A 288,358-nucleotide genomic window follows, 5' to 3' on the forward strand; every position below is an offset into this window, starting at 1 on the left:
CTAAAATACTCTCATGGGCTCTTCAGCCAGATCCGAATGACTTAAGGGCTGATTCTGAGGCCAGAGTGCTGTTTAGGACATCTGCCATTCTATGAGTCTGCTGTGTATCTCGCTTCCCATGTTGGATCGTTCTCTCCCTTTTTTATTCTATCAGTTAGTATTAGCAGACACTAGTCTCATTTATGTGATCCCTTTGACTCTTAGACCTATTATTATGATCAATTGTGAACTGAAATTGATCTCTTGGACTAGTGAGATGGCATTGGCACATGCCATCTTGATGGGATTGAATTAGAATCCCCTGGCACATTTCTAACTCCACCACTTGGGGCAAGTCAGCTTGAGCATGTCCCAAATTGTACGTCCCCTCCCTCTCTTATTCCCACTCTTATATTAAACAGAGATCGCTTTTCAGTTAAATTTAAACACCTAAGAATAATTGTGTGTTAATTACAGAGTTCAGCCAATAGTATTAAGTAGAACAAAAAAAATACTAAAAGGGATAAAGTATTAAGTTGTACATCAACAGTGATGATAAGGGCTGATCAAGTCACTGTTTCTCATAGTGTCCATTTCATTTCAACAGGTTTCCTTTTTGGTGCTCGGTTAGTTGTCACCGATCAGGGAGAACATATGATATTTGTCCCTCTAGGACTGGCTTATTTCACTCATCATGATGTTTTCCAGATTCCTCCATTTTGTTGCAAATGACCGGATTTCATTGTTTTTTTTTTTTTTTTTTTTTTTTTTTTTTACTGCTGTATAGTATTCTATAGAGTACATGTCCCATAATTTCTTTATCCAGTCTACTGTTGATGGGCATTTGGGTTGATTCCAGGTCTTAGCTATTGTGAATTGAGCTGCAATAAACATTAATGTGCAGACAGGTTTTTTGTTTGCCAATTTAATTTCCTTTGGGTAAATTCCAAGGAGTGGGATGGCTGGGTTGTATGGTAGGGTTATATTCAGGTTTCTGAGGAATCTCCAGACTGACTTTCATAGTGGCTTAACCAGTTTGCATTCCCACCAACAGTGGGTTAGTGTCCCTTTTTCCTTCCCCATATCTTCTCCAGCCTCTGTTGTTGGTAGATTTCTGAATGTGAGCCATTCTGACTGGGGTGAGGTGAAACCTCAGTGTGGTTTTGATTTGCATTTCCCTGATTGCTAAGTGATCTTGAACATTTTTTCATGTGTCTGTTGGCGATTTGGATTTCCTCTTTTGAAAAATGTCTATTGAGGTCCTTGGCCCATCTCTTAAGTGGGTTGTTTGATTTCTTGTTTCGGAGTTTCTTGATCTCTTTGTAGATTCTGGTTATTAACCCTTTATCTGTTGCATAGTTTGCTAATATTTTTTCCCATTCTGTCGGTTGCCTCTTCACTTTCCTGACTGTTTCTTTTGCAGTACAGAAACTTCTCAATTTGATGCAATCCCAAATGTTAACTTTGGTTTTGACTGCCTGTGCTTCCGGGGTCTTTTCCAAGAAGTCTTTGCCTGTGCCTATATCTTGCAGGGTTTCTCCAATGTTCTCTAATAATTTGATGGTGTTGGGTCATAGATTTAGGTCTTTAATCCATGTTGAGTGGATTTTTGTGTAAGGTGAAAGGTAGGGGTCTTGCTTCATGCTTCTGCACGTGGAAATCCAGTTTTCCCAGCACCATTTATTGTTATTGTCAAGTTTTTAAGTAGGACCAGAAACAGACTGCAAAGCGCTTGGGTCTCTGCCACCCACGTGGGAGACCTGGAAGAAGCTCCTGGCTCCTGACTTACACCTGGTCCAGCCCTGGCCATTGTGACCATCTAGGGAGTGAACCAGTGGATGGAAGATCTCTCTCTTTCTCTCTCTTTATAGCTCTGAATTTCAAAATAAATTAAAAAAATCTTTTTAAAAAGCATAAAACTGGATAATAAATAGTATATAATAAACAAATCATTGGTAATCCAATCATTCTAATGATGTAGTTTCAGTGTATTCTCACTCACTCACCTTTATTTAATTTTTAGAAAAGATTTATTAATTCACTTGAAAGGCAGAGTTGGAGAGAGAGGGAGATACAGAGAAAGGTCTTCCATTCACTGGTTCACTTCCCAAATGGTTGCAATGGCTGTGGCTGGGCCAGGCTGAAGCCAGGAGCCAGGTGCTTCTTCCAGGTTTCCCATGTGGGTGCAGGGGCCCAAGCACTTGGGCCATCCTCCACTGCTTTCCCAGGGAGCTGGATTAGAAATGGAGCAGCCAGGACTCAAACCAGAACTGATATGGGATGCTGGCATCTCAGGTGGAGGCTTAATCCGTTGTGCCACAATGCTGGCCTGAGTCATCTTTATTTTAAAAATTGTTTTCAAGATTTATTTGAGAGGCTGAGTGACAGAGGGCTCCCTTCTAGTTTATTCCCCAAGGATGGGGCTGTGCTGACCTGAGGCTGGGAGCTGGGAACTCAATCCAGGTCTCCCACATGGGTGGCAGAAACCCAATTATTGGAGCCATGACTATTGCTTCCTGGGGTCTGTAATCAAGATCTGAAGCTAGGATTTGAACCCAGGTACTCCAGTGTGGGACATGGGCATCTTAACCAATGTCTTTACTGCTAGGTCAACACCCACCCCTGTTATTTTTCTGAACTTTTTTGGTTTTGTTTCTTAGAAAATAATATTTTAAAAACACACACATGTGTGGGTGAAAACTGTTGAAATCTTTACTTAATATAAAGCTGGTCTTCTGTATATAAACTCAATTAAAAATGAATCTTAATGAAGAACGGGATAGGAGAGGGAGTAGGTGGTGGGATGGGAGTCGGGGTGGGAGGACGGGTATGAGGGGAGGAACCACTATATTCCTAAAGTTGTACCTATGAAATTTGCATTCATTAAATAAAAGCTTTAAAAAATTAAAAATACACACACATATGGTATTTATAATACCTTTTAAAAAACTTAACATAGAACTTGATACAAAAGGCATTGTAGTTTAATGCTTAGGGGATGCTCTTTGAGGTAATCATATTTGTATTCCAGTCCCGTTTGCATTAACCATGCAATTTTGGGCTCATTTGAACATCTCTGAGTTGTAATAACACCATCTGAAAATGATTATGTATGATTAAATATTAAAATTAAATGATAATGTATGCAAAGGGCTTGCCATACTGTCGGGATTGTAATAGGTAACAAAAAGAATGCTCATTGCTAATTATCTTCTTTTCATATACATTTGCATAATCTTCTTAATCATCACTATGGCTTTTGCATACTAGACAATTTGGGAGATGAACTATATCATCCATTTAATCCCTCCTCCATTTTTTATGTATTTATGTATTTATGCATATATTGTTTCAATTTGCATTTCTTCGATTACTGAGGTTATTTTTCCACCTGTTTACTAGTTGGATTTGCTCATATAAATATTTTTAAAGATTATTTATTTGAAAGGCAGAATTACAGAGACAGAAAAGGAGACAGAGAGAAAGGTCTTCCATCTACTGGTTCGCTCCCCAAATGGCTGCAATGGTTGGGGCTGCACCAAGCCGAAACCACGAGCCATGAACTTCTGCCATGTGCGTGGTAGGGACCCAAATACTTGGGCCATCTTCCAGTGCTTTCCCCAGGCGATAGCAGAGAGTTGGATTGGAAGTGGAGCAGCTGGAACTCAAACCAGCACCCAAATGGGATGCTGGCACTGCAGGCAGCAGCTTCCTGTTGTACCCCTGCTCTTAGAAATTGTTGTCTACATCCTTTATTGTGGTTGTAGTTTCTTAGAGGTTTGTATACTTTTTTTCTTACCAAAACAGTATTTTGAGTAGTTTGTCCTTGTGGTTAAGACACTGCTTGAGATACTAGCGTCCCATAAGAATACCTGGGTTCAATAGCTGGCTCCAGCTCCTGCTGGAGGTGGCAGTGGTGATGATTAAGAAATTGTGTCTCTGCTACCAGGATTGAGTTCCTAGTTCTTGCTTTGGCTCAGCCCAGCCCAGCCCAGCCCAGCCCTAGCTGTTGTGCACATTTGGGGTTGAACCAGTAGATAGAAACACTGTCTTTTCCTGTCTTTCAGTCACGCTCTCTCTCTGCTTATCAGATAAAATAGATATAATAATTCTGTTCTTATTTTTTAAAAATTATTTTCTTTGATTTGCTGATTACTTTTTCACTTTAGCTTAAACATTAAAAAACGTTTTCGTTTTTTATTTTAATTGGAAAGGCAGAGAGAAAGAGATAGATAAGGAGGTCATCTATCACATGGTTCACTTTATTTTTTTAAAATTTTATTTATTTATTATTTATTTGAGAGGTAGAGTTAGAGAGAGAGAGAGAGAGAGAGAGAGAGAGAGAAGGGTCTTCCATCCGAAGGTTCACTCCCCAGTTGGCTGCAATGGCTGGAGCTGAACTGATCCGAAGCCAGGAGCCAGGAGCTTCTTCTGGGTCTCCCACATGGGTGCAGAGGCCCAAGTACTTGGGCCATCTTCTGCTGCTTTCCCAGGCCACAGCAGAGAGCTGGGTTGGAAGAGGAGCAGCTGTAACTAGAACTGGTATCCATATAGGATGCTGGCACTGCAGGGGGAGGATTAACCTCCTGCACCAGGGCTGGCCCCTCGTGGTTCACTTTCTAAATGCCTGCAACAGGTAGGGCTGGGCCAACCTGAACCAACCAAGAGCATGGGATTGAGTCCTGGGCTCTAATGTGGGTGATAGGTACCCAGGTATTTGAGCCATCACTGGCTGCCTCCCAAGGTTCCTGTTAGCAGAAAGCTGGGGTTGAAAGTGAAGCTGGGACTTGAACCCAGGCACTCCAATATGGATGTATCTGTCCCAAGCAGCAATAAACTATTGCCCCTTAGTTCTCAACAGTCAGTCCTGATGATTTTTTCCTTTGCAGTTTATTCTATTAAGTCTAAGCTTCTCTTCCTCCTGGAGTGAGTAGATAAATAATCTTATTTTCTACTATTTGATTTTTTTTTTTTTACAGGCAGAGTTAGTGAGAGAGAGAGAGAGACAGAGAGAAAGGTCTTCCTTCCGTTGGTTCACCCCCCCTCCACCAATGGGCACTGCGGCCGGCGCGCTGCGCTAATCTGAAGCCAGGAGCCAGGTGCTTCCTCCTGGTCTCCCATGTGGGTGCAGGTCCCAAGCACTTGGGCCATCCTTCACTGCCTTCCTGGGCCACAGCAGAGAGCTGGCCTGGAAGAGGAGCAACCGGGACAGAATCCGGCACTCCAACTGGGACTAGAACCCGGGGTGCTGGTGCCGCAGGTGGAGGATTAGCCTAGTGAGCTGTGGCACTGGCCCAACAATAATTCTTAGACATTAATATTATTCTCTTGTTCATGATTCTCATTTTTTGCTTAGTTTCTTTTCTCTGTTTTCTATGCATTGCACAAGAACCTGTCCATATAATTATGTGATTTCCTCTTTTTATTATAACATTTAAAATATTTATTTGTTTATTTGAGAGGCAGAGATATGGGAGAGGGGGGTGGGAGAGAGCTGTCTTAACCATCAGTTCACTTTCCAAATGCCCACAATGTCTGGGCCAAAGCTGGGAGCCAGGAACTCAGTCCAGGTCTCCTATGTGAGTGGCAGGAATCTAATTTAATCCAATTGATTAATTGCAGCTGGAGTTGTGGTGTAGCAGGTTAAGCTGCAGTCTGCAACACCAGCATCTCATATAGTCCTGGTTACTACACTTCTAATCCGTCTCCCTGCTAATACACCTAGGAAAGCAGCAAAAGATGTTTGCAGTGCTTGGGTTCCTGCCGCCCATGTGTGAGACCTGGATGGAGTTCCAGGGCCCCTAGCTTCCACCTGGCCCAGCCCTGGCCAATGCAACCATTTGGTGGGTGAACCAGTGGATGGAAAATCTCTCCCTCCCTCTCTCCCTCTCTCTCTCTCTCTCTGAAACTATGACTTTCAAACAAATAAATAAATACGTCTTTAAAAAATACTTAACCCATCGTTGCTACCTCCCAGGGTCTGAACCAAGCAGGAAGCTGGAGTCAGGAGCTAGAGCCGGGTATCAAACTCTGATATGGGACATTGGCATCTTTTTTTCTTTTTTTTGACAGGAAGAGTGGACAGTGAGAGAGAGACGGAGAGAAAGGTCTTTCTTTTCTGTTGGTTCACCCTCCTATGGCCACCGCGGCCAGCGCTCTGCGGCCGGTGCACCGCGCTGATCCGAAGGCAGGAGCCAGGTGCTTTTCCTGGTCTCCCATGGGGTGCAGGGCCCAAGCACTTGGGCCATCCTCCACTGCCTTCCCGGGCCACAGCAGAGAGCTGGCCTGGAAGAGGGGCAACCGGGACAGAATCCGGCGTCCCGACCGTGACTAGAACCCAGTGTGCCGGCGCCGCAAGGTGGAGGATTAGCCTGTTGAGCCGCGGCGCCGGCGACATCGGCGTCTTAATTGGTGTCTTAAACATGAGGCTAAATGCTCATTCCTTCCTCCTTTTAGAAATTTCCTGGACTCATTGTTTGTGGTAAAAAGGGCCAAATGTAATTGTGCAGACCATAATGCTATTCACACTCTGGCTCTTGTCTTATTTCCAGCTTCAATTCTACTTTCCTTGCCTAACCATAGGAAGGTATGTTCTCACCAAGAACAGGAACCTATAATTTGATCAGGAATCCCAGTTTGGGTTTATAAGACCCCGCCATGCAGAGATGGAAAAGTCTGAGGAAAGACAGGAGGGACAGTGAACTTGACGATGACCCCACTTCACAGACTAACTGCTGGCATTGGACACCTACATAACTCTTCCCAGGACGTACCCTCCCCTGTCCAGTGGAGGAGGAGTTCTGATTGGAACGTAGTCCTTTAGGTCTACCTACAGATCAGAACAGAAGTGAAAGTTTTGCAACTCTTGGTTATTGCAGAGGTCTGGGGAAGTCTATGAGTCAGCTTTTTGACATGGTAACAAATGCCTGAGAGGGGCTATTATGAAAGAAGGTTTATTTTGGAGCATGGTTTTGGAGGTTTACAGTCCAAGATCGGGCTGCCCCATTGGTTTAGTGCTTGATGAGGGCAGTGGATGGTGGAATGCCTGTGAGGATCACAGTGGGAGTCTGGAAGCAGAAACAGGGAGTATGCTCACTGTCTATCCTCTAAGTGGTCTCTCGGTTTAAAGCTACTATGATTCAATCACAGGCCTCCACTTTAGTGACTTAATACAACACAATCACTCTCCAAGGCCTCACCTTCAGACACTATAAGTGGATTAAGTGCTATTTTACTCTGTTAATATAAGAACAGAGTTAAGTTCTTACTTAACAGAGTTAAGTTCTGAAGTTAAGCCCTTAACACATGGGCCTTGGCGGGACACCCAAATTATTATCTAATCCATAACAGGAAGGGATGAGGTTTGCTAGGGAGACAGGTGTAGGATTCAGGATACATTATGAAGGCAGAGTGGGCAAATCATGTGGAGTGATTAGATGTTTGGGATAAATTAAAGATGATTGTTAACTTGGAGTTGGCTTAAGTGGTAGTATGTACTGATCTGAAGAAATCTGGAGGGGGAAGAGAGTTAGGGACAGAATCAAAAGTTCTGTCTAGGAAGAGTTACAGTGTTAGGAAAGGGTTGTCAACTTGGAAAGTCAGTAGCTTTCTTGTCCAATATAAGTGTTTGTGCATGATTTCCGTAGGCAAGTGGGTAATACTTAGGTTCATGATGCTGTAAGTAAGATTGCTTTGAAAGCATTGCTGTCAAGGGCCGTGATGCAGTCATGTCTGTCAGGAAAAACTGACTAGGTAAGCTATCTTGGATCACTGAGAAAGGTCCTAAGATGCATAAACAGTGCATATCAGATAAGAATTGTAATTGCTACTGGTGAATATTTTCTCTCAAGAAGAGATGGGCAAGCTTGGGACTGCCTCCCCTCTAGGGCCTCCAGGGCACACACCATGCAGTATAGCCACTCTGCCCCACTCCTTCCTTTTTTTAAACCTTAGGGAAAATCAGATTTCCATCGAAGAAGTCATCAAATCACTCGTGTTAATTTGTTATTTCTAAAACTTGAAAAGATTTACGGAAGTCAACTTCTTACATATCAAATTACTCTTCTTAGTTAAGTAAAATATTTTAAGTGATTATTGTATATTCTAATTTTATATTTGTTTTGGTTGTACTAAAAACAGTTATAATTCAGAGGAAATATGCATGCTGTTATCCACATTTATCTCCCACTTATGCAAATAGTTTTTCAGAAATTTCAGACAATCTTCCTGTTATGCACTGAAGTATGCTCTGCAAAAATTGGCCAAGATCTATTTCGTCTTTTTAATAGTGAGAGGTAAAATGAAAGACTGAAAGATCCAATTAAGTGGGTCTTAGTCCCTATTCCTGATGTAATTCTGTTCTTTGGGGGATTAGTGGAGTAAGCTGCAATCTATTTGCAATTAGTTTATCTACTTGGCAGACTCTTTCTGGCAATTTTTAAATCCCCAGCTGACAAGGCTTTGCCCACATAACATTTCATTTTGGTGCCCCGCTGCCCTCTGGAAAAAGTCCACATTTTTAACCTAATTTATCAGGATCCTTTTTTCTCTATCCCACTTTAGGCTAGAGCCAAATGGGACTATTTCAGACCCCCATCTATCTGGTTTCTCTGTTGCTTCCCAGCCTCGGTGCTACTGTTCTCTCGGATTGAGACACACACACACACACACTTTCTCTCTCTCTCTCTCTCTCTCTCTCTCTCTCTGTCTCTCTCTCTCTCTCTCTCTCCTTCTCCTCTTCCCCCTCCCCGTCCTCCTCCTCCACCTTTCCCTCTACAGTCTGGCATCCTGGGCTTGGCTAACTCATATTCAACCCTCCAGTCTACACAAGGATTCTCCGGGGAAATCTTCACTCACTCCTCGGGACTGATGCATTTCACAAAATCTTCCTAGTGCTCTGGATCTCCTCCAACCTGTTTATATCTTTTGAAGCCTGATTGCTCATCGGTGACACTTACTGGAATGCAAATTCCTTAAGAACAGGAACTCTTCCTTATTCTCCAGGCAAATAGTGGCCATTAAATATTTGCTGAATGAATGAATGCATAAATATAAAGAAAATGTAGATTTGATATATTATAGGAAATAAAATTATGCATGAAGAGAAATATTTTACCTGAAATAAGTATATTTTAGGATAAGTAGAAATTGTGTTGCTTTGTGTTACATTATGCAAATTATTCTTACCCTACATTAACAAATACAAATTATACTTTAGATATAGTTTAAAGAATAATATAGACTCCTCATGTGGTAAGTTTTAGTATATGGTAAATATAAAGTGTGTTTCCCCCCTGAAAATTAATGTAATTACAGGTATTGTTAATAACAAGAACAACCATCATAATTACATAGCATTTTTTATTGCAAAATGTAAATCCAAGGACTCCTGTGAGTTTATTGAAAATATTATTCCCTCCTGGAACCTTTACACAGCACTAGGCACCAGAAAATCCAGTGTTCCAAAGGTGCTCAAGGTCACCATGGGAACCACAGGGAACAATGTTTGTGGCCCAGGCTTCTGGAATGGAAGAACATCTGTGCCAAAGGGGAATTTAGGAATCCATGGAGGATGGGGTTCTTGACCCCAATCATGCCATGGAGAAAGGCATTATGGTCAGAGGCAGTCAGAAATGAAGAGGATGTTAACTTGTTCCCTGTGGAGTTGTCTTTGGTTGATAGAACTCTGTGAGTGCATATTTTACTTATGTTGTTAGCTAGGCATGAATTAAATAACAATACCTAGATGCAAATAGATATCAACATTTGAGGCTGGTGAAAATTAGGTTTTGGAAATGAGTTAGTGTTTCATAATCTATGCTTTTAACATGAATAACAGTTACTTGTGTACTTTAGCATCACAGTGTGGTACTCTTATTTAATTCCACTGTTATTTTGTGTTAAGAATTATTATGATCCCTATATATCATCCAAGGATAACTCCAAACAACGCATACAATTGTTGGGAGAGTGAGGCCTACTACCTGGGCTTTTGCTTGCAACTCCGGTATTTTTTATACTACCCCATGCTAAAGGAGGCGATTTATGTGTCCAGATGACCCACACAAGTTCATCTCCCAACAGCTTTATTGAATATTTTTTATTCATTTTCCAAATATATGTTGAGCCTCCAATTTATGTCAGTTTGCTCATCTTAAAAATAGGATTAACAGTAAGAGAATGCCTTAAGACATTGATGTGAGAACTAAGATGTAAATTGCCATGCTTAGTTTTCAGTGAAATGTAAATGTTATATATAATCATTGTCCTGGTAGAAGTATGTAGAGTATGGAAGAGACATAAATATGCATTTGAGAGTGAAATTCAAAACTTGAGGTTACAATGTGTAGCTCACTGAAATTTCTCAGCATGGCAGTGATGGTAGGAGTGGTCATGGTAGAGGTAGTGGTGAGAGTGGGTGAGGAGTCATGTGGGGAAAATTATTTTATAATAATAATAAAACATGGGAAAATTGACTTCTTAATGTTTTTTTCTGTGAGAGTAGGAGTGACAAATAAGTGCAAATGGATAAGTTCTATACAATTTAAAAATGCACTGAGTTGTTAGCCTACTTTAAAAAATATAGCAATCTGGCCAATAAATGGACTACTATTAAGTGCATTGACTTGGACATGGATTTTTCCTTTACTTTCTGAAACTGCATCATTTGTTATTGGCTGCAGTAGTCAAGGATGACTATTGAATTGACTTGCTAAATTTAATGTTCACTAAGTCACTGCTTCTTTTTTTAACTTTTATTTAGTAGATATAAAATTCCAAAGTACAGTTTATGGATTACAATGGCTTCCCCCCCATAACTTCCCTCCCACCCACACCCCTCCCATCTCCCGCTCCCTCTCCCATTCCATTCACATCAAGATTCATTTTCGATTATCTTTATATACAGAAGATCAATTTAGTATATATTAAGTAAAGATTTCATCAGTTTGCCCCCACATAGAACACAAAGTGCCAAATACTGTTTGAGCACTAGTCATATCATTAATTCATATTGAACTACACATTAAGGACAGAGATCCTACATGGGGAGTAAGTGCACAGCAACTCCTGTGGTTGACTTAGCAAATTGACACTCTTGTTTAAGGCGTCAGCAATCTCCCCAGGCTCTAGTCATGAGTTGCCAAGGCCATGGAAGCCTCCTGAGCTTGCCGACTTTGATCTTATTTAGACAAAGCCATAGTCAAAGTGGAAGTTCTCTCCTCCCTCCAGAGAAAGGTACCTCCTTCTTTGATGGCCCGTTCTTTCCACTGGGATCTCACTCGCAGAGATCTTTCATTTAGGGTTTTTTTTTTTTTTTTTTCCAGAGTGTCTTGGCTTTCCATGCCTAAAATACTCTCATGGGCTCTTCAGCCAGATCTGAATGCCTTAAGAGCTGACTCTGAGGCCAGAGTGCTGTTTAGGACATCTGCCATTCTATGAGTCTGCTGTGTATCTCGCTTCCCATGCTGGATCATTCTCTCCCTTTTTTATTCTATCAGTTAGTATTAGCAGACACTAGTCTCATTTATGTGATCCCTTTGACTCTTAGACCTATCATTATGGTCCATTGTGAACTGAAATTTATCGCTTGGACTAGTGAGGTGGCATTGGTACATGCTACCTTGATGGGATTGTATTGGAATCCCCTGGCACATTTCTAACTCCACCACTTGGGGCAAGTCAGCTTGAGCATGTCCCAAATTGTACGTCCCCTCCCTCTCTTATTCCCACTCTTATGTTTAACAGAGATCACTTTTCAGTTAAATTTAAACACCTAAGAATAATTGTGTGTAATTATGTAGCTCAACCAATGGTTTTAAGTAGAACAAACAAAAATACTAAAAGGGATAAAGTATTAAGTTGTACATCAACAGTGATGATAAGGGCTGATCAAGTCACTGTTTCTCATAGTGTCCATTTCACTTCATCAGGTTTTCTTTGGTGCTTGGTTAGTTGTCACCGATCAGGGAGAACATATGATATTTGTCCCTCTAGGACTGGCTTATTTCACTCATCATGATGTTTTGCAGGTTCCTCCATTTTGTTGCAAATGACCGGATTTCATTGTCTTTGACTGCTGTATAGTATTCTATAGAGTACATGTCCCATAATTTCTTTATCCAGTCTACTGTTGATGGGCATCTGGGTTGATTCCAGGTCTTAGCTATTGTGAATTGAGCTGCAATAAACATTAATGTGCAGACAGCTTTTATGTTTGCAAATTTAATTTCCTTTGGGTAAATTCCAAGGAGTGGGATGGCTGGATTGTATGGTAGGGTTATATTCAGGTTTCTGAGGAATCTCCAGACTGACTTTCATAGTGGCTTAACCAGTTTGCATTCCCACCAACAGTGGGTTAGTGTCCCTTTTCCCCCACATCTTCTCCAGCATCTATTGTTGGTAGAATTCTGAATGTGAGCCATTCTGACTGGGGTGAGGTGAAACCTCATTGTGGTTTTGATTTGCATTTCCCTGATTGCTAATGATCTTGAACATATTTTCATGTGTCTGTTGGCCATTTGGATTTCCTCTTTTGAAAAATGTCTATTGAGGTCCTTGGCCCATCTCTTAAGTGGGTTGTTTTGATGTTGAAATCACTGCTTCTTTTTTTTAAACTTTTATTTAATGAATATAAATTTCCAATATACAGTTTATGGATTACAATGACTTCCCCCTCCCTTAACTTCCCTCCCACCCGCAACCCTCCCCTCTCCCACTCCCTCTCCCACTCCCTCTCCCCTTCCATTCACATCAAGGTTCATTTTCAATTCTCTTTATATACAGATCAATTTAGTATATATTAAGTAAAGATTTCAACAGTTTGCACCCACATAGAAACACAAAGTGAAACATACTGTTTGAGTACTAGTTATAGCATTAAATCAAAATGTATAGCACATTAAGGACAGAGATCCCACATGAGGAGCAAGTGCACAGTGACTCCTATTGTTGACCCAACAAATTGACACTCTAGTTTATGGCGCCAGTAACCACCCTAGGCTGTCGTCATGAGTTGCCAAGGCTTGGAAGCCTTCCAAGTTCGCCGACTCTGATCATATTTAGACAAGGTCATAAAAGACAGGGTGAGGATAGTAACCAATGATCCTAAGAGTGGCATTAACCAGGTCTGAACAATTATACAGCATTAAGTGGGGAAGAGGACCATCAGTACACACAGGTTGGGAGTACAGCCATTGGTGGTAGAGTAGAGGTTATGATTACAAAGGAATGGCCAGCACCGTGGCTTAACAGGCTAATCCTCCACCTTGCGGTGCCGGCACACCAGGTTCTAGTCTCACTTGGGGCACCAGATTCTATCCCGGTTGCCCCTCTTCCAGGCCAGCTCTCTGCTATGGCCCGGGAAGGCAGTGGAGGATGGCCCAAGTCCTTGGGCTCTGCACCCACATAGGAGACCAGGAGAAGCACCTGGCTCCTGGCTTCGGATCAGCAAGATGCGCCGGCCGCAGCGGCCATTGGAGGGTGAACCAACGGCAAAAAGGAAGACCTTTCTCTCTGTCTCTCTCTCTCACTATCCACTCTGCCTGTCAAAAAAAACAAAAAACAAAAAACAAAAAAAAAACAAAGGAATGAGACCCAAGGAAATCACTGCTTCTTAAACTATGCTCTGTAGAATGCTTGTATCCTACTAATAAATCACAGGAGCAGAAAAAAATTCAAATTTTTATAGAAGCCATGTGAGAACAATAGCCAGGCAGACAAAGCAACATCTTCTTTTATTTCATTATAGGCTTAAATTATCTCAATCTTTTCTTTAAGTGGTTTGAAGAAAGCAGCTGAAGATATTATGGATATGTTATAATTCTTTTAAGATTTGTTTTACTTATTTGAAAGGAAGAGTGACACAGAAAGCAGGAGAGTCACAGAAAGAGAGAGATCTTCTCTCTGCTGATTCACTCCCCAACAGGCTGCAACAACCAGGGTTAGGACAGGCCAAAGTCAGAATCCAGGAACTCCATCCTGCTCTCCCGTGTGGTCAGCAGGGGCCCGAATACTTCCGCTTTCTTCTCAGGGATCAACATGGAGCTGGATTGGAAGGGGAGCAGATGGGACTGGACTTGGGTGCTTGAACATGGAATACTGGTGTTGCAAGATTTTGCTTAACCCACTGTGCCACAATGCTGGTGACCTATTGTTTGATATTTATTACCCCCCAGATTTAAGAATCTATAAGATGAACAATGTAATGAAGCTGTTAGAATAAAATTATGAAAAGGTTGTCAGTATTAGGGAAAATAATGAAATAATACTGGTCTTACTTCTACCACTAAATAGCTATATGACTTTTTTTTTTTTTTTTTTGACAGGCAGAGCAGAGTTAGACAGAGAGAGAGACAGAGAGAAAGGTCTTCCTTCTGTTTGTTCACCCCCTAAATGGCTGCTACCGCTGGCGTGCTGCGCCGATCCGAAGCCAGGAGCCAGGTGCTTCCTCCTGGTCTCCCATGCGGGTGCAGGGCCCAAGCACTTGGGCCATCCTCCACTGCCTTCCCGGGCCACAGCAGAGAGCTGGACTGGAAGAGGAGCAACCGGGACAGAACCAGCGCCCTGACCAGGAGTAGAACTTGGGGTGCCGGCGCCGCAGGTGGAGGATTAGCCTAGTGATCCGCGGCGCCGGCCGTTATTTGACTTTTTTGATTTATTTACTTGAAAGTCAGAGTTACTGACAGAGAGAGGGAGAAAGAGAGAGAAAGAGAGAGAGAGAGTATCTTCCAACTGCTGGTTCACTCCCTAAAGCGCCATAGCATTCAAGGGTGTGCCAGGCAGAAGCCAGGAGCTAAGAGTTTCAACCTGGTACCCATCAGGGGTAGCAAGGGTCTAAGCACTTGGGCCATCTTTTGCTGCCTTCCCAGGGGCATTATCAGGAAGCTTGATCAGAAATGGAGCAGCTGAGTCTTGAACACGTACTCTGATATGCGATGCTGGTGACGCAAGCAGCAGTTTAATCTGGTGTGTTGTAACACCAGCCCTTTCTCATATTATTTTTTTTCCTTCTGTTTCGATACATAATTTTAAAAAAAGATTTATTTATTTATTTGAAAGTCAGAATTATACAGAGAGAAGGAGAGGCAGAGAGAGAGAGAGGTCTTCCATCAGCTGGTTCACTCTCCAATTGGCTGCAATGGCCAGACCTGAGCTGGTCCGAAGCCAGGAACTTCTTCTAGGTCTCCCACGCAGGGGCAGGGGCCCAGGCTCTTGGCCATCTTCTACTACTTTCCCAGGCCATAGCCTAGAGCTGGATCGGAAGTGGAGCAGGCAGGACTTGAACCTGTGCCCATATGCAATGCTGGCACTGCCGGTGGCAGCTTTTCCTGCTATGCCACAGTGCCGGCTCCCATAATTTTTTTTTAAGCTTTATTCTAAAGGCAGAGTTACAAAGAGAGAGAAGGAGAGAGAGAGAGAGAGAGAGAGAGAGAGAGAGAGAGAGAGAGAGGTCTTCCAACTGCTGGTTCACTCCCCAAATTGCACAACAACTGGGCTGGGCAGGCCCTAGCCAGGAGCTTCTTCTTACCTCCAACGTGGGTGCAGGGGTCTAAGCACTTGGGCCGTCCTCTGCTGCTTTCCCAGGTGCATTAACAGGGAGCTGGATGGGAATTGGAGCAGCAGGGTCTCGAACACGTGCCCACATTGGATGCTGGCATTGCTGCACTGCTATGCCACAGCGCCAGCCCATTGCCATGTAATCTTGTAGATGAAGTGTTTAACAAAATCCCTGAGTCCTTGTCCATTATTCTTCACTCTCATCGTCAGGTTTGGCCTCTGCTAAATCCCTTGCACTCCATGGAGTCTGTTTGAAAAGTTTAACATTCTGATCTCAGTCCCACCTGGCTCTTACCAATTTGATTCTGGTTCAGAATTCTTAAATAGGCACTGGTAATTAGTGTGAAGCAAAAATATGGCTGGATTAGGCCACAAACTAGGCATTTGTGGATACCTATTTTATTTTTTTTGACAGGCAGAGTGGACAGTGAGAGAGAGACAGAGAGAAAGGTCTTCCTTTGCCGTTGGTTCACCCCACAATGGCCGCCGCGGCAGGCACGCTGCGGCCGGTGCACTGCGCTGATCCCAAGGCAGGAGCCAGGTGCTTCTCCTGGTCTCCCATGGGGTGCAGGGCCCAAGCACTTGGGCCATCCTCCACTGCACTCCCTGGCCACAGCAGAGAGCTGGCCTGGAAGAGGGGCAACCGAGACAGAATCCGGTGCCCCGACCGGGACTAGAACCTGGTGTGCCGGCGCCGCAAGGCGGAGGATTAGCCTATTGAGCCACGGCACCGGCCTGGATATCTATTTTATAAACCACCTTAAATCTATACATTTTTGGTACTCTTGTTCTACTGTAATACTTTTTGCACATATATTTTACTAAAAGCTGTTGTAATTTATTTTGGCATCAGACAATATATTTAAGCCATTGAAATCATAGTGAATTTTGAATTACTCAGCAGTAAAAGTTTCTACTGCTTCTTGTTTCATACTAATTTGAAAATTAACTTCTAGAAAGAATTCAAAGTATTTATTATAGATTTTTTTACTTGCTCAGCTAACATTGTCATCACTAAACAAGTAACTAATGAGAAATGGAGATAATTTTTAAAGAATGGAATCTGTAAATCTCTGAGCTGTCAGCCCTTTCACTATCCTGAGCTCATTTTCCTTTCTCTATTCTAACGAGAGAGAGGCTGTTCCTCTTTCCTTGCAGCTGATGTAACTTAGTTCTTCCCTCCTTCTTCTCTCATGCTCTCTTCCTCCCCCTTCTCTTTCACCTTCTTATTGCTTTTGCTTCCATTCTGAGTCTTTTTCTGACTTCAAACCTGATCATTCCAGGTCCCTACTGGCCTTTGTTCAGGTTGGAGATACACTTTAGGCGAAATTAGACAAAGTGGTGATGAGACTGGACTGAAAGTGAGGGATTGTGAAGCCACATAATATATATTGGAAAAAATGGGGATTTGAATCTGGAGAATTCTAAGGGGAAGATGTGATGAAAGACACTACCTTGGTGTTTGCAGAGTTGTCCTGTATAGGAAGAGTAACTAGGAGTTTCCAGTACAACCTTAAGGGGAGGAATTGGAACCAGAGGGTGTTGAAGTCACTTGGTGTTGCCTCCAGCAGTGTTTTCTGTCTCTGCAGGTGCACATGCCTGGGCTGCAGGGTGTCCAAGGCAGTGTGCAAACACTGGTTGCAGATTTAAACTTCAATGTTGTTTTTAAACTCAAGACACTTTCTATGCTTACCTGCTCAGTTTGTAGTAAGAACTCCCTTTCCTGCAGTTGAGCTATATCTTAAATCTCTTAGTGTTTTCTTTATGTGCAAAACATCTATCTTTTTTGTACATAAAATGAAATAAAATAAATTTGTTTTATTTATAAGTGGAGTGGTTGGAAAGAAATGCCTTCCATTATCTTGCTCCATAGACTGAAAAGCATGCCCTTATTATGAAACTACAATCAGTAGGAACTTTGACCTCATGATAATTGAGACAATAATGTGTTTTATGATCTCATTAGAACCTTGGCATGTATGTGTGTCATGTGTACTCTATCTTGTTCACATTTTTCTTATTCCATTTAGATTTGATTTAGGGAGATTCTATCACACTGACACTTATTTTCCTGTAATGCAACATAAAAAAAAATTTTAGTACTTGTAGCTTCTATTCCCTTAAAAACAATAAATTTATATTATAAATATGCTAAGGAAAAATGAATCTTTTCATTTTGATTTATTTTATTTAGTAGGTTGCAACTAATTCTTCATGACAAAATTTGCCAATCAGGGGAATTATATGAAAGAAAATGCTTTTGTAAATTAAGTTTAGAAAACAAGAGAATGTTTAATTAAATCTGGCTTCTCTGAAAGTGTAGATTTGCAGTTCCTGTTATTGGACTGTTTACTTTGTGAAATTAGAGTGCATTGAATGAGAAGCCCAGCTTCTTGTTCCTACCGTTCTTTTTCTAGTACAGCATTCCAGTGAAAAATTATCAGGGAATTTAAATGAGTTCAGCTTCTACAAGGATGTCAAAACAGCCACTTTGGAAATAGGTTATTATCACTGGATTTATTTAGCCTCTTAAACAAAGGAGCTAAGTTTTTAGAGAGATTTATATACTTTGCTTTTTCATATCCTTCACCTATAAAATCTCGGAATTTTTCACTAGAGCAATCTGATTTGTCCACGCGATTGTTGACATCAAGATCTGGTGAATAAACATCAGGCAAAATTCAACTTTTTGCTTTGAAATTCCACAGCCACAGCCTAGGTTAGGTGAGACACCCTTTTAGGAATTTCACAGTTTTAGAACTTTGATTTTTCTCCCCTCCTCGTATGACAACTTAGGGGATGTTGAGAAGTGCTCCTGCGTTTGTATGGTTTTGGGCTTACAGTTACAGATCTGGATGGTGGACAGGTGGTGTTTTGAACTGTTTTGCAGGGGTAATTCTGGTTAGAATTTCTGACGTGTTTCAAATAGCGCTCGCACACAGGAAAGTAATGGTTACTTCATGATTTTTGGGGGCGTCCGTGAAGCAGACCCGCGAGGACTGCGAACAAGGAGTTAGCCTGTCCTCCCCGGCCCCAGAACGCGCTCGCTCCACGCCAGCCGCCCGGCTCTTTCCTCGCGCGCCCTCTCTCTCCCGAGAGGTAAACAGCCCGCAGCACAGGGCAAGGCCGGCGCAAAGCCGGCTCTCGGAGAAGCCACTCAGGGCGCATGCTCTGCCGATGGCGGGTCTGTAGCGCCATTTTCGGATGCCCACCCAGCAGGCAGGTCCGCGGGACAGCGGGCATTAAAGTTGTTCAGACAGTGGGAAGAGCTCGCAGAGGCAAGCCCAGGGCCTCTCGGAGAGGAGCCCTGCCTGCCGCGCGTCGCCGTAGCGCCGTGAAGACATCCTTTTGTGTAACTTTCCCGGGTGGACAAGTGGCCCCCCTGCCTTCTCTGCCTCGGGCCGCGCTGGCCTTGGCTGGCCCGCCTCGCCCGCTCCGGGAGCCCAGCGATACACAAAGCAGGCATTTGTGATGATTTCGCGCTCACAGTGGCGTCCTCAAACTGGGACGTGGAGGCTGGATGGGGACGTTTGATACCCGCGAGAACAAAGCGCGGGTTGCATCCGAGTCTACTTCTGTGCAGAGGAAATCAGTTCGTGGACTTCCAAGCTAGGAAGTGGCGCTTCCTTTTCAATTTCTTTTCTTTTTTTTTTTAAATATAAAGATGGAGACCCCTTAGTGGTGGGGATGCAGGTTGGCTGGAAGGTCAGCGGGAGGTTAGGCAGGGCGCGGGGAAAATCAGGGATGTTTAAGTGTGGGTGCGCGCGCGTGCAAGAGTTTAGAAGAAGATGGGGGCGTGCGAGGAAATGAGAGGGACTGAAAAGAAAACCGTGGAGTGGGAGAAGACTTTCTTGAGCGCAGAAGAGGAAGGCGTGCGGGTGCCTGCTGGCCTCCGAGGCCGCTCCGCGGCGGCCACTCGCGCCCCCCACCGTTTCATTCATAAGTTTCTGGCCCTGAGGCCCCGCCCGGCTCCCCCGGGCCCGAGGGCCGCGTTTCCCGTACTGCAATTGGTGAGCGGCAACAAAGCCTTAGCAACTGGCTCCTAGTGACCCGCGGGGCGCCTGGTAACTGGGGCGCGGGCCGGCGCGGAGAAAGCAGCAGGGCTGTCCCTTTAAGGGATGGCCGCGGAGCCGTGAAAGTGGAGGGGGCCGAGGGGGGGGCGGGGAGGAAGGTCTGGGGGCGGACCTAGGGGGAGGAGGAGGAGGAGGAGGAGGAAGAGTTGCTGCTGAAAGGAGGTGGCGGAGGAGGAGCCGGAGCAGCTGCTGCCAGCCCGCGGGCACCGGAGTCCTGCCCGCTGCCGCACGAGTAGCCACGGGCGCGATCGGGGCCAGCCGCGTCCTCCTCCATGATCACTTTGGGAGCCGGGGGAAGACTTGGCCGGGCCGTGAGAGCTGGTTTGCGTTTCCCAGGAGCGGCGGCCGCGGAGCAGCAGCAGCAGCAGCAGCAGCAGTCCGCTTCGAATCGGAGCGGCCACAGCCCGGGGCGTGTGCGCCCCGCGCGGAGCGGGCTCGGGTTCCCCACGGAATGTCCCCGGGGCGCCCGGCGCGCTGACCCTGCAGCCGCCTCCACCCTCGGCGCCCGCTGCCTCCCTCGGCCGGGCTCGGTGTTCCGGACCGTGAGCTTCCTGGCTCCTGGGCAGTGGGGAAGCCCCCGGGGGCGGGTGACCTCAGCTGGCCACGACCCAGCCCTCCTCCGTGCGTAACTCGCTTAAGATGGCAGCAGAGTCAGGGGAGCTAATCGGGGCTTGCGAGTTCATGAAAGGTGAGGCGCAGCCGCCCCGCATCCTCCGACCCTCCCTCGTCCCCAACTCCTCACTTCTTGCCAATGCGTCCCAGCCGCTGTCCCAGGCTTCTCCCGGGTCCCCGGTCCTGTGGCCGCTGCGCGCGCTCAGGTCCCTCTCGCCACTCTCCAGTCCCCGAGGACCCCCTGCTTCCGGCTTCTCTTTCTTGCGTTCCCTCTTTCCCTCTGCAGATCCCTGGGATGGCCTCCCCGGCTGGTGATGGGACAGCGCTGGCTTCTGCCGGGGCCCGGCACCCTGCAGCTTCTGGGGATCCTGCACCAGTTGATCCTTTCGGCCGCCCCTACCCCATCGTTGCCGGTCTCGGTTTTCGGGACACCCCAACCCCCCTCCCCCAACCACACCCCCTCGTCTCTCCTTCCTTCCTCTTGAAGTCTTCGGAGCTGCTGGGGAGAGGCTCGCTTCTCTCTTCCCCTTCGGCAGCTGTGAGGTCTGGAGATTTCAGAACCAAACTTACGTCTCCAGGTCTGCTGGTACCCCCAGCATTGGTGTCCTCTGGCGGGCGCTCGGCCACGGGCTGAGTCCCTGGGTCCGGCCCCCCTCCTGTCTCTCTCACTGTTGTGCTCTGGGGGCTCTGCTTTCCGAGAGAGATCTGGTTTCTGCAAGAATTTCACGTGTTAATAGGGTTCTTTAAATTATGGGTAGCACATGTTATTTTGAGCCTTCTGTTTTATCATCAACCTTCACCTCAGCTTCCCCACTTCTCATATGTTTTCTCCTGTCTCTTATACTTGTCTTTCAGATCGGTTATATTTTGCTACTTTAAGGAATAGACCAAAAAGCACAGTAAATACCCACTATTTCTCCATCGATGAGGAGCTGGTCTATGAAAAGTAAGTTTCTATTTTTCTTTTTTTTTTTTCTCTCATTTAGGTTGTTGGCTCTTTGGTGAGGACACACAATGCACCTTTATGGAAGTTTTATTCAATTTTCTCCTGTGGTGCAAGTAACAATACTAGATATTTCTTTCAAAGGCTCAGGTGTTTGGGAAGAGGTGCAGAGCAAATTCACATAATTTGAACCTGTCAACACCTCAGTCCTTCTAGACTTCTGTCTGTATCAGTTCTTCTTACCACCCCAAAAAACAGCAACTATACATGACCAATGCTTCCTAGAGTGAGACCAAGCAGATCCATCTCTGTCATTGCCAGACTGTAACTGGCCGGTGAATCAGTCACCAAGTATTTATGGGACAACCACAGGGTGCAGGACAGTGTGTGCACTACAGGTACGTAAGATTACAGTGCACAAGGCGTCTTTTGTACCTTCGCCTGTTTTTATTTGTGCAGCTCCTTTGCAGAAAGTGGAACACATGAGCTGCAGGGAGCTGTATCCGAGTTGTATCCATGAGGAAGACTTTGCCCGTGTGACAAATTATTGATTGAGTTGTGTTATTCAGGTGCCCCAAACTTCAGGCTCTTCTTTTCTTTGCCTTTGAGGAAGGAGTACAGGAGTGCTGATTTACTTTCTTTGGTTACTTTGCTTGTGGGGGATTAGGATTGAGAGTGGAAAATAGGAAAAGGGAACAGTTTTCTGTGAAACAGCACTGATCCACAGGAAAAAGATGATAGGAAAGTTCATGGGAAATGGATGTAAAAGGGCTGCTTTTGTTACCAAAAAATGAAATCTGTGCATGGTTTTTGCATAATACACATTTTCCATGAATTTTCTGAAGACGCTTTGTGAATCTCTATTCAGTAAAAGCAGCAGATGATAAGGAATAAGAAGGCTGAATTGATTTGGGTATGTTCTTTTTATTAAAAGAGCTGGTATTTCAGAGGAGTCTACTATCTTCTAATATAAATATTAGTTTGCTGTCATAGCTGTCGTAACAAAAGGTACAGTTGCATGAGCCCTGTAACTTCCTAGCACTTGTGCTGCTATAAAGGACATTTGGCTGTGCTGCCTAAGGATCTGGGGCTTACAGCAGGCCTTTGAAGAGTAAGTGTCATGGGCCTTTTCTCAGAGGAAGCGGTGTTTAATTGTCCCTGCATCATAGGGGTTCTGGAGATGGAGGTCTTGGGACGTTTCTCCTAGTGGTGCTGGGAGGAGGACTCTCCTTGAATAGCTGTCGTGAGAGCTGGAATGAAAGAGCCCTTTGCTGCTGCGGTGAGTGCCCGAGTTGCTGAGGCCGAGATCTGAGTCCCTGGTGTCAGATTACAGCTCTGCTCCTAGGCTGAACGGAGCCCTGCTCAGCCTGCTCCCTGACCCTTGGTACCTGGGTGATGTCACTGCCAGCAGTGTTTATTGAGTGTCCACCCTTTGTTGAGAACGTGCATTGTTGTGGCTTTCTTTCTGTGAATGTAGGGTTTGGGGACCTCTTGTGAGTCTGAGGATGGGGACTGTGCCTCTGCATGTGCCATTATGTTCAATTCTGCAAGGACTAATGTGCCAGAGATTGTTAGTATGTCATCAAACAAGCTCCAGTCATTGAGGTCTGAGTGGCTCCTCATGAGACTGTTGCTGGTAGATCCAGCAGAAAATCACATTTTGCCAACTAAATAGAGCACACAGTGACTTTTTAATTCTAATATTGATATACTAGCCTGATTTTGTATGTGCTATTCATGGTGGTTTTTATAGGATGGGACTGTGCTTTCTTTCACATTTATTCTACTGTGTTTCTGGGGTCTTGTCAGGAAAGACTTGCTGGAGAGGCCATTCAGTTTATCTGGTGAGTTTGGATGTCATTTGAAATGATGGTGAGGACTCCAACCTGGGCCGAGTGTGTCCTGTTCTAGTTTGCATCTGTCCTGCTGTGACACAGTGGTGCCTGTGGTCTCTGTCACCCACAGCTCCTTTTTGTTACCCCAATTTACACAGTACGAGTGACACAGAGAATGACATGCTGAATGCGTGCATGATGTTTAAGGAGCTCCAAGCCTATGGTGAGGATAACAGGGCTACAAAAAAGGTGCAGGAAAATTAACTGTTTCAGTATAGCCCCTGTGCTTGGAGGAATTCGCAGGAGGCTGGGGCATAGCTTGAGGTGTATTCAGAAAAGTTTTGTGGAGAAGTTGAGAGCACGTGAAGGATGGGTGGGGTCCAGTAGTAGAGATGTGGGATGATGGATTCTCTAAAAAAGGCCAGCAAGGGTGAGGAAGGAGGCTCAGACATGTGTTCAGGCAACAGTGGGTCCTCCAGTTTGCTTGGTGTGCACAGGTCACACATGTGAGGTGTGGATTCTGAGGCTGAGAGCTTGGTTGGACACAGATTGAATGTCAGGGTGAGGAACCTGCAGATTCTTTGGTATGCCACGGGACTCTGTTGAGGATATGGGAGCAGGTATGGTATGACCGGATTTGTGCTAATTGTAAATAATGACAAACATGAGCTGAGCATTTAAATGCATGCCAGGTGCTATGCTAGGTGCTCTGCAACTATTCATTCATTTTGTTTCTTGCATCAGTTCTATGAAGTTGGCACCATTACTATCTTTACTGTACGATGATGATGAGGCACAGAGAGGGTAGGCCACTTGCCTAAAGCCACAGAAATACCAGATAGCAGAACTGGAAGGTGAAACCAAGTATCTAGTTCCAAAGGACACAGATCCTTTCAAAAAATTCAGATGATAGCACCACTTAAGATGGATGAGAGAGGTGGGGCGAGCCCTCTCTGAGATGTCCATGGAGAAACAAGTGCCTGTATTAGAGTGGTGGGAGTGATGATGGAAAGGGGGCATCTGAAGTCATGTGACTTGGCAGCAAACCAGGAGTGTGGGTTGTAGAGAACTGCAGAGAAAGAGGGCTCCCACAAGTCCTTAAGACAGCCTGGGTTGCTGTCAGCCTATGGGGATCCTTGGCTGTCAAAAGGAAGTGGTGTGGAAGAGCTGGTTTCCACGGGAAGATCCGACGCACCATTTGGACCAGGTTGAATTAAAGATGTTTAAAGAATATTCACATCACGGATGGATATTACCTAAACGTTGAGTTGTCAAATTTGGGAGTTTCCCCAAAGGTGTGCTAAAGCTGTGTGGGTAACTTGATTTTTGAGAAGAGATGATACGAAGGTCTGTTATTTTGCAGGTGGAGTCAGGATGAGGGGAGAATTGGGAGAAAGGAGAGACAAGTAGCCTCAAAAAGTGGGAAAGCATGAAGGAGACAGGAGAAAGGGAATGTGGACAGAGCAGTGGAATCCATCTCATCAGCTCGACTTCTTGGATTTGTCCAGTGAGAGAGACTGCAAAGCTTCTAGGAGGATGTGTAGCAATCTGGGCTCTGTTAGGATGTCCTGGGAGCAGCGGGATCCTGACTGTCTGTCACACCTATAAGTGTGTGTCTCTAACATCAGGCGTGTATTACAGAGGGCGGACATCATGCATGTATTATAGAGGGCCTCTACAGCCTGGTAACTCTCTAACCTGCTGAACGTTTCAATGAAATGCTACCTTTCTGTGTAAGCAGTCACCTGGGAAACTTTTTGAATCAGGGCCGAGGCTCAGTATTAGACTGAGGATCCTCTGGACAAAGCGGTACTTTGGGAAGATGTTTATTTCATCGTCAGAGGATGGCAGCACTTTGTGATTGAAATAGCAACTTTCTGAGAAGCTGGTAGAGGAAATCTCACCAAGTGTTCCCATGACGTCAGGCAATTAGAGTGACAGTTGAATTTTCTGCTTTATTTTTATTTTCTTAAAAAAGTATTTATTTGAAAAGTGAATGAGTGGGAGAAAAGAGAGAGAGGGAGTGAGAGAGAGAGTGATCTCTTCCATCTGTTAGTTTACTCCCCCAGTGCATGCAATAGCTGGGGCTGGGCTAGGCTGAAGCTAGGAGCACGGAACTCAATCCAAGTCTCCCACTCCCATGAGTGGCAAGGAATCCAACTACTTGACTCATCATTGGCTACCTCCCCAGGTGCACATTAACAGGAAGCTGGAATTGGGAGCAGATCCAGGACTCAAACCCAGGCACTCCAGTTTGGGGTGTGGGTGTCTTAACTGCACCACCAAATGCTCCACCCCTCTGCTTGATTTTTAGATTGATCTTGTCTCAATACTAGAAAAGACCTGAGCAGTTGGAATAAAATGTGGATAATAAAAAATCATACTTTGCCCTTAGGTTTGGATTCCACAGGTCAGGATTAAAATCAGGGTATAGGCTTACACACTTGTGGTGCAAAAATAGACCCCTAAAAGGCAGCCTTTCAAATAAGATTTATGTGTGTTTGATTACACTACAAATAAAGCATAACTCTTTAGAAAGACTAATTTTTTTTGGTGTTGGAATTGGGCCCTGTAATCCGACTAGAAGCTTTACTAACTTGGCTTACAAGTTAGTAAAATCAAATATGGTAATTGTTGTAATCCTTGTGTGCCTCTCGTTCAGGTGGCCATGGGGGTAGGATTGGTTGTTAATTGTACAGAAAGCCAGTTTGTTGTGAAGGATCTATATGTGGTGTCTTTGTTTTCAGCCTTGTCCATTTTCATTTCTTCTCTCTTTGGATTTGCAAAGGGAAAGTATTGAAAATGCCAGCAAGCTCCTCGTGGAGCTACTCTGAGGACCGAATTTTAAGCAGTTCCTGAAGTGATTCGAAGAATTCCACCCAATGTGTTAGTATGTTAACAATGAGCAACCTCTAATGAGGACTAATTAGCTAAGTGGAAGACTTAAATAATTTAAAACATTGAACTTTCATTTGAATTTTATTAAAGTGGCCTGATATTAATGCATTTAGGAATTCTTGGATAAATAATTTATAGAAGAATGATTTCTTTTGTCTATGGATCAGCCAAAATGTAATTGTAGGATATTTTTGAGTGAAGTACAGAACTGCTTGCCTAGAAATCTTTGCAGGAAGGAGTATTTAGATTAGATTTATGTGAGAAGAAATCCTCCTGAATTTTCAATTTCTATTTCAAGTTTAATATGTAGCAACTAGGATAGCTTAGTGGGAAGTTGGATGCCACTTAAGCAGATACCCACCTGTGAGCCTTGGAGTCTAAGCTCTCATTATGAATTGCTGTGATACAGACAGAAAAGTCTGGTGGAATTCCTAGACAGATTTCTCTGTAGAAATGAAAATAAAGCCCCAACAACATTAGCAGCCGCGGCTAACTTGTGTCGTCTTGTGCCAGGCAGTGTTCTGAGAGTCTCTCTTGTCTCTGAATCCGTAGAACAGTCCTGGGAGTTAGGTGCTGCGTTAGGTTTTCATCACCACATATAAGTGAGAGGAAACGGCCCAGAGAGGGTGAGTTCATTGCTGGAGGTCACGGAGCTAGAAGAGGACAGAGTGGGGATTTAAGCCCCAGGCAACCTGCCCTGGAGTCCATGCTCCTAGGCCTCCATCTGTTCCATTGTCCTGAGTCTGGGGCTGGTGGGGAGAGTGTGGGACAGCCCTGCTCCTCTTTGCCAGGCCTGTCCACTCTAACGAGGGTGATGGTTTTCCGAGAAATATGCCATGCATAGTGTATGCCTATACCATGTCTGGCTTGTTTTTGGGAATGCCTGATGGTAATTAAAACTTCTGTTGGCAGTTCCTCTTTTGTGGATATAATTGTGCCTTTTCTCCTTTCAGTGCACTGCCAAAAAGAAAGAAGTTGAATTATTTTTGTATAGTTGTAGGACATGTGAAAGTAAAAACAGCCCAATTTTTATAAGTCTGTGAAAAGTGCTGTTGTAGGCTGTCTGGTGAAATGTATTTCCTGTCTCGCTGGTGTAACTTAATATATAATGAGTTCTACACAGAAGTCTCTGGAAAACTTTGAAAGCTATTTAGTTTTTAGTTTTTATTTATTTAATTTATTGCAAAGAAGGAGAGAGAGAAAGAGATCGATCTTCTGTCTGCTGGTTCCCTAACTGCTCTCAATGATGGGCTAGGCAGGCCAAAACCATTCAATTGAGTCTTTAACATGGGTAGCAGGGACCCAACTACCTGAGTTATCACCTCTGCCTCATAGGGGAAGGAATTAGCAGGAAGCTGGGATCAGGAGCAAAGTGGGGACTCAAACCCAGGCACTAGATAAAGGATGCCAGTGTCCCAAGTAGTGTCTTAATTAAAAAATGCCACCCCTATTTAGCGTTTTTTTTTTTTTTTAAAGATTTATTTATTTATTTGAAAGAGTTACACAGAGACAGGAGAGGCAGAGAGAGAGAGAGAGAGAGGTCTTCCATCGGATGGCCGCAATGGCCGGAGCTGCGCTGATCCGAAGCCAGGAGTTAGGAGCTTCTTCCGGGTCTCCCACACAGGTGCAGGGGCCCAAGCACCTGGGCCATCTTCCACTGTTTTCCCAGGCCATAGCAGAGAGCTGGATAGGAAGAGGAGCAGCTGGACCAGAACCGGTACCCATATGGGATGCCGGCGCTTCAGACCAGGGCATTAACCTGCTGCACCACAGCGTCGCCTCCCCCATTTAGCTTTTAAAAGATGATAGAGTTATACTTTCTTCCCCTTTTTTTCTCCTTCTACCCTAACCTTCAAAAGTAACCCAACATTGTTCACTGTTGTTTCTCTCTCTCTTTGTAAACTTTTATTTATTTATTTATTTATTTGAAGGGCAGAGCAACAGATCCCCCTCTGTTTTGAGTGCAGGTATTTGTTTGCATGTATGTACTTATGTGTACAACTAATGTTATTTTGCAGTATACATTATAGGAAGTAGACTTGTATGTATATATTCATAGCCGGTTCTTAATGAGGTAACCCACTTGAATCAAATTTGACTTTCTAGATATTAATTTATTTAAGTATTTGCTGTTTTGACCTCAAGGTATTCACAGTCTACAGTCTGTAATCCTCCCTGGTAAATTGTTGTTCAGTCCTTTGCGTTTGTTTGAGATAAGCCTGGTGAGAATGAAGAATTTAGCCGAGGTGCTAGGAGAGTGTTCTTCACAAGGCCGGTCCTACCCTGGCATCCAGAGAGCGAGGGGGAGATCTGAGAGGCTGCAGGAGAGTCCATTGAGAAGCTGTTTGCCATCCAAGTTCTTTCTGTGCCAGATCACCGCAGGGCGGCTTCATTATTTTGTTTGAAGTAGATTCCTAAGACATCAGATGTTCTCATTTGTAAGTTCATAATCACTTTTCCAAGCCAAAAGTAAATGATTTTTACTTAGTCACAGCTCAATACGCCTTTGTGTTTAAAAAAAATGACTTGGTACATTTTTATGGGAAGTGAAAAGCATAACTTGAAACCTGTAAATGGTTGAAATCTGCTGTACACGAAACTAGCATAACTTAGGCGGGGTAGGTTATGACACAGAGCCCTGTGCTTTGGAAATCAACACATATGAAGACATTTCAATAAGTATGTGGAGAATGGAATTAGTAGGTACTGTGCATTTTGCAATAACTTTTTGAAGTACCTGTGCATTTATAAAGAAGGATGAAGAAATAAATACAGTGCAGGGCAATATAAGATGAAAGTTGCAAATGCATGTGTTAAGTGTCCCAGAAAGGAAGAGATTATTACTGCCCGGGTGATCACTCAGAGAGTGATGTTGAAACTAGCTTTTCAAGGGTGTATAAGAGCCCAGAATACTTTTAGGATCTCTTTGAGGACCTGTTGTTGCTCACCATTCATTGTTATACCCAGCACAGTGCCTGGCATAGAGCTGGGGTCCTAGAAATTTAAATTGAATGAATGAGTAAATAAATGAATGACTGAGTGAGGAAGGAAGAAAATAAAGGAAGGAAGCAATTTCAGGCAGAGTCACAGGAAAACCCATACGAGATGTTTGGGAAAAGGAAGACTGCTAGGTGGAGCTTAATATTGGATGGGGCATAGTCACAGATGAGAATGGACCTTTGGTTGGGTACTGGATTGTGGAAAGCCATGTGGACATCTGTCAGTTCTGCGTGATGATGAATGGCTCTGATTTAGGCTGGGCAATGACAGGAATGGATTTGGAGCAGGAAGACCAGGTTTGGAAAGGCTAGAGAGTATGGATTTCCTGGCTGTGGGACTGATTGAATGAGAGTTGGGATGAGGGGTTGAAAGAGAAATCAGTTTCTGGCTTGGGTCCCCAGGAGAAAGTGATACCTGTAAGTGGGTGAAGTATGTAAATCAGAGGGCGGAGCTGCCATTTTGTTCTGTTTGTTTGGTTTTGGGGATGGGAGATAGGAAGTAGGAAGGGGGAGTTGTTGGAATGGAGTCTTTGTCTTTTGTGATCTTTAAGTAAAAAATAGACAATGCCTGTCCTGGATATTTAGATATTTACCTGTTTAAAGTCTGGGGAGGTAGGTGGAACAACTGATCTCAGATTCCTTTCTGGCTTTGTGCTTTGAGTTGGGATGTCTACATTTCACTGTGGGATTCATTGTTTCTTAAACTTTCTTTTCTGAAGTTTTAGTTCAAATTTACTTCAAAAATATGTTGGTTTTGTTCATCAGCTGAATCCTTCCAGAACCACCAAGAAATTACATGTTGAATAAGAGCCTTCTAAAATATTGTTCTGTTTATTGAAAGCATGTAATATTCCTAGTCCTTGACCACTTGGAAACATCTGGTAAATGAGATGATTATTTGTGGTTGACAAGGAATTCCTTTTTAAGAAATAGTCGCTGTGAAATATGGATTTTGAACAGTGTTTCCTTTATTCCTTTGTTATTTTGGTGTTTTTTAGAAAAAGATTTATTTATTTATTTGAAAGGCACAGTTACAGAGAGAGAGAGAGAGAGATTGAGATTCCATTCACTGCTTCACTCCCCAAATGGCCACAATAGCCAGGGCTGGGCCAGCCATGCTGAGGCCAGGAGCCTGGTACTCCATCTGAGTCTCAGCATATTGATGGGTGAAGGGGCCCAAGCACTTGGGCCATCCTCCGCTGCCTTCCCAGACTAATTAGCATGGAGTTGGATCAGAAGTGGTGCAGCTGGGACTTGAATTGGTGCTCATATGGGATGCCAGTGTCTCAAGCAGCAGCTTAATCTACTGTGCCACAACCCTGGTCTCAATATTTTGGTCTTAAACATGTATACATTCTGTTGATTTGTATTTCTTTTGTTATACAATTTAATTTGCTTTTGAGGACCAGAAAAGATAGTTCATTTCATGATTGACCTCCTTGATCAATACACAATAATCATGCATTTATTCAATTTTGTCTGGGCATGTGGCATTTCCGTGATGCTAATTATACAGAGAATTGGGAAGTTACATCTTGAAGTTTCAAAACTGTTTGATCATTTAAATATTCATGGAGGAGCTGGCATTGTGGCATACATAGTGGGTAAAGTCTCTGCCTGCCACAGTGGCATCCCATGTGAGTGCCAGTTTATGTCCTGTTTGCTCCACTTCCCATCCAGGTTTCTGCTAATGCACCTGGGAAAGTGGTGAAAGAAAGCCCAAGTGCTTGGGCCCCTGCTTCCCATATGGGAAACCTGGAAGAAGTTCTTGGCTCCTGGCTTCGGCCTGGCCCAGTCCCTATCATTGTGGACATCTAGGGAGTGAAACAGCAGATAGAAGCTCTCTTTCTGTCTCTCCCTCTCTCTCTGTAACTTTGACTTCCCAATAAATAAATAAATCTCAAAAAAATAGGTTTATGGAAACTTTTCTAAAATGAATCCATATTTCTGCTTTCTTAAAGAATGTTGCTGATTATGTTTTACATTTTCCTGTAATACCTAGATTGACTTGTTATAAATATGGGGGTTGAACATTTTCCTTGTAATTCGGTGGGTAGTTTTAGGGACTCTTGATGAACCAAGTGCCCTCTGCTGATGTGCCAAGTGGCTCCAGTTTGCTGAACATCTGTGTTTTTTCATAGTATGAATTCATTCTGTTTTTATTGCTAATACTCTGAGTTGAGTACTTTGTGGGTGCTGCTTTGTTGGGTTAGCATTGACATTGCTGTCTGGGTACCGGCCACTGATAGCGACTCCTCCCCATGAGCTGCTGATGAGTCTGATAGCTCTGGGCATAGAAAGCAGAGATCACATCTTATTAGCATTTGCTACCAGATAAGCCTAAATCGACTCTGGGATTCTGTTTCTGCTTTTTTTTTTTTTTTTTTAAAGATTTATTTATTTATTTGGAAGTCAGAGTTACAGTGAGAAATGGAGAGACAGAAAGAGACGGATTTTGCATCTACTGGTTTGCTCTCCAAATGGCCGTAACGGCCAAGGCTGGGCCAGACCGCAGCCAGGATCCAGGGGCTTCCTATAAGTCTCTCATATGGGTGGAAGGGGCCCAAGCACTTGGACCATCCTCCACTGCTTTTCCCAGGTGCATTAGCAGGGAGCTGGATCGGAAGTGGAGTAGCCAGGATTCAGTGGCTTTACCTGTTGTGTGCACCGCTAGCCCTGGGAGTCTTACAAACATAGCTAAAGGGCATGGGTGTGTGGCAGGCTTTAGAAGAAACAATGCAACTTTGTTTTTGCTTTACTGATGGTCCCCACTGATATTTCAGATTGGTGATACTTGGGCACTGGGGACCCTTGTGTAACTGACTTCTTGGTCTATATATGTTTCTTCCTTTTAAGGGATCGTGGAATTCATGCAGAGTTTACGGGAGTTCTGGTAGAATTAGTCTGAAATGTTAAAGTGTGTGTGTGTGTATTTTGTGTGAAATCAAGAAACAGGCTGAAAGGTTTCTTCTCGGAGGCTGTGTGTGGTGGGCTTGTAGAACCGCGCCTTCTGCTCCTGCCCTGCCCTTTCGCTGGACTGAAACGTTGGGATGTGCTTGCCCTAGAGCAGCTGCCGGCAGCTCTGCAAAGCCGGAGAGGGAAGGCTTAGGCTGACTTTCATTTGGATAAATTCACAGAGTTGAAGGAGCTCCTAAGAAAAAAGGGACTGGAATGATGACTAGTTGGGGTGAGTCCTTCCAGCTTTTGGGGGTTACCTCTGGAGCAGGCCACACACAGAGCATGCCAGTCACAAAGATGCAGCTGCAAGGGGAGTCAGAGGGGAGAGGCCTAACCTTGCTGTGTGCCCAGAGGGGTGGATGATCCCCTCCCCGGCCCTTCCTTCTTGGGTCATTTTGTCTGCCTCATTTTACTTTGTACTCAAAGCTTATAAAATGTGGTATGTGTTATCTCCCCTCCATATTTAACCTGGCATAGAGTTTAAAAGGATAAGAGGGAAGTATCTTTGCAAATGAATCAATCAGATCACACAATCTTCCATTTATTTACTCAGTCACCTTTGTATTGGGTGCTACAGATACAACAGTGAGCAAATTTAAACCTAGTTCTGATCTCATGGAGTTTGTAGTCTGGTGGGCTGTAGTGAGGACATTAATTAAGCATTTTAGACCCAAGATTACCTGCAGGTGCTCTAAAGGGAAGACCTGCAGTTCTTTGAAAGCATGTGCAGCAGAGCCTATTTGTGTGTGTGTGTGTGTGTGTGTGTAGAACAGGGTTTGGAGAGAGGTGGAGATGGGGTGAGGTAAAGAAAAACTCCTTGAGGAAGTGTGACTGGGACTGAGAACTGAAGGATGAGTGGATGTTAATGAGGTCAGAGGAGGTGGTATGTGCTAAGGGCCTGAGGCAGGAACTAAAATAAATCCTGTGGCTAGAGATTATTAACTATAAAATGGCTAAAAAGTTCCAAAATGAGATCTTAAAGGGAGATAGGTAGGGACCACACCACCCAGTGCCTTGCAGGCAATCTTCAAGGTATTGGAGATTTTATAGTAACTATTTCCATCAGCACAGGTTTTAGAGTGGCTGTTTTTCTTTTGGGCTTCAGCTGCTTTGTGAAATGTTGTGAGCCTTAGTTTTTATGTACAAGAGATCTCTCATCATCTGGTTTTCTGCCAAAATCATGTTATACTGTTGGCCTCGCCCTCTTCAGCGCCTGCTGTTGAATAATGGGGTGGATTTACACGGGTTTAGAATGTTCCTGTGGGAGTGAGTTTTATCTTTACAGGGCATTCTTGAAGAAGCCGCCTTTTGGTTTTGTTAGTCTGAGTCTTGAAGGGGTTTTCCCTAATAGACTTGCTCCAAAGAAGGAATTCACAGAATTACAGACCCAGATGCTGGATGCTTCCTTCACACCATCTGGTCTGTTGCTTGGCTTTTTGGAAAAAGGACAGCACTTACCTATTTTACCAAAAACAGCAGCTGTACCCTTAGGCACCCTGCAGATTGCTCTGGGCTAAGAAGGTACTAAGTGGGTGAAAGGGTCCTTATACTCTCCTGTTAACTAGGCCAGAGAGCACGTACTAAGGGCCCGAGGCAGGAACTAGAAACTGGGACTTTCCTAGAACTGCATAATGCAGCAGGGGACAGATTGGTAATTGGATTTTCTCCTTCCTTTAGGATCAACAAATGTCCAGCTTTATGCAGATAAGTAAATGATATGAAGGTACTTCAGAATGGTCATGGAATTGAAAAATAAATTTATTTCAGTACAAAAGCAACTTTGAAATCCAGGCATAGATTTTTCATAATCTACATTTTCCATGAACTTTTTGAAGGCCTCCTTGTGGTTTCCTAATATACAGAGGTGCTTTCTAGGATATGAGTTTGCACTGCAAGTGTATGGAAAGTGTGGCAAAGGTCAGGGAGAAGGCTGAGTCCTTCCCCTTTCCACTCTGAGGGAAATGCCTTCTGTACCTTAATCCAACACACGGAGAGGACAGAGTGCACAGTGAGTACATAGTGAGCCGCCCTGGAGACACATTTGAATTATTGGATTGGTTTGTCTAATGTAGGTAACTAGAGTTGTAGACTCCGCAACTCTAGAATGAAGTGGCTTCAAAAGTTCTTTCCACTAGTATATCATGATATATACATAGGATATATTAGAACAGCTGGAAAAAGATTAGAAGCCACCTCATTGGGTGGCTTCCTTTGAGAGACGAGGATGTGGAGACTCAGAGAGGCCAAGACACCAGTCCAGGGACAGTGAGGGACCACGATGGGACAGGAAGCCTCTGGCTCCCAGTGGTCTTTAGCTCTACATCGGGCTGCTGTGTGCAAGGAAAGCTTGTGAGATGTGCATCTGCTCTGCTCCGGGAAGCTGGCATCAGTGGACTCTGGGTAGTTCTGCCATAAGTGTTTCAGCCAAAACTCAAGACTTGCGCCCTCATCTTAGGTTAGCATTCACTGAGCTGTGAGACCTTTTGGAATTATGATCATTTTAAATTTTAGCCACGCATAGGAACTTATTCATTTGACTAGAGGAATGCTGGTAATATTCTAGTGATAGGGAAAATATTAGGTGGTGTGTGTAACATAGAGGCAGTGCTGCTTAACTTCTGCAAACTATGCTTATACAACCCTGACTTGTGTAATCTTACTGTGCTTTGTGGGACACTGATATCTCAGCACTAATCACACTGTAACAGTATCTTTACTTATCTTCTCAGTAGAGGGTGAGCTCCCTATGGATTGGGATCAGTAGCCTTTCAGTAAACATTTGGGTGAGTGAATCAATAGACCAAAAATATCAGTTGTGCTGGTAAAACAATGGAAGAGTTGGCATGCCTTATAATCTTATAGAATTTATTTAAAGCAGTTATATATATTTTAATTTTAATTTATAATTACTTTTTAACAGCTTCAATGTGATTTGTAGATATAATTCTAAAACATAATGATATTCCCTTTCTTCCTGCCTCCCTCCCCCTGTCTTCCTCCCACCATTTTTCTATCTCTATTTCTTTTTTTAGTTTTTGAGATAACATATTTTAAAATTACATTACAGTAAAAAGGCTTACTACTTCACCAAGTAAGAAGTTTAACAAGTATAAAGCAGAAAGACTGTAGTTCAGTGGAAATACAGACAATGGCTATAAACCATAACTGAACGGAAAAATGACCATTTTACCCATGTACAGTAAATTTTAAAGTAATCAAGATCATTGAAACTATAGTAGTATAGGATTCTTGGTCGGCGCTGTGGCTCACTTGGCTAATCCTCCGCCTGTGGTGCCAGCACCCTGGGTTCTAGTCCTGGTCGGGGTGCCGGATTCTGTCCCAGTTGCTCCTCTTCCATTCCAGCTTTCTGCTGTGGCCCGGGAAGGCAGTGGAGGATGGCCCAAGTGCTTGGGCCCTGCACCCCCATGGGAGACCAGGAGGAAGCACCTGGCTCCTGGCTTTGGATCGCTGCAGTATATGGGCCGCCATAGCGGTCATTTGGGGGGTGAACCAACGGAAGGAAGACCTTTCTCTCTGTCTCTCTCACTGTCTAAAACTCTGCCTGTCAAAAAAAACAAAAACAAAAACAAAACAAAAAACAAAAAACTATAGTAGTATAGGATTCTTAACCATTGGTTTGACAAAGTTATGCAGCGAAGTTTTGCAAAATAATATTTGCAGCAATATTGATATACACAGAAATTTCTTTCTTTTTTAAAATTTAGCTCCCTCATATAAGGCAGAACATGAGATGTTTGTCTTTCTGGGTTTGGCTTATTTCACTGAACATGATGTGCTCAGTTGTGTCCATTTTGCTGCAAATGGTAGAATTTCATTCATTTTTTTTATAGTGAATAATATTCCATTGTGTATATATGTCAGATTTTCTTTATCCATTCATCTGATGATGGACACCTTGGTTGGTTCCAAATTTTGACTATGGTGAATAGTGCTGCTAGAAACATGATGGTACAGATAACTCTTTAATACATTGTGTTCAAGTCTTTTGGATAAATACCCAGTAGTGGGATTGCTGGATCATATGGCAAGTCTATTTCTAGTTTTAAAAGAAATCTCCACACTGTTTTCCATAGTGACTGCAGTAATTGACATTCCCACCAGCAGTGTTTAAGTATTCCCCTTTGTCCTCATCCTCGCCACCATTTGTTACACTCTGTGTTTTGGATTTCAGCCATTCTGACAGGGGTGAGATGATATCTCATTGTGATTTTAATTTGCATTTCCCTGATGGCAGTGATGTTGAGCATTTTATTGTATATTTGTTGGCCATTTGTACTTCTTCTTTTGAGAATTGTGTATTGGAGTCCTTTGCCCATTTCTCAACTAGATTGGCTGTTTTTTTGTTGAGATTTTCAAGTTGCTAATATATTTGGAATATTAATCCTTTATCAGATAGGTGGTTGGCAAATATTTTTCCCATTCAGCTGGATGTGATGGCTTTCACTCTGTTGATCAGTTGCTTTGCTGTGTGAAAGCTTCTGAGTTTGATATAGTCCCATTTGTTTAGTTTTGCTTTCCTTGTCTCTACTTTGAGGGTGTTGTCCAAGAAATCATCCCCTATGCCAATATCTTGGTGTGTTTCTCCTACATTTTCTTCCAGCAACTTTGTAGTCTCAGGTCTTAAGCTTGGGTCTTTGATCCATTTCAAATTGATTTTTATATATAGCAAGAGGTATGGGTCTAATTTCATTCTTCTACATGTAGACATCCATCTTTGTCAGCACCATTTATTGAAGAGATTATCCTTACTCCACTGTATGGTCTGAGCACTTTCGTCAAAACTCAGTTGGCTGTATGTATGGGGATTAATTTCTCAGCTCTCTTCTGTGCCATTGATCTATGTATTGGCTTTTATGCCAATACCAAACCATTTTAATTGCTATAGCATTTGCAGTATGCTTTGAAACAGGTATTGTGATGCCTGCAACTTGGTTTATGTTACTCAGGTTTGCTCTTTGGCTATTCAGGGTGTTTTGTGATTCCATATGAATTTTAGGATTTTTTTCTAACTCTGTAAATAATGCCATTATATATTTTTGTATTGTCTTTGATTAATATTCTAACATGTAATACCTTGTTCAGAAGAGGTAGTTATAAATTTTGTTGAATGACTGACTAATTCTTGGAGTATAGCTTATCTTTTTGCTAAGAAGTTGAACATTTTCACAGAAAACTGTGAACATGCAGAATAAGGCATAACAGAGCTTCAAACAATGATTTCTCTGAGAATGGGCTCACTTCGATTTTATTAGCTTACTGGAAAAACCAAAGACCAAGTAATGGCACAACATAAACTTAATAAATCTTGTAAGGAGAGCTAGACACACTGGGTATGACAAAAAGGCTTCTTGGCCCAGTATCTATGTGCCTTTGCATCCATGGAATCAGTGCTTGTGGGTGCCAGGTGACTCAGTTTGGGCTCTCATTTCTTTGTTCTCCCCTTAAGGAAATGAATCACTTTGCAGGACTCATATGCTCCAGTTCTTTTAATTTCTTCCTGTCAAAATGGGAGGAAATTTGATTTTTGCTATTTACACTCATTGAGTGGAAGATAGAATGATTTTCACTTAATAATTCATGAGTTTCTGTCTATTATTGACCCATATTCTGCCAACCTTGCTATAGGAGGAGATTTACAAATTGGTAGACAGATTGATTTGTTCATTCATTTATTCATGTGTAGATGAAGCTGAGGGTCTTCTGAAATACTAAAATGATAAATCCATGATTTTTCCTGCCCAATGAGACCAGAATAACTCCGGCTCTCTTTCAAGACAAAGGAGGTGTTGCTGGGTTGTGGTTCTGCAGGCTTCTTCCTGGGAATTTTCAGAATGGAGAAGACACTGTCCAGTGTTTGTCACCTCAAGTTCAGGAGCCCACTCAGCCTCAGATTTCTTTACAGAATTTCTAAAGGACTTACCTCGGCCATTCTCATCTCACTGTCCCCAAGCTCTTGAACTTCCTTTTCTCCTTTTCTACCCTGAGCCGAACTCCTTTCATTCTTCTGCCTTTGTTCCAAGTTGCTGAAATATGTTTTTTTCTACTCTAGCATGTTTGATTTATTTCAAATGTTTTTTATTTTGATAAAATATCAAATACCTGTCTAGTGGTCTGTATTATAGATGTGTCTATTTTCCCCACATTAGGGAAGAAGATTCATGGGAATAAGTGTCTTATTTTATTTATATTAAAGTTAGCAATGACCCAGCATCATGTGAACAATTATGGCCATTTTCTCCATAATTTTGACATTTTCAGAAATTTATTTGACTGGTTAGAAAACTATATATGCACATACAAACTATTATTATAAATACACAGATATTCTTGTAAACAGAAGCATTGTAAGGAAGTGGTATATCAAATGACCTTAAGATGGCTCTTGGCTTTGTCTTTGTCACACTTCTGCCTTTTGAAGACTAGTTCTAGGTTGCTCTTGGCTATGCAAAGTGTTTGAATTTCTTAGTGTGTGACTTGAAGCCTGTCCCTCTTTCTGTGGTATATGAAGGCAGATTATAGAGCTTCATGATGTTGTGGGGTGGGGAGTCCTTTGGGTTGAGATAGCTTGGTTTTTATTTTTCCTTATCCTTAACTTTGGACTGTGGCCAAGAAAGAGGTGTAACCTCTTCACTGTGTTGTTTGTGGGTAGCAATCTGCTCTTACAGGGGCCTTCCACTTTGGAGATAATAAGGAAACTGGGGACTAGAGCCTCTTCTAATTTTCTGTTCTTCAGTTCAAGGTCCCAAACTGACTTTTTGGAAATATGACTCCTTTGAACAAACAGAGATAAAAAATTACTAGGCCTTAATCTTACTGTTGGGAAATATATAGGTTCTTGAAGAATATTGTCTTTAAAACATTTTATCTATGCCTCATTCATGATACTTGGCAATTTCTCTGGTTTTTAAAATTTTTTTCATTTAAAATATATTTTTTTAAAAATCTTTTTGGCAGGCAGAGAGAGAAAGAAAGAGATAGAGAGAGAGAGAGAGAGCTATTGATCTAACTAATCTATCCATCTCTCTCTCTCTCTCTCTTTCTCGATTTCTGTCTGCTGGTTTACTTCCCAAATGTCTGCAATAGCTGAGGGTGGGTGAGGCTGAAGCTGGGAACTCAGAACTCGGTCTGGATCTCACACATGGGTGACAGGAACACAATCACCTTCTGCTTTCTAGGGTGTGCAGTAGCAGGAAGCTAGATAAGAAATAAAGCTAGGTCTTGAACCCAGGCACTTTGATATGAGACGCAGCCATACCAAATGATGTATTAGCTGCTGTGCCAAACACTTGCCCTCAAGTGCTGGCAAAAGCTGGAGCTGCCCCGGGCTTAAGCCAGGACCCTGGAGCTCAATCTGGGTCTCCCACGTGGGTGGCAGGGGACCAAGCACTTCAGGCATCACCTGCTGCCTCCTATGGTGCTCATAAACAGGAAGCTGGAAGTGGAAGTGGAGCTGGGATCTGAACCCAGCTATTCTGATATGGGGATACAGACAATCCAGCAGCATCTTAGCTGCTGTGCCAAACACCTGCCTCTCTAGTGTTTTTAGTTATTTTTGTTCTTATTTGATATTTTCATCATGATCAATATTATCCACCAGGGTAGAGCATTTTTTAGTTCTGTAGCCACATGTGGCTTTGCACATATACATTTCAAGTGATAGGGAAACTGAATTTTAAATTTATTTAACTAATTATTTTAATTCAAGTCATCATTACTACCATGCTGGAGACTGCAGATCAATTTAAGGACAAGGTCTATATGGTCTGTTTTTGATTTCTTGTGTTACTGGAATATGCCAGTTTACTTTCCTGATGTTTAACGAAGTAGGTCCATTTGTTCACCAGATTGCTTCCAAAAGTACATGTGACTAACCCGATTTTTTTTTTTTTTTTTGACAGGCAGAGTGGATAGTGAGAGAGAGAGACAGAGAGAAAGGTCTTCTTTTTTGCCGTTGGTTCACCCTCCAATGGCCGCTGCGGACGGCGCATCTCGCTGATCCGAAGCTAGGAGCCAGGTGCTTCTCCTGGTCTTCCATGCAGGTGCAGGGCCCAAGGACTTGGGGCATCCTCCACTGCCTTCCCGGGCCATAGCAGAGAGCTGGCCTGGAAGAGGGGCAACCGGGATAGAATCCGGTAACCCAACCGGGACTAGAACCCGGTGTCCCGGCGCCGCAAGGTGGAGGATTAGCCTGTTAAGCCATGGCGCTGGCCTAGCCCGATCTTATTGTTAGAAATTGCATAGCTTTGAGTTTGAGATTGAAGTTGGCTTATAGTAGTTTTAATGAAACTGGAATTGAATGACATGAATTCTTTGTTTCTTTCTGAAATTTATTCAAAGTAAGTTTAAAAGCTGAAAGAACCATAATTCAAAGTTGCAAACTTAAAATTCTGTGTTAATATTCATGTTCAAGTAGGGAAAAAAGGAGGCAAGTTAGTCAAAAGTATTGCTTCTGATCATAAAAGGGCAAGGAAATATCTGTTATAGAAATAGGATTGCCTTAATCAATGTTGTTAAGGGCATTTTTTTTTTTTTTTTGACAGCCAGAGTGGATAGTGAGAGAGAGAGACAGAGAGAAAGGTCTTCCTTTTTGCCGTTGGTTTACCCTCCAATGGCCGCCGCACTTCGGCCAGCGCATTGCGCTGATCAGAAGCCAGGAGCCAGGCGCTAATCCTGGTCTCCCATGTGGGTGCAGGGTCCAAGGACTTGGGCCATCCTCCACTGCCTTCCTGGGCCATAGCAGAGAGCTGGCCTGGAAGAGGGGCAACTGGGATAGAATCCGGTGCCCCGACCGGGACTAGAACCTGGTGTGCCGGTGCCGCAAGGCGGAGGATTAGCCTGTTAAGCCACGGTGCCGGCCTTAAGGGCATTTTTAAAAAAGATTTACTTATTTGAAAGTCAGAGTTAGAGAGAGAGAGAGAGAGAGAGAGAGAGATGTTCCATCCTTCTGGTTCACTCCTCAATTGGCCTCAACGACTGGAACTGCGCCAATCCAAAGCTGGGAGCCAGGAACTTCTTCTGGGTCTCCCACATGGGTGCAGTGGCCCAAGGACTTGAGCCTTCCTCTACTGCTTTCCCAGGCCATAGTAGAGAACTGGATCAGAAGTGGAGCAGCTGGGACTTCAACCGGTGCCCATATGGGATGCTGGCACTGCAAGGCGGCGGCTTTACCTGCTTGGCCACAGCACCAGCCCCAAGAGCATATTTTTGTAGTCTTTATTTTGGTTCTTTTGAATGGGTTCTTGTTGAATAGTTTTAGATTGGTCAGTCACTAGGTCATGGGTATAGTGCATTTTTGATTCACGAGTATTTTGTTTGTATTTACGGCATAGCACTATACTGAGAACTTCATAAATAAATCATGAACTTTTATATCAAATCTCAAAAGTTTCTTTTTTTTTGCAACTCTGTTTTTCTCATGAAACTTGTATACAGGAACAGCTAATTTTAATGCTACCTATATTATAAATTCTACAATATTATTATTATTTTTTTTTTAAGATTTATTTTATTTATTTGAAAGATGGGGTTACAGAGAAAGGTATTAACAGAGAGGTCTTCCATCTGCTGGTTCACTCCCCAAATGGCCGCAACGAACAGAGCTGTGCCGATCCAAAGCCAGGAGCCAGGAGCTTCTTCTGGGTCTCCCACATGGGTTCAGGGGCCCAAGGACTTAGGCCGTCTTCTACTGCTCTCCCAGGCCATAGCAGAGAGCTGGATTGGAAGTGGAGCAGCCAGGACTAGAACCGGTGCCCATATGGGATGCCAGCACTTCAGGCCAGGGCGTTAACCCGTAGTGCCACAGCACCAGCCCCTCTACAATATTATTGATTTGTCTGTCATGGATAGGATGTACAAGTTCAGTATTCTTTAATTGTTTAAGGCATATGGCTTAAACATGTGGTGTAGTGACACATTCATTATAACAATTTGGAGGTGGAAAAAAATTAAATGTTTCCTTAAAATGAGGGTCATTTGTGGACAGATTTTTTTGGGAAATGGTTGGTATTTAGTAAATTTGTGGTCTTGGTTAAATTGAATTTAAAGCATTAATGAGCCCCCTATTAAGGCTCATTCCTTCGAGTTTCTTCTATGTACATAAGGCATACCTCAGTCCCTGACAGAGAGACTTGCATTGTATCTGAATAGGTAGTATGTATATATATATATATATATATATATATATATATATATATATATATATATAGTAGTATGAGAGTGATGCAGATGGTGAGTGTTGAGAACTTTGAGAAAAAAGGTGGTTAATGTTCCCAAAGAGTAACTGGAAAGACTTCATGGAGAAGGTAGGATTTAAACCAGGATTTGATGAGGCTTCAATGTAGCATGAAGAGGAAAGGAGGGCACTCTAGGCAAGAAGAACATGTGAGCAAGGACTTGGATTAAGAATATGTGTGGAGTATTTGGGAGTAAGAAATGGACAAGTTTGTTGGGATAAAGACTCCAAATGGACCCTGATGGGAGAGAAAATCAGTCTGGGATGTAGGGGCATGTTGTGTAAGGTTGTGGTTCCCGGGCCAAGAAATTATTCTGAAAGCAGGAGGGAAAGACTGAACATTTTTGAGTGGTTGGAGGATATGTGAAACGTGAAACTTTATGGAGATCGTTCTTAGTAGTAGAACACAGAATGGTTGGGAAGGGGAGAGAGAATTTAAACAGTGCAGATGTGAGACAAACAGGATTTGGATTTCTATTGTCACGGTGGGCACAGAGAGGAAAAGGATGAATTATGATATATAAGAATTAATCTAAGATTTATTTGTTACTGTATCATGATTGTGAAGGTGTTCATGCTGGAGGAACTGGGAGACACAAAATGTTTTTCAGCTTTAAGGCTGCTTTGAAGGAAAGGTGGATTGAGTTTTAGATATTCTGAGTTTCAGGTGATAGAAGGATCTGTAGATGTTGGGTCCAGCAGATAGTTGAAGATGGAAGAGGCTGATGCTGTGTCTCAAGTGGAGACAATGCTTTTCTGTAGTATTATCAATCAGTTACATTCATGACAGTTGTATAGATTTCAGACTATATCCTGGAGATATCAGGGATTAGGGAGTGGGAGAGGAGCCAGTGTATTTTAGGATTCAGAAATTCAAGGAGAATGAAAGCTGAGAGAAGACCACTGGGTTTAAGATACCTGAGAATTGAGAGCAACATTTGAGTGGAACAGTTGGAATTCACAGCATTATGGCTTACATAACTGATAAAGAAATAAAAGCAGGATATATGGGCCATGTACATCTCAGTTCTTTCCTTGCCTGCTTTTCAGTACTTTGACTTAAATGACCTGGTAATGAGATAAAAGGAGTTGGAACTCAATACTGTCCAACTAGTTTCCTTTTATGAAACTGGTTAGGATAACTGGAGGGCATTAGTAGAGTAAAACCAGCAGTTATTTGGACTACTATGAATTAGTACTACTATGAATTAGATCTGTTACGCAGTGACCTTTGTCCTGAATACAATTGGAATTTGATTATAAATTTAATGAAATTAAAAAGAAACATTGATATTACTACTACATTTAAAATTTTATTTTTTAAAGGAATTTATTAATACATTAGATTTTCAGGGTCAAAGCAAATGCATGATAAATACTGCAGTACAATTCTCATCAATTTTCATGTTAATATTATATTAATACACAGAGAACAGATTCAAAGTATTACATTTTTTGTTTGTGTTTTATATCTCAGTTTCTATGCAGATTTTGGACCTCTGAACTTGGCAATGGTATACAGATACTGCTGTAAACTAAACAAGAAACTAAAAGTGAGTATTGCCATGATGTTTATATTTTGATATTAAAATATTTGAACCATGAAATGTGTTCACTGGGGTTGCTGCACACACACCATTGTCAGGTAGTCTTCTTTATCTTTGGAAATTAATGTGAGTTAGTTCACTGGAAGTTGAAATTGATCCTCCTGATTATTCCACAAAGGAGATGTTAACCTCTTTCATTTTTCAGGATGAATTGCAATATGAGCTGAATGAAGTCATTGGAATCTAAGAAAGAAAGAACAGCACAAATCCTTTTAGGTTATTGTTTATGAGTCTCTATCAAATTCCCTCCTAGGATAATTTTTCTGAAGCCTTCCAATCTGTTTGTGGACACTGTTACAGGTGATGAAAGGACTCATCATGGCTGAAACTCTGGAATATAACAATGATCTGTCTGGGAGTGAAATGTTTGTGTGGATTCTATTTTATTTTATTTTATTTTTGTCATCTCTGTAGAGTTAATCGCCAAAAGAGACTGAGGAAGGGGAGTGACAGAGCACTGACTTTACCTGATGCGACAGCATTTGAGTCAGATATTTAGTATTCACCTATATTTTTGATTGTACCTGAAGGAATTGGTTTCCCTTTCTGTACTTACATGTGGATCTTGACATGTGACTTTTTTTCTCTTAAACTTTAAGCATATGAGGAAAAGTGACATCTATATTCCTCATTTTGGTAAACTTATTTCATCACTTAGAAAGCAATATTTACCTATCCTTTTCTTCTGAGATCTGAGGCATTTCAGTTTGGTAGGCAAAATACAACACAGCATGCAGGGTTAGACAGTGAGAGAGAGAGAGACAGAGAGAAAGGTCTTTCCGTTGTTTCATCCCCCATATGGCCGCTGTGGCCGGCACGCTGCGTGGATCCGAAGCCAGGAGCCGGGTGTTTCTCCTGGTCTCCCATGCGGGTGCAGGGCCCAAGGACTTGGGCCATCCTCCACTGTCTTCCTGGGCCACAGCAGAGAGCTGGACTGGAAGAGGAGCAACTGGGACAGAATCCAGCGCCCCAACCGGGACTAGAACCTGGAGTGCTGTGTTGGCTGGCACTGCAGGCGGAGGATTAGCCTAGTGAGCCGCGGCACTGGCCAACACAGCATGCTCTTTAGGACAACCACTAAGTTATAATGGTCAGATATTTTATTTTATTCTTTCTACAGGGTAAAATGTTACTGGTTCTACATAATACATATTAATTTATACATGTTAACTGCTCAGTGATTTTCTTATTCCCATTCTTATTTTTTACTGAGATCTATTACAAAACTTTCTTTTAACATCATGAACATTTAATGAAGTCCAGACAACCCATTCGGTTCATCTCAACCATCAGGTAATCTGTTGGATCTCTAGAATGACATTTTTAGCTTTGGTACAATTAATGGACACCCTATTACTTGTTGAAGGATTGACTTTTCAAAACCTAAATGTTAATCCAGCATACATTATCTCAATAAAGCATGCTGAGTAGAATCTCTGTTAGGGCAATTGCTTCAGCCTTATGGAAACTCATTTCTTGAATTATAAAATAGGTACTACAGGATGAACATCCCTTCTCTGAAATGCTAGGGGCTGAAAATGTTTCCAATTTCAAATTGGGAATATTTGTCTATATTTAGAGAGAGATCTTGGAAATGGGGCTTGAGTCTTGACATTAGTTAATTTATTTTCATATGTACCTTATACACATAGCCTGGGGGTAATTTTGTATAGCATTTTTAGTGTGCCTGCATTTTGACTGTGAACTGTCACATGAAGTCAAGTGTGGAATTTTCCATTTGTGGCATCATGTCCAGTGATCACAAAAGTTTGAATTTCAAAGCATTTTTGATTTTGGTTTAGTGATGCTCAATCTGTATAGAATTCTCACAGGGTGATAATTAGGATTATTTTAGAAATGTATGTAAATGAGCTTTGTAAAAGTTGAGATGCTAACAAAATAAAGTTACTGTTGTCACATTTGTGAGTTCTGTTAGGAAATACAATAAAGACTTCCATGAAATTTATGAATACCCTCTTTGCAGCCTTAAAGCTCTCATTTCTAAATGGGAAAGCTATCTACTATGATTTTTGGAATCTACATGACCTTTTAGTCAAAGCTGAGAAGGAGGCATGGGAGAGAGATGTGACTTGCTTAAGGCTGCCAGGTGAAGTCAGAACTGGGTTGTATGGCTCTTGACTGCATCATTCCTGATCTTCTCCCATCTTTGGTGGTCATCCCAACCTCTGGTTTCAGGCCCACTCTCTCCTTGGTCATGACTGCTTCACCTTGTGTTGTCCCACAGTGGCTTCCAGGCTCCTCTGCTTCTTCCACTGCAGTGACTGTTACTGCCACTCTGGCTGTGCGGGTCCCATGATGCATTCTTCAGGTTCTTACTAGGAGCACTGCCCTTCCTGCGACACGCCATGCCATGCTGCACATTCTGTAGGGGATCTCTAGACTAGCCGTCTGTTTGCTCAGTCCATGGGTGACCTGCTGATGTCTCTTGCCTGCAGCCCATGATGGTTGCTCATTCTGGTAAGGCCCTGGCACCTTGCCTCCATGCCTTTTTCCTTGCTTGCTTGCAGCACCATTCTTGCTGTATTCCCAGTATTTGACTAGGGAGCATTTTACCTCTGCTATGCCCAGCCTTGCACTTTACCCTGCTCCACACGGACTACTATTCCTTGCATTTGCTTGTCCCACCCAATTTGAATAGAATGCACTTTCTCTCTGGCTTGATAATTCCTTATTCCCTAAGACTTTGCTCTGACTCCACAAAGAAGCATCTCCTTGTCCTTTTGGGCTGGCTTGAAGGTGCCTCCCTTGTTTCTCCATAATTCTCTCTGCCCATCTCTATTGTTGATGAATGATAATCACCTGCTTGCAGTTGTCTTTACTGCTGGACTATGGGAGCTTCTGCAGGATGGGGAGACTTGCCAGATTATCTTGGTGGGTTCCCAGTGGCCGGCACAGAATCACCAAATGCACAGAAACTTCTGTTGCCCAAGTTATGATACCCTTGACTTGCAGTCCCCTTTTATCCCCTCCCCTCTACAGGTGTCAGAAGAATGACTTGACCTCAGTATGTTCCCATGTTGGCTATGCGCTGATTTCTTAACCCTCTACTGTCTCACTTTTGCACTCCCTGCTCCACTGAAACTGCACTAGTCATCCTAAACACAGATCTGATGGCCTTTGCTTGGTCCTCAAGTTCCTTAACTTCTCTGAATAATTTGGCATTATTGCAGCCACTAACTTCACCTTAGAATTCTTCTCCTGTGTGATTTCCTAATTCTTTTATACACGTTTTATTTTCTAGTTTGGAAGTTGTTATTCCTTCCAATAAGGCTTTTATTTTCTTCCTTTATTCCAGGGCTTATGAAGATAGGTGGTATTTTGCTGTGCATCCTACTCCAAATCCAAATTTCCTATTTTTTTAATATGTCAAAGGCATTTTTTCAAGTAGCTGATTTGAGGTGGTGACTTACTGCTATTTTTTGTGTCTATATGCATTCTGTTACCAGTAGCCTTAGTTTTAATTGTATTATTAGAATGGAAAATTACCCACCAGACATCTCCTTAGATGAAAAATCCAAAAATGAAACCCACCATCACCAATAAATCCGTGATACTTGTTTTCAGGTAGTACTAGGTTGCTATTTGCTATTTCTGGCCGATAGTTACTGTGATGGGGAACCAGTCAAGAAAGAGATTTATTGAAGTGAGAACAATTTGTAAAACTGTATATTTTAAAATGTAAAATGTCATCAGTGATTGATAATTTAAGTCAGAAATTATTAATCTGATATTTCATGTTATCCTAAGCCCTTGAAAAAAAATGTGTACAATTTTGTGTGTGGTTACATTTTCCTTCAGGAAGGATCTATAGCTTTGCATCAGATTCTCAAAAGCATCCTTGACAAAGTTGACGCTTAGAAATTGGGCTAGACTATAAGGGCTTTCAAGAGAGAAGGTTGTACTCATAAAACACAAAGTCATGGTAGTTTTAGAAGTAGAATATTTCCTTTCCAATCCTAATTAGCTTTAAAATCTTTCAATTTAAAGTTTTATAAAGGTAATACGATTGAACTGACTTTCCCTAAAATGGTCAATCATTTTGATTATTGATTTCACTTTTCCTTGGAGAAATGCAAAACCCCAGTTTTTTTGGGGGGATATCCCTGAATAATGGGACATTTTTGAAGGCAATGATTTTTTTAAGTACTTGCTGTTGTGAATCAATGGGACAATGACTATTCTTGAGGACTGCTTTAAAGGAATGTACACAGAAATGGAATCTTAAATTTACAAAACAGCCCAAATAGCCTTTTCAGGATAAAAGAGGCAGAGGAGTAAGCATCATGAAGTGAAGGCTTGTATTGAAGCCCTGGAAGCACCTGGCAGATGGTAGGGCTCATGGAATGTCCTTGCTGCTGAATGAATCAGTGCAGTAATCCTATCCGGGACACCAGGCACCTGCCACTGTAGCAGGTGGTTGTGCACAAGAACTCTTTTGATAAAATGATTAGACCACCTTCTTATCACAACTACAAACCATGTTGAGATTTGCTCATGCACTTCTGTGTCAGGCTCATGGCTTTGAGGGAAGAAAGCACGCTGTGTTTTGGGGATAGTTCAGGTAGTTTTACGAGGTACAGAGAGCTGTAACACAGAGTTAACTCACGTGGGAGTGGACATTGACAGGCTTTGGTGAGACATGGACCCATTTATTCTTTCAGGAGTCCTCAGGCCACAAGAAGAATCACTTTTATGGAGAATCCCCACTTTATCATCAGCATGATCAAACAATCTTTATGAGCAACTTTTCTCTGAAATTTTGACTTCTGCTTTAATCAAACACACCATTTCATTCATGAAATAACAATGGCTTTGAAACAAAATGGATCATTTGGAGACGCTTTTTGTTGATAAGGAAACAATTCCACCTCTTTTTTTTTTTTAAGATTTATTTGTTTATTTATTTGAAAGTCAGAGTTACACAGAGATCAAAGGAGAGGGAAGGAGGGAGGGAGGGAGAGAGAGAGAGAGAGAGAGAGAGGTGTCTTCCATCTGCTCATTCACTCCCCAACTGGCTGCAACAGCTGGAGCTGAGCCAATCCAGGAGCCAGGAGCTTCTTCCAGGTCTCCCATGCGCGTGCAGGGGCCCAAGGACCTGAGCCATCTTCCACTGCATTCCCGGGCCACAGCAGAGAGCTGGATCGGAAGTAGAGCAGCCAGGATTCGAACCTGCGTCTATGTGGGATGCTGGCACTGCAGGCAGCAGCTTTACCTGCTATGCCACATCACCGGCAATTCCACCTCTTTTGTTAACTCTCACTGAAAACATTAACCATATTTTGTTTTGTGCAGCCAAAGAAAATTTTCAAGAATATCCCTTTCCTGAGAAAGTTGGAGGTAAACATGTAGAGGTCATGGCTGTTCACGGAAAGACCTGTTCATTGTATCGCTTTTGCAATGAGATGACCACTGATTGCTATGGAGATTGCTGATTGCTGCAGCTGTTTCTGGCAGGCCTAGTCACCTGTAAGAGAATGAAGCCTCGGTCACCATGGTCCCTGTGCTGTGATCTGCTTAATCTGCCCACCGTCACTGGCAGAGTTTGCTCACTTAGGGAAGTGCATGGGCTCTATTCCTTATTAAAGAGCTTATTATCCAGGGTGCCTTGAGCTCAATCAGGTAGATTCATCCAGCTGAGTTAAACAGTGTTCTAACCAAAAGACTTGACGTTTTTATTTGAAGCATGACAACAACTTTATTGAAAGACTGCTTAAAATTTTTGTGCCTGACCACTAAACTTTTCTTTTTTGGCTGTGAGCTTAATTGTATCATCTTTTGTTGTGGAATGATTTTTTTGTGTTCTGACTTAAGCTGAACAAGTGCATGATTTGTATGTGTTACCATAATCCAAGGATAGCCTGGGTTATAATTATTTATGTAGCATGTCATCATTTTGTTCTCTTTCTGAGTTGTCAGGGCTTGTTTTCCAGGACTGATCCCACTAGAATGCAACTTTTCACATAGCTTTTCCGAGACAGAAAATGTCTGTCCGGTGTCAGTACCCTCATCTTAGTTTATATTGCTCTATTATAGCAGAACATTGTACTTTGGTTTACAAGTACCATTAAACATCCTATGATATGTTACACACTTACCAAGAATTACATAAGGATGGTAAAACTTTGACTCTCAGGTAAGCAGTGCAGGTCTGGGAATTTCTATGGGTTTGATTATATTAATTCAGAGATACTCAGTATTAACTCATTTTTATCTCCTATTTTTGATGTGAAATGATTATTGTGATTGTATTTAAGATCATTTCAGTGGTCCTTGTGTACTAAGTATATCCCTATGCAATGATTCCATTTGGCTTGTAATACATCTGGTCTAAGATTTTGCATTAAATAGTAATTCAATTGTGAGTGCATGTGAAGATGGAGACTGGGGTTTTCCCTGTTGCCACATTGCTCAGTAAAGTGTTTGACACCTAACAGCTGCTCGGTTCATGCAGGTAGAACCTCTAGACCTTTCTGTAGCCATATTATCCTGGCACCCAGATTCAGCAAACTGGTTGTTAATGGTTGCATTTAGTTAACAGACGTGCTTTGTTGGGCATGAATACAATTAAAATTTTGAATTCCGAGTCAACATCTACAGTTTATTTATTTATTTAATTTATAAAAAAGATTTATTTTATTTATTTGAAAGGCAGAGCTACAAAGAGAGAGAGGGAGAGGTAGGCAGAGAGATCTTTAGCCCACTGTTCATTCTCCAAATGGCCACAGTGGCCAGGGCTGGGCCAGGCTGAAGCCCGGTGCTAGGAATTTCATCTGGGTCTGGGGACCAAGGATTTGGACTATCTTCTGCTGCTTTCTCAGGTTCATTAGCATGGCTCTGCATCGGAAGTGGAGCAGCCAGGACTCTAACCAGTGTCCATATAGGATGTTGGAGTTGTAGGCAATGGCTTAATCGTTATGCTACAACACTGGCCCCTGAGAGCTACACTTTATAAAGATTTCCACAAAATTCTAGATGTTTGCCTTCCTTTAAATATTGCAATATTGTACAGTTCTCGGTCCAGATTCCTGCAAGGAGCAGCAGGTTGGAGCTAGGTGTGCTTCGATTTGGGAGTGCTTTTCTAGTTTGCCAACTGGCCCACTTCAAATTTGTGGCCTCTGAGAGCATTTAAATTTGGAACTTCTGGAAAAGGGCCATGTAAGGCATCTTAATTATGAGATCATTAAAGGAACTCATCCCTAAGACGATACCACCTACAATGCATAAATTTACAAATTGTAATAAAGTTTTCTGTGGGACATAGATTTTTAAAAATATGCTTTTAAAAGGTATACAGCATGATTTGGAGTTTCTTGTGAAGAGAATTTGAAATTCTTTGTTTTATACAGCTCCCTTCCAAAGTTCAACAATGTCTCAGAGCAGTGTATTTCAGGGTACGGTCCCTGGACCGCCAGTGTCAGCACCACTGAGCAGCCTGGTGGTCCTGTCCCACTGAATCACCGGGACCCAAGAATCTATTTTAATCTGCCTTCCCGGTGGCTCTGAACCAGTCTCTTTAGAAGATGAGCTATTATGCACTAGTATATTTTAGATTTAGTTTGTTTCTGATTTCTGAAAAATTTTAGTCCTATTGACCAGTTCAACCTGGGAATTATTGAAATTCTGAACCATAAAGCTAGGTAAGATTTCCATCAATCGTCAATTTAGGGAGAGAGCCCTGGGTTTCTCCTGCCTCCCACACTGGCTGTGTAAATGCTTACCGCAGGCCCTCTCTGTCCCCTGGCTGTGTCCTTGTGATAAAGCAGAGGGTGCTTGTCAGGTTTCAGACTCTGGTTTGGGAGACTCTGTTTTGTTAAATCAGCTCCCTCTGGCATTGCTCCTGTTGCTTTGGATAATGATGGAGCGTAGCAAGTCACCAATAACTGTTAGCTCTTGCTGTTGTTGTAGAAGATTGTTTGCGTCCACTGCCTCCATTTCTAGATGGAAATCTAAAATATAGAGTGGATAGTGGCTGCCGAATCTGATTTGTTATGGGTCAAGGGCAGCATCACTGCAGAGCAGGCTGGTAATCCTGTGACACCTTCTCCTTTATATTTAAGGCTGTATTCATTTGGTTTGGCCAATTTCTAACTTGACGTTGCTGCTGGACACGGTGTTTTTGTCCTCTGAGCTTCTCAGGTAAAGCAGAAAGAATCCATAACAGAGTGGGAAGCTCACTGAAAGCCAGTGTTTATGCCATAACTTTGCAGATTTCTCCTTGAAGGCATGGGTTAACATAGCACTCTGCAGAGGAATGGAGCCTGTGACGAGGAGGCAGCTGTCCAGTTTAGAGGCGTGATGTTCACTTGGCATTAGGGCAGAATCTCGAAGAAGCATCTCATGGGCTCGTTAATTGAGTCGAGTCCTGCTGTCTCCAAATTATACCTTTATTTTATGTTTGTCTACATGTTTATCTTTTTCAATGTTTTTCATTTCTTTCTGTGGGTTCTTCAATTTTTTAAAAGATTTATTTTTTATTTATTTCAAACCAGAGTGAAAGAGGGAGAGAGAGATGGAGAGAGAGAAAAAAAGAGAGAGTTCTTCCATTTGCTGGTTCATTCCCCAAATGGCTGCAACAACTGGGGCTGATCCAGGCTGAAGCCAGGAGCCTGGAACTCCAGCAAGATCTCCCACATGGGTGGCAGGAGGCCAAGTACTTGGACCATCTTCTGCTTTCTCAGGCACATTATCAGGGAATCGGGCTGGAAGCAGAGTAGCCAGTACTTGAACTTGTGCTCTGATATGGGATAGTGGGGTGGCAGGTGGCAGCTTAGCCTTCAGCACCCAATGATGGCCTCCAAATTATGCCTTTCTTTTCCTGGATGGTATATTTCTTCCATGAATAATATTTTTTTTTTAAAGATTGATTTATTTATTTGAAACTTGGAGCTAGCGAGAAAGATTTAGAGAAAGAGAGAGAGAGAGAGAGAGAGAGAGAGAGAGAGAGAGAGAGATCTTCTATCCGCTGGCTCATTCCCCAGATGCCAGATGGCTGCAATGACCAGGACTAGGCCAGGCCAAAGTCAGAGCCAGGAGCCAGGAGCCAGGAGCTTCTTATGTGTCTCCCATGTGGGTGGCAGGGGCCCAAGCACTTGGGTCATCCTCCACTGCTTTTCTCAGGTCATCAGCAGGAAGCTGGGTCGGAAGTGGAGCCGCTGGTCTTCAAACCAGCACCCAATGGGGTGCCGACATCAACTCCTTATGAAAGATTTTGAAGGATGAGTTAATGTTCCTTTATAGGTACTGATGTCACTAATATCTTCACTGGATAATATTGTTTCTTTCAGGGTACTTTGATTATGTAAAAGTAGTTTATTTTTTTAAAGGAAGGGGCTAGTTAATATTTAAAAGGAAGAAATGGGGATGGTCATTTGGCCTAGTGATCGAGACATCTGTCACGTGAACCAGTGGAGCTCTCTGTCTCTTTCTATCTCTTTGCCTGTCAAATAAGAAAATTTTTTTAATAAAAAGGAAAAAAAATGAAAGAGTTTTGTATATCAGCTCAACCCTGTAAAACATCAGCAAACAATTGACACAGAGCATTTTGTTTTGTTTTCTTTGAAAATGTTCGCTCTGGTGCCAGAACTCTGCTCTTTTGAGCAGCATCACTGGTGTCAAACTGTGGGGCAGAATGGCTCATAACAGGGAGGCTGGTTGTTGCAGGAGACAAATTAGGACATGGCCTGTGGCATATAAGATTTTTTCTCTGTCACCGTTCACTTGGAGTTAGTTTTGATTCCTCGAGCAATAGCCCAAATCTTGGTTATCTAACTGGGAAGATACCGCCAAGCCTTGCTAAGCAGATCATTTGGCTGTGGTACTTTTGCAATTTAACTGAGAAAACAGAATTTTAGAAACATCTATGTGAGGCAAATGCTAGGGACTTTAACTGTTTTTCTTAAAATCAGGCAGAAAGCTCTCTTTAAAAAAAGTGTTATGTTTGCTTCCTGTGAGCAGCTTCTGGTGGGAAATATTTTATGGTAGTTTAAATTTCTAGGCAGATTTTCTGAACACCATTTGTTGGCTGCTGTGATTTCTAAAAGCTTGTAAAGCTTAAAATAGTCTTCTATTTGTGTTCTATTTACTTACACATATTTATGGGTATGGAAGAAAAAGAAGGCCTCCCTGAGAACTTTGCCCTCCCCTGGTGGTTCCTGTTCCAGATGGTCTCTGTATTCCATGTGCTTTAGAATGAGCGAGAGAGAAAGCAAAGACTATAAGCACAAAACAAATTCTGAAAAGAAAGCAGGAAATGACTGTCGGCGATGAAAGAGCAGCAATATACGTTGTCCCTTGTGGCGAGTAGGTTTGTAAAATAAACACAGTTCCACATTATTAAGTGATAGCAAGAGCTTGTTCTGAAACTACATTCTTAGCAGAGGAGAGCATCAGAACAGACAAGCTAAACTTCACGATGGATCACTGGCATAAGGAAATGTACAGAGAGAGGCCTGGAGCCAGAATACTGTTGAGTCCTTGTGCCCAGTCTGACTTGTGTTTATGGAGAGTCTCGCCTATGTCAGGAAGTCTTTAGGTATTTGAGATGCAGAGGTGACTGGACATGCTTAGTTCAGAGGAGCTTCTGATCGCCTTTTGTTAAATGAAACATACCTTACTGATGGAGAACACTAAGTGGTGAAACCAACCAATCCATGGTAAAATAAAATAAACAGAAAAAAAGACGTGTCTCGGCAGTCAGTTGTTTCAAACTGAAAAAGCAAGGAGAAGACAGGTATCAGGAGCTTGTAGTGACTTTGAAATCTCCAGCTGTAACTTGAGTTTATTTTTTAAAGATCTATTTATTTACTTGAGAGAGGCATAGTTACAGACAGAGAGGTCTTCCTTCTGCCGGTTCACTCTCCTCAAATGGCTGAAATGGCCAGAGATGAGCCTGTCTGAAGCTGGGAGCCAGGACCTTCATCTGAGTCTTCTGTGTGGGTACAGGGATCCATGTGGGTGCAGGGGCCCAACCACTTGGGCCATCTTCTGCTGCTTTCCCAGGCCATTAGCAGGAAGCTGGATGGGAAGTGGAGCAGCTGGGACTTGAACCGGCACCCATATGGGATGTTGGCACCGCAGGCAGATGCTTAACCTACTACACCACAGGGCCAGCCCATAACTTGGGTTTATTAACTCGACTGAACCAAATAAAGTATTTCCTGTCTATCTCATAGGTGTCTTTTCATAAACCTTTCAAAATATAAAGGCATTGGCAAGGAGAGACATGTCTTTGAGTCAAACAGTAATTTTCAAAAGTCCAGCGAAAAAGGCACTACAATGTTCAGAACATGAAATTCTTGCTTAGCAAAGAAATGTCTGGCTGGAGTGAAGAGGAGTTTTCTGGCTCATTGCTGGGATGCCTGGGACTATGGTGTCTGTGGTTTTGTGCTGCAGCCAGACTGTTGTAGTTTCCTCCTAGAACGAACTTCAGAGTTGAGAGGGTTTCTTTGCCTGGAGACATCAGCCTGGTAAAGAAAGGTAAACACTTGAGCTATTTTTACACTTTTAAAGGGATTCTAAGCTGGAATTCTCTGTTACACATTCTCTGGTTAATGTATAAGGTTTAAAAAGCTGCTCTTTAGTTATATGAATTGATAGGAAATATGAAAATGTGCTTATGTGTCTGTGTTTTGTATTGTCAAAGTACTAGAACTGTTTTGAAATATGAGGAAATTGAGAATTTATTGAGTTGCATTGATGTTCTTACTGCTTTGTATTTATTTGATTTTTTATTAATAATTTGGTTGCATTTTAGTAGATGTTTTTGTTTGTCACTTCTTTTCACATTTAGCATGTGTGCTACATACCATGTTGCTTACTTGGATTCAAATACTTGAGCATGCAGCATATTGCCTGGCATAGAGCAGGTGCTTAATAACCGAGTTGATGGATTTACTAACAAATGGTTATTTTGTTAAGGTGTTTGCTGATATAATCCTTTTGATGGCTCATCTTTTCCCATTAATCATTTCATATAATTAAAAGGAGGTTATTAAAGAACACCTTAGAAAGAAAATATTAATATTGGTTTATAAAGATGAAAACATCTAGAGATGACAACGAATTGGTTGACACACTTAAGAACACACCGTATAGAATGAAAAGTGTAGATAACTGTCTGTGAGTTGGAGTGACATGTAGGGAGTGAAAAAAAGTGAATGCATAATATATGAGAAAGAAGAATTAAATAATCAAACATGGTTCCTATTAAAACAGATGCCATTAATTTAATTCTATATCAATGTATCAATCTCCTTTTTGGAGAAAAACCTGTTATATTTTTAATTCTGATTATCATGATGGGCTGTCAAAGCTTGCCAGTCCCTCAAATGCTCATGTCCAAATGTCATCGACATTGAAGTTGAAAGCTGTGAAATTTTACAAATTGTGACGTATCTTGAAAGTTGAGATGATGGTTATCATCTGTATATTTGAACATTGTCTCTAGGGTTACGCTAACTCTTTTTTTATCCCTTCTTTGCAGTCGTACAGTTTATCAAGAAAGAAAATAGTGCATTACACCTGTTTTGACCAACGGAAAAGAGCAAATGCAGCATTTTTGATAGGTGCTTATGCGGTAAGTACTGTTTTCATGGCTATTTTTTATAATCAGACCAGTGGAATGCTAACAATGGCAGATAGAATCCAAGCCACTTTCCCAGAGGAACTGTGAGTCATAGCAGCTTGGGGGTTGATCTAGAATGACTGGCATCAGTGGGGTGTTTGCTCTGTAGATTTAATTTTTTAGTAGAGAGTGAAATAATCAAGCAACTGCAGTGTTAAACTTTGACTCCACAGTTGTGTAGGTATTTTAATAAAAAGAATTATTCACAAAAACATGCCAGGAAAAATATTTTGTGTGTGTATATCTGCATATGAAATACAATATTGTGGAAGATTTTTAAATACCGTTGAGGTGTTCCTTTTTTTGGGAGATGATGAAATCTTAGATTGCACAGGGAGGGGTGATGATAATGATGAACATTCCATTCATCTATACGTGTGGTTGCAGTATAAACCCTGCATATATTACGGCTTCCCTAATTATTAGGAAAGACTTTCAAAAATAATTTTAATTAGAAATTTTGTTCTCTGTAAGCACTAAAATGTCCATATGAATTACACATGTGAATTACTCAGATTAAAATATACTTATCTCAAATCAAGTCATGGGAACAAGCGTGTGTTTCCTAAGGGGTTTTGTGCTGCTTTGTGAGCTTGTTATTCGTGGATCCTTTGACACAAGGGATTGCCATCAGAGAAGGGTCATCTGCCTGCTGCTCCTCGCCTGTTTTTCCCTCTCTGTCCCTCCCTCGCCCTCTTCTCTTTTCCTTGTTATCACTCATCCTTCCTGTTTTGTTGAATGTGGTCCTTCACTTTGATAGAGTACCTCCAGAATTTTGGAAGGAAGTTTAGTTACAGTAGATGCATGGATAAAACACTGAGATAAAATACATGTTTTGATGCAGAACTTTCCATCACTTTCTGGCAACGAAAGGGAGTTGAAGCAGGCTTGGTGTGGTGGAGGAGGTGCTGAGGAAGCCTGAGCCTGTCTTCTGTAATTCTCACAGTCCTGAGCCATGGTATAAAGTGATTGCCGTTTTGTCCTGGTCATTTCCCAACTGATTTTCTTTTCTAATTTTAGAAATGTGCTGTCCCAGGGCGCTTGTTAAAAAAGTGTTTATTTATATTTGCTTGTAAGAAGGAGAATGAAAGAGAGAGAGAGAGAAGTAGAGAGAGAGAGGGACCAGACTTTCATCCACTGGTTCACTTTTCGAATGCCCACATTGCCAGGGCTGGACCAGGATGAAGTCAGGAGCCACAAATCCCATACGAATGGCAGGTGTGTTGGAAGTGGAGTAGCTGGGACTTGAATTGGTGCTCCAGTATGGCAGGAGGGTGGCTCCAGTAGTGATCTAATTGGCTCTACCACAATGCCTGCACTCCCACATACCCTAAGAGAGCTTTTGACACAAACTCTTAATCAAAATGAAACTAGGGGCAGACATTTGATGTAGAAATTTCTGTACTGGGGTGCCTGATTCAGGTTCTGGCTCCTCCACCTCTGATCCAGCTTCCAGTTAATGTGCACCCTGGGAGGCAGCAGATGATGGCCCAAGTACCTGAGTCCCAGTCACCCTCGTGGAAGTCCTGGATTGAGTTCCTGGCCTGGTCCAGCCCTCGTTGTTGCAGGCACTTGGGAAATGAACCAGTGGAAGGAAGATCTCTTTCTCTACCTTTCAAATAAAATGAATGAAGTAAATAAAAAATTTAAGAAAAAAGAAACTATGAATTGTAGTTTTCCCTTCAAGAAAATTTTATAGTTTTTGTTGTATATTTGCATTTAATTGTTGACACAAATCTTGTAAGGAGATTGTCAGTAACGTGCTTTATACACCCATCTCAGATTTCATAGGTGTTAGATTTTGTGGTTGGATAAGTTCCAGTCTTGTGGGGGATTCTTTGGCTACAAAGGACTGTTGAAACAGCCACATTGGCTACTTGGGACACATGAGGTGGGTGTGTTTTATCAACAAGAAGTCCTTAACCTTGAAGAGAGAAAGAGAGATCGATCTTCCATCCACTGGTTCACTCCTCAAATGGCTGCAATGGCCAGGCTGAAGCCAGGAGCCAGGAGCTTCTGAGTCTCCCATGTGAGTGAAGAGGCCCAAAGACTTGGGCTATCCTCTGCTGCTTTCCCAGGTATACTAGCAGAGAGCTGGATTGGAAGTAGAACAGTCAGGACCCGAATTGGTGCCCAAAGGGGATTGCTAGCACTACAGATGGGGGCTTAACGCACTGTGCCACAGCACCTGTCCCTGTGTTCCTCATTTTAAATTTGGAATCTGTGCCCTTTCAAGGGGAATTGACTACTAAATATTTTGTAATAAGACAAGCCTTTTCTTCTGACTCTTAGTTTTCTCTTTGGTAAAATGTGCATAATTCCAGGGTTCCCTTGTTTACTTCACGGTTAGGCAAGTACGTGTTTTATGGCTCTGTGTTATATATCTGAATGTTATCTCACATGTTTTGTGGTGAAACAGAGCTCTTTATTCCTCTTCTCAAACTGATTTATTTGCCCAGCTGTCTTTTTTTCAGTAAATGAACTACCATTAGTGACTCACTGCACTGAAAGATGGCAGTCATTTTGATTCTCTTGTTATCCCTTCCCATGTTACATTCACTCGCGAGTTTGGTCAGCTCTACTTTTACAACACGTTGAATTGGGATACCTCTTTTCATCTCCATGGCTGTCGTCCAGCCAGCTCAAGGGTCGTTGCTCATCTGGATTGTTATCCCTGCCTTACACCTTGTTTCCTTTATCTGTGCTTGCTTTCCTGTCATTAGGGTAATCTTCCAAGACTGTAAGCTAGAACATGTTATTTCCCTGTTTCACAGCTGTCTACTGATTGCTCACTGCTGTTGGCATTAAATTCATCATCCTTGCCAGTAATGTTAGGATTCTTTCTGGGCAGATGCCAGGTCTAGCACTTAAGACACTGGATCAGATTCTGGCATCCTACATTGGAGTACCTGGGTTCCACTCTTGGATAGGTTAGGATAGGATAGGATAGGATAGGATAGGTTCCACTCTTAGTTAGGCCTCTGCTACCCATGTGGGAGACCTGGATGGTGTTCCCAGCTCTCTTCTTTGGCCTGACCCAGTCCTGGCCATCTTGGGCATCTGGGGAGTGAACTAGCAGTTGGGAGTTCTGTCTGTCTGTCTTTCTCTCCCTGCTTCTCAAAAACAAAAAATCCTTTCTGATTTGGCCCCATCTGCCTTTATGATCTCCTTACTCAAGTTACTCCTACCGTGCAGGCCTTCTGTGAAAATTACAGATAATTACAGAAAATTACAGATAAATATCTTTGATATTTCTGTTCTGTTTGGAATCTTCTTCCATCAGACCTGTATATACCTGATTCCTTCTAATGTTTCCTTGGTAGAGGGGCTTTCTCTCAAATCCTACCCTGCCACTAGCACCTAAGCCACTTGCTAGTCCTCTGCTGTTTTATTTAGCATTACTACTATTATTATTATTTTCATTTGTGATGGGGAATGAGAGCCAGGAGAAAACTCTCATCTACTAGTTCATTTCTCAGAGGCCTGCAATGGCAGAAACTGGGCTGGGCCGAAGTTGGGAGATGAGAACTTGATCCAGGTCTCCCGTATGGGTGGCAAGAATCCAATTAGTTGAGTCATCAGGGCTGCCTCCCAGGGTCTGATTAGCAGGAGGCTGGAATCAGAGGCTGAAGGTGGGAACTGAAATGAATGGAGGCACTCTAATATGGGCTGTGGTGTCCAAACCAGCTGCTTGACAGCTGGGCCAAACGTCTGCTCTGTTTTATTTTCTTACTACACTGTACTATTTGAAATTACTCTGGCTGGGTATTATTATCTCTTCCCCAGACTAGAAGGTAGGAAGCTTGTCTGCTTTGTTTATTGCTGTGTCTGGAGGTTGATGAAATACTTAACAAGGGGTGAGGCCCATGCCTTCCCTAGTTAAGTTGGAAGTTGACTGCAAAGTTGGGGCAGAGTCCTAGAGGCTTCCTGCTGTGCTGAATCAGGAGGAAGTCCTGGGTGGGGTATGGGAGGGGGTCCCAAGGGTGAGACTAGGGTAGCCAGTATGGAGTAGGGAGGGGTCCTGGGGGCAGCAGTTGTTTATCAATTGGTGTGGCACTATTTCAGTTTTCGAATACTTAGCATCAGCTAAGAACTGTGCCTGGCACCAGGTAGATGCTTCATGAGTACCTGTCAATGAGTGAATAACATGATGACAGAATATGAAACTTGTTCTCAAAATGATCATGTTGGACATGACGTGTGAAGAGCTATCTTCTTGTTACCAGAATACTTGTACCTGTGGTCTTTGACGTTGCAGACTCAAAGCAGTAATCATTGACCAAGGGTGGTGCCTTGTATGCAAAATCACATCACTACCTTGCTTTTTAAAACTATTTTTTTTTGTTTTCTCATTTTTTATTGTGGTAAAATACACATAGTATAAAATTTACTGCCTTGGCCATTTCTAAGTGTGCAGTTCAATGGTGTTAAGTGCTTTTGTACTGTGCTGTAAGCACTGCCATGCTTTGCTCTTTGGAGTGTAACATTTTGTGGTGAACATGATGTGTGCACCGAGTCATGGCTGTACTTGTGGTTTCTCCTTTCTATGATAATTTCAAGTATGTCACTGGAGCATTTGTGGCCTCTTCCCCTGTCTCTAAGTGGGGGAGAGTTTATGTACTTTGTACCTCATAGAACTGTGCAGTAGGGAATCCACAGGGAAGGGAGTTCCCTCAGAGTGACCTTAAAGCCAGGCTGCCTGGAATATGATGGCTTCAGGAGATCACAATGACATTTAATGGATGACTTATACCCATAGCAGGGAAGTCCCTACAGGTGAAGGACATCTGCTGTCCCTAAGCTGTGACATGGTGCTCCTTGAGATGGAGGGCTCAGTTTTTAAAAAGTCAACTTTGTCCCTTCCTGAGTAATGCTAAGTACGATTTTAAAGTTAGAATGTTTAGGTCATCATTAAAAAATTAGAAGTATGAATTAGGTTCTTACCATGTGGCTAAAGACTAAACCATAGCTAGTACCAGTGTTAATGTACTGTTTGCAGTTTACTTATATAGCAAGGAGGTCAAGGAGAATACAGATTAGGCCTTGATGATTGAAGAGTTGTAAAAGAATATATATGAGAAGTTAAAATTAGTGTGATTGTTTGGCTTAGAACATTGAGTTCAGAGTTACTAAAGAAGTAAGATTCCCCCCACCCCAACCCCAGAGATATGGAGATATGTAAACAGAGGAGGCAACCACATTGTGTTTTCTTTAACCTGCTTGTTAAGTTCTGGCTAAATGAGAGGTCTGCATTGTGTGCTAATCGGGACTATCTTGAATCAGATGTCATGTCTGAATAGGGCATGACAAGGCTGAGATTTGTAGACTTTCTAACCACATAAGTGTCTATTCTTTGTCTTGTAGACTACACTTAAGGCCTAGATAGATATATTTGACAGCTAAGTCTGCTACTAATTGCAAAGAAGCCATTCCCCAGTAGTTGAGACTTTAGCATAGCCAGAGGCTTGGCTTTGAATCCATTGTTAATTATAAGTCTTGAGCAAGTAGTTTCACTTATCCACACTACTGTGTTTTTCATCTTTGAAACGGGTAATAATAGTCCACCTTGCTAAGTTGTGATGAGGACTGAAAGAGGTCATACACATATACAGGTGTCACTGGTGCAGAGTGCAGCATCTGGCATTGTGAGCACTGTAGGAGTGCCTGGTAGCTCTGGCTGTTGAAGCTGTGTGGCTTTCCAAAAAGTTTTCTGAGCCAATCTCCTACTTCCTATTCCCCATTTCTGTGTTTAAACCTTTAGGCTCCTCCTCCCCTAAGATCTTTCCCCCTTTTCTGCTTATCTTCCCTCCTGTCCACCCCATTTATACTTAAATCCTTTTGTGGCTCAATAACCCCTTAGATGGTTGTTAATCTGAATACTGCTTAGCATAAATCACTGGAAGTGTGTGTGAGCTTCCTCCCCCCCCCCAGGATGTTATTTACATTTTAAAGGAATAATCAAATTAATTTCTTATTTGTGAGATATGTAGTCAAATATGTGTTCCTTGTTTTAGATATTTAAATGTTGAAAAGTGCTACTTTATTGTTTGACTATTTTTTCTTTATTATAATGTAACTTATTGTTCTAGTAGTTTCATTTCTAAGTTTCCTAACTTTTTAAATGTCTCATGATTTTAAATGTGTTTCCTGTATTTGGACCATTTAAGAGTTGAAAAGTGGCTTTTGTGTCTTTCTTTAAAAAAAAAAATGAAGCCACTTCCCTGCCGCTTTTTATTAATAGATGCAGATCACTAGAAGTCACGCCCCTGAGTCTGAGCTTCTGTGAGATGTTAGGAAGTGTGTGGGCCTTGAGCTCTATGGCTCATCACAATGCTGCATTAGTAAGCACTTCTGTACACCTGAATACAAAGATGGCTGGTTGCCAACACTGCTAACGGATTCGGGAATTATATTCAGAACAGTATCATCTAAAAGTGGTTAGTGTGTGTTTATATCTTGGATAGAAACATCATTGGCTAATTAACTGTGAATTTGTTCTAGTTTTTATTATTTGGACCAGACATGTTAGTTTCTTTATTCTGTAACTCACAAGTCACCAAACATTGTGATATCAGAACTGGTTTGTTATTAAAAAATGATAAACAAGTGACATTTAAAATAAAGGTAAAATGCTCAAAAAGAATATTGGTATAAGAAAATATAGGCATTTACTTTATAAAATTTGTTAAAGCAGTAATGTAACAGATGTCAGCCACTTGCGTTCTGTCCCCCTTCACGGTGGCTTCTTGGTGAGTTTGGAGAGGAAGGGAGGGGAAGCACATGACTGGGGCAGGGCAGTTTCCTGTTGCAGTTCCTTCCTTTTATAGTTTGATGGGCAAGAACCCTTTTGTGATACTCCCTATAAATGGGCCAGACAGCCTCTTCTTGCACGATTATATTTTGATGGCTTTGAAGCAGGCCAGTCTCCCTCTCATCATATAACATTTTCAGTTTCAAGCACTTTGAGATTGGGGGTTGTTGCTCTTGTGCATAGAGCAAGGTTGTTTCTTAGTCAACTGTCCTTGTGTGTTTCGTTTAGCTGTGGGCTAGTAAAATTAGCTGTTTGCTTTACATTTGTGGGAGGTGTCTCAAATTACATTGCATAAGTCTGTTCACCTTTTTCGTTTCTTTTCCCTTTTTGGTATCGTGATAACGTACTTCTTCTGTACTGTAAATGAGCTCTCAAATTTATGTACATATAACACAGCTCTACACACACACACAACACACACACACAACACACACACACTTTTAGTACTATATACTTAGTGTTCTTATATTTAGCGTGCATGTGTTTACAATGATTTGCTCACACATTGCTGAATCTTGCTAGTAGCCTCGGAATGACATATACTTTTAAAAAGTTTATTTATTGGGGTTGGGGTAGTGGTACAGTGGGTTAAGCCACCACCTGGAATGCTGGCATTCCGTATGAGTGCCAGTTCAAGTCCTGGCTGCTGCATTTCCAATAACAACTCCCTACCACAGTGCCTGAGAAAGCAGCAAAAGATGGTCCAAATCCTCGGGCCCCTTTGCCATGCACTGAAGAGATTGGATGGAGTCATTTAAAAGCTAAAATGCTTAAAGATAAATTATGAAGTCAAAATGAATTGTAAAAATAATAGCAAGAATCACAGTATTTTGAGGCATTAGTTTTTTTTAAAGTTACTGATTGAAATAAGGTGTTTTATATAGAACTGAAATAGGCTTTATGCCAAATGCAGACTTTTAGGATTAATATTATGCATGATCGTCTTAACTTTAGTGCCAGCTTTGTTTTTTATTTATGCATAAATGTGGGTACTAATGTAGATAACTTTTAAAACAGCTGTTCTTGCAAATTTTAGGGTTATCTTCAGTAAGAAATAATTCAAATGCTTAAGAGTATTAGAAAAAAATTTAAAAAATTATTTGAGAAGCAGAAGGACACACAGAGAGATAAGATAGAGCTCCCACTCACTGATTCACTCCCTAAATGCCTGTAATAGCGGGATCTGGGCTGGGCAGAAGCCAGGAGCCAGGAGCCAGGAGCCAGGAGCCAGGAGCCAGGAACTCATTCCATGTCTCCCATGTGGGTGGAAGGAACCCAATTACTTGAACCATTACTGCTGCCTCCCAGGGTTTGCAGGGAGCTGGAACCAGGAACCAGAGTGGGTATTGAATTTAGGTCCTCTGATATGGGTCAAAGGCACCTTAACTGCTAGGCTAAATGCTTGCTCTCTAGAAATGTTTAAACAGAATTGAATCTTCAAAAGTTTTACCTGCGTACATTCATTATAAAAAATAATCAGAAAATAAGCACCCAAATCTGAATACATGCATTTCCAGAGTGTGCCTTATGATGTATTTGCCATGTGTGATATGAAAGCATGTCCTGTACATCTCTACTTGGGTTTTGCCTGGTATTTACTGAGTTGGGGCCATTGCTATTTGAATTTATACAAATGTCTGGACAGAGCAGGTTCACATTTAGACATCGCTCAATACTAGATACAGGTTTGCTTGTCAATGAGATGGTTACTAGAAAGCACACATACAGGAGCTGGATGTCATCTTTCCAAAATTTATGCAAAATGAGGTTATTTGCCCAATGAATACACCTTGATGAAATGTGATACTGAATGCTTTTCTCTGTGTTTGCTGTTTTAATTTACAAATAAAGCACATACTAATTAAAAAATAGATGCACTTTTGCAGGCTCATTGAATTATGTCCCCAGGAAATTCACTAGGCAGAGCCGGGCTCCAGTCCTTCTTTCTCATGTTTCAGTTGTAGAACCTGAGCTCAGAGAGGTTATCTGAGGTCATACCCAGCAGGTGAAGAGAGAGACTGGAATTCAGAGCTCTAAGTTCCCAGCTGGGAGCTTTGTCCAGTCCAGGGGTAACTGAGCAGTGCTAGTTTAAGGATAATATACTGCTTCTAAACCATGACAGTCTGCGGAAGAGTGAAAACAGCCTGTAGTGTGGATGGGTAGAATGTTCCAATAGAGAGCAGTGTTACTGTAGTGTCTCAGATACACTAGTCACACCCTTCTCTTCCAGGCAGCATCTGAGCTTTCATTCTGGCCAATGGGCTAAGCACACTACATACTGTTGTGCACTGGCTGGGTGCAATGGTAACTCTTCTCATATTTTCTTTGGTGATGTCCTTGGAAGTCTTAGGGTAGGTCCAAGTGTAAGGAATGGTAGGGGAATAGCAGAACCAAGGAATGAAGTGATTTCATTCTGTTACTCAGAACAGAATTTTTCAAGCTTTTTTTTTTTTTTTTTTTTTTTTTTGCTGTAATTCACCATAAAGTTATTTTACATCTACATTGCAACTTCGTACACACACACACACACATCTTTCACATGTATAATAGAATCAAGAGGTTCATGAAACAATTGTTACCATACATGGTGAAGCCTACTGATATTTTATATTCTGCTCTATATTATTAAGAAGATTGTCAGGGGCTGGCTTCATAGTGTTGTGGGTAAAGCTGCCATCTGCAATGACGGCATCCCTTAAGGGCACCAGTTCGAGTTCTGCCTGCTCCACTTCTGATCCAGCTCCCTGCTAATGGCCCGGGAAAGCAGTGAAGGGGGGCCCAAGTGCTTGGACCCCTGTACGCATAGTGGCAGACCTGGAAGAAGTTCCTGGCTTTTGGCTTTGGTCTAGCTTAGCCCTGGCCATTGCGGCCATTTGGGGAGTAAACCAAAGGATGGAAAATTTCTTTCTCTCTGGGTCTCCCCCTTCCTGCTTGTATCTCTCTCTCTACCTCTGTAGCTCAAATAAATAAATATTTAAAAAATTGTCTCTGTTCATTACATTGATTTTGTTCTTCATTAATGGGTTATGATCTACAGTTTACAGAACAGCCCTTACTGTGTTTAGCTCCATTTACATATTTTCTAGGGCATTGAATTTGGCACTGAATGTACAGGTGATTGTTTGCTTGGTCTAGTTTAGTCTGTGATTATGGTTAGTGTACATTTAACATGATCAGTTTAAGAAAACCCTCAGAGGCTCCTGTCTCTAAATAGCAAGATGTGCAACTGGCCCCAGATGGTTTTTATTCAGTTGATCCTTGAGTCGTGGGCAAAGGTGAATTTGTAAAATGATTTATCTTTTCTTACCTCCTTTTGATCTAAATCACTATGTTACCCTCAGATTTCTCCTTTTCTCCTTCTTTCTTCGTGGCAACCAACACATGCATTTATTTAGTTGGGGACAGCCTCAAATGAGAAAAGCCTGTGCTTGGGTCAGCACTGGGGGCCGTACTTCCCTGGGCTATTGGGTCTAAGCTCCACGGGGGTCTTGGTTTCTAAGTTTGAACTGATGAGTAATGTAGTGCCCTGTTCACTTTGTCACAAGGCATCTTATACTTTATCAAGGTTTTTTGCTGGGCTAATTTTTGTCTATGTCCATTTTATTTCAAGAATTTGTTTTCTGTCTGATCTAGTAGGTAAAATTGTATCCTTTCCTCTATTATAGAAAATGAATTCAAAGCATTAAAAACCCTCTGCATATGTTTTTCTGTGAACTTTTCAATAAAGGAGGTACTAACTACATTTCTGTGAAGGCTGCTCTGTTGTTTAGTTGTCCCTAAGATTTTTTAATGGTCAGAATATGGTTGTCATGTTAATAAATGTAGACTGTGCTCATTTAAAGTCCTCGCTTCCCATGTTAAGGCCCCTCTGTTCCTGTATCTTTCTTAATTATATTTCTTGTTTTTCTGTCTCAGCCTTGCTTCCTCTGTGCTGTCTTCCCCCATAAGGCTTGTAGGGCCTTTCAATTTTCATTACGGAAATACGAGGTTTTAATTGATGAGGAGCTAAAGCCAGGGATGTAGTTAGACAACCAATTCATGGGTAATAAAAGTACACAGTACGACTGGGAAGGTGTTGCCTCAGTATAAAAGTAATATTTAGATGGCTGCAGTGCCTCAAAGATTTAATAGGGAAGTAACTAACATTATGGTTCACAGTTTCAAATTAATGAGCAGACAGACAAGCCTTTCCGTGTGAATATGCATACTGTAGGATGACTCAGACTTGCAATTCTTTCGAGAGTGGGTGTGTGAGTCATTTCGTGGGCCTGCTTTGTGAAATTTCTTAGTTAATTAAAAAAAACCCCGATGCCCTTCTCAGATACACTTTCCCGATGTTTTCTCCCTAATTAGTTTGCCTACACCCTGCTGCCTCCCCACTCCCAGCTGTTCACTTTATCATTTTTTTTTACTACCTGACCCAGAACAAGGCTTGCTTTTAGCTTTTCTCACCTTGTCTTGCAGTTAATTGTGCATAACATAATCTACTTGAATGAGCTCTTTGCAGTTACCTGCTCTGCAATCTTTCTTCTATTAGAACAAGCTTCCTGTAAGGAGATGAATCCTAACTCATATTTGTGTCCCAGGTCCAGTATAGTGCTTACATCTGCTGTTTGTTTTAAAAGATTTATTAATTTACTTGAAAGATAGAGTTACAGAAGAGAGAGAGAGAGAAAGAGAGAGAGAGAGAAATTTTCTGTCTGCTGTTTAACTCCCCAAATGGCTCCAACTGCCAGGACTGGGCCAGGCTGCAGCCAGGAGCTCGGAACGCCATTTGGGTCTCCCATGTGGGTGGCAGGGATCCAAGTACTTGGGGCATCATCTTCTGCTTTCCCAGGCACATTAGCAGGGAGCTGGAGTGGAAGTGGAGCAGCCAGGACTTGAACTAGTGCTCATATTGGATGCCATTGTTGTAGGAGGCAGCTTACCCTGCTGTGCCACAGTGCTGACCCCTGTCTCTGCTGTTTTACTGGATGAAGAAATGAAGGAGATAGCAAACAGCCCTGGAGGGAATTTCGATTCCCCATGGTAACTGAGATCATATTAGCAGCATGTAAGAAATGATGCAGACAGACTCCAGGCTCAGAGTCTTCATCATATAATAGCAGACCCCTCTTATGCACAGTTTCACTTTTTGTGGTTGCAGTTATCCATAGATAACCATGGGTCACAAATACTGAGTGGAAAATTCCAGTAATGAACAATCCCTAAGTTTTAAATTATACCATATACTGTGATGAAATCTCATGCTCTCTTTCGCGTGGGATGTGACTTTTCTCTATGTTCTGCATGTACACTGTATATACTACATACCTGTTGGTTGCTTAGTAGCCATGATGGTTTCAGATTGACTGTGGCTGCTTTGGCTGTATGGTAGGTAGTTCTTGTGCACAATTCTTGTGTAATGCTCAGTCATGATACCTATGTCATTCACCTCACTTCATCTCCTCAGGTAGGCAATGTATCATCTCACATAACCACAAGAAGGTGAGGACAGTACAGTAAGATATTCAGAGAGAGCAAGAGGGAGAGAGTCGACATTCACTCAACTGTTATTACAGTAGAGTGCTACAATTCTATTTTATTTTTGGCTGTTATTGTTAATATCCTATTGCCTAATTTATAAACTAAACTTTATCATAGGTATGTAGATAGTGACAAAAATAGTATATGCATGGTTCAGTACTTGTGAAGTTTCAAATATCTACTGGGGCCTTGGAGCATGTCCTCTGTGGACTAGTCAGCACTACTGTTCTCTTAACCCTGGGTCCTGCCTTGACTGCTGTCACTAAGGCCTCCGCTGCAGTGCTTCTGATCTGAAATGAACTGCTTGTCAACACATGTAGGCTGGACCCATCCTGGACACCAAGTTTACGAATATGTTTATAGCATTACAGGAATTAGGGAAGCCTTAAATCCTTTGGTTTGAATGTGGTGGAATATTTATGTTCCTTTCAGAAATGTTTGAAGCTTTGAGAATATTCTCAGTGTCTTCAACTGGGTTGTAGTTTTGGTAGCAAACTACATATTTTATCCAGAGCCAAGATTCATTTTTTTCCTAGAGACACATATGTGAAATCTAATGGAAGTAGTGACAAAATGGGGTTAGCATTTTAAAACAATTTCTAAAATCATTTTGTTTTCCTGTCTGCAAATCAGATGTATCAGTTAAAAGATCTCAAGGCTTTTAGGATATCCTGGCATTGGACTTGTGCTATCATTAGTACATAGTTAAAATATAGTAGAAACTGGATTTTATGTATGAATGATGAAAATATTTTACTTCTGAATTCATGGAAGAGGAAATCAGATTAAGTTGTTAAGTAAGGTCCTTCTATTACATTTAATTTTTTTTAAAAAATTTACCCAGAATGTGGACCTTAGGATTCCCTCTTTTAATTCCATTGCACATTTTTGGCAGTGGTGGCGGCGGCGGTTGCTGCTGCTGCAGCTGCTTCTTGTTCTTGTTCTTCTGCTTCTTCTTCTTCCTCTCTTCCTCTCTTCCTTCTCCTCTTCCTTCTTCTTCTCCTTCTTCTTCTCCTTCTCCTCCTCCCTTCTTTCTTCTTCTTCACCATTGGTTGACCTAGACCTTGGGGTAGATACTTCAGGATGAGATTGAGCATCTCTGATTGTTACCTATCTACCCTGATTAGGGTGGGAATGAGCAATTCAGAGAATAGGTTGCCCTGTGCAGCACTAACTGCTCTAGGGGAGCTGTACACTATGATTCCTCATCAAGTTACAGAAAAAGACACACCTCAGAGAGGAGCCCTCCCTGCCTACCCCACCCCTCTTTGTGCCTATCCTCACTGTACTTAGGACACCCAGAGGAATGAAGGGACTGGTCACAGGAGGCGGAAGTGGGATATTCCAGTCTCCTTCCTCTCAGCCTTGTACCGGAGTGTGTACTTTGAGTTACCTCATCTTTCATCTTCCATTCTGGGTGCCTTTCTTGCTCCATTTCTGTTTTCCCTACTTCTTCCCCTTCCCCCTTTCTTCCTCTCTTCTCACTATTTCTCTATTCTTATGGGTTTGCTTTTCTTTCCTCTTTCTCCTCCTTTCTTAATTAGCTCATCTAGAGAATAGTAGTATTGTTATCATTGGAGCTTTTTGGTCACTTGTAATAGAAACTGGCCCTAAGGTACTCAAGCTCATAACTTAATCATGAATTTCCTGGTAACTTAGTCAAAAAGGCGGACAGTGGAGAGTTCCATGGCCTCCACTGTTTAAGAAAATCCATTCCTTTTAATAGTGGATAGTCTTTTCTTCTCCCCTTCTTGCAGTTTCATTTGTTTGTTCATTGAACAAATATCCATTGAGCACCTACCTTGGCACTGAAGATATAGCAGTGAACAAGAGAGTTAAAATCCCTGTCCTTACAGACAGACATATAGACAGAAGGTCAGTCATGGTGGTAGGGTGTGACATGCTGGTAACTGGCTGCCTCCTTCAGGCTGAAAGTTTAGAGAAACCCTCTGTGAGGTGGTGGCAGTTACACTGTTGAGGAGGAAGAACCTTCTAGGCAGAGAGGATAGCATGTGCAAAGAGCTTAGGATGGGAATGACTGCAGCACCGTGGCCAAGAGTGTGTATTGAGTAGGAGCACCCAGAGTGAAGAGGCTTGTGTGCAAGGGAGATGGTCGGAGGTGCCTGCCAGGCTTGTAAGTGCGGTTAAATTTGGGTTTTATTGTCCATGACATGGGAAGCTGTTAGAGAGTTGAAATGATCTGATGTGCCTTAGAAAGACTTTTTAAACACATCTTTTAGAACTCAACTGGATGCTCTCCATGGTACAGTTATCTCTATGATTTGAATTCTTTCTTGCTCTGATACCATAGTGATATGATTATCTACCTGTCTGGCTTTCCTGTTGTTTTCATTTTGATATCCCTCAGATACAATATGGTACCTACAAGTTGACACATGAACAAAGAGGTGGATTTGTTACATGAGTTGTAAAGGACACTGGCTAAGCCTATTGATGTTCTGGAATTTTATCTGGAGTGTAAACGTCCTTTCTTATGTCAATGATCTCTTCACAGATAAGAGGATAATGTTTATTTGTAGTTCTGTGATATAATTCAGGTGATTAGCCTTCTGAGGAGAAAGCTTATAACAATGGGCCTCCAACCAGAAATACCCATGGGGCAAACCTCGTATTTGGTGAATTAGAATACCAGGGAGAAGAAGTCAAGATATCTGTCTGTTAAAATAGCTTTGAATGTTTTTCTGAGGAGAACTTGAAGTTGGGGCCCTTTGGGTTGGAATAGTGGATGAAGTCAGGAGCCCAGTGGCACGTACTTTGTTCCTGATATTACCCGTGGTGCGTGGTACCAGGAACTCTGGTGAATGAGGAAATGAGTGGTCTGTGTGTAGAACCACAGAGAACTCTTTGCTCACTTCCCTTTCCTGTCTCTTTCTGCTTTCAGATTTTCCTTATTCCTAATAAACCTGCAGTGTATATCTTACTGCTGGTCAAACTATGGAGTGAGAAATTGCTGACCAGCGTTGAAGGGGGGCTGTTTTCTTGAAGAAGTGAGGTCTGCCCACACCTGTGAGCCAGAATAGGAGGGAAAAAAAATTTCAAATAGGGGCTGGTGTTGTGCTGCAGTGAGTTAAGCCGCCATTTGCAATGCTGACATCATATATTGGAGCACAGGTTCGAGTCCTGGCTGTTCTGTCTGTGATCCAGCTTCCAGTTAGAAGATGGTGAAAGTACTTGGGCCCCTGCTACTCACATGGGAGACCTGGATAGAATTCCAGGCTCCTGGCTTCTGCCTGGTTCACAGGCTGTTGCAGCTATTTGGGGCATGAACCAGTGGATGACTGATCTCTTTCCTTCTCTGTCTCTCCATCTCTTTCTATCAATCTGTTTTCCAAAAACATAACTAAATAAAGACATCTTTTCTTTTAAATAAAGGAAATTCCAAATAGTTGCAGAAAAGGTAGCTAGACTTATGGCATATTACATACTTTAGGTATGTGTGCCCTATATTTGTTGGTTGGGTTTCAGTGAGTTTTATTTAAGTTGGAATTATCTTTACTTGTCTCCATTCTACTGTCTGTGGAAGTTAGTAAGCTAACATATTTAGGGGAAAAAGTTACTTAAACAAATCTATGCATGTTTAACAATGATTGATTTCTTTTCTTCTGGAAGGACAACCCTATCATGTGGCATGTGTTTGAACAGTTCAGGCCAATGCATAGGAGAATTGCCACAGAACCCTTTCTGCAAACACCTGACTGGTGGGCAAGGGCAAAGCTCTTGTTTCTCCTTCATTCTCTAAGCAACAACCCTTTTGTAAATATGGAAAGAGAACAACCAGTTCCTTGTTTGCCTTCATTGTTAGCTTTCTATTCTTGAGTGAGTTCAGAGAACAGTAGGCTACAAGTTACCATGAGATCCTAGACCTGAAATTCAGTTCACATGCTGTGTGGCTTCTGCCTTGGATGTTGGGATATCTTACCTACAGGTTTCTGAAAATTTGAAAAGAATAAGATGACTATATTTGAAAAGGCTTTAATTTTTTAAAATTAAAATAGTTTATTTTCACTTATCATTAAGTTAAGAAAAGTTTCCTCAGGTACACACTGTACTTACTAGAATGAATATATTGCATCATCTGGTCTCCCTCCTTACTCCTGCCAGGAGATCAGTTTGTAAGGTGCACTGAATCAATGGGAAGAAGCTACCCACCCCCACCCTACCCTACCCCGAGATGGCTTCCACCCCTGGCAAGTTTGTTGTCCTCCTTCTTCCTGTGGAAGCCCAGAAAGTTTTTGACTTTTTTTTTTAAAAAAGTGATGCATTTACTTATTTGAAAAGCAGAATTACAGAGAAAGAGAGAGGGGGAAGACACAGAGAGCCAGAGAGAGAGAGAGAGAGAGAGAAAGAGAGAGGGAGAGGGAGAGTCTTCCATTTGCTGGTTCGCTCCCCAGATGGCCACAATGGTCAGGGCTGGGGGTCATGTCAAGGCTAGGAGCCAGGAAGTGCATCTGGGTCTACCACATGGGTGTCAGGGGCCCAAGCACTTGGAACATATTCTGCTGTTTTCTCAAGTACACAGCAGGGAGTTAGATCAGAAGAGGAGCCACTGGGACTGGAACTGTGCTCATGTGGGATGCTGGCATTGCAGGCAGCTGCTTCACTCACTGTGCCACAATTCCAGCCCCTTTTGACACTTTTCTTAACAATTATTTCCTTCCAGTTACATCAAGAAAGATTTTCTCTTTCTACTGCCTCAGATTTGAAATCAATCCTAATCATAATTTCAAATATTGAGGAAAGTTAGAGATTTTTGAAGTAGAATTAAATATAAGAAAATATCAATTAAACATTTCAAGTTAACTCAAGACTTACTTTAGAAGTTTTTTTTAAAGACTTATTTTATTTATTTGAAAGGCAGGGTTGGAGAGAGAGAGAGAGAGAGAGAGAGAGATCTTTCATCCTCTGGTTCACTACCCAAATGACTGCAATAGCTGAAGGTGGGCCAGGCTGAAGCCAGGAGCCAGGAGTTTCATACGTCTCCCACAAGGGTGGCAGGGGCAGAAGCACTTGAACCATGTTTGCTGCTTTCCCAGGAGCATTAGCAAGCAGATAGATTGGGAGTGGAGCAACTGGGACTTGAACCTGTGCCCACATGGGATATTCGCACAGCAGGTGGCAGCTTAACTCATTATGCAACAACACTGGCCCCTATTTTAGAGTTTTATAAGCATATCTATTGATTTCTTCATTTTTTCAAATCTAGCCTTAGGTGTTAGCATTGAGTGAAGAATATGTAAAAAATGAACACATTCATTTAATTATTTTATTTCTGATTTTCAAAATAATGTTTTCTACTACATTTTATTTTAGATATGTGACTTTAGTATGAACCATATGATCATTTTTGGACTAGCGTTGGAAACCACCAATCTTAAAATTTTATATTTGTCAAATTATTTGCAGAATTTGAAACATTAACTTTTACAGATTGACTTCTGAATGGTAACTCATTTGCAAGTTATGAACTTTCTGTAACTGTTAATGGGTTGTAAGAGGATTCAAACATTAAACCATGGTCTATTATAGTGGAGCTGTCATCGGTATCTTCATCAGAAATGAATTGTGATTCTTTGTTTTCCAAGTTTGATCAAAAAGTCCTTGACTTAATGAACACATTTTTCTCTCTTTATTTCACTTAGGTTTCTTCATTTGAAAGGTTTTTGAAATAACGTTCGTATTATACCCAGAAGTGAGCAGTGAAACTCAGCACCAGGAGTATTTAGCGTGAAAGCATTTGGTTTGAGAGTATATTATTCAAGTGATATTCTAGAGTGAGTCTGGTTTTGCGCTTTACACAGAGACTGCCTTTTGATGCTGAGTGCTGGATGAGAGACAGGGCCATGGTTCCCTGTGTGTTGTTGGCTTGTGGGAGACTGGGCACTCGGTTTCTTTGGACCAAACATTTTCTCCTTTCCCTCTTTGATGGATTCCTTTTGACTTCTGCATACTGAGAACCTTGGCTTGCTGTTTCCTTGGTTTGCTTAATAAGAGGTTGGGCTACTTCAGTGTGATAGAACCAGCTCAACCATGTCTATGTTGGACTGTGTGTTTGCCTCAGGCAGAAAAAGGCCATAGTGTCTCTCAGACAATTAGATCAAGAGATGTCTATTTGCCCTGGCTGTAGCTGTCACTTCTGGATTCTGGGTCCCTCCAAAATAGACATGAAGACACATGGCGAATGTTGTGTGCAGTTCTCCCAAATTGCTCTCTGATGAGATCTCTTACTGGTTTCATTGTAATTACACCCATGAGGGGGATGGAAAGAATATTTCCATTCTAAATAAATTCTCAAATGGAATAAAGCCCACTGCTTGTTGACTGTACATCAGTTTCTGACTTCAACTGAAAATGGAAAGCAGAGATGTCACATTAGAGTATTTCAGAGCAAATAGTAGCTCAAACAAAAAGCACAATCTCTCTTGACCTTGTTTTCAGAAAAATGCCAGATTTTTAAATATTTAGAGTAGAAATAAGTGATGGAGATACTTGATGTCAGATTCTGCCTCATTTGTATCGCTAACCTTGCTTCCATGTTGGCTAAGTGGATGCATTATCTTGTATTTTGCTACCCTCATAATCTGTGATTTTCAGTAGACTCAAAACTTGAATAAAAGGAAGAATAACTTATTTCTTTTTCTTTCTTTTTTATTTATTTTTTTAAAGATTTTATTTATTTATTTGACAAGTAGAGTTACAGACAGTGAGAGGGAGAGACAGAGAGAGAGGTCTTCCATCCCAAATAGCCGCAATGGCGGGAGCTGGGCCATTCTGAAACCAGGAGCCAGGAGCTTCTTTTGGGTCTCCCATGCGGGTGCAGGGGTCCAAGCACTTGGGCCATCTTCTACTGCTTTCCCAGGCCATAGCAGAGAGCTGCATTAGAAGAGGAGCAGCCGGGACTAGAACCGGCGCCCAAATGGGATATCGGCACTGTAGGCAGAGGATTAACCTACTGCGCCACAGCGCTGGCCGCATGACTTATTTCTTTTACAATGTGTTCAACCAAAGTTGTAGGAGACAAGATGCACTAATTCTTACTCTGTTTTAATTGGACTATTTAGCTAAAAGGATAGTACTAAAATGGATTTGAGATGGACTAAAATACTGGTTGCTTTAAATATACAGTTGAATGTTACATGTTTGGTTCATCATCAGACTTTCTATCTAATTTGTAAGTGATAGCTTAACACCGAGGATTTCTGTTTCCAAAGGCAATTAGAATTGAAGTGGAGTCATTTGTGCATTTGAGCAGTCCGTGACTTTTTCCTACTTAAATTTATAGAGTTGACTGCAGATGTTGTTTTCTCAGGCACTGAATATAATAGGAGGAAATGATTAAGAAGGAAAGGTTGCTAAACAGTTTTGTTTGGGTGCTTATACATGACAATAAAGCCTTTAATGCTGTCTTCAGGAAAAAGCGGTTTCTAAGTGAAATGCCTGACATTTAAGAAGTCTGAGAAACAAGTCTTGGGACCCAAAGCAGAAACTGTAGACGGTTTGTATTTCAGCAGTGTGCTGAGGTGCTGTTTTGTGGATGTTCTTTTCACGGGTTTCTGTGGTTCGTTCATTGCAAGTAACTGGTAATTGCTTTCCTCTAATAATATATGCAACCTGGTAATCTTATTCTTTTTCTCATAAGAAGTTCAAATAGGAAAAAAAAATGAGTACAATACTAGTAAAATCAGTTCTTTTCTGTTTGCATGTAATTTTTGGAAAGACATAAGCCACCTCAGGGATCTTCTGATATTTTGACAGTAGATTTGATAAAGCGGGGTCCAGTGGCATTTATTTTATGGTTGTTGGTATTAAGGAACCAGGAGATGTGGGAGCCTGTTTGAAGAGGCAGAACTAAGGATAGAATCGTTGCTTGTCCTTGAAAATGAGAGGGCTGAACTAAATGATGGTCTGCTTGTTTTGGTTTTGCTATGTCACAATCACAAGTGATATTTACAACCTCATGTTTTGACATATGTATGTATAGGCAGGCTTTAGGGCTCAGGTGCAAGAAACAGTAGCAGTCATGGATCTAGATTCACATGGATAGAGCTGGTAAAAAGTAGAAAAATTCCTTTGGGATCAAAATTCCGTCATTCTTTGGTTCCTTGCTATGTGCTAGATGCAGTTCTGGGCATTTTACATACATTATTAATTCATTTAATCTTCCCAACAAATAACTTTATGAGGTGGCTACAGTTATGTCTCCATAAGGACTCCTAAGGAAACAGAAGCCTAGAGAATTAATGCCTAGGTGTTCATAGGTGAAAAGTTGGATTTGAACCCAGGCGGGTGGACTCTGGGCGCCTAACCCCCACTCGCTGTTGCCTCCTCAGTCTCTGGCCGGTCAGTCAGTGCTCCCTGAGTCTGTCATGCTTCTTCACACATAAAAAACCCTCTTTCCTCCACTGCTTGTTTGTGCAGCTGCCAGCGGTTTTTGAGTGTGTGCTGTGTGCCAGGCACAATGTTGAGTCTGCAGGTGGGGAAGAGATGGAAATGTTCTCTCAGTAGCCTACAGCTTCATTGAGAAGGACTAAATCAAGTCTTCATAGAAACAAACTGGGGTAAGAATTTGGAGAAGGAGGGAGAGCTTTGAGAGCACGGGGCGAGGGCTTGTTCTCATCTCATTGCCAAAGAAGGCTGCCTGGCATGACAGGCATGACCTCAAGGAAGGGCAGGAGGTCCCTTTAATACTTTCTCTCTCTCTTTTTAAAAGATTTTATTATTTTATTTGAGACTCAGAGTTACAGACAGAGGGAGAGAGAGGTCTTCTATCCCCCTGGTTCACTCCCCAAATGGTTGCAATGGCTGGAGCTGAGCCAATACGAAGCCAGGAGCCAGGAGCCTCTTCTGGGTCTCCCACATGGGTGCAGAGACCCAAGCACTTGGGCCATCTTTCCCAGGCCATAAACAGAAAGCTGGTTTGGAAGAGGAGCAGCTGGGATATGAACCTGTGCTCGTGTGGGATGCTGGAGCCTCAGGCAGAGGCTTAGCTTACTGCGCCACAGCGTTTGCCCCTGTTACTTTCTCTTTTAGTTCCTCTTTGTAGAATTGAGTCTACCTAGTTTGATGCTTCCATACATCTGGGCTCTCAGAAAATTAATTTTATGAGCTTCCCTGGGCATTACCAATAAAGTGTCAGTGACACATTTCTTTGAACTTTCCTTCACTAATTGTTAATTAAGCTGAAGTCACTCCCTGGGAAGATTGCACTGTTGTCAGTACCTTGCAAGTTTAAAGTAGTCAGTCACAGAACATATGAAGGGGTCTTCGAAAAGTTCATGGCAAATGTGCATTCAAAATAACTTCAGGGAATATTTTGCAAAAAAAAAAAAAAAACCTTTTAATTCCATTTTCCATGGACTTTTTTGAAGCCCTTTTTGAAGCATTGGGAAGATGTCATTACTGCCTTCTAGAAGCTTTCGGCTTTGGAATCAAGGAAAATAATCCCAACACAGCTGTGAGGTGCCCAGGAGGAAGTGATTGTGAGTGTCTCTGAGCGAGCCAGGATGCCTGACGCCCCTGCGCTGTAGCCAGGTGACTGTGAGCAAGTGATTTGCAGTGTTGGACCTGTGAAACAGAAAGTAGAGAATGATGGGACCTCCTTCAGGGGGGTTGTGAGGATTGATGAGCCAAATTATGCCTAGTATAGTACCTGACACCTAGTGTGAACTGTGCAATTTTTTTTTTTTTTAATTTTTTGCCAGGCAGAGTTAGACAGTGAGAGAGAGAGAGAGAGAGTTATAGACAGTGAGAGAGAGACAGAGAGAAAGGTCTTCCTTTTGTTGGTTCACTCCCCTAATGACTGCTATGGCCGGTGCTGCGCCAATCCGAAGCACACATCTCTGAGTGTGCAAATTCAGTATTCTGTGTGGGCTAAATATGGTTGTCTGAAACGTTAAAAAAAAAGACTTTCCTTTTTGGCATACATCCTCTATATTTGGTTAATCTTGGTGCTTCTAGACTATTTCAAGTAATCACATGTGTTTTCTGGAAACTTCCATTTTGAAGAAAATTTAATTGACTCAGAAATGTTTGGAATGCTAATTTCAAAGTTATCTTATAATTTCCAGTGGAAGTGCCTAACTGGGAAAGGCTATTCTCAGCATTTGTTTCCTCTTTTTTAAACAAGTAAAATATTAAACAACAGGAAACCAACTGCCAAAATTGATGAACACTCTCTGAGATGGCCAAATTGAGACTTGAGAGTATTTAGACTTTCCAAATCACAAAATATGGTAAACATAGGGGCACAAGTTTTATTTTAAAATATACTGCACGCGTGTGTGTGTGTGTGTGTATGTTGCTCTTTGCCATATGGCTTGTCTGGGGAAACAGTAGCACCTGAAAGCAAAGCCACACACATAGTAAGCTTTGAGTCGGTTTAGACCCTATTAAGCCATTGGTTGTTTTGAGAATCACCTCTTGTGTATCAGAGAGATTAAATTATTGGAGTTGAAAATAACAAGAGAGGTTGTAAATTGCAAGATGCCCCTGAAATTCATATATGTTATTTTTGACTGGCTTTAAGGATTTAACAATCATAGGATTTAGCTTAAAAAGAATAGATTTAGAAGTATTTTCACATGAATTCTAAGAGGACTTTTATTTATGTTGGTCTGGTATTGATCTATAAAATAAGTATAACCTTGGTATTTTTTACATTATTTTTCATTTCATTGTATACACAAATATTTAAAAATTTTAAAGATTTATTTTTATTTATTTTGAAAGTCACACACACACAGACAGAGAGAGAGAGAGAGAGAGAGAGAGTTTTCATCCACTGGTTCACTTCCCAAATGGCCACAACGGCCAGAGCTGAGCCAATCTGAAGCAAGAAGCCAGGAACTTCTTCCAGGTCTCTTATGTGGGTAGGAGGGACCCAAACACTTGGGCCATCTTCTGCTGCTTTCCCAGGCACATTAGCAGGGAGCTGGATCAGAAGTAGAATAGCCAGGATACAAACTGGCGCCCATATGGGATGCTGACATTACAGGCAGCAGCTTTACCCACTATGCCACGATGCTGGCCTCACATTTAAAATTTTAAGTTATGTATTTTAGTATTAATTCATGTGTAGACTCAGTAGCAAGTTTTTCATTTATAGCAGGTATACAAGACACTTTACATTAGAACTGACATAAGTTAAAGGTGGTGTCTAGTACACAGTGGTACATAAACTGAAGTTGAGAAAGTTAATGTTTGATTAATTGAACTTTGACATCATTGACTTACTATTAAATAGTATCAATTATGCTGCCTTGTAGTACTGTGCTTACATGTTAAATAAAAACCTCATAACTGTTGATCACATATAAGTTTCAGTACTGGCTCTTTAAGAATCTTTTATTAATTTATTTTGATACCTGGCATTAAAAAAATCACTTTCATTGGCTGACTCCTGCCCAGTTAAACATAAGGAAGTATATATTAAATGTTAATTTCCTGAGATAGTTTCTATGACTTCCTGTAAGGGTAGGGCAATTATAGAAGTGAAAACACATAGGGCTCACAAGTGGTTTTTGTTCAGTTGTGTCAATGCCAAGTTTGGGAGCATTCTTCCAATTTGGATTTATTTATGCTAATATTTAATGGAAGACTGGGCAGCATATTATTTTTTTTACCCTTAAAACTAGAAAAGGAAAAATTATACTTAAAAGATGCTTTGAAATTAATTTTATTCATAAAATAGTTTTAGAAATATTAGAATATCTGGTAATACATTTTTGAGCACTGTAGATTTTATTTTTATGTTTCACTTTAAAAATTTTTATTTATTTGAGAAGCAGAGACTGAGACACAGAGAAAGAGAAAGACCAAGAGCGAGACAGAGAAGAGCTCCCATCCTTGGTTCATTCCCCAGTGCCTGCAAAGGGCAGGACTGGGTTAGGCAAAAGTTGGGAGCCAGCAACTCAGTCCAGGTCTCCCACATGGGTGGCAGAAACCCAACTACTTGAGCCATCCTTGCTGCTTCCCAGGGTGTAGCTTAACAGGAAGCTGGAATCTGGAGTGGAGCTGGGACTCAAATCCAGGTGCTGTGATGTGGGATGAAATGTCCAAGGGGCACCTTACTACTAGGGCAAAACACCTGCCCATAGATTTTGCTTTTAGAAAGATTACATTTTTGGGGCCAGTGCTGTGGCATAGCAGGTAAAGCCGCTGCCTGCAGTGCCGGCATCCCTTATGGGTGCCGGTTTGAGTCCCAGCTGCTCCACTTCTGATCCAGCTCTCTGCTATGGCCTGGGAAAGCAGAGAAGATGGCCTGAGTCCTTGGGCCCTGCACCTGTGTGGGAGATCCAGAAGAAGCTCCTGGCTTCTGGCTTCGTATTGGCACAGCTCTGGCCATTGTGGCCAACTGAGGAATGAATTGGTGGATGGAAGACCTCTCTCTCTCTCTGCCTCTCCTTCTCTCTCTGTGTAACTCTTTCAAATAAATAAATAAATCTTTTTTTAAAAAGTACATTTTCCACATTTCATAAGTGATTTGATTACTTCGCCTAAAAAAACACATTTGCACTCATCTGTACAAACTACAAAAAGAATATCACGAGTGTAGGAAATATATGGACAGTTCTGTATTCTCCCTCTAGTCCTTCCCCCAGTCCTACTCCTTCGAGACAACTTCTGTTAACACCTATTTTTTTGAAAATTATTTTTTAACACAATTTTAAAAGTCAAGTGTAATGGTCTTTGGAGACTTGAAAGAGTGGGAACTTTTCTCCCTGATTTTTGGAGTCAGATCTGAGTTCAAAGTCTGACTTCATCAGAGAGCAACAATGTGAGTTTAAAAAGTTTCTTTCCCTTCTGAACATCAGATTTCTCAACAGCAAGGCTGAATCAATGGCAGTTTCCTTCTGAAAGTTTAACAGGCACAGTCTGTTTCTGTTCTCTTTCTGTCTCTCTCTCTCTTTTAAAAAAATTTTATTTATTTATTTGAAAGTTAGAGTTACAGTGGGGTTGGGAAGGAAAGAGAGAGAGGGAATCTTCTGTCTGCTGGTTCACTCCCTGGATGGCCACAACAACCTAGGCTGAACCAGGCCTAAGCCAGGAGCCAGGAGCTTCTTTCAGGTCTCCCACATGGATGCAGGGGCCCAAGCACTTGGGCCATCTTCTGCTGCTTTTCCCAGACCAGTATCAGGGAGCTGGATCAGAAGTGGAGCAGCTATATGGGATGCCTGTATTGCAGGCAGCAGCTTAACCGGCTATACCACAATGCTGACACCAATCTCTGTCTCTTTTTCATCAGGGGACATGTCTCAGAAGAAGTGACAAAGGAATCCATGACATATTCCTCTTAGGAAAATGGAATTTGGCATTTTTTAAAAAAACTTTATTTAAGTTATACAAGTTTCAAGTATTCTGTATAAACAGGTTTAGGAACATAGTGATGGAATTTGGCATTTTAGTCTCCCAGCGTGTTTATTCAGTAGTGCACTCATTTATCTGGAGAGCATTCCCCCCTCTGCCCCAGATACTTGCCTTCAGCTTGTGAAAGGTCAGCCTGTGAAAGGTGCCCCAGGAATCTTCCTGGAATTTAGATGGCCCCTGTTGGGTTTCACTTTGCACTTATTAATAATTTAACAGTGGGATAAAAATAAAAACAAAGACTCTCATCTTACAGTGTGAGAACACGGGTCCTGTGTACTAAGTCATGCAGGTAAGATGAGGAGCGAAGCCCTTTGGGCTTGCCTGTCTGAAGAAGTCCTTCACTCTGGCTGGCCTCCCTCCTGCAGAATGACTGCCTCCACACGAAAGGGAATTATCCTGATTGCTCCTGAGGTGGGAGATGTATTTTTGTTCTTCAAAGGTTGTTGGATAGCATTAATTATCTAATCCAAACAGAGAAGCTTTCTACTAGGATTGTTACCTTTTAGCAGCTGTGGTCGACTTTCCAGTGCTGCAGCATCTTGAGGCCTGAGCAACCATGGTGTTGTAACCACCTGTTATCTAACCTACCTGTTAGGACGCAGTAGAATCCTGTTCTAACATTGGTTACCGAAAATAGACTTTAAACCTAAGGTTGTTTTTCAAATGGGTTTGTATAATTGGAGCTGAAGCTACAGTCACGATTCTTCATTTGTAAGATCTGTGCCTTATGTCTTGTTTAGCACTTTCACTGTTTAATTTGTAGTGCTGTTTTTGTTTTATACACAATTACCTTAAAAAAATCAGACTTTCGTATTTCCTTGCTAAATGAATGTGGGGCTTTGTTATTAAAGTCAGAAGTACTTTTTATCTGTAGACATTAGTTTTTTGTCCTTAGAGAATTCAGAATTGAGGTGGTTTGTATTCTGGAAATTATTAAGTGAACACATGTAATACATTACTAGTAATATAGCTTAATGTACAAAGATGCTTTGTAAATAGAAAGAAAACCCCTATTTCTGAGAACTGGGACTCTGTCATTCTTGTCATTGAAATGCATAGGGTTTTGATGTTGTGGCATATTAAGGAAATAACGATATTAATTCTGGGTAGAGGGTCCAGCGTTGTGGCACATTGGTTTTAGCTACCAACTGTGATGCTGGCATCCCATATGAGCTACTTGTTCAAGTCCTGGCTGCTTGGCCTCTGATCGAGCTCCCTGCTAATGTGCCTGGGAAACCAGCAGAAGATGACCCAAGTACTTGGGTCTCCTGCTACTTATATGGGAGAGCAGCATTGGAGTTCCAGGCTGCTGGCTTCAGCTTGGCCCAGCCCTGGCCATTGTGGCCCTTTGGGGAGTGAACCAGCAGATGAAAGATCTCTCTCTTTCTGTCTCTCCCTCTATTTCTGTAACTCTGCTTTTCAAATAAATCAAATAGATCTTTAAAAAAAAAAAAAAACCTCATAATTCTTGGTAGAGAGGATTTTAGAAATTAATTTTGATCAAAGCTATAGAGGAAAAGGACCAGTGCCCTTGGCCCAGTATTAAAATATTAAACCATACCTGGAATAAAACCAAACTGTTGCCATGCATTGTGTTGCTCCTTATCTTCTTGCTGGCTTCCTCCTTGCCAGCCTCCACGCTGACCTCTTCTCCCCCGCAGATCTCACCCTTAAAGGTCATCCAGACTGGGCCCCCCCCCCCCCCCATACCTACTTCAAGCAGCCCACTTCTCTCTTTCCAGGGCTCTGATAATTCCTTTTCAGCACAGATTTCAGGCTATATTTTTAGTTATTGTCTTTGCCCCACAAGAATGTGAGTTCTGTTACGAGACATACCAGTACCTGGTAGAGTGCCTGGCATAGACTACATAGGCCATGATCTGGTTAGATGGAAGTTGTTTACTGGTTTTGAGAGCTCCTTTGTGTGTGTTTCTTGAAGATTAGTTCATCCTGCTGAGCCACGAGGATTTAAGCACCACTGGTGTCAAGAGCTAAGCCAATGCATTGTGCAGTGCTCTTACCTGCACCCATTTGCACCCATTTCCTTGTGAGTTTATTGAGCTTGAAGAGAGCAACACTGACTTTTCTCAGAGCAAACCGAGCTCTCAGTAGCTATCCGATGAATACTGCACTCCCCATGAAGTGTCTTCCAGACGTCACCAGGCACTGAACTAGTTCGTGCCAGACCTTCTAGGAAAGACAAGAAGGCCTGCACTGGTCTTTGGTGAGCACTTGGTATTCTGAAGGTATGGTTGTTCCTGTCAATGGTGTCCATCAGTGTGCCTGATAAACAGCCCTGGATGGCCTCTTAATGAATTTGCCTCTGCAAGCTCTCACCCATTTGTAAGCCAAAGGCTGCTTAGCTGAAAAGGAAATGTTGGCAGCTCAAGTTGCTGTCTAAAGACCAACTTTATTCCGATGACTGTGGAAGCACTCAAATGCAGATCTGGTGAGGAATTGGTTTTGTGGCATTCTTTGGTGATGTTCTCATTTTGCTGTTTATCTGTCTTAGGTAATCTATTTGAAGAAGACCCCAGAAGAAGCCTACAGAGCACTACTATCTGGCTCCAACAATTCCTATCTTCCATTCAGGTATAAGTGCTTCCATCCAGGTCTGTCTCCTCAGCTATGCAGCACTTCAGAGAGAGCTGACTACTTCAGTGCTACATTATGGTGTTTTTCAGTTGTCTTAAGGCTGTGACCATAGTGTTACATGGAATGGAGTGAGGTGTGAGCTTTACATTATTTCATTTGGCAGCCTTTCCCTCTAGCTAGGTAAAAATAAAATAATTTCTTTTTTTTTTAAGGATCTCTCCTTGAGTTCTTTCTATGTTTTAAAGTTGACTTGAAGCAAAAAGAGTACCTACCTGTCTTATGTGCTAATAACTATGACACGATTTACTAGATTTCAATAATCTACATCACCGGTTCTCCCGTTCATTCTTTCATCTCACGAGCATTGATTGAGCTCTGACTGCACGTTGGGGCTGGGGATATAGCATAAGTCATCCTAAGTGCCTTCCATGTTTAGGACACGAATCTGGCTTCCATCCTTAGGAAGCCTCTCATTATAGTGTTGGAAAGGAATGTTTTGCAAAGATCAGTTGAAGAAAGTCTCTTAAAGTTGGGGAAAACTTGAACTTGTCTACAAAGTAGGAATGAACAAGCGTCATCTTATAGAATTGTGAATGATTCTCATATTTTTGCTTATGTGTGTCCAAATCTACAGACATGTGTATTGCTTAGTTATCATAATTGCTAAGGCTAGAAAGGAATGGAACAGCTGAGGAGACCCCTTATTGTCCGTCTTCCTCCTGCTGCTTGATGTAAATCCAGAGAGTGCTGGCCTCTGTGCCCACATTGAGAAGTGCTTTTAGCAAATGAAAATTTATTTTCATTTATTTGAAAGGCAGGCACGGGGATATCTTTCATCCATTGGTTCACTCCCCAAATGCCTGCAACAGCCAGGCTGTTGCCAGGAGACCCAAACAGTGTTTGGGTGGATGGAAGGGGCCCGAGTCCTTGAGCCATAACCTATTGCCTCTTAGGGTGTTCACAGCAGGAAGCTGGAGTGGATGTACAGGTGGAACTCGAACCTGGACATGGATGCAGGTGTCTCAACTGGTAGTTTTACTACTGCACTATGATGCCCTTACTGCTAGTATAAATATTTGAATGAATTAATTAAAAGGAAATCTTTCAAGGTCCAAGGGATTCCCACCTGTTTGAGACCACTGGAGAAGCATAGGAGAGACACAGGAGGGTGTGAAGGCAGGAGGAGGGACAAGGCAGAAGAACACCCATTGAGCTTATTTTCCTCACCAGGCTCAAAGGGCATAGGCCTGGGATTGGGACCTGAGAGGAAAATATCCATTAAGGACAGACAGAAAGTGACAGGTTTTGTGTAGAAGAATATTAATGATGATGGAAAGCTCTCTTTTTCCCCCCTCCACTTCTAAGGGCTCCTGGACTTTGAAAGCCCTTTGCAAAATACAATTCTGGTTTTTTTTTTTTTTTCATAAAGGTTAATGACCCTCCCCAAGTTCTAAGCAAAGCAGCTGAGAGTGTACACTTTGGAAGCAGGGACCGGGGTCGAAGCCTCATTCTGTTTCTTATATCTGCCCTAGGTGTAAATAACTTGGGGAAAACTACTCTATCATCTCTGAGCCTCAGTTTTCTTATCTGTAAAATAGGGCTATCTTGATTAAATGAGTTAATGCTTTCCTCACTATGCCAAGTGCAGTACCTGGTCTTTGTCTATCTGCTGTTGTTAGTAGTGATGTTGTTATTGATAGGAGACAAAGATTATCCATAAGGAGATAAATATGAATAAGAGCTATTTCTTCTAATGATCTCACATTCGAGAGGGACAGGACACAAAATTTTGTAGGCATAAAATTAATCGTAAAATGTTTAGGTTCGGGGTGGGTGTTTGGCCTAGTGGCTAGGATACTGTGTCTCATATTGGAGCGCCTAGGTTTGATACCTGGCCCTGCCCTTGACTTCCGCTTTCTGCTTTCTGTTGTTGCAGACCCTGGAACACAGTCGTGGTGGCTCATGTAACCAGGTTTATGCCACCCACGTTTCTGATTCCTGGCTTCTGCCTGGCCCAGAGCTGGTTGTTGCAGGCATCTGGGGAGTGAACCAGCAGATGGGAGCTCTCTGTGTCTCTCCCTGTAAAAAACAAAAACAAAAACAAAACATAGATTGCACAGAAATAGAAGGAAAGATGAATTCTGACAGGGATTTGGGAAACTCACTTACACTGAGCTTTACAGGCGGGCAAGGGTTTAGCAGGTGGAGAATGGAGGAGGCGAAGTTGGCACAGGTGTGCCTTGTGGAAGCATGTGTGGTATGAGGCAGCTTCGGAAGGCCTCTGCAGGAGCCCCGAGAGGAGGCACTGACTGTGGGGGGCTGATGCACTGTCCCTGCAGACAGACCTCGTCCAACTTGTTTTTCCAATCAGAAAAGTAATTGCAGTTTTCCTGTTGTTATTTTGAAAATCTACATGCACCTGGAAACTATAATGCTGTAACACTTATGAAATTGTAATGCCGGTAAATAGGCCCGATGAACAATATACCTATTTAAAAATTTACAAGTGGAAGGTATGTATTAATTTTTCTGCTTGTGGTTTCCTTGCCAAAGAGGGTGTATATTTCCCCTTCACTGGCTGGATGAGACTTACTCTTCTTCTTGTCAATTTAGATGAAAATGTTGGAGGAGGGGATAAATTCTTTCTTTAAATATAATTATATTTTATCTTTCTTGTCCTTGGCAATTAATGTGTTCCTTAAGAGGTACAATTTTTGAAGAATTAATAAGAGCATAATGGAAGAAATGCCAGTGAGAAAGTTATTACTGCTCACCATAGAATTGAATCAGAATGATCACAACTGTAGCCCATTTTTCCACATTTTTATTTAAATATTTGAAAAAATAAATATATTCACATAGTTCAGAAATTTAAGAAATAAATAGGAAGGTTTACAGTGAAAATTCCCCTTCTCATCTTTGATCCTTATTTTTTAGTCTTTTCCAGATAGTCTCTGGTATTGTTTATTCCATATTCTTTTAGTTTCTTTATGTTGATATAAGCAAATAAAGATCAGCATTCTTTTTTTTTTTTGACAGGCAGAGTGGACAGTGATAGAGACAGAGAGAAAGGTCTTCCTTTGCCGTTGGTTCACCCTCCAATGGCCGGCGCATCGTGTTGATCTGAAGGCAGGAGCCAGGTGCTTCTCCTGGTCTCCCATGGGGTGCAGGGCCCAAGCACTTGGGCCATCCTCCACTGCACTCCCTGGCCACAGCAGAGAGCTGGCCTGGAAGAGGGGCAACCGGGACAGAATCCGGCGCCCCGACCGGGACTAGAATCCGGGTTCCGGCGCCGCAGGCGGAGGATTAGCCTATTGAGCCGTGGCACCGGCCAAGATCAGCATTCTCATTTTCCTCATACAGTGGAGCATATCACATGCACCATTTTGCACCCCCCCCCCCCAACTCATCTCAGATACCTTTACTTACCAGTGCAGAGAGAGCTTCCTTCCTCCTTCTGTCCTACTCATGTGTACTTTACAGTAGGAATACATTAGTCAGTTTCTTACAGGTCAAAACCTAGGTTGTTTCTTGTCACCTTAGTAGTACCTTTCTAAGTCACTTAGTCTCAAATGTATTTTAAAAGGAACTGAGCAAATGCTTTGGAGAATATTATAGCATTGTTGTTAGACATAAAGGAATTTAACTCTGTTTACATAAAGTACTCATTATATAAAAAATTGTGTTTAACGTAAGTAGGAGGCATTTGTGCCTTGGTGTAGGCCCTCATTTCCTATTAAAACTTTGACCTTGAATTTAACTTTTTTAAAAAAATTTATTAGAAAGTCAGAATTAACAGAGAGAGAGAGAGAGAAAGAACACTTCCATCTGCTAGTTTATTTCTTAGATGACCACAGCCTCCAGAGCTGGGCCAGGTGGAAGCCAGGAGCCAGGAGCTTCATCCTTGTCTCCCTCATGGGAGGCAGGGGTCCCTACACTTGGACCATCTTCTGCCGCTTTTCCCAGGCCATCAGCAGGGAACTGGATTGGAAGTGGAGCAGCTGGGACTGAAACTGGTGCCCATGTGGGATGCTTTGCCTGCTATGCCACAACATTGACCTCAAATTCAACTCTTCAGTTGTGCTTTCTGATAACTCAGGACAGCAGGAACTGTAAATCTAGACTCTTCATAAAACATACATTTGAAATAAAAGATGCCACAAAGTAGTGTGTTTAAAATTTAGTGAAGAATTTAGATCAAAGAATACTACCAACCAGTTTTCTGGAATTTGACTGAAGAGACTTACTTCCCCCACCTGTGCTAAGACGTAAGTTGTTTTCAGTTCACAGCACAGACTGACTTTTAGACCAAGGAAGTATTAGGAAGACTCATCATCATATCCTAAATCCTAGTCAGCTGTCATTACCTGGGCTTTCATTATAATCTGGCCTATCATCTGCTAGTTTTTGTTTTAAACCCTATTTATTATATTTTTATCTTCATTGTCTCCTTTTATTTAACTGCTGCTTTGTTAATACTTTTATTTAAAAATAGGAAACCTTAAAAGAACTCCCATTTAAATGTAATTGTTTTATTGTTTAAAAATTTTTTGAAAATAAAGACTCTTTTGAAAGCTTTTTTTTTTTTTTTTAAAGATTTATTTATTTACTTGAAAGGCAGAGACACAGAGAGAGAAAGAGAGAGATCTTCCATCCACTGGTTCATTCACCAAATGGCTGAGCCAGTCTGAAGCCAGGAGCCAGGAGCTTCTTCCAGTCTCCCACGTGCAGGGACCTAAGCACTTGGGCCATCCTCCACTGCTTTCGCAAGCCATTATCAGGGAGCTTGATTGGAAGTAGAGCAGCTGAGACTTGAACTAGCACCCATATAGGATGCCGGCCTTGTAGGTGGCTTTACCGGCTAAGCCACAGCGCCAAGTCCCTGAAAGCTTTTTGAGGGCGTGGATGGTGTATTCTTGTCACTTTTCTCCGTGTTCTCGTTTGTGCTATGTATTTTAATGTCTTTAAATAAAGGAGTTTTACAGCTACTGTGAATTAAAACAATGCTGTTCAAATATTTATTTAGCAAGCATTTTTCCCTGCTCACTCATCTCTGTAAAGCCTTTCCTCATTTTTCTAGAGAAATTGGCAGGTCCTTCACTTGTAATTCCCTGTTAGGGTCTATGTGTTACAGTGCTGCGTGCAGCACAACAGCACACGTCTTGCATTATAATCCTTTGTTTGCGTGGCTGACTCTTTTTTTCCTATTTGTGTCTGAGGGAATAAGCACATTCATTTATTACTTTCTCTGTGGACCTAAGGTGATTAGGCCGGCTGGTGCTCGCTGCAGGGGATTTCAGTGTACAGAGTGTGTAAATGTATAGGCAGAGAACACGGTTCTGGGCTTTGTTAGAGTTAGGAGAGAGGTGGTAAGAGAATAACTCTGGAACTGGGGATTGGAGATGTTAGGGTAGGCCCTGGAAGACACCTTTCTTGCTGGGATGAAAACTGGAAAATAAACACAAGGTGCTGATTTTAGGTGCTGTACCGTTTTATTTGTATGGCATAGGTTAATTTTTATGATGGCATATTAGGTAGGGACCTTTCTAAAATGATGTTTACAGTGTAGTTACATTATTGTCACCAAAAGGTCTATCTGATTTTCTTTCTATTTGGACTCCTATTTAAAATTTTAAAAATTATAGCTTTTATTATTAATCTGGTTAAAATTGTCTAAAAATGAGATAAATTAAAAAAAGATTTGTGTGGATTCACTACCTATTGTTGATTACATTAAGTTTAGTTGACTTTAGCGGTAGGAGTAATTGAATGTCTGGCATGGTGCAATATTCCAGGAGTATTGTAACGTTACTATTTCTGAGTTAGTCTCAGGGTGTCCCACTGCATGTGTTGAGAACTGTAGTTTTCACTTGTACTGAAAATAGCCAAAGTGTTTATCAAGAGCAACTTTAGCTAAAAATTAGAGGAAAGGATATTTTTCATCTACTTTAATTCCTTCAGTCCATCCATCTTAAGTGTTGGTTTGGCAGCTGGCCCCTAAGGGAACAAGGGCCTTTCAGTTCTCCACAGAGCTTGAATTGGCAAGTCTGGGACGGATCTTTTAGCAATCTCTCCCTTTCAGTGGACTACCAAATTATAGTGCATACCCTTGAGCAGAGATTCTGCAAAGCTATATTAATTGCACATGTCACAGTGCCATGAGACAGCTGGTCCACAGTGGACTCCCCAGATTGCTTTGATGACAGTCAGGGGCAGTGGTTTTCAAACCCATATTCTAGGATGCTCATAAAACAGAATTTTCAAAAAATTTAACTCTTAGAAAACATTGAAAAGGTAACCAATCTAAACTGTACAACTCTTATTGTGCTTAATACATACTTCATTGTTTCTTTATCCATATGTATCAGTTTGGTAAGTTTCTTGGTATTGGTGGTGATTTCTAAATCTGCCAAAAAATCAATTTTTATTTGATGTGTAAAATTATTCAGACAGTAAACAACATACCCAGAAATGTGCAGGTGAGTTTGGAGGTAGGGTGTAGTGCTGACATCCAGTAACATAAAGCTGCTGGAATGCTGGATGTCTCATCTCCGTTTGATACTTTTTTTTTCCTTCCTTCCTCCCTCCCTCCTTCCCTCCCTCCCTCCCTCCCTTCCTCCCTTCCTCCCTTCCTCCCTTTTTCTTTCTTTTTTTTTATTTGACAGATAGAGTTAGACAGTGAGAGAGAGACAGAGAGAAAGGTCTTCCTTCCATTGGTTCACCCCACAAATGGCCACTATGGCCGGAGCTTGCCGATCCAAAGCTAGGAGCCAGGTGCTTCTTCCTGGTTTCCCATGCAGGTGCAAGGCCCAAGCACTTGGGCCATCCTCTACTGCCCTCCCGGGCCACAGCCGAGAGCGGGACTGGAAGAGGAGCAACCGGGACTAGAACCCGGTGCCCGTATGGGATGCTGGTGCCGCAAGCAGAGGATTAACCAAGTGAGCCATGGCGCCGGCCCCTCTTTCTTTTTCTTGCAGGTCTCCTGGATAGGTTCAGGATGCAGTTTTGCGTGGCTTTTATTTTAATTTGGAGAAGAGGCTAGGACTAATAGATCAGTGTTTTCCAAAGTTAGTCGGTTTTAAAACTTATCTGCATATCTTGGAAACTTTTTAAGAACTATTGATGCCTGGGTTCCACACCCAGAAGTTCTGAAATAATTCATCTGTGGTACAGATTGAGTATTGGGATTTTTAAAAAACTATCTACACGATTCCTATATGTGGCCATGATTTAGTGCCCTATGTGATGCACCATGATAAACACAAACACACACACATACACACAGTCAATGATCAAATAAGCTTAGAACTCTCCATCTTGGAGAGTTTTAAAGATTCTAAATGGGTCTGTTACAGAGTCCCTGCCTGCTGCCCAGTCATGCTCAGTGAGCCCTGTCCTTTGAGGAGAGGAAGGCCTTGTTACTCTAAGTCCCAAGTGAGGAAGCAGGAGAAATATCTCAAATCTTCCTCCCAGATTGGGGGTAGGGGAAATCCTTATAGAATAGGTAGGAGAAAGCTGGTATATGGAAACAGCCAGCAAGGCAAAATCTTGATGGAGAGAGGCTTAGAATCAGGTCAGCTTGGAAAGATGGATTTTTAATTCTGGATTTCTTTGAGGGATCCCTCGTGTCTGAGAGGAGTCGGCTGTACCCAGGTTCTGGTGTTGCTCTGGTTTCTTTGGTCCCATCTGTTGGATCCTCCCACTTCTGCCTGTGCCTAGGCCTGCATGACAGGCAGTGCCCGCTTTGTACCTACCTGTACACCATGTCCTGAAAAGCAAGGGCTTACAAAATATGACCAGAACCATTATAAAAGCATTAAATGGGGAAACTCTCAGGAAGGGAGTGGGGAAACATAACAGGAGGTTTTTAGGTTAAGGGGAAATCCAAAGAATTGGTGGTCTGATGTTAGTTCTGGGTAGTGAAATAGCCTGTTTTGCTTTGTTTAACCCAGAATTTTCCAAAGTACTGATTCCCTTCCGGTTGCTGTTCTGAAATGCTGTATGGCATGTTTCCAGATCCACACCTGTGTGGAACAAAAAAAGATCTCTTGGGTTCAGAATAATACGCTGTTATTTGTGGAACTCTTTTTGTGCTGTTTGCTAAGAGTCTTGGAAAATAGAAGTTGTACCAAGTGGTGGTATTTATCTGATGTGGACCCTGATAGCCAAGGTTTTTTCCAGAGCAGATGTGAGGCCAGACTGTCTTCCTTAACCGGGTTCCACAAACCTCCCACTGGCAATCCTGTAATGACATTTATCATTAAAGTGGACCCATATTGTTTGCCTTAAGGGAGGTGTTTGTTGTGTTTTGGGGATGACCCCTAGCGATGTCCCAGTGGTTGAGCTATGTGGCTAAGTCTTAGTGAAATCTCAGAAGCAATTATTCTAGATATTTTGGGCTTGTCAGGACTTGCAGGTCTTCTAACAAAGGCTCAAAAGGGTCAAACACTCAGAACTTGGCATTAGGATGCCTTCTTTCTTCTGAAGTACAAAGTAAACATGCACTGGTAGATGTTAGGTGTAATTATAAGATACACCTCTTTGCATCTAACATTAAACCAGATATTTGTTGGCTTAAATATGTGATTTTTATCAAAGTTTGTGTCATAATAAGCTTTGTGTTTCAAGGGAGGGTTTTCCTTACTCCATTTCCTTCTTGAGTTTCAAAATTTTATTTTATGTTCTTTTAAGATACTCAGGATGGCTGCCTTGCTGCTTTGCAGTCTTGATCTTTGGGGCCAGTTCTGCCCTATGGCTCTTTAATAAACCTTTACTTTAGGTGCTTGGTATTATGGAAGGAATTTGCATTATTGTTGAGTAGTGAGGATGTGCCAATTTCATTATTGTTGAAAATAGATGGTTTATCCATTCTAAACTGTTGAGTTCATTCTTCAGAGCTGGAGCATATTTTTAGTAACTTGGACCATCATGAAAAACAGACTGTCAGATTTTTCTTGTTAAAGTGGTAAATAAGCACCATTATACAGGATCTGAAAACAGAAACAACTGTCAGGGTGTCTGTGACCCTTTAACTACACACATGGAAGTGAGTTATATCTGCTCTATTTTTTGTTAGAGCAAGACAGTACTTCAGTACTTTGCATGGTGAAAATTGGTGCAGACTACTTTTTTTGTTATTGCCACTTTTATGGTTTCAGATCAGTGTTAACAAACTTTGCATACAGGGTTGTTGCCAACTATCCTTTTTGTACTCGTTGTAGTAGTATATTGCTAGTAGCCAGCTTTAATTGATCAAGATGACTTGGAATAAGATTATACTCATTTACCTTAACAAACACAGTAGTAGTTATTTTGTTGAGTATCTATTGTAAAGCCCTTATTTTTTTTAACTTTTATTTAATGAATATAAATTTCCAAAGTACAACTTATGGATTACAATGGCTTCCCCCCCCCCCCCATAACTTCCCTCCCATCCGCAACCCTCCCCTTTCCCGCTCTCTCTCCCCTTCCATTCACATCGAGATTCATTTTCAATTCTCTTTATATACAGAAGATCAGTTTAGTATATATTAAGTAAAGATTTCAACAGTTTGACCCCCACATAGCAACACAAAGTGAAAAAATACTGTTGGAGTACTAGTTATATCATTAAATAACAGTGTACAGCACATTAAAGACAGAGATCCTACATGATATTTTTAAAAAATTGATTAATTTTCTATGCAATTTCCAATTTAACACCAGGTTTTTTTTTTAAAGCCCTTGTTTTTAATACCTGAGTTAAATACAAGTTTCCATTATTTTTGTTTTAAAAGCAAATTTAGAGTGGTTAAACATATAGCAGTCAGATATTCATAAAAGACCCAGAACACAGCTCCTGGTCTTTTTTTATGGTTTGACTACTAGTTTTAGACAGATTCCTTTGTGCAGAGTTTGTATGACCTTTTGAGCTGTGACTTAGAATTGAATTTTCATGTGTCTATTTCCTTGGTTGACCAAAGTGATTAGTGCATAGCCTTATGGTAAGAGAAATGCAGGAGATCCTGTGCTGTTTTTTTGTTAGATGCTGGTTATGCTAAGCTTTTGGCTTTGCTCTGTGAAGCTGTTGGTTTTACTTTTTCACAAATGGAGACAGTTTTGTTTTCCCATTGATTCTCATTAAATACATTTTCATCTTATAGGCCTGAATAATGTACGTGATCTGCTCTTTCTTTTCCCTTTGGCTGGCACTATGGATTTGTTCAGAGAAACTGGAAATGAAGGTGTTCTTTGGACAATTTTGTAAAATATTTTGAGGCATTGTCTAGTTCTTATTTATACATATAATCTAGAATTGAAATGTGTGTGGAAGTTACTAGTTGCCTATTTTATGCATTTTCCCATGCATTTTAGCATGGGAAATTTGTCTAGTCCAAACTGAAATAGTCTAAGTGTAGAATATACATTGCATTTTAGAAATGTTATATATGACAATATAAAATATCTGAATCGATAATATTCAGATGTTTTAGATTAATCAAATCATTATTGAAACTAATTTAGTTTTTTAATTTTATCTTAATATGACTATGAAAAATTGTAATCACAGATGTGACTCTCTTTTGTGGCTGGTGTTATATTTCCATTGGAAAGTGATGATATGGAGTGCTTTTGCTATTGTACATAGTTTATAATTAAAGATTTAGATGACTTTTTTTCTGAAAGGTTAATAGTTTCTAGCCAGTAAATATGTTAAGGTGTAAGGAGAATGAATACCTGTTAATGATTATTCATTCATTCAACAACATCTGTAATATAGTAATGTGCCCTATATTCTGAACACTTAGACATAAATGATGCATTTTCTGCCCCTCAGATGCTCATGATTTTGTGGTGGTTGTGAGAATGGGATTCAGTTCAGTGCTTAAGAGGTTTCTTGGATGACCTTTGAGATCCTTTACAACCCACTGCTCTGCAGATATTTGTACACTTCCTAACTACTTGTCATCCAGAGAATTTACAGAGAATCCTGTGATCAGGACATATGTAGATCACAATCATTCCCAATATGTCATAGCCCATTTACTAACAGTTCTTTTTTATAGCTGTATAGTCTCCACCTAGTAGACGCTGGGCCTCTGTTCTCTATTCTTTCTTCATTTTGAAAACTTCATTACCAGAAATGCTTTCTTTTTGTTTTGTGTAAACATATTCTTTCATCTCTGGTTTCATCATGTAATTCCTAATATTTATCAAATTGCTTCGTTCTGAGTGATTTCTTAGATTCTTAGGTTACAAGCGGTGGTGTGCTAGTGACCTGGCTCTAGAAGTGAAATGTGCTTGCTGATTCCCGTGGTGTCAGTACTTTACCACTGCGGATTCAGGCTATCAAAATTTCTGAATATTTAGTAGTTGGCTATTGTGAGCCTGTGGACAATAGCTGTAGGACGCCAGTGAATCCATTTCAGTATCTAATTATGGGTAGTAATTCTAGTTTTCTTTGATTTTTTTCAAAATAAATGTAAACACACACACACACATTCAAATCCCAGTTGCTCCTTCTATTAGAATATTTCTTCATTTAGTTTTTCATTCAACAGATATTTATTGACTGGAAGTCTCTCCCAAGGTCATAGTTATGTAGATTTTTATAATCAGTTAATAATAGCTTTCCGGTTCAGTTGACTGTTATGCTGGAAGTCACATTTAGAGAAATAGAATTTCCAGGATGGATGGAGTTTAGGTGATGGAGCATGAGGCTGAGCTAAATTTGCATTTGGATATCTCTGTAGACAGCTGCTGGCTGTAACATTAGTCACCTCTGTTGGGGGTTAGAGACACATGATTTATTCTTAAACATAGATGAATGATTAGAAAACCTGAGTATTTGGGTATTACCTTATCTCCTGAATGAAGAGCAGCCTGTGTTTACCTGTTTAACAGAGTAATGCAATACATAGTAAAGCTATCATGGCAGATAAGGGTCAGAGCTGTAGTTTTCCCACGTGGCAGAGTGTGCAGACTTTTCTTTCCTTTATGAGGGAGGTGGAAAAATACAACACGTCCTCTTGTTCCACTCAATAACATTTGGCTTAATAAATATGGATGAATGCGTGGTTGAGCGAATGAATGAAAAGGCAAACCAGGAATAAAGTAAGTAATTGGTAACTGTAACTGCATTAAAATTGTGGGAATTTAAACTATTTCGCTCCTTGGTATGGTGACTTAAATCCTGGATGCTGTTTGTAGCCTCTGTAAAGCAGCTGAGTTAAAGCATTTTGTCTAATATCACTTGAGAGAAAGGAGAGAAAACTGCTTTTGAGCCTCACTGCTTTTACCTTTATTCAATTAATATTCTTTGGCCAAGGGAACAGAAGAAAGTGTTCTTAATGGCCAGGAGGGATTTTTTTGGGTTAATGTCATCACAGCTTTTCTTGGGAGGTTTGAGTTACAAAAGTGGTCAAAGAATATGATAGTAGGACATTGTCTTGGGATGAACTCCCAAGCTCCTGCACTTAACCATTTATTCACATACTTATTGAGCTTTAATTTTGTGCCAGATGCTAGGGAGACAGTGGGGAATAAAAATGTACAAGCATAGATATCTTGCATTCTTTAAGATTGTTACAGAGAGAGATGCATGGAATCAAAATAAACATAGTAGGATATACTTTCTTTTTTTTTTTTTTTAAAGATTTATCTATTTATTTGAAAGAGTTACACAGAGTAGAAGGAGAGGCAGCGAGAGAGAGATCCTCCATCCACTGGTTCACTCCCCAATTGACCACAACAACCAGAGCTGGGCTAATCTGAAATCAGGAGCCAGGAGCCTCTTCTGGGTCTCCCATATGGGTGCCAGTTCTAGTCCTGGCTGCTCTACTTCTGATCCAGCTCTTTGCTGTGGCCTGGGAAAGCAGTAGAAGATGGCCCAAGTGCTGGGGATCCTGCACCCACATGGGAGACCCGGAAGAAACTCCTGGCTCCTGGCTTTGGATTGGTGCAGCTCCGGCCATTGCGGCCATCTGGGGAGTGAACCATCAGATGAAGACCTCTCTCTCTCTCTCTCTCTCTCTCTGCCTCTCCTTCTCTCTCTGTGTAACTCTGACTTTCAAGTAAATAAATAAATCTTTAAAAAAATTATACATTAACTGATGAATGGATGAAGAAAGTGTGGTACATATACACAATGGAATACCATTCAGCCATAAAAAGAATGAAATTTTGGCATTTGTAACAACCTGGATGGAACTGGAGGAAATTATGTTAAGTGAAATAAGCCAGTCACAGAAACACAAATACTGCATGATCTTGCTTACATGTGAAATCTAAACAATTGATCTCATAGAAGTTGAGAATAGCAGGGTAGTTACCAGAGGCTGGGGAGAGGTGAGGGGAAGGAGGGTTTGAGAAAGTTAGGGATAAGAAGTTCTGGTGTTCTGCTGCACAGTACGGGGACTATAGATGATGATAGTATACTGTATATTTCTCCAAAAAAAATACAAGGATGGATTTTTGGAGTTTTTTGCCATAAGGAAATGATAAATATCTGAGAAAATACATATATTTACCCTGATTTGAACATAACACAATGTATACGTGTATTGAAACATCACAAAGTACCCATAAATATGAGGAGTCTTAAAAATGCATGTGAACATACCTATCATGAAAAACCTATCTGTGGGTTTAAAGTTTTTTTATAATGAATAAATTTATCTTTTAATTTCATTTTTTCCACGAGTTTTATTGATTGATTTTTTTAGAGATAGAAATAGAGAGAGAGAGAGAGATTGTGTGTGCTACCGTGTGCTGGTCCACTTTTCAAATGCCTGCAATGCCCAGGGCTGGGCCAGGCCAAAGCCAGGAACCAGGAACTCAGTCAAAGTCTCCCACATGAGTATCAGTGACCCAACTACTTGAAGTATCACCTGCACCCTCCCAGGGTGTGTATCGCCAGGAAGCAGGAATTCAGAACAGAGCCAGGACTTTAAGCCAGGTACTCTGATATGTCATGGGGTGTCCCAGCCAGCACCTTAACCCCAAGGCCAGATGCCTACCCCTCAAAAACTGTTGGAAGTATCCTCATATGTTTATGAGTATCAGTTAAGAAAAAGGAGTTTGTGCTAGAGATGTATTTGAGGGCATTCTCAGACAGTGGTAATGGTTATAGATGAGATTGTCTGGGGCAGTGGCCCTCCAAACGCCCCTCCTACTGGCAGCATTGGAACTTGGGAGAAATGCAGATTCTCTTGCCCTGCCTGAGGGTTTAAGTCAGCTGACTTGAGTCAGCAGTCTGTTTTAAAGGATTATCCAGGGAATGCTGTTGCAAGCTACAGTTTGGTAGTCGAGAGAGAGAGGATGGAGTAAGAATTTGGACCTGGAACTGAACCCTGAGGAGGTCTAAGTTTTAAAGACTGGGAGATGAAGGATCAGTCTGCAAAGGAGATTGGGATGGCTGGCGCTGTGGCTCACTAGGCTAATCCTCTGCCTGCGGCGCTGGCACTCCGGGTTCTAGTGCCAATTGGGGCACTGGTTCTGTCCTGGTTGCTCCTCTTCCAGTCCAGCTCTCTGCTGTGGCCCAGGAGGGCAGTGGAGGATGGCCCAAGTGCTTGGGCCCTGCACCTGCATGGGAGACCAGGAGGAAGCACCTGGCTCCTGGCTCCTGGCTTCGGATCGGTGCTGCGTGCCAGCCGTGGCAGCCATTTGTGGGGTGAACCAATGGAAGGAAGACCTTTCTCTCTGTCTCTCATTGTCTAACTCTGTCAAAAAAAAAAAAAAAAAAAAAAAAAAAAGGAGATTGGGATGTAGAGTTCCAATTGGTGGGGGGAAAAATCCAGGAACTAGAGAGAAAGGAGTGTTCAAAGCAGGGAGTTACTGTTGCTGACATATGAAGTAAGATGATGCTTGCAAAATGTTCCTGGGGCTTAGAATCAGTCAATCAGGAAGAACAGAAAACAGATGAGTGGTTGGCAGAGGCTGGGGAAAGGAGTACTGGGAACGACTGCGAATGAATACAGTTTCTTTTTGAGGTGATAAAAGTGTTTTTCTTTTAAAAATGTTTTAGAATTAGTGGTTGAATAATACAATGAATATATACTAAAAACCACTGAATTGTATTTTAAAAAAGAAGACACAATTCTTAGAGAAGTCTTGTTTTAAAAAGGTTGTTGGAGAGTGGTAGTTGAAGGCAGATGTGGTTTTGGTTGATGTGTTCTTTTTAGAGAAGAGATGGTAGAGACCTGAAAATGTTTAAATTATTTGGGGAAAGATCTAAGAGAGGGATAAGGAGAGGAAAAGGATACTCAAATAATGATGTCATCTCAGAGTAGGAAAGAACATTTTTCTTTTAAATGTATTTATTCGAGAGAGGGAGAGAGGCAGAGAAGAAGAGAGGGAGAGAGAGAGAGAGAGAACTCCCATCTGTAGTTCCCTCCCTAAATGCCTGCAACATTCAGACTGGGCTGGGGCTGAAGCTCAGAGCCGGGTCTGGATCTCTCACATGAGTGACAGGAACCCGATTACTTGAACCATCACCTCTGCCTCCCGGGTCTGCATTGGCAGGAACCTGCAGTCAGGACCTGGAGCTGAGGCTCAAACCTCAGTACTCTAATGTGTAGCATGAGTGTTTTAACTGTGCTAACTAACTCCTTTAGGAAAGACTTTTCAGGTTAATAGATTCTGGATTTTTCCTAACCCCCGAAGTCCATATCAAATCCCAACTAGGTGAAAAACACTCCTCATGAAGCATCTCCGAGGGGCCGGTGCTGTGGCGCAGTGGGTTAAAGCCCCAGCCTGCAGCTCCTGCATCCTAGGTGGGTGCCGGTTTGTGCCCCGGCTACTCCACTTCTGATCCAGCTTCCTGCTGATGTGCCAAGGAAAGCAGTAGAAGATGATCCAAGTGCTTGGGCCCCTGCACCCACGTGGGAGACTTGGAGGAAACTCTTAGCTCTTGGCTTTGGCCTGGCCCAGGTCTAGTTGTTGTGGCCATTTGAGGAGTGAACCAGCAGATGGAAACCCGCCCCCCCCCCCGCCCCACCTTGTCTATATCTCTCTCTGTAACTCTGTGTTTCAAATAAATAAATAAATAAGTCTTTTGCACTTTGTGTGGGGCAGATGTCTTGCTGCCTTCCAGTGCTAGCCATTCTAGTTTCAGATGATTCAACCACATGGGAGGGATAAAGAAAACCAACAGGGAAGTGTTATTGCATAGAGTAAAATCTCTCAGCTTTTTAAATAGGCTTTCAGTCTTATTTTAGCCGTTTCCTTCATCCTCACTTTGGAGAATCCAGTACCGCCAGGACCAGGCTTATGAGAATTTTCTGGTATTAATGGTGCTGGTTCTTTGTTCCTCTGACAGTTAAGTCTTCTGTTTTCTTGGTCTTCTAATCTGTTTACCACTCATCCATCTTATTTCCAGATTTTAAAATTCTTTTCTTTTTGTCTACTCTCTTATGTTTTCTCTCCTTGTTGGATTCTATATTAAAAATTGCTTTTCAGAATTCTCTTTCAAGAGAGATTGTGGTAGAAAGGGTTCAGTCTTCCATCTTTACCCTTTTTTGTTTCTTTTTTTCCCTCTCAGAGAAAATATAACATAGTTTTATGTCTCTTCAATGTTAGTTTCTCTCCCATGACTGTGTTTGAGTCAGGTGCTACTACTAAGCTATTTTTCTCTTGTCTACTCTGCTAGCCACATTTTGGGAACATACTGGCTTTATGTGGCTGTCATTTGGCTTCCTTGTGCTAATGCATCTGAATAAATGCATTTTATAGTAGGTGCTCAGAAAAGGTGTGTCATCTCCTTCCCTCAGCCCAGAGGACATGACTTATTTTATTGCAAACCTCTGATCATCGTTTCAGCCTGTTGTGGCTGCTTGTATCTTAATTCTGTTAGATGGTAAATTAACTCTTCTGGCAGCTCTGCAGATCTGCAGATTTGATGATAAAGTCATTGCAGCTCTTCTGAGTCATTGGTTAACAGTTGTGGCTATGAGAGGACAAGAGGTATGACAATCTCACCATCTTTACAGGTATCCAGGGAGACTAGGTCTGCAACATCAGCCTGGAAACTCATATTGAAATCGGAGAAGACCCCCTAAAATTCATCCTGAAATGTGGCCCTTTAAAGTTCCCTAGAAATATTATCCAGGGGTGCCACGTTTGCTACTGGAATTTGGGGTGCCATAGGATTTCACCACGGGCTTATTACTAAATCCCCGATATTAATAAGCCCAAGAGGGTTCTTGCCCAATATTTAGAGAAGAATTCTAAATACCGGCACAGATAAACGAGACAGCATGGTACGTTTTAAGCTTTTATTTAGTGAGAAAGATGCATAGGAGAGTGAGAGGTAATTAAGGGTTCATACCAAGCACCAGGAACCATGCATGATGTGGATGAGCATCTAGGCCAGGAAGCCTAGAGCACATGGCCCGAAGGCCATGCGCCCTGGAGGCTCGGGGCTACAGCAAGCCCCTTCCTAGCAGGAGGCCAGGGAAAAAGAGCAGGGCAGGCCACACCGTGGCCCGCTTTTAACCCACTTCCAAAGGGGAGTGGTTAATTAACCTGATTGGCTGGTGGGTATCCAGGTATATCCAGGTAAGGGAATGAGGCCACACAGGGGCATGGCAAAGGCATTAGGTAGGGGCATGGCGAAGGCGTGATCAATTTTAACCTGTATGCCTGCCTACTTCAATATTGGTGAAGTTGTTCAGCTCAGTCTCAAGGTGGGAAGACATAGTTGCAAGAATAAGGGTCACCTCCACTTCTCACAGTTGTTTTTTAACTTTTTCAGTACAAAGAAGATTTTTTTTCTTAAAAGGATAAAGCAATAGCTTTTAACCTACAGTTTAAAGAGAGCATGCAGAGAGTCAGTCAATATAAATGAAGAAAAAAATTTTATCTTTATTTCCTCTAAGTCTTATAATAAGATTACATTCAATTATAATGAGTATTGGAAATAAAGTGTAGTAGTATCAGCAATACAAGTGGCTTTGTCACAATAGAAATCACAGAGATTTTTATGTTACATTAAAGTTGTTATATCTTAAAATATTATTTATGCTCATTCCTTCTTCAAAATTATAGTAATCAGACTTGTCAACAGATCTTATTGGATTATATTAATTTTAAAATGCATATTAGGCTATTATAAATTTGTCTTAATATTTTGATAATTGTTGACATTTAATTGGATTCACTATCTATTAATGTTGTGTTTTATTTTATGCATTTAAAAACATTATTCTGAGAAAATGGATCCTCAGCCTTCAGGAGATCAAAAAACAAAAAGGCACTGAAACCATGCCCCAAGAAGTGAGACTTTTTTTTTTTAGTACAAACTAGCATTTTATCTTAGATCCCCAGCTACCCTTTTCTCTGGGAAAGTCCATTAAAATTTATTTGTGACATATGATTCAAATCTTTACAAGGGGGTTATTTTGTTTTCACTGACATATGAGTTCCCATGATTTTTGATAATGACAACAGCAAAAAGCTCAAAACCTTGGAATCAGATTGACTTAGAGATCCAGAGTAACCCTTCTTTACACATGTTAACTTTGAAGTTTCAGCTCCTAAGAAACATTTCTTTTAAGCTGCTTTGCTCACTTAATATTTTTCCACTAGACGATCAGGATGCCAGCTCCTAGACATGATGAAGTTGTATTTTAATTCATGGCTTAGCAGCAGTGGGTTCCAGTTACCTTGGATGCTTAGTGCTGTCAGACTTGTTTTTTATGTTTGGCCCTTACAGGTTGTTTTCTTTGAGTACTGCCTTCTGGCACCCTCCTGTGCTGCCCTTGGTGGAGGCTGTGTGGTGTGTGGTTTGACTTTGTCAGGGCAGGTGCCTGACAGCTCTGTTTCTTGGGTCAGCAGTGGGGGCTGGGCAGGAGACCGAGATGCTTGAGGTCAAGTTTCTTGCCTCGGACACCTTGGAACATTGCTAGTGTTAAAGTGCTGTGCCAGTTCTTGCTCAGCTGACCCGAACTTGATACTTTAGTTTTATGTTGCCTAAAGTAAGTCTGTTAAGTTGCTCTAAAAACTTAAATAAAGTATGAAGCACTCACTTTTCAATGCAGTTCCCCATTCCTTTTGATGGAACACTTCACTGTGTCTTAGAAGCTCTGGTGGATGGATCCCAGTGACTCTGGAAGGCCGTGGTCGATGGCCGGGAAGTGTGTGACTGTGTTTTCCTCTGGTTTTGTTTTTGTTTTTCTTTGGGAGGAGAGGAATGGCATTCAATCCATGAAAAGAGCAGCCAAGTTCTGTTGAAGTGCATACATTCTTCCTCTTACTTTTTTGTGCTGGTGTTTATGGTATTCCTAACAGGAGGTTGTCCTCTGCCAGAAAACCTCTCAGGGTGATGACTGTTTTACTTAAAGAATTAAGCTCATTGTTAATAATCAGAATAGTCATAGTGTTCATTAAGCGCTTCCTCTGTGCCGTACACTATATGAAGGACTTTATGTACTTTTTAATGTAATCCGAACACAATCCTGTGGGTGATGGATGACATTGTTGACTTCCTTTGCCAGAGAGGAAGCTAGGGCTGTAGAGGATGGAACTTGCTCACAGTCCAAAGCCAATATGTGACAGAGTTAGAATTTGAGCCAAGGCAGTCTGACTTTGGAGCTCAAGTGCTTACATCTACATTTTTACTGATTCAGCCTATTGTTAAGATGAAAGCAATTTCAGAACCGCTGTAGATAAGCCACAGGGATAGTTGACAGCTAGGATCTGATGTGCTACATGAGTTTACCAGGCTGTGAAGCCAAACAAGCGTATTTCCAACTGACTATGGTGTTTTCTTATTTGAATACTCTAAATGCAAGTTGTTAATGTTAAATTTATTTATATTTATAGGGATGCTTCCTTTGGAAATTGCACTTACAATCTCACCATCCTCGACTGTTTGCAGGGAATCAGAAAGGTAATAACAATTCTCCTTGCTGTAGTCGACACAGTAGATTAAAATATGAAAAAGGAATCATCTCAGCATTCTTGTTGGTTGTTGGGGACAGGGGACCTAGTAAGCAGAAAGCTTTCACTTTCTGAATGATGATTGATTTGTAAAATACAGCCAGCCCCCCTTACCCATCATGGGTTCCTCATCTGGCCATCCTACCAATCACAACTGGAAAATCTTGGGAAAAATGCATTTTTAGTGAACATATGTGAACGTATGCAGACTTTTTTTCTTGCTATTATTACCTAAACAACATAGTATAACACCTTTGTACATAGCATTTACACTGTATTAGGTATAATAAGTACTCCAGAGATGATTTTAAATGTATGGGAGGGTATGTGTAAGTTATACGCAAATACTACACCATTTAATATAGGGAACTTGAGCACCTGTGGATCTTGATATCCATAGGAAGTGGGGTATGGAATGAATCCCCCATATATACCCAGGGAAGACTGTAGACAGAAGGGTGAGTGCAGGAGAGAGTGGAGGGACCTCCCTTTCTCTTTTTAGCTGTTTGTGTTCTTGGGCAGATTTATCACTTCTATCTGCTGCTATGGCTGTGACATTGCCATGTCACCCATTTAGCTTCATTATCAAGCTTGATCTTGATGTGGGAGAGGCAGGAAATTATCTCAGCCACTGTTCTCTTCTGTTAGTTGGTCCCCACCCCAGACTGACTGAATCATAAGCTTGGGGGTTGGGGCTCCCATAGTCTCTAACAACCCCTTCAGCTGATTTGAAGCACTCTAAATTTTGGGAACCAACTTGTAGTTACCAACTTGGAATGGAAGTGTTAAGCTAAAAGATTTTGAGAACTTTTGGAACATAGTTTAGAAATAGTAATTTACAATCTGAAGTCATAAAAGCAAAACTGAATTTTAATGAGGGCTCTAAGTACATAATTCCATACTAAACCTATAGTCATGACTTGTTATCAGTCAATAATGTCTGTATTATATTACCCGCTGGCAAGGGTATTATGGATTATATAGTATCAGTAGCTTTTCTAGCTCAAATATTCTCTGATGTCATATAAAACTGATTTTGGTACATTTTTCATTGAGAAAATCAGTATGATAAATATGCCACCTGTTTTATGTATGTTTCTGATGTTTCATTTTAAATGCATCTGAATTATCTAAAACTTCAAAATAGGTGCCAAACATTTTTCTTTTTATATAAAAACTTTGGAGACATTCTAGCCCACTCTTGCAGATAATATCATCAAAATGCACTTGCAGAAATACCACGTAAAAACCTTTATGGAGGTATTACCCAACATGTAATCCATAATTGTAGTGTTTAGAAAATATGTTGGGGCAAAAGAAGTACTTTGTTGTTTCTGTTATTATTATTTTGCCTTTCCTACCTGTGGTAGGGGCCATTTTTAAAAAACAACACTTATGAAATTCAGGAGATTTCTCACTGGAATAGCCCTGCCTACTCTTACAATAACTGGTTTCTTGGTATAGAAATTTATATCATCCTTCTTGCTGTACACTCTTTGTTGTGAATTTTCTCATGAATTAAGTCTCCTGTAAACTTATTGTTTCAACAGATGTAGGGGTTTACACAAAGGCAGATACGATTTTGAGGTCAGAGAGGTAGTTCCTTGTGTCTTGAAGCAACTGAGATATTTTGTACACTCTTAACATGAGGTGTCATTTTCTGGGCTTTTTTTTTTTTTGGCAGTAAGTACATGCTAAGACTGTACACAGAATATAGCTACATTGTTGTCTTTTATAGGAATATATTTTTCTGATTTTGATGTTTTACATTGTCATCAGATAGTTTGTATGTTATATGACCTTATAGAGACTTTCATAAACACATTTGAGAAATAAAAAGTAAACTGTTGAGAGTATATTTTTCTCTGGATTGGTACATATGGGTGAACTATGTTGCTTTTTCAAAGGTGAAATAGTTTAAATAACTTGTTCTGCTTATTCTGGATAGATTGTCTCTGCCCATGTTGTCAGAACTTAACATTTTTAAGAATCACCTAGGAAAGTATATTAAAAATGCCAGTATTCATAGAGTCTGGGAACAGACCTTGGAATCTTTTTTTTTTTTTGGATCTAAGTTTCTCTAAGTGTTTCTGACATAGGTGATGTTTTATATTTTGAGAAAACAATGCTGATCTCTGAAGCATTTTCCAAGAGAAATGGACTAGAGCTTGGCTTACTGGTTTCGTTTTATGTTTTTAATGACTTGATTATGTAATTTTTAAATCCTTCTGTGGTTTTGCATTCTATTGTCATCTGCATAGCTTCGCAGTTTATAAAATAAGTCTTTGTCTTCCTTAAAATTTTAGATCTGAGCAAGCTAGATAGTTTTTAAAAGTTGTAAGTCATTCGTTACAAAAAGGAGTGTTCAGTCTTTGTGTGGTTGTAAATTGTAACAGCAGTGAAGGATGCCTCTACTCTTTCAGAAGCTATCACTGGGAAACAGATTCTCTCAAAGTAGAGTTTGAAGAACGAATTAGGGCCTATTAAGAAAAATGCTCTTATTTTTGGCTTAACTACCTCATTATGATAAAAGGAAAGCAGAACTTTCAAAGAGTAATTGATGTTTCTTCTGTCAGAGAAGTTAATCACTATGATATATTTTGTCATGGGTTTATAGTTCCCAAGAGATTTTAACTATAACTCTGCCAGTGTGTTTCATTTTATATACATAATTAATTTTACACACAAACTAACATACTAGGATTCAAGAAGCTTCTTTTGTGGAACATATTTTTGTGTCACTCTGATTACTTTCATGTCTAAGATGGTATTAAAGCAGAATTCCCATTACTATGAAATGATTTCTAGATATGTATTAACAATCAAAGGGTTTAGGCTTTCTCCTCCAGGTCCATGGGGATTATTTTATAAGAAGGATTTCCAGAACTGACAAGTAGATTTTTATCAATGTGGTATGGAAAAAACTAATTGAAATTCTACTTTTAGGGATTACAACATGGATTTTTTGACTTTGAAACGTTTGATGTGGATGAATATGAACATTATGAGGTTTGTACATTTAAATTTTTTGCAAAAACAATTTTGTGGTAGTTTATGTATATATATATATATTTCATTTAACACTCAGGTGTTAACAAACTGCATGGATGCAAAATGAAAGCGTTCTGGAGTTTTTTTTTTTTTTTGACAGGCAGAGTGGACAGTGAGAGAGAGAGACAGAAAGGTCTTCCTTTGCTGTTGGTTCACCCTCCAATGGCTGCCGCAGCCGGCACACCACGCTGATCTGAAGGCAGGAGCCAGGTGCTTCTCCTTGGTCTCCCATGGGGTACAGGGCCCAAGCACTTGGGCCATCCTCCACTGCACTCCCTGGCCACAGCAGAGAGCTGGCCTGGAAGAGGGGCAATCGGGACAGAATCCTGCGCCCCGACCGGGACTAGAACCCGCTGTGCCAGCGCTGCAGGCGGAGGATTAGCCTATGGAGGCACGGCGCCGACCAGTTTTTTTTTCTTTTTTTTTAATTGTCAGCTTTGTGCTTTCAGTTTTGGTTATTGCCTTTGAACTAGGAGTCAGCAGAATCTGTGTTTGGGAAAATGCCAAACTAAAAATGTCTATACATTTTCCTATCAAACCTTTATTCACAATCGCTTTGTACTTTTAGCTTATCAGAAAAATAAATTCAGAATAAAAGTTTGGTGCTGAAATTGTTACTTACTTTTATCTTAAAATTCAAGGTTTATTTTAGATAAAACCGATGTGTGTCTTAGAATATTTTTGACTGGATAAATTTTATTTTGCAATATAACTGAGTTTACTTAGTGCTAAGTAAAGTGGTTAATTTCCAACCCTAGGGAACCATTACAAAGCTTTGGAATGGTATCATGCCTGCTCAGTGAGGCGGTGTTTAGATAATGGCTACCCCAGCTTGTTTGTTGTGCCCTAAGGTGACATTCAGGGAGGGAAGGTTTTGTGCAGGATAAGGAGGAATCTAGAAGTTAACTTTTCCTGAAAGATGAGAATCTGGGGAGTGGGAGTAGGCCCAGCATTTTCTGAAAGTGAGCTCATCTGTTGGGATTCTCTGGAGGAGTGATAAAACTTATCACTGGCCTTAGTAAGGGCAGCCCTCCTATTTTGGGCTCCAGTCCAGGATATTCTGCTTGCGTGTTGAGTTTAACATATCTGAAAAGAAACTGATTGTCTTCCAGTCAAACATGGTTTTCTGCTTTGTTCTTGCCTGTTACTAGCATGGCCATCCTGCAGTTCACCCTTTTTTGTCCCTGTTGAAGCCAGCAGGTGTTTGAATTCCCTGTGGCTGGTGTGACAGGATGTATCATATGCATCTCTCTCCTTTCCTCTCTTTCTCACTTCCTTCCTGCTGGCTCAGGTCTCACATCTTCTCCTGTGGCTGCTCTCCTCTCAGGCAGTCTCATGTACACCTGACTAGGTGATCTTATAACAGAGCGCGTGTCCTTTCTTGTTCTGGGCCCCAGACCGGCTGCTGCTCCCATAGCTCTGCCGAAGTGTGGATAAACTCCTCTCTCCTGGCGTTTTGCTGTGAAGTGCTCCAGCTCACCTTTCTAGCCACATCTCCTGTTTCTTCCACATCCCTCTTCCATGTCCAGCCCTCACTGAGTCGCTTATTTACTGTTTCTTGACTGTCTGTGCCCGGACCCAGCTTGCTTTCTCCCAGGTCTCCATCTGCTTTAACCATTCTCCTCTGTTTTGTGTGTGTTCATAACCTACTCAGATCATCCCTCACCTCTGGAGTGTGCCCGCCCCTTCAATTTCAGGTGTTATAATTTGTATTTTCCATTTTTCTTGCTTCATGGCTATTTGCACACAGGCTTTATTTTCCTCATTAGATTTCAAATTCCCTGTGGATGGGATATGCCTAAACAGAAAAATGTATACCACATTCTTGCATAGAAAGCCTTAATATTGTAAAATTGCTGCTTGTCAAATTAACAAACTCAGCACATTTTATTAAGGATTCCCGTATACTATTCTTTTGTTTTTAATATTTATTTACATCCACTCAAAAGACAGAGTGAGAGAGAGAGAGACAAAGGAAGAGATTTTACATTTGCTGGTTCACTACCCCCAGACCCACAATAGCCAGGGCAGGTCTGAGCTGAAGCCAGGAGTCTGAAACTCCATCGATGTCTCCCCTGTGGGTGGCAGGGGCCCGAGCAGTTGAGCCATCACCTGCTGCCTTGCAGTCTGCATTAGCAGGAAGCTTGACACTTGCAGAGGAGCTGGGACTTCATACTGGATGTGGGGAGCTCAAGCAGTGGCTTAACCCAGTGTGCCACAATGCCTGCCCTGGTCTTTTTTTTTTTTTTTTTTTTTTTTTAAAGATTTATTTATTTGAAAGTCAGAGTTAGAGAGAGAGAGAGAAAGAGAGAATATTCCATCTGTTGGTTCGCTTGCCAGATGGCTGCAGTGGCCAGGGCTGGGCCAGGCTGAAGCCTGGAATTATGAGCTTCATCCCAGTCTCATATGTGGGTGGCGGGGGCCCAAGCACTTGGGTCATCTTCCACTGCTTTCCAGGCCATTAGCAGGAATATGGATCAAAAGTGGAGCAGCAAGGACATGAACCCATGACCGTATAGGATGTTGGCATCGCAGGCAGTGGCTTTACCTGTTATGCTGCAACACTGGACCCCCACCCCCACCCCTAAACACCTGATTTTTGGAGTATTTTTGGTAGTGGCAAAAGAAAACCTCTCCCTACCCACCAATTCAAGAACCCCAGAAAACGAGAGCAAAAGGAACTGTGCACTTACAAGGGAGAAAGTTGGACAAACCATGGTACATATACAAGAATACTTCAGCAAGTTGGTGGGAAAATGGTATTAAAAGATTATTTAGCTGCACAATTTTTGAAATCCACACATACTTTGCCCATAATAGTATTTTCTATGAACTTTTTGAAGAACTCTCATACATAATGGAATATTATGCATTTATAAACATGAATTGAGGGAGTGAGGAGCTAGCCTAATTAAGATAGCCATGTCCCACATTGGAGTATCTGGGTTGGATTTTCGGCTCTGGCTTCTGGTTCCTGATTCCTGCTTCCTGCTGATGGAGACCCTTGGAGGCAGCAGTAATTGCTCAGGTAATTGGGTGCCTGCCTCCCGCGTGGGAGACCTGGATTGAACTCATAGCTCCCAAATTCAGCCTGTGTAACTGCAGCTGTTGTGGATATTTGGGGAGTGAAGCTGCAGATGGGAGTTATCTGTCCATCTGTCTGTCCTTATCTCTCTTTCTCTCTGCCTTTCAAATTAAAAAAAAAAAATAAAAAATAAGTTGAGCTGTACTGCTTGTCCGGGAATGATTAAAGTATTTTTGGAAAGTAAAGATACAGAGAGTGCTTATTATATAATTCCCCCTTATAATAAGCCAACAATAACACACTTCCTATATGTATATATGTCTGTATTATATGAGTGGAGGTCATTTACTTTGAAGCTAACAAAGCTTAAATTTTAGACATCTCATATGTATGGATACCTTTTAAGATCCTAAGCCTAGGGGCTGGCACTGTGGCACAGTGGGTTAACGCCCTGGCCTGAGGCACCGGCATCCCATGTGGGGTGCTGGTTCGAGACCTGGCTGCTCCACTTCCAATCCGGCTCTCTGCTGTGGCCTGGGAAAGCAGCGGAGGATGGTCCAGGTGCTTGGGCCCCTGCACCCATGTGGGAGACCTGGGGGAAGCTCCTGGATCCTGGCCCTGGATCAGCGCTGCTCTGGCTGTTGTGGCCAATTGGGGAGTGAACCATCAGATGGAAGACCTCGCTCTCTCTGCCTCTCCTCTCTCTGTATAACTCTGACTTTCAATAAATAAATAAAATCTTCTAAAAAAAAGATCCTAAGCCTAATTTTTGTATTATTGTAGTGGGTTCCCCCAAACCTTTATATCTGAGCATGGACAGAAATGTATGGCCAAACACTAAACCTATTTCAATTAAAAGAGAGGTTAGTATTGAAAGATAGGAGAGATGCAGAGCTAGACAGGGAAAGAAACAGCATCAACAAAGAGAAAAAACCTAGTTGACCTTTTATTTATTCGTCTCTCTCTCTCTCAGCTTTATTAGTAAGCTTCAGGGTTTGTTCAACAAGCTATTGTGAAATCTGCAGGAGACAGTACAGTTGCATTCTTGCAAACTAAACAAAGGAATATCTGGTGAGAATGTTGTTACACTTCACCTGAATCCACCACCATCACCACTCAGGTGGTGGGAGGGGCAGGCAGTTTTAGGGAACATTTGAAAAGTTTTCTGTTCAACAACTTCCTCTCTTCTAAGATCTATAAGCTAGAAATGTGATTGGCAGGTGGTAGGTATTGCATACATGTTTGTTTAATAAATACATAGGTAAGTAAAGGAACTCTTTCCCAGCAGGCTGTGGGCCCATCATTCCTGTTGTCTCTCTTGCTGTTTGCCTCTCTCCACTGCATCTGGACATCTGGAGAACTTGTGGAATTGCTGCATTCGTGCATTTCACTAACTAACAAAGTCAGTTTTCAGGAAGTTATTGTAATTTTCCAAGTAAAATTTTATTATTACCAGCAGTTTGTGAGAGTGTAAATCTTGAGTAGGGATGTTCAGGATGGAGCTTTTCAATGGCTCTTCTTTAGTAAACTACATTTAACATATAATATGGATCAAGAAAAAGCCTAATCCAATGAGGCTGCGACTCTATGTGAGATTAAAGGGAGTCTTATAAGAACGCCACATAAAAATGCTACCGATAATGAGGTCAGCAGATCATGACAAATATTAGTATGAAGTCTACAGAGAAACCTCTGGTCATTTGCAAAAGGTTGTGTCTGTCTTCTCCCTTCACTTCAAAGGATCTAAGGCAGCCCTGTTAAATAGAAAGATAATAATAGTCATTTATTTATAAAATATTTTAGTAGCCACGTTTAGGAAAAGGAAGAAGAAATGAGGAAATTTAGATTACACACATTACTTGATACAAAATAGCTTAAATATTTTACATGTAACAATATAGAAATTATTCATGAGATAATACATTAAAAACAATTGTCTGAAATCCCTCATATAGTTTAGACTATATCTTAATTTGTCCCGGCCACATTTCGAGTGTACAGTAGCCACGTTTAGGTGGAGTACAAAATCTGGAAAATGACAGGTGTGTCCACGTGCTGTCGTAGATCATCTGTGTGGGATGAAGCCCAGGAGAAGCAAAACAGATTGTGTCTCCTTCCTTCATGGGATCGAATTGTTCCCCTGAGAGTGGATTTCAAGGCCCTGCCATATTTAGAAGGCCAGGGTAAGACACCTCAGGTTTGTGCTTCATTTTCTGTGTGACTTGCAAATGGCTCATTGTATTAAGTATTTAGAAACAGCACCTGGTGTTGGTTTCCATCTTGGAAAAGTATCTTGCACAGTGTGGAAACCCTTTGCCAGCCATTGTGAACTGTACAGTTCCTCACATTTGCACTGATAACAGCAGGATAACTTTGACAGCTCTGCTGGGAAAGTATAGAAAAGTAGCTGAAAGACAGATGGTTCACGAGTTTCCCCTAGCTAGGAATCACTGTCAGGAATGTTGGGTCTTTTCCAATACATTCCTTAAGGTGTTCCCAAAGAACTAAGAGAGCAGAGGGAGTAGCCGCTCTATTGCAACCATGCCATTGATCAATTCAGAAAAGGAAAAAGATAGACCTTTAGTCCTTGGGAAAAACAATGAAGATGAAGAACTTGCATATTCAATTGAATTATGCCCCTGTGGGGACCTGGGGACCTGTGTGCTTACCTGTAGTGATAGTCAGCAGCCACCGCTGGTACACAACCATGTTCCACTTTCAGGATCTTGAATCTGCACCCACATACAGAGTCTGCCCTCAGGCAGCTTTAAAAATAATTTTTTGGGGTGGGGGGAACCTGTCCTTACTCTTTTTTTTTTTTTTTTTGGACAGGCAGAGTGGATAGTGAGAGAGAGAGAGATGGAGAGAAAAGTCTTCCTTTGCCGTTGGTTCACCCTCCAATGGCTGCCGCGGCTGGCGCGCTGCTGCTGGTGCATCGCGCTGATCCAAAGGCAGGAGCCAGGTGCTTCTCCTGGTCTCCCATGTGGGTGCAGGGCCCAAGGACTTGGGCCATCCTCCACTGCCTTCCCGGGCCGTAGCAGAGAGCTGGCCTGGAAGAGGGGCAACCGGGACAGAATCCGGCGCCCCGACCGGGACTAGAACCCGGTGTGCCGGCGCTGCTAGGCGGAGGATTAGCCTGTTGAGCCACGGCGCTGGCCGATAGTGCTACTCTTAAGCGGTCGTTGCTCATCAGAGGAACTTTGCTGTGTGGAGTTCACCATTTTCTGTGTGTGGTTCATCATTTTAGTGGTCCGTGAGGGGTTTGCTGCTTTTATCTGGAGTCCTACCATTGTTGTTGATGTCCCTGTGTTGGCCACATGCAGAGGAGCTCAGCTGAAAACATGGAGAAAGCGATACCCCGTCACAGTTCTCTGTCCTTGGCTGGGGGTGGGGGAAGAAGTGCAGAGAACTGGTGCTTACAAGGCAGCAACTGGAGGTGCCTGGTCACCGGAGCTTGTCTATCACCTGACCCAGAATGTGGCCCATGCAATTCCAGGGAGCCGCCTTAAGCACCCTTTGGGGGAGTAAACGGAGTTTAAAGTTCAAAAACAAACCTCAAAACTGAGAACTTACTCTGACTGCTTTCTTTGAGTGATTTCATATCTGCCATCATCTTTTCTCCCCATAAATCATTCCATTTAACTGGAGAGAGGGGGAAGAAAAGCTTTCTGTGACGTAGCTTTGTTAGTAAGGATATTTGTAGACTATGGAGTTACTATTGGCATGATTGTGCTTTTACCCACTGACAAACCTGGCCCAGTGGCTACGTGCAGTGAGAGCTGCAGGTGCCTACTGCCCGCCTGATGACAGAGGTGCTAATTGCATCCTACTCAAGAGCCAAGTCCTTTTGTTTCTGCCTTCATGGCACAAGGGAAAAATGATAACACTCAGCACCCTGTGATCCTGGCTCACAGCTGTTGGGGACTGGTGTGTGCCACTCTGGCTGCCCCAGTCCCTGCCCAGGCAACTCCTCTGTTCTGGTCACACTGTTTGGGAAACTCTGTTTTATAGAAAATAATAGTTGACAGATAAACACTTGTTTTATGAAAGCCAAGGAGCCACATTACTCCCCTTACCGTTTTAGTCATAGAACTTTTCAGTTTGTTTATTGAACAGATATCAAATATGTCCTACTTGTTTAATATAGTTCCTATTTTCTGGAGGCTGCCTGCAATTTCCTTTCTTCCTGTGTAGTGCTGGGGCCTTGGCCATTGTTGCCTTGTACCATAGGATCTGTAGATTCTTATGCCTCATTCTTCAGAAATGATCATGTTTGCTCGACTCTTGCCACAAGTCCCCGTCTTCATGCTTGTCAAATTAGCCATCTACAACACAGAATTTCTCATTGGCCCAAGACTGGCTGAATGCAGACTATTTTGCTAACTTCACCTAAAGGATGCTCTTTTAGGAAAAGAACACTGCTGTTCTAAAAATTGATTGCCTCTGATCTGAGCCAAATTACAGTGAGACAGCATGGGTCCATTCTGCTCCTTGGGATGGAGTTTTTCCTGACTGGGTCTCTTCAATCAAGTCTTCACATCTCTATCAGAATACCTGTTTAAAAATTTAAGTCCAAACTTAATCCCCTGTTTCAATCTTCCGTGGGCTCCACACTGTTTAAGTATGGAGGAAATACAAACTCCCTGCTAAGGCACACAGGCCCTTCTTAATGTCAGCTCTTTCTACCTCTTCACTTTTGTCCTTCACAGCTCAGGCTCACACCCAGATCTCGGCCGTTTCCTGGACAGCTGCAGCTCTTGGTGCCTTTGCAAGGTTGCACCTGCTGTTGCTCTCTGTGGCTTCGAGTGAGCCCTCCTTGCTGGATCACTTTATTTGCATGGCTGGCTGCTGAGTCCTTCTTGTTCCCATGGAAGCTGTCTTCAAACAGTGCGGTGTGGTGCTGTTTACACACAGGGACCTCGGGTCCTCCTCGCTCTCTGTAGGTACTTCCAGGCAGGAACGGTGCCTTACTCATCTTTAGATGAATAAGTAACCCAGCAGCACAGTGTATGCATCGTACGCAGTCACTAAATGTTTCTGGAATGAAATAAATAATGGGCAAATGAGTGATTAAATACTCAAACAGTATAGCATATTTTATGTGACCTGTTATCAGTGGAAAGTAAGACCTGTTAATTAAGAATCCCATTCTGATTTTGAAGCAACATTCTAAGAGACAAATTTACTATGGTAGACAACGTCTGCAGTGATATTGCTTTCTCTCAGCACCAGACAATCTATGCTGTGAGAGTGAGTTGCCTTTTTAGAAACTCAGTTCTTTGCAACACAGATGCTAGTTATTGTTATTTAATGCCATGTCTGTGTGTAATAACTTAGTTTAATAAATGACTGAGGACATCTCCAGGCTGATTGTGTCATCCTTCATTGCATAAATAACTTGTCAGCCTGACCAGATGCTGTAGGCTCCTGATACTGCCCTTTAGCACACACCTTGAAAACCAGTAGAGTTTGTTAGGTTTCCCATCACTTGATAAATACCTTCAAGTCAACAGCACGAGTCATTGTTGTTCACTGACACATTTTGCTTAAGGCTTTGCTTTGGACTAGAATTTGTACAGCAAACTAGAATATAATCTGGATGCTGCCTGATCCTTGCCTTCTTATTCATGGATCGAGGAAGCTAAAAGTGAGAATTCCTGGGAGTGGGCATTGTGGCATGGAAGATTAAGCTGCCATTTGGGATGCCCACATCCCATACTGGAGTGCTTAGTTTGCATCCTGGCCGCTCTCTGCTTCTGATCCAGCTTCCTGATAATGTACTTGGGAGGCAGCAGGGGGTGGCCCCAAGTACTTGAGTTCCTGCTGCTTTTGTGGGAGAACCAGATGGATTCCTAGCTCCTGGATTCTGCCTGGCCTAGCCCTGGCTATTTCAGGCATTTGGGGAGTGAGCCAGCAGGTGGCTGATCTTTCTTTCTCCCTCTCTGTCGTTCCTTCTTTCTCTATCTTTTAAGTAAATAAATTAATAAACTCTTTAAAAATTGGAAATTCCTGCTACAGGCCCACAGGATCAAGCAGGTTCCATAGTAAAGTTACTAGGGCATTTCCTCACCACCTGGAGCAATGATCGATGTGCTTCCCACGATAAGTAGACTGATAGAAGGGTGTAACAAGCATTTCCCTGAAGCCATCTCATGCTATCGAGTGCATCACCCAGAGACCACCAGTTTAAGGGAGCAAAAATGCCTTCCTGGTCACTGTAGCTGCTAAAGTGGAGGGACCCAGTGTTTCCACAGCACTGACACATGACACCTGATGCAGGTTCAAAGATCTTGCTCAGGTGGTTGGTTAAGTCTATAAAATGTTCTGAGGTCTACCCTGTCCTAGGCAGTTTCTCACAGTTGTTTTCTTCCTCATTAAGCATTGTGTAGTCTCTGTCCCTTCTTTTATCTCCAAACTTCTTACAGTCTTGGGCTCTATCTTCAACATTCTGCTGAAACTCTTTGCTAACACAGCAGTTAGCAAAACCAACTGGCTGTGCTAGGTCTTCCTGCTTGATTAACTCTGTGGCCACTCTCTAAATCTGGAAACTGACTTTCCTTCCTTAACTTTTAAGTTCTGTATCTTGCATTTCTCCTTTCCCTATCCCTGGACACCTTTCTTAGTCTCCCTTGAAGCCCTTCCTCTTCCTTTGCCCACCCTGAGTGGCCACTGCTCTGTAAGGCCTGGTAATTTTGTTTATTACACTTTCTGTAATTGAGTGCACCTGTTGCCAAGTTTCAACAACCATGTGTGTGCTGCTGACCCCAAATCTTCATATCTCGAACACTGGGGTGGCATCTGTGAGCAACCACTTGGTCTGCTCCCTGCTGTAGCCTGATCAAAGGTGCTCTCAGCGCTTGACTGTTGGAGCAGTGTCCTAAACATGCCTCCTCTCCTGCAGCTGTCTTCCCTGCCACAGCTGTAACAGGCAGAGGTGATGCAATCATCCTCTGTCCCTCCATCCTGCTGTCTCAGAAGCAAATCTAAATTAATAACCTAGAGTTTGATTATTAATTAAAACCAAATGGCATGGCAACTTAATTTAAGCCAAACAGTTCAAATATTTATTTTTGCATTAAGCTCATAAAATGCTAATCCTTATGGCATATTTGTGTTTATATAATACAACTGTTTCAATACTGTTTTATTGTTTTAGAAATTAGGGGTAATATCAGATGATACTTTTTTAATTAAAAATTTAAAATATGTTTATTCAAAAAGCAGAGTGACAAAGAGGGAGGGAAAGATAGAACGAGAGCTCTTGCATTTGCTGGTTCACTCCCCAAGCAGCTGGGGCTGGGCCAGGCTGAGTCCAGGAGCTCAGAGCTCCATCCGGGTCTCCCATGTGAGTGGTAGGGCCCCAAGTCATTGGGCCATTTTCTACTGCTTTTCCAGGCACATTAGCAGGGAGTTGGATCAGAAGCAGAGCAGCTGGGACTGGAACTGGCATTCTGATATGGGATGCTGAGTTACAGGTGATGGTTTAATCTACTGTGCCACAATGATGGCCCCCAAGAGGAGACTTTTTGATGAATTAAAAAAAAAAAAAGACATTGAGTTCTGTTGTCTTGATTTTTAGAATAGTCTTTATGTTACTGTCAAACTTCTTGTGTACTTCCATTATAACAGTTATCAAAGTTTAATGTAACTTTTCTCCAATGGGTAGAATATAGATGGTAAGAGTACCTGATTCAGAGAGGTGTTGTGAGGATTAAATGAGTTGTCTGAACACAGTGGTGCCTAGCACAGTCAGTGGTACAGATGTGTTTGCTGTTACTGTCATCACTGTTATTTGTCATCCCTACTTGCCTTTGGACTCTTTAGAAAATGCTTTTTATTGCTTTTATATAGTAAAGGCTCAGAAAATACTTGAATGAATGTTGAATTGAGCTTCAAGATTGTTTATATGTGTTATATTAGAAAACACATGTGCTAAAAGGAATTGGCTTTTGAATTGGCAACCTCAAGGACTATGTTTTCTATCTTATTGTATGTTTATTACAATGGTAAGCAGGGCAGCTAGTTTTCAGAGGCATAGATGTATTTCTTTTAGAAGTTGTAAAAATTTATGATTTCAAATAAAGTTGTTATATTAAATTTATATTATTTAAAAAAAATTTTATTTATTTGAAAAGAAGGTGTGGGGTAGAGATGTGCAAAGACCTTCCAGCCACTGGGTCACTCCCCAAATGCCCACAACAGCTGGGACTGGGCCAAACCAAAGCCAGGAACTCAATCTCTGTCTACCGTATGGGTGTCAGGGGCCCAGTACTTGAGCCATCATCTGGTACCTCCAATGGTGCACACTAGCAGGAAACTGGAATGGGAAGTGGAGCTGGGACTTGAACACAAGTGCTTCTATATGGGAATCCTAAGCAGTGTCTGAACCACTGTGATAAATGTCCATCCCCCAGATTTCATTTGAAAAGCGCCAGGGGAGTTAGGTATTCAAAACAAAACTGGTGACTCTTTTGTAGACTGAAGAATCCTATAGTAAAATGAATAATAGCACCTAAATATACTCACTTCAGGAATTTACATTTTTATTTTGGTGATTTCTTGTAGTGAAGAAGATTCATAATTCTTTCACAGAATATTTCGTAGGTAGTAGGCTTTAGAGCAGAAGTTAAGCTCATTACCTCATCCTTTCTTAGATGTTTGTTTATAAAATGTTGTAAGGTTGGAAAGTACCTGAAGTTACCATCTAATCTAGTTTTTTTTTTAAAGAATGTGTGTGTCTTTAATTAAAAAAAACAATTTGTGTCATCTAAAATAATCTATTGATACATGTTAGGATTTATATAATTCACTATGAAAGAAAGTGCAGATATTAATTTTGGAAGAGTACCAAAGTAGGCTTATGTTTTATTAGGTCAGTTAAAAGCTGTGACATTAATTTTTTTTTCAGATTTAGGTCTAGGACCTAAATCCCTTTGTTTACTCCATCAACCATACCCAAGCTACTGAACATGGCCCAATATTATGTATGTCTGTCTTTTTGGGTAGGAATATTTACAAGCACATTTTTCTGACTCTGAGTGAATGCATTTTAGTGAAGCCATTGCCTCTCTCTAGGTGATTGATTGTAAGAGCTAAAATTTAACCAAATTGGTGTTTATAATGCAAATAAACTGATTTAGCACAATATGTTTATCTAGCCTATTGATATCGAGAAAGCAGAAATACTGAACATAGAAACCTGTTTTTGTCTATTATTCCTGAAGAATTGGTTTTAGTCTTTTGATGATTAGAACATCCCTTTATTCTTGAATTTTTAAACAGTGTTTTCAGCTTAATAATTATTTGAGAAGGATATGGAATCATTAGTTGAGACAATTATTTAAACAAGATAATATTTAATTGTGATCAGGAGTTTAATATTGGGTGCTTTATTCAAATTATTATAAATTAATAACATTTAAGTCGGCATGTGTACTCATATCACTCTTAGTGTCTCTAGGATTCTACTTAGGGCATTATAGATATACTATGTTACAGTTTGATTAATGTAATCCAGAAATTTATAAGGTATCATGTAAAGTTTAATTTACAAGCTTTAGATAATTGAAAAGAAACATCTGCACTTTTAAAATGAAAATTATATAGTCAAGTTTTGATGTTCACAGAAGGGGTAATGGATAATATAATTAACGTAGTGGCTCCAGATTTCCTTTCCAACATTCTGATTTTTTACAAATTTTGAGTTCTTAGAGTACTGTATAGACTTTGTGTTTGGCTGAGATTTCCATCATTGAGGTCCTTGACACACAGTGGAGGAGAGAGCCTTTTATAGGGATAGCCGTGGATGGCTCCATGAAGACAACAGAACTGTGTTGCCTCATTGCCTGGAGGATGGAAAATAAAGGGTCTGAGGGAATACATGTATTGTTTGTCTATGAGAGAGAGAGAGAGAGAGAGAGAGAGAGAGAGAGAGAGAGAGATTGATTGCATTCATTGGTTCACTTATCAATGCCCACAACAGCCAGGGCTGGGCCAGGCTGAAGCTAGGAGCCGGGAACTCAGTCCAGTCTCCCATGTAGGTAGCAGGGACCCAAGTACTTGAGCCATCACCTGCTGCCTCTTAGGGTGTGCATTAGCAGGAAGCTGGATCAGAAGCAGAGCCAGGACTCAAACATAGGCACACTAAGGATGCAGGCATCTCAAGTGGTGTCCTAACCACTGTGCCAAATGCCTACTCCAATTTTGTGATGCATTGCACAAATATCTCTCAATTATTTGCAAAATCCTAGGTAACATTAGTTCTGTCTTAGTGCCCCAGGTGTTCAAGGGCACAAGGGGATGGGGGGAAAATGGAGGAGATGCTGGAATAATGAGAAAGTACTTAGTCCCTTTCCCAGTTTTCACACCTTTTCTGAGGATCCCTTAGATTCTATAGACTAAGGGCTGACAACCTGGTGATTGAGATCAGCCCACAGGTATGTTTTACTTGGTTTCATAGTATTTAAGCACTAAATTTAAACTGGTCAACATTTTAAAATTAGAGCAATTTCACTTGAAATTCCAGTTGGAAGATCAGCCACCTTCAGTTAGCTGTCTTGCAAGGAATAATGAGCTACAGCCAAGCAGCACTTGTCTTTAGGTCACTGTCTGGCCCTTGTTTGGGTTTGCAGCCAGCACCTGAGTAGACCTTGACTGACTCTAGTTTGTAGTATACCTTGAGGGCTTAATGAGCCCCCTGTCCCTCACTCCTGTTTCCCAGTCTAAAAATCAGCACTGACGACAGATATAAGCCATCAAAACAGAACACATTTGAAAGTGTGTTCATCATGAGTCTGATGCTTAGAGATTTTTTCCATTGTTTAAGTATGTTTACTATGTTCATGGAAAGTGCTTACTTTTCTCTTACCTTCTTTTGTTTGCTGCTAGAACAGCAATGTTTGCTCTTATTTCATTTCATTGTGGAGTGGTCAGGAGACAAACTTACTTCAAGTAAATACTTCTCCCTTAAATAAATTAATTTTTCACATGGTCTAAACTTCCATAAAGTGTAGGTGAAAATTTTCTAAGGCAGATTGAATAGTAAATAGTAAAAGTTATTACTTTATCTTCATGTTTGTTTAATTAATCTAGAACAAATACTGTGAAAAGAAGTTTTATTCTAAGAGTTTCTTAAATTGTATAAGAATTATAATATATTTTTCTTTTCTTTTTTTTCACGAAATTCTGCCAGCGAGTTGAAAATGGTGACTTCAACTGGATTGTTCCAGGAAAATTTTTAGCATTTAGTGGACCACATCCAAAAAGCAAAATTGAAAATGGTAGGTTTTTCTTTCCTTTACCATCCCAGAATTTATTTTATCTTATCCTCTCTAATTTCTTAATTTTCTCAAGTAATCCTTTCTTTGGATAATACTCTCCAAAAACATTCATTTATAATTAAAAGAAATTAAGCAACAGTAACTAAGTATGTTAAATGTTTCCAGTAGGTGGTGCTATAATCACTGTTTTAAAAACTAGCAACTTTTCTTGGGATGAGACAAATAGGACATTCGCTTTATGTGACCCATTTATCAAAGAAGAATCAGAAAACCAAGAAGCAAGTTGCTAAATTCTATCATTGGATCTAGGATTTATTTGGTGGTACAGTGTCAACACCATGTTGAATAATACTAATGATGCCTGAGTGTCATTGAGTACCTGCTGTGTGCCTGTTATTAGCTAATCACAGCATTATCTTATTTAATGCTCACACAACTCCATGAGATGTAGATATCAATATATCCATCTTACAGAAGAGGAAGTTGAGGTTTTTTTAAGTAGGGAATTTGCCCAAGGTCACATTGTAATAGGCAAAACTGATTCTTTTATCCAGAACTGGGCTCCTAAACAATGCTACTACATTGATCTTTTTAGTCCCATTGGGGCAACTAGGAACACTTTTCTAGCTGAAAGTAATTATTTGCAGAATATGTGGCCATGGGCATACATATTCAGAAAAGAAAATTCAAAACAAAAAATTAACCTCTTGAATGAAACATGGTCAGGTTATTTCCACTAATACTTATTTGTTATTTTTTCATCTGCCAGCATTCCCTAGAAGACAAGTTAAGAGGGATGCAACAGTTTAAGATGAGATTATGGGAAAAATACATAAATCCAAAAAATATTACCTATGGGCATATTAGTTCCTTTTTTTGCTCTTTTTCTGGCCATACGGATGGATCACCAATCTTCTAGTGAACCTAATTTGAAGCCCCTGGTGTAAATTCATTCTTTTTCATCCTCCTCCTCCTCCCACCTTCATGTTATTTCTCCTAAACTCTAGTTTCATTTGTTTATTGTGATCTATGCATTTAGATTTGAAAATTTGAGTTTCTACAAATGCAAGTATGATCAGTTCATGCCTGTGACATGTCCGTCAGGGAACTCTGTGTGAGGCATGGTTTATTTCTGTGCACAGGCAATCCTGGTCTAGAGAGAGGACTCGTGTGTGAGGCCTGCACTGTCGGGGACAAAGGGGTGACGGTGTTTTTCCTCAAGAAGCACCCGGGACAGGCTTCAGTGAACATGTCCGCTTTTATTCATGACCACATACGCTTTTAAAAGGGCAGGCAGAAGGGGTGTAGCTAATTCAGGGTAACACTAATTCTATAGGCTAGAACCGATATTGGCGCCGCTATGCTTCTCCAATCAGCTTGAAGGTCACGTAGCTAAGGATAGCTTTTCAGGTGGTCCTAATGGGCCTGGGCCACACCCTGGAGCTGTTTACCCAATTGGCAGTTACAGCGCCCTTTAAAGGGGGCGGGGGTGGGGAAAAGTGCCTGAGACTCGAGCGCCTGCCAGCAGTCAGGTTGTGGGGTCCTTCCCTGGAGGTGTGGTGTGCCATGCCCTTTCAGCCTCCTACATGGGCAGGGCAGGCAGACTCCCCGCCAGGAACAGCATCACCAACACTAGAGAACCAGGCTAACAGGGCACTTCTGGGATGAAGCCAGATGCTGTCGATCTTGATTAGTTAACCGCTGTGAGTTAGGAGTAACCTGCTGGGGAGCTGGGGAAACTGCTTTCCTAAGTTGGCATCTGAAGATGAGATTGATTCCCTTTTGTTCCAAATTATCTGACTCCAGCTGAGGAAGTCTTGGTAGATGTATTGTTTTAGCAGTGACTTTCTTGTTTTGTATTTGCTTGGCAAAGATGGAAGAATTTTCCCATTTGGGATTCATGTGTTTTACCCAGCTTTCTTAAGGAAATTATAAGAACTATAATTTAACAAGCATTTAAAATATTTTTGTAGAGGTAATGCATACTTATTTTAAAAAGAGAAGAAAATGCAGATGAACTAATAAAAGAAATCACAAAATTGACCTATAATTCTACCGTAAGTTGACTGGTCTGTTGGTGGTATTCTTGGTGATTTTAGTTTCTCCTGTCTGCTCTTTTGTAGTTTTCACTTTTACATGTCTTAACTGTTTTATGGTATATATACATTGTAAATGTGTGCATATGCGCATGCATATAAACATTTTTTTCTTATAAAAGAGGGATTGCAACATAATTACAATCCAATGGACAGGTTTTCTTTCTTTTTTTTTTTTTTTTTAAGAAAACTTCTATTTAATATAAATTTTGACAGTACAACTTTTGGATTATTGTGGTTTTCCCCCCATACCCGCCCTCCCACCCACAAACCATCCCATTTCCTACTCCCTCTCCCATCCCATTCTTCATTAAGATTCATTTTTAATTATCTTTATATACAGATCAACTTAGTATATATTAACTAAAGATTTCAACAGGCTGCACCTACACAGACACACAAAGTATAAAGTACTGTTTGAAGACTGGTTTTACCATTAATTCTAATCATACAACACATTTAGGACAGAGATCCTACATGGGGAGTAACTGCACAGTGACCCCTGTTGTTGATTTCACAACTGACACTCTTGTTTATGGCATCAGTAATCACCCGAGGCTCTTGTCATGAGCTGCCAAGGCTATGGAAGCCTGTTGAGTTCACAAACTCTGACCTTATTTAGACAAGGCCATAGTCAAAGTGGAAGTTCTCTCCTCCCTTCAGAGAAAGGTACCTCCTTTGATGGCCCATTCTTTCCACTGGGATCTCACTCAGAGATCTTTCATTTAGTGGACAGGTTTTCTTACTTAACATACCACAGACTTATTTCCATGGCAATAAATGAAGATCCACATAATCAATTTCCATGACTATACCATTATTTTTTCACTGTATGACTGTGCCATAATTTCATTGATTTGTTTTTGAGTGAGATCTAAGTTGTTTGCCGTTTTTCACTTTTTAAAAACTACTCTGCTTGGCCTACGCATGCATATATCTGCCCACTGCTCCTGTCTCTTCTCTAAATTCCTTTAGAAGTAAAATCACTAGGTAAAAGGATATGCAAATTTTGTGTTATAATTATGTGAAAAATCTCATTGTTTTTGGTTTCATGTGTCAGTGTGGGAGAACAGCGATAGCCACCATTTGTTTTTATTCCCAGAATGGCGCCAAGCCTCGTGCACACACATCATCTTCTGAGTCATGGGAACCACCCTCTGGGGTAGGACGAAGTTCTGTGATGGAAGAGAAGGTGGAGACCTAGAGGGTTCCCTAACTTGCTCAGGTTCACACAGCCAGTCAGTGGCAGCAGGTAGATTCAAACATAGGTCCCATGAAGTCCAAATTCTATTTTTAAAAATTTTATCAATGAAGACATACATGCTCAGTGTAGAAAATTTAAGCAATATAGATTAAAAAAAAACCCTTTAAAATATAATCTAGAAACAACTATTGTTAAGATAATTGATGGCTCTATATACAGTCCGTACTTCAAAAATTCATGGAAATGGCATTAAAAGGTTTATATTGGTGTAAGTATTTTGAAACCCATGCCTATTTTTTTCATAGTCTACATTTTCCACAGTGGTTTTTTTTTTGGGGGTGGGGTGGGGCAGAATTCTCATGTTTTTTTCTGTGCAAATGTTGTGCCCTCTCATTTGGAGAAAAAAAGGTCTGAAAGTCCTATTTACCTAATATTTGTTGGCTTTTATGATGACTGGTACAATTTCATTTAAGGCTGCCTTTTGGTATAGGCTTGATCTTACTGGGATGTCCTTTTTGCCATCTCATATTCATTAGGAGCTTCAACATTGAAAGGAAGTGACCCTCCCCTTTAATTAAAGGGCTTTGATTTTGTAGAACCTTTTTGAATGTAAGAGAATAATTTTGTGGTGGAATTAATAAACTTGACTCAATTGTAGTGAGATCTTAGTACATTCTTTTTTTGAGTTCACAGACCCTGTGTTTTCTGAGGAGGTGGGAGTCATTTTAGGGGTTTGTGAGTAGGAAAGCTGAAATTTTTAATGAATTAACCATTACATAGATGTTGCTAGGAGATAGCAAAAGGAAGCCCTAAAATCTTGGGCTCCAGGCAGATTGCTTTATAAGAGACTTGATCTGCGTTTGTGTCAACAGAGAACAACCAAGGGATTTCTTTCAGCCATCTTGATTCACATTGTGTTGACATGGGGGAAAAGAAGAGATCGACTTTTTTTTTTTTTTTTTTTTGTTAAACAATTTGAATTGATAAGTGAATGAGTGAATGATAATAGCAGAAACATTTTGAATCTCAAATTTTCTGAAAAATATTTCTTACCTAGCCATTCTATTCTTACCATTATTTAAACATACTGCACACATACAAAGAAAATAACTTGAAACAGAGAATTCCAACAGTTGGGAGCATCAGCCTTCTAGTTTAATGAGAGATCAGTGTAAAGATTAGCCTGCCCCCATCCTTAGCAGGCAGTGTGAACTTCAGTGAACTCGCAGTTTTCCCTCGTTTATCACAAAGGGGGAAATATGTACATTGCAGACATTGACTTAGGACTGGATGTGTTTGCCTCACCTTGGGCACATAGCTTATTGGATAGTACGCTTTATGATTACTTGTTTTTTTTAAAAGATTTATGTGTTTATTTGAAAGGTGGAGCTATATAAAGGGGGAGAGACAGAGAGAGAGGGAGAGGGAGAGGGAGAGAGAGACTGATTGATGTTCCGTTAGCTGGCTCATTCCCCAAATGGCCACAACAGCCGACCTGGACCAGGCTGAAGCCAGGAGCCAGGAGCTCCATCTGGATCTCCCATGTGGGTGGATAGGGACTCAAGTGCTTGAGCAGATGGATGGCCACCTTCCCAAGCTTTTAGCAGGAAGCTGGATTGGAAGCAGAGTAGTTGAGACGCAAACATGTACCCCAGAATGGGATGCCAGCATCCTAAGCAGAAGCTTAACCTGCCACACCACAATGTCTGCCCCTATGATTACATTTTTATCATTAATAATCCTAAATCCCCATATTTTCTCTCTTAGTACATTTGCCTTCCAATTGTGCAGTTTTTCCTTTTAATAACGACTGGGTGGGCAGTCTGATGTTCTTCATTTCTGTCTAATGTTCTTCAGTTTCCAGACTTTAAAATAAAGAACTGAGAAGATATGAATTTAAAATTTCTTTTAGCTCTGAAATTCTGTATGGCCAGCTCACTTCTTGGGCTTCTGCTTGTGTTTCACCGGTGCCGGTGCACCATCTAGTGGCCAGATGGAGTAAGGGTCAGATGGGCTGGACCATTCCCAGAGGGCGGTTCACCTTGCTGAAACCAGCACTCCATAAGAAGCATTCAGATAGGAGCGGGCAGTCAGCCTAGGGGTCAAGATGCCTGTGTCCCCTATTTGGGTGCCTGGGGTCTGTACCCTGCTCTGGCTCCTGCTCCAGCTTCCTGCTGATGTGGACTTTGGAGACAGCAGATGGCGGCTCCAGTAGTTGGGACTCTGGCATCCGTAGCTTGACGCTCCTGGCCAAGCCCAACAGCTGCTATGGGCAATTGTAGAGTGAACCAGTGGGTGAGAGCTCTCTTTATCTCTCTCTCTTTTTAAAAGATTTATTTTATTTATTTGAAAGGCAGAGAGAGAGAGAGAGAGAGAGAGAGAGAGAGAGGCTTCAATCTGCTCTTTAGTCTTCTGGTTCACTCCCCAAATGGGGCCAAATGGCCAGGGCTGGGCCAGGCCAAAGCCAGGAGCCTGGAGCTGCATCGGGGTGTCCCATATGGGCAGCAGTGACACAGTGCTTGAGCCACCATCTGCTGCTTTCCCAGGTGTATTAGCAAGGAGCTGGCTCAGAAGCAGAGCAGCCAGGACTCAAACACTATAGTATTCTGGTACAGGATGCTGGTGTAATTGCAAGCAGTGGCTTAACCCACTGTGCCACAGTGCTGGCCCTTCTTTCTTTTTCTGCCTCCCAAATAGAGTTTTTTTTTTTTCAAAAAAGCACCCAAATATATTGATAACACCCACCAACAATTGTTCTAAGATTTTAGGATTTTCTTTGTTTGTTGCTTATAACTCATCTGAAACAGCTTTAAGCATTTTTTAGCAAGCTTCTTACTACCTCTAGGAAGTATTACTTCTAATGTTCATATCAGGTCACCTTATTTGGAGGCCTAACCAATAGAGTCAAGTTGAGTCTTACCTGAAATCCAGGACAGGTATTGACATCTGACTCAAACATGTACCCCAGAATGGGATGCCAGATGCTGGCTCTGCCACTTAGTAGCTGTGTGCGTGTGAGCCGGTTGATTCTTCCAGGCATCAGTAATTGAGTAATTGCAGGGTTAATGAGAGAGTCCACATGAAGCAGTTGGCATTGTGCCTGGCACATAGTAAGTACGCAAGAAATGTTAGATGCCACCACTATCATTACTGTTATTATTGCAGTGTCCCACTGCTAGATTTGGACAGTTCTGTCCGGGATCGTCTCTCAAAAGATATCGTTGTTTTTCTAATGGTCTGTTTAGCTAAACCCTCCTGGTCCACCCTTTACTCCCGATGAAAAGTCATATATGAAAATGGAGATTCTTACAGCCTTGTTTGCAGGGGGCGTGGGGACAGACACTAAGCCAGGCCAAGACAGGTAGAGGGGGTAAGACATCGGTGACATGTGCCATCATGGAGGTGCAAAGCAGGGGGGCAACCCAGGGGCAGGAGCTGTTGCCAGCCTGCCACTGAGGGAAGGCTTCCAGTGTGCTCGTGAGTCCTTCTTCCTGTTCCTTGCAGGATAGAAAAGCTCTTATTTCTTCTTGCCGACTACAGCCCTTTCCCTTCTAGGCTATGGGTCTGTTGCTGGGAAATAATTAGAGCAAATAAACCAACTCAGAAAACAGGCTTGATTTTTTTCAGGTACAAAGGCATGTGTTTCAATGACTGTTTCTGCACAGAAGATTTTAAATAGGCCTGTATTAAGCTGATTGCTCAAGAGAGTACAGGCCCAAGAAAGCCAGGCGTCTGGCTGTGGCAGGGAGGGCTGCTTTCTATTTTTTTTCCTCTCTCTTTTCTTTATTTCTTCCTTCCTTTTTTTTTTTTTTTTAAATTTATTTATTTATTTGAAAGTCAGAGTTACACAGAGAGAGAAGGAGAGGCAGAGAAAGATCTTCCGTCCAATGGTTCACTCCCCAGATGGCCGCAACAGCCGGAGCTGTGCCAATCCAAAGCCAGGAGCCAGGAGCTTCCTCCAGGTCTCCCACGCAGGTGCAGGGGCCCAAGGACTTGGGCCATCCTCCACGGCCCTCCCGGGCCACAGCAGAGAGCTGGATTGGAAGAAGAGCAGCCGGGACTAGAACCGGCGCCCATGTGGGATGCCGGTGCTTCAGGCCAGAGCATTAACCCACTGTGCCATAGCACCGGCCCCTCTTTCTTTATTTCTTCCTCCCTCCCTCTCTCTCTCTCTTTCTTTATTTCTTTCTCTCTTTATAGATTTTATTTATTTGAGAGGCAGAGTTACAGAGAGAGAGAGAGAGAGAGAGAGAGTGAGAGAGAGAGAAAGAAAGGCCTTTCATCCACTGGTTTACTCCCCAAATAGTCACAGTGGCTAGAGCTGGGCCGATCCAAAGCCAGAAGGCAGGAGCTTCCTCTGGGTCCCTCACATGTATGCAGCTGCCCAGCCACTTGTGCCATCTTCCACTGCTTTCCAAGACCGTAAGCAGAGAGCTGGATCAGAAGAGAAGCTGGGACTTGAACCGGTGTCCATATGGTATACTGGCACCACAGGCAGAAACTTAGCCTACTATGCCACAGCTCCGGCCCCAAGGGCTGCTTTCTATTCTGGCTTCCATCTTTGGCGTGACCTTGACCAGGTGTACCAGGTAGGATTCTTGGTTGCAGGCAGAAGAATCAAACTTGGTAAATTAAATGACATCAGCAAAAAAGGCATGTATTGGGCAGCTCACAAATGATGTGTTATAAACATATTGTTGTCCAAGAGAAGGCTGGAGATCTGTGCTTAGAATAAAAGAGCAGGACTCAAAGGAGACCATGTATCTGCAGACTCAGGGGAATAAGAACGTCACTAGGTATTTCAAACAGAGGGAATTTAATACCAGGAATTTATTGCAAAGAAGACTTAAAAAGTAAAATGACGTCACTGAGGAAATCTGAATATTATGGAGAAAACAGCTGGGAATAGGTGCCAAAGTATAGTTCCTAGAACCCAGGGGCTCTGAGAAGGCGTCCTGAGTGCAGCTGATGCTCAGGCCTCTGAAAGGAGTGCCACACAGCTAGGGTCAAGGAGCTGAGACCCTGGGGCTGGCCTCCGACCTCTGGGGCAGGTGCAGCAGGATGGTGCTGGTGTGCCAACCCAAGCCCAGAGCTCTGGCTGCAAAAGTCTTCTGCTGCCGAAGTGATGCTGACAGGGGATCAGCAAGAAGCTCTTCTCTCTTCTCTGGTTGCCCTTCCATGCCTGCCATTTTTAGAGCCAACTGCAAGTCAGCTAGAAAGGTAGTCTGGGAAATGTGATCCCCAGCATCACAGAATGGGGGTGAAAGAGGGTTGGCCTGGAGCTTGGAGAAGATGGGAACTGATCAGGGTAAGCAGAATCCGGGGCAGCAGGAAATCCAGCCAGGTCATGGTGCAGAAGTGTTCTGATGCATTTGCAGGCTGCTGCCGCCACGCTGGGCACCCACCACCATGAACAAATTCCTGTGAGATGGTCTCCCTCACCTGGTATGCCAGGAATCAGTGTGTCCTGAAGGGGATGCCGATGTGTTCCTTGGGGTGTGTGAAATCAGTCTGTTTGACCGTGGGGCTGCTAGGATGGCCTGGATGGCCAGAGCCCCTCCTGGTCACTGTGGCTGATGGGCCAGGACTGGCTCTGTAACCCAGCCGACCCTGGGCTTCCAGGAACACACATGTGGTGGAGCTGCTCAAAAAGAGAAGAGAGTTCACTGCCCCAGCATTCTCCACTCCTCCCCCCACCCCCAGGAAGAAAATTCCTTGAAAAAGCTACTATTTTAGTTTGTTTTTTAAAGTTAAAAAATTATTTACATGTTTCTATTTTAAAATATAGAGACTTGCTTTGAAAAAAATGCTATTTATTTGGGAGACAGACCAAGAGAGCGCCCATCTGCCGGCTGAGGCTGAAGCTGGGAGCTGTGAACTCAACCCAGGGCTCCCACATGGGTGGCAGGGACCCAGTTACTTGGGCCATCACTGCTACCTCCCAGGGTCTGCATTAGTAGGCACCTAGAGTCAGGAGCCAGAACTGGGACTCAATCCCAGGTACTCCTGCGTGGGATGTGGCTGTCTTAACTACTAGGCTTAATGCCTACCTCTGTATTTTTAATTGACAAAAAGTTGTCTATATTTATGATGTACAACATGGTATTTTGAAATATTTAAATACATGGAAGAATGGCTAAGTCAATTTTTAAACGATTGATTGATTTGTGAGGCAGAGTTACAGACAGATAAAGGGAGAGACAGAGATCTTCCATCTGCTGGTTGACCCCCTAGATGGCAGCAAGGGCTAGAGTTGGGCTGATCCAAAGCCAGGAGCCAGGAGCTTCTTACTAGTCTTCCACGTGGGTGCAGGGATTCAAGTAGTTAGGCCATCTTCCAGGGGTTTCTCAGGCCATCAGCAAGGAGCTGGATCAGAAGTGGAGCAGCTGGAACTTGAACCAGTGCCCATATGGGATACCTGCACTGCAGGCAGAGACTTAACCTTCTACCCCACAGTGCCAGCCCTGCTAAGTCAAATTTAACATAGGAATCACCCTTCCCTGTCATTTCTTTTGTGTGTGAGAACATTGAAACCTAACTTTTTGGAGACTATCAAGTATATGTTGTAAGTAGGTCTATTGAAGTTTTTCCTCCTATCTCACTGAAATTTTATATCCTTTGGCAAAGGTATCCTCAACACTGCCCCTGCCAACTGCCCCCTTTTTGTTTCCCGATTTGTTAAGTGGGGTCAACCCATTTTTAGCAGGTGGTTTGAGAATTAAAAGAGTAATTGTGTGTGATTGTGACTCACACATCATAGGTATGTGCTGATCATCAGTCTCTTGCATGGACTTGTACTGTAGATAAAAACCGTGCATCTGGCTGGTGGCTCAAGTCCCTGGGGTCCTGCCACCCACGTAGGAGATCCAGATTGAGTTGGAGGCTCCTGGATTTGGCCGAGTTCAGCCCTGGCTATTGTGGCATTTCGGGGAGTGCACCAGAGGATGAAAGATCTATCTCTGCCTCTGTCTCTCTACATTTCAAACAAAAAATGAAGGTAAATGAAAAAAAAAATTAAAAAAAAAAAGACTATCCATCTTGCAGAAGAAGCTTTAGAGTGTCGGTGAAAAGTGTTTGCTAAGCGGAGACTAGTGAACTATGAAGCATCAGGCATGGGTCCAGGTGTATGAGTACGTTTGAGTAGTTTAGAATGTCTGTGCCAGGAAGACGCTCGGGGGATTTGAATCCTAGAGGTCGAGATGTTGAACTTTGACGCGCTTACCCCGATGCTTAGAAAGGTGTGTTTTTTCTTCCAAGTCTCCCGGTTCAGTTCAGAGCTGCGCAGACTGCTGCTGTGTGGAGCTCGCTTTCACTGCCACGGAGCGCGCTGGCCTCCAAGCCCTGCTGAGACTATCCAGGCGGGCTCTGTGTCCCTGGGGTCCGGCAGAGGGAACGCGTGCCTTTTGCTTACGGCTCCTCTCCACTTTAGGGTACCCTCTTCACGCCCCTGAAGCCTACTTTCCCTACTTCAAAAAGCACAACGTGACTGCAGTCGTGAGGCTGAACAAAAAAATTTACGAGGCGAAGCGCTTCACAGATGCTGGCTTCGAGCACTACGACCTCTTCTTCATAGACGGCAGCACTCCCAGCGACAACATCGTGCGCAGGTTCCTGAACATCTGTGAGAACACCGAGGGCGCCATCGCCGTGCACTGCAAAGGTGCGTGCCAGGCCTGGGTGTGTGTGTGTGTGGGGGGGGAGGCGTGAACCAAACCTGGCAAATACCGGGGAACAAAACCAGCTCGTGTCTCAGGAGATCAGAGGTTTTATTTCAGAAAACTGGAACATGATCCCATTTTCATAACGCCTCCCAAAGGAAAGGACTGCGTGGTATGGCCAGTTGGTGGTGGGCTGACTTGCTGACCAGGCGGGGTTTCTGCCCTTACCTTTCTTTCCCCATGTCCTGGGTCAGCAGTGGCTGCGGGCTGCCCTGAATGCCTTTAAATGGGTAACATTGTTCCTCTTTGTTTCAGTCACTGGTCTCTGTATCGCTTCCACCCAGCTGGTATTAAGCGCTTCCAGCTGTCTGGATTCCGCTCTGCTCTCTGCTTCTCCCCTCCCCACTAGTCTCTTGCATTTGGAGCAGAGGGTCTCCCTTGTCTTTGCTGTGGGTAATCAGCTACTTACGGCTGCTGCTGTAGTCCTGCCTCTTGGAATGAATGGAAAGACTTGCTTGTAGAAGTAAACCTCCGGGCCCTGGGAGTGGGTGCTTTGTAGGAGGCACGGAGTTACCAAATCAATGACTAATTCTTGTACCCATATGGGGGTTGCTCAGAAAGTTCGAGAATAGCATTAAAAGAGAGTGCCCACTTACCAGTTTTTGAAGACCCCTTCAAAATATTGCACAGAACATAGTTCTGTATTTTATATAGCAATCCTGTACTAGCGAGCTACTCAGAAAATAGGAATGGCACTTGCTCTCAGTTTAGTTGTTAGACTCTGAGGGAGCTCAAATTTCGTTTAAGAGTTTCCAGATTGGTGGAAGGTATTTATTGGGGTCTTTGATTTCAGGGGTGTGGCATCCAGCTCCTAGTTCCTCACACGCAGTTCACCATAGCGCCGCTAGGTGGCGCTACTCCCGCGGCACTGGGTCTGAGCGCTCATTTCGGGCTTGTTTTATGCTAATCCTCTAGTAGGTGTTGGGGATGGTACTGTTCTTTTCATGTGCCTGGTGCTGCTCTGACTGACTTATTCAGACGAGTATGGCTTTGGTTCTGACAAATTAAAATACCATTTTGTAGGCCCTTGTTTCTATGTTTAAGATGTGAGTAGGTGGAGGTACTTTGCTGAACATGTGAGCAGCAAAGGGAAGCTGAGCTTTCCCAGAGACCTGGAGAAATGGAAATAAGAGGCACGTGGCCCCCCTATGTAGACGAGGGCGCCCTGTTCCAGGCTTCATAGGCCTCTGGTGCTGACTCGGACGCTGCTCTTGCCTCCCCTCCCTACTTGCTAGCAGGGTGGAGCCCTGCTGTGCGGTTCCCGGGAGCCTTTGTGTGGGGGTCTTTTGGGAAGGGATCTGTTGCTCATCCTGTAGGTGCTGTTTCCAGTCATAGTGACTTGGCTTTTCCAGGGGTGATTCATTTGCACCCCAAGTTTGCCTTCCATCCCATTTTGTTAAGGAGTGCCCAGGCCCAAGTCAAAGCCTGCATGTCACGTATTTCAATTATCAGTGGATTTGGAGAGCGTCTACAGTCACGGCAGCTACCGATGTTTAGTAGGAGATACCAGCTTCTGTTTCCAAGTTTAATTTCATTATAAAAACCAGTATTTCTCCTGGGATTAATTTGGCTTTATTTCCCATTTATCATGTGATCACTAGGTCATAGCTTTTCTGTATATCTTGGATTGATAAGTTCAAGGGAGAGGGATCAGCGCTGTGGCATAGTGGATAAAGGCACTGCCTGTGGCACCAGCATCCCATATGGGCCCCAGCTGCTCCACTCCCACTCCAGCCCACTGCTAGTGTGCCTGGGAAAGCAACAGAAGATGGCCCGAGTCCTTGGGCCCCTGCACCCATGTGGGAGACCTGGAAAATCTGGCTTTGTACTGGCCCAGCTCCTGCCATTTTGGCCATTTGGGGAGTGAACCAATAGTTGAAAGATCTCTCTCTCTCTCCCTCTCTAACTCTGCCTTTCAAATAAATAAATAAATCTTAAAAAATTTTCAAGGGAGAAGAGATGCAAGGTTTTCATTAAAACTCAGCATCTTTTATGATAGTTTTCCTCACCTAAGAAAGATTGTGAAAGTAAAGACACAGTGTTCATTGTTTTTGTTACAGGTGATAATATCTGTATATCCTTAACCTGTGAATGTTTATACCTTTTAAGGAATACATAGTGTAAGTATTTATATACAGTATTGCAGAGGGTTTATATTTTTCTCTGAAATCAGGACTTCAGCATGGAGGTGAGTTCTTGTTAGGAAGGTCACACGTGGTGACATCTTTTGATGGTGTTATTTCATTTGCTTCCACTTGTACACACATGTAGGATTCTTTTAGAAGGATTATACCTTCAGTTTAATTACAGCTGCATTGCTTTTAATAGCATACTTATGTGGTGTAGGTCTGTTGATTATTTTTGACATCTGCCCTAATTAAGTCAGTTTGATTTTCTGGGAATTGAAGCAGCGCTCAGTAGCGTAACTGAACCTCAAGGAGGAGGGAGGGGAGAATCTTACCCTGTGTGAAATGACCTTTGATAGCTACTGGACACAGAATGAATATGTCATGCCTCAGCAATGAATTAGATATGGACACAGACTAGGAACTGATTTGCTGAGAACGTGTGAAACCCTACAAGGGTTCAACATCTGCGGTTCACTTGGTGTTTGGTAAAGGGATGGCTGTGCGTTCTTGAAGTTCTCTAACACAAATAGTAATCTAGAATACAACCGCACTGTGAAATTCCAATATGTGATTGTTGATGTCCTATTGGGATTTCAGAAAACGGCTGGAACCGTAAAGCGAGTGGTGTTTGACTTGGTATTAATAGAACACTTTTCAACATCTTGTCATGCCGTGCCAGGGAGCCCTTTAATTATGAATGCTTTAAGAATTTTGTTCAAGTTTTTATAGAAACTTAGTGAAATGTTCCTCTTCTGTTCAATTGTGCCTAACTATTGAGTGCTAAGTATGTTCTTTTTATAGATCTAAATTATAGACTCTTTTAAAAAGGGGATGCAACTTTAGTTTCAGAGAAATCTGAACATTTTCTGCAACACCTTTTGGGCTGCAAGAGCGACCAGGAGCCTAAGTGAGGGAGCCAGGGGCTCCTTGCACAAAGAGGGGGGGTGTGAGAGATGGTGTTGTCCCTAGGAAGAAGGCCATCTTCCCTTCAGGCTGGTGATGTAGGGAGGGACTCAGGAAACCAACTGGGCCCTGGCTCCTGTTCCAGGATGGTTGGCTATGCTTTATCTCTGTGGTCTCCATGGTCTTGTCAAGGGTGTAGGGGATATACAGCTCTAGGCTCTGGGGGAAACAGGGAGGCAAATTATTCTTAACCCTTAATATTAAAGGAAGAGCCCTGCTGAGAGCATCATTAAACGTCACACTTTTCTAAAGAATGTTGCTGTTTAGTCTGGAGCATAAGGTACATCAGATGAAATCAGGGCACACATACAGAGACTCATATACATGTACACACTTCATCCAGTAAGCAGGATACACACACACACACACACTTATTAAACAGGAAGGATCAATAGGGGGGTGTTTGGCTCAGTGGTTCAACCCTGTTTGGGATGACTGTATCTCTTATCAGAGCGCCTGTCTTGAGTCCCAGCTCCTCGGTTGCATATCCAGCTTTCTGCTCATGTGGATCCTGAGAAGCAGCAGGTGATGACTCAAGGACTTGTGTGTTGCTGCCACCCATGTTGGAGACCCTGGTGGATTTCAGGGATCCTGGCTGCAGCCTGGCACAGCCCTGGCTGTTGCAGGCGTTTGGGGCGTGTATCAGCAGAAGGAAGATTCTCTTTCCCTGTCTTTCCCCATCTTTCCTCCAGTCGCTCTGCCTTTTAAATAAAATGAAAATAGATATAAAAATATCTAAAAGGCATCTAGCTATATCAGCTTGACTGTCATCTATCATTTCATCTGTGTGTGTCTTTAAAGATTTATTTCTTTGTTTATTTGAAAAGCAGAGTGATAGAAGGGGATACACATATGCACACACTTGCGTGTGAGAGAGAAAGAGAGAGAGAGAGAGAGAGAGAGAGAGAGAGAGAGAGAGAGATCTTCCATCCACTGGTTCACTTCCCAAATGGTTGAAATGGCTGGGGCTGGACCAGGCTGCAGGCAGGAGCCTGGAACTCCATCCAGGTCTTCCATGTGGGAGGCAGGGGCCTAAGCACTTGGGCTGTCTTCCACTGCTTTCCCAGGAGCGAATGGAGAGAGCTGGATTGTAAGCAGAGCTGTCAGGGCTCAACACTGGCCCCTCATCTGTTTTTTATATTCTCCAGGCGTTGCTGCCCCCAGGAGGACAGAATTCCATTTTACATAAACAGTTGTGCAGTGTACCTATGGCACTAAAATTTCATGGGAGACGATTAGGAAAGAAGTATCTAAAGAAGCTCCTGGGGGATTAATGATGTAAAAATGGTTGAGAAACATGTATTTAGACACATACCTTTTCTACACTTTAACAGTTCTGAAATGAAGATGGATCTTAAAATTGATAGCATGTCATACCTTAATTTTTTCTTACTTAGTGGAATTTAATGGTGTGTATCACCATTAGGCAGTGTGATGGTATCTTAGACTGGCTGAAATATCAGGTATTTTTCAAAGAATTGGGCATATCAGAGAAGATTTTATTTTTTACCTGTGAAAGCTGATGAAGGGCCCCCTCAAAAGCAGAAGATTCTTAAATATATTAAAAATGAAGCCATCCAAATTTCCCCTCATTCTTTTTTTTAAAGATTAATTTATTTGAAAGGCAGAGCTCCAAAGAGAGAGAGAGAGAGAGAGAGAGATATCCTCTGTGCACTGGTTTAACCCCACAGGGGCTGGGACAGAACCAGGCTGAAGCCAGGAGCCTGAAACCTCATTCAGGTCTCGCATGAGGGTGGCAGGGGCCCAAGCACTTGGGCCATCTTCACTGCCTTCCCAGGTGAATCAGCAGAGAGCTGGGACAGAAGCCAATCAGCCAGGACTTGAACCTGAGCTCATAGGGGATGCTGGTATTGCAGGTGGTGGCTAAACTCACTGTGCCACAATGCCAGCCCCACTGTCACTCTTTTTCTAACTACATATTTTATGGGTGAAATCAACATTGTACCGGTTGTCCATGTCAGAGGTATCCATTATCTTTACCTGTTGCTGTGACCCAGTCAGAACGCATTTCTCATGAGCTCTTCAGATGGCTGCATCCCAGCCCCTTTGGCTGTTCTTGCTTTTCCACATCTTCCTTCCACCTCCTGTGCCTCTGTCCGTTCCAGTCCTGGTGTCTGCTGCTGCCAGATCCATCTACTTTAATTATGTCACCTTCTTGTCCCCAAACATATGGATGCCTCATTTTGCCCTTTCCATTGGTTAAAGAAAAATACAGATGCTTGCCTGCTGGCAGCTGCAGGCTGATTAGCTGTTGATAAAGCACTGCATTTGAACCCAGTGCAGTTTCTGGGTGGGGTTGGACTTCAGTGTTTTTGTGGGTACATTTGCTATACTTTGTATTTCTTCTTTTTCTCTCTTCCAGCTGGTCTTGGAAGAACAGGGACATTGATAGCCTGTTATGTCATGAAACACTACAGGTTTACACACGCTGAAATAATTGCTTGGATCAGAATATGCCGGCCAGGTTCCATTATAGGACCCCAACAGCACTTCTTGGAAGAGTAAGTATATTGTCTTCATGCTCTCTGCCTCTTATTCTTCTTGGTTGTGGACGGTGTCAAGTCTGTGGTTATAAGATGGCTACGTCGTTACAGAAGTCTGCCCTTCAAGTAGAATATTGTTGCTTTGACAGCTAATGCATTCTAACTTTGTACCTTTTATATATCTTAGATCAGGTGAGAGTGAGAAGAAAATCACAGAGCCATCTCTGCCTACCCTTTTTTCTGTCATTTTCTCTGTGTGATCTTGGCTACAGTGCAATTTTCTTATGTCATCCCACTTGGCACTTTTCATTCTTTTCTTTTGTTTGCATGTCTAAAAGAAGACTTTAAGAAAAAAAAAAAAACCACCACAATTAGGGTCACTCAGTGATTTTGGTAAGATTGCTCTTCTCCTGACAAATAACTGAACTGCTAGCATAGTGACAGTTTACAAATTCACCCAAGAAGTTTCCAAGGAAGGAAAAAGAAGACACAGAGTTTAGCCCTGGCCATGCCACTGCCTTTATGACCATTATTTTAGAAGAATACTTGTAAATTCATTTATTCGCTCATACATCAATTCACCTACTTGTTCATTTAACATTCTGCCATCCCCACCCCATGAAGTGCAGAGATTTAACCCCTAAGGATATGGGTCTTTCTGGTCCACTTGTGTTTTCCTTAAAGTGGTAGAACTTACCATCAGTTTACTCATTAGTAAGACAAGAAGATGAAATTAGCATTAGTTGATCCAGATCCAACTCTAAAATGTTATCAATTAGTGATTTACTGAAATAGATTTTTTTCCTTTCTATGCTGAGATGGCTCTGTTTTGAATATCAATGTTTTATTCCTTTCCAATTCAAATCATGTTAGGTTGGTAAGAACTAAATGATCATGAATTTCAGAGAATGATGTCGTATGTAAGCTCTCGGCATCTGAAATGATAAGGAAAGTTTGATGTCGAAAAAGAAATTGTTCCTGGGGCTAGCTCTTTAAGATCCAGCCGTTAGGAGTTGGAAGAATGTTCATTTGACAGGTGTCTCTTGAATATTCACCTTGCACCAGGCACTGCTTGGTGCAGTGCACAAGTGAGGAGATGTAGCTGAGAATGCCGCCGCCCAGGTCACCTGTGTCCTCAGGGGTTCAGACACCACAACCTTCCCACTTCATGGCTGCATGTGCTTTCCTACCTCTCGTTTGTACCTCTTCTCTCTGCGTTTCTCAGAATAATAGTAAAATAAATTAAGGCCAGGAGGCACAGGCACTCTAGGTTGATGACAAGTGTCATTTATGGACACTTCAGTTGGAAGAACTAGGGACTCTCCTTTGTTGTGAGTTGACATTATGGCTTGTCAAGGGTCGGCCCGTGGAAAATGAGGTGCAGGAATGCCTCACGTGTGTAACTACCATATTAGCATAGGCATTATAGTGCTTAGATTAGAGCCTTCCTGAAGGCAGGGTCTTTTTTTTTTTTCTCTTAGGCACTATACCTTTTGTATGTTGCAGTGTTTCTTATAAAACTTGCATGGAAAAATGACTGTGTTAACCACAGACTTTCCCAGGCTTTCTCAGATGTAGGGTACTTCTAAGTGGCATCAGAAGTAGTATTTTACTTGACTTTTTACTCTTATTCTTTCCTTCTCTTTATCTCCTTCTCACATTTTTAAAAAAAAGATTATTTTAAAAGCAGAGTTACAGAGAGGGAAGAAAAGAGAGAAAGAGAAACGCCCTTTCATCTGCTGGTTCACTCCCCAGATGGCTGCAACAGTCAAGGCTGAGCCAGACTGACACCAGGACCGTGGAACTCCATCTAGATCTCCCACATGGGTGGCAGAGACCCCAAGCATTTGGGCCATCTTCCTCTGCCTTCCCAGGCAGATTAGTAGGGAGCTGGATTTAAAGTGGAGCAGCCAGGACTCAAACCAACACCATATGGGATGCTGGCATCACAGGTGGCAACTTAACCTTCTGTGCCATTTTTGTCTTCACGTAGTCATTGGGAGAAGTCAAGGTGCATTGGTGACACTTGTTTGTCCACAGATATTAATTGGTTGCTCACTCTGGGCCAGGCAGTGTTCTTGGCCCTGGAATGCAGCTGTGAACCTGGCAGTTGGCATTCTTGCTCTCAGAGTACTTACTTCTCTTGTGGAAGGAGCTTGCAATCATTGAGCATATACATTTATATACTGGATGATTCCTGATGGTGGTACATGCTGTGAAGATGGGATAGAGGCTGGTGTGGGGCGTGACTGATGGTGGTGAGACCACTCCAGGTTACATAGTCAAGGGAACTTTTTCAAAGAGAGAAGAGACCTGCTGGGGAGAAGGAGCCACTTCTGTCAAAATCAGAATAGTGTCCTTTGCAGAGGGCACACAAAGGCCCTGAGGTGGGGGGGAGACTTAGCATTTGAAGTCCATAAAGAAAGGTAGCGTGGATGGAATTTAATAAGCCTGAAGTGGGAGGGTTGAGATATAAGCTTGGTGATCTGTCATGAAGTGAATTCACTGTGTAACCTCCCCTAAATAAAAAAATAGAACATTGCTAGCACCCAGAATCCCTTGCCTGTCCTCTTATATTTGCTACCAGTGCTGTCAAAGTGACTGTTATCTTTCTTCTGACACCATAGATGGGTGTTGCCTATTTCTGAGCCTTGTATAAATGGAACCACACAATATCTGTGTCTAACTGCTTTTATTATGCATTATCTTTGCTATTGTGTGTAGAAATAGCTTGTTCATTTTCATTGCTCTTATGTCCTATTGTTTGAAGACATGAGAAAACTTTGCAAAGTTTGTGCAAATGGAATTAAAAGATGGGCATATTTTGGTGCAAAAAAATTTGAAATCCATGCATATGAGGGTTTTGAAAATGGTGTGCTCATTTGGCCTGGTGGTTAAGTCACTGGTTGGGACACCTGCACCCTATATTGGAGTGAGTGGGTTTGAATACTTCCACTGTCAAGGGATATTTAGGCTGTTTCTTGGTTTTGCTATTTATGTGTCTTTTGCTATACTTACCTGTTGGTTGTATACTTGTGAGTAGAACTGTGGTTATTTGTATGTTTGCCACAGTAGGTGCACCTGTTTGCATTCTCATCAGCAGTGACTTTTTAAGCCTTTTACTTTCAAGCCTTTGGATTTTGATTGTAGTGGTAATATGCTTTGTAGTTTAATTTGCCTTTCCCTATGACTAATGGGTTGAATATCTTTTAATTTTTAATGACCATTTATCTATTCTCTTTTATGAAGTATCTTTTCATGTCTCTTATACATTTTTCCGATTAAACTGCCTTTTTCTTGTTGATTTGTAGGCATCTAAATGTTCTTGATACAAGTACAGTATCCATCATGTGTAATGCAAGGTTATTATTCTACTTTCATGCTATGCATTTTCATTCTCTTAATAGTGTTTTTTGATGGACAGACTTAAAATTTCAGTGCAGTCCAGTTTCATCGATCTTTTCTTTATGGCTAATGCTTTCTATGTGCTATTGAAGATATCTTTATTAACTCCAGAGTGTGGATATATTATTTTATGTTATCTTCCAGAAACTGTATTGATTTTTCTATTGGATTTAGATCCATTCATCAGGGATTGCTTAAAAATATCTTAGCAGATGAATTGGGAACTATTTCCTTCTCTATCTTTTAAAGAATGTATATAAGATGGTATTATGGGAATTGAAGAATTGGGTGGACAGTGTCAAACGAGGTATAGGTTAGATACTGAGGGACCGGGAGAGTCAGTTGTATTATGTGACAGAGGTAATCCAGATACATGGCCACGACTGAAATTCCCTTAGAGCTAAGTAGGTCATCAGTGGAGACTGGGAATATTGGCCACCAGGTGGTTTTCTATCTGGCAGTTTCTGGGAGGATGGTGGCCAAGGGGATGACATTCCCAGGTGGGTAGGCAGGGGACTGTGTAGTGTCTGGGTGATGTCAGCTCCACTGTGTGGTGGTGCTGGGGCTTGCTGGAGTAGTGCCGGTCACAGGAGTCTCAGCCACTGTGGTGGCTCAGTGCTATGTTCATTGTCTTCCCTGGCATGCCTTTTTCCTTTTCTTCTTATTATTTTAAAGATTTATTTATTTATTTGAAAGGCAGAGTTACAGAGAGAGAGAGAGGGACAGAGAGAAAGGTCTTCCTTCCGTTGGTTCACTCCCCAAATGCCCGCCACGGCTGGCGCTGTGCCGATCTGAAGCCAGGAGCCAGGTGCTTCTTCTTGGTCTCCCTTGTGGGTGCAGGGGCCCAAGCACTTGGGCCATCCTCCACTGCCCTCCCAGGCCACAGCAGAGAGGTGGACTGGAAGAGGAGCAACCGGGACTAGAACCTGGCGCCCACATAGGATACTGGCACTTTAGGCCAGGGCTTTAACCCGCTGCACCACAATGCTGCTTTAGTGACACATCTGATCTTTGACTTTACTGTTGCAATTGTCTGTTGGTTTCAAGTTTTTCCCAGCAGCCTTGAGTTTACCTGTCCATGTCACACATGCTACCTTTAAGGTCGTCTCACCGGTGGCAAGAATCCCCCTTTTCTCCCTTTTGCCCTTCCTCCGTGTTTTCCTTCCTTCTACAAATACTTGCTGAAAACCACACTGTGTTAGGTAGTGTTCTAAGGCACCTGGGAAGTGGCAGTAAAACGAAGAAACTAATTTGTGACCTGTTGGGTTTGAGAGAGAGGGGAGGGAGTGTTAACAGACAGATGTATGAAGTGCAAAGTCTCTCTGATGTTGGCAGCTGCTATGTGGATAAAGAAGCAGAGTAGTATAGGAGGGGAGTAGAAGGTAGATTTAAATAGGTGCTGTTGAGTGGGCTCAGTGAAAATGCGTTGAGCAAAGGTGTTGAGAAGTGAGAGTGTAAATATTGTGGCTAATTTTTAAAACAATTTCTGATTACTTTTATTTTTTCTCCTTTTAAAGCAATAAAAATTACATACATTAGTGGGATATAACATGGTGTTTTGAAATATATATATATATATATATATCCCTCTATTGCGGAATGGTTAAATCATGCTAATTAGCATATTCATTACCTTACATATTTATCATTTACTTGAGGTGAGAGCACCTAAAAATCTACTCAGCAACTTTTTTTTTTTTTTTTTGACAGGCAGAGTTAGACAGTGAGAGAGAGAGAAAGAGAGAGAGTTATAGACAGTGAGAGAAAGAGAGAAAGGCCTTCCTTCTGTTGGTTCACTCCCCTAATGGACACCAGCCGATCTAAAGCCAAGAGCCAGGTGCTTCCTCCTGGTCTCCCATGCGGGTGCAGGGCCCAAGCACTTGGGCCATCCTCCACTGCACTCCTGGGCCACAGCAGAGAGCTGGACTGGAAGAGGAGCAACCGGGACAGAATCCAGCACCCCAACGGGGACTAGAACCCGGGGTGCCGGTGCCGCAGGTGGAGGGTTAGCCTAGTGAACCACAGTGCTGGCCCAACTCTAAGCAACTTTTAAGTATATGATACATGGCTTATAATTTCAGTCACTGCGTTGTACACTAGATCTCTCTCTCTCTTTTTAAAGAGTTATTTATTTATTTGAAAGTCAGAGTTACACAGAGAGAAGGAGAGAGAGAGGTCTTCCATCTGTTGGTTCACTCCACAATTGGCTGCAATGGCCAAAGCCGCACGGATCTGAAGCCAGGAGCCAGGAGCTTCTTCCAGGTCTCCACTATAGGTGCAGGGGCCCAAGGACTTGGGCCATCTTCTACTGCTTTCCCACGCCATAGCAGAGAGCTGCATCAGAAGTGGAGCAGCTGGGTCTCGAGCTGGCACCCATATTGGGTGCCGGCACTGCATGTGGCAGCTTTACCCATTACACCACAGTGCTGGCACCAACTAGATCTCTTGAACTTATTTCTCTGACTGAAATTTATATTTGTGACCATTGCCCTGATCCCCTTCCCAAACCTGCTTCCCCTAGCCTCTGGTAATCAGCTTTATATCCTCCTCCTCCTCTTCTTCTTTTTTTTTTTTTTTGACAGGCGGAGTTAGACAGTGAGAGAGAAAGAGAGAGAGTTATAGACAGTGAGAGAGAGACAGAGAGAAAAGTCTTCCCTCTGTTGGTTCATTCCCCCAATGGCCGCTATGGCCAGCACTGCGCCGATCCGAACCCAGGAGCTATATTCTCTACTTCTATCACCAGCTCTTTTAGATTATCTGTACTCAAGTAAGCAAGATCATATGGTATTTGTCTTTCTGTTCTTGGCTGGTTTCTTTGACCATAATGGTTCATTTAGCAAAATGATTCATCCATGTGGTTGCAGATGACAGAATTTCCCTTTTTTAAGAGCTCTTTTTATTTTCTATTTATTTTTTAAGTATTTTTATCAACTTGAAGGGCAGAGTGATGGAGAGGGAGGAGGAGGAGGAGGAGGAAAGCGAGGGGGAGGGGGAGGAGGAAAGGGAGAGAGAGGGAGAGGGAGACTTCCATCTGTTGGTTCAATCTCTAAATTACTACAACAGTCAGGGCTGGGCCAGGCCAAAGCCAGAATCCTTGAACTCCATCCAGGTCTCCAACATGCATGTCAAGGACTCAGGCTCTTGAACCATCATCCACTGCCTCCTAGGATGCATTACTAGGGAGCCAGATTGGAAGCAGAAGTGCCAGGATTTGAACTGATGCTCTGAGACATCCCAAGTGATGACTTTAACCTGCTGTGCTACAATGCCTGCTCCTCTATTTTTTTTAAAAGCTGAATAGTATTTCATTATGTATACCACATTTTCTTTATGTGTTCACCCAGTCTTTGATGGATGCTTGAATGCATTCCATCTTGACTGTTGCAAGGAATGCTGCAGGGAACTTGGAAGTGTAGCTATCTCTTCAACATACCACTTTGATTTCTTTTAGAAATATACCTAATAGTGGGATCGCTGGATCATATGGTAGCTTTAACAATTTTTTTTAGGAAGCTTCATACTGTTTTTCACAATGGTTATATTAATCTGTATTCCTCAAATGGGTAATTTGGAGAAGATGGTTATGGTTTTCTATTGAGGGAACAACAGGTGCTGAAGTTCGGCTTCAGAATGTGCTGGGAGCCTCTGTGACTACATGGGAGAGCCATGAGTGATGAGGTCAGAAGGTAGCGGTGTCAGATCACTCAATTTTCTAGGCCTTGCAAGGCTTTTAGCTTTTCTTTTGGAGAGATGAAAAGTCAGTGGAGTGTTTTGAGCAGGGGAGTGATATGATCTGACATATATAATCTATCTGTAAAATTTTGACATAATTATAGATTCACATGCAGTTTAAAGAAGTCATACAGTTGAACTCATAGACATTGAGAGTAGAATTGTCATTATAGAAGGCTGGGGAGAGTAGAGGAGAGGAAAGGGGAAATGTTGGTCAATAGGTAGCAAGTTATCATTAGAAAGGATAATTAGTTCTCGTGTTCTATCACATGATTGGGTGATTGTAGATAATAATAGCATACTGTATATTTAAAAAAATCTAGGAGAAAAGATTTCAAATGCTTTTTTTTTTTTTTTTTGGACAGGCAGAGTGGATAGTGAGAGAGAGAGACAGAGAGAAAGGTCTTCCTTTTTGCCGTTGGTTCACCCTCCAATGGCCGCTGCGGACGGCGCATCTCGCTGAAGCCAGGTGCTTCTCCTGGTCTCCCATGTGGGTGCAAGGCCCAAGCACTTGGGCCATCCTCCACTGCCTTCCCGGGCCATAGCAGAGAGCTGGCCTGGAAGAGGGGCAACCGGGATAGAATCCGGTGCCCCAACCGGGACTAGAACGGGTGTGCCGGCGCCTCAAGGCGGAGGATTAGCCTGTTAAGCCACGGCGCCGGCCTCAAATGCTTTTCACCACAAAGAAACAATGTTTGAGGAGGAGATATATATGCTTGCCTTATTGTATACACAATGCATATATGTATCCAAACATCACATGGTACCCACTATACCTCAGAAATACATAAAATTTTATGTGTCAGTTAAAAAAGAAATAATATAGACAGATCCCATGTACCCTTTACCCCCTCCTCTTAAATGCTAACATGTTATAACTATAGTGTGATTCCACAGCCAGGATACAGTCAAGACATAGAACATTCTAATCACAAGGATGCTATAATGCTTTTTTATAGCCACATGTACTTCCCTTCCATCCCTGATCCTTTAATTCCTGGTAACTGCTAATCTGTTCTCCCTCTATGTATTTTGTCATCTGAAGAATGTTAAATAGCTAGTCATGGAGTGTATAACCTTTGAGCTTGGTGTTTTTCCCTCTGTGTAGTTCTCTGGAGGCTCATCAAGGTTGTTGTATGTACCAACAGCATGTTCCTTTCATGGCTGAGTGGTATTCTAAAGCCAGGATGTATCATGATTTGTTCACCATTCACTTGTTGAGGAATATCTGTGTTGTTAATAGGTTTTGGCTATACACACTGTATTTGTGTATAGGTTTTTTTGTGGACATAAATTTTCATCTCTGTGGACTAAGTACCCAAGGGTGTAATGATCAAATGCTACTAGTCCAGTTTTAATTGTCAAACTATTTCCAGAGTGGCTGGTGCCATTTTACATTCTCAGCAGCAATGTATGAGTGACCAAGTTTGGTACAGAGTTTTCACCATTTAGTGGTGTTATTATTTGATTTTTAAACCATTTTAATAATTATATAATGATCTGGTGGTTTTAATGTGTATTTCACTAAAAACAATAATACTAAACAATTTTTCATGTAATTATTTACGATTCATATATTGTTAATGTGCAAATTTTTGCATATTTTTCAGTTTGATTCTTTATTACTGATTTTTCAGAATTTATTAATGTACTCTAGATATTAATCTTTCATCTAATTAATAGTTCCAAATATTTGCTTTCAGTATGTAACTTGTCTTCGTTCTCTTACTAGGATGGGGTTTATTTCTTTTTTCAAAATTTTTTCTTTGCTTGTAGTTTTTAGTATTTTGACCATATGTATTGGTACCAATAACTTTGGAATTATCTCTTTAAAAATTTTATTTCATTTATTTGAAAGATGGAGTGACAGAGACAGTGAGAATGAGCAGGAAAAGCAGGAAAAAGTTCCCCCATCTGGTGGTTAACTCCCCAGATGTCTGCAACAGTCAGAGCAGAGCTGGACCCTGCTTAAGCCAGGGGCTGGTAACTCCGTCCATTTCTCTCATGTGAGTTGCAGGGACCCAACTACCTGAGCCAATGCCTGCTGCCTCCCAGGATGCTCACTAGCAGGAAGCTAGAATTATAGTGGAGCTGGGACTCAAACCTAGGTACTTCCATATGGGATGCGGGTATCCCAAGTGTCGTCTAAACCACTGTGCCGAACACCTGTCATGGGGTAGTCTTGTCTGCCTTCTCTCCTCTCCTCTCCTCTCCTCAGCTGTTATTTCCTTAAATATATTTTCAGCCTGGTTCTCTTTCTCATCTCCTTCTGGAACTCCATTGACATTGAATATTAGATCTTCTGTTAGAGTTTTTCAAGGTCTCTGAGGCTCTGTCCATGATTGTATTTCTAGTCTGTCTCTTGCTTCTTCACACTGGGTGATTTCGATTGTTTTGCCCTTCAGTACACTGATTCTTTCCTCTCCCCTTTCCATTCTGTTTAGCCCAGTGGCTGGACTTTACATTTTTATTTTTGTGTTTTTCCATTTTTTTTTAAAATTTTTGACAGGCAGAGTGGACAGTGAGAGAGAGAGACAGAGAGAAAGGTCTTCCATTTGCCATTGGTTCACCCTCCAATGGACGCCGCGGCCAGTGCGCTGCGACCGGCGTACCGTGCTGATCCAATGGCAGGAGCCAGATGCTTATCCTGGTCTCCCATGGGGGGTGCAGGGCCCAAGTACTTGGGCCATCCTCCACTGCCCTCCCGGGCCACAGCAGAGAGCTGGCCTGGAAGAGGGGCAACCGGGACAGAATCCAGCGCCCCGACCGGGACTAGAACCCGGTGTGCCGGCGCCGCTAGGTGGAGGATTAGCCTATTGAGCCGCAGCGCCGGCGTGTTTTTCCATTTTAAAGTGTCCATTTGCTTTCTCTTTGTATCTTATTCTTTACTGAAATTAATTTTAAAAAAGATTTATTTCTTTATTTGAAAGGCAGAGTTACAGAGGGAGAGGGAGGGGGAGAGAGTAAGAGAGGGAGAGAGGGGGGAAGAGAGAGAGAGAGAGAGAGGGAGAGAGAGGGAGAGAGAGAGAGTCTCCCATGTGGGTGCAGAGGCTCAAGGACTTGGGCCATCTTACACTGCTTTCCCAGGCCATTATCAGGGAGCTGGATCAGAAGTGGAGCAGCCTGGACTTGAACTGGCACCCATATGGGTCAGCTCTGCAAGCAGGGGCTTAACCCTCTACGCCACAATGTCAGCCTTTTAGTGAAACTTTCTATTTTGTCAGGTTCATATGTGTTTGTGATTGTTGAAGCATTTGTATCATGGCTACTTAAAATTTTGTATTTATTTAATTTGAGAGGAAGGGAGAATGGGCTGGGGATGGAGCAAGGGAGGGAGGAAGAGAGACTGACTTAACTTTTGCTGGTTCACTCCCCAAATACATGGGATTCAGGAACCTAATCCAGATTTCCCATGTGGGTAGCAGGGACCCACCCACTTGAGCCATCACCTGCTATCTCTCAGGGTCTGTATCAGCAGGAAGCTGGCATTAACACCGGAGCTGAGCTTGAACCCAGGCACTGTGATATCGGATATGGGTGTCCCAGGCAAGTATCCTAACTACTGTATGAAGCACTCACCCTGGAATCTTTGTCAGATAACTCTAACATCTCTGTCATCTGGTATTGGTGTTTACTGTTTGCCCATTTTCATTCTGTCAGTGTCAGAAAATGTCAACCTGGACATTCTCCTTGTGTGTCATGAGACTCAACCTTCCCGAAACTCTGTTGTACCTGATTTCTTACATTGCTTCTGCAGGAGAAGGCAGTGAGGTGGAGACAGAAGTCTAAGTTTCCCATCAGCCTCTATTGATACCCAAGGTCAAGGAGTTTCTTGTTAATGTGGGGGGGAGGTGGGAGTTGTAGCTTCCTCATGTGGTCATCACTGACCCCACAGTGGGGCGGCCTTGTTAGTGAAGGGAGGTGGTGGAAGTCTCCACTCTCCCCTAGGACTTTTCTGGCCAGCAGAGGAGAGACTTCTCCTACTGTTGGGGTGGGAATCCAGGCTCCACAGTTAATATCTTAGAGGGAAGTGGGGTCAGGACTAGGTGGCCCCATTCCTTGGTTCCTCACTTGGCCGCCTTTGACACCTCCCAGTCAGGGAGGCTGGGAATTGAGCTTGGCAGGGTTAGAAATATGGGCTGCCCTCTCAGCTTTTGTTGGCTGCATGGGATAGGGTTACTGCTACTTGCTGTGGAGTCTGGCTAGAGTAGAACAGTTACTGTCTGAAAGTGTTCTGTCTTACTGGGATACCCTTTTCCTGGTCCTTGGATTGGAGGGAAAGAGCAAAGTTCTGTTGTGTTTTTTTTTAATTCTATTTTGTTGGCTTTTCTGGATCACTGCCCTATTCAGCCCTGAGACAGAGATGTGTGTAGGCAAAAAGAAAGCCCAGGAGCTCACTGCCATGGTGTTACATGGGTCTCAGGGTTCCTAGCCACTCTGCCTTCCTCTGTTTTCTCAGCTTCTTCTGATATTTTTTCTATAAATAACATACAGGATTTAAAATTTTACACAGAGGGATGAATAGGGGAAAAGGTACATGTACTTCTGAGAAATGGCATTATTGCCTTACATTTTAAGATAATTAGTCTGGGATGTTCACCTTGGATCTACTGTCGTAGGTGGAATAATGTCTCCCCCAGTACATGCGCGTTATCATCCCTGGGAAAAGGGGACTTTGCAGTAATGATTAAATTAGGATTTTAATGTGGAGGAGGTTCTTCTGGATTGTTTGAGGGGCATAATATAATCACAGGGCCCTAAAAGAGGAGAAGGCCAAGAGATGACAGAGATTGGACTGATACACTTTGAGGATGGATGATGGGGCTCGAAACAAAGAATAGGAGCAGCCAAGGAAACAGATTCCCCCTCAGAGACCTTAAGAGCTGACTCTGCCTACCCCTTGATTTTAGCCCCTTAAAATTAATTCCAAACTTCCTGCCTGCAGAACTGCAAGAGAATAAACATGTTTTCATTTATACCACTCATTTGGCAGTGCTTAAAAATAACGTGTGGTAATTTTTCACAGTCTGAAGCTAATACATCTGCTTCCTGTGCATAGTAAATATGTACAGTAGACTGTGAGGGTCCTAATGACGAACGTGGATATTCTGATCATCTTCTTTTATTCATCATCCTTTCTAATTTGGAGTATTTGATGTAGGGGAGCCGTGTGATCCAAGTGTTATTTAAGGAAGATTGGGCTACAGCAGAGTGTAAGATGGATTGGGTGGACGGGGGTCGGAATCAGAGGGGCTGGAACGAGACTAGTGTAATCTGTCTTAGGGAGACAGGGCCTCAGCGCAGGGGATAGGAGTCGGGCAGGAGAGTGAGAGATGGGTACCAGGGCCATTTCAAGGAAAAAAAAATGCCAGGCTTTGAAGACTACTAATGATACGAAAGATGAAGGGTGTGAAGTCAATGGTGACGCAAAAGCATGAATAAGTAATGCTCCCTAAGAAAGAAATGAGAGTGTAAGGAAGTTTTCTGTTAGATTTGCATCTGTCAGCAGTGACTGATCACAGTGAAGGGACTGTGTTCCTTTCAGAGGTGAAAAAGCCAATCAGAGCTTTTTAGGTAATGTTCATTCTAAATCTGTGACCGTAGATCAGTTGATTTATCCTATCCTGCTCATCTCTGAATGTCCAGGTGCCTGATTTCTGTGTCTTAAACTAACATTCCTCCTATGCTATTGACAATAATAGAGCTGGTTGTTAGCATCCTCGTGAGCTGTGGATGAGTTTCTATATTGGCAGATCCACACTTCTCCTTTGTTATGGTCTGATGCTTTATATTTGAACTTTTCTAGGATATAAATAAAGCTGCTTTTATGCCAAACAACCATCAGGTGTTTTTCTTCTACTTACAGCCGAAGTTCTTAAGCTGAAAATGCTATTCTGAACCCCAAATCAACCGTCCTTGAGGTTCTTAACATGAGGCATAAATACATCATTTTTGTTGTTGAGCCAACTCTGAACTCCTTCTCACATGTAGAGTTATAAAGGGGGAGGGTGTCAGGCTACCTTTAAAATTTGGTTGATTCTATTTATTGGACGTTCACTGTGTGATCCTTTGCTGACCTCTGAATCATGTACCATTAGAACATTCCTTTAATGTAAAGGGCATAAAGGATATTGGGCTCTCGTGGGAACTAAGAGCTCACAGAGATCCTTCACTTAGGGGCCCCCTATCATATTTTAAGTTTTCCTCCGAGAACTCTGTTAAAGTCTAAATCTGCACACTGCAAGTTGGAGCTTCTGTTTTTTTCTTCTTCTTCTTCTTTTTTTTTTTTTATTTTATTTGACAGGTAGAGCTATAGACAGTAAGAGAGAGACAGAGAGAAAGGTCTTCCTTCCGCTGGTTCACTCCCCTCATGGCTGCTGTAGCTGGTGCTGCGCCAACCCGAAGCCAGGAGCCAGGTGCTTCCTCCCGGTCTCCCATGCGGGTTCAGGGCCCAAGCACTTGAGCCATCCTCCACTGCCTTCCCGGGCCATAGCAGAGAGCTGGACTGGAAGAGGAGCAACCGAGACTAGTACCTGGCTCCCCAACAGGGACTAGAACCCGGGGTGCCGGCGCCACAGGCGGAGGATTGGAGCTTCTGTTTTGAATGAAGTTAATTTTTTAAAGAAGCAGCAATTTTGAGGGTGTACTTTTTTTCATTTAAAATTTATTTATTTATTTTTATTTGTTTGAAACACACACACACAGAGAAAGAGAGAGTCAGAGAAAGAGAGAGACAAGGACAGGGACAAAGTTTTTTTTTTTTTTTTTTTTTTTTTTTAAGATTTACTTATTTATTTAAAAGGCAGAGTTACACAGAGAGCAGCGAAGTGAGAGAGAAAGAAATCTTCCAGCTGCTGGTTCATTTCAGTCCTGGGCTGGCCCAGGCTGAAGCCAGGAACTCCATCCAGGTTTCCCCATGTGGGTGGAAGGATCCCAAGCTCTTGGGCCGTCTGATGCTGCTTTCCCAGGTGCATTAGCAGGGAGCTGGATGGGAAAGTGGAGCAGCTGGGACTTGAACCGGCTCTTACATGGGATGCCAGCATCGCAGGCAGTGTCTTAATCCGCTGTGCTACAATGCTGGCTGGCCCCACGGCAGAATTCTTCCATCCACTGGTTCAGTGCAACTGCCTGCAGCAACCAAGTCTGGGGCAGGCCAAATTCAGGAGCCTGAAACTCCATCCATGTTTCCCAGGTGGATGACAGAGACCCAAGTACTTTGAGCCATCATTGCTGCCTCCCAGGGTGTGCATTAGCAGGAAATGGGATCCGAAGCAGAGCTGGTACTCAAACACAGGCACTCCAGTATGGGATGCAGATGTCCTAGGTGCATCAAAACTCCTATGCCAAATGCCTGCCCAGCTTTTTCATTCTTAAATCTATAAATAAAAATTCCCCATTCTGTGATATTTCATCAACTTCCAGTCATGTTAAATAGTTTCCAGAATTCTAACTTGGTTGTAAGCCTTTCTTTGTCTTCAGTTCTTCTCAAACATCTGAGTGCATGAGAATCATTCTGGGGGTCTTGTTAAATGCAATTTCTTTTTTTTTTTTTTTTTTTGGACAGGCAGAGTGGACAGTGAGAGAGAGAGAGACAGAGAGAAAGGTCTTCCTTTGCCGTTGGTTCACCCTCCAATGGCCGCCGCGGTTGGCGCGCTGCGGCCGGCGCACCGCGCTGATCCGATGGCAGGAGCCAGGTGCTTCTCCTGGTCTCCCATGGGGTGCAGGGCCCAAGCACTTGGGCCATCCTCCACTGCACTCCCTGGCCACAGCAGAGAGCTGGCCTGGAAGAGGGGCAACCGGGACAGGATCGGTGCCCCGACCGGGACTAGAACCCGGTGTGCCGGCGCCGCAAGGCGGAGGATTAGCCTAGTGAGCCACGGCGCCGGCCTAAATGCAATTTCTAAGTAAGCAGGTCTTGGGTAGGAATTTGCATTTCTTTTTTAAAATTTTTATTTATTTGAGAGGCAAAGTTGAAGAGAGTGAGGGAAGAAGAGAGAGGGAGAGAGAATGAGAGAGATGGGGGGGAGAATCAGTCTTCCATTTGCTGATTTATTCCCCAAATGGCCACAGTGGCTGGGGGTGGGTCAGGCTGAAGCCAGGAGCCAGGAGCTTCTTCTGGGTCTCCCAGGTGGGTGCAGGGGCCCAAGGACTTGGACCATCTTTCACTGCTTTCTCAGGCACACTAGCAGGGAGCTGAATTGGAAGTGGAGCAGTTGGGACTCCAACCAATGCCTATATGGGATGCTGGCACCACAGGCAGCGGCTTAACACAGTGCTGGCCCCAGAGATTTTCATTTCTTTTTTTTTTTTTTTTTTTTTTTAATTTTTTTGACAGGCAGAGTTGACAGAGAGAGAGAGAGAGAGAGAGAGAGACAGAGAGGAAGGTCTTCCTTTACCGTTGGTTCACCCTCCAGTGGCCGCTGCAGCCGGCGCACCGCGCTGATCTGAAGGCAGGAGCCAGGTGCTTCTCCTGGTCTCCATGTGGGTGCAGGGCCCAAGGACTTGGGGCATCCTCCACTGCCTTCCCGGGCCACAGCAGAGAGCTGGCCTGGAAGAGGAGTGACCGGGACAGAATCTGGCGCCCCGACTAGGACTAGAACCCCGGGTGCCAGCGCCGCAGGAGGAGGATTAGCCTATTGAGCCAAGGCGCCAGCCAGAGATTTTCATTTCTGATAGTGCCCCCAGGTAATGTGGGGCTTCTAGTCCTTTTTTATTTTGTTTTGTTTTGTTTTTTATTTATTTCTTTTTTTTTAATTTAAGGTAAGCAAATTTCATGTATTTCATATATACAGATTTAGGAACATAGTGATACTTCTCACCTTACCCTCCCTCCCACCCATGCCCCTATCCTTGCTTGTCCTTCCTCTCTTATTCCCTCTCTTAATTTTTACAAAGATCTATTCAGTTTACTTTATACTTAAAAGTTTAGTCTTACACTAAGTCAAGAGTTAAACAAATAGTAAGAAGAGAAAAACACTGTTCCCCAACAGTAGAGACAAGGGCTGTAAACAATCATCAAATCTTAAAATGTGAATTTCATTCCTATACATTACATTTTTGGTACTCTATTTTGTTACCCCAGATCAGGGAAAACATATGATATTTGTCTTTTTGGGACTGGCTTATTTCACTAGGTATAATGTTTTCCAGTTGCATCCATGTTGTTGTAAAAGACAAGATCTCATTATTCTTTATGACTGAGTAGTATTCCAGAGTGTATGTATCCTACAGTTTCTTTATCCAGTTAACGGGCATCTGGGCTGAGTCCACATCTTAGCTATTGTGAATTGAGCTGCAGTAAACTTGGGGGTACAGATCATTCTTTCATATGCTGATTTAATTCCCTTTGAGTAAATTTCCAGGTGTGGGATTGCTAGGTCATATGGTAAATCTGTTTTTAGATTTCTGAGGTATCTCTGTACTGTCTTCCACAATGGCTGTGCTAGTTTATATTCCCACCAACAGTGGATTAGGGTACCTTTTCCCCCCACGTCCTGGCCAGTATTTATTGTTTGTTGATTTCTGTATGACAGCCATTCTAACTGTGGTAAAGTAAGACCTCATTGTGGTGTAGTGGGTAAAGCTGCAGCCCTTGATGCCAGAATCCCAAATGGGCTCCAGTTCATGTCCTGGCTGCTGCTCCTTGAACCATATTCAGTAACAAAGGGATTTTGGTTCATTTTTACTCTATAGATATTAACTTAAAATTTTTTTATTTACATAAACAGAACAGATTTCATGTATTTCATATACACATTTTTTTTAAAAAAATTATTTATTTGATAGATAGAGTTAGACAGTGAGAAAGACAGAGAGAAAGGTCTTCCTTCCATTGGTTCACCCCCCAAATGGCTGCTACGGCCGGAGCTACACCAATCTGAAGCCAGGAGCCAGGTGCTTCCTCCTGGTCTCCCATGCGGTGCAGGGCCCAAGCACTTGGGCCATCCTTCACTGCCTTCCCGGGCCACAGCAGAAAGCTGGACTGGAAGGGGGCAACCGGGACAGAATCCGGCGCCCATATGGGATGCTGGCACTGCAGGCGGAGGATTAACCAAGTAAGCCACGGCGCCGGCTTCTCATATACACAGTTTTAAGAGCGTAATGATACTTCCCACCTTCCCTCCCTCACTCCCATCCTCCCCCCTCCTTCCTTTCTTACTTTTCTTTTCATTTTTATAATGACATACTTTCGGTTTATTTTATAATCACAACCTTAACTCTCCACCAAATAAAGAATTCAACAAGTAATAATAAGAAGAACCACTGTTCCCCAAGAGTATAGAAAAAGCTATAAACCAAAATCAAATCTCCAAATGTCAATTTTGTTCATATACATTACATTAACTTATGCTGCATCTCAATTTGGTGCTTAGAACATTTGGTAAATTTCATGGTTAGGTTGAGCTAAATCAGAAATCAATAATTTAACCAATTCATGCATTTTATTTCTGGAAATTACCAAAAGTAAGATGGCGAAACTCTGTTTAGGAAATAGAAACATGTATTAAAAAGTCTTCTCAACTCACAGAGATCCTTTACACATGGGGCCGATAATGATGTTGTTTTAGTTTTAGCTGAGATTGGATATTTAAAAAAGATATATGCTGTAGGTCAAGGAATATGAATTAACATTTTTTATAATCCATTTTAAGGACTAAAAAATTTTTTCCCTAAAGTAAAAGTTAAAATCTGAAATAGTATATAAATCAGAATTTAACAGTAGAAAATACTGTGATTAGTTAGAATTACAGGCGTATTGTAGAGATTTGAGTTTGTGCTTTTATTGAAAGTGACATTTTTACAGTAACATTTGCAGAATTTCTAGAATTTTCTGGTTTTCTTTTCAATATTTATATCTGATTCATTTTTTGACTCTTAGTTAACATGGAAACAATGTTTCCATGCCAGCTGGGGTTGGCATTGTGGTGCAGTGGGTAAGCTGCTGCTTTCTTTTTTTTGTTGTTTTTCAAGATTTGCTTATTATTTTAAGATTTATTTATTTATTTTGAAAGAGATACAGAGAGAGGGGGAGAAACAGAGAGAGAGAGAGATCTTCCATCTGCTGGCTAACTCCCCAGATGGCTGCCAACAGTCAGCACTGGGCCAGGCCAAGGCCAGGAGCCTCATCCAGGTCTCCCTTGTGGGTGACAGGGGCCCAAACACTGGGACCATCTTCCATTGCTTTTCCCAGGCCATAAGCAGAGTTCTGGATGGGAAGTGGAGCATGTGGGACATGAACTGGCCCCCATATGGGATTCTGGTATTGCTTTACCTGCTAGTGTTGTATTTCTAAGGTTCATCCATATTGCAACATGTATCAGAATCTCATTCCTTTCTGAGGCTGAATAATATCCTATGGTGTGGATATACTAAAGTTCATTTATTCATTCTTTTGTGGAACCTTGGGTTGTTCCCGCATTTTGGCCTCTGTGAATAATGTATCCATGAACATTGGTGCATGAGTATCTGATTTTTAAATAATTTAAAAATATGTACTTATTTTTCTGAAAGGCAGAGTTACAGAAAGAGAGAGAGAGAGAGAGAGAGAGAGAGAGAGAAAGAGAGAGAGATATCTTCCATCTGCTGGTTCACTTTCCAAATGGCCACAAAAGCCAGTGCTTGGCCAGACTGAAGCCAACGGTGTCAGGAGCTTCATCCATGTTTCCCTCATGGTTGCAGGAACCTGAGGACTTGGGCCATATTCAGCTGCTTTCCCAGGCACATTAGCAGAGAGCTGGGTCAGAACTGGAGCAGCCGTACAAGAGACAGTGCCCATGTGGGATGCTGGCATTGCAGGAGGTAGTTTAACCCACTACTCTGCAACTCTGGCTCTAAATAAATTTTTTTTAACTTTTATTTAATAAATATAAACTTCCAAAGCACAGCTTTTGGATTACAGTCGCTTTTCTCCACTATAACTTTCCTCCCACCCGCAACCTTCCCATCTCCCACTTTCTCTCCCATTCCATTCACATCATGATTCATTTTCAATTATCTTTATATACAGAAGATCAATTTAGTATATATTAAGTAAAGATTTCAACAGTTTTCACCCACACTGAAACACAAAGTGTAAAGTACTGTTCGAGTACTAGTTACAGCATTAATTCACATAGTACAACACATTAAGGACAGAGATCCTACATGGGGAGTAAGTGCACAGTGACTTCTGTTGTTGACTTAACAATTGACACTCTTGTTTATGGCATCAGTAATCACTCTAGGCTCTAGTCATGAGTTTCCAAGGCTATGGAAGCCTTTTGAGTTTGCCGACTTCAATCTTATTTAGACAAGGTCATAGTCAAATTAGAAGTTCACTGCTCCCTTCAGAGAAAGGTACCTCCTTCTTTGATGGCCCTGTTCTTTCCACTGGGATCTCACTTGCAGAGATCTTTCATTTAGGTCCTCTTTTTTTATTTTTATTTTTTTGCCAGAGTGTCTTGGCTTTCCATGCCTAAAATACTCTCATGGGCTCTTCAGCCAGATCCAGATGCCTTAAGGGCTGATTCTGAGGCCAGAGTGCTGTTTAGGACATCTGCCATTCTATGAGTCTGCTGTGTATCCTGCTTCCTATGTTGGATTGTTCTCTTCTTCTTAATTCTGTCAGTTAGTATACACTAGTCTTGTTTATGTGATCCCTTTGACTCTTAATCCTTTCATTATGATCAATTGTGAACTGAAATTGATCACTTTTACTAGTGAGATGGCATTGGTACATGCCACCTTGATGGTTATCCTTGGATTGGAATCCCCTGGCACGTTTCTAACTCTACCATTTGGAGCAAGTCCAATTGAGCATGTCCCAAACTGTACATCTCCCTATCTTATGCCCACTCTTATTCTAAATAAATTTTTAATAACAACAATTATACATATTTATGGGCTACGGTGTGACATTTCAGTACATCTATATGTTGTATACTGATCCAAACCTGGTATTAACAGTTCCCCTTTTCTGACATTCCTTTATGAATGGAGGCTGAGCACTTCTTTCTAATTTTGTTCAGATAATATGTACTAGGTTGTTGTGAACTAAGGTCTCCCCCATGCCATGTCACACTAAGAACTTATTCTTCCATCTAACTCTGATTTGGTACCCGTTATCCAAATTCCCTGAACCTCCATGAATCACCATTCAGTGTTCAGATTACCTTTTTTTTTTTTTTTTCATTTCAACTTCCACATATGAAGGAGAACATGGCTGCAACTGTTGGAGTCGAGACAGGCTGAAGCCAGGAGCCAGGGACTCCACTGGGATCTCCCACATGGGTGGTAGGGACCCAAGTTACATGTACCCGCCTCTGCTGCTTTCCCGAATGCATTAGCAGGAAGCTGGATCAGAAGCTCAGAGTAGCTGGGACTTGAGCTGGCAATCTGATATAGGCTGTTGGAGTCAAAGGCGGCAGCTTAACTCCCTGTGCCACAATGCCAACCCCTGCCCAATTCTTTAAGCCAGGATGTACTATGTTATTATGTATTATAGAAACCGAAGTGCTGTACTTCTGTTTCCATAATAGCCCTTGGGATGTTAGAATAGGAGGTAGGTAACACAGAACAGATTGGTATTCAAGCCATAGCTAGAGAAGTCCCAGGCTAAGCTAGAAAGTTGGTTGAATTTTTATGCGAAATGACTGAACAGTAGCATTGGATAGACATTGGGTCAGGTTGGGTTGTCCCAGAAAAAAAAAAAAATACAAACCTGTCCCAGGGTTTAAGAGTGATGAAGCTGAAGAGTTAGGATGGTGTAGGATCAGGATTAGGCTGGAAGTGAGGTAGAATCCGCTGCCCAACAACTTCCATTGTGTTTTGGACTGGAAACCTGTATATAATTATAATAATGCAACTGATTGAAATTCATTAGTGGAATATTAAAAACATATTAACAAAAATTGTGAAGGCTGTATATCAGAATTGACTCAAATTTAAAACCCATAATGAAGCAAGTTATTTAGTTATTTTCCTGTGCTCCAGACCTGGCTAGCCAAATTTGGTTATCTCAGGGCCAGAACATGGCTAAAAACAGCCCTGGATACACCCCTGCACAAGGCTGTGTTGAAATCAAGAGACATTTCCTTTCATTTCAAAGCAACTGTCCTGTTAGCAGAGGGTCAGCAATTTCTTCCTGTCTTGGAGACACACTACATCATTGCAGTTTTACTTTGAGCTGACATAGCTTCAAAAGATTAGATTTTTAAATGCGAAATACTTAAAAATACATGTTTTACTTCTTTTATTTGAGATGAGGCTTTTAAGGCGTAAGAGACACCACAATAAAAGCTCTTGGGGTTTTCATTGTCAATAAAAAGGTGTTTGCATGAAGTGCTGCTTTTCTCAAAAACATTTGCGTACTGCATCGCTTAGCAACACACACATCGGCTTTGACACCTTATTCATCGTTAGTATTCATGTTCAAATAAAGTCTTTCCAAAGAAGGGACAGAAGCTTTTCAGCTGAGCAAGTGAAAGTTGTCTCTTCGTCATTTTTATCTTTAGGTTGGTAGCACCCTCAAGTTTCATTTTGTAATTTATTTTGGAATTGGACATTTTTTCAATTTCACCTTTTAGGTCCTTCTTCTCTGCGTTTTTCTACTTCATGTTTTTTTTTTCTATTATTATTATTATTCCTTGAGACCCTTACATGGTATTCCTTTCATTTTTTTTTGTTAAAGATTTATTTATTTATTGGAAAGGCAGACTTACAGAGAGACAGAGGCAGACAGAGAGAGAGAGAGAGAGAGAGAGACAGAGACAGAGAAAGAGAGAGAGAGAGAGACAGAGAGATATCCTCCATCCACTGGCTCGCTTCCCAAATGTCCACAACTGGAGCTGGGCTGATCTGAAGCCAGGAACCAGGGTCTTCTTCCGGGTTTCCCATGTGGTTACAGGGACCCAAGGACTTGGGCCATCCCTATGCTGCTTTTCCAGGAGCATTAGCAGGAAGCTGGATCGCAAGTGGAGCAGCCAGGACTTGAACTGGCACCCCTATGGGATGCAGCACTGCAGGCAGTGGCTTTACCTGCTGTGCCACAGTGCTGGCCCTTCCTTTTGTTTTGGGGATAAAATTTATATTCCTTAGCCTGGCATGTAGGACCCATTATAAGCTGTTTTTTTGCCTCCTTTTCTCATATGCTCTGCTTCAGACGAGCCAAAAGAACCTACTTCCCAAGCAGGCATTGTTTTATAGCTACTCTTACCTGTTGCCACATGTAAGTCTGTCACTGGCTTTTTAGCAGCCACATAGTATTGCACAGAATGGATCTACTGTAATCTGATGAGCTGCATTTCCATTTGGATGCAAATAATGCTGCAGGAAACATTTTTGTATTTTGCACACAGTTTGTATTTTTGTAGGATGATACCTAAATGTAGAATTGCATCATTGAAGGGATTGCCCATGTACACTTTTTCAGTGATTTCAAGATTAATCTTTTCTTGAAGACATTCAGCAGTATTTAACCATAAGCAATAATGTTCAGATTTGAGAGTAAACTTGGCTTACAAGGAGATGGACTCCTTTCCCAAGGGCCTAATGAGACCTTCAGGGAGGGTTTGATGTTGCTGTTATTCTCCCTGTTTTAACTTCTATTTTGTGTAATACATAGGACCTCTTTGAGAGAAATTAATACTTGGCTTCCTAGATATTTTAAGAAAGAAATCTGTGTACTTGTTGATTCATGTCCATGACAATGTTTTTATTTCATTGGATGTTGATATTCTTTCTGATGAAGCACAATGGATTTACTTTTAATTCTATACTGTACAGTTTGGTGTGGAATAGAAATAAACTTATTCTATGGGGATAATTTACCTTAAATTTATTGAGATAAAAAAATCAAATTTATTCAATAAAAATAGAAACCCAAGATTATTTTGTTTACATATTTTAAGTTCTCTTCTTAAAGCATTGAAAAAAGTTATGACTGTACCTTATTGAATAAGAGAAAGCTTAAGACAAACTTCATTCATGCTTTCTTTTCCCAAAGAAAAATTTGATGGAGGCTACAATAAAGCCTGGCTTTTGGAATATAAGAGTGGATTTCTATAGTTATGTGTTGAGGGCTTTTCACGGGGCCACACACAGGAGGTGTTTACTACGTTTTGGGTAATGTGTCTGTTTGGCTCTAGTTCTTTCACACTCATTTTCAAGTCCAGTTCATTCCAGCTGTGTTTATAAACAGACATACCAAACTTCTATTTGAGAAATACTTACAGATTTCACATCCATGTTTAAGAGACACACGAGCTCAAGGTTTTTATTGCTGTAGAATGTATACAACTGATAACCTCAACAGTCAACCTGTGTAGGGTCACATAGACAGATATTGGAAGGTTGGTATTTGTATTTCTATGGAAATTTGATTATTTTGGCAATTTGAAAGTGACATTTTGTTTTACTGTGATATTTCATAATCTTTCTAGTCTGATCTATGAATGTTTATCTGTTTATTTTTTCATTTTAAGCATTTTACTTTTGAGGAGATGATGGCACTTTATTGTAGAGTTTATTTTGTTTTCTCTCTTTTTTTTACAGAAAACAAGCATCATTGTGGGTCCAAGGAGACATTTTCCGATCCAAACTGAAAAACAGACCTTCCAGTGAAGGAAGTATTAATAAAATCCTTTCTAGCTTGGATGATATGTCTATTGGTGGAAACTTATCTAAAATACAAAACATGGAAAGGTTTGGAGAGGTGAGTTTCCCTAGGGAGAATCCATCTCCTTCAGAGTAATGTCCCGTGATGTCACCCAGTTGCACATGTATCATGCAGCAGTGTCTTCCTGTAGGATGCTGACAGTACCAAATTTTTAGGTATGCAGTCATCCACCTATAACATATGAAGCAGAGCAAAGAAGCCAGTTATCCTAAAAAGGAAAGAAGCTGTAATTTAAGGAGTACAATTATTTGTAAGGAGACTGTTCTGGTATGGAGAATATTTACAGAAAGGAAATAGAGAAGCACATTTTCAACTTGAAAACTGAAAAAAGAATCAAGAAGAAAAAAAATTCATTTGACGTAGAAGTAGTATATATGGTAAATGATACGTGAAAACCTCAAATTTGTGTTGATTTCTAAAAAGTGTTTGCAGGGTTGAAAGCATAAGTGGAGCAACTTTCTTTTTTATTGAGGCTCTACCATAAGCAAAACACTTTAAATAGGTGTTATATGTTGTCTGGTTTAGTCTGCATATCTACCTGATGGGTAAGGTAATATTATTTCTTTTATAGTAAAAATACATTATAGATGTTTTAACCTTAGAGTTAAAACATGATTTAATCCATATGTTTGGTGCAAAATTTATGTTTTTCTTTGTAAATTTTATTGATTTAATTTATCTGAAAGACAGAGCTAGAGACAGATGGGTAAATGGATAGATGGATAGACAGCTAGATAGCAGTCTTTCATCCACTAGTTCATTTTCTCAAATGTCTGCAGTAAGCTGGGGTTGATCTGGGCAGAAGCCAGGAGCCAGGAATTCAATCTCAGTCTCCCGCATGGGTGTCTGGGAGCCACGTACTTGAGCTTTCACCAGCTGCCTCTCAGGTGCTCATTTGTAGGAGTCTGGAGTCAGGTGTGGAGCTGGAATTTGAACCCAGGCACTTTGATATGGGCTGTGGGCATCCACATAGCAAAGGCTGGGTCTTAACTGCTGTGCCAAACTTGTGCTTTCACTATTACACCCTGTTACCTTGAATAAAAATGGAGGTAACTGACTAAGAATTAGGATCATGAGCATTTTTGGAACTAGTGGCAACGTTGAAGTCATTTGCTCTAGTTTCCTTCTTGTATGAATAAGAAGATGGGGGTCCCAGAATATTTTACCCAAGTTCCCAGAGGGTTTAGTAGAAGGGGCCATTATGAGACCTGGGCATCCAACTCCAGATTTAGCTCTTTCTATCATATTACAGCTAAGGTGGAGCTAAGTACCTGATTTCTGTTTGGTTTGTATTTTTATATCCCTGGAGGAATGAAAAAAGTTGCTAAAATATGTATGCAACAAGTGTAGATTTGCACTCTTTTAGACAATGGCCCATCAGACCTGGACAGGAGTCTGAAACATAATGCCCTGGCTCAGTTTGTCCCTCAAGAAACCCAAAATGGAAAGAACACACATGGCTCCCTTAGGTCAATGACTGGCCTAACTACAGATATACCAAACATGTTTCCTTTTGCTAGAGAGCTTGAAGATTGGGCAGTAAGTTTTCTTTGAGGACATAGAGTGGAGGCCACTGATGGAACTGCTTTATAATGTTCTGCAGGACAACCACAGATGTAGCGCCTAAGTTCACCTGTGTGAGTCCTCTGTCCTCAGGAAATGTGAATCTTAGCCAAGGTCATGTCCATGTGCAGAGCCTTTTGTTGACATTTTCTTGTCTCTGTGTTGCGGTCTGGCCTGTTAAATGCCAACAAAAAACACCTGAAGTAACATTTTAATGTGGTAATATAGCCGAGGAAGAACACCCTTTTCTTGCTGTGGACAGCATATTCCTCCTAGGTTAAGTTCTGGTACACAGGTCTTTCAGTTATACTTTTGAAAAGCAAACATAAAATTTGTCACTCTATCGGAGAGACATATTTACCTTGTGGGAACATAGTGCTTTCTTTGGCATAACCTGTATGAAGTTAGTATCTAGTAATTAGGACATTTCATTCTCATGCTTTTTTTTAGACACCAATTTGTTGAACCTAAAAAATAATTAACACTTGTTTATCACTGGAAGGGTAAGGAGTGCAATATGATTGAATTTTTAGAAAAGTTTTATTTACTTTTGTGAAAGGCACAGCAAAAGAGAGAGCATGAGAGAGAGAGCGAGCGCGCTTCCATGTACTGGTTTACTTCCCAAATAGCCTCAAGAGCTGGGGCTCGGGACCAGGAATTCCATCAGCCTCTGTGGGTGGCAGAGGCCTAAGTACATGGGCCATCTCCTGCTGCTTTCCAAGGCATACTGGCAGGGAGCTGGATTGGAAGCAGAGTAGCCAGCACTCTGACATGGAATGTGGGAGTGCCAGGTGTCCCAAGTGGCTACCCAACCCACTGCCCTACAATGCTGGCCCAAATATGATTGGAATTTAAAATGATTTTAATGTAAGTATGTTTTCAGATGCTGGACTGTCCTTTCCTCCATCTTAGTTCAGACTGCTATAGCAAAATACCATAACCTGGGTGGTTTATAAACAATGGAAATTTACTTCTTAAGTCTAAGAGCAGGGCACCTGCAGATTTGGGATCTGGTTCATAGAAGGTGCCTTCTTGCTGTGGCCCTGCTTGATGGAAGGGGCAGGCAAACTCCCTGAGATCTCTTAGGTAAGGCCACCAATCCCTTTTATGAGGACCTCACTTCTTAATACCATCACCTTGGGAGTTAGGATTTCAATGTAAGAGTTTTAGTGTGACAAGAACATTCAGATCAGAGCATACCCCTCTCCCCAAGTAATTATGTTAGCTTTGGTTATTTAAATGCTATTGTTTTTGAACTGGAGGACAGAAAAGCAGTGTGGAGAATGATGGGTGGTTAATATTTCACGCAGTGATGTGTACATGGCTTTTGGGGCACTTTACAGCTTGTTGATACTCTGTGTAAGGAGCTCTCCCAGTTGCTTTTCTTGCCTTGCCTGTCTGGTGCCAGCTCTGGGACATTACATGTATATGGGAAATTTAGTTTAAAACTAGAGTTGATAGAGTTACTGATAGCTTTATTGTTCTTATGTAATACTGTAGGAAGTCTAATCTGTTTCACGTTCCATACCGATGTTGTGGGTAGAAGCCCACAGAAATTCTCGATTTATTTGGTTTATATATAAAGTACAAAAGAGGGCAATACTACTCTAGAGGGTGCCTTATTTTTATTTTTTTAAAATAATAGATTGAAAGTAGAGACTCTAAATTATTTTTTGATTTCTAAGTCTATAGAACTTTTCATGATTTTTATACTATCTTTTTGATTCATTTTCCATGAATTTTTGAAGTGTCCACATATTCCTGGCCTGCAGGAATGAATTTACTTGAATAAATGAGCAGGTTACAGTTTCATAGAACAAAATGAGGATAGAGACATGAAATTGGTAGTGATCTAAGCTTTATAAAGGCATTGTGTGTTCTAATAGCAAGTTAGCCCCTGCAATAAGTGCTTATTTTTATATTCAGGGACTTAAACTCCATCATGAGTTGGGATTATTTAAAAATTGCTTTATTTAGAGTACCTCATTTAAAGTGCAAATATTTGAGCTAAATGAGGAGCTTAGTGGCAGCAACAATCCAAATAGCACCTACTATGTTCCAGAAATATTTCTAAGCCCTTTACATCTTTATAATCCTTCCAACAGCCATATCAAAAAGGCATTATTACTAGGCATGCGTATGTAAGACAAGATAGAGAAAGTTAACGCCTTTGCCCAAGATCACTCAGTATGTGATAGAAATGTTACTTGAACCCAGGTGCTCCAGCTCCAAAGTCTGCCGCTGTTCTGTGAGACCTCTTGCAGCACATACGTGCCTCTCTACAAGGTCTTCAGTGTGGCTTTAGAATATTATGTATAGTAATTTTGAACAAAATCTTAGCCAATCTGTCCTAAAAAATGTCTCCTGGAATTACAGTACTTTCTAATTTTCTTTTCCTATTCTAGGGCCACAGGCCAATATTAGCACACAAATCAGTGGATGCTCTTGACTTAAAGATATTAAGTAGATACAGGTGCTGCTAACGTTCAGCCAAGTTCACATAAATTGACCATCAACTAGGCAAGAATGTAGTGTTTTGATTATAACTTTGAGATACTGTGATTTATAAAATCCGTCATAAGCACTTGTTGAGCTCACTCTGGCTGTGGCGTGGAAGTTATGATTAAATAGAGTCCATGTGGGCTGGGGTGGAAGACCAGGGAGTTGGTGACAGCAGCCAGTGGCAGTGAGGAGGGAGGGAAGACAGATCTGGGGGCCTCTGATAAATCTAAGCCTTTATTGATTAGAAACAGCATCTTTGTCTTCCCCTTACCTTGATATCATATAGGTTCAACATCTGAGAGCTAAAAAAGAGCTAGAGAGGTGACCCAGCTTCCTTTCCTGGTCAAATGATTTTATATCTGCTAAAAATTCCATTATCTTTATCTTTCAACCCTTTCCCTGCTATTTTTACTCATTCCTATTTCAAACTCTCTATTTATATCTTTTTCCCATTACCTCCCTTCCATCTTTATTCCCTAAAGTGCTATATTTTCTTCTAATAGATGATTTCTGAACAGTACATTCCATAGCTTCCCCAATAGCTTACTCTGCCACCATACTCTTGATGTGTTGGTCTGTAATTACTTTATCCAACTGAAATCTGTGGGCACAATTTAATTTTTAAAATTTTGATTTTTCATTTTTATATAGACAGAACTACTGGTGGAATAAAATACATCTTTAGGCTATTATTCTTTAGCTAAGTCATCATCTTTAGAAATTGTATTTCTTTAGATATTTTAGTTTGCTGTCACTTTCTTGCCTTTATATAAAGCCATCCAGTATCTAAAAGAATGAATGCTGCTGCTCAGACCCTCTGAAGGGCAATGGCCAAGAAGTCTACTTTCTTTCCTTTGCAGGAGCAAAGATAGGAGGGTCCTCCCTTGCATAGGCTTCCCCATCTCTCTCCTCCAACAGTCATGCACTTTAGTTCCTTTTCCACAGATTCTGGGGGTCTGCTGACCCTTGACCAGCTCAGGGCAAGAGCATCTGCAGGGAGAGAGGCTACCACGGAGGACAAGGCTGGGCTCTGCACATTGTCATTGGTGAATCTATTTATGAATCATGGCAAGGAATGAATTTGGTATAAAGGAGGCCAAACAGCTCCTGATGAGAAAAGTCTGCAAACTGCCCCTTGTTTACCAAGTCATGAGTCTGATTTATGTCTCACGATATGTAGAACTGCATTTTCTAACAAACTCCTGCTCCCCGCACACCCCCCCCCTCCAGCTCTTATGATCTGGTAAATGTTACAGAATCAGTCACCTAATAACTATAGGCCCTAGTTCTACTCACATTTGTGTATCTTAATCAGTATTCAAGGAGGCCAAAGTCTTTTTCCATATAGCTTTTAATTGTTTAATTCTGTAATTTAATATAAATGTGCTTTGAATAACATGGAGTTTTTTTTCTCAAGAGGTTGAGGACTATTATTTTCCCTATTAACTAATATATATTGAGCATACTGGTATTTACTATATACTCTCTTCACAACAATGAACCTATGATACACACATTAGCAATCATCACATTTTACAAATGAGGGCTGAAGATGATCACTGTTACAAATCTTCCCTCAGGACATGTGTTGAAATGGAAGAGTCAGTATTTGAAATTGGGTCTGTCTGAGACCAAGCCTAAGTTTCTAAACCTTATATACTACAAATTCAAAGGGTTATTATAAGATTAAGTGAACTTATTAATGGAATAATGCCAAACATATCTAGACACTCTATATAAATATAGCCATTATTAATCTTAGTAAGAACCTTCAATTGTGCAAGTAATTGTTTCCTTTTTATTTAAATAAATTTAATTTAAACTCACTTTCTTCCTTGCCACCAGGAAAAAAAATACTTAGAATTTTATGGCTTATATGTTCTATACCTTTTATTTCTAAAACTACACCAAATTTCATACAATATGCACAGGGACAAAAAATAAGGGAATATAAGTTGAGACCAAAAAAAAAAAAAAAACCACCCTGGTTTATATTTTAGTAGATTTCAGACCTGCTCTGCCTGTCTAGGTCTTTTCCCTTCCTTTCCTTTTCCCAAAACCTAACTACTAAGCATTTCCCCGTACCTGAATCCAATTGGTCATCTTTCATCAGACTAATGTAGTAGCCACTTACCTGTCACCCCCACTTCCACTCCTGATCTCCAATTTGCTCACTCCACAGGAATCAAGTGGAAGGAAATATTTCCAGCATATGCAAATTAAATTTTTACATGTGTAAAGAACTCTCACAAATCAATGTGAAAATGCCATGTATATAAATAAAACAATATGGAACCCTTATGGGTGATAAACATAAAAATGTTCTAGATCCTTACAAATTGAAGAACCTAAGTTTAAATGATGAGATGTTATTGTTATCTGTCAAATGTATTAACAAAATGTATGCAGTATTGGCAAAGGGTTAGGGGCTAAAAAGCTGTTGAATGCTGCTGGTTAGAGTTTTTTAAATGATAGAGCCATTTTGGAAGGCAGTTTGATGTGTTGAAGGCAACTTTAAAATGAATTCAGCAAATTCACATCTATGAATTTTTCTGAGGGCTGTAACAGGGCAGTCCAAAAACCATGTGTATATAGGAGGATGTCTACCGAGATTGTTTGTAGTGAAGAAAGAGAGAACAGCCTTTCTAGCATTTTAAATAGTAAACTTTGACATAACTAGTCAATGGAATTTTATGAATACATGAAATGATAATGTAGGGATCTTTTTTATTTGTCCTGAAACACTTCCACAGCATATTTTTAAGTGAAAAGATTATGTGACTAGGCATCATCTATAATACAACCTCTTTTTATAAGGGAGAAGTATGTTGGTGAGGTGTGTATAACACAGGGGGAGTTCCAGAAGACTTTGTATCAGATGCATTATTATGTTTTGTTTTTGATGGTACATGTAGAGGTGGTTTTAATATTTTCCATACTTTATTATTTATGACAAATATTGTAAATATATTTATACATGTATGCATATATAAATGTGGAAGTATTTAAAAAAGCAATAAAAATGAAAGAAAAGATTAGTTTGGTGCAAAAATTTTGAAATACATGTTATGAGAGCTTTTCAAAAAGTTTGTGGGTTTTACAAGTGTCTATATTTTTAATTTTTAATTTATTTTCTGAGGAGCTTTTGTATCATTCTCCATAGTGGCTATACACATTTGCATTTCCACCAGCAGTGTATAAGGGTTCCCTTTATTCCACATCTTTTTAAATTATCTTTCCCTACACTAGAGCAGTAGGCTCCCTCCTGATTCCTCCATGTTGGAATCTCTGCCAGTATTTAGCCAGAAAGAAAATGAAGTCCTGATGACATTTGCAGTTAAATGGGTGGAAGTGGAGTCCTTTATGGTAAGTGAAATAGGCCAGATGTGGAAAGACAAGTAAGGTATTTCCACCTATGTGGAAATTAAAAACCAGTTGATCTGAACTTGGAACAGTGATGACTACCGACAGGAAGGTTGGAGGCTGGAGGGGAGTTGAGGAAGGCTGGATAATGGTTTCAGTCGGGTGGCGGGAACAAGTTCTAGTGTTCCACAGTACAGTGGGGTGACTATAGTTCCCAATAATGCATTATGTACTGTTTAAGGTACTAGAGGAGGGGAACTGGTAAGCTCCAGATACAAGGAAAAGATAAGGAAATGGGGAGGCTGTGTATATGCATTGTGCTGTGCTGCTTAAAAATGTGAAAGTATTACATGTTAATTAAAAATTTTAAATTAAATAATTTATTAAAAATATTTTTAAAGGTATGTTTTCCCATCTAGTGCTTGAGAGCTAAGACTTTGTATGAATTGCTTTTTTTCTTTGAGAGTGACAGTGCTAACTTGAGTAAACTTAAAGTGAAAATGTTAAATCTGGATGAGGAGGTACATGGCTACGTGGCACAGCATTTTTGCTTTCTGTTTTTGAAATGTACCTTAATTTACAAAAAAAATTTAAGGTTCATAATAGAATATGAGAAAAACACATGTAATTATAATTTTAAAATACTATTACCTTTTTAGCTAAATTGTATATCTCAAAATTAGTTTTAATCTTTCCCAGTAGTAAATGACCACAGCTTTAAAAATATCAAAAAGTGTTGAGTTCCAATAATAAAAAATATTAGTCTCACTCTCACTTTTCTGTATTTTCAGATGCACTGACAAAGAGGGAACCTCTAAAAGTAAATTATGCTAACAAATGCATTACCCTATTTCTGAGATTACATTGCCAATTTTTATTTATCAAGTTTGCATTGCTGGTTTTTTTTCTGCCTTTTAACATGTACAATTCAGTAGCTTTTCATATCCTGTTATGCAGCCATCACCACAATCTAGTTTTTAGAACATTCTCATGACCCCCAAAAGAAATCCCATACCCATTAGCAACAGTTTCCCATTTTTCCCCTCCAAACACTCATCCACCTTCTGCCCTCCTGGGCATTGCAATTCTGTTCCTAATGTTCACAGACATAAAGCCACACCACACATAGCCTGGCTGCTGTCACTTTGCGTAAGGTTTTCAAGGCTCATTCATGTTGCAGCACATGGAAGTACTTCATTGTTTTTCATGACCAAAAAATATTCCACTGTACAGATGCACCTGTGACAAATTCACTCATAGAATGCTGGTCATTTTGACGCTTTGTACTTTTGGCTGTAATGAATGATGCTGCTGTGAACATTTGTGTACCAATTTTTGTGTGGATATCTGTGTGTCCCTTGGATGTATACTTAACAGCAGAATTCCTGGAACACATGGGAACAATACCTTTATTCAGAAACTGTCAAACTGTTTTCTAAAGTGGCTATACCATTTTATTTCCCTATCAGCAATAAATGAGGGCTACAGTTTCTCCACACTGACATCCTCTCCAACACTTGTCCTTTCTGTTTTAGCCACCCTAATGGAAGTAAAGTAGTATCTTTTTGTAGTTTTGCTTTGTACTTTCTTAGTGACAAATTATATTAATCATCTTTTCATGTGAGTGTTGACAACTTGTACAGTTTCTTTAGAGAAATCTCTGTATGAATATTTTTCTATTTATTAATTGGGTTGTTTGTCTTATTGTTGGACTGTAAGTATTCTTTATATAGTCAAATAGAAATCTTTTATCAAATTCGATTTGAAATATCTTTTCCCATTCTGTGCATTTTCCTTTTAAAATTTTTTTGTTGTTTATTTGAGAGGCAGAGAAACAGAAATAGAGACTCTGCTGTTTCACTCCTCAGTTGGCCAAAAAAGCTAGGACTGGGCTGAATTGAAACGGAGCTGGAGCTGGCACTGTGGTATAGTGAGTAAAGCCGCCACCTGCAGTGCCGGCATCCCATATGGGCTCCGGTTTGAGTCCCGGCTGCTCCTCTTCCAATTCAGCTCTCTGCTATGGCCTGGGAATGCAGCAGAAGATGGCCCAAGTCCTTGGGCCCCTGAACCCACATGGGAGACCCGGAAGAAGCTCCTGGCTTCTGGCCTCGGATCACCTCAGTTCTGGCCAATGTGGCCATTTGGGGAGTGAACCAGCATATGGAAGACCTGCCCTCCCCCCCCCCCCCCCTTGCCTCTGCCTCTCTGTAACTCTGCCTTTTAGATAAATAAGTAAATCTTAAAAAAAAAGGAAAGAAAAGAAAAGATACTGGGAGTTTGACATTGCTAGTTTTATTTATCAAGTCTGAACATCTTTCTTTCTCTTGTGTCCTGGTTATGCTAGACGTGATTTAGCTGTTCTGTCTTGCTATTGTCCCTGCCTCCCTTTGCTTCCCAATCATAATTTTTGATTTTACCAAATAATATGTACATGAAAATATGATTCAGTGTTCAGCTTGTTGTTGCATTATGTCTGCCCTGTTTGTCGAACCTCTAACCTCTTTTTCTTTCTTCTAAAGTTAATTGCTTTTTTATTTTCATATTTTTATGCATTTGAAAAAAGATAATGCTACTCCTCCAAAAAGTTGCCCTAAGCAATTTTAACTTTGTTGAAATCTCAATGGAGCAAAAAAAAATCTTACCAATTCTGTTCTTTTTATGGAAAGCGCTTCTTTCTAATTAGCCCTAATGTATAGATTTTTAAAAATTTTGAGAGACAGACAGGAAGACAGAGAGATCCCATCCTCTGGCTCACTCCCCAGATGTGTGCAACAACCAGTGCTGGACTAGCCCAAAGCTTGGATCTGGGAACTCAATCCAGAACTCCCATGGTGGTGGCAGTAACCTAATTACTTGAGCCATCACCAGTGTCTTCCCCTGGAAGCTGGGGTCAGTGACCAGTTTTGGGAATTGAACTTAGGTACTCTGATGTGTGGGACGTGGGTGTCTTAACTTCTAGGTTTAAATGCTGCTCCTCCACTCCTAGGTCTTTTTGTCATAGTCTTCATTTGGATCCCTAATTTTCCTAGATCTCATGTTTTCTTCTTTCCTTTTTCCTGAAACACATTCTGTATTTCAGAAAGGTTGGGTTGGGGTGGGGAGTAGTAAAATTTTGTATCTTTGACCCTTATGTTTGATGAGAGATTTAATTTTAGAATTACAGGTTGAGGATCATTTTTTCTTAGAATTTTGAAGGACTCACAGAGCTGGGAACATAAAGAACCCCAAGGTTAAAGGGGTAAACAAGCTTCCTGGCTTTCAGATGCCCACAGAGGCACCCAGTTGACAAGAAAACTGTGATTGGGATGAATAAGGATCCTGTCAGGTCTTCCAAGAAGCATTGCTGGCCTGTCTCATGAGGTCTTATGTAATTCTTGGATCCACTCCGTATTCTGGAAACTCTGGCTACATGCTAACTAGCGGATAACATCCCCACTGCGTGTCCAGTGTTTGCTGTGGTTAGATGGAGTGAAGCTTACTGTCTCACGCACATCATCCCAATAGCAAACCTAGCCTTCAGACCTTCCTGACTTCTCCTCACGTGTGCTTCCTTGGGTGGCCCACTGGGTTGTATGAATAGAGATGAATGGTGAAACCAATTCCTGGAGCCTTTACAGAGGGGCAGCTTGTGACTCTAAGAGATCTCTGTGGCTTTAAGGCTCATGGATCATGATGAGCTGGCCTGCTTCACTTGTACTCAGTCTTTGAGACTCAGCTGAGGGACTGCCTGCTCTAGGAAGCTCTTGTCATCATCTCTTCTTTCCAACTGGCTCTGTGGTTTGTGTGCCCTCCCCCTTTTAATTAAGCTCAGTGATACAGTAGTGAGGTGCGACCTTTTTAGCCAGAATATGCCTACTGCACCCCAGATGTGTCTCAGGAACCCAACATAAGTGGTGGGGAGTGGAGAGGTATCTCTCTGAGAAACAACTAGAATATGACTAGTTAAAGTAAAATTTTTGTATATTCTTCATCAAATAAGAATTCTTTCTCTAACAAAGGAGGGACTATTGTGGTTGGAATGGATCTTAGCAAATTCAAGTCCTTTGATTTTTCAGGTGAGGGAAAAAAGGGCAAAATGCAGTTTTTAATGGTTGAATGTTAGGGTGCGGTGGCTCATATTTTAGAAAGAACCTTGCATCTGAGGACAAGAAATCTGATTTGAGAATCATAGCCCTGACGTTCAGAGTTTAGGGAGCATGGGCAGTATTCCTAACTTTCAAGAATACTTTTTTTCCACCTATAAATTAAGGATAACAGTGCCTTCTTCCCTGGGGTTACTGTGAGAATTAAACAATAGCTGGCCTGGGGAAAGACCAACGTGATACTTATGTTTTTCAAACTGTGAGACTTATTTAAGAGGGAAACATGCTTTGTCATCTAGTGGTCCTAGTGTTTTAACTCATTCTAGAAGAGGCTTAAGTGCTTTTGCTAAGGGTAAGTGATATTAATACGTTGCTGTGTAAATAGGCTTAAATTACTTTATCTTGCGTGTGGAAGCCTTGTCTGCACTGGGTCTGCTGAGCCAGCCTGTGTCTAGATTATATTCCAGACTGTGACTGTGCCTGCATGGGAGTCTCCTTAGTTGTGGTCCATTATAATAAACAGCTCTTTTAAATTTTTCTGCATCCATACCCGTGTTTCTCTGATTTGGAATTTAACCCATGTTAACTTGGCAAACAGGCAAATATTCCTTAGTATAAACTTGGACAATGCTGAATATATAATGCACTTAAATGACTCAAAGTAATCAATAGTAAGATAATCTATATATTTCTATATACACAGTCTGTCATCTATTATTAAATTTATATAAAGCAAAATTATTGTCAATGACCTTCCTATGGAACATGTGTTTTTTTCCCCCAGAATAATCTAGAAGAGGATGAAGATGTGGAAATGAAAAATAATATAACCCAGGGAGACAAACTACGTGCCTTAAAAAGTCAGAGACAGCCACGTTCCTCTCCGTCTTGTGCATTTAGGTAGATCTGTTTTATACTTTTAAATTCATAGTGCGCTTCTATTCTATTTGAATATTCTAAAAATACCAAGTTTACTGCATTTTTTTTTTTTTTTGGTTCATCACTTTTTTGTGGTGTTTAATGTTTATTTTGTCACTGTTGGAGTAGCTGTATTTCAGAAGTTTGTTGAAAGCAACTGTGGCATCTCAGTCTCTGGAGTCCTATCTTTTTGCTGCTATGTAATTATCTCTGGGTCTTGGTTCCAAATTCCATTTGGAATTTCTATGGCTAGAATTCTAGTTTTGTAGCAAAGTCTCATAGGTGTGCCACAGCTTTTTGTATTGAAGTCAGAGTAAACAGAAAAGTGTTTTATGCCAGGCTTTGGTATAGCCTAATTCCTGAGCTTTACCTTGTGTTTTTGAGATCTAAACAAGTAATTCTTGCTTGTGCCCATGAAGTTACAAGCCATCTTGATTCTCCGGTCTCAAATTACTCATCAGAATAGATGATTTGACTGCTGATCACAATATTTGAACACTTCTTACACTTTTTGGTTTTAGAAAAAGGTTTGAGGATCAATGCAGCTACAAAAATCTATAAATAGGCCGGCGCCACGGCTCACTAGGCTAATCCTCCGCCTTGCGGCGCCGGCACACCGGGTTCTAGTCCCGGTCGGGGCACCGATCCTGTCCCGGTTGCCCCTCTTCCAGGCCAGCTCTCTGCTGTGGCTAGGGAGTGCAGTGGAGGATGGCCCAAGTCCTTGGGTCCTGCACCCCATGGGAGACCAGGAGAAGCACCTGGCTCCTGCCATCGGAACAGCGCGGTGCGCCGGCCGCGGTGCGCCGGCCGCAGTGTGTCTACCGCGGCGGCCATTGGAGGGTGAACCAACGGCAAAAGGAAGACCTTTCTCTCTGTCTCTCTCTCTCACTGTCCACTCTGCCTGTCAAAAAAAAAAATCTATAAATACTATTATTCTTTATAGCAATATATGGGGTAGCAGGGTCCTAGGCCACACAGTAGCTACTTTTCTTTGACTTAATTGGTGAAAGACATGTATAACAGGAAGGATGTTTTGCTAGTGTGATTGACATTAAACAGATTCATAGAGAATTGAGTTTCTGTGTGTTATGTCAGAGGATTATGACACTTCAGTCAGATTGCATCTTTGGAAGCTGGTTTGCTGACTTAGGAGCTAAGGATTCATCTTTAAGTAATGATTTTCTATAATACAATGAGAAAATGAGATATCAAGAGTGGTGCTTAGTGGTAACTATCAGCTACTCTTGGAAGATTGAAGAGAAGTACCCTTTCCTGAGCACCTGCTGTGAGCCAGGTACCATGGTAGGTTCATGGTTTGAAGATGAGGGTTAACAGGGTTAACATAAAAGGTCTGCCCCATCCCTGGGTTTGGGTTGTTTGCTTGATGTCAGAGAGGTTAAGTCATTTTCCATTGGAATGGAGCTAGAAATGAAGGCGATGTGGAGTTCAAAGCATGGGCTCTTTGCACTGGATTTTGTCTTTCTCAGTGGACGGAAGGTTCTTCAGGACTAGTGTACTTGACCAAAGTTTTTTAGTCACAGTTTTTCCTTGAGACTCTTGTTTTATATTGATTAAAATAAACATATTTATATTTTCAGAAATTAGAAGGAGGAGAGAAGCAATAAGTTGTAGAAGCTGAATTATAACATGGCAAATAAATAGAAGAAATGAGAGAATATCATATTATACAAACTGTAGAAGGCCTATTACATTATAATTTTTCTGTTTTCTTTTAAAAACATTTCATAAATTTTCTCATCTATTGGAATTTAGTTTTCTTAACAGCATTATTAATTGTCATCAAACATTTTTTTTACCCTGAGTGCATACAATACTGTTATCTGCTTAAAAAGCAAGATGCTTCTAGGTGAAATAAAATGACTAAAATGTATTTCCTTTTGGTTTTAGGATTTATTTTATGAAGTAGATTAAAACTTAAATCCATTTGCATAGTTTTTCCCTTTTGCTAATTTCACATTTTCCCTGGTCTGACTCATAGATGCGCCTTTTGGTATTTGTTTAAATGTGTGAGGCTGGTGTCGTGAGAGCATTTGTCTTTTTTCATTTGCAGGTCAGATGACATGAAAGGGCACCCGAGAACAGTGTCCCAGCCTTTCAGGTAAAAAGGGTTGACATTCTGGTGGCTTGCACATATGTGCTACCTTTGAGACATGTTTCCCAAGCATCAAACCATCAACAATAAGTTGTACAACCCTTTTTTTTTTCACATTTTAAGTTTCTAACTTTCAGTTCCAGATCATTACATATACTTTATGCGACTTCGCCTGAAAAGGGTGTTGTTTTCCCTACATGGCTGTGATGGTGACATCACTGTGCTCTGTGCCCCAGGTCGTGGGGATCCCTAGTAAACTCAAGTGCTCTGCAACTCTCCTTCCAATCCAGCTAGAGATGTTGCCTTGATTTACCTCCATTTCTGTTAGTTCTCTTTTCTTTTATTGTTAACATGTGTGAGAGTTCTTCAAAAAGTTCATGGAAAATGTGTATCATGAAAACCCCAAAATGTTTTTGCACCAAAGAAATTCATTTTGTCATTCCATTTTCTGCACGTTTTGAAATATCCTTATATTTGTTCCTAGTTTTATTTTCCCATTTTTGTTTGAGAGGCAAAACATGTCCGTAAGCTTCCATTTGAGGATAGGTGATGTAGGGAAGAGTTTACAAGTAAATAAAAAGCTTTTTTTTCCCCCTAGCAGATAGGAACACAAAGTCCAGCTACATTATATGATTTGCCCAGAGTAAAATCTGAGTGGTCCTGGGTGTGCAGCAGTCACAGTTCGCTGTTTGCCCACTTGGCAAACATTTACTGAGGACCTGCCCTGAGTCTAGCCTGTGCTGGCCTCTGGGAATTGAAATGAGGGGACAAGCCTTTGTGTTTTAGGGGCTCATGTCAAGTGAGGGAAATCGACAAATATTAGACAATGAAAGGTGAAAGAGCTCTGCTTTACTATGACTACATGAAGGTACTTCAAAATGTTCTTGAAAAAAAAAATGGAATTAAAAAATAAGTTTATTTGGGAGCCAAAAAATTGGAAATTTATGCATAGCTTTTTCATACGTGCATTTTTCATGAATGTTTTGAAGACTCCCTCATATACATGGATTTCAAAAAAAATTTTGCACCAAAATAAACTTACCTTTGAATTCCAGTTCCTATGAATATTTTGAAGTAACCTTGTAGATCATGAGACAGGTTGCTTATCTGTTTGGCTAAGGCTTGCTGTGTAAGGCAACAGTTAGATGGACAGTTAAAGGATAAGCAATAGGCAGAAGTCAGAGGAGGTGCTAAAACAGGCGATAGGGAGAGATGAGGACGTGGAAGCTGGCCTGGAGAGAAAAATAGCAAATGTCCGCTGCATGAAGTTGGGAGTACCGTCCATTCAGAGAACTCAAGGCATTTCTGTGGGTTGAGGAGAGATGTCTAGTGTGGTTAGAAAAGCTGCCCAGAGAGAGGCAAGTGCCAGGTTTTGGAGGACTTGTAAAGCCAAACCAAAACGTTTAGGTTTTATGGGCACTAGGCTCTAAACAGAGAAGTGACGTGATTGCATGTGCTAGTTTCACAGGAGGCTACTCAGAATCTGACTGTTTAGGAATAGGATCAAGAGATGCTCCTGGCAATCAAGGATGAGAGGGAGGATGGCCTCACCTAGAGCAGGTGCAGGGGGCAAAGGAGAGTATCAACTCAGGATGTGAAGAAGTAGAGGGAAAGGCATCCTGAGAAGTGAACGGCAGTGTAAGGAAGGGAAGTGAGCAGGGAAGATAGGACCCTGGTTAAGAGCAGGACTTTGAACCCTGCTCTGCCACTTGCTAAGCAGGTAGCTTCGATTGGATAACTTTCTCTTTGTTTCCTCCCTTGTCAAGTGGGGAGAGCAGTATCAGCTCCTTCCCTAGGTGTTTGTGGGCATGAACTGAGTTCACATCTTTAAGGCTGTCAGTGTTGGCGGTGGCTGCTGTCACCATGATTAGGATCTGTCATGCCATCTTTAAGGTTTAATAGTTTTCTTGTCCTAGCAGATTGCTGAGTATTTAAGATAACACAGTTTGAGTGACACTTTGTCCACTTTTTTCTCCACAAAGATTAAGTTCTTCCCCACAAGGATCTGCATGTACGCTGAAGACCTCAAAAGTGGCTTTGTCCCCTTCGGCGACAGCCAAGAGGATAAACAGAGGTACTTCGTCCTCAGGCGCCAATGTCAGAAGGTAATTTTTTCCTCCCTCTCCCAGGCTACTGATTAGATGTTTAAAAAAAAAGATGCGCAGGCAATGACTTTGACTGTGGTTTTATCAGAGGAGGAGACAAAAGAGAAGGTGGGGAAACCACACACACACACACACACACAAACCCCAAAATACAGAGACCAGGCAGTGGAGGGGATGTTGTAGAACATTCCAGTTGATTTAGGGGACCCAGAAAGTGGGGTCCAGTTGCTCACAGAAATGCTAAGTGGTATAAGCTCTTCTTACCTGATGGACACGGTCAGATGAGAACTAATTAAAATGGGAAGGGGATGTTTGATGTAGTGAAGCTGAATATGACCAAGTTGAATCCTGTACTTAAGTCTGTCTTCAACACTCCCTATAAAGCCCTTTTCATTTATTTACTGCCTCAGATGTTCTAGTTCATAGTCCCCGGGCAAAGTGTTGTAGCCGGCTTGTAGGATTTTAGCTAACAGCTTTTGACCAAGGTATTTGACACATATAACTGAAGGCCACATATGATAATGTCCCCTGGGGCAATTCAGAAGCCATTCTGTCCGTGTCTGCATTGATCAGAATTGTCTTCATCCCAGTCCGTCATGTCATGGATATGTGTCTTGGGACTGCGAGCTGTGTGTGAATAGGCGCCTACACTGTTGTCTGTGTTTTCTCCCCTCCCCCATGTTTTCCATTCAGCTTTTCCATAAACTCTCGGCTAGCCAGCTCTCTAGGGAACTTGAATGCTGCAGCTGATGATCCAGAGAACAAAAAGACCGCCTCGTCCGCTAAGGCAGGTTTCATAGCCAACCCATTCACCAACCTCTTGAATGGCAGCTCCCAACCGACAGCCAGGAATTACCCAGAGCTCAACAACAACCAGTACAACAGAAGCAGCAGCAGCGGCGGGGGCAACCTGAACAGCCTCCCGGGCCCCCTCAGCGCCAAGACAGAGGAGCCGGCCAGCGTCCTCCGACCCGCCTACCCCAACCTTTCTTCATCTCCAGCGAGATTCCTGAGCCGTTCTATCCCCGTAAGTTCGCAGACACCACCTCTTGATCCTCAGAACCCTGAACGCAACTTTTGTGCCTTGCCTTCCCAGCCGAGGCTGCCACCAAAGAGATTTAATAGTGCCAAGGAAGCCTTCTGACCGGTGCCCTCCCTCTGGCCTATGAAACTGTCTATGAACTGCATTCTGCTGGCTCCTCTGAAGTAAATGCCAAGTTTCAGCTGGGGTCTCTTCCTTCCTTCTGTTCCTTCCTCCTCCCGCCACTCCTCTTGGAGTGGTTTCTCTTGTGAGGGAAGCAACTTTCATTCGCTTCATCGTGGACACTGTTGGCATTTTGGTTAAGTTTTCAAATCATCCTGAATATCCAGTAGAAAGCTAGGAGCTGATTGGTTTGCTAGATTGCACCGGCTTTGGTTGTGGTGGAATTCGGAATTAGGGCCTTTTCTGTATCCTGTGTCAATGAATGGATTCTGGAGTACTGACGTATGGAAGGTGCTAAAAGAACAGCATCTTCCCAGAACTAAGTGTCAGGCCCTTGGAGGACTCACTTCCTAGCAGGGAACCGACTCAGAATTAAGTGGTGGGGTGGCTTTTTGTAGGAATGGCTTAGAGGTGGGTGTATGGGATGCAGGGGGAGGAGCAGGCAGAATACTGCGGAGACGTTGAAAATACAGCCCTCACTCTGCTGGAGACAGGTGAGAAGATCTCCAAACGTGTTTCACCAATCAATGAATAATTCCAGTTAGGGTAAAACACGCTGGCGAACCTCCTGCTGGGAATTACTTGAATTTGATAGCCTCAAGGAGTATTGAGGTCTAAAGGAATGGGAGTTTTGATTTGAGGAGAGTAAGAACAAAAAAAGGTGGAGAAATAGAGGCCACCTGTCAAGGAAGTGGGAAGTGCAGTTGAAACACTGACAGCACTTGGGGTACACGCAGGCCGCCGGTGTCCTGGGTAGGCTGGCCTGGCACACCTTTACACTACCCCACTGTTCTCTAAATGTTTCCTCAGCCGTTCTCCAAGGAGACAGAAGAGGGGGAGGAAAAGTGCTGGTGGCCTGTGCTGCTGATTATCCACCTAGCAAAACAGTGCCCCATGGTTACTCCTTCATGGAACCCACGTTGCTGTCTGACAGTTCAGAAACCATGAAGATGTTTCCTCACCTGAGGATGTAGTGTATGCTCATGTGTGCATTTCTTCACGTAGGGGTGTGTTGGACTCCCAAGCCTACCTCAAGCTGCTTCTCAAAGGTTTTTACCCTTCTATCCACATGCAATCCTTTTCCTTAGAGAAGTCTGGCAATGTACTCTTTCTCATCTCATTTTATTCCCACTAATCTTTTTCAGCATCACTTTAGATTTCTTTGTAAATTAGGCTTCAGGTGACTGTCAGCCCAGCCACCCCTTAATCTGCTTCTAGTCTCACTGGATAAGTTGGTTACATGTGTGTCATAAAAATTTAAATCCATGTAACTGGGGATTAGATGTGACACGAACCTATTTGAGTCTTCATAACTGTGTCCAAGTCGTATACTTTTCAGTGTAAGAATTCAGCCAATATTTTCATAAACAAATTGAGGATCAGCCTCTGTTTTTAAGACCAGAGTCTAGATCTTGCTATTTTCAGAACAAGTCCTATAGGTAAGTACATAAATGTCGTGGCTAACGGTGCTGTGTCACACATATTCGTGACTGAATGTCAGAGCATTGGTAGCTGAACAGGAAGAGCACTTTCCCTTTTCTGCTTCCCAGTTTTTCTGGTGGAAGCACGGGGCATTCTGTAGACAATTGTGACTGCCTCATCATGTTTATATAACTGAAGCTTGTTCTAGTTCCATATTTTGTTATTTCTATTTCACCTCTCCTCCTTCTTATCCCTCTTCTGGCTGGAATAGAGGGATTTTTTTTTCTCATAATTGAATTTAAAGTAATAGTCTGTGTGGGCAATTGCTGCTGCTCCCCGCTTCACCCCCCACCCCCAAATTTGTCAGCTTATTGTAAAGAAAAGCATTTATAAATAGAATTGCCAGCCTGACAACATTTTCCTCCCTCTCAGCCTGCCAAGAAGGAAGCAGCAGCAGGTCCCTGATAGGAAAACCTCTCTCCTGTCTCTCTGCTTTCCAGGCCTCCTGCAGGAAGGATGGCGGGCAGGAAGCCTAAATTAGGAAGGAAATTCCCACTCTGTGTGGCATTGAATCCCAGGTTGTGCCTTGTTTATATGTATGTCCAGTGCAGCTTTTCTAGTGTTCGTGGATTTGTGCTCTCAATAAGATTGTCCAGCTTCTCAGTGTCTCTGAAGAGGCGAAACCTAAGTCCCTTGAAGAACTGGGAGTGGATCCCTGAACAAACATGATTCTGAACGCTTAGGTGGGAAAATGAACCATGCATGGCAAATTCCTCTTAGCACCTTTAAGAAAGACCTAGAAACTCTTCTTCGGGGAGGAGGCTGACGGGTGTTTGGAGGGAGCCGAATGTTTTAAAAGCTACAATTAGCATCTCTTTTGAAAGCTGCAATTGCTCTCTCACTTTTTTGCAGCAGTTCAGCCCCCAGAAAAATGTAAAAATGATTTCCTTGTTCTGTCATTAAATGGTTTAACACAGAAAACAAGTACAAATGTTAAGGAATCCTTATGGTTGTGACAGAATGCTGAAAAACAGACTTTTAAAAAAAATAATTTAATTAGCTTGGCCTCTCCTGCTGGCCCTGTGGTTTCTGCTGCCCAGCGCGTTGCACAGGTTTCATTTTTGTTGCCCACTCACTCACTATAAAAAAAATCTGTTTCACTCTCTGACACTTAGAGGAGTTTTCAGACGAGGGACATATAATTATGGCGTGGGTAGGGTGGAAGTATTTTATTAAATTAAAATGACTTGTGGTATCTGTCTTGAATATTTGCTGTGTTTTATTTTTATGACACTTACTGCTGAATTGCTGTTCCGCTGAAGTGTCCTCACCTGCCCTGGGAGTCTGGGTTGGATCGTGGTGCTTCCTCTGTCACCTTCCCTACATCTTACCTGGGGTTTGGTGACAGTATTCTTCTCCCTCTGAATTTGCACTAGTCGCCAGATTGTCAGCCTGAGTGGGGGCAGAGGTGGTCCTCTGATTTTCATAGTTGTATGCCCTGTGCCTGGCATATGCAGGCACTCTGTTTAAGTATCTGTTGGTGAAACAAAAGGATGACTGGCTATATAACTGAATGAAGGTGGTAAGAATTATTACTTCTATTTTGTTTATTTATTCTTAAAGATTTATTATTTATTTGAAAGGCAGAGTTACAGAGATAGAGAGGGAGAGAGAGAGAGGGAGGAGAGGGAGGAGAGAGAGAAAGAGAGGAAGAGGTCTTGCATCCGCTGGTTCACTCTCCAGATAGCCACAAACTGGCCAGGGCTGGTCAGGATAAGCCAAGAGCCAGAAGCTTTTTCCCAGTCTCCTACATGAGTGCAGGGGCCCAAGCACTTGGGCCATCTTCTGCTGCTTTCCCAGGCACATTAGCAGGGACTGGATCAGAAGTGGAGCAGCTGGGACTCCAATGGGTACCCATATGGAGTGCCAGCACCGCAGGCAGCAGCTTTACTTGCTGCACCACAATGCTAGTCCCTATTGCTTCTATTTTAAAATAAAAATCTTGAGGGTCTAAGAAGTTTATACTTTGTCTAAGATTGCACTGCTAATATCAGCCGAACCATCTTTTTTTTTTTGACAGGCAGAGTAGACAGTGAGAGAGACAGAGAGAAAAGTCTTCCTTTGCCGTTGGTTCACTCTGCAATGGCCACTGCGGCCGGCGCTGCAGCCAGCACACCGCTGCTGATCCGAAGCCAGGAGCCAGGTGCCTCTCCTGGTCTCCCATGGGGTGCAGGGCCCAAGCACTTGGGCCATCCTCCACTGCACTCCCAGGCCACAGCAGAGAGCTGGCCTGGAAGAGGAGCAACTGGGACAGAATCCGGCGCCCCGACTGGGACTAGAACCCGGGGTGCCAGCGCTGCAGGCGGAGGATTAGCCTAGTGAGCTGTGGCGCCGGCCTTGTTTGTTTTTTTTGACAGGTAGATTTAGACAGTGAGAGAGAGAGAGAGAGAGAGAGACAGAGGAAAAGGTCTTCCTTTTCCATTGGTTCACCCCCAAATGGCTGCTGTGGCCGGCGCGCTACGCTGATCCGAAGGCAGGAGCCAGGTGCTTCTCCTGGTCTCCCATGCGGGTGCAGGGCCCAAGGACTTGGGCCATCCTCCACTGCACTCCTGGGCCATAGTAGAGAGCTGGACTGGAAGAGGAGCAACTGGGACAGAATCCAGCACCCCAACTGGGGGTAGAACCCGGTGTGCCGGCGCCGCAGGCGGAGGATTAGCCTAGTGAGCCACGGTGCCGGCCCCTCGAACCATCATTTGAACTTGGGTCAATTTGACTCCAAAAGGCATATTCTTTTTTTTTCCCCCAAAGATTTATTTATTTATTTGAAAAGCAGAGTTAGAGAGAGAGAGAGAGAGAGAGAGAAAGAGAAAGAAAAGGGAGAGCGCTTCCATCCACTGATTCACTCCCCAGTTCACTTTGCAATGGCTGGAGCTGGCTGATCCAAAGCCAGGACCCAGGAGCTTCTTCCTGGTCTCCCACATGGGTGCAGGGGCCCAAGGACTTGGGCCATCTTCCACTGCTTTCCCAGGCCATAGCAGAGAGCTGGATCTGAAGTGGAGCAGCCGGGACTTGAACTGGCACCCATATGGGATGGCAGCACTGCTACACCACAGTGCCAGACCCTAGGCATATTCTTTTGATTACATTCTGCCATAGGCAAGGATACATCAAAAAGTTTGTAAAAATGGAATGAAAAGATAATGCACATTTCCATGAATTTTATGAAGACCTGTCATAAACACTATTGTGGAGAGTTATAATAGAGGCATCTCTGAAGAACTCTCTTGACAAGAAGGGTCAGGGACAGCTGTAAAGAAAAGGTAATATTTAACTTGGGCTTTGCAGATGGGTAGGAGCCTGCTAGGTATCTAGTGATGGAAGCAGGAAGGGCAGGAATGGCCGTTCTAGGGGTGGGAACAGCAGGAACAAAGGTACAGCCTTAGTACTGTAGTTAAGTTCTTGGATTCTGATGACAGCTACACTTGGGATCAGATCTTATCTGTGCCTTTTGCTGAGGAGTTCAGCGAGTTATTTAACCAGAGCCTTAGCAAAATGGAACTGATAATAATCAAGGACAGATCTAAGTTTGTTTAGTGTGCATCCTGAAATTTATACAATACGTCTCTTTTCTGTATCTTTAATGAGCTTTCTAATTCCATCTCTTTCTGCCTTTAATTTGCAGTTTAAAATAAGGTCAGGAAACTTTTTCTGTTAAGGGCCAGATCGTAAATATTTTTAGCTTAAGGTCCCAACTATGCAAGTCAATACATAAATGATGGTGTGTCTGTGTTCAGCTAAACTTTGTTGACAAAAATAGATGACAGGCTGAATTTGGACGATGGGCTGGTATCTGGGGACCCCATGCTTTAATGTACTGCCAGACAGTTGATATCAACACCCCTTTTTCCTGTTCAGAAATCATCAGTGATCCTCTAATAGTAGAACCTTAATCCTGAATTATTCTGCTGAGCTTCACGCCTCTGTACTGTGTTCCCCTATTGTACCTTTGCACCTGCATTTACCCTGTCTGTCCCTCAACATGTGTCCCCTTGTCCTCTTCCTCTACCCTGCTCTCACCTACTCGCTTTGGGGAAGTCCTTTCTTGGACGCTCTGGCCCTCCTCATAAATTTCTCATCTGTAAAGACGTGTATGGCTTTCTGTCTCCACTATGCAGCTTTGCTTGATAAATTGAACCTGCCCAATGGAAAAAAAGGAAAACATTTCTTAAAAAAATTATTTATTTATTTATTTAGTATTTGAAAGGAAGAGAGGCAGAGAGAGATTTTCTATGTGCTGACTCACTCCCCAAATGTCAGCACCAGCCAGGGCTGGGCCAGACCAAAACCAGGAGCCTGGAACTCAATCCAGGTCTCCCACATGGGTTTTAGGGACCTGATTACTGGAGCCATCACCTGCTGTCTCCCATGTGTGTTAGCAGGAAGCTGGACTGGAAGGGTAGCCAGGACTTGGTATGGGTTGAGATGTATCTCAAGAGGTGTCTTAACCCTGGCACAAAACACCCATTCCAGGAAAACCTTTATTGACTTCTGTTCCCATTCATGATGAATATTTAATACCTAATTTTATCAGTATGTAGTATTGCAATTATATACCCAAACATTTATATTTGTTTACATATATCCATGTACCAGACTTGTTTCCAAATTTTAGGCTTTCTTTGTGTAGACATTTCAAGTTTATTTATATTTCCTTGTGTCTTTTGCTTGTTTTTTGTTTTCTTTTTTAAAGCTTTATTTATATATGTATTTGAAAGGCAGAAATACAACACATGGGTTGGGAGAGAGAGAGAGAGAGAGAGAGAGAGAGATCTTTCTTTTTTTTTTTTCTTTTTTTAACTTTTATTTAATGAATATAAATTTCCAAAGTACAGCTTATGGATTACAATAGCTTCCCCCCCTCATAACTTCCCTCCCACTTGCCACCCTCCCCTCTCCCGCTCCTTTTCCCCTTCCATTCACATCAAGATTCATTTTCAATTCTCTTTATATACAGAAGATCAATTTAGCATATATTAAGTAAAGCTTTCAACAGTTTGCACCCACACAGAAACACAAAGTGAAAAACACTGTTTGAGTATTAGTTATAGCATTAAATCACAGTGTACAGCACATTAAGGACAGAGATCCTACATGAGGAGTAAGTGCACAGTGACTCCTGCTGTTGACTTAACAAATTGACACTCTTGTTTATGGCATCAGTAATCACCCTAGGCTCTTGGTCATGAGTTGCCAAGGCTATAGAGGCCTTTTGAGTTCGCCAACTCTGATTTTATTTAGACAAGGTCATAGTCAAAGTGGAAGTTCTCTCCTCCCTTAAGAGAAAGGTACCTCCTTCTTTGATGGCCCATTCTTTCCGCTGGGATCTCACTCGCAGAGGTCTTTCATATAGGTTTTATGTTTGTTTGTTTGTTTTTTGCCAGAGAGTCTTGGATTTCCATGCCTAAAATACTCTCATGGGCTTTTTAACTGGACCCGAATGCCTTAAGAGCTGATTCTGAGGCCAGAGTGCCATTTAGGACATCTGCCATTCTGAGTCTGCTGTGTATCCCGCTTCCCATGTTGGATCGTTCCCTCCCTTTTTTATTCTATCAGATAGTATTTGCAAAACTAGTCTTGTTTATGTGATCCCTTTGACCCTTAGTCCTATCATTATGATCGATTGTGAACAGAAATTGATCATTTGGAGAGAGAGATCTTTCATCCATTGGTTTATTCCCCAAATGGTTGCAACGACTATGTCTGAGCCTGGCCAAAGCTAGGAGCCAGGAACTCCATCCTGGTCTCCCATATGGGTGGCCCAAGATGTTGGGCCAAGTCCTCTGCTGCCTCCACAGGAGCATTAGCAGGAAGCTGGATTGGAAGCAAAGCAGCCTGGACTTGCACTGGCTGTCTGATATGAGATGTTGGCATCACAAATGGTGGCTTAACCCACTGTGTCATAATGCCAGCCCCTGGTTCATGGTTTCTAACATAGTACTAGACATAGAAGGGAATTAAAAATTTGAATACTCATATATACGAAGTTTAAAAGAAAATTCAAGTTAAATATCGTGTGCTTCTTCCCCTACCATAGCATTCTTATTCCATAGTTGAAATTGACTTTAATAGTATTCTCTGATCCAGTGCTAGTAGCTGTTTTTACACCCGGCGGCTTGTTAGTGTTGCTCTTTGGTTATTAAGACACTGAGGATAAGTTCTCTGTGTCACATTTGGCCGGCATCAGAACAGCTTTGATAAGCCTATGAATGGGTTAAGTTCAATTGAGTTCTAACATAAAGAGTAATATGTGTCCTTTTTTTTTTAAAAGATTTATTTATTTATTTGAAAGGCAGAGTTATAGAGAGGCAGAGGCAGAGGTGGAGAGAGAGAGCTCTTCTATCTGCTGATTCACTCCCCAGGTGGCTGCAGTGGCAGGAGCTGTGCCAATCCTAAACCAGGAGCCAGGAGTCTCCTCCGGGTCTCCCACTTAGGTGCAAGGGGCCAAGGACTTGAGCCATCTTTCACTGCTTTCCCAGGCCACAGCAGAGAGCCGGATTGGAAGTGGAGCAGCCGGGACCTGAACTTGCACCATATAGGATTTGGGCCCTGCAGGTGGTAGCTTTACCGGCCACGCCACAGCGCCACCCCCCAATATGTGTATTTTTAAGGAATTTTGGTCCTTAAAGTAGAACTTGGAATATGATCAGAATATTAGTTCTCAGCTCTATACAATAGCCAGTTTAATGAAAATCTACTGAGTGATTGGCATGTGCATCAAAGCGTGCTTCATTTTCACCTTAGAATGTTAGTGCTATCAGGGTTGCACTTATTGTTTGAGCATCCATTCCCTATAAAATGCTATTTTCCCTGGCATGTAATAGCTTTATCTGATTTAAATGTGGCAAAGTTTCCCTTTACCCATTTTAAAAGCTCTCCTTTTTTCTTAATTTTAAATATTACTAATATTTAAATTATTTGATTAATAGATTTAATTAATACCTAATTAAAGCTTAAATATTGTAGTTAGCTTTGATGGCAAAGATTAGTATTAGATTTCTTTTTTGTTGTATATTGAAATTTCTGTGCTCTTGTCATCTAATAATATAAAGAATATGAATATTGAACCTCATCTTTGCAATTCATTCAATATTGCTATTCTTTTGTTCCCTACCCAAGGATAGTTGGAAATGTTATTTGACAAAACATCAAATAGTTCTGATGACTGCATGGTTCAAATGATGACTTTAAATCTGTGTATGTGATATTTATGTATATGTAGTCTTTACAGTCTGTACTTTGCTGTAATTTAAGTTTTCAGTGTCAAATAGTTTACATTAATTTCTGTACAAATCCTATCAGCTATTTTTGGCTTTCCATTTTAAACAAAATTTGCTTTAAACGATAAAGTCAATCAGAAATATATAACAGGTAAGAATTGGTTTATATTCTCAAATGCAATGGGATTATTAATTAGTTTGATTGTTCAATTGTATACCATCTTTCCTATATAATACAAATAATATCACTAGGTCAATAGAATAGTGCTGCTTTGGTATTATGCTTGTCCTTCTGCCCCATCCCCCCCTTTTTGGCCAGGAGTGAAAGTGCTTTTTATCTATGTATAAAAAGCTGTCCAATTTAAAAAAAGTACTTAATCTTTACATGAGTGTCTATCGAGAGCTCACGGTGTTTTAGTGGGGAGAGGTAAGACAAAGATGAACAAGCCACTGTTTCAGCAGTGTGAAGGCTGCACGCAGACGTATTCTGGCCTAATTGTTCTTTGGCTGTCAGTTCTGTCTTGCCACAAAGTAAGCTGCATCTCTGCGGCTTGCCATGCAAGACCTTAAGGAGGCTTTTGAGACCAACTGTTCTTACCCTTTTCCCTTTACTCCCGGGCATGAACCTTCTGCTGCTGTCCAGCAGTTTCTTATGTCCTTGAACAAGCCTTACTCCTCCAGCCTCTATTCTTCACTTACAAGCCATTTCCCAACCTGGTCTACCCTCCTTTTTCCCTTCTCAGACTCTTCATCTGGAGTTGGCCTACATCCTGCTTCCTCCTCTGTGAAGCCTTCCTTGACCTCAACTGACCGTAATAATCCCAATGTTTTCTGAAAGTCATCCTGCCTGCTTTGGTCATTTGGTCTTCATCATCCTCACATTGAGGGTTGTGAATGTAAGCCTTGCATAGCCCTGAATTGGTTGGGAAAGCTGAGATTAGCAACATGAAGTTAGAAAACAAAGTCTTTGATTTTTGCTATCTGCCCAGCATCAAATCCTGGGCTATGCTTACCTCTTTGATTGTGGATTTAGTTATTCCATACTTTCCTCTAGTATTGAATAGGTTATTTATTTCATCTAAAAGTTTGAAAGTCACTGTGTATACATAAGATTTTTAATGTAGAAAGCTAGATTTTCATTGCAACTTTCTCTTACACACAGACATGCATACATGTGGATGTATATGCATGTGCAGGCAAGCCCAGACACCACGTGGGCATTACTGGTAAGATGGTTCTATTTTCCCCGATGAAAGTCTTTGGTAAATGAAAAGGCTCTCCTGGGTAGTGAATAGTGTATCCCATTCAGTGGCTGGTACATGTAGGAGATAACTATTTTGTCTATACAAGCAAAGAGTTCCCTGTCTTGGACTGTGTTGTAAGTTCCTTTGCCAGCTGTTCTGAAAAAAAATTCAGTAAATCAAAAGTGAAAATTGAGAAGTATCCATTTGAAAGTGAGCAAATGAAGCTGATCCGTTCCAGCCCAATTCCTCTCATTTATGCTTTAAGTATAAATTGCTTACTCTCTGGTGCCAAGTCTTTACAGTTAAGATGCACTGGCTGTGTTTGGACTTATTAGATGCTCTGCTCCAACTGGCCTCCCTTTTCAACACACCATCAATGACATCTTGATCTTTCTCACCTTCATTCCTTGAGGACCTTTGCTTATACTTTTTAGCTATCAGCTACTGCCAACATTCTGGACAACTTGAATTCATCACCATCATCTTCAACCATTTATTGAGTCCCTCCTATGTGCCAGGTGTTTTATTAGGTACTTGATGTACATTATCTTATTTACCTAACCCACAGTTGACAGATGAGGACATCAGGACCCAGAGAGACAGTAACTTGTCCAAGGGGGTCTCACAACTGCTATGTTTGAAACTTTCTTAACACTAGGGATCTTTATTTTTATTCACTTGGAAATCTACTTAATAGACCTTCTTATTGCTTAAAGCATGGTTTCTTTTTTTAGAAAATATTTATTTACTTGAAAGGGAGAGTTACAGAGAGGGATCTTCCATTTGCTAGTTCACTCTCCAAATACTTGCCACAGCCACAATTGGGCCATGCTGAAACTAGAAGCCAGGAACTCTTATCTGGACCTCCCACATGAGTGGCAGGAGCACGAGTACTTGGCCACTGCTTCCCAGGCACATTAGCAGGAAGCTGGGCTTAGAAGCAAAGTAGCCTTGAATCAGCACTCCAGTATGAGATGTGGGCATCCCAAGCAGTGGCTTAACATACTGCACCAAAATGCCTGTGCTCCATGCTTCTGATACTAGAATCCTACAAAGCTCTTTCCAGTATTATCTCCTAATTCTGCTCCTTGATCCCGTTCTTTAAAAACACTTTTTTTTAAACCTGAGGTTTTTAATTTTACTTGTAAAGATTCATTTGTTTCTTTGAAAGGCAGAGCAACAGGGAGAGGGAGAGGGGGAGGGGGAGGGGAGAGGGAGGGGAGGGGGAGGGGGAGGGGGAGGAGGAGAGAGAGAAATTGATCCATCCACTGGTTGACTCCCTAAAGGACCACAGCAGCCAGGGCTGGGCCAGGCTGAAGCTAGGAGCCAGAGACTCCATTCTAGTTTCTCACAGGGTGGGAGGGGCCCAAGCACTTGGGGATCCTGTGCTGCCTTCCCAGGCCCATTAGCAGGAAGCTGGATAGGAAGCAAGTAGTCAGGACTCAAACTGGCGCTCCGAAATCAGATGCTGGTGTTGCAAGTGGCAGCTTAAGCCGCTGAGCCACAGTGCCAGCTGGTCCTTCATCCCCTTCTGATCCCTGCCTGTTTCCTGAGCCTCTTCAGTTTACTTCTTTCTTTCTGTAGCTTGTTATAGTTTTTTTTTTTCTCTTCCTTTTCTGAATATTCTAAGCTCCACTTGCATATTTCTTTAAACTAGTGGTCCCCATGTGTCGGTCAATTCAGCCATCTCGTGTATCTGTCCCTCATCTCCTCTAAGCACTGTTGAAAAAAATACCGTTGACTGCATTTCAAATGTGTTGCTAATTTACCTAGCCCTTCAGCACTCCTGATTGGCTTATGTTTTTTGTTGCTCTTTCTCTTCCCCACACTACAATCAGTACAGTCCCTACTGAGCTCCAGAGTCACTTGAGTTTGCCTTGAGATCTGTTGTGAATGTAGTGTTCAGAAATTATTTCTAATTCTTCTCTTTGCTACCTCAAAAGCTTATTTGCATCTGGAGTCATCCTTTTTTCCTTCCCTTTTGGATAAAAAGAAACCTTATTATTTCCCAATGATACCTCCATCTACCTATAATTTGTTCCCAAACCAGTTGTCTATCTACTTCCTTCGTCTTCTGCCTTCTGTCTCTTCCCCTCTGCTTGCCTGTCCCCTCTCCTGCAACCATGAATGTTCACACCAGGAGGACTGGTGGCGAATAGGGAGGAGTCTTCTCTCAGTCCACCTCTCTCATCTCCTTGTGCTCCTTTGTTCTGTACCTGGATGTGGTCCCCATTCTGGCCTATGGTCTCTCCCATATTTACCACTGATGTCTCTAAGCCCAGATCTGATGGTCTCTTGTTGGTCGTCATCTTTCTTAGGCTTTCTGCAGCATTTGACAATATTGCTCATTCCTTTTCCTGTAATTTTCTTCCCATCTGATTTTGGAGTATTTTTTTCCCCTTAAATTATTATTGATTTTCCTCTGCCTGCCCTTTATAGCGTCTCTCCTCAGTTCTGAGCTTGGCCCCCTTATCTCTCTGGTAATCTTCACATTGTGTCTACACTCTCAACTTCTTGAGAGCATTCCTTAGGATGGGGAAAATACATTTTTTAAAAAATTTTTTCCAACTCTCTATTTCTCTTTGGTTTCCTGATTCCCTAATCCCACTTTGCTCATCCTATCATCCAAGATAGACATTCAGAATCATCTTTGACAGTAAGTCTGCCTTTCAGTTCTTCCTCCAAAATGTTCATTTTCTGTCACTCTGTTCTCACCATTGCTGCCCTAATTGAGAACCCCGTGATCTATTGTATAGCCCTTTTCATTTTCTCCCTGTCTTAGGTTTCTCTTGTCTTTGATCTCTCTCCTATACTGCTGATCATTCTCATCTGTGGCATTGTTCAGAGCTCCACTGCGCTCCCAGTATCAAGTCTGGATCCCTGGGCGTACAGTTCACAGCTCTTCCCTGTTGGACTGTGTGTCTCCCTGCCTGCCTTCTCTTGGGCAGCTCTGCCTGGCATCCTGCCCATGTGTTTCTCCAAGAGTGCCACGCTCTGCCTGGAACCTCATCCTTACCATACAAGTTTATTCCACTTTTCTTCCTTGCTCTGCTTGGTGTTGTATTTCCTGGCCCAGCTCAATAATTATCTTTCTGATAGAGCATTTGGGATCCATCCAGGGAGAATGTCTTTTGCTTCTTTCTTCTTAGAGGACTTTATTCATACCTCTGCCACTCTCGTATTTATAGACAGTTGCATGTGGTGCTTTGTCTCCTCTTATCTTTTTTCCTGAGGTTCTATAGTGTAAGTGCCTAATACATATTTATTGCACCAGAACTTTGAGAACATGTCTAAATTCATGAATGCCAAGCTACGTGCTTAGGAGCCCATGCATCATAGCGTATGAAGCACTCACCAAAAGCAAACTGAGTTTTCAGCTTTGACTTTAATATATAGTAATCTGGAAGTTGTATATTTTTCTAGAACTTTGCCTTTAGTAAAATAAGAGAAAATAAATTTAAACTGAGCTTGCATCAATATAATTTTGGTGTTCAGATGAACTGAAAACACTCATGTAATGGTTGGCTGAGTCAAGCTGGGTGTCAACAATCTGTCATGTAACAATTGAGCTCTTTGTGATTGTTGAAAAGCATATATTAAATTCCCCCAGAAAAAAAGACTGTCTTAAAAAGCATGTAGGAAGGTGAAAGAATATTTTCCATAGCATTTTAATTAAGCAAAATTGGCTTGTTAGATTTTGGGGCCTCTGAAATTCATAGAGAACGCTATAGAAAAATGTGAACACCCTTTTAAAGCAGATTTTTATCATAAACCTTAGCCTTTTTGGGTTAACATGAAGCCAGTTACACCTTAGCCAGCTATGTTTTGTCTAAGCTTATTGAAGAAGTATGTAATATATTAACAGAGGCAAATACTTTCAGTATTCAAAACTCGCATTTGTAGAAACATATTTAATGCACATATTTTGTGTATTAATTCTTAGGCAGTACCCTAACTTTATTCATACCTCTGCCACTCTCGTATTTATAGACAGTTGCATGTGATGCTTTGTCTCCTCTTATCTTTTTTCCTGAGGTTCTATAGTGTAAGTACCTAATACATATTTATTGCACCAGAACTTGGAAACTCTATTGTAAAAAGCATAAAGAGACAAAGAATATAGAAATTATAGATAAATTAATATTTATTGATTATTATATTTGTTCATTAAAACTTAAAACATTAGATTTATATATAAAATAGTGTATTGCCAAGCATAGTTTTTTTTCTCTAATCATGCCTACACAAGCCATTTTTTAGGTGCTTTTTGCTTCTATGGTTGAACTCAAACTGAGTATAACTAATTGACTATATTTTCTTCTCCTAAGGACTTGGGAAAATGGGGAAATACGGGAAAGAAAAAGTTACTGTGGCAAAAGTCCATGAAGATTTTGAGCCAGGATTTTGACCAAGTAGGATGCTAACATTCCATATCATCAGGCCCTTTTATTGAAGTATTCAAATTTTAAGCTATTGCATCATTCATTTACTGGCAAGGATCTGAATCTGTCATTGTTTATAAATTGCTGTTTTTGATAGTCAACTTGCATTTATTAACCATCTGTATCATATTAACTATCTGTACCACCTTTTCCTACCATGATTAGGTAACGGGGCTGTTTCAAAAAGAAACACCCTCAGAATAGCTAAATTTTTAAAGTTAATACTTAACATCTGCCAAAACAGATTAGTAGAAGATTTCCAGAACAGAACAAATTGTCTTGATCTCCTTACCTTATACTGTGTTTTATGTCAAATCTGCTTTCACGGAGGCATAAAGTTTTGAGGGGCTACAAGTGTGAACCAATTTCATCATTATTTTCCAGGTTGAATATTGGCTGCATTTGTATCATAATAATATTATACACTCATAACAAACTTGATTTGGTTTAATTCATTATAAATCCCTGGAACTTACTGTCCAGATGAACTGGAATATTATGCTTGAGAAATTAAAATCTCTTAGTTATATAAAAAAGTATTAATGTAAAATTATATTTATACCTCAGTCCTACTTTCTTCATAATCATCTTGAGTATAATTGCTATTATATTTTGTATTTCAGATGCACTAGGTTTTATTATTTCATTATGGTAACAACAAAAACATTAGCCAAGCAGAATTAAAATTTTAATTAATCAAATATTCTTATAAAATTCCTTTTTGAGAATGTTTCTGAAAAGTCTTTTGGTTCTGATTAAAATACTTTTAAATTATATGTTTTCTTTAACAAATGTACATTATGAATTTAATATTTCTTTATTCACTCAGGATCATGTCCTGCCTGAGATCATAATTTGGCCATGTCAGGTTGATAGAGAATGTTGGACTGCATACGTGGTGATCACTGGCCAAATGCCGGATGTCCTAAAACCTTGTTCTGTGATGGCCAAGGATTTCAGTTTCAGAGCTAGACTACTGGGGTTCAAATTCCAGCTCCAGCAATTCCTAGTTGCTTGATCTTGGTCAAATTATAATTTTATACCCCAATTTTCTCATCTATAAAATGGGTTGTCTATAATATATATAAATATGATATTTAGAACTATACCTAGCATATAGAAGGTACTCAGTAAATCTTAAAATCATTGATCTACCAAGTAATATATCTAATTTAGTAAGAGCTCCAGATGGTTTTGCTCCAATTAATCCATTTTTCAAATAGGAAAATCAACAGTAATAACAATATTGTTTATGGAATAGAGAATTTCTTTTTTACTATAAAAATTAAAAATGCTAATAATTGGGTATTGACTTTTTTGAAATATTAATTTCATGGTACAAAGATATTTGGAAAACGTTTTATATGGTCAGTAGATGTACCTATGACAGCAAACAGAGCATGAAGTTGTATGTTTTAGGATGTGTGTTAGGTCAAGCCAGAGACGAAGGAGGCTTATCGGTGTATCCTTCATGCTCAGATTTCAAGTGGGGAGTACTGGCATTTACCCGGAGGTGTCCTGAACTGTGTCTGAGTACAAATGACGTGACCTAGAGAGATCCTCCGTGCAAGCCCTTTGTGTGAGCACATGGTGCTCAAACTAAATGTTCTCATCATCCTGCGCCGATGCTCCCTGGTGAAAGGGGCTTGTGGTGATCTTTATAAGTTTTTTCAAGTGAATATATCCTTGTAGCCTTCAGCAATTCTTCCCTGAGTCTATTTACATTAAGACTGAAACTGAAAGGAAATGAATTACAAAATATGGAAGGCAGAGATATAAGCTAAACCTTTTTACTGATTTTTATGTCTTATAACTTTTTAAAAATGCTTTTTCTTTAAGATTTATTTTATTTATTTGAAAGGCTGAGTTACAGAGAGAGAGAGAGAGAGAGAGAGAGAGAGAGAGAGAGAAAATCTTCCATCTGATAGATAGTTCACCCCCCAAATGGCTTCAATGGCCAGGGCTGGGCCAGGCCAAAGCCAGGAGCCAGGGGCTTTGTCTGGGCTTCCCACATGGGTGCAGGGGCCCAAGCACTTAGTCCATCCTCTGCTGCTTTCCCAGGCACTTTAGCAGGGAGCTGGATGAGAAGTGAAGCAGCCGGGACTTTAATTGTTGCCTGTATAGGATGCTGGTGCTGCAAGTGGCAGCTTAACCCGTTGTGCTACAATGCCAGCGCTTGTATTTTTTTTTTTTTAAAGATTTATTTATTTATTCGAAAGGCAGAGTTACGGAGAGACAGAGGCCCCGAAAGAGAAAGAGAGAGAGATATTTTGTCCACTGGTTCACTCCCCAGACAGCCAGCCACAAAGGCCAGAACTGTGCTGATCTAAAGCCAGGAGCCAGGAGCTTCTTCTGGGTTTCCCATGTGGGTATAGGGGCCCAAGTACTCAGGCCATCTTCTACTGCTCTCCCAGGCCATAGGAGAGAGCTGGACTGCAAGTGGAGAGTGGAACAGCTGAGTAACTCAAACCAGTGCCCATATGGGATGCTGGCACTGCAGGCCAGGGCTTTAACCCTGCCACCCCTTGTGTTTTAACTTTCTTTACACTGTAGAAAGAAACTGTGGCATATGTTTTGTTTGAATGCTTAGTTATCATTTTTTTGTCCTCCAGGACCTGATATCTGTAACTCATGTTTAGTAATTGTTGAATGAATGAGCATGATACTCATTCTTTCTCCAAAGTGTGCCTTCATTTGCAGTGGCCTGCGGTCTGAGTTCTACAACCCATGAGAGCAGATTGGCTGGGTGGAAAGGAAGTGGTAGGGGCCGCTGTGAACTGTATTTGAGGCTAGAATTTCTGAGCTCTGCTGTGTAAGAGCAAAGGCTTTGCCCAGGAGACTAACAGATATATTTTTCATATAAATGGTAGAAATCCTTGTGGTATTCTAGGCCATTTCTGTTTTCTGATTCAGTGGGTACCATGATTTACAAAATAAATAAGTATGAAATATATACATATTTACCCCCTTACATGGATGCACAGGTAGATTTTTACCCCAGAAGAAAGTTAAACAGAGATCACTTTTGTTGCATCTATTGGCCATATCTTTGTTTATTGAGAGCTGATGGAACATTAGAGATGTTTGCAAAATACAACTTTGTTCTAAATGTAGAAGCAGTGTGAGGACTTTTCTAATTTTTGTTGGTGATAACATTAACAACTTTTTGAATTCAAACAAAAGCAAAAGTTAGTTCTGGCTGATACTTAAAAATGCATGTGTGACATCCTTGTAGCTTGGGAGACTTACCAGGCTGTGCCTCTGAATACTTGCTGGACTTAAGAAGAAATAGGGAAAAAGCAGCTAGGAAAAATGACAGCCTGTTGTTAAGCTCTAATTGTGAGTATAGCAACTGGTGTCCTACAAGTCAAATGTATGTGGCTTCCAGGTATTTGACCAGTTTCTCTGGACCTTCATTCTGTCTGCGGGTTCGGGTATATCCGTATTATATTGCTCTAATTCTTCATCATTTCACTCCTGTTTTGAAGCCTCAGCATCAAGCACCAAGCACTTCTGGTAGAAAAGGACAGCCTGCCAAGCATTTTCCATGCCTCCTAACGCTCTTGACATTTAAGTTCTTCCTTGAAACTGCAGCCTGGAGAGCCCCTCCCTTTTCCTTACCACCCTCCTTACCCCGCTGTTACTGGTGCACAATGTTAGTTTTACGCTGTGCATGTTGCTATTTCATGTTGAGTGCATGTTGCTATTTCATGTTGACACTTCTGTCTTTTCATTTAGTATCTTTTATGACCATGCAGTAGTCTATTGCTCTTTTTGGCTCATTGTGTTAATAGGTATTTAGTAAATGGCTGTTGATGGGATGTAAAATTCAGGGATCATGAAGCTAAACAAAATAGTTGAATTCCTTTTTGTATGTTCTTCGGAAAGTGAACGGAAATTTTTTGTACTGATAGCTATATCATCACCAAAATAGACTAGCCTCAGCATTGATAAAATGCTGCAGATTAATTTGAAAAATAATTATTGGATGGCAGAACAGGGAATTTGGTAGAGAATCAAGTACATTTTGTTGTTAAAAGGTATTTGATTAGATGAATTATGTAAATAGGTAATGTTTAGATTAATTTATGGTCCTTCTTTCTCATCATTATTTGCTCCTCGAAAATAACTGCTTGCATACTTTCTCCAGCTCTCTTCATCTTTTCCTGGTTTATATTTATAACCACGTTTTCTGATTATATATCTCAGTCTTGTTCCTTTTATATGTTAGTATCTAACGTGATAAAGGGGGAACATGTGCTGTTTACCTGAACATTGCTTTCTGTTTATTAAGTTATAATATGAATGCTTTTGGGTCTTAGGAACAAATTGCAAAATTGGTATTATTTTGTGTAATTCTTTCCCTTAATGAAAAGAATTTGTACAGTATTTATTAAATTCAAGCATTCTCGAGGAATTTATTCAAATGGCTGCCAACTCTACTGCATTAGAAGTATTAACATACCATTGGCATGTAGTGAATTAAAAATAGGTATTGCCTCAAATTATATTCTAGTAATATCTAGTTACCAACATTTAACATCTTGAGTAAAATTCAACATTTCACAAAAGCTTAGCAACAAATTTAGGCTTTCAATTGTCAATTAATACTTAATTTTAGTCACTTAAATTAGGAAACCTTTTAAAATACAAAGTTTTCTTGCAATCACTTTATGTACTTGGTTATGTCATTCTTATTTAGCAAATGCTTTGCTTCCCCCATCTTTCATGTTTTTCTTAGCTTATTTCATTCATCTTTTATATGCTAGTCCCAAACTCCTTGTGTTGAAGGAATAAGCTGCATGATTTGCTAGCAGTTTTACATGTGATAGAATTTAACCTCAGTTTATGTCTCTCCCTGTGCAGTCCCTTCAGTCTGAATATGTTCCTTACTAAGGCCTTGCCACTCCAGGAAAACTGTACCGCTCTTAGAAACAATTTCTTCATCTGGACAAGCAATGTAGAGGGAAAGCAGCTGCTTGCTGGAAGAATATCTCTGCCTTCTTACCTTAAATTAAAGAAAGCACTCAGATAACACCTTCAAGAGACTTGAAACCAGAAACCTGGTTAATGACTACTATAGATGCACTGAAACTATGTTTATGGAGAATTCAACACTTTTTAAGAGAGTTTTCAATGTTGACTTTGGTATTTTGAAAGGTTATTTTTAATGTATTTCAATAATACATTTGTTATTACATTTACATGTACAGTGTTACATTATGTATGTATTGTGAACTTTAAAAGACTATTTTGATAAATTTATGAATATATAAAAATAGACTATATTTTGATTTAGATTTTCCTGCTGTTTGCTACCAAAAATTTGTATATTCAATTTGTTTAGTTTTATTGTGGTTTTGTCTACAATGAATAAATAATTCCTCCTTATTAAGAAAAAGTAAGGGAGAATGTATTGAGGAAGTGATTTTTTATGCTCCCACGATACACACAGCTGATCAGTTCATTCTTTTGGGAAGTCGTTCTAATTTACTGAGTTCTTTCAAGTTTACCTCTACCAAGAGGATCATTGTTGATGTGGCTTATTGAGGACAAAAACCTTTTCTCTTTGTTTTCTGTTGTTGAGTTCTGCATCCTTGGGGCCTTTCAAAAAATTAGCATCCAGTCGAAGATCAAAATTCACTGAGTGTTTCCTGGAAGCATGATTTTCCTCTGTGATATGACTGAACATTCCAAATGCTTTTATTTCTTTCCTTCTCTCAAAAGAGTTCTTCTTTTTTGAAATGCCTTAAACAATTTATTTGGCTTATATTTTCTCTTTTACATATGCAGAATACAGGGATATATATTTTAAATTCCACATCCAAAGTCTTTCAGCACTCTGTCACTAAATAAATGTACAATACTGATTTGAATTACCAAAAAAGCACTTCAAATAGTTTTCCCTAATTAGAATATCCTGCTTTTGGTACAAGGTCGTTGCCTTGTTATCATACGTAGTCTGATGCCAGTTTTAAGTTACTGATGAGAAAAAACCTAAAAAGATGCTGCTAAGTAGTGCTCTGTGTTCTGGGAGATACTTTACGAAGAGAGTGCAACCGCCTGGTGTGCACACTGTTATATCAGGAACCTAGCATGAAAATGAAAGGACCCCCTTATGGGTACTCACAAGCCCTTTCATGTAAGTACGATCTGAAATTCACATCTCCAGAAACCTGCAGGCGTTATTTCTGTGAGGAGTTGGGAGCCTTAGATCCTGGTTCTCTGCCAGGCTGCTGAAGAAGGGACTGCTCCGATGCTGAAAGAGCTACTTAAATGGCTTCCTCTGAAGTGCTTTACCCTCCACCATTGATTACTTAGGATGTATTTATTAGGTGGAGGCACCTTGAGACTATTACACATGCTTCAGCAAGGCGTCTTGTTCTTGTTTCATATTTTTAAAAGGCATTTGATTGAATGTTAGACTCAGGTTTGTTAACATAACTTTCAATAAATGCAGTACCAAATAATTGCACTCATCTGATGAGAAAATGAACTGTATGTTTTAAGAATCCAAACTTAAAATAAGTGGAATTAAATTGTATATCTTTTCTAAAGCTGAAAATAAAATATTTTATTATGTTATTGTAAAAGAAATTGGTTAATTGTATAGGAAAATTATAGTATTTTTTCAAAGGATCATTGTAAAGAAATTCAGATGATGTTTGAGAAGTAGGAGAAAGGGAACCATGTTGATATTTTTAGTTCTGTGAACACTAATTTGTGTGCAGCTATGAAAATGACTGTAAAGCTGACTACTGTAAATTTTCCAGAATTATGTGTGTATATAAGTCATATGTATCTACATGTGTATGTCTTAACACTAGTTATACACATGTGCATACCAAGAAGTGGATGTATATAATATAGAAAGTATATAGCAAAGTAATTCTACTCCAATAATAAAAATTGTTTGACATGTATTTTGTTATGAATAGTTTACCTTCCAAAAGATATTTTGTTCTATTTTAAAGTGTAGAAGAATACACTGCTAATAAATAATAAACATTTTATGAAATTTATTTGTTCCTTGGCTTTTATAATTTGGATATTGAGTTATCAATACACTGATGTCTCCCCATAATTTTATTTTTGATTCAGTCTGGTTGGTTCCTTTTAAGTTTCTCAAGATTTTCTTCCTGGATTTTTAGTTCATTTATTGACTTTCTAGCATAAGGCTATTGCCTGAAATATGTGACAGTGACCACAAAGAAAACGTATTCTTTGAATCTCACAAAAGTCAGATGTTAGATCCTCACTCTCTTTCTTTCTAATTTTCCTTTTTGTTAATAAAACTGATCATAATCAATGTTTTGGATTCTGCTTGGTCTTTTATGATTATTGATTATTATTGTGCAACAGAATGGGCATCAGTTCCTTTTGGGGAAGAATGCCCATTTGTTTTTTCCTGAGAGAAACTACAGAACTAAATCAGATGGAACAAATCTCACATCTGTTGGATCCATATCCTGAAAAATCAGCTTGTAAGGAAGAAACTGCACTATTTGTTGGAGATATTTTATAAACTAAACTTAAACTGTCTGGGTTGTGATATTTCAGGTGTATGTCCGTGTGTGTGTTTGTGTGTGTTTATATTTTTCAGAATGCACAGAAAAAGTTGTGGGTGGGAAGGCAGTTTTTCAGTCTTTCTGGAGTTGAGAACCTGCAATTTGCTGTTCTCACAACACTGAATGAAACAGTTGGGGTACCAAGTTTATGATGCTAGAAAAGGTAATTTCTTAGGAATCTTTTGAAGGGAAGAAAAATGTTTTTCTGCAGATTGAGCTCTTATGAAAAGAAAAACAATCAATTGTCTAGTTCCAACAAATTTTTCACATATTGGTCATTGAATTTACAGTATTACCCTTAGGGATAAAGTGGTTTACAAATCTCACAACACACCTGCAAAAGCCTCTCTCTCTCTCTCTCTTTCCCTCCCTCCCTCCCTCCCTCTCTCTTTCTGTGATACAGAGAGAGCAGGAATAGGAACTTAGCAACTATAAGTTACACAAATGTATTTTTAAAATGATTTCCACTTACGTGACTTCTTTGGAACACCTTAAACCATTACTAACATGTTAAAATTTCCTATTAACCCAACTGGTGCATAGGCTGAGAAGTACCCTCTGGTGTTTAGTATCACATATGAGGTCTCTGCTCATGCTCAAAATATCATCATATAGCAGAGTTAATGATACCTGTAAAAGCCTTGCAGCCCTCTGTGACATTCAGAAAAGCAAGAATTTGGTTGCTGTATGTCTCCTCAGAAGATTTAAAAATAATTCCAATTATAGCAGCATATGATTTATAGCATGCGATGTAATACTTATTTACACATAGCTTGCATAGGAATGGCAACCATGACATATAAAGGAAAGTAGAAAATAATTGTATTAAGTTATTTTGGGCTGAATTGAAATGTTAATATATTCCCACCCAGTTCCTCTTCTATGGATTGAATTATGGTAATCATAGTAAGAAGGAGAAAAATAGATTTTTCTAGAGAATTTTAAACTCTTTTGGGTAAGTGCCAGTAGAAACATTTTAGAAACTACTTTTAATCAAAATATGTTTATGTGGAATTAGTTTGAAATGGACAGACATGAAGGAGCTGACCTATCCTGCTCCCCGAGCTTTGTTTTAACCTGCATACCTTCAAAACTGAGGTGTAACACATCACTACCTGCATTTCTCCATTGGATTAAATCAAGTTGACTAAAAACAGGTTTGAGAAGTTGGACTGCAAGTGAGACATGGGACATGGTAGTAACTAAAAATGACCCCAGCTACAAATACATATACTAAAACTTCAAAGTTTAGGATAATATATATTCTGTTTATGACTCCCTTGAAAAGAGCCTGTCAAAATTTCAAAGAACAGCAGGTAGTTACTGCATAGAAGTGCGTGTAGGGGCTTGGACCCTGAAATTTGAGACAATTGATACTGTGATTTAAATCTGAAGTAGGCTCTTAAATTTCACAGTGTCTGTCTCTGCTCTTACAGGTGGGCAAATTTATATCAAATACACACCTTTAGTCAACTCCAGAATTCCTCATTGGGATGTATTTTACTCCAACTTTAAGAAAGAGATCTCCAAGTGAGATTGTCAAGCTTGACATCCAGATTCCCCAGAATGATTACGTAAAGTACATGGAATAGAAAGTTCAAGTGACAAGTTGAAACAAGAGATAAGAATAGTATAATGATAGTCTATCATCTCTATCATCCATCTACCTTTCTATCTATCATCTATATCATCTGTCTCAATCATACACATGATCTTTACTAATGTAAATTTACTAGTGTTAATGTAAATATAACATTTGCCTTTTTGTACTGGAAGTTAAATAAATCTTGAAAGACAGACTGGTCCCAGATTAAAGGGGATAATTCATATTTAACAAAAGCAAAAGAATAAAACCCTGGATGAGATGGAACCATTTCCTTAAAATCTGTATTTCTTGCAGGTAGAGGGATTTTTAATGCCATATAGCACATACTAAGGGAGGTATACCCCAAGAGGCTTGTTCCAGGCAGTTTTGTCAATTCTAGAAAAACGTAAGCAGTTAATTCTTCCAGAAGCTGTGGCATCTCTGAGTGTGACCAGCAGGGTCAGTAAGGCCAACTTTTCCTGACTTGAGGAAATGTCTAATATTAACTTCTCCTTTCCCCAATATGAGTACAGCACCCAATCCTTGTCTTCTGTTTGGAGTCTAGCTAGCAGCATACTTTTCTATTTAGGTCACATCATCAAAAACCAAGGAATGAATGGCCAGGTGCCATGTCAAATGTCACCACTGCAGCAACAGTGCAGCTAAGATTTGTTAGCAGAGACCCTGGGGGCAGAATCCTGGGCTTTGAAAAGTCTCACGTCCCATCATCACAGAGCCCCAGGCTTGTCTGATACTGCACCAGTGGCATCAGCCTGTGATGGCTGCCCTGTCTTGACAAGAAGTGGAACTGCGCCGTGTGCCCTTGACAGCCCATGAGGCTGGCGAACTGAGCCGTCAGAATAGTTGAATCTATTTTAAAGTCAAATCTGTTGAGAAAATTATCCTTAATTAAAGACTACTCTTTAAGTGACAGGTAGTTAGGATTGTTAGTTTTTAAGGTAAAGCAAAAGAGGAAAAGTTCACTCATCTGGTCTGGAGGAGAGAGAAAAGTCAATTACTTAGCATCTAATTATTTGCTTGTAGAACAACAGAGAAGCCCTGTGTGTTGGGAGACCCCATGGCCACTGTCAGGTTCAGTGGTTTGCTGGGAGGACTTACAGTACTGAGTGTATATGAGTGTGTGCGTACATAGCTAACGTTCATGGCAGTGAACAAATAACAAAGCAAAGTCAGCAAAGGGAAGAGGCACGTGGGGTGAGGTCTAGAGGAAACCTGCACTAATCTTCCACGAGTCCGCTCCTGGTGAAGTCACATAGGACATGCTGAATTCCCCCAGGCAATCAGCTGTGGTAACACGTGTGAAGTCTGCCAGGGAACCTCATTAGAGACTAAGCAAAGTTTCTACTTGAAAGTTGGTCATGTAAGCACCCTGTGCCTAGCATGAGCCAACGTCCCGACTCCCAGAAGAAAAGCGAGTGTTAGTCATGAACCACCATGTCTGCACAATCCAGCCCAGTGAGCCACTCTTTGCCTAGAGTAAGTTTTACACCAGTGTGGGGAATGTTTACCAGTCAAGTTCTAAGACACAAGCCGAGGCCATACTTACAAGTTGGCAAGTATGTGGTCTTAGGCCTGTTGTTCAAACATACTCCTGTTCACTTTGCATCCTAGCCAACTAATTCTGCAGTTACTAAAGCCCATTTAAATGAATGTGCACTTTTACCTTGTAAACTTGACACCCAAGCTCCTCCTTTTTTCAGAAGACTTTTTTTTTTTTTTTGACAGGCAGAGATAGAGAGAGAGACAGAGAGAAAGGTCTTCCTTTTCCATTGGTTTACCCCCCTAAATGGCCGCTATGGCAGGCGCTGCGCTGAACCGAAGCCAGGAGCCAGGTGCTTCCTCCTGGTCTCCCATGCTGGTGCGGGCCCAAGGACTTGGGCCATCCTCCACTGCACTCCCGGGCCACAGCAGACAGCTGGACTGGAAGAGGAGCAATCGGGACAGAATCCGGTGCCCCAACCGGGACTAGAATTCGGGGTGCCGGCACCACAGGTGGAGGATTAGCTTAGTTGAGCCGTGGCGCCAGCCAAGAAGATGTTTTTGTGGAGGGGAAGAGTAGTGGTCTTGAAGACTGGAATTCTCTCAAGGACTCCAGTGCTGCCAGAATTTGAGATTCTGTCTTAGGTTTTTGTTTTATTTTGATTTTTAAGGATTGATTTATTTATTTGAAAGGCAGAGCTACAGACAGGGAGAAGCAGAGGCAGAGAGAAAGGTCTTCCATCCCCTGATTCACTCCTCAAATGATCACAATGGCCAGTGCTGTGCCAATCTGAAACCAGGAGCCAGGAGCTTCATCTGGGTCTCCCACATGGGTGTCGGGACACAAGCACTTGGGCCATCTTTCACTGCTCTCCCTTGTGCAATAATCTGGAGCTGGATCAGAAGTGGAACAGCTGGGACTAGAATCATTGCCCTTATGGAATGCTGGCACTTCAGGCCAGGGTGTTAACCTGCTGCGCCGTAGCACAGCACCGGCCCCTGTTTTAAATACAGTGGTACAGCTTCTCCTAAAATGTTCTACTTGCTATAAACTTGCTATCACTCAATGTCTCCAAAATCTCAATCCATTTCAGACCTAACGAGAAGGAAAAAGTTACCATGTCTTTTTTTTTATAAAGATTTATTTTTTATTTGAAAGTCAGAGTTACACAGAGAGAAGGAGATGCAGAGAGAGAGAGAGAGAGAGAGAGGTCTTCTGTTCACTTTTTTACTCCCCAATTGGCCGCAACAGCCAGAGCTGCACTGATTCGAAGCCAGAAGCCAGGAGCCAGGAGCTTCTTCCCAGTCTCCCACTTCCCAGTCTCCCACATGGGTGGCAGGGGCCCAGGGACCTGGGCCATCCTCCACTGCACTCCTGGGCCACAGCAGAGAGCTGGATCGGAAGTGGAGCAGCTGGGTCTTGAACCAGTGCCCACAGGGGTTGCTGGCACTGCAGGTGGTGCTTTTACCCACTACACCATAGCACCGGCCCCCACATCTTTCCTTTAAGAAAAGAATTGGGCCTGCGCCACGGCTCAATAGGCTAATCCTCCGCTTGCGGCGCCGGCATACCAGGTCTAGTCCTGGTCGGGGCGCCGGATTCTGTCCCGGTCGCTCTTCTTCCTATCCAGCTCTCTGCTGTGGCCCGGGAGTGCAGTGGAGGATGGCCCAGGTCCTTGTGCCCTGCACCCACATGGGAGACCAGGAGGAAGCACCTGTCTCCTGGCTTCAGATCAGCGTGGTGCGCTGGCTGCAGCGCGCTGCCGGAGCGGCCATTGCGGGGTGAACCAATGGAAAAGGAAGAGCTTTCTCTCTGTCTCTCTCTCACTGTCCACTCTGCCTGTGAAAAAGAAAAAAAAAAAGAAGAAAAAAAAAAAGAAAAGAATTGGTCTAAAACGTTTCTGTGACCCAATCTGTGCCTTAATAAGTAAAAGAAATAGAAATGGCTGTTGAGACAGCTTAAAAATATTGAAATTAAAATATTAAAGAAAAAAAAGCAATGAAAAAATTAAAGATAAAAATGTTTGCAAAACCAAAACATCACTCAAGTTTAAAATATATGTACTTAAAATGATACAAGCTATAGATTAAAATGATAAAATACACAAATTGTTTCTATCAGGACTCTGGTAAGACTGTCTATGACTGTCTGTGACTTCAGATTTATAGTGCTTAGTACATTGCCTGATTACCCAAGGCTTCACAGCTTCCACAGGTCTACAGATGCTGGGCTGGCAATCTAAGTGGAACAATTTTGAGCTGACAAAACGACTTTTTTTTTAAGATTTATTTATTTGAAAGAGGTACACAGAGAGAGAAGAGGCAGAGAGAGAGAGAGAAAGAGAGAGAGAGAAAGAGAGAGAGAGAGAGAGTCTTCTGTCTGCTGGGTCACTCCCCAATTGGCCGCAAAAGCCGGAACTGTGCTGATCTGAAGCCAGGAGTTAGGAGCTTCTTCCAGGTCTCCCACACAGGTGCAGGGGCCCCAGGGTTGGGCCATCCTCTACTGCTTTTCCAGGCCATAGCAGAGAGCTGGGTTGGAATTGCAGCTGCAGAGACTTGAACCAGTACCCACATGGGATGCCGGCACTGCAGATGGTGGCTTTAGCTGCTACGCCCCAGACAAAATGGCTTACCCTTAAACTATTCCATGTGGGGATTGTGACTCATAAGACCTTTGTATGGTGGTTCATCCTTGGGACCAGGCTGAATGAGAAGCCTGTGGGCATCTATCATTTTCTCTGCACAGTCATCCAAGTGTTTTAAATCTTTAATTACTTTAAAAATGTATCTCTAAAAAAAAAATCAAGTCATTGAACCCCTTCGATTTTAAGCCACCTGCTCACATACTTTCACGTGCCATCTAAAGTCAGACACTTGGCAGTCATCTCCCCTCCACTTTCTTCAGACACTTTTCCCCTCTCACTAAGCTCTGACATCCTTAACTCAGGTTGTATTTGTATTGCTGTAACCCAGGTAACTGCCACGAGATAAGCATAGGTTGGACTTTTTTTTTTTTTCCACATTTTGAGTTCTTAAAAGTTAAGTGCTACCTAGATTCATTTTCTTGAGCAGACCTCTAAGCACTGGAGCTAAGAGTTTGGGTGAAATCTGGTGTGGTGAAGCTTTCTTCAGGGAGCAGGGCTTTATCAGAAAGGATTTGGGGAGGATCAATTTGCCAAGGCCTCTTGCTGGTCCAAAAGGAGCTGAGACAGTGGGAAAACTCGTCAATAAGAACTCATATTTACCCACAGAGACCGGACAGTTGACTGTGCACTGATACTCCTTCACTCTCTCAACTAAGTTTATTGAATGGTGACTGTGGAGCAACATACGATGTTCAGATTGGCGTGCTCACACTCACAGGCTTCTCAGGAGACAGACCCCTAACTCAGGGAGAAATAGGGTGCTGTTGTTCAATGGGTGTAGAGTGACAGTCATGTAAGAGGAATACTGCATGGCTATCTGCTGTTCAGCAAAGCACCTGAAGTAACAATACAGGGCTGAGAATTTCATAATTTGTTGAGGGCAGATCTCAAGTTGTCATGCTTCTCAACACATGTGTGCGTGCACACACACACAAATACACATGCAGTGGACACATGGAAACTTGGAGGCAACAGATATGTTTTTACCATGATTGTTGTGATGGTCTGACAGGTATATGCATATGTCCCAATCAAATTCTGTCCATTAAATATGTAAATATGTGCAGCTTTTTTGTATACTGGCTCTATTTCAATAAAGCTGTTAAAAACTCTCTCTCTCTCTCTCTCTCTCTCTCTCTCTCTCTCTCTCATTAGTTGGGAGACAAAAAGACTCCAAATGATGACAGTTTTATTTTTTCCTAATAACAAATGTTTTAATGTCCTTCAAAGACAGTGTTGGAGATCAAACTTTCCAACCATTTAACATTGTCTCTTTAAGATCTGATTAATTCTTCAGGGTGGCTTTCAAAATCAAGATGTGATGCAACAGTTCCCGCATAGCTCTCAGTTAGTGTCTTGCTCAGTGGGGTGTGCTGGGAACTGCAGGGAATACAAAAAGGCAGGACAAGGATGAGCTGGGATCTTCTCCATGCCTTCATCCATGTCTTAAAGGAGTCACTAATCCAGAGGACTGCATAATCCTATCTTGGCCAGTCTTTGTGAGAAAAACCTAACTTCTCATTTGGGCCCCAAATACTGTGGCACCCAGGAAATGGTAAGTCCTCGGGCCTCAGGTGCAGCTGGAACCAGGAGATCCACAGCAGCAGGAGCATCCCATCTGTTTCTCTGCATGTTGGGAAATGTGGCAGCTGACAGCAGTCACATGTTTCAGCTTAAGCTTCAGTCACCTGGAGAGACGCTGGCCTGACTCTGAGCCGCAGGTCCACATGCCTAGGAATTAGCTCATTAAGTCACCTGGGGATCTAGAAGCCACGACTGGGGTGGAGAGTTTGGAAAACGTGGCTCACAAAGGAATAAGGGACCCTCTTTGAAATCAAGGGAACGATTCTGGTTTTTTGAACAATAGGGTTTTTAGTTCCAAAAAAGCATGTGGATGGCATGTTCTGGGCAGACCAAACCAATTCTCCTATGCAGGTGGCATACAGCAAGACACTGATGTTATAGGACGGCTCTGGAACACAGCGTGTGGTAAAAGCAAGGGCCAAATGCATGGTGCAGTATGTTGCTTTATCTACCCGAGACGAGATTCTAAAGCTCAGGAGCAGCTTCTGCTCAGAGTTGGGTCTGTATTCACACACTTTGGACCTCCCACTGCCTGAGGGGTGTAGAGACCGAGAGGATGCAGAGAGGCAGGGCTGGGGCACAGCACACAGATTCAGTGCTCTGTGTAAGTGTGGGGGGGATTGGCTTGATCTTTTGTTGTCTGAGGGAACGTCTAAAGGTGCAGCAGAAACGGGGCAACATCTACATCTCTTAAATTCCATGGCAGAGTCTTCGAACATTTACCTGGTGGTTTCCTTCACGGAGGTTCAGAGCACCGGGACTGTCATTGAGAGAAGGTCTTCAAGGATTAACTAAGGGGCTATCCTGAGAACGGGGTTTCTGGAAATCGGGAGGTCAACTGGCTCCCCCTGCAGGGAGCAGGCGCGCAGCTTCTGAGGGGAGGAAAACACCAATGGTTGCTTCAGTGTGGGAGAAGCAGGATAAGCATGTTGTCTTGTTCCCTAACAAATATAATTTGGACTTCACATGAACAGGGGAGGGAGTTGTGCGGCAGTTAAACCACTGCTTGGTATGCCCACATCCCATATAGGAGCACCTAGGTTCAAATTCCACTTCTGCTTCGAATCCAGCTTCCCAATAATGTTCACCTTAGGAGGTAGCAGATAAAGGAAGGCTCAAGTACCTGGGTTTCTGCCACCTACACGGGAAACCCAGAATTCTGGGCTCTTGGCTTCAGCCTGGCCTGATCCTGGCTGCTGTGGGCATTTGAGGAGTAAACCAGCAGGTGGAAGATTCTGTCTCTGTCTCTTATCTATCACTGTTTCAAAAAAATTGCACAAACAGTTCCTTAGGTATTTCTTATTTTGTTTGTTATCTTCTCAGTCCTGCTTAATCCTAAATCCAGGATGATGATAACTGTGGCCAAGGATCTAAAAGTGTATGATGGTGTTTCCCATCAGTGTATATGTGAGCAAACCCACACTCACACAAACTCAAACAACTCTTCTAAACCATTTTGCTCTCTTCACTTACATTACCAGAAATAATTCATACATGCTTGAAAACAGAAAGCCCTCTCCATCTAGTTCCTATCTGTATCAAGTAGAAATATTTTAAAGCAGATTTTAAAAAATAATCTACATTACACCCCTTACTGGAAAAAAGTCACTTTTGGACACAGACCAAGCCAAAGCAATTTGAGCTCAGATTGGTTTTCCCGGAAAAGCTGAAAATGTAGTTCAGAAAAGAAATGCCTTGGCAACTTTACAAGTCAACACTCGCAAACTAACAAGCTCAGCTGAAATATCCCTCACTTCGATGATTCTCAAGTACTAGCACGGAAAGGAGTTGCTTGTTTCTTGATTAACAACAAAGGTTGGTAAAACGCAGATTCTGGGGCCCAGCCAGTGTAGCTGAACCAAAGCAGCTTGGATAGAGTAGAGATTTGAAGTTCACAGCTCAATCAACTCAGAATAGACAAAAGTGGATATTTATAAATTAATAGGACTAGAACAAGGAACGGTATTAGGGAAACTATTTCTTAGACTATTCCAGTGGAGCCAGTCGTGTCTGGGACGTGAGACAACCTGACATGAGATGCAGCTCCATCACTGAATGTGTGATTTATGTACTTAAAATGGTCCCCAGGTGACCATGAGCTAATTCCATGTGCATAACTGAATATCTAAGCCAGTGTTCATGTAACTTAAAAGTCTGTATAATATTGATAAGGAAACTAGTGAAAACATTCACTGTCTTTGGGTTTCAATTTTCTTTCCAGCAGAATGGGATCCCACGATGCCTTACTCTGCACTGTGATACTAAAATACCATAAACTGGGTAGTGTGCAAGCCACTGAAATTTATTATCCCAGTTCTGAAGCTGCAGAGTCCAAGGTTAAGGTTCCAGCAGGTCCATTATATGGTGAGTGCATTGTTGCTCAAAGGCAGTGCCTCTGGCTGTGCCCTCACGCAGCAGAAGGAGTCAGCTGGTTCTCCAGGGTCTCAGAAGGCATGGATCTATTCACGAAGACTTTGCCTCACGATTTCATTGCCACCCCAAAGATCCCACTTCCTGATACCATCACCTTAGGGTTTAGGACTTCAACATTTGGGGGACACAAACATTCAGAGCTGGTATCAATGGTTCTTAACTTTTTTGAGATTACAAACTCCTGTAAGAGCCCAATAAAATTCCTTAATCTTTTGTCCAGATCAAGATGTATATACACATTTTTGCAGGCAAATTTAGGGACAGTCTCAGTTCCCATAAAATGTTTGCATGGACTTCCTACTGCAGTGACTCTCCCAGGAGGACAACTGGGTTTAATCTAGTATCTTTCAGGAGCTTCCCAGCCACAATTTCGAGTTTTCTCATTAAGGAGTTGTGGCACTTCCCATCCCATGCTGGGAACCACCACTGTCACAATTGTGGCACATTTATAGTAAGTGCTGGCCACTTTGTGCCTAGGTTTAATGATTTTAAGGCCACCACAGAGGTAGATGACATTACCTCTATTTTACAAGTGAGAAAACTGAGGTTTGTAAAGGTGCAATAACTTGCTCAAGGTCACATGGCTAACAGCAAACAGACCCTGGATTTGACTTTGCCCTCTTCAACACTGTGATAGAGTTTCTCAATCTTGGGGCTCAATAATGCTTTATTGTGGCTGCTGTCCTGTAGATTGTGTGTTGTGCAGCACCCCTGGCCTCTACCCACTAGATGCCAATAGCATTCCTGCCCTTAGGTTTCAAAAACCAAAAATGTCTCCAGAAATTGCCAAATGTACCTGGGGTCGGGGTTGGGGGAGGGCCAAGCCAGCCCCAGTTGAGAACTACTACTTCATGGGTCACTCCCCCCATGGCATTCCCATCAGGGGTGGAAGTCTGGCAGAGCAGGAGAGTGGAGAGCGGTCAGCACAAGGTTTCATGCACCCAGGTAGAGATTTTCAGGAAAGACAAACAAGCCATTTTCAGCTTGATGATTCTCAGAATTTCCAGCTTTATAAACCTCTGGGTTTCTTGTGGTAGTGGATGCTTACATGCAGTTGAACCGCTCTCTAACCCAGTTGTAAAACCACAATGACCATGTCATGCCTATGAGAAATGCGCACAGTCCAAACTGGCCCATTCTAACACAACTCTCAATTGTGTAACATCTGAGAGACCAAGAGGTGAGGAAATGCAGCTGGGATTTGAAAGGAGGTTTTAGACACTCTTGGGATTATGCACAGTGAGGTTGCCATGTGGCTTGGCCAATGGCAGCAAGGGAAGCAACAGAAAATGAGGCATTTTTCACCACTACTATTTATCCTTTGGTTTCTCCAAGTATGTGAACCAGTTGTGATAGCACGTTTTGGTGGCTTATGGAATTTAGTGCTAGGAAAAGTAACATTGGATCCTCTCGGGGTGGATGTGGGGTTCTGTGAGGGTTTTTTTTTTTTTTCTTGTAAACAAAAATTATGTTTAAAAATAATTTGGCAACATAAACCACAAGGATGTGGTTACGTGAAACTTTTAATGTTTTTAGGAAAAGAAATAACAACAGTGCTCTGCTGCCTGGATTCAATGCCAGCTCTGTCTCTTGAGAAACATAATTAAGAGTGAAATCTGGGTTCGAGCACCCGTAACCGCCGTAACCGCCGTAACCGCCGTAACCGCCGCCTTTAAGGATGGACGAGATCGGTGCAGATCCGAACAGAAGCCGGCTCGAGGCTCCACATCGAACCCCCCGGGGACTACTCGGAAGATTTTGAGTCGACTGAGGATGCCGATGCCAAGACCATGGATGTTTCTGGGGATCGTCCACAGGAGCTGAGAAGAAGCCTGGAACTCAGTGCAAACGCACAGAGGAGACAGGGGGATTGTCCCAGCGATGACTATGACTCTATCGAAGAAGACGTCACCTCTGAGCCCGAGCCTGAGCCCGAGGGCTGTCCTGGAGGTGACTGCCCTCTGTCCACTGGGGACAAGGATGCTCCTGAGGACCGGGAGGCAGGTGGACGTCCCCCGCAGGGCCCGGACACCCTCGTCGTGCTGGAATTTAACCCCGCTTCTCAAAGTGAGTTCTGTCTTCCGTGGCATTTCGTTGCCTGTGGCGTCGCTGGTTCTAGCAGGAGGGCTTCGGCTTGCAACGCTGTTTTGAGTTGCGCTTCCAGGGTGGAGTTGTCCATCAGGTCCCTGTTGACTATGGAAGGAAGACTCCTGGATGCTTCCTGAGGCGCCTGAAACTCCAGGTGGCAAATGTCTGGCGAGTACTCGCGGGCGCCGTCCCAAGCCTTGGAGGGAGTGTGGCCGTGTCTCCCTTCCAGTTGGCTCACGCCGGGAAGTTAAGCCAAGGGGACTGTTGCTGGCTCAGATGACAGTAGGGCTCGTTTCTCTTCTCTTTTTTGGTGCAAAAAAAAAAAAAAAAGCATTGAAATCTACACACAATTTTTTTTTATAATATGCATTTTCAGTGAACTTTCTCATGATCCCTTGTATGCACTGATTTCAAAATGATCTGCTCCTTTAATGCCATTTTCCATGAAGATTTTGGGGTTCCCTTCACACTTAATAAATGGTAAAGACTCAAAAAAAAAAAAAAGAGTGAAATCTGTCTCTCTCTCTCACTGTCCACTCTGCCTGTCCAAAAAAAAGAGTGAAATCTTGATCCCACATAGCAAAGATTTCTGAGGGATCTGGTCAGCTCCTGGTTAAGTATTTATAATGTGTCAGGCACTCCTCACATTCCCCCCTTAACAAGAATGGACCCTAACATCTGTTGGGGGGGTACTGGCCAATGATCACTCTGGCTGCTTCATGCTGAAAAGGGGCATTGTTGGGAACAAAAGTCAAGACAGGGTCCCAGCAGGACGTGGCTTCTCAGCAGCAGGTGGCTTCTTCAGGGGGATGTAGTGCCAGCTTGCAGAAACTGCTTCCATTGGAGGTTTCATGTGCACGGCCACCTAGAATTTTACTTTTTCAAGTCTGAAGAAAATGAATCTAACAAGCAGTTAAAACTCACAAGACCTAAAACTGAGGACAGAGTCATTATTAAGCCACAAGCAAGTTTTCTCATTGAGAGGGAAATAGAAACTGACAGAAGGGGCTTGATAATAATCAGGTGGGCTTTAAGGCCTTGCTAGTTGTGAGGCTCAGGCCTATCTATCTCTTCACATGGGGTACATCATAAGGGAGGTACCCTGTTGATTTCCATTGCCCAGGACAGCCAGGATTCTGATTTAGGCATCAGACTAATGATGATGTTGGTCATGAGATTCAGAACAAAAGCAAAGGACGGACTGTTTAGGAAAGTACAATGAGGAATCAGTTTTGAACACAGTGCTTTTGAAGTGTCCACAAAATACTTAGGTGGAGACACAGTAAACAATTTTATACCCACGGGAACATTGCCAACTGGCAAAGAGATATCTATCTCTTCTTTTGTCCTGTTCTTTTGGGTCTGCACACAGCGGTGTAGAAGTTTTTGGGGGGAACACCTGGAAGCAGGCTAGCTGATAGTTTCATAGTGGATAAGAAGCCAATGGTGAGTGCATTTCTTAAACCAGTTCATATGCTTTCATATCCCTCTTCTTATCCCTCTATCATTTTGTAAATTTGCATTAAACATTCCAACCTATTTCAGTCATGTACAACGGAAGAAAGATAATATGTTCTTTTTTTTCTTATAGATTTATTTATTCATCTGAAAGGCAGAGTTACATAGAGGCAAAGACAGAAAGAGCCCTTCCTCTTCCATCTGCTGGTTTACTCCCTAGTGGCCTCAGTGGTGGGGCCAAGCTGAAGCTAGAAGCATCTTCCAGGTCTCCCATATGGGTGACCAATCATTCAGGCCAGCTTCCACTGCTTTCCCAGGTGCATTAGTAGGGCATTGGATTGGAAGTGGAGCAGCCTGGACTTGAACTGGAATCCATATGGGATGCCTGTGTTGCAGGCAGCAGCTTTACCTGCTGTCACAACACATGGCCCCTATATGTTTATTCTTGGGCCACAGTGTTAGGGGTGAGCAGTGTACCTCACCAACTCCCAAGGCTAAAGTGTAGTTGCAGTGGAAGTTAAAGAATAAACCCCCAAATTAAGGAGAATGACCTGGAAAAAAAAATCCAGAGCCCGAAATCTCCAAATGGGTATTGGTCTTCCTGGTTACTCTTGGGGAATTTGAGTTTTATCTCATTAGTGAAGGTAGGGGTTACTTTGCAGAAGGCTTCAGAAGATAAGAATGCATATGCTTTCATGCCTCTTTTCTGGACAGTATGGTTGGAACACCTTGCCTCCAGGAACATTTCCAAAGCCAAGTTCAATACTACTGTCTTTGAGAAACAGTCTCACCCTATCAGCTTCTGTATGGCACTTTGGACGCTTTTTTTATTTTTATTTTTATTTTTTTATAACACTAACGCGTGCTTATGTCTAGGCTAGCAAGCCTGGGTCCTACCCACTAACTCCAGGTCCGCTGTGATAGTGGTAGCAACAATTAGTGAAGCGTTGTAAGGGCTCAACCTTCAAAATTCAGCTCAGTTATCATCAGCATGTACTCTGTGAAGGCTTTCCTGACTTCTAGGCATGATGAGATATTTCTTCTGTGCCAGTTTCATAGCATCTTATTTTTGTCTTCATTATAGCACTGAGTTCATTATCTGATGACAGTTTTGCTTGCTTATCTGCTTACTCCTGAAGACTAAGCTCACTGATGAGTTGGAATAGAGATCCCTTATCTTTACATTTTCAGTGTCCAGCACATAACAGAGGACCAATTTGTATTTGTGAGTGTATCTGTGTGTATTGGTAAAAGCAATATATCATAAAAACTTACAATTAGAATATATATAGTCATATAATATAGAATATATAATAATGATAAAATGACAATGGAAACAGAAAATTAGTTTTTATTTCAAAATATAATCAAAATTTACTTCAAACAAGGTTGAAACCCAAATAGACTAATAACCTTAGGATAAATTGATATGGCAGTCATGGAACTCTGTGTAAAAAGTCTCTAGTCCCAGACAATTTATACATAAGTTCCACAAGATCTATCAAATATTTTCCAGAAAAAGACAAAAATCTATCATTAATTTTATGATTTTACATAATATTAATATCAAGAAAGGACAAGACAGTATAAGAAAATTAAACTAAATGGGTTTCACTTATGAGGCAAAAATATTAAATATTACCAAAGAGAATTCTACAGTCTATTGAAATGACTACCATGACTAAATAGGATTTATCAAAGGAACGGAAAGATGACTCAACTTTTAGAAATATGTCAATTGTAGCCCACTATTATTAAAAGGAAAATCATTCATTTCATATAAAAACTCTTCCTATAATTAGACACACATTTTCCCTAACCTAATGACAATAGATCAGAAGGCTACAACACATTTCATGTGAATTGTTAGAAACAATAGGGTAACGTCAAGGGCAGTTATTAATCAAAGATATGACCATGGGAGAAACAACAGGATGAGGAGAGAGATGAGCCAGCCTCATGCAGAGTTCCAAGCAGTCTGAAGATCTTAGAAGTAGAGTGGGAAGAGGCAAGAATGAAGGGCAAGGGGTTGGGTGAGATCAAGTAGAGAGAGAGAATAAGGTGAGAAGAGAAACACAGCACCAAGGAAAACCATAGTAAGGTAAAATCTTCAGTTTTCTAAATAGCAAAGTGCTGGTTTTCTATCATCCTTCCCAATCAATTCCACTGAGATACAGCTGAACTGGACTGAATCCATCAGGTGATGCTTAGCTTTATCCCCTGTTAGAGTTCTCAAGTCGTTAATTAAGCACTGGTTTTGAAAGAAAAGCAGAGGAATGTGTCTTGATCTCTTCCTGAGAACTTCTTAGGGACACACTGGAAAAGACACCTGCCATATGATTCAGGAGTCTACAATACATGTTAGATAGAGGACACATATGTGTTATGTCACATTCACAAATAGTTTGGGTTTTTCCCCCAAGGGTTCATGGCTGGGAAGACTGGTCCCTAGTGTGCCGATGTTGAGAAGTGTTGGGATCTTTAAGAGGTAAGTAAGGCTTAGTGGGAGTTGGTTAGGGTGTTAGTGGTCCTTCTCTCAAAAGGGATTAAAGTAGTTTTTATGGGACCCTGAGTTAGTCCTCTACAGAGTTGTTAGAAGACTGCCTCTCCCCATTATCTGGCTTCTTGTCCTGCTGTGTGATCACTTGCCCTTCATTTGTTATTCTCAAAACGGCATCTTTCATGATGTGAGGTAGCCAAGGGGGCCCTCACCAAAGGGAGTACCATATTGTTCAGATTCTCAGACTCCATAACTGTGAGCTAAATAAATCTCCTTTTTTTATACTTTGCCCAGCCTCAGATATCTTATTATAGCAGCAGAAAACTAAGTATGGCAGGGATTCACAGACAATTTGAGCAGAAAGGGCTTTTGAAGCTCTCTAGTAGAAACTTCTCATTTGACAAGATGAAAACAACCCTGCACCAGGCCAACTTACAGATGCTTTGTTTAGAACCCAGTTGTCCTGAAGCCCTATCTAGCATTTTCCCCACCATGTCACATTACCATTTTCAGTGAATACCTTATTCAGTGAAAGTCTCAAATAAATGGGTTTCCCAGTGAAACATTATTTCTGTGGGAGGATCTCTTTACAAAAAACGTTCCATGTAGATTGGAGAAATGAGTGCTTGCCCCAGAGAAGCTTCCAACACCAAAGTGAAAATCTCTAAGACTGTAAGATAAGAAATTCTGAAGTAAAAAGCAACTTTGTTGTTTACACTGTTTATTATTCAAATTTCTTCCTTTCCTCCTGAAACAGATTAAAAAAAATAAAATTTACACCTCTGAGTTTTAAAGTCACAGAAAATTTAAACGAAAGGTACAGAGATAATACAATACCCCTGCCTGCCCCCCATGCGTAATCAACACCTGAGTAGTTCATTAGTTACAACTGGTGAGCCTGCATGGACACATTATCATTCAGTCCATAGTTGACACTAGGATTCACTTTTAGTTGTTCATCCTGGGGCTTAGAAACATTCAGAGTGACATATTTGTTTGCCAATATAGGATCAGAGTAGTTTCACTGCCCTAAAAATCCTCTGTGTTCTGCCCATGTGTCTTTCCCTTCTAACCCTTGTCAACCACTGATGTTTTTACTGGCTCCACGGTTTTGCCTTTCCCAGAGTGTCACACAGCTGGAACCTTATAGCATGTAGCCCTTTCAGACTGACTTCTTTTGCTTGGTAATACACATTAAAATTTCTTCACATCCTTTCATGGCTTGCTAGTTCATTTCTTTTCAGTGCTGAGCAATAATGCTTAATCTGTGTTTCACTGACACCTACTTTGAACCTTCTACTTCATTTTTATCTTATAGTCATTTTATTATTGAAACACAAACCACACCCTGGAGAGGAGCTGGGTGATGAGAAAAAAACTGGGAATTGTGTTTTCAACTGAAGCTTGGGGACTTTCTGTGGATAATTACCCATGTCCCACTTTACCAAAGAAAAATAGATTTCAAGTAGGATACAAAGTAATTCTTTCTAAATATGTGACAATGAAGAGATTAGCCCTGGGTATTGGGAGTGTTTGCAGGAAAAATCTTGCCTCCCAAATACATCAAACTGAGATGAATTATAATGGGGTTCATTAAATTTCATTCTAACATTGAAGAGGGGAAGGAAGGAAAGAAAAAAAAGAGCGAGTTACAAGAATAAGGTAACTGAGAAAAAGAAAAGACAGAAACATCATCCACAGGACCTTCTGAGCAAGATATTTTTCTTCCTTCTAGAAGTTAGAAGCTACTGAATAATTCATGCCAAACGTGGAGAAGCTGCCTTTCCCTCGGCTGATGTATAACTGAGCAGGAGAGCGTTTCCAGTGGGTTCACCACATCAGCCACCGCTCTTGCCTCTGAGCACAGGGTGCTCTCCTGAGCTCAGCTTCTCTGCTTCTGCAGCCGCGCACCCTTGCTGCTGCCTGCCTGCCTGCCTACCCACCCTGCCACTTCACTTTCCCCAGCGCTGCAGCTGCTGGCTCCTGCCAGGGACCATGTGTGAGGAGGCTGCTTGGAAGAAGCGGGCACTTACTTCTGGCACTGATCCCAGCTGAGGCTCTCCTGTTGCTTTCTGGACCACAGATGCTGCCGCTGAGGAGGTACTCCCTGGCATCCCTCCCTCTGCTATTGCCAGCCAAGGACCAGCCCCAAAGCAAGGTACCCTCCACGGCTTGCCCCTGGCATTTGTCCCAGCTGGGATATCCCTACCGTCTCTTGGAAACTAGGGACTCCAACTAGCAATATTCTTAACTGGTGTGTGTGTGTGTCTGTGTGTCTGTGTGTGTGTTGTGTCTTGAGGAAGAGGAGACCATTGCTGGCATTACTGTGCTCTAGGGCTTCCCTGTGCTGGCTGAACGCAAAAGGGACCTTTCCCCTGGCACTGGAGGCATCTCCCAGGCAGGCACCTGTCACCCGCCACCCCCGTTCTCGCGGAGCTCTCTTTCTGCCCCTCCTCCAGCCCGTGACTCTGCTCCAGCCCTTTGTGTGTCGGTGGCAGAGGGCTGAGGGGTGTCTTCGCCCTCCCGGCAGGCAGGCAGGTGTCAGGATGGGCCGCGCAGCGAGAAGCCGCCGTCGCTAGCGAGCGAGGTGTGAAGAGTCGGCCAGGATGACCAACTCCTCGTCCACGTCCACCTCCTCCACCACGGGGGGGTCGCTGCTGCTGCTCTGTGAGGAAGAGGAGTCGTGGGCGGGCCGACGCATCCCCGTGTCGCTCCTGTACTCCGGGCTGGCCATCGGGGGCACGCTGGCCAATGGCATGGTCATCTATCTCGTGTCGTCCTTCCGAAAGCTGCAGACCACCAGCAACGCCTTCATCGTCAACGGCTGCGCCGCCGACCTCAGCGTCTGCGCCCTCTGGATGCCGCAGGAGGCGGTGCTGGGGCTCCTGCCGGCCGGCTCTGCCGAGCCCCCCGGGGACTGGGACGGCGCAGGGGGCAGCTACCGCCTGCTGCGCGGCGGGCTGCTGGGCCTCGGGCTCACCGTGTCCCTGCTGTCCCACTGCCTCGTGGCCCTGAACCGCTACCTGCTCATCACCCGGACGCCCGCCACCTACCAGGTGCTGTACCAGCGGCGCCACACGGCGGGCATGCTAGCGCTGTCGTGGGCGCTCGCCCTGGGCCTCGTGCTGCTGCTGCCGCCCTGGGCGCCGCGGCCCGGCGCCGCGCCCCCGCGCGTCCACTACCCAGCGCTGCTGGCCGCCGCGGCGCTGCTGGCGCAGACGGCGCTGCTGCTGCACTGCTACCTGGGCATCGTGCGCCGCGTGCGCGTCAGCGTCAAGCGGGTCAGCGTGCTCAACTTCCACCTGCTGCACCAGCTGCCCGGCTGCGCCGCCGCCGCCGCGGCTTTCCCCGCCGCCCCGCACGCGCCCGGCCCCGGCGGCGCCGCGCACCCGGCCCCGGCCCAGCCCCTGCCGCCCGCGTTGCAGCCGCGGCGGGCGCAGCGGCGTCTCAGCGGCCTGTCGGTGCTGCTGCTGTGTTGCGTGTTCCTGTTAGCCACGCAGCCGCTGGTGTGGGTGAGCCTGGCCAGCGGCTTCTCGCTGCCCGTGCCCTGGGGCGTGCAGGCAGCCAGCTGGCTCATGTGCTGCGCCCTGTCCGCACTCAACCCGCTGCTCTACACGTGGAGGAACGAGGAGTTCCGCCGCTCCGTGCGCTCCGTCCTGCCCGGCGTCGGCGACGCGGCCGCAGCCGCTGTGGCCGCCACAGCCGTGCCCGCCGTGTCCCAGGCCCAGCTGGGCACCCGCGCCGCGGGCCAGCACTGGTGACCCCACCGGGGGGGCTCGGGAATCGGAGATTCCCGGTTTCCGACGTCCTTAGCCGCCATCGTCCTATTCCCCCTTGATGCGTCCCCTTGTCCCCGAGAAGACTCCCGCCGGGAAGCCCAATAAACAGGTGCAAAGATTTGGCCTCGGAGCCCAGTGGGATTCCCGAACCAAAGGCTCCCTGAATGGGGTTCCGTGAGTCCCTCTGGGAGGCCATCTGATTCTTACCCTTTGTGTCTGTGTTTTAGAGAAATCCTTAAGTCAGTAGTACACTGGAGACTTTAAGAATTTGAGAACTGGCGTCTTAACAGAATCGGTTCATTTATTTCAAAACTGTTTTTGCAAACGAGCTTTCATAACATTTAACTCTTAACACTTTCATACTCTTAGAATATGGATGAAGCGCCGTGAGTGTGCATGAGCCAAAGGAAACAATTCTGAGGAAGGAAGTAATAGGGAGAAGCCTTGTAGAAAGTACTCGGTCTTGCATGACGCTCCTGTTATGATTGAGTCTTTGCTATGTTAACCTGGAAGGGTGCTGGAAGGCTGAAGCTGCAACACGTGCACCACAGGATGAGCTGCCTTTAAGACCTGAAGCCCTTTATTTTTACAAGGGTTTTTATAAAGTCATCCTCGAGTAAGATGCATATTAGCCTGTGAGGAAAAAAAATCACCGAAATTTATTACTTTAGACTTTTTTTTTTTTTGGCACTCTTAAGATTAAAATTTGGTATTGGGTGTTAAAGCGAAAATTTCTGGTTTGATAATGGATGGTCTGAGCCAGAACTGGTGTTTTGATAAGGGATAAAGGGATTATCTATTTTAGGTACCCATTTCACAGTTTCTGTAGCATGCACACTTGTTGCTACTCTTATTTTGTAACCAATTCATTTGCCTTATGAATGTGACTGCAGCTTTGAACATTCTGTACTATAATGGTTGTTTCGGAAAATAAATCCTTCTGTTTTCTCTTTAACATTTAAAATATCTCAATGCACATGATATAATTAAAAACTAATGATACCATGACTGCATAGCTAACATTAGCTGCTAATGCATGCTCCTAGATGCTAGAACTTATTGGGCATGTGGTGTGCTAAAGCAATACCCACTGGACAAGGACATTTTACTTTGTCACCAGAAGAAAAGCTCTCCATTATTTGAAAAGACACAGAAACACCTCTGGCTACCTAAAGTTCTTCTTGTCTTGACTCAATTTATGAGAACAATTCCCATTTGGGACTCTATCTCATAAATGCGACCACAGGCAAGATGGATCCATAATATGGTCTGGCTGGGCAAAGCCATCTACACTCTGTTAGAGTTCAAACAAGCCACACACTAGAAAGCAACACTGTTTTTGTGTAGTTCATGTAGGTTACTGTGACATTTAACTTTAACGTTGTATCATGTCTGTTGAAGGGGGCGTAATAAACTGTTACAGATAATGAACAGTTCAAATGGGAATCTGCTCTAAAATATGTCATCTGTGATTTCTCATTTTTGTCTCCAATTTACTAAATTTATTTGGAAATATTTGAAATGCAAAATCGTGTGAAAGCACCTTATAATATTAAAACGGGAAGAAAACAGCTTTAATATTTGTATCAGTGTTCTGACTGCTAATTAAATCAATCATGCATCAAATATCCTCAATTGACTGTATAATTCAGGAACAAATTAGCTTGTTTTGCTGCACTCTTGGACATTTTAAGTCAGGATACAAGCAACACCTGTGTGTTTGAATACTCGTGGGAGTTGCAGGAAACTTTGACATTTTTTGTAGTAAAATGAAAGAAATATGTTCGTCACCAATAATCAGCAGTTGTTTTATTAATCTCTTCCCTTTGTGCATGCACCATTCCTTTCTTAAGGGTTCATCTGTTCCCATTTTCCTTGACTCAAATTTAATTAAAGTTTAGACAACTGTACTTCTGAGGTTTTTTTTTTTCCCTTCTGTCTCTGGTTTTCTTGCACACCTCCTTGGGAACACCATAACAGAGAATACGACATTCCAAAGCACTAGGGATGGCAGTGACTTCTTTTTACTGGCTTTAATTTTATTTTTAGTTTCTAAAATTATCTCTACTTTATATAATTAAATAAGGTCCATCTAGTAGCATTAAAAAACTTTGACAGGGATTGGAATTGTGGTGCAGCAGGTTAAGCTGCTGCCTGCTATGCCAGCATCCCATCCCATCCTTGCTATTCTACTTCTAATCCAGCTCACTGCTAATATACTCGGGAAAGCAGTAGAAGATGGCCCAAGTGCTTGGGCTCCTGCCACCCATGCTGGAACCCAGGTTGTAGTTCCGGTCTCCTGGCTTGGTTGTTGCCATTTAGGGATTGAGCCAGTGAATGAAACATCTCTCTTTATCTCTCTCCCTCTCTCTTAATTCTGGCTTTCAAACAAACAAAAATACATAGACCTTTGAAAAAACAGGCAGAATTCCTTTCTTAAGCATTGAGAACAAGGCTACAACAGCAGAGAGCTGAAGGTTTTCCTTTCTTAGGTGGAGGTGGGGGGGCATTTTTCTAAATCTCTATCAAAAAGATCTTCTTTTAACTAGGAATTTATCCTTATTTCTCAACGTAGATGCTTCTACTAATTCTCACTCTGTGCCTATCCACATTTGTCACACAGACAAGCTTAGCTTTTCCAGGACTTACCTGGTATCTTGCAATGTTTCCTGCTAGCACTGAGAACCATCTTTTGCTGGCTCCATGCCACGTGGGAGACCTACTTTAGATTAATTTACTGGTAATTAACTCGGCAGGACTGATTCACTTTTAATTTTAAAGTAGCAATGATGTGTCTAAAAATGCCTTCTGAGGGCACTAGCTGTGCGTGTTGGAGCTACTGCTTTTACAAATTAAGTTAATGGAGATTGTGTCCTTATTTAAATGAAACCGCATATTATCCACTCAGGAATAAAAAAAATCGCAATTGCTGTTGTGGGCTGCCCTACTTTGCTTTTTCTACTGTTTTTTTTCTCTTTTAGGAAATGCCTATTACAACATGAAGTACTTGCTGATGTATTTTAATGGCTAAATTCTAGATGTAACTCATATTCTTAGCACTTCCCTTCTTTGAAAACAAGGTGAATAAACACAAATCCTGTTTTGTACAGAGGCATCCTCAGATGTTCATAGTCTTAATGGCTATAGGGGAGTGCCAAGATCAGACACATGGCTGTGTCTGAATTAGAGAGAAAGATTTATAGAGTGGGAGTACTGTTCTATCCACAAGGACCCAGAGGGAGGGTGAAGTGGAAGTGAGGAAGGAGAGGGATCCTGAGCAAGTACTTGAACAGATCTGCACACTGATGGGATGCTGGTTCGCCCTGAGCATAGAGTCCAGGACAACTCTGTCCTGCTGCCAGCGGTATTGGCTGACATCACTATTTCATGCACAGCCTTTACTCCATCTCCCAAGAACTCAGACAATGCTCATGGGGTTTTTGGCAGTCCTGTGAGCTGACTTGAGAAAGGGCAGCGGTGGCATATGTTTCAGTGCGGGAACGTTGATTAAAAATTGTAGATGTCCCTTATTTTTGAGGCCTGTCTTTAAGGTCTGTGAGTTGTAGGGCAAGAGAAAGAGCTCCACGTGCACATGGAGCCTTTGGTCTGGGAGAATATGGGGGACGTTTTCTCTTCCTCCTGTCTCTTTTAATACCTGCCAGGATCCCATGCACATGTGTGCCACTCAGCCCACAGATCCAAGCTCTCCGCACATCCCTCTCTCAGTCGGTCACCTTACCCACCTCTGGGCTCTGTTAGTACACGCATAGAAGTCAGAGAATTCCCTGGAAATAACAATAACATAGAGACAACTGGACAGGGAATTCCTGGGTTCCAAGTACCAGCACCTGTTGCAGAAGGCACAGGGCTCTTGTGGGCACATTTTCACAGGACTTCTCTCCTTGTGGGAAAGGTGATCAGATGAGGGTGGATACAGGGTCTTCTTTTTAGTAAAACAATTATTTATTTGAGGGAGAGGGAGAGGGAGAGAGAGAGAGAGGGAGAGAGGGAGAGAGAAAGCCTGTTTACATCTGCTTGTTCACCTCCTAAATGCCCATGTTAACCAGGATTGAGCCAGGTCAAAGCCTGAAGCTGGAAACCCAAGCCAGGTATCCCATAAGGGAGATTAGGGACCCAAGTTTTTAAGCCATCACTGCTGTCTCTAAAGGGTGTGCACTGGCAGGAGGCTGCAATCAGGAACTGAATCAGGTACTTGGATGTGAGGCATGGGTGTTTTAACTGGAATCTTAACCACTGAACTAAATGCCCCCCCTCACCCCCCGTAGGTCCTTTAAGGCATGAGACCAGGTTGGGACACCAGTTTCTCTAAGGGCAATATTTCTTCCACTGTTTTTTTGTACATATGTCCTCTCTGGCATGTTTTCTTAGTGTGTTCCATCTCCAGGAACTCCTCAAACAAGTGCCACACATTGAGTTTCCTTGGCTGTTTAATCACAGAAGGCCAAATGCAGCAGGGGAGGAGGAAGTGAGAAGATGGAGAGGAAATAAGAGGTTGGAGATTGATGGGCTCATGGTGATGCATTTCACTGTTCTATTTTGTGCGTTTTTTGAAATTTTAAATAATGAAACATCCAAAAAATGAAACCAAACTAAATGAGAATAGAAGAAAGGAAGGAAGGAAGAAAGATAAAGAAGACCACAGAATGATTAAATATAGAAGGTAGAGTTGAAAGCTTGGTCTGACTCCAGAGCATGAGCTTGTAACTACTGCAATGGGGAATAAAATCAGTGTTTAGTGAAATATGGAGCTCCCTCTGAAAGGTGACCATTTACTGAGATCCTAACCCAATTTCTCCCTTTGCTGCAGCCTCGTGGGTGTGTATACTGCCTTCCAAACATGGCCCTTGTCCTGGGTGTGAAACCCTGGTGCATTCAAGGACCTGCTTGGGGTGTCCTACTTTTCACCAGTCACCCCACCTCCATCCTTCCTTCTGGGGAGGCTCATTTTGTTCCTTCACATTAGAGCCCCTCCCCCCAGCCATACACTCTGCACAGAACGCCCACCTCACTGTGCTCTTCCCACGCATTCCCTTGTGTCACCTCTTTCTTAATGTGTTTGCCTTGTCTTTAAAATGGGATAGGAAAATGTTTCTTTTTATTTTGGGGTGGTGTTATTTTCCATCCCTCCCTCTTTTTTTCAGGAAAGATACTTTTATTCTTTTGTTACCGATTACCTGAAATATATGTTGAATATACTTTTGCAATTGAAGACAGTACTTTTAAAAGGAAAAAGATTTAATTCTTTCTCTTTCTCTTGCATATTTATTTTTCTCTTAATGAAATAGATCCAAGATAAATGCTAGTTTCCAACTCATGTCTTTTTTTTTTAAATATTTTATTTATTTAGGTAGAGTTGCAGTGAGAGGGAGAGACAAAAGAGAGAGGTCTTCCTTCTGTTTGGTCCCTCCCCAAATGGCTGCAATGGCCAGAGCTGGGCTGATCCGAAGCCAGGAGCCAGGCGCTTCTTCACCATCTCCCAAGTGGGTGCAGGGGCCCCAGGACTTGTGCCATCTTCTACTGCTTTCCCAGGCCATAGCAGAGAGCTGGATTGGAAGTGGAACAGCCGGGACTCAAACCAGCGCCCATTTGGGATGCCAGCACCACAGACAGAGGATTAACCTATTGTGCCATGGCGCTGGCCCCCCAACTCATACCTTGATATCTCAGAGTCATAATGTGTGGTATTATAGGCATATATCATTTGAGAGTGATTTACTATCCAGCCATAGTCAAGCCCTGTTTATACCCACTAAAGCAGCAGTAAATTTAAGTTCTAACTATATTAGATTTAAGCTTGGATTACTCAAGATATCATAAATTTTTTGGTTCTTGTATACTTTGATATATAAAAGCCTTAAATATTGATAATCAATAGTCAGGCAAGGCAATTTTCCTAGAACCCTGGGAGAATTAACCATAGGAATGTCTTTTAAAAATATTTTATTTGATAGAGGGGGGTGGGGAGAGAAAGGGTCTTCTATCTGCAGATTGACTTTCCAATGCCACAAACAGCCAGAGCTGGGCCAGGCAGAAGCCCAGAGCCAGGAACTCCATGGCAGGGACCCTCACAAGGTGAGTATTAGCAAGAAGTTGGATTGGAAGTGGAGGTGGGACTCATCCCAGGCACTCCAAGTGTGATGGTATAACTTGCCGCATCACAAAACTCCCACCTCCGTGGGGATATCTATTCCTCTTTTCAGTTCACTGGATAAAAGAGCCAGAAAAAGTGCTAGAGATCACACAGGCCAACTTCTTACTATTTATATTCGATAGGCAGTGCTTTGATTCTTAATCCTTTCTGATATAAATTAGGCCCATTGGCAATTTTCCTATTCTCAGAGGCAGAATACTATGTAGCATCTTGTGTTATAACACACTATAGCAAATTCTGTTCTGTGAAATGCCGGAGTGGTAGACTCTCCCATTACTACAAAAATTTGCCTTCATGAAAGTTTTATTTACTTCAAGTTTATTTTTTGACAATAAATACCTGTTTTCAAAGAAAATTTGTAAAATAGATAAGCACAGAAGAAATGATATCATCCACAGTTTCACTTCCAAAGATTAGCACCTTTAATGTGTGCTGCACTCACCACCTGTTTTCCTCTCTTTTCCTTGTCTATATATTTGATTATACATGATTACATCCAGGAAGTATAGACTAACATAAATTTCTATATGTCTGTGTATAGTTACCTATGAAACAACAAACATAATCTGATGAAAGATGTTATAAAGTGAGACAAAATGAGAGTGTTTGCCACATGTGTTGTAATACTTAGAATGTGTTCATCTATAAGTAACAGACTATCGAACGTGAAATAGCTGAAACAATGATGAGGTTTAATCATCACACAAAAGGGAAGTCTGGAAATAGGTGCTTCTAGATTTTGCTCTTTACATAATGATGCCAGCAGGGAGCCCAGGCCTTTGCAGTCTTCTGTGCTACCAACCTCAGTGCTGTTATGTGACTCCAAGATGGCTGCTGCAACTTTTTTCTTTTTTTGAGATTTATTTATTTATTTGAAAGGCAGAGTTACAGAGACAGAGAGGGAAAGATGGACAGGCACACACACACACACTCACACACACACACATCTTCCATTTGGCTGATTCAATCCCCAAATGGCCTCTACGGCCAAGGCCAGGCCAAAGCCAGGAGCCAAGAACCTCATCTGGGTCTCCCATGTGGGTGGCAAGCCCTTGTGCCATCTTCTACTGCTTTCCCAAGCACATTACCAGGTAACTGAATCAGAAATGGAGAAACTGGAACTCCAGATGGCATCCATATAAAATGCTGATGATGCAGGTGGTGGCTGTGCCACAATGCTGACCCCTTGGCTGCTGTAACTCTTAATTCTCACATGTCATGGGCTAGAAGTAGTTCATACAACCACCCCTACATGAAGCTAGCTGTGAACACCTTGTATAATTTTTTTCTACGTTTTTAAGCTTTTTATTCTGTGAGAGAAATGCATAGAAGAGTGAGGGCCCTATCTAAAAGAGAGATTAATCTGGATTCATACCAAGTACCAGGAGCCAGCCACGTGGAGGAGCATGCAGGCCAGGAAGCATGAGGTGGGTGGCCCGAAGGCCACGTGCGCTGGAAGCACAGGGGTAGCAAGCCCCGAACTGGCAAAAGGCCAAAGAGAGGAAAGGGGCCAAGAAGGGCCTGTCCTGTGGTTGTAGGAAGGGTCCTGATGCTGCTGCTTCTGAAGGTGGGGGAGGGGAGGGTGAAGGGGAGGGTAGCACTCAGTCTGCCTTCACTATGAATATTCATACAGAAGAGAATGGACTGGGTTTGCAGGTAGGTGAATTTTGAGCCATAAGATAAACAGGAGCATGAATTGTGCATATGTGAAACCCAAATGTCACCTCTACTATTGATAAAATCAGTGTTGGAGGATGCAATTTTATGTTAGTGCCAAAACGGGCCCACTAACTCCCTTCCTACCATATTAATCCTTAGAATAAGCAGGTCAGCTTATTGTCAGTGGTCTAGGTAGAGCAGAAAAGAGAAACAGATCACGTACCTTACCCTGAAGACCATGTTCAACTAGCTCCGCTGTACTGGGAAATTTGGACTATTGTCTATCTACCAAGTAGCTCACTCACTCTCTGGTGGACGGATGAAAAGATGCAAGAGTGTCTAGTGAAAAATCCCTTCCCATGGAGACCAGATGAGTGAGAGAATGGCATTTTCTCTGCAAGTACAGACTCCATCTTTTTTTATTTATTTAAAAGACAGAACTTCAGAGAGAAAGAGCAAGAGATTCATCTTCCACCTGTTGGTTCACTCCCCAAATGACTGCAACAGCCAGGACTGGGCCAGGTTGAAGCCAGGAGCCAGGAACTCCATTTAGGTGAGGCCCAAGCATTTGGGCCTTCATCCACTGTCTACCCAGGCATGTTAGCAAGAAACTGAATCAGAAACAGAGCAACAGAGACTCAGACTGACACACAGGCATTGGCTTAACCTGCTGTGCCACAATGCAGGCCCCCCAGATCCTATGATTCTGAACTAGGATACTATTGGTTGGGACAGGTAGGTTTATAACAGAGTCCTTCAGATAAGCCATGGGCCTACATTTCTATCCACTGTTACCAGTTAGAGGAAAATCCTTCCAGTTTCTAGCCATAGGTAAGCTGCCAGTTGTATCAGGGAGCATTAACAAGGTATCATTTAAACTAAATTCTAAAAGAAAACTTAAGTTGTAAACAAGTATGGTCTTCCCACATGTGAGAGAAAGGTCTTTTTTTTTGGCCACATTATGGGATATGATTGAGGAACTAAAGAAGGGGATGATCAACTTGGAGAAGAAAAGATTGAATGGAAAAATAAGGTTGTTTTAAATGATCTGAAACATTGTCAAACAGAATAATAATGTCAGCTTCCATTTATGGATAATGGACTATGTGTCACACACTGTGCTATGAACTTTACACTACCTCATCTAAATTTCATGATCATCCTATAAGGCAAGTATTGTGACTTTAGATTTGTGTTGAGAATCTTTTTTTTTTTTTTAATAAGATTTATTTATTTACTTGAAAGGTAGAGTTACAGAAAAAGGGAAAGACAGAGAGACAGAGAAATCTTCCATCTGCTGGTTCACTTCCTAAATGGCTTCAACCAGCATGGGTGGGCCAGGCTGAAGCCAGGAGCCTGGAACTCCATCTGGATCTCCTATATCTGCGGCAGGAGCTCAAGCAGCTAGGCCATATTTGGCTGCTTTCCCAGGCATATGAGCAGGCAACTGGATCAGAAATGGAGCAGTTGGGATTTGAACTGGCTCCTGAAGGGGGTACTGGCATTACAGGCAGCAGCTTAGCCTGCTGTGCCACAACGCTGGCCCCAGTGGTGAGAATCTTGATTCCTTGAGAGGTGCTTGTGCAGTGTCACTGGCAAGGGAAAGAGTTGACTGTTAAACTGCAGACCAGTTGACTCCACAGCCTAGGCTTGTAAATGTAACACCAAACTGCAGAAAAGGGAGTAGTGTAGACAATCTAGAAGCAAAAATTGTGTCATGGGGTGGCAGATAGATTTCAGCTTAATATGAAAAACCACTTTTTCTCAATTATAGGGACTCAACGTTGTTGTCTCTGGTGATTGTGGCTTCTCTGACATCTGAGAAATTCAAACAGGGTGTGGAGGGTTAACTCCAAAAGGAAGCCTGTATTATGTGGGAAGTGTTACCACATTGACTCTGAGATGTCTTTAGAATATAATTTCTTCGATTATATAGTACTTCTGCTTGAGGGGGTGACAAAATTTTTCTCGCTCTGAGTCTATAACATCTCCAAAGATTAGTCAGAAGGAATGTGCTTAGCAAAAACTTTGCTCAGGCCAATTAACAGAGAAGCAAGGCTAATTGACCAAGAATATTGCTCCTTGGGTTCAGGGACATGAATGTGCCTCATTTTTAGTGACTTTGCCCCCTGGGTGACTTTCCCTGTCTCTTTTTGGTGCCCAACTTATTCCCAAACATTTTTAGCAACATACGCTAAAAGAAGTACACCTCATTTAAATCTTCTTAGGCTAAATATTGAGGCTTAATATACTATCTATTTCACTTAGTTTTATATGTACAACACTTACAAAAATGTTTAAATTATTTTTTTTTTGACAGGCAGAGTTAGACAGTGAGAGAGAGAGAGAGAGAGAGAGAGAGGAAGGTCTTCCTTTTTCTGTTGGTTCACCCCCCCCAAGTGGCCGCTACAGCTGGTGCATTGCGGCCAGTGCGCTGCGCTAATCCGAAGCCCGGAGCTGGGTGCTTCCTCCTGGTCTTCCATGAGGGTGCAGGGCCCAAGGTCCTGGGCCATCCTCCACTGCACTCCCGGGCCACAGCAGAGAGCTGGACTGGAAGAGGAGCAACCGGGACAGAATCTGGTGCCCCAGCCAGGACTAGAATCCGGTGTGCCGGCGCCTCAGGTGGAGGATTAGCCTAGTGAGCCGTGGTACCGGCCCTAAATTATTTTTTAAGCTAACCATCACATCTTCCAAGGGCAGTTTTAAAATATTTTTATTTATTCACTTGAAAGGCAGAAAGAGAGAGAGAGAGAGCGCTCACCCATCCTCTGGTCACTCCCCAAATGCTTGCAACAGCTAGGGATGGGCCAGGCCAAAGCCAGAAGCCCAGAACTCAGCTTGGGTCTCCCACATGGATGGCAGGAACCCAAATACTTGGTTCATCACTTGCTGCCTCCCAGGGTGTGCATTCGCAAGAAGCTGTCATCAGAAGCTGGGCCGGGACTCTAACACAGGCACTCTGATATGGCTTAACTGCTTTGCTAAACAGCTTCCCCTAGTACAATGCTTTTGATGACTTTGTTAGGAATTAAGTAGATTTTAAAGAAGACTACTTAGATGATAAGTAAGCTCTGGTTGGCTCTCAGGTATATGCTACTTTTGGCGATTGTTCTTGGCTGAGTTTTTCTCATGTGACAAAATCCCAAACAGATCTTAACCAACACCTACTTAATTGTATGTTCAGAACTGGCATACTGCAGTGACAGTCTGGCTCTTCCCAGTGTTTTGACAGAATGAGAGATAAATTGATGTACTAACAGTCACCAATACAGAATCTTCACACAAAGCTATTTTGGATTTGTTAAAAGCCAATCATAGAGCCTAGTGCATATAAACCTGAAGTCTTTAGACTCTGTGTTTTCCAGTTTACTTGAGCAAAAAAATTGAAGCTTCTCAATTTACAAGTACTGGAATACCATGGAAATAGCATATAGAAATTGTCACTGATCTTGCTTTACTACTAAGAGTGAATATGGCTGTCATTATCATCTTTGTTACTGTTATTTTCATTATCATCATCATCAATCATCAAAATTTGTTCAAGAATAGCTCAGTACAGAGCACTGAGTTACGAATAAATTGCCTTTTGCCATTTAACAAAGTACTTCAAAATAATGACTTAAAATGACATCGATTAACTCATGAGCCTGCGGGTTAGTGATCTGGATGGTTCTTGTGCTGATCTCAGGGAACTCACTCATGAGTCTGGAGTCACCAGGTGGTCTACAGTCCACACAGCTGCTTGACATTTGACTGGCTGCTGGATGGACTACGGTACCTGAGCAATTGGGCTAGTGCAGGCTTGTTCACATGATGGTGGTTTCAAGCTGACTGCCTGTTTCTGCTACATTTACTAATGTACATTGTCCAAAGCACATCACAGGGCCAAACAAGATTAAAGGGGTGGAGAAATACACTCCACCTTCTTATGAGAATGTCTTCAAAACCATGTTGCAAGAATGTGGAGTGAAAGGATTTGTGGTCATTTAAAAAAATGTACCATAGCTCTTAATATATCATGTTTGTTTTTAACAGTCCTGCAATCTCATTATGAAGACTGAACTTAAGGATGAACATTGAACTGCCCTAACCATATATGCCAATAAAGAAAGACAGAGTAAGGAGAGATCAGTGATGTCAGGATTGCTTCATAGTGGATGTGGGATTTAGGTGAATGTGGGAGAAGGAAGGGCATCGCAAACACAGAGAAAGGTAGATATTGCATTAGTTTGTTATTGTTACTATAACTCATTACCAGGATCTTAGAGGCTTGAAATAACACACATTTAACATTTTATTGTTCTCTAGGCTGGAAGATTGGTGTGGCCTCAGATGTCGGAAGACTGTGTTCCTCTCTGGAAGTGGAAGGAAGGGGAGAATATGTTTTTCCCTCATTTAAGTTTCTGGCAGAATTCAGTTCCTTCCAATTGTTTTCTATCTGACTGAGAACCGAGGACATTCTTAGCTCCTAGAAGCTGCTGCTTTCCTTGGTTCATGATCCCCTTCCTCCATCTTCAATGTCATTAATGGTGAGTTGTGTTCTTGCCATGTCACATCTCTCTAACCTATCTCTCTGCCTTGCATTTTTAAAAAGAAGATTTATTTATTTATTTGAAGGGCAGGGTTATAGAAAGGCAGAGGCAGAGAGAGAGGTGGGGAGGGGTGTCTTACATTCATGGTTCACTCTCCAAATGGCCCCAAGTGGCTACAATGGCTGGGGCTGCGCTGATCCGAAGCCAGGAACTTAGCGCTTCTTCCAGTTCTCCCAGATGCATTCAGGGACCAAAGCCCTTGGGCCATCTTCTACTACTTTCCCAGGCCATTGCAGAGAGCTGGATTGGAAACAGAGCAGCTGGGACTCGAACTGGCATCCATACGGGATGCCGGTACTTGCAGGTGATAGCTTTACCTGCTACGCCACAGCACTGTCCCCTGCCTTGCATTTTTTAAAGAACTCATGAGGTTAGATTGGACCCACTCTGATAGTCCGGGATACTTTTATCATCCCAAGGTCCTTAACCTTAAATCTTATTAAAAGTTTCCTTTTGTCAAGTAAAGAAATATCTCATAGGTTCACAGGATTGGGATATGACATTTTTGGAGGAGTCATTATTCTGCACAGACACAAAAGCAAGGCTGTGCCTGATGTGTCTGACTGCAAAGAAAAAAATTAAGCAGGGAAAAAGGAGTGGAAGGTAAGATTACACTGATCCAACCATTTTCTTGGTACTTACCCTACTTTTGAGCCAATTGTATGAGTGCTCTTTTTATATTTATGGCTTCCTTGACAGAACACAAAAATTTTAAGCCTTCTTTATGATTCTGAAATTTTCGTCATATTAGTCTAAGAAATGTACAGAAAATTTTCATTCTAATGTTTGTGTTAAAAAGTGATTTTTCTTAATAAAATGTATTTCACATATACTTTTTAATTTTTATTTAAAATTCTTTTTGTAGTGTAATTTTTTTTAAAATTTAAGGTTAACAAATTTCATGTATTTCATATATACAGATTTAGGAACATAGTGATACTTCCCACCCTACCCTCCCTCCCACCCACCTTCTCACTCTTCCTCCTCCTTCCTGTCTAATTCCCTCTGATTTTTTACAGTGATCTACAGTTGCACATCCCCTCCCCAAACTCAGTCTGCCTACCTTCTGGGAGAGCTGAAATAGAGGCCTGTTACTGTGCCCCCCCCCCCCTTGGTTCATGAACTAAGATTCTGTCTCTGAAATGCCTCATCTGTGCTGATGTCACACTTCAGCTGATGATTTTATTAACCATGGAAGCTACTACATTTTCTTTAAGCTCCCCCATCATTTTCAGGACATTACGTAAACTGCATTGTTTGTGGGAACCTATAGCTGATTTTTACATGTCACAACTATATTTACCAATATAGTGAAAAGTCTATAACTATACAATGTTGGTTTCTTGTTTACCAATTATATCATTGTAGAGCATCAAGTTTCATGTGACTAACATCACAGTCACATTTTATTTTATTCTCTTTGGACTGTCCCTGTACCCAAGTTTGAGTCTGCAGTATCATTACAAAAAATATGGAAGACCATGACTAATCTCAGGAAAATCAACAGGAAAGTTCAATAAAGGTTCTTTGAACCTCTGAATTGGGGTGGAGATTAAAGGAGAAATGCTCTTTGTCTTAAAGACATCTTTCTTCATAAAAGAAAAAATCAGTCTCATTTTGCTCTTTAAGAGCAAGAGAACTCATTTGCAGAGATGAAATCTGAAAGCATAAAGGAATGGTAATTTGCTATATCTAAAAATACAACCTATCTCGATGCATTCCCATCATGTGGGTTATTAACAGCGTGTCCGGGCTTCAAAGAAAGGTATCCTGTCAGAGACTGCAGTTAAAAATCAAATACAGTTGGTTTTAATGCGTTTTCCTTCTGAGTTGAGCATGTTTTAGTGATTTCTCCATTAGACTCTCCCACAGAGATAGGAGGAGGCATAATTATTATGTTTTGGATTCCAGTCATTTATGGCAAGTCTTATGCACACCCATGCAAACTATACAGTTGTAGTTCTTACCTGCAGGGGATACAAGTCTGGTCAAAGAGAGAAACATAAATAATTGCAGAGTTCTTTCATTAGAGTTGTGATGAATGACAAAAAGCCAAAAATCTGAAGTCCTACGTGAATTTACAAAAGGGAGAACTCAATTAGTTTGAATTGTCAGGTATGACTTTCTACATGTCAAAAATCAAATCAAATCAAATTAGGAAAATTTAAAAATTGTATTGTCATAGAATAAAGGCAAATGCAGGTTGTGATCTTGGAGACCTCAAACTGGAAGTGGTAAGGAACTGAGAGGCATGTCATTGCAGGGTAGCTTAGAATGGGAAAATGAGGATGCCCTTTAAAGTTTATGATGATTCGTTCTTACATCTGGGGTTTCCAGAGGTCAGGAGATTGGTTAAAAGTGATTGTCTTGGACCAGCACTATGGCATAATAGGTTAAGCCACCATCTTTGATGCAGGTATCCTATATGGGTGGCAGTTGGAGCCCTTGCTGCTCCACTTTCCATCCAGCTCCCTGCTAAGGCACCCGGGTAAGTAGCAGATGATGGCCCAAGTACTTGGACCTCAGCATCCATGTGGGAGATCCAGAAGAATTTCCTGGCTCCTGGCTTCAAATGGTCCCAGTTCCAGTCGTTGCCTCCATTTAGGGAGTGAACCAGGGGCTGGAAGCTCCTTCTTTCTGTCTCTCTCTTCCTCTCTCTGTAACTCTGTCTTTCAAATAAATAAAAATAAATTATAAAAAAGTGATTGCCTTATACCATTTTTGGAAGACAACTTAGGTTTTTACAACATGCCAAAATCATGAATTACTCCAAAAGTATATCGTTTATGATTATAAACATTTATAGTTTATCTTTGGGTAATTCACATGCTCTAGCGAGAGCAAAATAATTCTGCAGGTTGGGCTGTACTAAAACAAGGAAGACTTCTCTCTCTCTCTCTCTCTCTTTTTTTTTTTTGACAGGCAGAGTGGATAGTGAGAGAGAGAGACAGAGAGAAAGATCTTCCTTTGCCGTTGGTTCACCCTCCAATGGCCGCTGCAGCCGGCGCATCGTGTTGATCCTAAGCCAGGAGCCAGGTGCTTCTTCTGATCTCCCATGCGGGTGCAGGGCCCAAGCACCTGGGCCATCTTCCACTGCCTTCCCGGGCCACAGCAGAGAGCTGGCCTGGAAGAGGGGCAACCGGGATAGAATCTGGCGCCACAACCGGGACTAGAACCCGGTGTGCCAGTGCCGCAAGGCAGAGGATTAGCCTGTTAAGCCACGGCACTGGCCAGAATTTCTCTTTTAATAATTATGTTGAGGAGCCTGGCATTGTGGAGCAGCTGGGTAAGCTGCTGCTTGTGACACAGGCATCCCATATTGGAGTGCCAGTTTGATTCTTAGCTACTCCTGAAAAACAGCAGATGAAGGCCCATGTGCTTGGGCTCCTGTCAACAATGTGGGAGATCCAGATGGATTTCCAGGCTCCTGACTTCAGATGCCCAGTCCTGGCTGTTACAGCCTCCTGGGGAGTGAACCAATGGATGGAAGCTCTCACTCTGTCTCTCTTTGTCACTTTACCTTTCAAATAAATAATTTTTTAAAAAATTCATGTTGAGTTGTAATGACAAACCCAGTCAATATTTATCTTAAGAATTCCTAACATGGGTGCTATCAACATAAGTTATCAACTCTGGATTAGTCAGTGCTGTGTTTTGTACATCCAATCTATGAGTGCAATTTTGGGAAACCAGTTTAACATAATTGTAAGTTTCTGTTTCATTAGGCAAAGGCAAAGGGTAGCATAATTTAGAGAGTCACAGAAATGAAAATGAAGTTTTGAAGAAGATAGAGGTAGAATCTTATAGAATGTCAGGCTGTCAGTTGAAAGATATTGGGTATGTTCTGTATTTAATAAGTATTTTTACAGCAGGAGGAACTTGCAAGGCATGCGGTTTCCTTGAACAGACTATAAAGAGGATTCTACAATTTTAGCAGCTACAGGTTTTTACTTTTAAATTATTTGAATATGCTCTGGCTCCTGGGTCCAACTGGAGTTTGTAATAAGCTATAGGTATATAGTTTTCCTCTATATTGTTGAGTGAAGATGCTTAAACCTGATCGTTCCATTCTTGGAAAACAATGTGAAGTATTTAGCGTTACTGGAAGTCCTAGTGTGGGAGAAATTCATAAAACCTATTCAAGTTCAGTAAGCATCTCTTTATGTTTTGCATCCCAATGAAGAGTTTCATGCATTCCATCTTGGGTCAGTTCATAGAGTGGAGTGGACAACAAAGAAAAATTGGGGACCCAGGATCTGCAATATGCTTTAAATGTGAAGAATCTTTTGAATTTCCTTTGAGTTACTAGTTTAAAATGATTTTGGACAGATTTTCTTTTTTCTGGAGATAGATTTATTTTGTAAACAAATCATAGCCTGGATAATGTACTCCTTCTTGTAAGAGTTGGAATTTAACTTGGGAAACTTTATGACATCTGCAAACCAATTATTGTAGAAAATATATCTAATCAGTTTCTGAGCCTTCTTTGAAAGAATGGCAAGGAAGAAACTCATCCACATTTTGAGTCAGAGTAGAATTTCTGGGAAATTGTTAGGCTTTAAAATTTTGGTGAAATTCTTGTGAGAAGTATCAGAGACTCAGTTAATCTCTGAGGCATTATTATCTAAGTGTATTGTTGGTTTTTCCAAGTAAAGAAAAAGAGATACTGGCTCTCTTTGCCTATTTGAATGCTTAAGGTAAGTGGAACATAATTCTAGTACTGTAAGGCATTTACAGTCAGTGGGTACACTTGCCAACATGGACTTTTGAGTTAGGCACTACAGGAAATCTTGGGATAGCAATTTTACACATAGCTCTAAGATCTTACATACTTGTCTTAAGTGTTTCTGACAAGTAGGATAGGGGTATTGTAAGGATTGATGCAAGACCAGTAAGCCTCAATCTTTATTATCAGAGTGAGCCCTTGTATGGCTTTAGGTTTTAAAACACACTGATACAACTTAGAAAGTGGTTTTGAAGAATCAGTCTAAATTTGATAGATTTCGTATTATTGATTTTTTTTTTACACCTGTTAAAAAAGAGGCCAAAAGAGTATCAGGAACTTCAAAAAAATCTATAATATCTGTATTTCTATGAACTTAACAGCTTTCTCAACACAATTGATTTAGGTCTGAAGAACATATGTTTCAGAGTCTGAAAAATCTGGGATTTCTAAGGTTATTTCTCTGGAGGAAAACTTGACTTGACCTTCCAGTTTCAAAGGCAGGTCTTTGGGTTGACATTGTGGCTTAGACAGTAAAGCTATCACCTGCAATGCTGGCATCCATATGAGCACCAGTTTGTGTTCTGGCTGTTCCACTTCTGAGCCATCCCTTGACTGATGCACCTGGGAAAGCAGCAGAAAACAACCCAAATGTTTGGGCCCTCCCGCGTGGGAGACCCAGATGAAACTCCTGGATCCTGGCTTCAGCCTGGCCCAGCCCTGGCTATTACAGCCAACTGATCTTTCCCTCTATCTCTGTAACTTTGTCTTTCAAATAAATAAAATAAATCTTTTTTTTTTTAAGAGGGCGGTTCTCTTCCTAGGGCAGTATCATACAATAGAAAAGAATGAATTTCAGAGAAAAGGTTTAGGGTGATGGTTATGATAAGTTCCAACAAAGCAAGTCATTGACTTGGATTGACAACTTCTACCACTGAGACTGTTGTTACTATAAAGAAACTCTTAATGTATCACACTGGGGTTTAAAGAGGACAAAGATGCCCCAGTTCCTACCAAACAAGTTTCTACACTTATTGCAAGTTTATTCTCTCCTTGTTGATTTAAAGGGCTTACTAGAAATTGCTTAACAGGTGATTCCTCAAGATCCTGTTAATACTGACTGTTCTCCTTTTCACTTCCAGTCACATGGCCTGGAGTGTTGTTTTAAAGGGCTAAAAGGGAAATATTTTTTCCAGTAGCCTTTTTTCTGGCAGGAATACATGTCTTTGCTGAAATAGCTATTGGGTAAAAGTGATTTAAAATTAAGGTAGGATTCCTGCAATTGTATTCATTAATTTATTTGTCTTGTGGTTTCTTTTTGGTTCTATTTAAAGTTCTCTCAAAGGGTTTTTGCTAAACATTGTAACTCTGTCAAGGGAATCACTTCCAATTCTAGTTTATGTTTCTTTAATAAATCATTTGTCTCTGTGAGCAATCCATTACAAAATGGGCTAGGAAAGACACTTTATAATTTTGGCCACCTGAGACTTGCTTTATGTCCTAGTCCATGGTCTATCCTAGAGAAAATTCCATGTACTGATGAGAAGAATGTATATTCTTCAACTGTGCAATGAAAAGTTTTTTAGATATCAGGTAGGTTTATTTGGTCTATAGTGTCGATTAGCTCTGTGTTTTTTTTTTTTATTTTTTGTCTAGTTGATCTGTCCATTGACAAAAGTGTGGTGTTGAATTCCCCTGATACTATTGTGTTGAAGTCTATGTCTCTCATTAGATATATTAACATTTCTTTTAAATAGCCAGGTGCCCCATCATCGGGTGCATATACATTTATTATAGTTGCATCTTCCTGTTGAGTTGGTCCCTTAATCATTACATAGTGCCCTTCTTTGTCTCTTTCAATAGTTTTTGTGTTAAAGTCTATTTATCTGTTATTAGGATGGCTACACCTGCCATTTTTTCCATCCTTTCACTTTCAGTCTGCATTTATCTTTGTTGGTGTTGTTTGTTTCTTGTATGCAGAAAATAGATAGGTCTTCTATTTTAATCCACTCAGCCAGTCTGTATCTTTTTTTTTTTGACAGATAGAGTTAGAAAGTGAGAGAGAGAGAGAGACAGAGAGAAATGTCTTTCTTCTGTTGGTTCACCCCCCAAATAGCTGCCATGACTGGAGCTATGCCGATCCAAAGCCAGGAGCCAGGAACTTCTTCCTGGTCTCCCACGTGGGTGCAGGTACCCAAGCACTTGGGCCATCCTCCACTGCCTTCCTGGGCCACAGCAGAGAGCTGGACTGGAAGAGGAGCAACTGGGACTAGAACCCGGCACCCATATGGGATGCCACCGCCATAGGTGGAGGATTAACCAAGTGAGCCATGGCACCGGCCCCGCCAGTCTGTATCTTTTAACTTGAGAGTTTAGGCCATTTACATTCAGGTTACTATTAATAATAATGACTTGGCCCTGACATTTTCCTGTAAATATTCCTATTGTTTACTTTGATTTCCATTGTACTTTTATTGGGAGATTTTTCTGCCTTCACATTCTTATGTAAAGATGACTATCTTCCAGTGTTTCTGTGTGTAGCACATCCTTAAGCATCCTTTGTAAGGCTAGATGAGTGGTGACAAATTCTTTCAATTCCTGTTTGTTATGTAAGGTCTTTTTTTTTTTTTAAAGATTTATTTATTTATTATTTGAAAGGCAGAGTTGCAAAGAGGCAGAGGCAGGGAAAGAGAGAGGGAGATCTTTCATCCACTGGTTCACTCCTCAACTGGCCTTAATGGCTGGAGCTGGGCTGATCTGAAGCCAGGATCCAGGAGCTTCTTCTGGGTCTCCCACATGGGTGCAAAGACCCAAACACTTGGGCCATCCTCTGCTGCTTTTGCAGGCCATAGCAGAGAACTAGATTGGAAGTGGAGTAGCCAGGACTCGAACTGGCACCCATATGGGATGCTGGCACTGTAGGCGGCAGTTTTACCTGATATGCCACAGCACTAGCCCCTGGAAGGTCTTTATTTCACCTTCATTCATAAATGAGATTTTTTACAGGGTTCAGTATTCTGGGTTGGCAGTTTCTCTCTCTCTCTTTTTTATTAAAGATTTTTATTTATTTATTTGAGAGGCAGAGTTACAGACAGTGTGTGTGTGTGAGAGAGAAAGGTCTTCCTTCCATTGGTTCTTCCCCAAATGGCCGCAACAGCCAGAGCTGTGCCGATCCAAAGCCAGGAGCCAGGCGCTTCTTCCAGGTCTCCCATGCGGGTGCAGGGATCCAAGCACTTGGGCCATCTTCTACTGCTTTCACAGGCCATAGTAGAGAGCTGAACTGGAACAGGAGCAGCTGGGAGTAGAACCTCTGCCCACATGGGATGCCGGCACCGCAGGCAGAGGATTAACCTACTATACTACGGTGTTGGTCCCAGTTTTTCTCTTGTAAGTCTTGGACCATGTCTTTATTCTCTCCCAGCCTATAGAGTTTCTGATGAGAAATCAGCTGTGAGTCTAGTTGGAGATCCTCTGATATTAATTTGCCTTTCTCTTGTGCACATTTTAGAATCTTTTCTTTATATTTTACTACTGAAAGTTTGACTACAATGTATTATGGTGAAGATCTTTTCTGATCATCTATTAGGAGTTCTATGTGCTTCCTGTACTCGGATGTCCCTTTCTTTCTCCAAATTAGGTAATTTTTCTGTAATTATTTCACTAAATAGGCCTTCTTCTTTTTGTTTATTTGAGAGGTAGAATTACAGACAAGAAAGGGATGGAGAGAGAGGAATGTCTTCCATCCGCTGATTCAATGCACAAATGGGTACTATGGCCAGAGCTGGGCCAATCTGAAGCCAGGAGCCAGGAGCTTTTTCAGGTCTACAACATCAGTACAGGATCTCAAGCACTTGGGCCATTTTCCACTGCCTTCCCAGGCCATCAGCAGAGAGCTGGATTGGAAAAGGAGCAGCTAGGACAGAAACTTGCACCCATATTGGATGCCAGCACTGAAGGCTGAGGCTTAACCTACTATGCTACAGCACTGGTCCCTAAATAGGTCTTTCAATCCATTCTCTCCTTCCATAATTTTGTGAACTCCTAAGTTCCGTATGTTGGGTTGTTTTACAGTATCCATATATATCCAAAACTGTTTTTAATTTTTCCAGTTTCTACTTCTTCTTGTGTACCTCTCTGGCTGGTACAATTACCACTGCTGATGTGCTGTTCCTGTTTTCCTCTCTTGTCCTCATGTCTACTCCCAGTAGAACTACCAGGAGTATCTTTTTGCAAATGAATCCAATCAGATTGCATCATATCAAGAACACTTTTACAGCTTTTAGTTAACTATGGGACAAAGTCCAGGCTACTTAGCATGATCTGGCCTCTCCTGACCTCACTAGTGTCATTTCCTACCTTATTGAGAGAGAGAGAGAGAGAGAGAGAGAGAACTCTTCTATCCACTGTATTCACTGGCTCACTCCTCAAATGCCCACAACAGCCAGGGGTGTGCCAGGCGAAGCCAGGAGCCAGGAACTCAATCCAGGTGTCCCACATGCTGGCAAGAACCCAAACACTTGAGCCTTCACCTGTTATCTTCCAGATTGCACATTAGCAGGAAGCTCGACTGAAGTGGACCTGCGGGTGAAACCCAGAATGACTGATCTGAAGTGGCATATTAACTGCTCTGTCACAGTGCCTTCCCCTAGAACAAAATCTTCTAGATCTTTTTTTTTTTAAAGATTTATTTATTTATTTGAAAGTCAGAGTTACACAGAGAGAGAAGGAGAGGCAGAGAGAGAGAGAGAGAGAGAGAGAGAGGTCTTCCATCTGCTGGTTCACTCCCCAGATGGCCGCAAAGGCTGGAGCTGTGCCAATCCGAAGCCAGGAGCTGGGAGCCTCTTCCGGGTCTCCCATGCAGGTGCAGGGGCCCAAGGACTTGAGCCATCTTCCATTGCTTTCCCAGGCCATAGCAGAGAGCTGGATCGGAAGTGGAGCAGCTGGGACTAGAACCGGCATCCATATGGGAAGCTGGTGCTTCAGGCCAGGGTGTTAATCCACTGCACCACAGCGCTGGCCACCTTCTAGATCTTGAACCCTTCACATTCTCCTAATATGCATCTCTCTGTCTTTCAGCTTTTTTCTGGTTCTAGTCTGGACAACAGGGTCTATCACTTCAAATCTCCTTGAAAACACCTTTATCTCAGCTTTGCCTATTTCACTTCCTTCATGCTTAACTGTCATACCATGCAAATGTTGGCTTCCACATAGCTGCACCTGTGATGATGACTGTTCATGGAAGGTTCCACATAGTCACGAAGAGCAATGCCATTATGAGTAGTGATTTTTAGGTGCAAGTGAACTTTCTAACTAGTATGAAAATATTCTGTCTTTCCAGTGTCTGTCCTGTTCAGATGTCTCTTTGTTATTGAAACAAAGGAGATCTTTGCTCTATGCCATCGGACTCTCCTCACACAGCTATAATGAGCTGTCCAGTCTTAAACACGGTATCTCTCAGGCTAAAACATTTTGATAACTACCGGCTTGCCTGACTGAATTCAAAGCACTTGCAAGGCCCTTCATGAGCTGGCCTGTTCTCCAGCATGGTAAATGTGTCTAAGAGAATCAGTCAACTTCAGTCTCTTTAATAAAGCCATTTCACTAGTAAAGTGTCCCCACCCTTCCCACTGCTGGCAAATCTCTCCCACTCTCTTCTGTGTCTTCGCTTTAGGTTCTTCTCATCAGCAGAGGACATTAGCATGTTAAAGTTGATCCCATAGCAAAGAATTTCTTTTTTTTTTTTAAAGATCTATTTATTTGAAAGACAGAGTTACAGAGAGGCAAAGGCAGAGAGAGAGAGGTCGAGAGAAGTTGAGAGAGGTCGAGAGAGGGAGGTCTTCCATCTGCTGGTTTACCCTCCCTCTCTTCCTTCCTTCCTTCCTTCCTTCCTTCCTTCCTTCCTTCCTTCCTTCCTTCCTTCCTTCCTTCCTTCTCTCTTTCTCTCTTTCTTTCAGATTTTATTTAATTGAGAGGTAGAGTTACAGACAGTGAAAGGGAGAGACAGAGAGAAAGGTCTTCCATCTGCTGGTTCACTCCCCAAATGGCCACAACAGCCAGAGCTGGGCCGATTCAAAGCCAGGAGCCAGGAGTTTCTTCCAGGTCTCCCATATGGCTGCTGGGGCCCAAGGACTTGGGCCATCTTACACTGCTTTCTCAGGCCATAGCAGAGAGCTGGATTGGAAGAGGAGCAGCCAAGACTCGACCCGGTGCCCATATGGGATGCTGGTGCCTCGGGCAGAGGACCAACCCATTGCGCTACAGCGTTGGCCCCTTAAGTCACTTTTTATCCTGCATCATACCAAAACTTCTAACTTATCAATGGCATCTTCGTGACAAAATATAATCACCTATCTTATGTGACTTCCGTGAGCATTTTACACTTTTAACATAATTTTGTTAGCATTCTTTCAACTTCTTCTCAGTTTCCTTGGTGGTCTTCTCTCTTTCTTGCTTTTTTTCCTTCAAAGATTCCTATATTTATTTGAAAGGTAGAGTTACAGAGAGGCAGAAGGAGAGAGAGAGAGAGAGAGAGAGAGAGAGAGAGAGAGAGAGAGAGAAGTCTTCCAAATAACTGCAACAGCCAGAGCTGGGCCGATCAGAAGCCAGGAGCCAGGAGCATCTTCTGGGTCTCCCACGTGGACCATCTTCTACTGCTTTTCCAGGCCATAGCAGAGAGCTGGATTGGGAGTGGAGCAGCTGGGACTCGAATTGGTGCCCATATGGGATGCCAGTACTACCAGTGATGGCTTTACTCACTACACCATAGCACCGGCCCTGGTAGGCTTCTCTTTAGCTCTCTATCTTGGCCTTAAATACTAGTTTCCCCATATCTGCACTCTTGGCTCTCTCCCATTCTCATTGCACACGATATCTTTGAGTAATATTATTTGGGAATACATTCCAGTGAGTCAAGCAGCCACTCATCTGTGTCCTGCTGAGTCCAGCCTCAATGACTCTCCTAATTTTTAAATCTCTACTTATATGCTGAGAAAACACACTTGGATATTCCATCAACTCTTTGCACTCAGATTTTCTAATTTGGAACTAATGATCATCCATCCCAACACTAGCTTTCTGTATTTTTCACCTCCATCAATAGAATTAGAGTTATCTAACCCTTGTTCTCCCTTAGCTTTCATACCTATTTCCATAAACAATCTGTAAGATTTATTTTCCCCTTTAAATCATCTTTTCTTTCTCACGGTCTCTGCTTGTCTACTGATGTGACTCATTTGGTCTTACATGGTTTCCGTATCTTCTATTAGAGTCTTTAAATGTTAATCATTAAATTTCCAGTTCTAACATTATTTTGCCTCCTGGTGTTGTATTGTTTTTTTCTTGCCTTTTCATAGGCGTCATGCTTTTTTTTTTAATTTTTTTTTTTTTTGACAGGCAGAGTGGACAGTGAGAGAGAGACAGAGAGAAAGGTCTTCCTTTTGCCGTTGGTTCACTCTTCAATGGCCGCCGCGGTAGCGCGCTGCGGCCGGCGCACTGCGCTGATCCGATGGCAGGAGCAGAGAGCTGGCCTGGAAGAGGGGCAACCGGGACTGGATCGGTGCCCCGACCGGGACTAGAACCCGGAGTGCCGGCGCCGCAAGGCGGAGGATTAGCTCCGTGAGCCGCGGCGCCGGCCACGTCATGCCTTTTTGTTGTTGAAAGCTGTAAGAGAGTAGATACTGAGGTAAATAATTTTAGACCTGGAAACGGGCATGCCTTTTCTTCTTGTAGTTCTGTAGCGTGAGAATCTGAATTAACCCAGTTAAGGGGCTAAGCTGGGGCTGAGGTTTGCTGCTCCTATGGTGGCCCCAGTGCATCCATGCTTCAGATTCCTCCAGCGGTTCCTGGAGCGGTGTTTCCTGTGGGACTGGGCTGGCAGAAGGTGCCCTCCATGTCTGATCTACCCTCAGCCTTAGGTTTCCCTTTGAACTACACCTTCAGCCTGCTTGTCTCCATGCATGTCTCCCAGAAGAATTTCACTGTTGCTTGGTACTCAGTGTTTGTCGACTTGGTAGAAACAAGCGAGGGAGCTCTCTGTACTTGGAATTAAACCTCAGTCTGAGCACATCAGTGTTCCCCAGTCTTGGATATCACATGTTCAGTGTCTCTACCTGCCCCAGTTGTCTTTCTGGTTCGGTTGTGTATTGTTTCCCTCCCTGCAGGGTTCAGGGTTTTTCATATTCCTTCCACAGCTGCAACGGGCTTTCAGCAGCGTCCTAAGAGTGACATACTCTCCCCTCTTCTTGGACACTGGGAGCTCTCGGTCTGCTTTCTTACTCCTTTACTTTATAGTGCTCCCCCTTTACTGGGTCTGGTAAGTCCTTTATAGCCAGTGTGTTAAATGAGTAATTTATACTCCATGAACCTCCTTTTGTAGCCCTCTCCCCCTTTAACCCCTTCTAATCTGTTCCCTTCTTTTCCTCTGACATTGCTCTTACAGAGCTTCCAAATGGCCTCCCTGTCACAAAATAGGACAGATTCTTGTCAGTCTTGGTCTTGACTGGTTTATGGTCCATGTTTGGCACTATAGACCATGATCCTCACAGATGATATTTGACCTGGTTTACTTTTCCCAGATTATCTCTGCAAAATAGATTGAGAAGTAGGAAAACAACTGTCAGTTATAAACAATGCAGCATAGTTTGCTTTCAGAAGTTAAAGATGGGGGCTGGTGCTGTGGTGCAGAGGGTTAATGCCCTGGCCTGAAGTGCCGGCATCCCATATGAATGCCGGTTCGAGTCCCAGCTGCTCCACTTGCGATCCAGCTCTCTGCTATGGCCTGGGACAGCAGTGGAAAATGGCCCAAGTCCTTGGGCCCCTGCACCCACGTGGGAGACCCGGAAGAAGCTCATGATTCCTGGCTTCGGATTGGCGCAGCTCCGGTGGCCATCTGGGAAGTGAACCAGCGGATGGAAGCCCTCTCTCTCTCTCTACCTCTCTCTGTAACTCTTTCAAATAAATAAAAATAAATCTTTAAAAAAAAGAGAGGTTAAAGATGAAGAAAATAGTAGGTAGCCCTATATTTTCCAAGCCAAGCAGAACACTAAGTCAAAATATAAGCACTTCATTTACAGTTACCCCCATTTATTTAGCATTCACATGCATTATTGATTTGAAATACTAAATGAATATGCTTTGCTTGTAGTTTAAGTAGATGTGAGTTTAAAGTCCTGTGTACTTTCGCCCTCCACCTCCAACAGTGATTTAAATTTCAAATTCCTTTACCCCTTTATAATCTATGGTCAATGTAGCAAATAAAATACTTCTTTTATCCCACAAGTTTGATCATGTCTGATGTCCAAAGTCCTCTCCTGGACTACCTGGCACCATGTGATGTGGCCACTTGTAATCTTGGTGATCGCATCTCTCATTAGATTTCTTGTAAGTGACTGGATTTTTTTTTTCTCCTGACTGCTCAAAGGATTTGTTTTTCTTTTAATCTTTAAAGTGTGATTACTTTATGGGGATATTTTAGTGCGGATTGATTTTCCCTGATTCATAACATGTCCTTTCAATAGGTTAATTCAAGTCTTGCTCTGTTTTAGCAATTTTACCAAATTGTATTTTTAAGTGTTTGCTTTATCTTTTGGGTTTTCTCTTCTTCAGATCCTGGGAGCTCCAAAGATGAGTAGGTATCTTCTTTTTTTTTTTAATATATTTTCTCCACTAATGTCCTGCATCTCTTTGTTTCTGCTTTCTTTCTTTTTTAATTTTCAGAGGATTTGTTTCATTATTTAGGAGGCAGAGTTACAGACAGAGAGAGGGAGAGACAGAGAGAGAGGTCTTCCATCGCCGGTTCACTCCCCAGATGGCCTCCGCTTCCTCTCAGGTTCTTACCCACTAGGATGGCTTCTACACTCAGCCCTGCACGTCCCCAATTTATTACAGACTTTTGTCACCCAGGTGATACACTCACTCTTAGAAGGTGTACTTTGCTGAAGATTTTTGCGGTCTGCCTTGTGTAGGTTCCTGCAGTCACTTTTCAGGCCTTATCCTTTGTTTCTTTCCATTAACATCTAATGGTATCTCCTATGCTGTGCCTATTTCCTGGAGATTTTCTAGTTGTGCTATTGCTAGGCCCTCTTCATCTTCCTTGTCCTTCCTTCAACAATTTTTCATTCATTATTTACATGCAATTTGAAGTTTGAAGTTTTTCTCTTTTAATTTTGCTGAAAAAAATAGTTTGTAGGGTCCCTCCCCCTCCCCCCATTTTTATTCCTGTGTATGTTTGCCAGGAGGAAATAGAAGACTCATCATTAGGCTGCCATGTTCCCTAGTGGAGATGGTTTATGACTTCAAGGAATTATCACTGACATTTCGATGGGACAAATAATCAAACAAGTGAGACTGACTCAAACAGAATTCAAGTCACTGAAGAGTGCCCCTTTCTACTGGTATGCAGGCCAGAGAGCATGGCCTGGGTTAATTTGTGGATTTATTTTTGAAGGTAGAAAAGCAGAAAAAACTCCCTCTGCAGGAAAAATAGAGATGGAATAGCAAGATTTGTTAGAGTCATGAAATTAATTTTTTAAAAAGATTTATTTCTTTTTAATTTTTAAGTAATAGTTACACACACACACACACAGAGAGAGAGAGATCTTCCATCTGCTCTCCATTCCCTGGATGGCCTTAATGACTGGGGCTGAGCCAGGCCAAAGCCAGGAGCCAGGAGCCAGGAGCGTCTTCAAAGTTGCCCATATGGGTGGCCCAAGCACTGAACCATCTTCTACTGTTTTCCTAGGCCATTAGCAGAGAGCTAGATCAGAAGTGGAGCAGCCAGGACTTAAACTGGTGCCCATATTGGATGCTGGTGTCCAGGCGGTGGCTTAACCTGCTATGCCAAAGCACTGGCCAAAAAATAAATTTTAAAAATATCCTCCTAGTGTATCTGAATATGGAAACTCCACCTTAGAGTCTAAATTGTTGTATTCACAACTGAAATTTTCTTGATTTTTATGTAAGGCTGGTTAAATTTATAAGCTGCAAGTGCATTATTTGAACAGAGCATTCTTTCAAGGAAATAACTATTTATCTAGTTAACTTCGTTTATGTTGCATAGCAATGTACACACATTTGTTTGCATATGAACTTTGGTAAAAAGTGAGGAGATTTTTATCATCTGGAAGAAAACATGGCACTCATTTTAATTTGAAGTTCTTTTTCTAAGCTAAGAATAAATGCAGCCCCCTCAATGTTTTGTGCTATTTTAGTATAGCCAGATGAAATGAAGTTTATTTAAAACAAATTAATTTCCACATACCTATTGGAATGGCAGAAATCCCAAAGACTGGCAAAGATGCAGAGCAACAGGATCTCTCACTCATCACTGATGGGAATGCCAACTGCCACAGCCACCATGGGGGATGGATGAGCAGTGATGGAGCAAAGATAGAAGCCTCAGCCATTCTAGCCCACTGCCCAAAAGAGAGATAAAATCAGAATTTACCCCTCGTCCCTGAATCTCAGTTTGATCTCACACTTTACTGTCTTCACCCTACTCCCAGACCTATACGGAGGAATCCACCTTGCCTGCTCCCCCCTACCCCCACTCTTAGATATATTCTAGCCCATTGCCCAAATATCTAGGTATCTATCTATCTATAAAATATATAAATATGTATAAGAAAGCACAGCCCCTGGGGTTGGGGCCTTCTGCCACATGTTCAGTCAATATACATGCGAGTGGTTGGTCAGTCACCTCTGCAGATTTATTTTCTCTGAATAAATCTGATCTGATTGCAAATTTGTACCCCACCTCCTCTCTGTTCTGCACCTCTTTTTTTTTTTTAACGTTTGGTGCCCTGAGTGAAGAGGCACCAATCTGCCCTCTTTTTTCTTATAGGTAGTTTCTTTCAAAACCCCAGCTATGCTTCCCATAGGATCCCGCAGTTGTTCATTGCCATTTATTTACCAAGGTGAAAACCACCGATGACACAAAAACCTGCAAGTGCATGTTTACAACAGCTTTATTTGCAATTGCTGAACATTGGCAGCAGTTAAGGTGCCCTGCAGTAGGTGAATGGATAGGCAAACTGTCCTGCATCCAGACAATGGCACTGTCTTCAATGCTGCAAAGAAATGAGCTTCCCTGCCATGAAAAGACACACAAGAACATTAAAAGCAGATTGCTAAGTGAAAGAAGCCAAGAAGCCAATCTGAAAATGCTACACACAAACAGTCTGATTTCAACTACATGACACTGCAGAAAAGGCAAAACTATCGAGACGATGAAAAGTTCAGTGTTTGCCAGAGGCTAGGGTGGAGGCGTGAATTGGTGGAGCATGGAGATTTTAGGGAACGGAGAAACTATTCTGTATGACACAGAAATGACGGACACATGTCATGATACATTCGCCAGAACCTCTAGGATAGATAAGACAAAGAATGAACCCTAATGGAAATTGTCACCTTCAGCTAATAGTAGTATGTCAATATTGATTCATTAACTGGAACAAACTTACTCCATTTGTGCAAGATGTTAACAATCAGGGAAAATGTTTCTGTGGACTGGGAGGCAGAGGGGTTAAAACTCTCCACAGACTTTGATCAATTTTTTCTTAAATCTAAAACTGCTAAAAATTAATTGTATACATTTTAAAAACCCTTAACTTGTCAGGTCTGTTTTTTTAGGAGTTTGTTGAAGCATAGCATCTCTCCACTATTTCCTCTGTTCACAGAGGGCAGCCAGGGATGGGAAATGCAAAGAAAGAAAAAAACAGTGTCTCACAGCTTCTGCCATTTTGAAACTCCAAGTCGAGCGTATGTGTGTCTCTGGATTAGAGAGGGAACTCTCTCTACAAGTAAGGTGAGGAGATTACAGGGGAGTTGGAGAGGGAGGCTGGATCCTCTGCAGAAAGGTGAGCAGTTAGGCGTTGTTAAGTACAGTGAGGTTATTATTTTATATTCAGTTACTTTTGCTTTTGTAATGTAAAAATCTCATGGGATCCCAAAAGTTTTGGAAACTGTGCTGGCATATTCAATTATTTACATGGGCACTTTTTATAAATTAATTAAGTTCATTTGAAAGGCAGAGTGGCAAGGAAAAAGGGACAGAGAGAGAGAGACAGCCAGCCAGCCACATGCACACACAGAAATCTGCTATCCTCTGGTTCACTCCCCAGATGTCTGCAATAGTCGGTACTAACCCGGGAATTCTGTCAGAGTATCCTATGTGGGTGGCAGGAACCCAAGTCCTTGAGCCATCACTTGTTGCCTCCCAAGGTGTGCAGTAGCAGCAAGCTGGAATTGGAAGCAGAGCCAGGACTCAAACCCAGACATTCTAATATGGGATGTGGGCTTCTCAAGCAGCATCTTAACTGCTACACCAAACACCCCCATTTTTCATTCTTGTATTTTAAAGAATTTTATGAATGGGGGTGGGGTGAGTTTCAACAGGGAGAGGTGAGGAGAAAGAAGACGTGAGCCTCAAGTGAGTATGGATGAGTGGCAGAAGCACAGACATGAAGCCAGAAGTGACCATGGAAACATAAGCTCCCTAAGGTCTTGTAGAAATCTTAGGTAGAACTTGGGAGAGCGGCAAGATGGCGGAATAGGAAGGAAGCACATTGATAGTTCGTCAAGACACACGTTAATATAAGTGGAGATACTGCAGGGTCAAGGAAGAGTAGGGGAAGAAACAGCAGAGGAAACTCTTCCGGAACTAGTGATTCACAGTGGACCTGCGTGGAGAGCGTGGGAGCCCAAGTTCGGGACACCAGCGGCAGACTCAACGCACCAGCGCTGGAACGCGAGGTGAGCCGAACCTCCATAGCCCGAGACACCAGCGGGCAAGCGGAAAGAGGAGGCTAGAGGGAACGAGGCTTGAAACTCCGTGGGGAAAAGTTCACCAGGCTAACTAGAAGAGAGAGAGGAAAAAAAAAAAAAAGTGACCGATACGGACACGAGTCTCTCTCTCTCCGCTCACCTCTCAAAGGCGAGCAAGACAAAGAGCAGGCGCCATTTTGGAGATACGTCATAAGCAGGGCGACCTCAGGTCTGCACCGGCCCTGAGCCGAGCAGAAAAACCTGACTCTGGGGGGAGGGGTGAAATAACAGGAGATTAGGATCTAACTTGGCAACCCAGTGGGAGACTGCAGGAGAATTGGAGCCCACACTGAGGGCAGCAGAGATTCCCTGTGTGGTCCTTGGGAAAGAGCTTCCAATCTCTGGCTCCTGTGGGTATATCATTTGCCTGCTAACTACCTCCAAGTACGTTCAGCTGTGCGGAATTACTTCCCTTTTGAATCAAAAAAAAAAAAAAAAAAAAAAAAGAAAAGAAAGAGATTTACCACGCCTAACCTGGGAGTGTCATCTTTGACACACCCTCAGCCCTGAGGAACCAAACACAGCTCTCAGTCCACACTCATCTCAAGCCTCTAAGGCTCCACCGAAAGCAGACAGTCCACTTAATATAGAGCCATAGTGTAACAAGAAAAAACACCACAGTGAAGAAACCAAATATCTCCAACATGCCAAACAACAAACGCAAAAACCAAGCTAACAAGAACAAGGAAGACACTATGACGCCCCCAAATGAAAAAGACACCCCAATGCAAGATTATGAAGATGATGAGATCGAAGAAATACAAGAAGCGGATCTCAAAAAATTGATAAGAACATTAAGAACTTCTCAAAAACAAATTCTTGAACTACAGAAATCCTTCATGGACAAGATAGAAAATCTCTCTCGTGAAAATGAAATATTAAGGAGGAATCAAAATGAAATGAAACAACTAGTGGAACAAGAAACTCTGATAGTGACGAGAAATCATAATGAAATGAAGAATTCAATAGATCAAATGACAAACACATTAGAGAGCCTTAAAAACAGAATGGGCGAAGCAGAAGAGAGAATATCGGACTTAGAAGACAGAGAACAGGAAAGGAAACAGGCAAACCAAAGAAAAGAAGAAGAAATCAGAAATCTAAAAAATATTGTCGGGAATCTACAGGATACTATTAAAAAACCCAACATTCGAGTTCTAGGAGTTCCTGAAGGCATGGAGAGGGAGAAAGGATTAGAAGGCATTTTCAGTGAGATACTAGCAGAAAATTTCCCAGGTTTGGAGAAGGACAGAGGCATCTTAGTGCAGGAAGCTCATAGAACCCCTAATAAACATGACCAAAAGAGATCCTCACCACGACATGTTGTAATCAAACTCACCACAGTGAAACATAAAGAAAAGATCCTAAAAGGTGCAAGAGAGAAACGTCAGATTACTCTCAGAGGATCTCCAATTAGACTCACAGCAGACTTCTCATCAGAAACCCTACAAGCTAGAAGGGAATGGCGAGACATAGCCCAGGTACTAAGAGAGAAAAACTGCCAGCCCAGAATACTATATCCTGCAAAGCTCTCATTTGTGAATGAAGGTGAAATTAAGACTTTTCATAGCAAACAGAAACTGAAAGAATTTGTTGCCACTCATCCTGCCCTGCAAAAGATGCTTAAAGATGTGTTACACACAGAAACACAGAAACATGGTCACCAATATGAAAGAAGGAAAAGGAAGGAAACCTCACAGCAAAAGATCACAGGAAGCTCAATTTCTCTTTGACATAGAATTAAACTCTGATGCTCTGTTAAAGCAATGTGTTAAAGTAATCTATTATGTTCTCTTGATGTCTGTTAAATGCTAATTGTTCAAAAACAGCTGAATTTTTATTAAGAGCTATGGGTTATGTAAATATGTGCTTATTTTCAAAGATTTGAATAATCACCTTGTAACAAGATCAAATTTGGTCTATGAGTTTATAATTTTAAACATGGCGACTTAAAGTCCTTTGTCATCCATAGTTATATATGATGTGCTGCTCATAAAACTAAAGCGTTGTTGGTTCTGTGTGTAGCTGTCCTCCTATGGGTTCCTATGGACTTTTTCCAGCCACTTCTATTGTATTCAGTACTTTGGGATGGCTCTGTAAACAGATGAAGCCAATAATGTATTAACAGTACCAACTGAGAGAAAGTATGGTTAACTGAGGTTACTAAAAAAGCAATTCAAATCAATTGGCAATCTACAAAAAGAGTTAAAGATTTTAAAAGCTATTATTAAAAATGCTATATTGGTCTATTATGCTATGTTATATGTGTGTACATATTGTATGTCCACATGGGGAAATTTTATTAAAAGTCCTATTTTAAATGGCTTATAGATAAGATTGTCCATAAATTTAAGCTGCTAAAATCAATCAAAGATACATTTTAATTTGAGTGACCTGAATCTGTGTATCATATGTTTTAAACTTGTTGGTAAAAAGAAACTAAAAACATTTTATATGGTTGTGCTTAAGTTTGCTGGTTAAACAAACTACACCATGTTAGATATTTAAGAGGTGTCTTCAAATACATGATTCTTAAAATTTATAGAAGGCATTGGACCTTCTGGTAAATGTTTTCTTAAGTTGTTATCTAATGGTTAAAACGGTTTGCTAAGTATTCATGTGATATTGCTATTGTCAGCAAGCGATCTAGGACTTGCTCCCTCATTTCTCTATTCTAAGCCCAACTTGTTCTTTCATTTCTCTATTCTCTTCAAGATAGGAAACTAAATCTATTATGAAGGAATCTGTAGGACGCACAATTTAATCTTTAGACCTTATAAAAGAGATGGCTAACATTTTTCTGTAATAGCATAGCCAAAATAAGAACTTAAATAATAATCTCATAGCTAGATTTACTTCGCCATCAGCGAAGTATACAGTAAGTAGAAAAAACCTCCCTTTCAGACCAAAGGGAAAGAAAGTTTTAAAGTGAGAATATAATTTTCCTCAAGGGCATTGTCTACCTTAGAAAAACTACTACAGAACATGCCTGTGACTATAGACTTGTAGTTCAGGCCACCGAAGATTAGAGATGGGACACGGGCACTCCCTTGACTTGCATCCTCTGGTCTGCTTTAACACAAACCAGGAGGAAAAGAAAGCTAGGCATCAGAAGCAATGGGTGGCAAGCCTATTAATGGCTGATCTGTACAGTGATCTGCCCTCAAGGAGACCCAACAGGCCAGTCCACTGCAGTGGCTTTCAATGTGGTAAGCCTGGGCTTCAGCAGAAGTCAGCTTGTGAAGAGCCCTGGCAGCTCTGCCAAAAGTTGGATCACTGGAAATGGACCTGCCCTGGAGTCGAAGGATGCCCAGGTCAGAGCCACAGATCTTATTGGCTCTAAGCTGAAAAGCCCTTCACTCAGCCCAACTTCCAAAGTGACCACTGCAGCTGAGGGTGTGGTCAAGTAGGGTCAGCAACATTGCAGGCAGAACTGTAAATTTCTTGTTAGAGATGCCCCCTGCCTTTACCTGGCCAGCTCTCCTCCCAGGCCAGCCAAGTAATGAAAGTCAACAGAGTGCCTTCCCCTAGGAGGTTCACACCTCCCTTAGGATATACCCCATGTGAAGAGATAGATAGGTCTGGGCCTCTGAATTTACAAGGCCTAAAGCCCACCAGATTATTATCAAGCCCCTTCTATCAGGTTCTATTTGCCTCTCAATCAGAAAACTTAATTGTAGCTTAGACAGCACCTTTCTTAGCTCCTCTAAGAATGACTCTGTCCTTTGTTCTAGACCCTGTCTAGCGTACTTGGGCCTCATTCCTTTGTAATCATAACCTCTACTCTACCACCAATGGCTCTACTCCCAACCTGTGTGTACTGATGGTCCTCTTCCCCACTTAATGCTGTATAATTGTTCAAACCTGGTTAATGCCACTCTTAGGATCATTGGTTACTATTCTCACTCTGTCTTTTATGACCTTGTCTAAATATGATCAGAGTCGGCAAACTTGGAAGGCTTCCATAGCCTTGGCAACTCATGACGAGAGCCTAGGGTGGTTACTGGCGCCATAAACTAGAGTGTCAATTTGTTGGGTCAACAACAGGAGCCACTGTGCACTTGCTCCTCATGTGGGATCTCTGTCCTTAATGTGCTGTACATTTTGATTTGATGCTATAACTAGTACTCAAACAGTATGTTTCACTTTGTGTTTCTATGTGGGTGCAAACTGTTGAAACCTTTATACTAAATTGATCTTCTGTATATAAAGAGAATTGAAAATGAATCTTGATGCAAATGGAAGGGGAGAGGGAGCGGGAGAGGGGAGGGTTGCGGGTGGGAGGGAAGTTATAGGAGGGGAAAGCCATTGTAATCCATAAGCTGTACACTGGAAATTTATATTCATTAAATAAAAGTTTAAAAAAAAAAAAAAGAAATCTTAGGTAGAGCATTGTATTTTCCACTGAACAGCACAATTTAATTTCAGTCCTAGAGAGGGTGATTTCAGTTTATATCTGGAATACGTGTCTTATAGGCATTCGGTTTCTGAATTAAACTTGTCTCTCTTCCATCAATGTCTTTTGTGTGTCTGTGGGTCAGTGAGAAGTAGGTGTGGTTTAGCTGACCATGAAGAAAATGTAGACATGCCCCAAAGACTAGACTGACCCTTTGCCAGGCAGTATGCAGTATAATGGGTCTATGCCATTTATCTATATATCATATCATTTAATCCTCACAAAGAATCCATGCTTTTAAAAAAAGATTTATTGATTTAATTAAAAAGGCAGAGGTACAGGAAGAGAGATCTTCTATCTGCTGGTTCACTCCCCAAATGGCCTCAATGGCTGGAGCTGGGCCAGTCCAAAGCCAGGAACCAGGAGCTTCTTCTGGGTCTCCCACATGGGTTCAGCGGCTCAAGAACTAGGGTCATCCACTAGTACTAGAACAACAACAACAACAACAACAACAAATACTAAAAAGGATAAAGTATTACATTGTACATCTAAATTAACACACAATTATTCCTAGGTGTTTAAATTTTAACTGAAAAGTGATCCCTGTTAAATCTAAGAGTGGAAAAAGAGAGGGAGGAGATGTACAATTTGGGACATGCTCAATCAGACTTCCCCCAAATGATGGAGTTAGAAATGTGCCAGGGGATTCCAATACAATCCCATCAAGGTGGCATGTACCAATGCCATCTCACTAGTCCAAGTGATCAATTTCAGTTCACAATCGATGGCTCTGATAGGTCTAAGAATCAAAGGGATCACACAAACAAGACAAGTGTCTGCTAATACTAACTGATAGAATCAAAAAGGGAGAGAAAGATCCAACATGGGAAGTGGGATACACAGCAGACTCATAGAATGGCAGACGTCCTAAACAACACTCTGGCCTCAGAATCAGCCCTTAAGGCATTTGGATCTGGCTGAAGAGCCCATGAGAGTATTGTAGGCATGGAAAGCCAAGATACCATGGAAAAGAAAAAAAAAAAAAAAGAAGACGACCTAAATGAAAGATCTCTGTTAGTGAGATCCCAGTGGAAAGAACGGGGCCATTAAAGAAGGAGGTACCTTTCTCTGAAGGGAGGAGAGAACTTCCACTTTGACTATGACCCTATCAGAATAAGATCAAAGACAGCAAACTCTAAAGGCTTCCATAGCCCTGGCAACTCATGACTAGAGCCTAGGGAGATTACTGATGCCATGAACAGGAGTGTCAAATTGTTAAGTCAGCAACAGAAGTCACTGTGTACTTACATCCCATGTGGGATCTGTCCTTCATGTGTTGTCTGATGTGCAGTGACGCTATAACTAGTACTGAAACAGTATTTTTACACTTTGTGTTTCTGCGTGGGTACAAACTGATGAGATCTTTACTAATTACATACTGAATCGATCTTCTGTATATAAAGATAATTGGAAATGAAAAAAAAAAACCTGGTGTTAAATTGGAAATGGCATAGAAAATTAATTTTAAAAAAATATTATGTAGGATCTCTGTCTTTAATGTGTTGTACACTCTTATTTAATGCTATAACTAGTACTCCAACAGTATTTTTTTTTCACTTTGTGTTGCTATATGGGGGCAAACTGTTGAAATCGTTACCTAATATATACTAAACTGATCTTCTGTATATAAAGAGAATTGAAAATGAATCATGATGTGATTGGAAGGGGAGAGGGAGCGGGAAAGGGGAGGGTTGCAGGTGGGAGGGAAGTTACGGGGTGGGGGAAGCCATTATAATTCATAAGCTGTACTTTGGAAATTTATATTCATTAAATAAAAGTTTTTAAAAAAAGAAAATAACATTTCTAATTATTTAAAATTTTAACTCTAGTAATAATTGTTATTAATTATTGAGAATCCTTATTCTCAAGTGACATCATTCCAATCAACAGGCACACATACCCTAGTATAATTTTGGGAGGGGGATGCCATTGTAACCCATAAGCTGTACTTTGGAAATTTATATTCATTAAATAAAAGTTTAATAAAAAAAAGAACTAGGGTCATCATCTGCTGCTTTCCCAGGAGCATAGGCAGGGAGCTGGATTAGAATGGAGCAGCCAGGACTTGAGCTGATGCCCATATGGGATGCCAGCATCGCAGGTGGCAGCTTTGACTTGCTAAGCCACAGTGCCAGTCAAGAAACAACCCATTTTAAAAGCTAAGACCATTGAAGTTTAAAAAGGTCATCATGAAGTAAATAAGTGAAAATTCAGGTTCGAAAGACATCAAACTCTGCTGTTAACCTTGAGTAAAATGGCAAGGAAAGATATGTTAAGTTTCTTTCACTTCTGGCTTCATTTTGTGATGTTAAGTACATGTTAATCAATTTGCATGACTATCGTTTATCTTATCACTAAAACAATAAAGGGCTTCAAGGTAGGCCTAAGATGGGAAATAAAAATAATTTTGAGATTTGAACTGTGGATGAACTTGACATATTTTTAGCAGGACTTGATAGGTATTTAGCAGAGCTTGTTACTGTTTTTGATTAAGGATTGGAATTTGAATTGCATTTTGAATTTTCAAAATTCACTTCCATAATTCTCTCCTATCTCCTCTCTCTGTCCCAGCCCTTTGAGGTGCATGCTCTGGGTTACTTGACCAGGGTCAAGTACCTGTTAGAGGCTGTGGCATCAGCAGCCTAGGCAGCAATGCACTAGTTGGCTGGTCACCCCCTTAAAGCCTCTCCCCACAGATTTGTCTCACATGCAGCAGTGCAAGGGCAAGCTCCAGTGAGAGGGAAGTTGTAAATAAAAGTGACAGCCTGCAATTCTCCCATTTCTTTTGTTTTGAAATTTACAAGTGGATTATTTCAGACACTGGTAGGATTCTCCAGACCCATTCTTTTGAATAGAAGAATCACAGTTTACTTCCCTTTCCTGATTTCAAGGGTAGCTATACCCTACTAAACAATGGCATGCATTTTGTAAACTGTGGTGCTTAGTGCACGTCCTGTTTTATATTTCATCTTAGCAGTGAAGTGCCTCTATTAGTCTTTACACATTGGGAAGAGATAATATATGCATTTCACTGGCCTATACAAATTGACATTAGCTTGTAGTATTGAAAAATGTAGAAAGTCAGAGTTTCTGTATTGAGGAAGAACCTCATTCTGGAAGTCATAAGATGGACACACACACACACGCACTTCTAGGTTAAAGCAAATTAAGCAATTTCCTATACCAGATCTTGCTAAGCCTGAGAACACTCATCTCTTCTTATATGGAAATGTCGAATTTTTGATAGTTGCTAGTGGACATGTGATATTTTATTCAAATAAACACAATTTTGATAGATTCTACAATATAAGTGAAAGTGGTCTTTTAAATTGTTTTTAGAGGGGGAGATACTATGTGTTGCGATTTCCACTTGCATGATTCACAGAGGTAGACATTATCCAGTATCTATTTAGAAGGAATAAATAAGCAACTACTTACCAGATAAAATATAAAATGCTTTTCAGAGAACTACATCTCTGTTGCAAATGTGTCTCCCCAGCCACTGTCTGGACTAATCATGTCCCTTAGGAACATGACAGTTTCAGCCATTTCCCTAAGGCATCTCTCAGTCCCAGAGATGTTGGTTTACTAGTTTTTGGAACTTTGTAACTAAAATTTAAGAGTAGCTTTATAACCATATTAGATCAAATGAAAGGAAATTTTCTACAGTTAGTAACTAACAATCACCAATAAAGGTATGGCTTAGAAAAAATGTTCAGAAGGCAGCAACATGATGTGAGCATGGTGTGCAATAATACAAAAACCAAAAGGAAATAAAAGGAATACAATTCTGGAAGGAAGAAAGAAAACTGTTTTTGTTTTCAGATGATAACATTGTTTTTATAGAAAATCCAAAAGACCAAAAAAACACTCAGAACTAATTCTTGATTTTAACAAATTTTTAGGATACAAGGTCAGTCTACAAAAATATATTGATTTCTCAAAAAGAATATAAACCAATGATGAACAGTAATAATTTGAGATTAAAAACACCATTTACATTTGCACAAAAATAAAATACTTAAATAAATATTTGATTATAAATCTAATAATATATGTTCTAGACCTGTATGAAGAAGCTATAAAACTCTGATGAAAGAAATCACAGAAGATAAAAGAAATGAAAATTTATTCCACATCCATGTATAGGGAGGAAGTATTGTCAAGATATTAGTTCTTTCCAACTTAATCTATATATTAAGCATTATTCCCATAAAAATCCAAGAAAGTTGTTTTGGAAATACTGACAAACTAATTCTAAAGTTTATATGGAGAGGCAAATCTAGGAATAGTCAATCCATTATTGAAGAGAAAGAAGAAGAATGGAAGTTGGAAGAATGACATTATTCAACTTGAACACTTTCTATAAAGCTGCAATAATCATGACAGTGTGATGTTGGAAAAAGAGTAGACAAATAGATTAATAGAAAAGAATAGAGAGCTCAGGAATAGAAAGACACAAATATAGTCAACTGATCTTTGACAAAAGAGCGGTGACAATTGAATAGAGAAAAGATAGTCTTTTTGACAATTGGTGGTGAAATAAATGGAACATAAAAAAGTGAGTCTAGACACAGACCTAACCTTTCACAAATATTAACTCAAAATGTATTGCATATCTAAGTGTTAAATAAAAAACACATAAGTTTTATATAATTATGTAGGATAGAGCCTATATGACCTTGGCTTTTGCAATGACTTGATAGAAATGACAACAAAGGCTGATCTAAGAGGAGATAAAACTGACAAGTAGAACTTAATTAAAATTAAAACCTTCTGTGAAAGACAGTTAAGTGAATGACCAAAGGGGGGGGGGAACACAAACAGGGAGACAATACTCACATATATGAAAATAGACTTATCTTCAAAATAGACAACTCCTAAAACTCAACAATAAGAAACCAAACAACCCAATTTAGAAAAGATCTGGACAGACACCTCACTAAAAAGAATATACAGGTGGCAAATAAAGAAATAAAAAGATGCTCTATGACATATGTTATCTAAGAAATGCAAATTAAAAACAACAATAAAGATACCACTATTCACCTATTAGAATTGCCAAAATTCAGAACACCAGCATTACCAAATGCTGGGTGTGGAGCAATTGGATCTATCATTTATTACCAATGGGAATGCAAAATGGTGCAGGCACTTTGGAATACAGTTTGTAAGTTCCTTACAAAACTAAAAATGTTTCTATCATATAATTCATCAATGAAATGCCTCCTCTGTATTTACCAAAGGAGTTGAAAATGTACATCCACACCAAACCTGTACATGGATGTTTACAGAAATTACATTCCTCATTTCCACATCTTGGAACCAACCAAGATGCTCTTCAATAGGTAAAGGGGTAAATAATCCATACAATGGGATGCTATTCAGTACTAAAAAGAAATGAGGTTTCAAGCCATGAGAAGATATGATGAATCTTAAATGCATATTGTCAAATGAAAACAGCTAATCTGAAAAAAAACAAAAACAAAACAAAACTATGCACTGTATGACTCTAAATATATGACATTCTGGAAAAGGCAAAGCCATGGAGACAGTGAAAAGGTCAGTGCTTGCCAGGGAATAAAAGTTAGGGAAAGGGGAGGAGATATGAAAAGATGGGGCTGGCGCCGCAGCTCAATAAGCTAATCCTCCGCCTGCAGTGCTGGCACCCCGGGTTCTAGTCCCGGTCAGGGCGCCGGAGTCTATCCTGGTTGCTCCTCTTTCAATCCAGCTCTCTGCTGTGGCCTGGGAAGGCAGTGGAGGATGGCCCAAGTGCTTGGGCCCTGCACCCACATGGGAGACCAGGAAAAGCACCTGGCTCCTGGCTTCGCCGGCCGCAGTGGCCATTGGGGGGTGAACCAACGGAAAAGGAAGACCTTTCTCTCTGTCTCTCTCTCTCACTGTCCACTTTGCCTGCCAAAAAAAAAAAAAAAAAGAAAAGATGGAGCACAACTGTAACAAATTTACCACACTAATGTAAGATGTTAATAATAGAGAAATCCTGTTTGTGTGTGTGTGTGTGTGTGTGCGTGTAGGAGGGTAGAAGAAATGTATTTACTTTCTGCTCAAGGTAGTCCTGAAATTTCTCTACATAAGAAAATCTCTTCATTAAAAAAACCCCAGTTGAATCAGAAGTTATAAGGACAAAAACCAAGTGATTTGGTGATGAATGCAATTTAGATTAGTTTGATTTAGAACACAACCCGCTTTGAAGCTTTCTTAGAAACCAAAACACTGGGTTTGGGAAATCTTTTCCAAAGCTTGTGGCAGATGGGAACTTTGCATATTTGGAAAAAGTATGACTAGAAAATACTCACCAACAAAGAGTTTTTGTAGCTGTGATCAAGTTAGCTGACAGTATCATCTCTTTCCTCATAGCCTTAATTGATTATTGTGGCTTCCACTTACGCCAGGACCAGACTGCAATTCAGGGCTTCCATCCATAATTAACTACTTCACTCGGGATTGATGACATTTATTTTACCAAGTCTAGAGGGAATCCTTCTCCCACAGGCATCACAATGCTATTTTGAAGCTCCTCTTGGTCATTTGGCATTTTAAGAAGATGGGATGTTTCCCCAGGGCCAGACCAGAGAATGCCAAGGTGACTCCATTCATATTTGTTCTTAGGGGCACCTGTCTCTTCCACACACTAACCACAATCCAAGGAACCCTCAGTGTCTCTTTTCTTATCCTATTTCTCATCATTGGTATGTTGGGTTTGTGTCTCCCATCCCCGTCTCCTTCATATTTGCTCCACAGTGTTAATGTGTGGACCCAATCATCAGCCAAAAATATCATTTGTCTTTTATAATGAGAAAGAAACACAGTATTTTAAAAATGTGTACTCTTCACTGTTTATTACTAAAAGCCCTAATATTTCTTGTTGACTCTGATCAGTGCTTCAGGGACATGTGGATCAGTCTCTGCTGAACCCTTTCATCACATATGAAATAAGAGATGCCACACTTAACTTGGTAGCCTTCTGTCCTGATATTTTGTATAAGTTTGTGGCAGGTGCCCTTGTCCACTGAACTTAATATTTCATGATGCCCTGAACTTACTGTGTAGCTTCCATTGGGGAATTATAAAACATTTCAATAATATGAACGGAAGTGTAACAGTCTGCCCATGTATTAATAGGCTTGGTTTACCTCTCTTAGGGTTCCAAGCTAAGGCCATCCCTTCCTTTAGATTTCCTTGTGGGAGTGTTTCTGTTACAAAAGACCTGCCCTTTGCTCTATGGTTTAAATTCACAGTTGATTTGGAGAGAAACATGACCCATCTCCCTGAAAACATAACTGAGATTTTTGGGAAGATCTCCCATGGACTGGGAAGTGGATATGAAATACTGTGCTTATAGCACCAAATGTGCATATAAAATCATGAAAGTATAAGCATACAGGGTGACTTCTATGTGGATGAAAGGTAGAAACAAATAGCGACCTGAAACTTAAAAAAAAAAATGGCATGAGACAGAAACACGAAGATAGCATTGAATCAGGAAAGGAAAAGGGAGGAGAGGGTAGAGAACGAGGTCTGGTGGTTGCGAGAGGGCAGGTTAAATTTGCAGGTAAATTGGAGAGTGGGATTTGGGCCACAAGTTCAAGTCACAGGACAGAATAGGAGGGGTGGTTGAACACTGTAAAACTGGCAAGGGATCCTTCATCAGCTGCCTGGATTTTATTCTGTGTAAAGCATCCTAATCATCATAACTGTGTATCCTGAGAGCCTCAGTTTCTACGATTGTAGATTCCAGGTTTATGTTTCAAAATCTCAGTTACCCCTGATGTTGCCCCCCCCTTCTCTCATCTGCCTCCTGAATCCTCCCCATGTCATAGTGAACATATATTTTCTTTGCTTAGGAAGATGCTGGAAGCCATGGGGACTTAAGGTTTTCCACTAAATTAGATAAAAAAAATTTGAAATAAGGAAATATTACAGAGAAGACTTAAGGTTCCTGTGGTGGGGGAAAGTCTGCAGGAGAACAGCTTTGTTTTTGAGCCCCATGTTTGTTTGGATGATGAGGCTCCAGGGACTTTTGTGGAACAGACCGTTCCTGTTTCTAGGGCAAGAATGCTGAGAGTGCAAAGTTCAGCCTTTAAAATAACATATCTCTGGACAAGGATCCCTCAGCTGGGCAAAGGGCTTGCATATTGGAATCAGACAAAAGGTAACTAAAGAATTTTGAACTTGAGCAAATAGAGGCTGCTGCTGCTTCTTCTTCTTTTTTTTTTTTCCAGTTCTTTTTAGGTTCCTTTTTAAAGGAGAAGAATGCCCAGTTTATATATTGGTCAAGTTAGCAGATTCTCAGTTATTGATTTTACTTGTAGGTAGTATCTGGCGAAATAGAAAGTTGATCAAACTAATCCCCATGGGGGATGCTGGACCCAACCTGGTGTCTCCCCCTCTATCTATTTATTTTGCATAGAAACATTCCATTAGAGTAACTGAAATGCTATTATAGTCTGTGAAGACCTGGGTAAATTACTCACTTTTTAAACAAATTTATTTATTTTTATTTTTTTATTAATTTTTGACAGGCAGAGTGGACAGTGAGCGAGAGACAGAGAGAAAGGTCTTCCTTTTGCCGTTGGTTCACGCTCCAATGGCCGCCGCGGCTGGCGCGCTGCAGCCGGCGCACTGAGCTGATCCGATGGCAGGAGCCAGGTGCTTCTCCTGGTCTCCCATGGGGTGCAGGGCCCAAGGACTTGGGCCATCCTCCACTGCACTCCCTGGCCACAGCAGAGAGCTGGCCTGGAAGAGGGGCAACCGGGACGGGATCGGTGCCCCGACCGGGACTAGAACCCGGTGTGCGGGCGCCGCAAGGCGGAGGATTAGCCTAGTGAGCCGTGGCGCCGGCCATAAATTACTCACTTTTGTAAGTCAGTTTCCTTCTTGCAGACTGGGGCTACAGGAGACTTAGTGTGAGAAGTAAAAAAGAGCTGAATGGAAAAGCCCCAGCACATGGGAAGCACTCCACAAATGCTAGAGTCTTGCTCACTCCATCTCTGTGTCAGCTTTAAAGCCTCTCTTTCTGTAGACTTGAAGATAGGCATGACTTGGAGAATATTAACCTACTGATCTTTTTCGATAAAAAAGAAAGACTTGCTTGTTAAACAAATGTTCCCAGCATGTTTTTCTTGTGAAGATGCATTCTAGGCAATAGGGGGAGGATGAACTTGTACTCTACACATTCCATGTCTTCAAGGAGCTCTAGTGTAACAGAGTGGATAAAGTAGGACATGACTGGCGTCTTGTAAATGAGTCAATAGTCAACACTCTGGGAATATGTAGGAAGAATAAGGTCATTTCTGGTTGAATTGAGCCTGGTGTTGGGGGCAGACTGGAAGCAGTGTATCTTGATTGCTTTCAAGAACCAACAGAGTGATATGAGCATGTGTATGTCATCTTATGTAATCCTTTCAACAGTCCCATGTAGTATCTTTCTTAGGTCCATTTTATAGAACTTTATCTGAGATCAAACAATTGCAGCTGAAATGATGGAGCTGGGACTCTAAGCCAGTTTTATTTGATTTATCTGCTATTTTCACTATCTTTCACTCCTTCAAGGTATAAGAGACAAATGATAATTATGAACAACATGGAAATTCTTCAGAGGTGGGCATGATGCAGATAGTAGGGGTTCTCCAACAAGTGAGAGAGTAATATGAAGAAAATCTTAGGATAAGACAAGGTCTTTTCACTTCTGGTCATGTAATCACTTCAAGAATCTCTTTGCATGAGGCAGACCCATCAAGCAACTGGATGTGTGAGTATGGAACCATGAAGACAATTTAGGAGTCATCTAGGGCTTAAATGGAAATGCCACGGTTAATTTACAAAGTGAAAGAACTGCTTGGCACAGTCACCTGAGCACAAGCCACAGTTCTGTCTCTGCCGTTGACTTGACTGAGGCTCTGAGGCCCTAGGAATAAATTCTCCTCATGTGTCTTGGCTACCCTTCCCTTTTAGACTCCAAGTGAAAGGCTGTATTGTTTTGTTTTGTTTTTTAAGAAATCTCCTTGAATTTTCTTCTTCATATTGCTGCTTTGTTCAGATCCCAGGGACACAGAATTATGGAACAGTTTGGAGTCTCTCCAGGAACACCAACCTACTCTTAAGGGGGTTGCTCTGAAGGGGAGAAATGCTTGCTTTTCAAAAATATCTCCTTGGGCATGCCATCAGCAGCCTCATTTTTGCATAGTCGGGGAAATTTCATCCACAGATAAGGGATTTGAGAATAGTTGACTGTGACTGCCTTAAAAACTCTGCAAGGACAATTACCCAGAACACAATCACCCCTCTAACCCAGGGGCCAAGGTCTCTTTGTTTACACCCTGAGTAGCTTTTCCTGTGTTCCTGTTCTGTCTGCCTCAATCTTATCCCCTGTTCTGAGTCTGGAAGGAATCTCGGCCACTGGAAGTAGGCATAGAACAATCTGCAGGAAATCAACATACAGTCTAACTTTTTCTTTGGTTCATTATTTGTTAGTTTGTTCAATCATTCATTCGTCTGTGTTTATTCATTCATCAGTGTAGAATTTTCCATTATAAGAAATATTTGTTACATTTTTTCAATATTTTTCTATCTGCAAGTCATGGATGGGACACTAGCTGGCTTTGTTCTTCTTAAAAAGGTGTGAAAGCAGGATTGCTAAATAATTAAAGAATTAAGTGCTTTGATGAATGGTATTTTACCTTCCAGCAGATATTTGACACTACCAGTGAGGCAAGTTTCCATCTTAACTCTTCCACCAGTATCTGGGAAACAACAAAAAGCATGAAGAGTTTATAAACAGGTAAACAGGCAATGGCTTCAGGTTCAGTTATATAGCTGGAATCATGTTTATGCAATAGCCAACTAGGAATGTAGTCTCCTTTCTGACAAATGCGCCTTCCTGAAGGTTGTGGGTTGGTCTGAAGACAGAAGTCATCTGCTGTGTCTTTCTCAGTCCCCATAGCTCCGTTAGTCAAATAACAGTACCATCTGATATTTATGTGTCAATAAGATATTTGTACATAATTTCATACCCAAAACATTCTCAGGGAGATAGTGACAGTAAAAGTTGTAAAGATAGTGTGTCAAAACCTTCATTATCAATGACATATTGTATAGAAAATAGTGTTTGCTTATATCTTCAATGTATTCAAGGGAGATTTCATACTCACTTATCAAATCAAATGGCAGCTAAAATACATATGTGAAACAGGAGTGACTCAGCACAGTGAGCGGCCCCAGGCAAGTATGTAAAGTAGTTACAGTTCCTGTTTGATATCTGCATGGACCTTGTCTCTGCCTTTCCCTGCCCTCTACCTGCAGAGCTCCATTATTGCCCCACACTCATCTCTGTCTCTCACTTTCATCAGATGTGAAGCATCAAGAAATGATCGGAAACTTATTCCCTCTCTGTGATATTTCACTCATGGCACTATGAGTGTAATACAAAATGGAAGAAAGCCTTAAATAAGGACTTCTATACTTCTGGGAACTGTGTGGGGCATCCCGTAAGATTGAGAGCTTTCTAGAGCCCCTGAAGTCATGTGATGTAGCGGATCTAACTTATCCCAGTTGTAGGACTTCTCAGCAGCACCTGGCAAATTGACAACTTCATATTTTGTGAAACCCTCTCATGTTGTGGATTGTCTATGTTTTCTCACTTCCTCCAGTTCACTGTCCAAAGCACCTCAGGTTCCTTTGATGGTTCCTTCTCTAAACAACCTCCAAACATTGTTTTTCCTCTGGGATTAGTCTCACACTGTCTTCATTTTTTTCTTCTGAACTCTCCCTCTAGGTTGCCTTGTCTACTCTCATGGTTTGAAAGCCCATCCTTGTGCAGATGTCTTCTAAATGTTTATATATGTACCTCTGAGCTCCTGACTCATCCAAACATTTACTTGACATGTTCAACTTAAGGTCAAACTATTGCCTTCTTCCTTCTAAATCTTGTTTCACTTCCCCATCAGTCTTAACAAATGGTACCACTATTTGCCTGGTTCATTCATTATACTAGAAATTTTTGAGAGTCATCTTTCATTCTTCACTTTCTCATTTTTTATATCTGCAGCATCATCAATTCCTAACACTTTCACCACCAAAATGCACCCGAGATTCATCAGTTTTTCTCAATCTCCACTGCCATCAGCCCCTTATTTATACTACTGTTGTCTCTCCCATCACCATCTGTGATAGCTCCTTAACTGATATCTCTGCCTGTCCTTTTGCTCACTCCAACCCCACCATTAAAATCACAAAAAGTCAAAAGTGTAGTGGTTTAGGGTGAATGTTCTGAAACATACGACTTGGGTTTGAATCCTGTGCAATTCCTTCAGCCAAAAAAAAAACAAAAACAAAAACAAAAAAACAAAAAAACAAAACAAACAAACAAACAAAAAAAAAACAAAAAACAGTTCTAGCACCTTCCTTATAGTAAATGTGGTTAGATGAATTTTTCCCAATTGATTAAATTCTTTTAATGAATAGAAAATTCTCATTAACATTTAAATAAAATCATGCACCTCCATGCTTAAAATCCTTTGATGGCTTCCCAGGTACTTGGTAAAAAAAATTCAAGCTCAAACTAGAGCCCCTAGGTCCAGCATGATAGTGACATTGCCCTGCCTCTGCTTAACCCTGATCCATCTTAGTCTAATCTGCTCCTTTCCTCACCATGCCCCAGACACACAGATCTTTGTTTATCGGGCAAACTAATCCCCTGGCTGTGTCCTCTACCCAGCATCTCTTCTTATGCCTGGTTCAGATTTAGCCTACATGATATGTCTTAGCAATTGTCTCTGGTCACCCTATTTAAGGTAGCTCATCTTCCTGTTCTCTACCAAGCTAGTTTGCTTGTTTACTTCATGTCACTTATCACAATATTTGGTGATTTTGTCCTTGTTTTCTGCCATCTTCACAAAAGTGTAAGTTCTGTGAAGCCAGGGACATGACAATTGTGTTCTTACTGAATCACTGTTGTCTTACATATTGTGCCTATCTCACAATAAACACTCATAAATGTTTGCAGAAAGAATGAAATAAATAGCTGATAGACCAACCTGGACTTACAGCAGGAACTAGGGTGTAAACCAGAATTCAATCTCTGTAGAATGCCTCAGGCAGTATACAAACAGGTACTAGTCACTTGACCTGCTTTGGGGCTCACTAAAACAAGCAACTCATTGAAAAATTGTTGGCTTAGGAAAGGAGAAGGAATTCTGGACATGGAGCCAAAGGCACAGCTTTCTTGTCCAGGATCTGATACTAATTATCTTTGTGACCTTGAACAGGCTCCACACATCTCAGAAACCCAGTTCGTTCTGGAGAATGAGAGTGGTTGGAATAAGAAGCCTTGAGGGTTCTTTCAGCTTGGCGGTCTGTTTTGAATGCCTTATTTCTGCCCACAGAGAATAAAATCAGTTGCATCATTTAGTTCTTGTTGAAAGAGAAATCATTGTGTTTTAGGACAATCAAAGAAGCATCAGCAGGTGCTGGGACAGAGTCTCTTTGTGGTTTTTAGGTTGGTGAGAATTCTTCAGTCAGTAATATTTGTTGACCCTTGCATGCTCTCTGGAGTCTTGCTCACCTCACCTTGCCTAAAAGCAGATCCTCTTCATTTCTTTGTCGCCATAGCTCACAGCTTTCATTACATACACTCAACTACTCACACTCAAACACACACACTCACATCCCCAACATCTTTTTAAACTCTAATTTTCTTTCTGTGCCTTTTTCTTTACATAGAAAAACCTTTCTTCGATCAACATATGTAGAAAAAATTCATCCCCAGTCCCACTAGATAAGGGTTACTGGGCATGGCTTTAACAAGAAGAAAGACCAGAATCCCTACATCTTCAGTCCCACTCACCCCTGAAGCCTTTCTGTGTGCCAGGGTCAGGCTCAGCACCTCTATAGAATTCTCTGTTCACTTCTTTCTCTCCTGTGCACTTCACTGGTTTTTCACAAGAATAATTTTAAAATATTTTTACTTTGCTAGTCACTTATACTCTTGTTAGTGTTAATATTGAAAGGATATGAACTTTGTATATTTTGTAATACAATTGGACCCTGTACATTTGGGGATAATGGTTTATCTTATGTTTGGTAAAAAGATAAGCCTCCGTAAACCACCTCTAAAAGTCCAAATCCTACCAGTTCTTCGAGGATCATGGCTTATGCTGCCCTTATCATGAATCTTTCTTTATCCTTCATCAGGAAGTAACTTGTCTTCTCTTTGAACTCCTGCAACACTTAATTTGTTCATTTGTTCATTTATTTGATCATTAGTAAATATCTACTTCCTATATGTGAACAAAAATATCTGTTCCTGGAATTTATATTGCATGGTGGTAGTGGAGGAGACACACACAATTGTGTATGTATTATGATAGAGGGTGATAAGTGTCATGGAGAAAAGTAATGTGCAGCAAGGTCATAGAAAGTTCCAGGGTGAGAGGGAGGGTAGGGGGAAGTGCCACTGTGTTCCTAAATCTGTATATGTGAAGTACATGAAACTTGTACAACTTGAGTAAAATTTTAAAAAAGAGAAATGATCTTTAATCAGAGACCTGTCAGGAATGAGGAGCAGGCTGGAAGAAGGCACCAGGGGGAAGACATACCAAATACAAGTCTAGTGCTTTAGTTTCCTCAGGCTGCTGTATGAAAATGCCCACAAATGGCCCACTTATAAACAACACGGATTTATTTCTGCAGTTATAGAGGCTAGACAGTCCTAGAGCAAGGCCCCAGCTAATGGGTATATGGTGAGAACCTGCTTTCTGGTTCTTAGGTGGTGCCTTCTCTTTGCATCCTCATATGACAGAAGGGATTGAGCTAGCTCTCTGAGATATTTTCATAAGGGCACTAATTCTAATCACTTCCTAAAAACACCATCTCTTACTACTGTTTCACTGGGGACTAAGGGAACTTTGAGGGGCACATATTTTCAGAACCTAGCAATAGTGTGTATGGAGAAGGGTGAGAGGGTGAGATAGGAGATGAGAGCACATCTGTAAGGGTGGGATTGAAATAGTGTGTAGATGTTGAAACTATTTAAGGGTTATGGATTTTACCGAGATAAAAGGCATTGCAGGGTTTTGAACAGAGAAGTAGCATTATCTGAACTATAGTTTGAAAGGATTTCTCTGGCTGATGGGTTGCAAATAGGTTGCAGTGACTCAGGGATTGAAGCAAGAACATTGTCAAAAGGCTGACTATGGTAGTAACAGTGGAGTGATGAGATGTCATTAGATTTTTTTTGCATTTACTTTATTTATTTGAAAAACAGAGTTACAGAGAGAGGTAGAGCCAGAGAGAGAGAGAGAGAGAGAGAGAGAGAGAGAGAGAGAGAGGTCTTCCATCCACTGGTTCACCCCCCAAATGGCCACAACAGCCAGAGCTGAGCTGATCTGAAGCCAGGAGCCAGGAACTTCTGCTGGGTCTCCCATGCAGGTGCAGGGGCCCATGCACTTGGGTCATCTTCTGCTGCCTTTTCAGGCCATAGCAGAGAGCTGGATCAGAAATAGAGTAGCTGGGATTTGAACTGGAGCCCATATAGGATGTTGGTGCTGCAGGCTGGGTTTTAACCCACTGCACCACAGCGCTGGCCCCAATGTCATTAGATTTTACAAATGTTTTGAAAGTAGAGCTGGCAGAAAACCTTGCTCAGATGTGGGGCATAAGAGAATGATGGGGAAGTTGGAAGGGGAAGAAGGTTTGGGGAAGAAGATTAGATGTTCTGTTTTGCACATTTCTTTCTTTTTATTTTTTACCCAGAAATCTTTTATTTAAAATATACAAAATTAATGCACTTCATAAATACAACTTCAGGAACCCTATCTGCACATTTTTCCTCTGAGATTGCTATATGATACTCAGGTACAGATGTGAGTAGACAATTGTAGTTATGAGATTGGGTTTAGACCAAAGGCATAAATTTGGAAGTCATTTGCATATTTAAAGACCCCAAAATGGAAGAGAACATCAAGGGATAACACGTTTATCTGTGCTTCCTTTGTGTCTGTATTTTGTCTTTGGTTGTAAGATTTCTCTTACCCATTAGTAGACTAATTTCCTGCTCTGTGCCTGAACTCTCAAAAGGCCCATCTCAGAACTTTGCTCCAAATAGGATCTCAAGAAATGATTCTTGTTGAATCACTGCAAGCACTTAGTGCAAAACAGGGTGCGATCAGGAGTTAGAATTGTGGTGCAGTTATGCTGGATTTCATGGATAGTGTGCCCACTGTGATCTAGGAAGGCCTTATCTAGAATGGGTATCTGGAAGGGAAATAAGGAAAGGGAAGGATTAGGCTAAAGCAAAGGGAGGAGAAAGGAGGATGAGACTAGCTCTGTTTTTATACAAAAGAAGAGAAACTAAACCCTGGATTTGAAGTGGAGTATCAGGTAGGCTTAAAAGAGTTAGACAATGGTTGAGAAAGGTGATAACTTCACACAGCAATTATCAAACTTGAGCTTACCTAGAAGGCTTGTTAATACAGGTTCCTGGGCCCTCACTTCCAGAATTTTGGATTGAATTGGTTTGGATCAGAGCCAAGAATCTGCATTTCTAACTAATTTCTACTGCTATTATTGCTGTGATTTTGAGGTCCTTATGTTGAGAATTACTGGTTTAGAAAGAGAACAATCTTTATAAAATGATTTTGCAACATATTTTGTATGAATATATGCCACAAAATCATACTTTAATCCTTTTCTAGGATTTTGGCCTTTCAAGGTTTTATTTCTGTGTTGTAAATTAAAACATCTTTTTAGCAAGTCAACATTTCTGTGAGTTTTACTCAGCACCACCTCCAACTCTCACCAGACTTTTCCTCAGACATTTGAGCCAAGACACAGTACAGCTGATGGTAATGTGCATTGTGAGACTTGAATGTTCATCAAATTGCAGCACTTGAAGAAAGATGTTGTTAAGTCAAGTCTCTCCTTTTTAAAAATAAATTTATCTATTTATTTATATCAAAAGAACAGATTTTATGCATTTCATATACACAGTTTTAAGAACATAATGATACTTCCAACGTTCCCTCCTTCATTCCCACCCTCCCTCCTCCTTCTTTTCTTAATTTTCTTTTAATTTTTTCAATAACATATTTTCAATTCAGCTTATAACCACAGGCTTAACTCTCCATTAAATAAAGAATTTAACAAGTAGAAAGTAGAAACATCACATGTCAATTTCACTGATCTACATTACTTTTTTGTACTCTATATAATAGCTACCACATATTAGAGAAAATATGGTATTTCTATTTTTGGTATTGGCTTATTTCACTAAGCATAATCATCTTCCATCACATCCATTTTGTTGCAAAAGACAGAATTTCATTTGTTTAATGGCTGAGCAGATTTCCATGTATATCACATTTTCTTCATCCAGTCATCAATTGAAAGACTGCTGGGTTGATTCCATATCTTAGCTATTGTGAATTGAGCTGCTATCCACATGGAGATGCAGATAGCTCTTTCATATGCTGATTTTACTTTCTTTGGATAAATCCTCAGGTTGTGGGATGACTGGATCACATGGTAGATCAATTTTCTAGATTTCTGAGGAATCTCCATACTGTCTTCCATAATGGTTGTAGTGTTTTTACATTCCCACTAGCAGTGTATTAGGGTACCTTTTACCCACAGCCTCACCAGCATTTGTTATTTTTTGGATTTTTGGTTGATGACTATTCTAACTGGGGTGAGATAAAACAGCTCTGTGGTTTTAATTAGCATTTCCCTGATGGGTAGTGATCCTGAACACCTTTTCATGTATCTATTGGCCATTTGTATGTCATCCTTTGAAAAATGCCTGTTCACTTCCTTGGCCTATTTCTCAACTGGAATTTTGTTTTGTTGTTTTTTAGTTTCTTGAGCTCCTTATGTACTCTGGATATTAATTCTTTATCAGATGTATAATTTGTAAATATTTCTTCCATTTCTGTCATTTGCCTCTTCACTTTGTTGAGTGTTTCCTTTGCTATACAGAAGCTTCTTAGTTTAATGTCTATTTTTGTCTATTTTTTGCTTTTGTTGCTTGCATTTCTGGGGTTTTATCCAGGAAGTCCTTGTCTATGCTAATTTCTCTCAGTGTTTCCCCCAAGTTCTCCTCTAATAATTTGATGGTTGCACATCTAAAATTTAGATCCTTGATCCATTATGAGCTGGTTTTTTTTTTTTTTTTTTTGGTATAGGGTGTGGAGTAGGGGTCTTGTTTCATATAAAGATCCAAATTTTCCAGCACAATTTATTAAAGATACTGTCCTTTGTCCAAGGAGTGATTTTATTTTATCTTGTTTGTCAAAGATTAGTTGTTTATAGATGTATGGATTAATTTCTGGAGTTTCTAATCTGTCCCATTGGTCCACATATCTAGTCTTGTGCCAGTACCAGGCTGTTTTGATTTTAACTGCCATGTAATGTCTTAAAATCTGGCATTATAGTGCCTCCAGCTTTGCTTTTATTGTTTAAGACTGATTTAGCTAATTGGACTTCTCATGATTCCATATGAATTTTAGGGGTTTTTTTTTCACTAGATCTGAGAAAAATATCCTTGGTATTTTGATTGTGTTCACATTGAATGTGTAAATTGTTTTGGGTAGCATGGACATTTTGATGATATTGATTTTTCCAATTCATGAACATGGAAGATTTTTCCATTTGTTTGTGTCTTCTTCTATTTCTTTTCTTAATGTTTTGAAATTTCCATTGTATGTATCTTCACATCCTTAGTTAAATTTATCCCAAGGTATTTATTTATTTATTTATTTATTTATTTATATATTTATTTTGGTAGCTATTGTTAATAGGATTGAGCTTACAGTTCATTCTCAGCCATGGTATTGTTTGTGTATACAAAAGCTATTGATTTTTATATGTTGATTTCATAAAATCTCTCCTTTTTCTTGTTTATATACTAACCATTTGTTTAGGTCATCATACAGTCTCAGCACCAAGTTAAGCATCTAAGATGTAATAACCATTGTGATAGTGATAATGGCATCTCATTTTTATTAAGACTTTTCTGTGTGCCATCCATTTTACAAGTGCTTTGCATGTGTTAACTATTACAACAACAGCAAGAACTCTGTGTGGTAGTACTTTATTTAAAGATTCATTTCCTTATTTGAGAGGCAGAGTTACAGAGAGAGAGAGAGAGAGAGAGAGAGAGAGGTCTTTCATTTGCTGGTTCACCCCCAACTGGCCACAATGGCTGGAGCTGGGCTGATCCAAAGCCAGGAGCCTGGAGCTTCTTCCAGGTCTCTCACGTGGGTGCAGGGGCCCAAGAACTTGGGCCATCTTGCAGTGCTTTCCCAGGCTGTCAGCAGAGAGCTGGATTGAAAGAGGAGCACCTGGGACTTGAATCAGTGCCCACTGGGATTCTGGCATCACAGGCAGAGGCTTAACCTACTATGCCACAGAACTGGCCTTACAGTAGTAGATTTATTATGCCTATTTTAAAGATCAGTGAGTCTCCCACATGGGTGTCAGGGGCCCAGATACTGGAATTGTCTTCCACTGCATTCCCAGGCAGATAAGCAGGGAGCTGTATTGGAAGTGGAGCAGACTGGATTGGAATCAGCACCCATATGGGATGCCAATGTCACAAGCAGCTACTTAGCCCACTGCACTACAGTGCCAGCCCCTCAAGTTATATTTTTAAAATTTATTTTTATTTATTTAGTTTATACTTTTGTTAATTAAAGTTTAATGTTAATATATCTGGTAGAGTTGAATATAGTGTTATCATTAATAATCTTATCTTTCTCATTTGTTCTTTCATTAGATTTATATTATCACAATGAATGTTGGGGAGTCATTCATCATTTTCTTTCCTTTTACACACATTGTTAATGCAAATAAGAATTCAATTATAACCCTTTCTTGGTTCCCCTTGCCCAATAATTTCTTGATAGTGGTGACAATAGTTTTACCTATTTAGACTGACTGTATTTTCTAATGACAGGCAATAGAAATCCAATTAGAAATTTAATTAAAAAGCTACTTTCTTAACTCCTCTATTAGATGAATTTCTAAGCCCCTTAGTATAATACTAGTCTTTAGCCCAAAGACAGTAATCACGTTCATATTTTTCCAAAAGAAGGATGAATTTAACAAGCACTATAGAACTACTACCTTAGTTTTGGCTCCCATCCTTCAACATCTCACGTGTTTCTGCAATAGTTTCCTATCTAATTCTCTTGTCTACATTTTCTATACTCCAAATTTGTCCTCTACATGGTTATCAGAGTTACTGTCTTTAAACAACACATCATATTATTCACCAATCCCTCATCTCCTTAGCCTTACGTAGCTCCACATTATCCTCAGGATGAGTCTGAATTTTTTTTATCAAGGCATATAGTCCCTCATCGTCTAGAATCTGTCCATTTCCCCAACCTTATGCCTTCTCACTGTACATCATTTTCTCAGGCACATCTGCAACCCAGGCTTCATAAAATGGGCTCTTATTTTTTCCTGTTGCATCTGTGGATCCCTTCCCCTATAGAATTCTCATATTCCTTTTCTAGAGTAACCATCTCATCCTTTATAAATAAACTTGTGCATTGCCTACTAGCTATGCTTCATGACAGATACTGGTATACCATGTGTTCACCAAGCCCCACTTCTTTTTCATTCTGGAATCATAACTGGGCTGTGCTCCCAGGCCCCCTCACAGTCAGATATGGCCTGGCAAACAAGGTTTGATGAGAGGAATGTGGATCAAAATGATTTCTATCACTTCCAGAGTTGACTCCTACAACATCCCATATAGTACTCCGTACTCTCTCCAGTTCCTCATCTTCTGGCCAGATGCGAGGGATCCAGGGGTAGACTCTTTGGTTCCAGGGGATGGGAGGACCCACACATTAGAAGTCTGATCCCTTCTTGAGCCATGAGGTTATGAACACTCATGTGGGACTACAGCCTGAAGAAGGAGCAGACATTTATTAGGCTAAGTCAATGAAATTTGGAGTTAGACATGGCAGTTAGTCCATAATGACTAACACACCCCTCTTGGCATTCAAGTCCACTCTGAGAACTCGCTTCTCTGAGAAAGCACCTTTCATATCAGGCCCACATCTAGCAATGGAGAAGAGGTTTTTTTCCTCTTAAAACTCATATTTTACGGGCAGGACAGATAATAAGTATCTAATTAAAAGATAAAATGTAATTTAAAAGAATCTTGAGTGCAGTGAAGTGAGATAAAGCTGGGCAGGGGGATGTAGAATGAGGGTGAAGTGTCCTGTTTGCATAATGTACTAACGGAGGGCTTTTCTGAGGATGCTATACTGAGCAGGACCTGAATGAAGTGGGAGATAAGCCATGTGTAGTTGGGGGAGTAGGCGGGCAATAGGAAGAACTCTGGGGTTGTATAAAACATGGCTATGGTTATCAGAAATATCAGTAGCTTGAGAAAGAGCAGGAAGACCAGTATGAGACCAGTATGGCTAGAGCAAGGGAGGCCAGAGGGAGTTCAGGGAGGGAGGGAAGAGGCTCAGTTCATGGGGAGACTTCAAAAGCTTAGGAGTTTACTTTTACAGAAAGGGTGAATTATAGGTGAACTGTGAGAAGTTGAGTGACGTTCAAAAATAATCACTCTGGCATATTGTCAGAAAATCTAATTGTTTCTATTTTTCAGTACAGTAAGAAGTAGATCTTTAGCTGAGAATGAGAGTGGGGGTTGATGGGAGAAAAGAGGTGACTGGTTGACTCTGAGAGTGGGAGAGTGAATTTACTAGAGGAATTTAGGGACTTTTGTCTTTTTTTTAAAAAAAGTTAAGAAGATGTTATTTAGGGATTAGTTATTATGTCCAATACTATAGCGGTGAAAGGAGTTACAGATATAGTCCTTTCCCAAGAAATACATGCATGTTGGCAAAGCAAGGAGTAATGCATGGACATAAAACAACTATATTTACTTGATTCAATCATTTATTGATTCAATTTACTGCTATTATTATTTTTTGAATGTTTATTTATTTATTTGAAAGGAAGAGTTATAGAGAGTCAGAGGCAGAAAGAGAGAGAGAGAGAAAGAGAGAGGTCTTCCATCTGCTAGTTCGCTCCCCAGATGGCCACACTGGTGGAGCTGAGCTGATCCGAAGTCAGGTGTCCAAGGACTTGAGACATATTCTACTGCTTTCTAAGGCCATTGCAGAGAGCTGGGTCAGAAATGGAGCAGCTGGGACCCGAATTGGCACCATATTGGATGTCAGCACTGCAGGCGGCAGCTTTACCCACTAAGCGATAGCACCAGTCCCTACTGCTATTATTATTCAAAATGCTTTTAATTTGAGACTATGAGAGACAAGAGAAGCAGAAAGTTCTTTGCTGATTTACTCCCAAAAAGCTTGCAATGGCTAAGCCGGAGCCAGGCCAGAACCAGGAGCTGAGAATAGAATCCAGTTCCAATTACCCAAACCATCACTGCTGCCTACCAGGACCTAAATTGGCGGGAAAATGGAGCCAGTAGCCAGAGCTGGGAATAGAACCCAGGTACTCCAGTGTGGGACATGAGCATCTTAAACACTAGGCCAAACACCTGCTCCTCAGCAACAATTAATTGATGATTATTTTAAAGGAGAAGACTGAAACACAGTCCTTGCTCAGAGTCTAACATGGAGGTATGTACATAGCTATGTGGGAACATCATGGAAGCCACTGCTGAGCTGGTCTGATGCATGGAATGGGAATTGTCAGGAACAGCTGCTGCCAGCTGATCTGGGTCTCTAAGGATGAATGAGAAAGTCCAAGTAGATGAATGGAATGAGCAGGTGCTTGCAGAGTAAGAAAAAACCTAATGCAGAATTGAAAATACCGTGCAGTTCAGAAATGAGGTCATTATCAAGGTTTGATATAGTTAGGGAAGGCTGAATAAATGAGATGGAACTTGAAGGGAGGAAGGACTTTAAAGGGAGAACAAAAGGGGAGGAGATTTGAGGCTGGGAAAAGCATGTACAACAAAGGCAGGAATATTCATGGCACTGTTGCAGGTGGGTGTGATCACAGTCATAAGCCTTGCACATGGTACAAGCTGCTTTCTCCTTCTGCAGAGTTAAAGGGGTTGGAGTGGAGTGACAGCATTTGATTGCAGAGGATCTCGCTGAGCTCCAGATAGAATTCTGCGGTTCAGCTGTCTTTGGATGAATATAGAAGGAGATATTTTTCCCATTGTCAGTTTCTGCCTCACAAAGCAGAAGCGCATCTAGCTTTTTTCAGGACTTCTAGTGAAGGCCCAGCATGCCCCAGCAGGGAAGCTAGGTGGCACTGCACTACTGCCCAGGCACTGCCCTTTAGGGCCCTGAGCACCTTTGGTCTTAAATGAAATTTGATGGATATAAAATTATTCAGTGGATCTTAGTGGTAGATGGCCTTGGAAACCTTCTAGAAAAGGGAAATTCTTTTTGTATAAATTTTTATGTAATGCATCATTGTCATTTGGTCAAAAATTAGCTAGCAAATCTTCCTGAATTCTGCTGTCAAGGATGTACTTCGATTTGCAGATGAAGATCACGTTGAATTTTGCTGTTTGAGAAATTCTGTATTGTGTTCTGTAAGAAAAGCCTTGAGGTGATTAAATACATGTCACTCTCTCTTTGTAAGCTCCAATAAGGGGAAAAGGGTCCACTTTGGTGATAGAATCCAAAAGACAGAAATGAAGCTGCCATTTTGCGCTTTCTACTTAGGTGAGATTAGGAATCTCTCAGGGTAGTGTTTCCCTAGATAAACTGCTACTGTTTTGATTTCCTTAAACCCTTCTTTCTGGAGAGAGTAGCATTAAGAGTTAGATTAATTTAATAAGACACTGCACCTGATGTAGCCAGGGGGCAGGCTTTAAAAAAATCATGTTTACCTCTACAGCAGAGTGATATGGGGAAGGTATTGCCAGGTATAGAACACTTTGGTGTAAGACATAGATTTACTTTTGAAGAAATTAAGCAGGGTGGAGAACAAGAGCAGGTTTATCTAATGGCAAAACAAACCTTTTTATGGAGTCTGTGCACATTAAATCTTTGTCCCCTTCATCTTTTCTTTTTTGATTCTTAGTTACTATTGGATGAAATTGCATTAACTAAGTTAATGAGATGAAACAAAACATTTAGCCATACTCCTATCTAATGCATGAATTTCAGAGTCACCACTCCTAGGAAGCCACGGGGCCATCTGGCTGCTGGCGGTGGATGAGAGCTGACTCAGGGTCTGCAAGAGTCAGTGGGGGTGGGGCATCAACCTCGCAAGGTGACAATGTACAGAGTGGAGAGGGCTGGGACTATGTTTCTGTGTTAATCTTGGAAATGCAGCAGAAAATGAGGGAGCTTGAGAGATCAGATCCAACTGCAGTTCACAGGACAAGGTAGGATTTATAATAGATAAGTAGAACGAAGAGCTTCCAATCATGAATGAAAGTGGAAACAGGACAGGATCTGAGAGGAAAGCCCTTAGGGGGTCCAAGACCAGCCTGAGCATATGGATTGGATTGGTGAGAATTGTTGATTTCTATGTTCTTTCCTTTTTGCATGCAGATGTATTCTTTTTACATAGCTGACACTTTCACCCATGATTAATGAGCCATAATTTTCTTCTACATGGAAATGAAAGAATGATTGTAGTCAACACACTTTTGGACTTGCCCTGAGTCATATTTGTATTATCCTCTTGAACAGCTGTAGAGTTTTATTTCCCTTGCATTGTGTTGAAGAATCCCTTTTCTATGAAGAAGGTGGAACTGTCCTGTCCAATAATAAAAGTGACTTAAACTGAGGAAGAAGGCAAGAAACACTAAAAAAGCACTGTTAATTAAACATGGTAGTTCTGTAAGATAAGCAGGGTTTTAAGAGTATTGTTTTGAAGAACTGGAAGATCAGAAATAAAAAAGATAGTGCCGCCTACTATGAATTTGTATGTGTATGCAGATCAGTTTAGGTTGAAACCAATGAAATGTCGTTGGAGAAGTCCTGAATGTTTCTCCATTAAGCCTGTAGAGCACTTTGAAAAACAACAAAAGCAGGGCCAGCTCTGTGGAGCAGCAGGTTGGGGCTCTGGTATCCCACATAGGAGTGCCTGGTGTGAGAACTCAATGCTTCCAATCCAGCTTTCTGCTAGCACGCCTGGGAGGCAGAGTCCCCTCCATTAACACTGGAGACCTGGAAGGAGCTCCTGGCACCTGGCCTTGGCCTGGCCCAGCCCTGGCTGTTGTGGGCATTTGGGGAGTGAAATGCTGGGTGGAAGATTTCTTGTTCTCTGTCATTCTGCCTTTTAAATAAATAAATCAATCTTTTAAAAAAATCATAAAGACAAATAACAAGCACAAAGAAAACCCAACATCAGTTTTTGGTAAAAATAAAAAATCTTGGTTTTCATACTTAGTAAAACTTTTATTGTCAAAACATTTCTCTTCTCAATCGCAATCTTTTTCTCTCTGTTCTGCCCTCTTGGAAAAGTATTTCTTCACCTCACATAGTTATGCAAGTCACAGAGCACTCAACCAACCTGTGAACCACATGGCTTTACCACAGGATCAAATCATCATAATAGTGGGAAGTAAGCTTCCAATTCAGTAAAATTCAAGGCGGTCTTCAGATATCGTGTAAATGTTACAAACATCTTCCAAATATTCTCAGTTATTCTTTACTCTAAAGTATTCCATTCAGATCTTCCTTGAAGAAAATGTTCTAAGGATCTCTGTCCATCACTAAAGTTCCAATTTCCCTGAAGCAGAAAGATGATGAAGACTTGAGAAGAGCATCTTATTCTTTGATTTCCAACGTAGCCGTATCAGTGCAGCAAGGCTAAATTTATTATGCTCTCAGCAGCTTTACTGAAAGCACATCACCTTCTATGGGCTGGGAAAGGTTTGTTCTGTTCTTTTAAAAAATGCATAATTGTGCATTTTTATGAAAGCAAGAGTTAAGGAATTATTTTTCTTTCATAGCAGGCCAAAGGTAGGCAATGCTCTGGTGATAACGTTTTGTTATCTCAAGTGTCCAGTACTGTACAAGGTGGAAGTTGGATTGCAGCTGCGAATTCCCCCCAACATGCTCCTGGGAGCCAAAGGATGTGTTTCATGTCTTTCAGTCTCCTCTTCTTCCCTGGAAACAGAGGCAGTGCCAGCACCTGTTACTGTGGTTGCAAACGTTTCCTCATTCAGCCTGACCTTGGTTTCCCAATTGGATAACCCAGGACAGCATGTTCTCTTTCAGTTTGGCAGAAGTGGTGCAAGGGGGCTGTCAGTCAGCTTCCTCAGCTGCCTACCTCCTTTTAAGGCTTGCTGTTATGTTGATTTCCTGCATGAAGATTATGAGTTTGAGGCAAACAGAAAGCGTTCAACCTCCTATCTGGTTGGTGTCGTGAGGGAGCCTAGAAGCTGGGGTCCGTGTCTCAGCTTCATTGGTCATTAGCTCTGGGATCTCTGGGATCATGATACAGTCACTCAATCTCTTAAAGCCTCAGTTTCCTCCATTTAAAATCAAAAGGTTTATGTAAAACACACAACAACATTAATATATCTGGGGCTTAGTGAGTGAGTGGCCAAGGTCCTTGCATGGTTTCTCTCATTTAATCCTCACAAAAGTGCTAGAAGGAAGGAATGGTTACTACCCCATTTTACAGAGTTGACTGAATTAGAAAGGAAGTAGCTCACTTACTTGTTTAACATAAATGTAAGTGGTAGAGACAATGTTGAGACCAGGGTGATCGGCTTTTTTCCCAAAGTGTAATCCGCAGATCGTCAGCATCAACAATACTTAGGAACCTGTTAAAAATGTGACTTATTGGACACACTCTAGATTGAGTCCAGATCTTTGGGTGAAGTTTCAGGAATTTGCTTTAACAAGTTCTTTGGATTATCATTATAAAAGATTTATTTGTTTATTTGAGGAGGAGACAAAAATCTTCCATCCCCAAGTGGCTGTAACACCTAGCAGCTGGACCAGGCTGAAGCCAGGAGCTCAAAACTATCCAGTTCTCCCATTTGGGTGGCAGAGGCCCAAATACTTGAGCCATTTTCTGCTGCTTTCCCTGGAACATTAACAGGGAGTTGGATTGGAAGTGGAGCAACTGGGCCTCAAACTGGCGCTCTGATAGGGGCTGCTGGTGTTGCAAACAATGGTTTAACCTGCTGTGCCACAACACCAGTTCCATGAATTTTTCTAGATTTATTTTTTTTATAATTTTTTACTTATATAAAGGGAAAACATCATGTATTTCATGTACAGTTTTAACAGGATCCAACCTTCCCACCCTCCTTTCTTTCTTATTTTTATTTTTAATTTTTATAATGACATACTTTCAATTAATTTTATAATCACCAGCTTGACCCTCTGCTAAATAAAGAATTCAACAAGTAGTAAACAGAAAAACTTCTGTTCCTCAAGAGCATAGATAAGGGCTATAAATAATTATCAAATCTCAAAATGTCAATTTTGCTCATATACATTACATTGTTTTGTACTCTGTATATTAGTTACCACAAATCAGGGAAAACATATGACATTTGTCTTTTGGGGACTGGCTTATTTCACTAAGTGTAATGGTCTCCAATTACATCCATTTGTTATGAAAGATAGGATTTCATACTTTTCCATGGCTGACTAGTATTTGAAAGGTAGAGTGGCAGAGAGAGGGAGCGAAGAAGATGGGGACAGAGAGAGAGAGAATGAGAGAGAGGGAGAGACAGATAGAGCACTTCCATTCCAACTACTGGTTCATTCCCAAAATGACTGCAACACTTAGGGCTGGACCAGGTCAAAGCCAGGAGCCAGGAACTCCATTTGTCTTCTACATGGGTGGCAGGGACCCAAGTCACTTGGACTATCATCTGCTGCCTCTCAGGCACATTATCAACATGGAGCTGGACTGGAAGTGAAGAAGCTGGGACTTGAACTGGTGCTCATATGAGATGCTGGCATTGCAGCCAGTGACTCAACCTGCTGTTCCACAAAGTTGGTCCCTAGATGATTTATATACATTAAATACGTTATATACAGTAAATACTAGATGAGTTATGTACATTAAAGGTTGAAGCTCTGTTCTAGAACCCATGATCTTGGGTTTTCTACATTCCAGGAACTTTTCAATGTCTGGAACTTTACTCCCTTGACTCTGGTGGGTTCTGTGGTTCTGTGACCTCCCTCCTGCAGCTGTGTGTGACACAGACAATGGGCTTTGGTTAGGGAAGAAGTAGTCAAGGGCAGAAGACTGGATCCTCTGTGGTGGATGCCAGTGCCCTTCCCTTAGTTCATCCATCACAAAATTCCATGCATATTAATTTTTGCAATCAGAAACCATCCATTTTGCAATTCAAAAGATGGTCAAACATTGGGATTATTTTTTAATGAGAACTCATGCCTGTCACATGGATAAGGTTTCCCTCATTCCTGCTAAAGAAACTTTGATAGCTTTTATCTGCTATGGAAGATTTTGAGGCTTTCAGTTACATGAATTTGGAATACTGCACACCTTTCTTTCTGTTGAAAAAAGTCACAGTGTGTTTATGATTACCAGCGACAATGTGCTGCAAATACAACAATTGGGTTTATAGTATGATTCTTATACTTCAGTGGCCTTTAAAACTTCTAGGAAAAAAACCCACAAAAATGAAATTTTCCTTTTCTTAAATGTGGCTTTCACCCTATCTTAGTAACCATAAGATACCATATCTCAATATACATGTTCAAGGAATCTGAATTCCTTTCATATTGTTGCAAATAGTGAGTGATATGATAATAAGTGCTACAGTTGTGGAGTGTTAAGAGAAATATGAACTTAAAATGCAAAAAAAAATTACAGCAAGAAGGAGAACAATACATTGATTTATATCTTTTTTGGCATATGAAAATTTATTACTAATGTTTCCACCACAAAACAGTATGATCTTGGTCTTTCCCTTATGCTTTTGGATAAGGCCAACAGAGAGACACTGACTATTTTGACACACTTAGAGCAGACTCCAGGAATGTCATCAACAGCATGACTTTTTGACTAAGTCCAACCATCAGAACTTCACTGTTTTTCACAATAAAGTTCATTCACACTCCCATTATTTAACACTTACCATCAACATTTCAGTGTATGTATATTTCTTGACTCTTGATTTGCATACATAGACATTTACACTTTAGGTCCATATTTTACCAGAAACTAAGTCCTTTGTACACTGTTTTCCAAATGTAATCATTGTAGTTCCTACTCCATGTCAACATATAGATGTATACAGCTTGCTAGGGTGGTACTTCACACTGAGAAGAATTGATAGCAATTGTGCATGTGCTTTTGCTCTTGTTGACTCAACAACAACAGAGATACAATGTCAGAGTTACAGTGCTGCTGAGACATCATCCAGCACCACCTGTGCAGAAGTGGGGCAATCATCTGGCAGATGTGAAGCACCTCTTATTTGTGGGTCCCTTCTAAACCAAATAAAATGGTTAACACGAAGCTCCCCAAGACTCATTGCGATGCCCAAGGCTTGCTCACAGCTTTTTTTATCTTTAACTTAGGAAGTACCATGCAGTTCTTCTTTGGGAAGTTCAACTTTAAGGCACATTTTCCATGATTAACAGCTCTCTTCCCTTACCAATACAGATATCCCAAAATAAGGTCTGACTTCATTTCTTTTGTTCTTTTTTCTCAGGGAAATTCTACCCCAGGATAGCACTTTTAGGGGGATTCCAGGGGTCAGATTCAGGCTTTTGAGCCATGTCTTAACTGTTTAGCTATTAGGAATACATAGAGATTAAACATTTACTGTAAGCTTAGAAGGACCTGGATTTAGGCTGTTTCTATGGATAAATTGGCTTGAGGAAGGAAAATTATTGAATGTAGTGAAACAACTAGTGATGAACTAGTTAACATCTGGGTACAATTGCTTGTGTTTACAAGTTGATTTTTGAGGGGGCTACAACCAAATGCTTTTCTTTGTGGTGAGTTTTTTTCTGGTTTTCAAATAGAAAAGCTTTACAAAATAAAGTGCTTTCTCAAGAGATATTTAATCTAAAGACTTGGCAATTCAAGGATAGAATGATTTGTCTGAATCTGATAATAGGAAGTGGTAAATTCTTTATTTTGGTAAAGAACATTAACTGAAGGACACATACAAGCAGTCCCATAGGAAAGTCACCCTTTCTATTCAGATCCTGATAGGCAAGTAAGGACAGACTGTGACAGATGTGGGGGACATAAGAACACACTCTTGGAAGAGCACTGAATTGTTCTTGAGTTGTCACAAAGCATTTGTGAAACTTTGAGAACACTTTTTTCTCTTAATGGATAAGAATTACTCAACCACCTCTCCTTGGACTGAACTATCTAAAACAAAAAACGATCTGGCTTATGAATAATTTTCATTTGAATCAAACCTGAATCATTGACATGTTAAGTCTATTGTTTCCCCTCTTTCTAAAAATAGATACAATCCTTTAGCACCTGAAAAGATTAAATAAAAACCATAAGTTATATGCTTAAACTATGCATATAATTTCAGTTTAGAAGATAAGGCTTAGGAGAGAAATTTTAAACCACATATCCGCTTTTTACTCTAATTTTACAACTATTCATAAAGCAGACCATTGAGAATAAGCTAAATAGTCATTAGAAATCTGAGTTAAAATAGGTATTCAAGAGAATATAACGTTTTTCAGAAATCTAATTTGATAATTTATGCAGCTGTTTCCTCCTCAAGGAGGTAGAACATAATTCCATCCCTCAAGTAGGAGCTGCAATAATGGCTTCTTTCCAAAGAGTTCAATATGGAAAGCAGCAGGGCAGGAGCAGAGAGTAATTTTACAGTAGGGAGAACCAGGAAATGCTATCTTAATCAGGTGTCTAAGGTTAACATTAGCAGTAAATAAGACATGTCAATATCATTGATACTTAATATGATACAAGAAGAGCATCAGTTTGCCTCCATGGTCTTCCTCCCTCAAATCCATAAGTCCAGTGCAATTGTGAAAAAAAAAAAAAAACACAGACAAATTCCACCAGAAGAGTGTTTCACAAAATATCCAGCTGTCGTGGTGGACTGCATCAAGAGAAAAGGCACACAGTGAATTTGACCACGGCATGGCTGGCATGCAGAGCAGGAAGGAGGGAATAGGGAGACATGATGATGACAGGGCAATTTGGGGTCACTCAGTGAGAGTCTTATTGTCTAGGGTTGAAATTTTGTCCTTTCCCCCGATGATAATAAGCCATTAGAGATTTTGAAGAAA

At 41.6% G+C, this 288,358-nt stretch overlaps 2 protein-coding genes across 5 annotated transcripts; both read left to right on the top strand.

Moving 5' to 3' along the window:
* Positions 1–18,716: 18,716 nt before the first annotated feature.
* On the top strand, positions 18,717–201,875 carry CDC14A (cell division cycle 14A). Of its 4 annotated transcripts, none has more exons than XM_062191830.1 (16): positions 20,137–20,295; positions 21,075–21,165; positions 43,582–43,657; positions 56,214–56,306; positions 84,587–84,666; positions 104,470–104,536; positions 107,533–107,595; positions 121,854–121,941; positions 132,671–132,901; positions 138,435–138,573; positions 162,223–162,382; positions 174,641–174,756; positions 176,846–176,893; positions 178,870–178,992; positions 179,824–180,019; positions 199,448–201,875. In XM_062191830.1, exons 1-16 carry the CDS (start codon positions 20,247–20,249, stop codon positions 199,475–199,477), a joined length of 1,650 nt encoding a protein of 549 aa, XP_062047814.1. In that variant the 5' UTR covers positions 20,137–20,246; the 3' UTR covers positions 199,478–201,875. The 4 variants fall into 4 exon arrangements, with proteins under 4 accessions (XP_062047812.1, XP_062047810.1, XP_062047814.1 ...); XM_062191827.1 differs by having other exon boundaries at positions 20,140–20,295; positions 179,686–180,019; XM_062191828.1 differs by lacking the exons at positions 20,137–20,295; positions 199,448–201,875 and adding an exon at positions 18,717–19,544 and having other exon boundaries at positions 179,686–181,041.
* An 18,673-nt stretch (positions 201,876–220,548) lies between these two features.
* GPR88 (G protein-coupled receptor 88) lies at positions 220,549–221,703 on the top strand. Its single transcript, XM_062193447.1, has one exon. It carries the CDS (start codon positions 220,549–220,551, stop codon positions 221,701–221,703), a length of 1,155 nt encoding a protein of 384 aa, XP_062049431.1.
* The last annotated feature ends 66,655 nt before the right edge of the window (positions 221,704–288,358 follow it).

Source organism: Lepus europaeus, chromosome 5, assembly GCF_033115175.1.
Source record: "Lepus europaeus isolate LE1 chromosome 5, mLepTim1.pri, whole genome shotgun sequence".
In the NCBI taxonomy this organism is placed as follows: Eukaryota; Metazoa; Chordata; class Mammalia; order Lagomorpha; family Leporidae; genus Lepus; species Lepus europaeus.

Excerpts from the sequence above, each read along its gene's own strand:
- CDC14A (XM_062191826.1), top strand. The coding sequence starts at position 20,247 with ATGGCAGCAGAGTCAGGGGAGCTAATCGGGGCTTGCGAGTTCATGAAA. Across the intron at positions 56,307-84,586 it reads TTTTGATAGGTGCTTATGCG|GTAATCTATTTGAAGAAGAC; the intron begins GTAAGTACTGTT and ends TATCTGTCTTAG. Across the intron at positions 178,993-179,685 it reads TCAGGCGCCAATGTCAGAAG|CTTTTCCATAAACTCTCGGC; the intron begins GTAATTTTTTCC and ends TTTTCCATTCAG.
- GPR88 (XM_062193447.1), top strand. The coding sequence starts at position 220,549 with ATGACCAACTCCTCGTCCACGTCCACCTCCTCCACCACGGGGGGGTCG.